General features: G+C 40.7%; 1 protein-coding gene across 1 annotated transcript; it reads left to right on the top strand.

The window, feature by feature from the left end:
- The first annotated feature begins 119,500 nt into the window (after positions 1-119,500).
- LOC109418781 (frizzled-2) lies at positions 119,501-275,480 on the top strand. The gene is made up of 3 exons (XM_029857133.2): positions 119,501-120,950; positions 152,333-152,432; positions 269,177-275,480. Exon 3 carries the CDS (start codon positions 269,723-269,725, stop codon positions 271,682-271,684), a length of 1,962 nt encoding a protein of 653 aa, XP_029712993.2. The 5' UTR covers positions 119,501-120,950; positions 152,333-152,432; positions 269,177-269,722; the 3' UTR covers positions 271,685-275,480.
- Positions 275,481-288,358: the final 12,878 nt, after the last annotated feature.

Genomic DNA, 288,358 nt, shown 5'->3' with positions numbered 1-288,358 from the left:
AAGAATCCCCAAAAAAAAATTCTAGCGAGTATCAACGAAAAATATCCAGGACGAAGCTTTGATGGAATTCCAGCAGTATTTCCTGAGAGAATTCTAGGAGGAATTGCCGAAAGAATTTTGCGAGGAGTCCTCGAAGGTATTCCAGGAAGAATACCCGAAGGAATTCCAGCAGGAAACCCCGGAGGTATTCTAGGAAGAATCCTCGGAGGAATTCTAGAGGGAATCCCAGGAGGAATACCAAGAGGAATCCCCTAAAGAATTCCAGAAGAAATTCTCGAAGGAATTATAGGAAGAATCTCCGGAGGAATTTCAGGAGGAAATCCCGAAAAAAATCTTCGAGGAATCCCCGAAGGAATTCAAGGAGGAATCTCAGAAGAAATTTGAAGAGGAATCACCAAAGGAAGTCCTGAAGGAATTTCAGGAGGAATCCCCAACGGAATATCAGGAGGAATCCCCGAAGGAACTATAGGAATCCTCGAAGAAATTCCTGGAGGAATCCTCTAAGGTAATCCAAAAGGAACTCCCGAAAGAATTCTAGGAAAAATATCCTAAGGAATTCTAGGAGGAATCACCGAAGGAATTCGAGAAGGAATCTCCAAAGAAAGTCTAGAAGAAATCTTCGAAAAAATTACAGGATAAATCCCTGCTGGAATCCTATGGGGAACCACCGAAGAAATTTTGGCAGTAATATCTGAAGGAATTCCGGGAGGAATCTCCGAAGGAGTTGCATTGGAAGTCCAGGAGGAATCCCCGAAGGAATTCTAGAAGGAACCCACGAAGGAACTCTAGGAAGATTCCCCGAAATTCCCGAAGGACCTCCAGGAGGAATCTTCGAAGGAAATCCTGAGGAACCCTGGAAGGAAGTCCAGGAGGAATCTCCGAAGAAATTACAGGAGAATTTCCTGCAAGAATTTCAGGGGAAATTCCCGAAGGAATTCCGGTAGGAATCTCCGAAGGATTTCCAGGCGGAATCCTCGAAGGATTTTCAGCGGAATCTTTCCGGTTTTGGGGCAGGATTTCAGTGGCAGGAGAAGTGGTATCCCATGAAGAATTCTTGGAAGAATTGCAGAAGGAAATTCTGGAGGAATTCTTGTAGAGACTTCATGGAAGGTCCCTCAAGAATATCCTGGTGATATATCTGATTATAATACAAAGGAAATTTTTGAAGGAACTCCTACAAGATTCCCTTAAGAAACTCCTGTAAGAATTCTTGAATAAGCTTCTGAATAAATCTTTGATGTAACTCTTGGAGGCATCCGTGAGTGCTCCAGGAAAAATCACAAACTCAATCTGCAATCTGAAAGAACGATCCCTGGAAGAACTCCTAAAAGAATCCCTAAATGAACTTCTCGAGTAATCTCCTTAGGATCTTCTTCTTCTGCTTTTTCTTGGTGGCTCTACGTTTCCACTGGAACTTGGCCTGCCTCTCTTCAACTTAGTGTTCTTTGAGTACTTCCACAGTTATTATTTGAAGGGCTTTCTTTGCCTGCCATTGCATGAATTTGTATATTGTGAGACAAGGAGAATAATACGCTATGCCCAGGAAAGTCAAGAAAATGTTCCGACCAGAACGGGAATCGAACCCGCCGTCTCCGGATTGGCGATTGGAAGCCTCACCACTAGGCTAACTGGAGACCCATTCTCTAAGGATACCCTGAAGGAATCTTAGCAGGAACTCTTACATAGGAACCCATGAACAAACTTCTGGGAGAATCCCAGCATTTTCCTGAAAGTTTCATTGGATCCTTCCGTAAGATTCTCTGAAGGAACTTCTGGAGAGATATCTGAAGGAATTTCAGTAGGAATCCCTGAAAAAATCAGGAGGAATCTCTGAAGAAACATCCGCAAGTATCCCTGAAATTCCTGGAGGAATTTCTGACTAATTGATATAAGAACTCCTGTAGAAATTTCTAGAGGAACTTCAGAAGGAATCCCTGCAAGAACTCCTAGACAAATTTCAAAAGATCTCCTACAGAAATTGCTGTTGAAACTTCTAACGGAATTCCTAATGGATCTCCAGGAGGCATTTATGAATCCTCCTGAAAGAATCTCTAAAGGGACTTCTTTAAGGATACCTGACCGAAAACCTATTGAAATTGCATAGGGAACTTCTGAAGGAATTCCTAATGAACACCTGTGGAGGCATTGAGGAAGATTACAAGTGGTAGTGGAAATACGCGTATCTGTCAAAGGATAAGCAACATAGGGCAGAATTAAAAGGTACGAAACTGATTACACTCATTCGAAGAGGGTATTCTGCATAGAGGGATAGAAAAGTCGGTACAAGATAACTATTTAGTTATTTTTTAATCATATCCTACCTTACCTCTTAGTAGAGCACCATTTTCGTCGGTCTTGGGCGATGTTCCTCCAGTTTCCCCGAACGTGTAGGGATCGTAGATCTTCTTCAACCGCGTGCAGCCAACGAGTTCGCGGCCGCCCACGAAGTCGCCCACCTCTACCGGGTTCTCACCTGAATATTGTTTTCGCTATTCGCTTCCGACATTCGCACTACGTGTCCAGCCCACTGAAGTCTGCCATACTTTATACGTTTAACAATATTCGCATCTTCGTACACTTGGGGGCCGTCCATATACCACGTGGACAGAAAAATCATGATTTTAGACCCCCTCCCCCCTCCCCGTGGACAAGCGTGGACTTTTCACAGACCCCTACCCCCCTCCCATAATGTCCACGTGGACTTTAGAAAAAATAAATATTTCGATACTTTTCCTATTTGTCAAAGATGGGAAAATGTTAGGAATCAGTGACTATGTAAAGTTTATTTAGACAATGATTTTTTCTTGGCTAACAATGCTTTAAATATAATTAACATCTTTTTAGAAATAAAAATGTTCAATAGCTTTCGTAATATAAGTTATCAACTTTTACTGCATTAAATGTTTGTTCAATCCATGCTTGTCTTAATTTTTGTTGAGATGGCTCTCATATAGTGGTATTTTTAAAACTAACAAAGGTTCAGTTTTTATGGCAATTTAAAAAATTAACAAGAATTATAGCGATTTTTCTGAAGTACACAAGTGTAGTACACTAAACAGAAATGTTAGAATTCAATGCCCAATTAAAATTTCTGATATTTGAGAGGAAATTTCTTGACCGATTTATAAGTTAAGCATCGAAAGTTAGACAGACTTTATCATTTCTATTTAAAAAATTCGATGACGCTTGGGGAAGTGGAACCATCTCGGCAGGGGTCCTATTTTGGGCACTTTTCAGCTATAACTCAGCCAATTCTGAACCAATTGACACAATGTGCCCAAAATCAATGATGCAAAATATCACCTCACGAATGCTCAATCAACTTATCAATTGTATTTTTATCGCTTGCGATTGAACTGTACACTGCTCAGCGATGAGCAGAGGCAAAGAGGTGGCAAAACGAACATGATGAAACTCACAAACGATTTTGCACACATCTGTCAGTGCCGCCACATGCTCACCCAAACAGCCGAACAACACCGAATGGGTTGGTTTTAGAAGCTACGGCACGAACGCTCGACACGCACACAGAATCAACATTCGCATGTACCGACACCACACCAATAACGTTCCCAGCCTACGATGCTTCGCGATAAGGTGATCGAAAAGCATCGAAAGCGATTAAAAGACAGGCTTGGCTGGAACGCAACAGCTCAACGGCGAAAAGGAGCAGCCAACAATGCTGATCAGCGTCGATTCTGTTCGTGTGCTACTCGTACAGGAGGTTGGTTTGCTAAAGCGCAGTATTCGTTGTCGAAAGCGAATCACATCATTTCATGATTTTTTTCACCAAATAGCAAGCTTGCCCAAAATACCGGCTGCTGCCCAAGTTGTTTGCTACCCTATATGATTTTAAATTTCGAGAAAACAATTCAGAGCTTCAACGAAAATTATGATAGAAACTGCAACATGGTTATGGTCCACGCTTTATTTCGAAAGTCCAGAATTCTTCTAAATAACAGACACCAGGTAATTCAAATTTCTGATAATTTTTCAAGAAACTTTCTTGTTGATATTTGAAAGTTTTTTTTTATAGTGCCCTGATTTTTTTCACTTGAAGCAGCCACCAATGAAATAAAAACCTTAAAATAATTATAATAAACAAATTTATTGGATAACTGTTTGAAGGAAAGTCCAATGATACGACACGTTTCGTTAAAGAATCTATTTTTCTAATCTTTAATCCATTTTGTCCACGTGGACATTTGGTAGACCCCCACCCCCCTCTCCGTGGACAAGCGTGGACTTTTCTCGAACCCCCTCCCCCCTCTAATTTGTCCACGTGGTATATGGACAGCCCCTTGGTACAATTCGTGATTCATGCGTCTGCGCCACACTCCATTTTCTTGTTTCCCACCGAGAATTCTCCGCAGCACTTTGCGCTCAAAAACTCCAAAGGCTTTTCGGTCGACCTCCTTTAACGTCTACGCTTCGTGACCGTAGAGGGCAACCGGAAGAATCAGCGTCTTATACAGAACGAATTTTGTTTGCGTTTGCAAGTTACGGGACCTAAGCTGGCTACGCAATCCGTAAAAGGCCCCATTCGCAGCTGCAATACGCCTTTTCACTTCCTGGGTAACGTCATTGTCACATGTCACAAGTGTTCCAAGCTAAACAAATTCTTCAACAACTTCAAACACTTCCCCATCAATCACTACCTCAGCACTAACATCACTAGGCCTGCTTCTGTCTCTACCCGCTATCATGTACTTCGTTTTGGTAGAGTTAATCGTCAAGCCTATCCTAACTGTCTCTCTCTTCAGAGGAGCATAAGCTTCCTCCACTGCCCTACGATCGATGCCGATGAGATCAATATCGTCCGCAAAACCGAGGAGCATGTGCGACCGTGTGATGATAGAGCCATTCCTCTGCACGCCTGACCTCCTAATCGCTCCTTCGAGTGCAAAGTTGAACAATAAATTTGAAAGAGCATCCCCCTGCTTCAATCCATCCAAGGTCACAAACGACGTAGACACTTCGTCCGCGATCCGAGTACTTGATTTTGATCCATCCAGTGTTGCGCGTATCAGTCTAATTAGTTTCGCCGGAAAACCATGTTCTGACATTATCTGCCAAAGCTCATTTTTTTTTCACTGAATCGTACGCTGCTTTAAAATCAATGAACACATGGTGAGTCTGCAAGTTATATTCCAGAAATTTATCTAGGATCATCCGCAGGACAAACATTTGATCCGTCGTTGATCGGCCCTCACGAAAACCAGCCTGGTATTCGCCGACGAAGGACTCCTCAAGAGGTCGCAGTCTGATGAACAGGACACGCGACAGTATTTTATACGCCGAATTTAAAAGGGTAATCCCTCTGTAATTGGCACACTCCAGTCTTTCTTGTAGATTTGGCATATGAGGTCATCCAACCAACTGGTGGGCAATTCTTCATTCTCCCAAATCTTTATACAGGTCAGACTCGATTATCCGGGGATTCAATTAACCGGGGCGTGATTATCCGGGGCTCGATTATCCGGCAAAAATGGCTCGATTATCCCGGGAAAAGATTTTTTTTTTGCTTTGTCTACAAGTTTTTAGATTACAACACGTTAAAAAATGTGATAAACATCAAATACAACACCTGTAGATATAATTTAGCCTATTTGAAAATTGTTCTTATTTTTTACATTTTTTGGCTAAAATTTCTGTTTTTAAAAACATGGTTATAATATTGATTGATTTGTCTTTATTAAAGAGACATGGTTATAATAATAAAAGACGTTGAGTTTAGGCACTACACTACAACGTCATGTATGTTAGCTTCTATGTTTAACGAAAAAAAAAAATAATTGAAGAACATGAAAAATAAAACAAAACAAGTGTGGCTCGATTATCCGGGTGATTCGATTATCCGGGATGAAATAATTTTGAAGTCACCCGGATAATCGAGTTAGACCTGTAATAATATGGTGGATTGATTGATGTAGCTGCTCGCTTCCGTGCTTAAGAAGTTCGACCGGGATCTCATCCTTCCCAGCAGCCTTGCTGTTTTTCAGCTCCTTAAGGGCCTTTTTAACCTCATCCAGTGTTGGTGATTCCACTGCTTGACTGCCATCCATTATGTTAATCCTGTTCCTGGGTGCTCCTTCGCTGCTACCATTCCACAAATCTTCGAAGTGCTCCTTCCACCTGGCTGCCACCATTGTTTTGTCTGTCAGCAAATTTCCTTCCCGGTCATTGCACATGGCGGGCACTGGCGCAGACTTGTGCCGCGCGACATTGACAGTTGCATAAAACCTCCGCATATCGTTCCTGTCCATACTTTCCTGCGCTTCAGCAATAACACTCTCTTCATGTTGCCGTTTTTTCTGCGGTGGATTCGTTTCTCTTCTGCTCTTGCAACCCTGTACCGCTCTTTGTTCTGCCGGGTACCGGCCACAAGCATTCGACTTCTGGCGGCATTCTTTTCGTTCGTCACTCGTTGGCAGTCCTCGTCAAACCAACCATTACGTTGGCGTCGCTGAGCGGTACCTATCACCTCTTGCGCTGTTGTTGTCACTGCTTCGTGGATAACTCCCCATAGGCTGTTGACATCTCCAGATCCGTTGGTCTCTCCTATCCTCTCGTCTAGCTTCTGATGGTGCTGTGCAGCAACCCGTTCGGCTGACAAGCGATGGATATTGAAACGCATCGTCCTGTTGTTTCTTGAACTCGTGACGCTGGATAATTACGCCCGAATTTGTGCGGCTACTAGATAATGATCCGAGTCAATGTTCGGGCCTCTGTAGGACCTCACATCTATGACGTCCGAAAAATGTCGCCCGTCGACCTGCACGTGATCTATCTGGGAGCAAGTGTCACCACTCGGGTGTCGCCAGGTGTGTTTTCGGATATTCTTACGTGCGAAGTAGGTACTGCTGATTGCCATCCCTCTAGTAGCAGCGAATGTCACAAGGCGCAGACCATTATCGTTGGTAAAAGAATGAAGGCTTTCCGTTCAAATGACTGGCCGAAAGAAATTTTCTCTGCCGATCTGCGCATTTGCATCACCGATGACAATTTTGACATCTTGTTTTGGGCACTCTCCGTAGGCCTTATCAAGGCACTCATCATAGAACTCATCCTTCATGTCATCGGGTTTGTCGTTCGTTGGCGCATAGATGCTGATCAGGCTGTAGTTGAAGAACTTGCCCTTCATCCTCAACACCAGTGTACGCAAAATATGCCAACGCAAGCGAAAAATAGGCAACGAAGAAGGCACGGCAACAACGCTTTGTTTTTTCGTTAGTAGATAATGACAAAATCGCTCCCAAGTTTGTTCACAACAAAAACGGTAGGAATATTTGTCTCGTTCTATTCACATCGTGATTTTCGCATTGTTTTACAACTGAAACTAGACTCTGAGGATTGCAAGAGTCCTATTTCGTCCAAATGTTTATGAGTTCGATAATGTGGATCGAAAATTTCAGCAGAAAAGCCGAAATATCAGCACACGCACGGCAAGCGATGTTTGTTTTATTGCTCTCATCGCCTGACATGCGTTTGTTGCGGAGCGCCTTTGTTACCGACATGCACCGCTTAGGACAAAGCGTTTGTTTTCCGGCGTGATCCGTTTTTCGCAGGCCCCTGGCATGAATGAAATATATCGTAGCCAACATCTAACTGCCTTATACTCATATTCGTGCAAATTGAAATGAGCGTGTAATCAACAAACGCAGCTTTTGTTTGATGTTGTGAGCCACACACGAAATTACATTTACAATGTGTGTTTGTTGGGTTGCTTTATTCAACTAATCGCATGCTCCTCTTACCGTACATTAATATTAAAGCGAGATTGAAGTGTTTTGTGATCATAACAGGTGGAAAAAATGATTCCAAAAACTGATCAACAAACCAAAATGAACGTGAAACAAAAAATTGTTGATGTTTTCGCATTTGACAGTGGGCGCTATTTATTAGCGCCCAGGACATCCTGTCTACCATGATTCCAATGCATTGATATAGGCCGTGTCAGGGGCCTGGTTTTTCGTACCCGTACGTGTTGAGTCAACACACAGAATCGGTCGCTTATCGGCTTCCTCCGAATAACTCGCTTCATCTGCTTCCCGATCACTATGAAGCCAACTCCGCCTTCTGCCTTATCGCCGCCGCTGTAGTAGATGTGGTACTTGAATGAAGTGTTGGCGATGGGATCCACCGCTCGGAATTCGCGTTCTCCAGTTTTAGGCCAGCGTATCTCCTGGATAGCGGCCACATTAACGCCGACATTCTGCCACAGACAAACAGACGTAACTCTTGAAGGAAGTTCATCAAAAACATTTGCCCGGTGTCTTTTTTATGAGCAAACTGCCACCTGTTGGTATAATCGTGCGAGACACTGTCGGCCATGATGGATTTCGATTTGACGTTTGCTAACACGAACACTGTTACACAAATCGCATGTAATTTTCGTTTGCACCATTCAGCAACGTGTACACTGGTGAACGTCAAAGCGATCGAACACTAGCGCATCTGGTGGAAGGATCGCAGTAATCAAATGAAATATGAATTGATCGTTAGATGCATTTGCCAAGCCGTTTTGAAGAGTGTTACGTCTGTTTGTCTGTGATTCTGCAGTTCACGAGCCAGGAGCCCAACACGTGCGGGTTCATTTAAAGTTCTCACGTTCCAAGATCCGACTTTCCAATCGTTGTCCTTTATTCGTTGCCGGGTCTGTTGCCGTTGAATCAATCCGTTTACTCTACTATTGCTTTTCTGGGTGTTTGAAGGTTTTCAGCAGGCTACCTTACCGGGGCCGCGCTGCCCACATTGCGTTGAAGGGGCTGCCTTCTTAGGTGTTTGAGCCGCACCTCCTTGGTGAACAGACGCTCGGGACGTACCTCCTCAATCTAGCTGAAGTCAAAAGGACAACAGTGCCCAGGCTGCACTACCAGCTAAGCACACAACTCTTGGCTGGCGGTCTTTGTCATCGTTTGACCCGTGGAAGCATGAGGTAGGAACTTGTGAGGACCAGAGCTATGTTGGACGCTCTCCTTATCGACTCACCGTTTTGCAGCCTCATATCACCTTTGATTATAACATACCTTGCTGAAATTAGGAGCTCTAATGATTCTCATTTACGCTCGTTAAAATTGAACTAAGCATTTTATGCTCATAGTCATATCTATAGTAATAACTACAGTAAAATCACCCAAACAGTTCAAAACACTCCAACTAAACACTACGCCCAAACCTGGCTCGCATGCTGATTTATAGATCTAGCCCGGGTTTGACTCCAGTTTGCCACAGTTAGCGAGCGAATCAGCCACTTCCGAAAGCTGTTAGGCAAGAGGAAAATATCACTAATTGCGGCTATATAGTCAGAGTCGACGCTTGCAGAGCGGCGTCGGTGGTGTAGTGGTAAGCGTGGTTGCCTCCCACCCCAGTCGGTCTAGGTTCAATCCTAGTCGACGCCGTCGGTATTTCTGAGACAAAAATATCTGATCACGCCTTCCCTCGGATAGGAAGTACAGCCGTAGGTCCCGGCCCATGTGTTGATGGGTTCGATATGTAGGGTGTCAGGTGTGCGTGGATGTCTCCCTGACCGTCCGTGTTTAGGCTTAGTACCAGAAATAGGCGGACGTTAAAACTAGAGCTGATGCCGAACGGTGTCGGCTCGCCAGAAATAAGAAGAAGAAGAAGAAGAAGCCGCTTGCAGCATGGCTGAACTACGCTTTCCTAGAGCTCGCTAGCGCGCTCTCCCCGTTCGCAGAAAGTCTGTGTCTTCCAAGACAGAAAAAAAATCAACAACATCCCAGTCTGCGAAGGAACTAACCGGAGAATGATGGTGATTGCAGCAGTTCATCTCCTCCACTCTCCATTTGGTGGCAGTCTGTCAGCCAGAAGCCAAACAGACAACGCGCGCGCGAAGCAGCGTGAAATACGGGAAGGGAACAACGAGCTTAATTAACTAGGTTGATTGCCACTTCCGTCTGGCTTTACATACCTGATTAACACGTATGCTAACTGTGTGCGATGTTTATAAATAGAGTTCAAATTGTTTTCTCGTAGCATTTTCCTCTTTCTTCTATTGGTGGGCACCTTCCAGCCATGGCAGGTCCCGCCAAGAGCATCGGCATTGAGTCAGCTTTTCTCCATCGATCGCATCGTTATCTTAACTGTGCGCATGGTTATAATTTTTGTTTCGAGCATTTTTGTTTTGTCTTCCTCTGGCTGCCTCACCAAGTGGAGGAATTAGCCACATTAGTTTCCGCACGTTAATTATCAAATTTAATAAATTTCGCTCGATTATATTTGTTTCTATAATGGTGCGTGGGTAGGTTTTTTTCGGATGGAAATTGGATAGCGCAGGGGGAGCCAGATATATGGAAAACGGCAATTTTATCATTCGAATTGGTGAAGAATGCTGAGAGTAGGAAGCTCAAATTGGGGAAACTGAACACAGGGATTTCCTATGACGCTAAGGCCTGCACTCTCACCTCTTTTTCTGAACTAAAACGGGAATTTACAAATTGTTTTTGTTCAGACAAGAGATAATTAAGTTTATTGCCATCGTTTGCAGAGTTGACGTAAACAATTTTCTCGGTGTCGTGATCTCTAGTGTTGAAGATATTCAAAGATGGTGAAAATCTCGTCCCCTCAAATAGTTATGTTACGATAACTTAAGTTACATGTTGATGAACATCGTGCTTCTTCTTCTTCATCTTGGCGTAAGTCACCACTGGGACAAACCTGCTACTCGGCCTAATGCTCTATGAGCACTTCCACAGTTATTAACAGAGAGCTTCTCCTGCCAATCGCCATTTATAATGTTTATCGTGTTGCAGGCACGAAAATCCTCCTTACCCAAGTAATTCAAGGAAATTTCCTTTACGAAAAGTTCCTGGACCGACCGAGATTTGAACCCGTCACCCTCAGCATGGTCATGCGTAATATCGACACCTTTACAGCTCTCCATATCGCCCACAAAGCACACAAATTCATAGGATTTCGAGAAAATCGTGCCCCGGCTTGTCACTTTAGTTCACCTGAAACCCTTACATAGTTTTGTACACCGTCCTTCGTTGCTCTGGTCAGTCTAGTCAGCTTCCGAATTCGTTTTTGTCCAAGGTTTTCCATAGCTTTATGCAGTCGATATTGTGGTACGCTACCTGAATTAGATGAATAGGTTGTAATCTGGAGGATTTGCCTCACGGTAGGCCGACCGTCCGTCGATGAAGCCAGCTTGACAACGTAAGATGATCTGGCGTAGCTCTTTATAGGCGGCATGTCTACATCTCCTTTAGTAGTAGTGGGCCTATCCATAAACTACGTAGACTCTTAGGGGGGAGGGGTCTATAGAAATTTCAAAAATTTTGTATGGACAAAAGTCTACGAGGGGGAGGGGGTTTCTGAGATGGTCAAAAATGAGTCTACGTAGTTTATGGACAGCGCCTGTTCGGTTTCTTAGGTGCTGAATAGTTCAACAACGATACCATCCTCACCAGCTGCTTTGTTGGTTTTGACGAGGTGAAGGATGCCTTCATTTACCTCATCGTGGGAGAAGTTGGATCATTTTCGAATTCTATTGCACGGATATATTCGTTTTCTCCGTTGCCTCGGTCTTCTGTGCCTACGTTCTTCGCGTCATTCAGATGCTCATCGAATCATCTCACGTCCGTTCGTCGAGAAGCTCTCAATTTCAGCTCACGGCATTAAGCTATTGAGGGATACGTTGAACTCCTGTAGGGCTTCTATGTTTCTTGAGAACTCGTTCTACATTCTGTCAGAATCAAAGCTGCAGCGTTACCGCCCGCACTGTGTACATCTCATCCAATCCCTCTCTGCATTACTCGTGGAACCATTCGTTCTGTCAACTTCATTCCACGTATAGAATAATTGCTTACTTACTTTCAGTCTTGAGCGCGATGTCCTGCTGGGTTCCAGTATAACGCTTGTTTGCAGATTTCGTTTCCGCCCCTGCGTAGTGTGTGGCCGACCCACCTCCACTTTCACTCCCTTAATTTCTGTCGCTATCGGCTTTTGATAGCATCGACGATGGAGTTCCATGTTGGAGATCCAATTGTGAGGCCACCATGCACGAATTATATAGGGCACCGCACTGTTTTGATTTTGTATGGGATTTTGACGTTTCTTGGCCTTGTTGTTTACAAAATTTCTGTAAGAGTGAAAGAGAAGGAGATAATTTCATGCAGTGCCCTATACCACAGGCATCTATTAATGAAGACCTGCACTGCCGTGAATCGCAAGTCAGTCCCATATGTAAAAAGTAGGCATTGAGAAAATGGCATCTGAAGTTTTCAAATTCGATTTCCATGCGAAACTCTAAAAAATCGCCATGAATTGAAAACTTTTGCGATGAAAATGTAACAGTGAAAAATATAAAACTGGCTAAAATAGTGTTAGGCCTAGTGTTGGGCTTTGTACCGGAGGGCGCACAAGTTCGTAATGGGACTGACTTGCGATTACATTTCGTTATGGGACAATCTGACTTGGTATTGTTTTTCAATTTTACTGAACAAACTATATATTTTTTGTACGCAGCTGAAAGATCATCCGAAGAAAGCTCTAAAACGGTCATTAACTCATTTTTGCCCAAAATTCAGATGGGACTGACTTGCGATTCACGGCAGTGCAGCAGTTGAGTGTTCACCAGTGATACACACCAAGCTTCACTGGCGTACAAGCAGCACATATTTATCTTTGATGTGGTTTCTGTAACAGTTTTTGGTTTTCTGGAACAGTAGGTTGTCAACCATCCCAGAATAAAAAACAATCCATGTTCTAACAAGTAAAGCTTTTATTGTAAGCCTAACCTTTATTAATATAGGGTACGAGTGCCATCAGTAATCTCACGCTCCTATTTTCATCCTATCCGAGAACAAGCGATTACGGCACCGATTGATTCCGTTCTTTTGTGTTTCATGCGTGCTCACTTCTAACAAAAAATACAAAAATAAGAAACAAAACAAACAGCGCTTCATTCCTTTGTTTTTAGTAGGATGAAAATGGGAGCCACATGCTTAATAAGGAAATCAATACCCAACATACATTAGAGTGACACAAAGACCAACATACAAAGTTTTTCAAATATTTGAAATATTGTCCGTTCCCTTAAAGCGTAATATCTCAGCTTCTAGACAAGATATTTTAAATCTTTTTTTTTTTGAGAAATGACGCATATGAACAGTATTATCAGATAAATTTTCCATGATTGAAAATAAAAAATAGTACATGTATTTTTTTAGCAAATTTTGAAGAAAAATGCTTAAAAATAAGCCTTTTATTATCACAAAAAAGGTTCTGCCGTCAATATAAACACATTTTTTTCAAAAACTTATACCCGTAAGGAATGCCTATAGGCCCATTGAAAAATACAAAAATATTTAAAAAAAATAAGAAGTTGAAAAAATATTACGAAAAAAAAATATTTTTTTGAGAATTTTCATGAAAAAGTGTCATTTTTCAAAAATTGCCCTGGCGGAACCTCTAAACGATTTTATAGAATTCTACAAAAATGCTTCAAATATGCATATCTTTCATTTGAGGGTTGATCACCTTGACTTTTCGAACATCGATTTTTTTTGGGACAGCCTATTGTTGACCTAAAGGTTCCATTAGACATGACAAATATTTGACCAAACAAGTCCAACGAACAACCAACACAAAGTGAATCGTAGCAACTTTAATGAATGTCGGACTTCAATTTCAAATATAGCTAACTTAGAGACAACTTTCCGTTTACGGTCGAACGACCGCAGCGGTCCGACTATGTACTGATTTTCACTGAGGTATCATCGATCTACTCAAGCGATGCCTTGAAAAGCCTTGGATACGACGCCGTTGATGATTGTTTTGTTGTTGGTTTTCAGAGCAGTTCACCTGCAAACATACTTTGATTTGGCCTTCAGTTTAAATGATAAGATGATTTCCATGGCTGCGGTAGGCCTTTGACAGCTACGGTAGGACTTGGCGACTACCACAGAATGGAATTTTTTTTCTGAAAATCCGCAATATTTGGCATAATGACAAAGAGTGTAATGGCCCCTTAAGGTCCCCTATCCACTGTGGCGGGCCACGTACAGGATGATGCTCTCGAATACTTTGTTGATGGTTGCTTTTAATGTACCTTAGGAGTCTTCTAGAAGAGATAAATTCGTTTTCGTCTGGCAACACTGCCTCGAGTTTCTACGTGTAAGTTGGAGCGACATTTTTAATGACGGAAAGTTATGAACTAATAATAGTCAGCGTCGATATTGACGCCACTATTTAAGCTTTGCTGGCAAATCAACAATAATAAATATCATGGTTGCATCATAGTAACATTTACCGGAAGGAAGTCCTTAACATCCTTGCATTATTTAAAATTGTCTTCTCATCGTTATTTGTTATACCTATGTTTTTTGTTATAGGTTTTTTGTCATCACACTTTTACTGCGATTTCATGAATTTTTAAACACTGGCATTACACAGCAAAAAAATATGAAAGTTAAGCAGCACGTAAATTGAAGATCAACTGAAATTTGCGGCAGAAAAATGTAAATCACCAACATTTAACGTCAGCCGAGCAGCCCGCTGCTGGTCAGGCGGTTTGTTTACAGATTTTAAAGCATATTCGCTTCAAATTTACATGCATCTGCTATAAATCATGCCATCCACTCTTCGTCATCAGCTAGGCGAACGGCTGCTCGCAGTTGTGGCGGTTTCCCCGTTGTCTCTCTCAGTTCTCTCTGCAGCAGACGGAGCATGTCGGGAATGCGTGCATTATGGTAGAAGCAGTTTAACTTTGACTGTCTGCTCTTCAACAAGCTGAGATAGCCGAGAGAGCTCGGGCGTGCTACTCACACCCCAAGGATCTGAGTTCAATTCTCGTTCGGACTTACATTTTTCTTCATATTTTCTAACAGATATCTGCAATGTAATTTTAAGATCGCACAAAAATTTCCATCATATATGACGGGGTCCTTTTGTTACATTCGATCCGTCATAATTTTACAGGTTTTTTTCGAACTGTGTACCTGAACTGTGTACATGATTATCAGGTTTTGTTTCCGATTTCAGAGGCGTTCAAGCTCCTGGGGTATCCTAAATGGTCTCATGAGGATTTTGGCGTAATCACGCGATGAGTGCGATAATGACGATGACGCTAATTGTGAGCTCTTACTGGAAGTACCCATAGTCTGGGTAGGGACTCTATCTACCACTGACGTAGGAAGGGTGGGTAGAAATGATGGGTTGCGCTTGGGTGACGACGGCGTTGCTGATGCTATCACGTTGGACAAGGTACGTATCAGGAATGTTCCAGGGAGTTTTAGAAGCGTTCCAAGGGATTGCAAGGGGTTCATGGGCGCTCCAGGGGTTTCAGGGGCGTTTCAGAGGTTTTCACTGATTTTAAGGAGCGTTCCAGGTGGTTTCAGGGGTGTTACAATGAGGTTTCAAAGCTATTACAGGGATCTGCAAGGGGTTTCGGGGCCACACCAGAATTTGCTAGAGCTTTCCTGGGGTTTTCATGAGGTGTAAGGATGTTTCAGAGGCGTGCCAGGGTTTCGAGGGTTTCTGGGATTTTCAGCAGTGTATCAAGGCCTAGGGGTTACACGGCGTTTCGATTGGTTTCATGATGCGTTCCAGGCGATATCTGGGGCGTTTCAGTGGATTTTAGGTTTCAAGGGGCTTCAGAGGTGTTCCAGGGAATCTCAGAGAGTTTCAGAAGAGTCAAGGACGTTCTAGGAAACAATTGCAGTCCTCAATTTTGCCTCTCATCAGTATTAACTGATGAAGCCTTCCGGATCGTCCGTTGGATGCATTGTGGCGTATAAGTTACCGACAGTGGGCTGTGCGATGAACATCCTGTGCGTAAACAGATCCTTCTACGTTCAGCACAGTTAACTTCGTACATGGCCTTTACCAGATCCCTGCTGAGGTCTTTACCACTTCTTCACGATGTGTCATTCCGTCTTTTTCTAAAACCGTGCTGAGAGCTTGTCTTCGTAACCATCAATTCCGGATATTCTCGTTCACCACTAGTACCACTAGTACTAGTAGCCGTTCCAAACGGGATGAACGACAACGAGTTCACTATGCTTTCCGCTTCCTCCATCCAAATTCCGCATGACCGAAATGTCCTACCTTCTCTGAATAAAGACACAAGATGTCTGCGCACACGTAGATGATCGGGTGCACAAACGGTTCCAACACAGCAAATAATTTTGCAATATGCGGGCGCTTAATTTCTGGCGATGTATCCATTTTCGAACGTAATTTCACACAATTACATAATTTTCCAACAATAAGCATACTCACCAGCAATAATCCAACAGTAATCATTGGCACCAGAAAATATCAACATACCCATTCCAGCAGATACCTGAAAGCAGTATCATAATTGTCATCTACCTACTACCTTTCAAATCGGTGCAATAGCCGAGAGGTAAGAGATATGACTAACAATCAACGGATCACTGCACGAATCCATGCCATGCCAATAATTTACTTATATACGATTCATCTATCGATCTAGTTCTAGTGACTGCTAGACCAACGTTCAAGCTGTGGCGGCTTATTTGCTGCGTGGGAAGAATGTAATTTGTACATCACTTTTTCGACGCGACTGATGTGCAGCGAAAATGAGGTGATATTACAGGCTTTTTTTACTTTCAATCGAACCCCCGGAAATGATCCCATTTTCTGAGCGACTGCTGTTGCTTTGTACACACGGCACCACATCCAGCGATTTCTGATCTGACGCACCTCCAAATTCGTCCTTCTCTTGTATCTACACCATTCCCAACACTCGCTCGAATCCAACGTCCTCTGTCCAGGTTCACTCCTATCGCTAGACATCCAATTGCGGATATATACCTAATCCGGTTCGCTTGTGAACTTCGAATCCTTTCTCAGCCGAACCAAAACTACCCACGAAGTCGTCCACGTAATTTCGCTTGTTCACTGCTGCCGTTCCTGGGGGAGTTCTGTATCCTGTTCGGTTGCGTTTTTTTTACGTACTACAAATGGGCTGGAGAGCAGGCAGCTCCAAATATCGCTACATCAGCACCACGGTACTCATCAGAAAATCTGGGGAGTTTCGGTATGGGAACAGCAAGATACTGCGATCCTACGCTCGCAATAGCATCTGTAGAAACATGTCCTTGACATTTAGGGAGTCCGTCCGCGCTCTTTTGTCCCGTCTACATGAGCGTTTCACTTCCTTCTAGAAATAACGCCAACGGGCTACAGCTTTGGCTCCTCGTGTTTTCACTCGCTCTATCGCGGCTTTGGCGTTCCTCGCTCCTCTATCTTTTTGATATGTAGAAGAAAAAGAAATCTCTAATATGTTGACATATTATACGTCGTATACAGCGCGAGTGCGGTGTAGTTTCAGCTGCTTGATGGACGCGTCATGAAAGGATAATGAAACTTTCGTGTTATAACAGTTGGAAGTTCGTAGAAATTATTTTAACTCAAACTAACGAGGGATCAATCAATTTAAGCAAGGGCCAGTCTTGATGCTCCAATGCATAAAAATGAGTTTTCTCGAACTATTCGCATTTATTTATCTTGTCAGTGGCTGTAATAATAAACAACAATGTAGCAAACAAATCATATTCACATTCGTATTTTTCATTTCATTTCAGGTACGTGCTACCGATTGAAATTGCTTGTCGTGTAATTGGAAATACCCATCGAAACCGTACGTAGGCTCGTCAAACAATGCACTTTTTTATCAGTTTGTTATCAATTCAATTTTAATTGGATTTCAAAACACGTTCATATGAATAAATAAAAAAAATCCCACAGCAGTCAACGAAATCCCCACTTCACAGTCCTCATGCCGCGTGCATTGCACTCAGCAGCAGTGCTCCACATTGTGTACGCTTCCCTTAAGCCTTCCGTTGATTAATAGCCACTCGAATCATGGCTCAGCCAATTCCAACCAACATCAATCGCCACACGTAATCCCCCATCAAACTCATAAAAACCTCAAAATGTAATTCATCAGCAGAGAACCAACCATATCTTCATTAGTTTCGGGTCTACGGTCGCGGGAGCATTCTGTACCTACGGTTTGGGCACGTTGTTGGTGGAGTTTACCAACGAAACGGGTGCAGTCAGTGGCCAGTGTCATTATCAGTTGGATCCCAGTGATATGGCTTTGCTCTCCCCTCTCCACCAACACTTCTGCCCAACCCACGCACCTAATTGAAAACAATGCTTAATCAATTTCGATTTGTATGTAATTCCAATCTGGATAAAGAACGGAAAACGAAGTGGCACCTTCCCAAATAAACCAATTATTCATCAGGCCCCGGCGAGTTTTGCCATCTGACCGTTGTCCCACAACACAACTCACCAAAAAAAAAAAACGATTCGGAAAATGAATGGATTCTCGATCGGTTGCGGCGGAGACCCCGATGAATTAGTGTGTAGGCAGGCTGCCAGCTAGTTAGCCATCGTGCATCGGTGTCGCACAGTCAGTGATAAGAATCGTTCCAATCAGACAGACGGAGGCTCGAAATCAGCCGGTAGGTAATGGGTCGCTCGCTGCTGGTTTCGAAGCAAAAAAAAAAATGAAACACAATGCTGACGTGTGTTTGCTTAATTTCACATATTTTATTGATAAGAGGTAATTGAAAGAAGCCCTGTACCCGGGCTGATAACGGGTTTTGATTAATGACTTTGTGGTCGGTAATCGGGGAATAAAACTACTACTGTAGCTTTTTATAGCTACCATTACTCAGCGACCGGGTGATAACCGTTCTATGAAAAAGTATGATATAATTTGCATTTGGAAAAAATGGAATCAATATTTTGAAAACAAACTTAGCGTTTAGAAGAAAATAGAAAATGCAAGTAATTATGTTTAAGTGCGTTGGATTAATTTTAAAGTTGACTTATGCAACTTGAGAATTGAGAAGTTTGACCGAGATCTTGTCCTTCTGTTCATCGTAGCCATGAGTAACCAACTCTTCAGATGAAAAAAATGAGTTTTGACCTCCCAGTATTATAGTTTTGATCTAATTCTCGTCAAACTAAGCACCGAGCAATAAGGGGCCATTTATAAACCACCTGGACATTTCGGGGGAGCGGGGTCTGGCCGAAGTCTACGCTTCATACAAATTTTGGGGGGTGGGACTAAGATGACCAAAATTTGGTCTAAGTGGTTTATGAAGAACTCCTAACGACGAGTATTTTCTTGCACCTTGCGTAAGGAACCATATTCAATTTGATAGCAAATTACTGATTCGTATAATAGCTTTCAAATATGTAATAAACTGTAGTAAAACCATTTCCTTAAAACGGTATGATAAAAAATTAACCATCAAATTTCATTTTCGTTTCCAGCAATTCCTACGGAATTTTATCCGGAGCCAAGGGCTGAAAGTCTCTTAAATAAAGACAAATCAATCAATCAAATTTAAATATTTCTCATTGGATTCATCAATAACTCGTTCAGGAGATCTATCGAAAAATTCCCTACATTTTTTTTAAGATAATTTCACCAGTTCCTAAGGAAAATCCCTCAGGAGTTCCCCACAAAAATTCTGCCAAACATTACTTTAAAAATTTCTCCAAGGAAATTCTCTAATTTTCCACTGGAAGTCACCCACGGATTCAAAAACAAATCGATCAAATTTCAATAAATTAAATAATTCAAAAAAATTTCCTTGTTTTTTTTTTAAGAATCCGTCTAGGATTTTTTTTTTGAGAAATTTCTGGAATAATTCCTTTGGAAAACATTTCAAGGGATTTTTACAGAAATATCCCCATGAATTTCTTCAGATTCTTCCAGTGCGGGTTTCAAGAAGTTTTCCTTACATTTTTCTGAAATTTCCTAATTTTTTTTATTTAGAAGAAGGGGATCTTTTAGAAAATCTTCTTAGGTATCTTTCAGGAATTCCTCTAGCGATTCTTTCAAGAGATCTTTCAGGGATTCACGCAGGGATTTCTTCAGTAATTCCTCCAGGAATACAAGTTACTACTGCTTCGATCAGAAAATCTTCCAGAAACCGCTTTCGACATTTTTCTGAGAATTTAATCAGATTTTTTCAGCGGTATGTACTTTGTCATGTTTTTTTAATCTGTTGAACTCGAAGTTTGCCTCAAGTATTTCTCAACCAAGCTGAATTGTACGACCAAATTTCAGACACTTTGGCCGGTAAAAACTCCTCATGACAAAGAGAACAAACCTGCGAATAATATCCAAAGTCACCCTAAAATTTACAAAATCTTTCACAGATTACTTTACAATTTATTTCAATGTTCTTCCACAAAAAAATTCTTCCAAAAAAAATTTGTTTTAATTATTCCTGCAGAAGATTTTTCAGTGATCTGTTCAACAAATCTTTCCAGAAATTTCTACAAGAACTTCTTCAGAAAATAATTCATGGATCCCATTCGAAATTGCTCCAAGACGGGCTTGGTGGTCTAGTGGCTACAGCTTCTGATTAATATGTAGAAGGTCCCTGGATTCTATCTCTGGCTCGTTCCTTTTCCTTTAGATAGTCTTCCAAAGATTCTTCCAGATATTTCTCCAAATTTTTACAAAAACTCTTCCAGTTTCTTCGAAATTTGAAAAATGTGAATCGATTCATCGTATTCAATGGATCATTTGTTTTAATCTACATCGTATAAGTGTAAAAAGGTCATATTACTTATCAAAGTGAATCCTGACCCAACAATATCTTCCCTACTAATAAGCACTCCTTCCTGCAGCCTTTGGTGGAGACGTGCGGTAAACGCCAACTTTATCACATAACAAAGGTTGTAACTAATATTCCTTCCCTCTTCCAACCTGACTGCAAGGACGTGGCCGGCGTCGTTATTGTACCATTAAAGAGAGTCTCTGAAGCGTGCACAGTGAGAGTGTTGACCACTCCCAGTCAATTATTCAGTTGATTCATTGTCAATCACGGAGTAGCAACCATAGATATGTGCTGTCAGTCTAAGCTAAGCTAAGCTATTAGCGCATTTGCCCAAAAGTACACGTGGCAAATCCCTGAGGAAAGGAACAGCCGCGTTTTTGCTCCCCTTTTGCTCATCTTATGGGAGATAACATTGCGGCGTTTCCTCAAGTGCGGTTGTTCCTTTCCAGGAGGATTTGCCGCGTGGAATTTCGGGCAAATGCGCACTTAGAACATTACAAAGGCCGCGCGGTGTATCATATTCAGCAAACTCATTCAGGAATTCCTCGAGAGCAACAAAAACTTTGAAAATATTTAATTTCTTTTAAAAAAATCTCCATGATCTGAAAAAACTTCCTAGGATTTTTTCAGAAAATCAGGGTTTGTTTCAAGAAATCCTGTAGGGATTCAATCGTTGTATATCTCCAGGAGTTGCTTCGGAAATTTCTCTTGTGATTGCCTCAGAAAATCTTTTATGAAGTTCTTTAGACATTTTTCCAAGAATATCTTCAAAAATAGCTAAAGAGTTTCGTTTGGAAATCCCTCTAGAGACCAGGGAGGCCAGATGATTTGTTTTTAAATCTGTATCACTCTTTTCAAAAATCTGTATCCCATACAAAATTTGGGTGAAAAATCTGTATCCCATACAAAAATAAAATAGCTCCTCTAGCTCAAAAATCTGTATCTGATATAAAACGAAATCTGTACGGATGCTCCAAAATCAGTATAATACAGATAAATCTGTATAAATGGCATCCCTGCTAGAGACTCTCCAGGTAACCAATAAGCAGTTGAAATGCGCCTTTGCAGCACTGCTCATAACTGCATATTTGTAACCATCAAATCACAAGTACTTTCAATTAATTGAATAAAAATTTCAAGTTTGTTCTATGATTTATGAAAAAGAATACCAAGTCATTTTGTCTCATTGACCAATGTAACCGCATAACGTTCACACTGGAAAAATAGACTGGCTTTGAAGCGTGTCATCTATCATAATCAGGTCAGATTTATTATCAGACAATTCGTCCAGCACAGAGGTTCCCAAACTTTTTTTGAAATTTTCTAAAATGACACGGCGCACCAACATCTTCGCGAAAAATTTTCATTATTTAAGAACAACTTTCAGCTCAAAAATTCAAATAATAAATTATCAGGAATTTTCAGTGGCATGTTTGCTCAAATTTTTCAAAAAAAAAAAATGCTTAAGGATTTCATAAATCAGGCCAAACATGTCTAAAGGTCCTATGTGCAGAAGAGAGGCTCTCTTTGGTTTCCCTCTCTTTCGTTCATATCTCAGCTGTTTATTTGTATTATGACTGTCTCCTTGCATTGAACGATGGTCAAAACAATCGTCTTTTGATTTGTACTGCAAAAATAAATGAAAAGTGTACCATTACATGGCAATAATTGAAAGAGAAAGTGAACAAAGAGAGCCTCTCAAATGCAAATAGGACCTATTGAAATGTTTGGCCTGAAATATTTGTTAGATGTTACACACCATTTTTATTAATCGCACAAACTAAACGTAAACATATATGACACATACTTCTACATCTAATGGAAGCTGCTGATTCTCAATAAATCAACCAAAAACAGTAAAACTGTTGCAATACTTTGATAATCACGGAAGAATTGAAATGATTTTACAGAATTTTATGAAAAGCTTAGATTTTTGCGGGAATTACAAAACTTTCAAAGATGGTTAGTTAAGAATGTGTTTTGGAAATTTTCAGCAAGCCTAGATACCATTATAGAATTTTCAAGACCAGGCTGATGATGGTATTTTCATTACCATGCGTTTGATCATTATGTATTGAGAAAAACTTGATGTGTTATCTTTCACATGCGTTTAGGATGACTATTTTTGAACGACCCTTAAAAGTTGATGATAAGGAGTGCCTTTGTTACACAAAATTTATAAAAAATGTCTTAATGTCGTGTTTCTTCAAGAATTTCGGAACAGGTTTTCTTCTTCTTTGTGGCTCTACGTCCCAACTGGGACTTGGCCTGTGTTCTTTGAGCACTTCCACAGTTATAAATTGAAGGGCTTTCTTTGCCTGCCATTGCATGAATTTGTATATTGTGAGACATGTACAATGATACACTATGCCCAGGGAGTCGAGAAAATTGTCCTGACTGGAACGGGAATCGAACCCGCCGTCTCCGGATTGGCGATCCATAGCATTAACCACTAGGCTAACTGGAGACCCACAACGGGTCTTAATGAGATCAAAAGTTACAGTTTTCCATCATGTTCCATTAAAATCTCCAAAATAATCAATTGCACAAAGCCGACAATTTGCAGAAGAATTTTATGATAGTGACGTTAGTAAAAAACGTCGTCCTGAAAAGCAGAACACAACAAAAGACCCGAAAACTGACGGAAATTAATCTGGAAAGAACTAAGATTTTTGAAATATTTACTTTTAATTACAAGCTGTTGGTTGGCAGGATCGAAAACTCATCTAAAGTATTTAAGTATCAAAAATTTCTCAAAACTCCAAAAATTAAAAAAAATTGGTGAACATCAAAATGTTTTAAATGGCTACCAGAAATCCCATAGAATAATCGTAGGTTGGATTTAATTTTGGAAAAATGCCGTGAACAAAAAAGACGTCCCATTATTGATTTATTTTTCTTTTTGTTTGGCTTGAGAGCCTGCGGTGCACTATTCGGAGGCTATTCGGGCTCGTTTGGAAGTTGGCCATCAATGTTAACTTCTTTTCCCGATCAGCCTAGATAGCTGTGTAGTGTCGGTAGCAGTTGTGTTAATTGGCTAAGAATAACACTACGGATCGCCTGATCCAGTGGTAAGAGTCCACTAAACAGGTGACCCCTAATTCATGGTGTTATGCGGCTTTATGCTTACCGTGCCAAGGAACGAATGGTTAGGGGGGTCTAATAAAAACCTAACCACAAACGGAGCCTGTGGAGTACTAGGGCGCCATCCACATTATTCTGCCCTTACTGCGCTAACCGGAGCAATGGTGCAGTTGACCTTGTGCTTCTCCGAGATAATCTGCTATCCTTCTTAAGCCTCAACTGCGAGGCTCAATAAGGGTGGGATTATTAGTATGTTGTTTATTAGCTTTAATTATAACCTATATGGCTCTCGCATTATGCGTTCTTCACAGTGTCCTCTGTGTATGTTCGTCTCTGGCGTTCTTCAATGGATACCGAATTGGTTTTTATCGCTGCTCTTTTTTCTTGTGTTGTGATTGTAAGAGTTTGAGTGTGCCTAGTTTGGGTAGTGGCTATGGTTATGACAGCTCAGATCAATCTTCAGCATAAAAGAACAACTTTGGTCCAAGAACCTTACTCTCGTAGGGGGGATTTCTATGTAGATGTGATGTTTTAATTAACACCTATATGGTTCCGCATTTTGCGTTTGACCCGATGTTTGCTACTTTCAATAAAATTGAAATGACAATCTTGCGTGTCATGCCTCGAGCCCCAAAATGTTTTGATAAAACTGCTTGTTTGTAGCCTTGCTATTCCCAAATTTTGGTGGGATTATACTGTCAAGTTAATTCCGTAAGTCTTCGTATGAAGATCAAACCTATCAATTTGACCTCTTTCTTCTGAAATGATTAGAACGCTTTGTCGAGCATCACACCCGTGATGTTTTTCTAGCAAACATGCCTCTCCATGGGAACCAACATGCTTACCAAAATGGAAAATCCACTGTGATTTGTCTACACAATGTTGTGTACGATATCGGAAAAGCATTAATTCGAATAAATTTTGTTTGGGTGTTTTCTCGGATTTCCAGGATACTTTTGAACACGTACCTTTCGATTCCATATTGGAAGCCGCATGGATTGTCCTATTTATCTTTCAATGATTTCCAATTGGATTTACCAAATGCTGAAAAACCAACATCTCTTCTCGGCATTACGTCAAGCAGCGATTAGGAAATTGAGTGTTTGTGGATGCCCCCATGCGGGAGTCTTGCCATCACTTTTGAGGAATCTCGTAGCAGAAACGTAATTGAGATAACTCAATGTGGTTTTCCTACTTATGATTTTGTCCTTCACAAGCCTTAACAGGCTGCTTCATTTGTATATCTTAGCTGAGAATCCGACTGTGAAACTTTCAATCATTTGATATGTAACTACCCAGTTTTTACGCAACTGCGTTTCCGAGTACTCGGTAAACACTTGATTAAGTGAAACTGACCTAAGAAGCCTGAATCTTCAGGATGTTCTGTTGTTCTGAACCCGTTGTGGCAAGTAGCTATAGGCTTACTTTACGCTTTATGCGCTTTTTACAGTGCCCTCTCAGGGCGCTGTTTGAACCCGTTGTGGTACGCTTATGCGATTATGTCGACCCTATTCCCTTACCTTCCCTTTCCCTATCCCATCCCTTACTCCTCCCTTCGCTCTCCCTCAGGTAAATGATGAATAGGCTCATATTCATGGCGATGGTACAAATTTCCCAAATGGAGGAGAACGTGCCTTCTGAGCCGACCTACTGACACCTGATACCTGCGGTGCACTTGCAAAATGTTCACGGCGCACCAGGGCGCCGCGGCGCACAGTTTGGGAAGCACTTCTAGCATATAAGATGTGCTGTAGAAAATTTTATTGTTAAATGATTGATTACGAATTTATGAGATTTTTTTTTAATTTTGGTTCTGTTCCATACCATTAAAAGTTGAATCTTTGGACTTAATTTTCTTCAATGCCTACTTTTGTCGAAAGTTACTCTTATGCAAATATGGGCAGATTAGGTCATTAATAAAAATTAGCCATATATGCGACTTTAGTGCTGCTTAAATGCAGGGTTTCGCCCAATATACGGCAGATTGAAGGCTTATCTCTCAGACTATCGAAAAAGGAAACGAAAATAAGTATCGAATTTTACTCTTCTCCTCCCGATGCCTTTCTATCCCTCACCCAAATCTTTTTTTTTCTTTCTTCTTCTTCACTCTGCGCTTCAAAACGAAGCATTTTATGCAATTTTGAATCACGAGATAGTATTTTTTTTTTTTGCTTATAGGTTCATACCCAAGTAACAATTTCAATTTTATCAAAGTTTTTTAGCGATTCAAAAACCCTAAACATAAAGCCATTGATGCCGACTTGAAAATGCTCTCGTGTTCTTGTACGCCTCAATAAGCCCACGTTCTGGCTAGTTGGCCCAGTCTTATTAGGGTCTACAGGACTTCGTATGCAAACCGGCTTAGGATTTCGAGTTGTACCATAGTTTTATCTATCTTCTAAATAAAGCCATCTTCTGACTTGTCAAATAATTGTTTTGATTATTTTTCACTTTCAATGTTCGATCGTCAGAGTAAATTATGCTTTGTTGTTTATCCAGCCATCAATAGGGTCCTAAAATTAAAGACGAAATCTCGCTTGAATAATACGATCAAGCAAGGTATTCTTATCGGAATTGTACTTTACTCGAACTTGAAAAACAAAGGAATAATGAGAAAATTCGAAATAAGTTAAATGGTAAATAGTTCTACTTTGACGTTTGAGGTCAACCTTGTGTGACTGAGCTTGACATTTTTCTCACTGGGATTTCAAAAATGTTCCTATCTGACATACACGGTGAAAAAAAATCACTCAAAGTATGTGTTATAAGCTAGGGACGAGACAAAAGGCTAAAAAAATAAAAATTATATATTTTCAACTACGGTTAATAAAAACGTCAAAAATTGAGTAAATATGTACTCTTGAACCATAATTTGTGATTTAAAACAAGAATCCCGATAGGACTATTGGAAAGATGCAGATATGGAATTCAGATTTGTTTTCCTATTTAATACGTGTCAGGAGACATGCCACGGAAAATTTGTGGTGAATGTGACTGTGATAATGACAAAAACTAAGTGCGCCACACAAACTATGCATAATTTGGAAGTTAAATGCATTTAATTTACTCGGTGGAATTGGGTGCAGAAAAGGTTTTTTCAACACAGCGGAGTTTAAAAGACATTCTGTAATTTTTCTGATAAAATAAAATGACGGAAACGTGTTGTATGGTTTAATTTGATCTTAAGCTGTACGTGAAATCATAAAATTAAGTACATAACAATTTTTCTGTATATACATGAATTATCCCGGCTAGGCGACATATTTTTCTGATAAAACTCTGTGTTCCTGATGATTCCTCCAATAGGGCTAACCCTCCTGAGGTAGTCATAACTGAGCTCATGATAGAGCTAGCGATTTTATCACAGCATTTTTTTTTTGTTTATGTTACGGCCACGAAATCTTTTGTTGGTTTTATGCATTGCCCCACAGTATTTGTTTACAAAAAAAATTCTCCGACAACCATCGCAAATGCAAGTTTTATTGAAATAGTATATAATAAGGTTTCACGTCCAATTCTGCAAACGAATACCCTCTCGTCACTCTATCAAGACATTGCTCCTCCAGTGCTATCGTTCCCAGTAGCTCGACCGCTTCCTTCAACGAAGACCAACACAACCGTCACCAGAGCACCATTTGTACCGAAGCCTTAATTGTCCCCGAATGGATTACTGCACGAATTTGTGCTGGCCTGCTTACTGTCACAGAAAATTTGACGTTTTAGCGGTGCCGACACCGTTCAAACGTCAAATTTCGTGCGGGAGTTAGCAGGCCAGCCTAAATTCGTGCAGTGGACCATACCTCGATATATGCACAAACTCCCATTTGAACAGCAGGAGGGACCTACAGGAGCGAGCTACAGTAGCAACATATGGTTGCTAATGAATTTCAACAAACTAGGCTACAGTAGCGGATGGTTTTGCAGTTGCAACCATGGGTAGCTGTGATTTGTGTAATTTGGACTCCGCAGAATGATCTTCGCGAGTTTTCCCAGCAATAAAACCAATTCATGTCTACTTGCAAGTTTTTAACTGAAGATGTTTATAGCAGAAGTTATATGATAGTTTTATGGAACGCCAAAGGTTCAAAGTAAAAAACTACCATATAAAACTAATTTAGAACAACTAGCTTTTTCGCATGCTCTTATAAAACCAGGATAAAAAATGAATAAACCTTCAAGGCATGCTGACTGTTACTTGGGTAGGGTCGTGCATTTGAAATGAAATGCAACTATCATATTTTCATCAGCAGTTCAGCTGCTAAAATAGGACAGTTTATAGAGCAGTAAGCAGGTGAAATGTAGATATAAAGCTGAAATACTGCTTGTTTAAGTGCTTATTGGTTAACTGGGTCGTATATAAAGACCTCCAGGATTCCTCTAGATTTATTACGCATTCCTTGGAAAATTTCTCTTCAAATCCTTCATTGGTTGATTGACTCATTCATAAAATCGGAACATTACAATTCCTTCATGAATTTCATTTGAAAATCTGTTTTTTTTTTTTCAAAAAATTGAAACGTAACATCTTCCAACAATTCCTTAGAAATTACTCTTAGGTTTATTATAGAAATTATCTAAGGGACTCTCCAAGAAAATCCTCTAGAGATTCACTAAGATGTTCCTCCATAGTTTCGTTCAGAAATGGAAAAAAATATGTCCCTTAGATAGTCCTCTAAAATTTATTTCAGAAAACTTCTCCAGGGATTTCTCTGGATAGTCGTCCTTGGGTTTCTTCAGAATTTCTTCCGGAGATTTTTTAGTAAATGTTCGATGAATTCCTTTAGAAATTTCTCCGGGTATTTATTCAAAAATGTCATCAAGGATTCGTTCAGATATTATTGCAAGGATGTCACGGATTACTTCGGGAATGACACCAGGATTTATTTCATAAAATTCTCTACCGATTCATTCAAACATTTCTCCAGCGATTGCTTCAGAAATTCTTCTAGAGATTCATTAGAATTCAGTTTATGGACAGGCCCCTAAATACAAGAATACCGGGAAATACAGGAACTTCTTGTTGAATTTGTGGTGGTCTTTCAGAATTTGAAATTCAATAGAGGAGATCACAAACGAACTTCTTTCAGATTTTGTGTAAAACAAACTTGTATAAAATTCTGTAGAAATAAAGCTGTGCCCGGCAAGCTTTGTCTTGCCTAATGCATTTTTCCCCAAGTCTCAATTTTGAAGCCCAAGTTCCCGGAAAATCGATTTTCAAAATACATAACTCAATTTCTCTATATTTTTTGCCTCATAAACATTCCTTGGGTGCAAACTAACAGAAAAAACACAGACGACCCAAATCAAACGTTCCATTCACGTTATTTATCAATCAGCTTCGAAAAAGTTGCCTTAATTATTCCAAAATTAAATTTTCTGCTGAACTCTGCTGAAAACTAAATATCTCCCTAAGAAAAATACCACAAGAATGTATGTAATTTTCTAAAACAGTCATTCCATTGAACTTTGCAACTTCCAAAGACATTTGCAAACAAACTGCCAAGGAAATTTTCAAACAAACTGCAGATTTTTTTAATGGAAATAACGAATGAATTTCCAATTAAATTTATGGAAGAATTCCGAAAACAATTACCAAAGGAATCTCCAAGCAAATGCAGAAAAAACTCAATGGATTTGTTTATAAAAAGGAATTACCTAGCCAACACAAAGTGTGAAGCCTCGTGGCCGTGCGGTTGGCGTTACCAATCGTATAAACGTACCATGCCATGGGGTTCGGTTCGATTCCCGCTCCGAGTGATGAAACTTTTCGCAAGAAATGTTTCTTCCTCGTATCCGCTGGTGCTCGTAATGTATGTCGTGTCTGTTGTCTAGTGTTAAGTTTCGTTCAGTCTGTACAGCCTCTGGCTGAAGACGGTGTCCGTATCTTTTAACACAAAGTCGTATATAATGTAGAATAGGATTCTAAAGTGGAGGCGATATGCTTACATGCTTCCATTTAACCGCATGTGAAGTGTATGCATATCGCCTCCACTTTAGCATCCTATTCAACAGCATATACGATTGTGTGTTAGCTGGGTATCCAAAGAAATCCCATAGGAATCTTCGAAATGATTATCAAATTATCAAAAATGAACTGTCATAACAATGCCATTGGAAACCTCGAAACAAAAAATGCCGATGTTACTTCTAAAATAATGAATTCCCAACGAAATTGCGAATTTGAATCCCACAGAAATTGCCGAAAAACTTCCCAAAGGAACTTCTGTAACAGATTGCCGAAGGAATTCCAAGAGAAATTGACAGAGAAGTACATAAGAGTTTGTCCAGAGATGTTAGCAAAACAAATGCGCCAAAACACTTTTCAAAGAAATTTCAAGAGAAAAAGACGCACAAATTTGATGGAAACTCCCGATGGAATATCAACAGAAATTATTAAATAAGTTTAGATCGAATGAATTTCTGAAGAATTTGCTTAATGAATTTTCGATTACCAAAAGGATTTGCCGATTATTTGCAAAAGAATTGTTGGTGGAATTCTAATAATGAATACTCTCTCTCTTCTTTATCTATTAAAGTGAAGAAAAAAATTGAGAAGAAAGTGCGCAATTGGGTTTAATTTTTTTGGGAAATTTATTGATTTATAAAATTTTAAACGGAAGAGCACATTTTCCTGAGGACCTGGTATTTTTTCAGATTTTTAGAAATCAATGTTGGTATCCAATATCGTTATGATAAAAAAAATTTTGAGCTTGTCAGCTCCACTCAGCAGGGATGGCATACTCCTCAGTGTGAGTGCAAGTGTGCGTGGATTAAATATGACAATGAGCTGCACTGTGCACATTTTCAGTGCGAAATGCCATCCCTGCCGCCCAGTACAAAATGAGACGAGGGGTGTTCCAACAAATCACACCTATTCAAACTAAAAACTGATTTTTAAATAAGGTCTCGAGCATTAACATTTATGACAATCTTGATTTTGACCCAGATTGGTCTGGTGATTCAGAATGTGCAATAATCTCAACAACGCTGAAAAGAGCAATTATTTGCCGAAAGGGTTTGTCTTAGACATTCCAAAAGCAATTAAGATAATCGTTCTCTTCGTTGCGGTAGTACCTAATATTGCGGTAATAGCAATTGGGCATGGGCACTTTTGCGACTTAAATGTTAGCGAAAGGCATTTTAAAAAAATTGAGACGAGATGCATTTAGCATGACATTGATGAATTCCCACCCGTTTGCCAATTTAAATTGTATACAGATCTTCCAATACCCTCTCTCTCTCTCTCTCTTCATGGCGTAACGTCCTCACTGGGACAAAGCCTGCTTCTCAGCTTCTCTGTTCTATGAGCACTTCCACAGTTTTTAACTGAGAGCTTCCTCTGCCAATGACCATTTTGCATGCGTATATCGTGTGGCAGGCACGAAGATACTCTATGCCCAAGGAAGTCAAGGAAATTTCCTTTACGAAAAGATCCTGGACCGACCGGGAATCGAATCCGTCACCCTCAGCATGGTCATGCTGAATACCCGTGCGTTTACCGCCTCGGCTATATGGGCCCTTGGGTCTATGGGTCTTCCAATACCCACTAGAACCAATTCCATGCCCTGGACCAAAAGCGTCGGTATTTTCGTAAGCTCTAAAGGTGTTTAAACTTTCAAAGCAGACACAACTCAACGTGCCACACGGCGTGTCGGAAATCTACAATCACAGGTTACGAAACCTCATCAAACACCCAGCCAAACAGTGATAAATAAACTTCCCATTAATCATAACCCGATCGCGGAGATCTCCAAAGAAAAGCGAAAAACGTTCAACAAAGCAGTGATGAATCGATTGATTCGCTCCTTTCTGGCTGCTTGTTTCTTTACCTTGCCCGACGACGACGAGACCCGCTATCAACCTGTCCGGATCTTTCCAAGATGTTTTCAATTTAAATTCAGACAAGAGTCGTTGTCTCTCCAAAGGCTCGCTGTCCGCACCAGACGTAGCGGTAAGCCATTGTCAAAATGGCGTGGATTATTTCCCCGTCTTCAAAATTCATTTCTCGATACAGGAATAGCAACACAATGTGTATCTACTAACTAAGAAATGCCAAAACGTATAGTTTTATCCGCTGCCCGAAATTGCTTTATAGCATCCGAAACTCGCCAAACTGCGGCGTGGCTGCTATAGTCAATTTGCAATTTTTATTAATTTACAAATGAAGTCATAAAATTGTATGCCCTGTTCCCCACAACTAGCTCAACTTGGAAAAACTTCGCACTAGAGAGTTCGACGCGGTTCACCCAAAACTGTGTATCGCTTCGCTCTTTAGCACTTTCCGGACCAGTTAACGAGCCTACCATAATAGTTTATAACACGACCTCAAAGCCCACCTTTCCCCTCAAAATCATTCTTCCATTCGGTTTAAAAAGAACACAACAACCGTAACGATATCAAATCTTAAGTTGTAATTTCGATACTTTTTATGATATACCTCTGCGCTAGTCACAACTCTCCTTCTCACACCTCGATCGTTCAGTCAGCAGAAGCCCTGCTTGGTTCAAAATGTTTTGAGGACGCCACCAGATTCGGATGAGGCTAAGATGGGGACTCTCCAGCCAGCCAGCCAGCCAACCATCCAGTGGAATCAAGTGCACGGCGAAGCATTGAAGTAGCCAAGTGGGAGAATGATTTTATTAGCGGGCAATAAACGATTGTTCAAGTCGTTTGCTTTGCTTCCTCCCTGCCTTGACTCGCTATTGCTCAGCTAATAGAAAAATATCGCTGAAAGTTTTCAAGGGTAGAGGTGATAGCTTCGAAAGATTAGCGGGTTTAATAGACCCAATGTAGAAAGTTGGAACTTGCTTCAATTTTTTTTAGTTTGAAGAAAATGATAATCTCTATCGTTCCTAACTATTTTTTATCAACATTCAACTGTAGCAACAAACAAGAATTGGGTATTACCAGAGCCGCAACTTCGTTCCATGCTGCCCTTGCAAAGTATCCAAATTGGCGCTTACAAAACTAGGACAATTGTGGAGAGTGCGGCTGACCCACCTCCGCTTTCGCTCCCGAATTTCTGTCACTATCGATTTTTCATGACATCGACGATGGAGTTCCATATCGGAGATCCAATTGTGAGGCCACCATGCACGATTTATATACATTCTTTTTTTTTTCAAGGGTTCACACATGTACACATGTTACACAGGTTACACACACAGTTTACACATGTAGGAACGGTAAGTACTATCAGTGTACAAAATTTCATGAGAATCGGTTAAAAAATGACTGAGTTATAGAAAAAACCAAACCCTTGCAAAAAAAGAATCGAGTGTACCGCAGGCATCTTTTGATGAATACCTGCAGCCGTTGAGTTTTTCACTGGCTTAAGGCAGCACAGATCTCACGATTGAGTTGAAAATTCACATTTTGGTGCGTTGATTGACTGTTTCTTCATACATTTTTTAAACTCGCAAAAGCAGCCCTTGCCTTTCTGATTCGTGCACCTATGTCAGTCTTGGTGCCACCACCGGTCGCCATTTGGCTTCCAAGATATTGGAAGCTTTCAACATTCCCTACTGCTTGCTCAACTACAGTAAAGCTGGAAGGGTTGACCGTGTTTACATCCAACAGATTTGGTCTTGTTGACGTTGATGGTAAGACCCCAAGCATATAAGAGTTATGACAGCGCAAGTTTTGGTAGTGATTGAGACGGTCAAAACCTTTTCTCGTAATCAATGCTAAAAGGACTGAGCTTGGCCAACCATCAACTAGACGGCGGAAGTGGGTAAACATGCCACAGGTGGGCAGTTTGTTTACTATCAAATTTTTAAATAGATCGTTTAATCCGTGTACGATGGAAAGTATCAGAGTGTTACGTCTGTTTCTCTGTGATTATACGGAGCGTGACATATGATCCACACAGGACCGTCTGGAACAGAATCCTGCATACTTCCGTCGGAGCGTTGTGTCAATCTTCTTATGTATCAAAGAGTTCTAAAATAATATTTTGAAACAGTTTTCATGTTCCAAAAGCTAGATTTTACTAATACTGGCGTGAGTGAGAAATGGACAAATTGAAGTGGAATTTGCGAAAACAAGTTACTCGTCCTCTCGGAAACACTCGAACTCACGACTCCTACTCACTAGACAGGCGAGTTGACAACTGCACTACGAGAGGACCCGAAGATGTAGTGACTAACCTGAATTCAAGTTCCACTCGAAATTCTGAGGTTATCTTTCCACAAACCGCACTTCTTTCAGATGAATAAGATGTACATCCACACTACGCATCTATTGTATATGGAAATCCTAGGCAAAAGCGCATTGTCTTCTCGTGGTGTAGTTGGCAACGTTCATTTCAGTTGCATAATGAACCAGTTCGAAAATATTTGAAAATCTGAATTTCATAATAGTTGTTTATGTAACGAATTGCGAAAGTTGATTTTTTCAGCACGAGGAGAACATTTATCCAACGAGGCTTGCAACTCAAATGAGTTGCATTATGAACATTATGCAACTCATTTCAGTTGCATAATGAACCAATTCGAGAAAATTGACTATTATGATGCCATAAAATAGAAATTATGACACTGAATTGCAGGAAAGTATTTTTTTTTTTGAATTTCTCAACTCAATTAATAATTCTCTGATTTTTTTTGTAGAGCTTTAGTGCAAGAAATAAATGCACTGTTTTTTTAGTTCCTGCAGTAAATTAAAAATTTTCAGATTTCTTTTTTTTAACTCTGGTCAGAAAAATAAATTTTATTAAATATCTGAACTCAATGAGGAATTCTCAGATCTTTTGTAGAACTCTGGCGCTAAGGAGAAGTTCCCCGAAGTATTTTTTTAATGTCTTAACTTGAAATGGAATTCTCAGATCTTTTGTAGAACTCTGGTGTTAAGAGAAAATATCCCAAAGTATTTTTTTAGTATTTTCCATCTCAATTAGGAATTCTCAGATTTTCCGTATAATTGTGGTGTGCGGAAGAAATTCCCTGGATTTTTAATTGCTGATCTCAACTTGGAATTTTCAGATCTTTTGTAGAACTCTGGTTCTAATTTTTAAATTTCTGATCTCGGTTAGGAATTCTCTAGTTTTGTTATATCCAGCTTTTTACGCTGGCTATAAAACTATGAGGGGTGATTCGAATTTGACAAGTCTTGCCGACACATTTTATAGTTTGGTCTTAGTAGGCGTAGATATAAGTTTGTTTATCATAATGTCAAAAATTTTCACACCTTTTGTTTGTAAGCTGAGGATTCTTTGTAGCTGAAATTTCCATCATTCATATGATTGATTTGGTTAAATAACACAGCGCAACATTTTTTTGTCTCAAGAGCAAACTTATGTGTCTCCGAAGGATTTTGGGCCGCTGATTCCGAATCCGGGCTCAGATTTGCTCTAACACGTCACAATTTTGAGCTATACCTCAATTTATAGGGCAAAATATGCGATTTTGGGCTTTTTTGACTGCAAACCATTAAGCAAGGCAATATTTTTTTTAAGCAATTAAAAGGTTAATTGGTCAATTAACATCTAAATTAACGACTCATGCAAAATATTTCGTTTTACCTAATCAAATTTGATGGATTTAAGCATTTTATGTTAGCATGAAAACTTGCATGCAACTTTTGGAGGGTGACTTGTATGGGAAATATCGTACCTAACATAAATCGCTTAAAACTATCAAATTCGATTTGGTAAAACGAAATATTTTGCATGAGTCGTTAATTTAGATGTTAATTGACCAATTAACCTTTTGATTGCTTGAAAAAAATATTTTCTTGCTTAATGGCGTACAGTCAAAAAAGCTCAAAATCGCATATTTTGCTCTATAAATTGAGGTATAGCTCAAAATTGTGACGTATTAGAGCAAATCTGAGCCCGGATTCGGAATCAGCGGCCCAAAATCCTTCGGAGACACATAAGTTTGCTCTTGAGACAGACAAAAAGTTTATTTTTGTTACGCTGTGTAATTTATCTTTTTATTATTGTAGGATGCTCGAACACTAGTTGGATGACACCTGTGGAATATTTTTTGTTGCAGCAAAAAACATTGTTGGCTTGAACAATAAAATTACAAGGGCAGCGGGCAGTATGGTATCCACACATACTCCAATTGAATGAGGTGTACGTTATGGACTCATAGTTGACTCATAGCCATGTGAAAAAATCTAGTCGTTTACACATTCATATATGATCTGTGTGTTAAGGTGACTTGGTGCATCACAGATTTTTCATACGAATCATTGACTTTTTGGTTTTCAATGATTGTTAGCCTCGCGTTTTTGAGGTGATAAAAAACGGACAATTCTGCAGTCAGTCAGCAGAAAAAGTATCATCACACTCACCACGAGTGAGCATGTGAGATGATACATTTTCATACAAATATGCGCTTTGGTGGCTGAGTTTTATCACTTTGAAATTTCCAGCCAGATTTCAATGATGCTGATGACGCACTAAGCGTCCTTAACAAGAGAAGTTCTACATCATAATCTGTCGAAAAAGCACGAATCTGTTTTAAATAACTTCTATCTTTTTTGGGCGAAAAAATGTGCAACGAGAGGCTATTTACAGAGGCAAACAAGCTATTCTCAGCACTCCGGCCATGCATTGATCGCCAACCGAGGCCCGGAAAAATGATCTGCAAATCGCTATTTTTCTAGCTAACATTTTTCGTCTTTCCCAAGCCACTACCAACAGTTACTGGTCGAATTACAACCACATTATGTATTAAGGTATTTACATGCAGCTCTCACTACGTTGTGACGCAGTTCGGGCGAGTCCGGAGGACTTAGCCAACATCATGTTTTATTTGATCCTAAACAAGGAATCTTTAGCTGGGAGCTGTAAATACTTTGCTCTGTTTCTATTTTATTGTAGTTCAATTATTATAAATCTTTCTCGCATCTTGGCACAACAACAATCTCACATGAAAGATGGTCATAATACCATCACTCCAAAAAGAAGTAACAAAAAATCGTCAAATCCGCGAACCAGGGGAGTTTACAAAATAACTGATCCTTCAGGTAGTTGAAGACAGTTGTGCGTGCAGTGCATGTGCAATTTCGGGTAGATTATAAATACGGCATTTGATCCCTCAATTTCGTTTTTCTAGCTATCAAAATCTGCTCTTTATCGACCTAAAACATAGAGAAAATGATTAATAGTTTGGAAATTCCGGAAATAAGTCTAAATTCTATTTCTGAACCAGATGTGAAAATCTTTGACGTTCGACGTTGTCAATATTGAACATATTCCGCATCACTAGGCTTGCTTTGACTGAACCATAATAGTTTTTATAGTGTCGGCAAGATACGTCAGAAAGGGGTGATTCAAAGTTTATGGTAGGCTAGCGTAAAAAGCTGGATATAAATCTGGTATACGTAAGTAAGAATTTCTGATCTAAGTAAGGAACTCTCTTATCTTTTTTTCATTTTTCATTTTTTCCCCTTTGTAGAACTCTGGTTCCAAAAGTAGAAACTTTGAAGTAGTTTTTGAATTTCTGATCTAACTTACGAGTTCTCTGATTTTGTTTTGTAAAACTCTGGTGGCAAGCAGAAACTTTCTGATACATTTAAATAAGCAATTCTCAGATTTTTTGTGCCTAGAAAAAAATTCCTGAAGTATTTTTGCCTTTCTCGTACACCAAGTGTACCGAAAGGCTATATGTTCACTCCAAAAACGAAAATTTGATAGAGCCCCCGGAGGGGTCAAGTGTTATATACCAATCGACTCAGCTCGACGAGTTGAGATGATGTCTGTGTGTATGTATGTGTGTGTGTGTGTGTGTATGTATGTGTGTGTGTGTGTATGTGTACAAAAAAGGTCACCTCATTTTTAGATAGAAAACATCAACCGATTTTCACGACCGACGGTTCATTCGACGCGGAATCTGGTCCCATTGTTTCCTATTGAAAATGGTTCGGATCGGTCCAGCCGTTCCGGAGTTATGGCCATTTAGGTGTTCCGGATCGGTACCCCAGGAAGGGGCCAGATATGAAAACGCAACAAACCCATGCATGCGACCCATCAAACTACGGCATTTTCGATTATCTGATGAACGGGAAGTAGGAAAATAATCTCAGACTATTTCTGAACCGGTAGTGTTCCGGAACCGGTTCCGGGTGTCCTGCCGGAAGTGGCCAAATGTAAAAGTGAACATAACCCATGCATGCGACATATCAAAGAGCGGCTTTTTCGATAACCAGTTGAATGGTGAGCAGGAAAGTAGTTTCAGACCATATTTGAACCGGTAGTGTTCCGGAACCGGTTCCGGGTGTCCTGCCGGAAGTGGCCAATAAAAAAAATTGAACCAAACCCATGCATGCGACGCATCAAAGAGCTGCTTTTTCGATAACCAGATGAACGGTAAGCAGGAAAATAGTTTCATACTGTATCTGAACCGGTTGTGTTCCGAAACCGGTTCCAGGTATCGCGCCGGAAGTGGTCAATTAAAACAGTGAACCAAACCCATGCATGCGACACATCAAAGAGTGGCTTTTTCTATAACCAGATTAATGGTTAGCAGGAAAATAGTTTCATACCGTATTTGAACCGGTTGTGTTCCGGAACCGGTTCCAGGTGTCCCGCCGGAAGTGGCCAGTTAAAAAAGTGCCATGCAAACCCATGCACATGAAACATCAAATCATCAAAAATGTTGGATAACCAGATAAACGGGCAGCAAGAAAATAGTCTTTGACCACACCCAAGATTACCAGCAGTGTTGTAGAATCAGGATTGGATGCATCGCTGAAATTACGAAGGTGAACAAAATCAATGCAAGCGATAAATATACGTAAAAAAAACAAAATCTTAATAAAAATTAAATCGATTTTGTCAAATCACACCATTTTAGATTCCTGAGACGTAATTATACAGTAGGATGAATCAACGTTGTATGGGAAAATTTAAATTTTATAGCATCAATCCCCTTTTGTGGTTGAAATTACTACGCACAATTTTGATGCAACTGGTTAAGCCCTCGCGCTCTGTAACACGGTTGAAATTTAAATGGTTTTTATTATGAGAAATTTCACTACCTTGAACTTTTTTTGTCAAATTTCACATAAATCTTATAATCAATGATAATAAAAAAAAAGGCTAAAGTGTGCAGAAAAAAATTGCCGAAACATCTTGATAATGATCGGCATCCAGTGCTAGTGAAGTTTGTCAAGCAGTCAACTGAGAGGTTTGATATTTTTCAGCTCTGCTTATACGTTTAACATAATTCGTAACTTCGGAATATGAGCCATCAATAAGTTTCCACATTCGATTATGGCTTTGATGTAATAATGTTGCTTTTATAATGTTGCTTTTCTGAATAAGGCTGACACAAATTTCGATTTTCTCTTAAACCATTAGGGGTCCCCCTTGGATATTTTATTCGGAATTCATCATTTTGAGGAAGGGCACAAATAAATAGGGGAGAGCGGGGCATAATGGACACCCGGGGCGAAATGGACACCCCTATTTTTGTCGAAAACGTTGACTTTTATGCTAAACTTTTAATGCATAAGTATAAAGGAACAAGTCATCGTTCTATTTTTCTAAAAGTACCATTCATATGCCTCCAAAATAACCTTAATATCATTGAAATTGAAATATGTTTACCATATGGTGAAATTCTTATAATTTCAACGCAGCAGCAAATAAGGTATTACGAGTGTTTGAGTGTGTCCACCATAAAAACAAGTGAATTGCCACCTTATCTTCATGTATACGTAGATTTGGAAATGGATACAGTATTTTATTTGTGATTAGAATTTACTCAAAATAGACATTTTAATGTTGTAGTCGATTTGGGGCGAAATGAACACTGGCAATTACGAATGGATGTACGCGCATTGCATACTGTTAGGCGCTTAAGAGTGTTTGGAAAAAAACAATTGGATTATTTTAGCCTTAAGTTTATTTAATTTACTTTGATGTTATGTAAACTCGTCTAAGATGGAGTATTTAATCTGTGGTATCGATCTCCGTGGGCAAATTACTTAACTGATCGATGTAATCAAAGAAATGGCATAAAATATGCAGGGGTGTCCATTATGCCCCGATGGGTGTTCATTTTGCCCCGTACCTTCTCTGCCAGCCCTAAAAACACACGATTTACCATTCATTATTTCTTCACAATAAATGTATTCTACCTGCTATAAATGATTGAAATACGCAGGAAACCAACTAAAGTCGTAAGCCAACTGATAATATGTTACGGTTTCCTCTGTTATACAGGCCTAACGTACTCATTTGCTTAGGGTGTCCATTATGCCCCTAATCCCCCTTAACCAATGAATTATTAAATTTTAAAGTGAAATTAGAGTCCTCTAGAAAATTCATTACCAAATCCGATGAGTTAAGCGGATTTGCTCATTGTTTGTGTATTTTTTCATCAAATACATTAATTATTTATCAACTCTACTCCCCCATTAATAAGTCAACGAGCACTGTGACAAAAGAAGAAAATGAAAATTGTTCCGTTCTAGAGTATTCTCAGAATTCAGGAACACTTTGGTTTATGGCTCTAGAGTACATATTCGACGAGAAAGGCACTATCACCACTAGGTGGATTAATCTGGGTTTTTGAACATGTGATCGCAAATAGGAACTCTTATATTTTTTATAGAACTCTGTTGGAAGCCGAAATACTCCACAGAATTTTTTGAATTTCTGATCTTAATGTGCAATTATCTTATTTTTATTTGTAAAACTGTGATGCCTAAAAGATATACCACGATGTATTTTTGAGATTTTTTGATCTTAATTAGGAAGTCTGATTGTTTTTGTGGATTTATTGGTGTCATGACAAATTACCCTGACTTTTTTTAAATCTCAGTTTTTCTTTTAAATTCTCATTTTTTTTTCATAGGACTCTGGTTGCTAGATAAAAAAAAACTCTGAGTTATTTTTTAATAACTTGAGTTATTCTTCAAACTTCTTGAACTTCTAATCTTAGTAATTAATTCTCTGATTTTGTTTACTGGAACTGAATTCACCAAAGAAATTTTTGAATTGCGAAATAGCTTCCAAAAAAAACACGAAAGTATTTCCAAATAAATTATCGTTTTTTAAGGCTCTGCCAAAGAAATTTAAAAAAAATCAGACCCTCCTCGATATAACGTACGAATATTCAAAATCAATAATGAAAAACATGAGTTTTCACAAAAAAAGTCATTTCGTCTTTTGTGCTTCGATATAACGTACACTATTTTTTCCCCAATTTGCGCTAATTCTGGGCAGCAAGGCCAATGCTGCTACAAAACATTGATTTGATTATTTTCGTAGTTAATCTCGGAGTTATTACTGGAAAATATGAATTTTTAAATGTTGTACGTTATATCGAAGGAAAATGTACGTTATATCGAATTCGCTAGATGCATTAGACGTTTAGAAGATGTAGTAAATGCTAAGATGTTTCTTGGAAAGCTTTGGTGTTGCATGAAATTTAATGATGTAATGCACTTATCAGTATGGTGCATAGATACCTAATTGATTGAATGGCGAGATCAACATAATGCGTGCATGCCTAGATGATTCAGTAAACATCATGGCTGCATGATGGTTAGAAGGAAAACATTTTTTGTAAAATTTTGCTTAAAATGTTTTTTGCAAAAACGAAAAACATTTTCCATTAGGAAAAAAATATCAGGAAATAGCTTGATCGATATTCTACATGTGTACGTAAACCGATTTTGAAAATATTGCTTCGTTATTTTTAGAAAAAAAATCGAAAACCTATAAAATTAGGAAATATTTCTAGTTTCGCCATAATTGTGCAATAATTGCCTAGATGATATAATGAATGCCAAGATAGTGCTTGGAATGCTTTGGTAGTGTATGATAGATGATTCTGGAATATCATAGTGATGCATTGCATTAGTTTCATCATGATTCAGTGATCTTCAAAATATTACATGTTTGGGTACACGAATGCATAAATGGTACAAGAAATTCAATGGAGCACGGAAGTCAACATGGTCTACACAGCAAAAAAATATGAAAGTTAAACAGCACGTAAATTGAAGATCAACTGAAATTTGCGGCAGAAAAACGTAAATCACCAACATTTAACATCAGCCGAGTAGCCCGCTGCTGGTCAGACGGCTTGTTTACAGATTTAAAAGCATATTCGCTTTAAATTTACATGCTTCTGCTATAAACCAAGCCAGCCACTCTCTGTCATCAGCTAAACGAACGGCTGCTCGCAGCTGTGGCGGTTTCCCCGTTGTCTCTCTCAGTGCTCTCTGCAGCAGCCGGAGCATGTTGGGAATGCGTGCATTATGGTAGAAACAGTTCAACTCTGACGATCGGCTATTCAACAAGCTGAGATAGCCGAGAGATCTCAGGCGTGCTACTCACACCCCAAGGATCTGAGTTCGATTCTCATTCGGAGCTCCATTTTTCTTTATATTTTCTAACAGATATTTGCAATGTAATTTTAAGATCGCACAAAAATTTCCATCTTATATGACGGGGTCCTTTTGTTACATTCGATCCGTCATAATTTTACAGGTTTTTTTCGAACTGTGTAGGCATAGATAATTATAATTCCATGTTGGTGCACGAAATACCAAAATGTTCATAAAATGCTACATGCTCCATATTGAGATATTGTCATCAAATGCACCATAGTGGCAGCATGGAGCAACTTCTAATTTCATGCACCATTTTAGCATCTCAGTCACTATCTTGGTGATTACTGCCATCCAGGCATGCACCATTTCGACGCCCGTACTCAAGTTAAACCGCTTTAGGAATCTCAGAAGAAACGCCTAAAAAAATCCTAGATTGAAAAATCCTAGATGGAGCATTTGAAAGAATCCTAAATAATCCCAAGGAAAAAAATATAATCAAAAACAATCACCCGGGGGGCATCCTAGAAGAATCCTATTGTGTAATGCGAGTTGCCTATAGTGTCATGGTCGGTAGAAAAACCTCGTCTTTTGCCACCCACAGAAGTTCGCTGAAATCCACTGTTTGTAGTCGTCGAAGGAACGTATTAGTTGCTTCCTTGTTTTTTTTTTGTAATGATTCGAAGCAGTTGTCGTTAAGTCCCTTTCTTCTGGCCACAAGTCAGTCAGTGATGGGTACTCCAATCAAAAAACGGCCACTATTTTTTTTTTCTTCTACCACTTAATCTAATTTACAGTTATCACTTTTCTACCCTGTCCTATTGTGCCTTTTCCAGTCCAATTGGAGGTTCATTATGAGTTACCGTTAGCCGATAATTAACCAAATTTCCGGGTCCGTTAGAGCATAAGCTCAAAAGTAGGTCAGGTGTCAGTCGCTCTCGGGGAGAAGAGTAGCTGACGAAAAATTGCGAGTGCTGGGGCTGGGATCGAACCCATGTCCATCCACTTATGAAGTGAACGTGTGAACACTACGCCACACAGTGGATCCATTTGTTCAGGAAAGCGGTTATAAATCATTTTCTTCGTTTTTCGAAGGGCAGAATCATTTTTAATTACCAGAAATAGCATGTTATGACTAAAAAGGATATTCCAGTACGTTTTCATGAACATCACTTGAAAAATATCAACATTGGGCATTTTTATTTATGATAATGAAATAACCATTAAAAAACTTTATTTTGCACAAAAATCAGTAATCTAATAGTTTTAATTACTACCAAAGGTGGGTCAAATTATATTAGTTTCTGCTAAGTATAACAAGCTAAAACATGTATCGGAGTCTGGCTTGGTTCGTCGTTGCATCGCGTCGTGGTTCTGTGTGTGTGTGCTTTTGGAGGAAAAAACTAGTTCTCGTGCGAGTCGGTCGTGTGATGCCAGCAGCGGATGACAATTCAGTCTGTCTTGTTTCGTCGTTGCATCGCGTCGGGGCGCGTACGGGGCGGTTGAGTGTGTTTTTGGAGACAAAGTGGAAGTGCCGCTTTTTTCATTCGGATCGGCCGCGTCGTCGTCGACAATTTGAATGTGCACATCGTCGTACCCGTGTGTTGTTGTAGCGGTTCAGTGTGATCTCGAGGCCAGTTAGTGGAAGATGCTGCAGCACATACGCACTGGACACTTTGAAGGATGTTTATTGGTGAGCTCGTTCCATTTTATCACAATAATTCACAATGTATAAAATTCTGCTCTGGTTTTTGTGTATTTATCTAACAAATATTGAAAAGTTCGTCGCGTCATGTGTCGGCGCTAGTTCCAAATGCACATCTAGTTGGTAATGAATATTTTTCTTTCATTTTTTGCATGTACACAAAAATTGGAATGGTTCGACATCTTCCATCTTCGGTGTCGACATTTGTAATATTTTAGCCCAATTGAATAAATGTTTTGACTCAAATAAAGGTTGCATGAATTTCTGGCAAAAGAGGGGGTCGGTAAAAGATAAACGGCGAACCATGCGTAAGATCTTTCTGATTTATTTATCACGTGTTATTTTGTTAATACTTGTGAATCGATCGCGTTCAGCATTATATCGCGCGGAAACGCAAACTACTGATGCTTCGGTGTTTAGCATTGTGTTCTCCTTAGTTGCGATTGAATAACTTATGTAGGGTGAGTTTGGAGGCACAATAGATCGCGTTCGTCGTCCAAGGTTCAGAAGGGTATTTCTTCGCGAGCGCATTATTAATCGTGAATCAAAACATTACATCCGTTTACTACGACGAAATCCTCAACACATCTCCATTTCCCCTACCCAAACTCCTAGTGATTTCTCGTAGTAACGCAGAGAATTCCTCGGTTATTGGCCTAAGCGAGAATCACGTCATCATTTCCTTCCCTATCCTCAATTGACCTGCATTCGGACGCGGCCGGCGCTGGTATTGCTTATTGAAAAGTATTGGGATTGCAGCATTTACACAATGAAGAGAAAGCTAATCCCAAGCATCATCTGTTGGTTCTTTGTGTAAATGCAGTTGTCCTTGCAATAACAGAGCAGCAACCGAGGGCGGTCAATCATGCTCATGCTCAGTATAACAAGCTTAAACATGTATCATACGACAGTATCATAATAGATTCTTGTGAATAGTATCAATATTAGCTTTATAATTATAATTTAATTGGTAGGTTTTATTTGTGCTGTAATAAAACATTTTAGAAAACTGAAGATGATTCCTAAGAAATAAGGTAGTTTTAATTGTCACACACAAAAATCATTACAAATCGAATCAGTATGCATAACCACAGTATCAAATAACCAATAGTAATAATTTTGAAACAATAGAACAATAGTGCAATTACAGAATCAATAACTACCTAAATTGCAAAGTTTTGAACAAATATTCGAGATTATTTCACAATACGTACGTAATAGGAAATTTTAAAATCGTAAACTTAATGCTTTATACAGTTACATGTTATACGATTCATGGGCCTGCGTATTGAAAAAAAGTATTTCCAGTCGTTTTTGTTTCTAGCAATTGCATTGGAAATGCTATCCAGTAATGAAGTACGTGGAATTTTAATAAAAGATAGCTCTAACCCAATAAAAGAAATATATACATATATCGCTCTACATTGCTATATGTAAATTCGACAGAGTGTCTGCAATAGTATCAAAGACAACAAACTGAATAGTAAGATTTAAGATAAATAAATTGATCAAATATTTTGATTTGGGAAGAGAATATGAAGAATTATGTCGAGTAAATATCACTCCTTCTTCCAGCGCTACAGTTTCAGGTACTGGATGGATTTTGAGGAAATTTTGTCAACGTTAGCAGTAAATTCAAAATGTCTTATCAAATTTGACAATAACAAAGGTAAGTTTTGACGTGGCTTAATGAGAATGGATGTTATGCAATGACTCATACCTCAAGGCATGCCTCCTCCATAATTGTTTCCATATTTTTCCATATTTTTCCATAATTAAAAAAAATCATTTACAAAGTTTGTTTCCAAACAAAATATTCCTAAAAAGCTAAATATTGTAAAAAGCATTGAAATATCTCCAGTTAAAATTTCAGTCATTTTGGTACGAATTGCAGAAAATTACAGAAGTACTAGTACATATACATAATTTTGTGGTTATTTTAAAACATATTTTTATAAAAATAACGAAAAACTTCCAATACATCCTGCAAACTTGCATGCAAATATTTGAAGCTACAACCTTAACAGATTGATTCTCCTACTCAAATCTGATCATTTGATGGCTGACGATTGATTAAATGTGAATAGGAACATGTTTGAAATGTTACATGAATTTTTATTATGTATATATTCTTTGGGTAAAATTATGTGATTATTATCCACATCTCCAATGGTGCAAAAACACCCAATTCCACTTCTTGGTGCTTTGAATTTAACAGATAAACATCTATTCTGATTCTCTGCAAAGAAAACCATTTGAAAATCCACTTGGTTTTGTTATACGAAGACGCGGTGTAGAACTTGTAATGTAATGTAATTTTTCAACAAATTTTGAGAATGTCAAATTGCATGACAGTACCCACGCTCTCACGCAAAATATGCAACAGAAACTTATCTAATAATGACTTTTCTGCATTCTTGGGAACATGATTGATTTGTAAAAATTATACAAACTAATGAATTGAAATATCAATTTTTCGATTTTTGGCCTATGACGGTAACACTGTGCGCCACGGGCCGCTAAATGGTTACTATTGTAAGTGTCCAAAAATGCTCGCTAGGCTAGTCCAGTTATATATATTTCTCAAGTTGTTTGACCAGCCATTTTTATCCCAAGTTAGGTAAAATTCTTTGACGTTTCATCTTAGAGCTTACCAGTTTCTTCATCACCTTCGCTGCCGATTAAAAAGCTGGTTAAGCTCTCGAGTGTATATGACCTTAACAATTGCTATTCCGTCCTTGACGAGAGCAATCGAAATTGCACATGGTGCCAACTAAATAGAGGCTTTATTTATTTGTTTATCAGAAATCATGGCTTTTACAACTTCGTTAAGCTAGTCAGAGATTTGTAACACTTTTAGCTTCGAATGAATCAGTAAGTCCCTATGGAGAAATTGTGGTTGAACAGTTAATTTGCACAATGGAAGGGAAAAAATATTCAGCAAAAACCTACGAATAACATAGAGTCTTATCGTAGTACACGCCAAGGTTAAGATGCTCCGGTTAGTCTATTTGTTCATGGGGAAGAGTCCGTTAGAGCTATTGGCTCAGAAGACGGTCAGTGTCAGCCGCTCTCGTGGGGAAGAGCAACTGACGAAAAATTGCAAAAGTCAGGGCTGAAATCGAACCCATGACCATCCATTTATGAAGTGTGCGTATGACCACTGCGCCACGGGCACCGACTAGGACGATAACTTGGTCTACTCATATCCCTTTCGTGACGAACCAGCACAATTGTGCTGTTGAGCATTAACAGCTTTGCATATTTTTTCATCTGTTTAGTCTTTCAGTGAAGTACTAGATTGAAAGTAGTGAGCTGGATTTTTGTATGGTGAGATGATCAATTCTCCATTTCTGCAATGAAATGGTGCAAACAGCGTAGGTTATATGATTTATTGACTAATTTGATGCTGTTTGAGCAAAAGTTTGGATAACTGTGTTGCTGAAGTTGCAGGAAAAAATAATACAACAACACAGTTATTCAAACTTTTGCTCAAATAGCATCAAATTAGCCAATAAATCATATAACCTACGCTGTTTGCACCATTTCATTGCAGAAATGGAGAATTGATCATCTCACCATACAAAAATCCAGCTCACTACTTTCAATCTAGTACTTCACTGATTGCCTCCTATTGAGCCATTCATTATACTTGTACATGTGCAAACATACTTTTGTCTACGTTGCATGTGAGATTTACCGCAACAAGTTGACCAAGAACTTCTTGGCAAGAAGTGAACAAAAACCGCAAAACATGAGAAAGTTTTAGCTATGGCATATTTTTTATTTCCGATTTATCTAGGTAATCAAAGCAACAAATCGTAAGTTAAAGAGTAGTTCATCCTAATGTGGAACAATAATTGTTGTTTTGTTGGGAGATTAAAAAGTTCTAGAGAGTTAAAATTAAGCCATTTGTAAAAAAAATCACATTTTTGCGCTCCGTCCCGATAAGGATATAGACAGAACAAACTATGAAAAACCAAGACCTCTATGCTACGAACAATGACGTAATACAACCCTCACTACTCTGTAAGACCTTCAAAGTCATTCTTCTCAAAGCCTCCCGAAGTGCAAGAGTTGAAAACTCATCGATTGTACCCATCTAAAAAAATAATAAAACCAATCACCTTCAATAATCAATTACAGCCATTTTGGGCACGTCACTAATCCAGTACGGTACCGCCGTGCCACTTCAAATCCCCAGAGAGATCGTCAAACACAAACTGAAAGAAACCACCAACCGAGGTCACCGCACCCCGCGGTCCGCGCCAAAAGTTACACATATTTTGATTTGAGCTCTTTAACCTCCGAAGTGTTGTACCTCTACCTACTCGCGATCGAGATCAGCTAGCTAGATGCATGACTGTGTGTTCCCATGAGGTGAAGTGCGGGTTTTGCTTTTCAATTTCAGTCCACCCATGTTAACAAGCTAGAAAACGCATGAGGCATGTTTCAATTATCTTCCTCTCTCTTACTATAAGCATCATACGAGGCACCATATGAACATCTACGAGTTTATGAACAGCAACAAACCATTCATCTAATCATCAAAATCATGAAAAATAATAACGAGCCGAACACAGAATCAAAATTATCGAAGCGTTTGCCCCATTACTTTTCCTGCTACTTTTAATGTTTGTCGTTCATTTTAAAGGTACTGAAAGGTATTTGTTTTTGGATATTGTTTTTGTTATTTTGAAAATGGTACATTAATTTCCGAAATAATGAGACGATTTTCAAGATTTTTAGAGATTCGAACTCACGACGCCTATATGCGCGACTGATGCCTTTGCGAGCTAGGCCATTGGATTTTTCGCCTTTTTAAATATCAAACCAAGTGACACTCGAACTCAACTATAATTTAACATTGATATGAAAAACTATCAGGGCCCATATAGCCGAGGCAGTAAACGCACGGGTATTCAGCATGACCATGCTGAGGGTGAAGGGTTCGATTCCCGGTCGGTCCAGGATCTTTTCGTGAAGGAAATTTCCTTGACTTCCTTGGGCATAGAGTATCTTCGTGCCTGCCACACGATATACGCATGCAAAATGGTCATTGGCAGAGGAAGCTCTCAGTTAATAACTGTGGAAGTGCTCATAGAACACTAAGCTGAGAAGCAGGCTTTGTCCCAATGCGGACGTTACGCCAAGAAGAGAGAGAGATGAAAAACTATCATTTCTTTGGAGATTGATTGGATATTTTATCATTCTAAAACTTATGACTTCTGCGCCGAGCATACATAGTTCAACTCTCAAAAGCTAATTCCAAAAGCCCCCACATCCAAATCATACCCTTCCGCCACCCTTTCCCGCATCGTACCTATGTTGAACCATAGTCGCATCGATCGAGGCGCACACCTTGACTCCGAAATCTTAAAGATCTTGTTTGTTTCACACTCTATTCGCGCGCTCAGGTTTCCTCCTTGGAAGCGGCTTTGCTTCTCCACGGCTCACTGGGGCGCATAAGGGGACGACATTCTGAAATGTTCTCGTGAAATCATAAGAAACGGTAAGGATGGAAAGTTTCGAGTTCAACTATGCGGCTCCATCGCGCTTTTTAAGCTCATCTGTTCCTCAATTCCGAAACAGTGAAAGAATTCTTAAGTCGCACTTTGCATCACCTTACCCTACACTCTCTCATTTTCGCTCACTGTCCGATTCGATTGTCTTTTCTGTTTTGTTTTCATTCGGGAAACATTAAAAATTCATCTTGTTAGCGATGTTTTATTTATGGAGATTAGTTCGGTCGTGTTCTTGTTCTTCGGCTTACCCGCTGTGCGCCCGCTTCTCCGCAAGGCTCAGTCAGTTCTTCAAGCACACTAACTAACCTCTATGTAGGGGAACATAGCCCAAAATGCCAAGATGGGGTAAAATGGCCCAACTCATAAAATCATTCCTAAATGGGACTTGATCATCACTATAGGTGAATGGTGTCAAGATATGTTTGCATCGAACATCCTTCTAGAAGCTAGGCCACCAAACCCACGAAAAATCTTTTGATTTCCCAATGAAAAATGGCAACTTCCGGTTTTTCGTGCTTGCAATTAAGGTTTTCTGGTGATTTTATTACCAGCCAAGTGTTTCCACCGAGATTGAGGCACACATGGAGACGCATGGTTGTTGATTTCTACGCTTTCCATGTTAGGGGTCATTCAAATATTACGATCATCGTTTTGCAGGGAGGGGGGTAACACTCCATTTATTGAGTATACGAAAAAAGCGGAAAGAGGGGGGAAAGAGAGTCGGAAATGCCCAAAAAATGTGGGACGTAATTTTTGAATATTTTCATGATGTGGCATCTTACCCCATGGCAGATGGTCGTTTTGCACCACTTCCGTTTTAAGAATCAGTTTTTAAAATCGCTAAAAATCGATGAAAATGCAATAGTTTAGAGAAAAGTTTTGCTGAAGTATCGAGCAAATATTGTCTAGTTGCTGTTACCACTTTGAAAGCCTAACAAATGAGGCTAATTATCATTGAAAACGATGAAAGTTTGAAAAATGGCATTTTACCCCACTTGACCCTATTAGATTGCACTGCGCTGCGGTCAGCCAGCTCAGCCAGTGCCAGTGTTGGCCTCTACATTGACAGGTAACCACAAACCCACGGGAGGATTGCCAGGAGGTGATGGAAGCCTAAACGGCGATTACTTCCAGATTTTTTTTGTACGATTTCCAATGAGCAGAGTTTGATTGGGTTGGGGATGATCATTTTTCCCATAGCAACTCAGCAATACTTCAAACTTAAAAACTTCAAAAATGTAAAAAATGAACCGGTAAATCAAGAGGATGACTAATGACGGCCGAAACAAAACAGTGGAAAGTGATGATTTTCCACAATTGCCTATTCACGCAGATTGAGTCCCATGGTAGTTCATTACAAGCAAAAGCGGGAAATTCTTAAGAGTTTTGGTCACCGTCGAGTTTTATATTTGGAAATTGTTGTTATTTTTCGGTGATTATAATCACACTGAAACACGATTTATGACGTTTCGGCCTACTGTCATTCAGCCATCATCAGATTTATGCAAATCGATGTTCCTGCCACCAGTGTGGCTTTATTACAGTATTCAGTAATAAAGCCACACTGGTGGCAGGAACATCGATTTGCATAAATCTGATGATGGCTGAATGACAGTAGGCCGAAACGTCATAAATCGTGTTTCAGTGTGTTTATAATCACCGAAAAATATCAACAATTTCCAAATATAAAAAAGCGGGAAATGTCAGCGGGCATTTGATCCCACTTCAAGCTGCGGTTTTGCTCCATACCTCAACTAGAGTAATTCGCCAATTGTTGAACGGATAGTATATTTTTGTTTTCATTTGTTTGTCCGTGCATAATTTCACGATAGTAGAAAAACACCCACTGATCATTTAGATTCAGAGAAGTTTTAATGCGTATCAAGGCCCGGGAGTTTCCGGGAGATTCAGAGGGATTTCAAAAAAGTTTTAGGGGCATTTAAAAAAAACTTAGGGAATTTTCAAAGGGGCTTTAAGGCGTTTCAGGGTGATGGGTGATATCACCTGAGACGCCCTTGAATCCCCTGGGAACACCACTAGAACGCCCCTGAAACCCAATGAGATACCCTAGAATAACATCCATAAAACACCTCTAAAACCTCTGAAATCCCATGAGGCCCCTGAAACAGCCATGAAATCTTTTGGAAATCCCCGAAACGCCTCTGAAACCCCCTGAAATCCCATAGAAAGCCCTTGAACCTCTCAGGAACACTCCAGGAATCCTGGATCAGACCCGCTGAAATTCCCTGTAGCACCATGGAACGCTCCAGAAACCCATTGAATGTTCCAGAATGCTCCTAAGACCTCCTGAAAGCCCTTGGATCACCTCTGGAACGCTCTTGAAACTCTTAGCAATAACTTTAACATGCTTCTGAAACCACTTGAAGCCATATGGAAGGCCCCTTTAACTCTAGAAACCTTTGAAATCCCATGAGGCCCCTGGAACAGCCATGAAATCCTCTTTTTTTGTTCGGATGAGCCACTGCGACCAGTATTTTGATATTTTGTGGCAATACCCGTATCCTTAGTATTTAGTGCACGTCGTACTACTCCATTGTCATTGAGAGGCAATTAAGCATCAGTTTCTGTACTGTTCTTGTTTTGTTACCTCAGAGGTTCAAGAAATCGAGTGCTTTGATAAGCTTCTATTTTCATAGTTATTTTAAATCCCAATGAAAGTGCGCCCCTAATCAAACACAATCTATTTGATTTATGAGAAAACAAAACAGTAGTACTGATAGTTATCCATGCATCGGAACTCTAGCCATGTCTTGCTTCTAGAGAATGTGTTCTGCAATAAAAATTCACGTGAGTCCTTGAATTACCAGAACCTAACAGTCCTCGATAGGTTAGTACGCAATTAGATACGTAAAGCATGTTTGTTTTCCCAACATCAAGTGAAGTCTCGGTCAGACAAAGTCCGAATCTTTAACTATCAGCAAGACAGAATTAATGCAATTTTAGAAATTGTCACCAGTAACAAGGACTTTGTACCATGAATCTTTATTACCAAAACACATTACCCAGCTTGACAAACCGGATGTCACTAGGGTTCGGTTTGGTAGATCTTTTACCGTAACGCAACCATTAGCGGAGCCAGCATTTTCTTTTTTCTTACTCACTCTCCTAAACATACACGAGAGAGAAAAAGATAGAAGAGGGGGCAGCTTGCCTCCTCTTTCATCACGCTCTTTCTCGTGTATGTTTAGGAGAGTGAGTAAGAATAAAGAAAATGCTGGCTCCGCCAATGAACGCAACCCTAAAAGGCGATACTACCCACGCTACGGGCTCCGTTGGAGATCGAGCATCTTTAAAACTCCCTCAACCACTCATCCATCAGCACGGGTCACCTGACACCTTGGATTGGGGTTATCTGTTTGGTGGACTTTTTTTTTTGGAAACCCCGGAAATGCTCCTGAACCCCCTGGAATCACTTGAACATCCCCGAAAGGCCTATGTAACCCTCTGCAACCTCTTTAAGCCTTTGAACTCCTCTGGAACACTCCAGGAATCCTGGATCGGAGCCCCTGAAATCTCGTGTAGACCCATGGCACGCCCCAGAAACCCATTGAATGTTCCATAATGCTCTTAAACCTCCTGGAAACCCTTGGAACACCCCTGAAACGCCCGTTAAGCCTCATGAAGCGCCATGAAGTTTCAAGACTCCAATGGAATGCCAATGTATCCCAAAAACCCCCTCAAACTACATGGAACGCTCCTGAAACTCCCTGCCTGAAACACTCCTGGAACGAAATGATATAATTTTATTTGGCTTTTCCCGATGAGCTTTCAAATTAAAATACTACTCAAAGAAGAAGAGAGTAACGAAAGTAATGAAAGAAACGGTGGATAGAATCGCAAGTGTGCGACGAGAGAAATTGAATAGAAGTTGAAAATTAACAGAGGGCCATAATTAAACAACACAATCACAACGTCTACATCTTTGCCTAACGTCCTGGTTTCGAACGACTAGGTACCAGTAGTTCGATGATGACTGCCAGCCCTAGAAAGGTCACACCTTTGAAACCTTATGAACCCCATGATCTCTCGTGCCAGATTGACTCGCGCCTTTGCGGAAGCCGACTACCGTTCTTGCAGAGTCGAAGAGTTGCGATTTCTGATAGTGCCTGAATGTGATTGTCGCGGTCGGGTCGCGGTGTTCGATGATGCTCGAACGTAGTATCAACGATAAACCGTTGGGGGGCGTCCATAAATGACGTAGCATTTTTTGGCCAATTTTCAACACCCCACTCCCCCCTTGTACCCTATTTTTCCATACCTAATACATGGCTCGTAGCAAATTCAGGGACTCCCCATCCCCACTTTAAATGCTAAATAGTGTTATGAAGGAGAACCACGGCATGCCCATGAACCCCCATGAGACTACTTTGAACATCTCTTAAGCGTCCTTGAAGTCTCTTTAAAACCGTTGGAACACCCATTGCCCAAGTAACACACATGTTATATAAAAGTTACGACAGCGCAAGTTTTGGTTGTATAGAAGTTTATTTTACGTTATTTCAACACAATGTTAGAATTACGTAAAATAAACATCTATACAACCAAAACTTGCGCTGTCGTAACTCTATGATAACATGTGTGTTGCTTGGGTGAACATCCCTGATACAACTCTGGAGCACTCTGGATCACCTCTGAAGCGCCAACAGAAGAAACGCAAGTTTATGGCTTACCATTTTAAAGCCGTATTCAATAACTAATCTGCTACATAGTATTGGGTTATTGATACGATCAGGGTAACTTCAACTGGCGCATTCTGCTTTCCAGTCTTTAACCGTTATGTGGTCGAGAAACTTTTTGCTTTTTTCTACACCGTGCTTTTTGAATGGGCACTGGGTACCTGGGTACCCTGTCGGCCACATAAGGGTTAACGTTTCTCCACCTTGCGAAAAATCTGAAATCAACAAACAAGTTCCTATAAAGCCTGCTCTGACGGTGATCCATCGTGTACAGTAAAGAAATTGTTAGCTAAGCAACTCGGACCTTTATCAATTTGAATCAATCACCATACTGGCCCCACTCGCATAACAGTCCCAATTTGATTTTCATGAGTTTTAAGTAAAAAGAATAATTCGTGCGGAGAAGTGGGGCAGTGGATAACTGACACTTAAGAAGATTACAAGTGGTAGTCGAAATACGCGTATCTGTCAAAGGGTAAGCATAACAGGGTGGAATTAAAAGGTACAAAACTGATAACACTTTTTATTTCAACCATTTGAATATCCTTCAACCTTTTTCGTACATTAGCTTGCGCTTACGTCGCTGACCTCGTACATGTTTAGGGGCATAATGACCCAAATGCATGACTAGGGTTAAAATTAATTCGAAATTTTCTTCTGTAACACATTTGGTATTTTGTTACCAAGTTGATTCAGTTATATCTGTGAGAATTCTTTGAAAATTGCTTTGTGATTTTTAAAAGTTTGGCATTTGAAAATTGTTTGTCAGTTCCTCTAGGAAATCGTGAAAATGTAGGGGATATACAAAATGATCGGAACAGGCAATATTTTCACCTCTCAAAAAGTTTTCAAGTAGCTGTAACTTTTTGAATAGTGCATCAAATATAATTTTCACTGCAAGTTCATCAACCAGTTGTGTATAACTTCATGCGAAATGACCCAATCTTCTCCAAATTTTAACTCTTGATACACAACTGGTTGATGAACTTGCAGTGAAAATTTGAGAATATTTGATGCACTTTCGAAAGTTACAGCTAGTAGAACATTCTTCTTTCAATTCTTTATATTTACTTTCATTCTTGAAAAATATTTGTTTAGTTGATAAGTTATGTTGGCATTTCATTTGGAAAATTTATTCGGAAATTTCTTTGGTAATTCCTTAGGCTATTTCATCGATAATTTGTGAATTACTTCGGTGTTCAGCACTTTCTTTGGGAATTCCTTCGGTAGTTTGCAGTGCTTGAATCTGAGTGAATATGAAAAATACGACCAGTTACCAGTAACCAGTAACCACTACGAAGGAACACGAAAAGGGGGTGAAGAAAAACCGAGTGAACTGCGACTGCTTTTCCTCATATGTCGGTTGGCTTGTGAAGGAAACTGACTGATGATCGATCATGCTCACTTGCAACGGCGAGTGTGAATCTGCGAAAATGATTCAGTGGATTTATTTACTCAAAACTTGTAAAAACATCATTTTTTTTTGGTAAAGGAATAGTGTACGTGACTATTATATTCGTTTTAATTGAAGTTTATGCCATTTGCACCGTAATACCGGGTTAAAAACCTGATATATTTATTGCCGAAGATGCCGGCGAAGAGAGAGAATCAAAGAGCCACCACGCTGCTAAATCGTTGTTTCCCACTCTCAGTAATGAATTTGATTGCTCATGCTCCCACTTGCTTCTGAACTCTGAAGCATGTTTGCCATTGCATATAGTTTCAGCTCTGTGCTGAAAGGCGCCGGTCAAAGAGGATCACATTTTACTTCATCTGAGGAAAACGCTTCAGTTTTCAAGCACTGCCAATTTGTTTGGAAAATACTGTTTATATCTGCTTCGGAAATTTCATAGGAAGCTTTTTTGAAAATTTCTCTGGATAGTTAGATAGTTATTTTAGGGGATCTTCCCACAATGGCATCGGCATAGGGTGACAAAGGATATTATCGGCAGGTTTGTTCTCTTCGTCATGAGGGGTTTTTTTCGGCCAAAATTCCAGGGACTTCGCCATATCATTCAGCTAGGTTAGGAAAGATTTGATGCCAATTTTGAGTTCGATAGGTTTCAAGGGCCCATATAGCCGAGGCGGTAAACGCACGGGTATTCAGCATGACCATGCTGAGGGTGACGGGTTCGATTCCCGGTCGGTCCAGGATCTTTTCGTAAAGGAAATTTCCTTGACTTCCTTGGGCATAGAGTATCTTCGTGCCTGCCACACGATATACACATGCAAAATGGTCATTGGCAGAGGAAGCTCTCAGTTAATAACTGTGGAAGTGCTCATAGAACACTAAGCTGAGAAGCAGGCTTTGTCCCAGTGAGGACGTTACGCCAAGAAGAAGAAGAAGAAGAAGAAGGTTTCAAAAAACCCCCCATGACGAAGAGAACAAAACGGCCGTGGGAAAAAACTTGTTACTAAGCATCGGTAATGCGTTGTCTACCCTGCCAGAACTCTTTTCAGTCCGGCTTCACTCCACGACAATCAGTGTTGGAAGATTGCCGGTTATTAACAGGCCGAAAATATGTAAGTTCCCCTATATTTGGGAATTCTTCTGCCACTTCATTTGTGATTTTTGTCGCGCAATCCTTTGGAAATTTCTCAGACAATTTCTTTGGAAATTTTTCTGAACATTCCATTTCATTTGGAGAAATTCTCAATTGAACTGAAGGAATTTAGAAAGTAATTGCGATTTCCGAATGAATATCCATAGTAATTTGAAAGTGGAATGGCCCAAACGATTTCCAAATGAATTTTCGAAGAGTTTCTCAAATGAAAAGAAGAAATTCCCGAAAAACTTCCAGAAAATTTCTGAAGAACTGTCAGATTTATTTTCATAAAACTGCCTATTAAGTTTCCAATGTTGTTTTCAAGGATATTCATATAATAATTACCAAAGGAATTTCTGAAAAACTTATAGAAGATTTTCAAAGCAAGTGGGCACATCATATTCCAAAATAAAATGCCGATGAAATTTCCATTATTTTTTTTTTTTTTCAAGTATTCACTATATTTACGAATTAGAGAAAACGCAGCAAGAGCTTCGGAAGAATTCCTCGAAGAATAGCGTGGGGAATCTCCTAAGGAACTGTTTCCCAAAGACCATGCCAGAGAAATTCTCAAATGAATTGTTGAAAAAATCATCAGATGAATTTCTGAAAGATCTTCAGAAAGATGTAGTGTTTTGGAGGATTTTTTGCGCAAATTCTAAAGAAATGCTAGAATGAATGAATCTCTATGAAATTTTTCGGTAGAATTCCAAAAGGAACTACAAAAAACTTCCCAAAGAAGTATTTGCCTGGTGAAATTTTCAAAGCAAGTTTCATCAGAACTAACGTAGGTATTTCGAAAGAAACTGAAGCAAGATCCCTTTATTACTGAAGAAATCTCGGAGAATTTGGCTAATAACTTCCATATGAATTATAGGTAGCATTTATAAAAGAATTATCGAAGGAATTTTCAAAGCGATTGCCGAGATATTCCCCAAAGATATTGTCAAATGAATGTTTTATGACAAATAGGGTAACGAAGTGTATTATCGGCAGGTTTGTTCTCTTCGTAATGGGAGGTTTATGAAGGTAGAATAGCATGAATTTTTGGCATATAACTCAGCTTGGTTGAGAAGGATTTGAAGCCAACTCTGAGCTCAAGAGGTTTCAAAAAAAACCCTCATGACGAAGAGTAAAAGACTGTCAAAAATACGTTAGTTCCCCTATAAAAAAAAATCAAAAAAAGTATCGAGGAACATCACGAAGAAAATGTAGCAGGGATTTCCGAAAATATTTCCAAATAAATTGGTGAAAAAGCTTCCAGAGTCATTACCGACAAAACAAAGCAAAAAACGTCACCGCCAAACGCCACAAAAAGAATTGCTGACGTAACTGAAAGGAAAACGCTTGAGAAACTACTAATACGATTGGCGAAGGTACCTACTCTCGAAAAAAAAATCGAAAGATTTGTCAACGAAATTTAAAAAAACGAGCTACTTTACTCTATTAACGAGATTTTTAACTCGAGTTCATCTCGAGACCCAGGCTTCACTTCCCTTCCGAAGGAAGAACTCACCATTTTGTGAGTTTGTCGGGAGTGGAATACGATCCCAGGTCCTCGGCGTGATAGTCAAGTGTTCTAACCAACACACCAGGTCCTGTTCCTTTGAATTCCACTAAGAATTTGCATCCTTTGACAGATACGTATTTCGACCTCAACTGTAAGGTCGTCTTCAGTGGCTTGTACTTGACTCGAGTCAAGTACAAGACACTGAAGACGACCTTACAGTTGAGGTCGAAATACGTATCTGTCAAAGGATGCAAATTCTTAGTGGAATTCAAAAGAACAGTACTTAACGCGATTTTCTCTTTATTTACAGATATTCCCCTAACAAGCCCAGGTTAATTCATCAACACCAGGTCCGCTCCACAAGAGCTAATTTAACTCCTCAAAGAATTGTTGAAGTAGTTTCCATGTAATTACCGATGAAAAATATGATTTTTAAAAGATGTTCCGAAAAGTTTTTTGTAAGAAATTCATGTTACCGGAGAAGTTCTCAAAGAAACTTTCGAAGTGAATTCAAATGAGTTGTCGAAGCAATTTGCCAATTCCAAAAGAATTACTGCGATATTTCCAAAAGGATTCTAAATTGTATCAAATATTGCAAAACAATTTAAAAATAAATTGTCGGGCAAATTCTCTGAGGAATTTCCAAAAGAATTTTTTTTTTCGAGAATTCAAATTTCTTGTATTTTACACACTTTGTGAAAATTTTGTGGTTTTTATGAATCATACTCACAATTGCTCTGTAAAAATATGTTTAAGTCTGTCCTCCAGGAGGAGCGGCTCACAACAGCGTCTGATCCCCATGTTAGGGGCGGCTGATCTACGTACGAGTGCCAGGGAAAGACTCTAAGCTCAACTGTGCACTATGGTCCTCCGGAAAGTAAGGGGTTGATGTCAGGCCCTATGAGCCAGCCGTGAAAAACCATTGTAACGGAAAATCAGCAACAGAATAATGCGAAACGAGACCAACGCCAACGACCCCAGCGAACAAAAAGGACTTGCGATTGGAAACTCGGTACGTGGAGCTGCCGATCTCTCAACTTCATTGGGAGCACCCGCCGATCTACTGAAGGACCTCGGGTTCAGCATCGTAGTGCTGCAGGAGGTGTGTTGGACAGGATCCATGGTGCGAACGTTTAGAGGTAATCATACCATCTACCAGAGCTGCGGCAACACACGCGAGCTGGGAACAGCTTTCATCGTGATGGGTGATATGCAGAGGCGCGTGATCGGTTGGTGTGCGATCGACGAAAGCATGTGCAGGATGTGGATCAAGGGCCGATTCTTCAACTTCAGCATAATAAACGTATGTACAGCCCACACTCCGGAAGCACTGATGATGACAAGGACGCATTTTACGCGCAGCGCGAACGCGAGTACGACCGCTGCCCAAGCCACGACGTCAAGATCATCATAGGAGATTTAAACGCTCAGGTGGGCCAGGAGGAGGAATTCAGACCGACGATTGGAAAGTTCAGCGCCCACCAGCAGACGAACGAAAACGGCCTACGACTCATTGATTTTGCCGCTTCCAAAAACATGGCCATACGTAGCACCTTTTTTCAACACAGCCTCTCTTATCGTTACACCTGAAGATCATCACAGCAGACGGAATCTCAAATCGACCACGTTCTGATTGACGGACGGCACTTCTCCGACAATGTCGACGTCAGGACCTATCTTGGTGCCAACATCGACTCCGATCACTATCTGGTGATGGTCAAACTGCGCCCAAAACTCTCCGTCATCAACAATGTACGGTACAGGCGACCACCACGGTATAACCTAGAGCGACTGAAACAACCGGATTGCGCTTCAGCATACGCGCAGAATCTCGAGGCCGCGTTGCCAGACGAGGGCGAGTTCGATGAGGCCTCTTTAGAGGACTGCTGGAGTACAGTGAAAGCAGCCATCAACGACGCAGCCGAGAGCACCATCGGGTACGTGGACCGGAATCGACGGAACGAATAGTTCAACGAAGAGTGCAGAACGGTTTTAGAGAAGAAAAAACGCTGCGAGTGCGGTAATGCTGCAGCAAGGGACCCGACAGAACGTGGAACGTTACAAACAGAAGCGGAAACAGCAGACCCGCCTCTTTCGGGAGAAAAAGCGCCGCCTGGAGGAAGCAGTGTGCGAAGAAGAAGAACTGCTGTGCCGTTCCAAACAAGGTTGCGACCATTCATTTGCAAAGATTTACATTCATTTGCTATTATCTCAGTTCAGAAGCATGCTATCGAAAAACAATATATAGATGAATTTAACCTTGTAGTTTTATCTGAAAGTTTGCCGAATAACATTGGGGTCGCAAACGTATACCAAAGTCGTGAGCAAGCTGTGAAGGCAACTCTCCACGCGGTGAATGTAAATTTCATTCACGCTGTGGAAAGTTGCCTTCACAGCTCGCTCACGACTTTGGAATGCGTGTGCAACCCCAATGTAATTCGGCAAACTTTCAGATAAAACAACAAGGTTAAATTCATCCATACATTGTTTTTCGATAGCATGCTTCTGAATTGAGATAATAGTAAATGAATGTAAATCTTTGCAAATGAATGGTTGCAACCTTGGTTCCAAAGAAAAACGGAAGTGGCATCGCAGCTGAACTCATCAAGATGGACCCAGAATAGTTGGCCACCTGTCTGCATCGGCTGATAGTCAGGATCTGGGAAACCGAACAGCTACCGGAGGAGTGGAAGGAAGGGGAAATCTGCCCCATTCACAAGAAAGGCGACCATTTGGAATATGAAAACTTCAGGGCGATCATTTTTTTTTAATGCTGCCTACAAAGTGCTATCTCAGATCATCTTCCGTCGTCTGTCACCTAAAACGAATGAGTTCGTGGGAAGTTATCAAGCCGGTTTCATCGACGGCTTGTCGACAAAGTGAAGCGCCCTATACCGTCCAGGGGCTGCATTAAACACTACACGGAATGTGATATCTTTCATTTCATTACAGTCCGACGACATCTTTTTAATAAACTATATTGAAGTATCACAAACCATCACTTATCTTATATTACAACGATTCACTTTTTTTCCTTAGTATTGTTCTAGTCTTTCCTAACAACTTTTCAACAAATTACATTACACTTTTCACTTAATTCGTATCACCTAAGTCCTTGCTTTCGTACTAACTACAGCCTTTATTTGGACAGTATCTAGAGGTGTCCCACATGGGAGCTCAAGACTTATCCGATGTGCTGCCTGCGTTAACGTTGTCACCGAACTCCCCGACTACTGGCCCTCAACAACTGACCCCGACTGAAGCCAAAGCCTCCGTATTTATAGCCTAAATTTCCTAGCAATACCCGAACCAGCTTGGGCGTGTCTAAAACTCCAACCATCACTCTCGTTTTTGCCGAAATAGTCACGATACTTCCTAACAATGCCCGAACCAACTTGGGCGTATCCAAAACCCTACCAAAAGTAAATACTCAAAGTCCAAAACCTATTCTACCTATCCTTCTCGTCATTATCATCATTACCATCATCATCGTTATCGTCGTCAACTCAAAACTGTACCATACCAACCGGCCCCAACGTGTACGATCATGAACAACGTATCGCTGCGCGATCGTTGCCCCGGCCGACCATCCGTCCGTCGGATGTTGGTTGAAATTATACCCCCACATTCTTTTCTTTCAATTTACTCGAAGTCAAAACAAATCGAGTGCAAAACAAGTCCGGCGCCGTATGCCGCCAATACGGTGTCTCAATTTCAGAACATTCCAGCTAAGGTTCACCTGAGTTCAGAACCTTACCCGGCCAATTCGGCACCTTGATTTCGAAACAAAAATAAACAATCTTTGTTCCAGCGCGATCAATATGATGTCGCGGTTCCATATCATTCTTTCGGGTTTATTACCCATATTTGTCCAAAGCGTAATTGAAATTGCATCACACCGACCGGACCCAACGTGTACGATCATGAACAACGTATCGTTGCGCGATCGTTGCCCCGGCCGACCATCCGTCCGTCGTCACATGAGCGATGATTCATAAAACCAGGTCAGTAATGTATGGTGCGATTTTTCTAGCTGCCGAAATTTTTGCGCGTTAGTTGCGATGGGCATTGATATTGGCGTAAATTAAAATTCAAGCACCCGGGCAGCCGTTCTTATGGGAGTGTGGGGTGAAATGCACTTTTATCATTTGAATTAAATTTTAATATCGGAGTGTGTGGGATATTTAGGTCTATGCATGCCCTCCCACTCAGCGGAGTTTGAACGTGTATAAAATTTCACGTTCAAATGTTAGTATGTGGGTAAAATGTATCCCCCGTAAAAAAAAACTCAGCATTTAAATGGTGATGCTAACGATGATTGTTAATATATAATCTGAAATTGCTATACTAATCTTCATCTTCCCTGTAAGTGTCTCAAAATGTTTTAAGTTACAGTTTTTCAACTTCTAAAAGAATCGTAAATTTAGCGCATTAACTTCCTTACATTCTTCCTCAAGAGATTGACTTCATTGGTACTCGCTGCTGCTCCTCTTGATTCGTCGTAGGGGTTGTTCGTCTGCCATTGATATTTGCCTCTTCTTGTTAAATGCCCAGATCAATTGGTTAGTATCAGGTCTTAGATGAGTGGTATCGTTGCTTCTCTGTTGTACTGGTTTGTCTTGAAGATGATATAGTTGATTCTGTTGATGTCGTCTCCTATGGTGACGTGACCATGAAGATTTGGTATCTGGATATTACCTTGGTTGAATCGTATTTCCTTGCTGGCAATTTCCGCGCTGTCGTTTGCATACAGAAGAACTAGTTTTACTGTTGCTTTCTGTTGTTTCTCGAAAAAGTGTAATAAGTTGCCTTCCGAACTGGATTGTTTATCATTGTCGTTTACGGTGTTGTGATTGATTACTTATCGCCCGCCTTCTGAATTTTGTTGGTATTGGATCAATCTCAATAGTGATGCGAATATTGTTGTCTTTGACCTAGTGCAAAATGTGGAACTGTTGCACACTCTTTAAAGAGTTTGTAATTGGTTGACTTAAATTCCAAAACTTTTGATGATGTCGAAATGTTGCATTCCTGGTTATGGTTACTGTTAATTGTTGTTGTAAGAAGCACGGAGTAAGTGCTTTTTAAATGGTGAATGTAATGCGGTTGGTGAACATTACATTATGTCGGTTAATATGGGAAACTTTGAAGACGTCCTTCTCTCATCATATGTCTGTATGAATTGTTGTTGTTGTTGTTGTTTTTGTTGTTGTTGTTTTGTTGTTGTTGTCGTTTTTCCCGATGCTCTGCATTGTGTTGGTTCATATTAGCAGATTCGCAGATGTACAATAATGTTTGTCTCGATGTGCCACCCGAGTTGACCTTGAATCGTCTCCGGTGATAAAATTATGTTCGTTGAATTCTCTCCTCCGCCATACCAGCACCTTTGACCTTCAACTTTCCATCCGATCTGTTATTTCTCGTCATCGTACCAATTGGCTGTGGTACGTTTTCATAGAGGTACTGTTGAACTGCCCCTCTGATTGCTCTCGCCAGGTGTTGCCTTCTTGTCTTGTCCTCCCGCGTCATCTCTCGAGGAAGTTGTATTTTTAATTCTGTCGAAACCATCGATTTATAAAATATTGATCTACCATGGCAAACTGAACTTTTAGTCTTCATGTTATTATTATTTGTTTTTCTTGTATGTGCAAAATATAACCTTTACAATAGTATTAAAAAAAAAACTGCACCATTACATTAATCATGCTCTGTTACCGTTACTTTTCTTAATAGTCATAAACTGTTTTTTTTTTTTTCAAAAAATATTAAAATGTGAGTTGTAGCAATGGAAAGCTTCTGCAGGATCACTATAAACATCTGTGTTACCAATTTCAAAAAATCTCACTGCAGAATTCTCTCCAGTGCGTTTTCTTTCAATTCCTGTTTGCTCCGTTTCCTTTCGCAGGCTCGGCTTGATCGCCTTATTGCTACGACTTCTCCCCCTTACCGAATAAGGTTTTTGGATGGATACCTGTAACGAGACTTAGATCTTGTGTTTAATTCATGATTTGATAAAATATAAATATATTTATGTTAATTTCTAGTTTTTGTTTCTTGACGCCACCTAATGATTCCGAATCTATAAATATTACTTCATTTTTCATTCACATATTATTATTATTTTTTTTCAAATTAGTTATTCATTCATCATTCACACTCAACATTCACAAGCATTCTGGGGGGCCCTCCCTTGTCCTCATCATTCAATTTTCATCCGATCTCGTATATACTTTCAAAAATGTTATGTAACATGGCCATTTTATATAGGAGCGTCCTCCGTAGTTTCATTAGGGTCTAAATTGTTTCTAAATTGTTTTTTTTTTGTTTAATCCGTTTTGCTTTATCATTTCAGAGAATAATCGTTCGGTTGTTGTCATTGTTTCTTTTTATTATTAATACTCTCAATCAACAATTTATGTCTTTTGTTTGTTTGTTCAAACCTCATTTATTATGTATCCCATATGTATTAACGTTAAATAGAGCTGCTTCTTTATTCAAGAATCTCTAAAGTTATTATTTTTCTTCTTATACATTCCCCGCTATTGTTACCCGATATACCCCAATGATCCCCTTTCAAGATTCTTTGTATTTATCATATTATTCCCAATATATCAATTGCCCAATTCTTCATTCCCAATTTCTATATACCCTTTTCAAATAATCATTTTGCATAGTTATGTTTCCTCATCCCAAATTACCCCTTTTCAGCTCTTCGGTACATTCAAATCGTTCTTGCATTCAAACTCATGCCGAATTGATGGACGCATTTTTGTTATAATTCAGCTGTACCAAATTTCCCGAAAACATCATTTCTTTATGTCTCTCCATATTCTCATAAAAAATATTTATTTATTTATTGCAATTATCATATTTTTTTCATTTTATTTTTTATCAATTCCTTTTAAGTTGCTACGATATAATTTCAATTAAGTTAATTCGTATGCTCTCCAATCGCTAACCGCTTTGCTGTGAACCTTACTACAATTATATATGTTAATTGTTTATTTATTATAATAATTCAATTATTATTCCTAGCTATCCTACGCAAGCCTCTATCCTAACATATTATTCCTATGGTATTTTTTTAACAACATATTTAGTAACTAATATTTACAAAAATCATTCGTAATTAGGAAATAATTGGTTTTTCAATATTTACATCAATTTATACATTGACGACTACGCATAGCTAATCAATCATTATACTTTTTTAACCTATTATTGTGGACTTTTTCAAATTTGTTCCCATTTTTAATAATTGTGGTTTGTTCGCTGGGTAGGTCAACGACTACGTATGGGCCTCTCCATTTACTTTGAAGTTTTTGACCTGTTCCTGTTGGGATCGCTTGTACTAAAACCAATTCGCCCCACATAGGTTGCCATTCTTCGGTTTTCTTGTCATAAATAATTTTACGTTTCTCTTTGGAAATAATCAAATTTCTTTTGGCGTTTTCATGCAAATTTTTAAGAATTTGTTTCATTTCGCAAAAATAGTCATTATATGTTAGATCTGAATTTGTTGGAGTATATATGGAGGTAGGAATCTTTGCCTTTCTTCCATATAAAAGTTCGAATGGACTGTAGTTGGATGAGCTGTTATTTGTAGTATTGTATTCAAAAGTAAAGTAATCAAGATGTTGGTCCCATTGTTGCGGGTTTTCTCCGACAAATTGTCGCAGATATGTTTTTAATTCTCTGTTTGATCGTTCTACTAAATTTGCTTGTGGGTGATAAGCACTTGTATTGATTTTTTTGATTTTCAAAATTTTGCATGCGTGTTTAAAAAATTTGCTCATGAAATTTGCTCCTTGGTCTGTCACAAGTTCCAACGGAGTACCGAATTTACAAATGAATTTTTCGACAAAAGTTTTGGATACAGTCTCCGCTTCTTGATTGTCCATTGGAGCTACTACCAAAAATCTTGTAAGGTCGTCCTGCATGACCAGCGCGTATTTGTTGCCCCATTCGGATTCTGGGAGAACAACAATATCCATATATAATTTTTCAAATGGTTCGGATGACGTTGTGGTTACTTTTAAAGGAATTCTATTGGATTTACAAATTTTATTTTTCTGGCATGAATCACATTGTTTTACGTAATTCTCGATGTCTCTTCTCATGTTTTTCCAATTAAAAATAAGACCAATGCGTTTCCGCATTCGCCTTGCTCCAACATGTCCGCCTAAAGGAGCATCATGGAACTCTCGAAGAATTGTTTCGATATCTTCATTACGTACTTCAGTGCGTTCCGAATCTGCGTTATAAAGGCTTAACGTAATTTGATTTTTCAAAGCTAAAAATTGAATCATCTCAAGTTGAAGTACATTGTTTAATCTTTCTGAACGAAATCAAATGAATATTTTTGGACGCTGTTATTATTCTTGATCACTTAACCTAATTTACAGCTCTATTGTCCACTAGGGCACTACGTGAGCGATTTCATTTGACAGCTGCACTTACATTTTGTACAGCGCCTAGATATATTCTATTCTATTCTATTCTACTATATCGAACTGGTTGCCTTTCTGCTGCTTTCACTTTTCTACTCTATCATGGTAGAATGATGAGCACAAGGATGATGATTCCTTTCCGGTTTGATTGGGGGTCCATTATGAGTAGCAGTTCGCCGATGTCCAGGTATCCGGGTCCGTTTGAGCCATGGGGCTCAGAAGAGGGTCAGTGTCAGTTGCTCTCGGGGGAAAAGCAACTGACGAAAAATTGCAAGTGCCGGGGCTGGGAATCAAACCCATGACCATCCGCATATGAAGCGAACGTGTGACCAACTACGCCACGGACGCTGTTATCGGCGCTATATTTTAATTGAAGCAGTTGCTAAGTTTGTAAAAGAATGTTTTGGTATTAATCATTGAATTACTTTTGCCTTCCACAATAATTCCGAATAAATTACTATCTGGAATAGAAACAACTCCATCTTCGCAAAAATCTTTCAGTCCATGGGGTAAATCAATAATTTTTGAAATTTCATTAAATGCTGATCTGCTATTCAAAATTACAATGTTACAATTAGCATCTGCACTTTTCAAATTCCTAGAAATTTTCAATCGATTTACATCAATTGGATTATTCTTGGACATCTCTAAAAATTCATCATATGCGCTTGCCGCAAATGTGTCATTAGTATGTGTGTTATTGCATAAATCGAAAACGTCGGCCATAATGGATACCTCAACTTCAGCCTCGTCCGATATCGCACTCGTACTTGCTGGAGGTATATTTGACACCTTGTTTATGCCTCGTAGGTCGGAACCCGTGCAATTATTATTTACGCTATCATTCATATAGGTCATCTTTTGCGTTTTTGTTTTGGTTCCCTCGCTTTCATGGTCCCGGTCAGCGATCGCGCCCCCGTTATTGTCGCCAGAAACGATGTAGTTTTTCATCAGCTGTTTGTTCGCTTGATCGCGGTCGCGGTGTTTTTGGTTGGATACGTTTTCTTGTTCTGCTCTTTTCGTTTGCTGTCGGGTGACCACAGCAATTAATTTCGACCTTGCGGTTTTAATTTCATCGGCTGGATGACTCTGCTCTTCTGATTCATTGTCTGGATTTAGCCTAGAGAGAAAATCCGCTACAACGTTATCCTTTCCTTGTTTGTATCGAATATCGCATTCCAATCCTTGCAATTTCAAACGCAAACGTGTGAGGACTGATGAAGTTTCTTTTAGATGCCATATTGAGATCAATGGTCTATGATCTGTGTAAACAATAAACCTCTGATTGTAGATATAATGACGGAAATAATTCACTGCCCATACTATGGCCAGTAATTCTTTCTCAATTGTATAATATTTTCGTTCTGCTCCAATAAGTCCCCTACTAGCGTAAGCTATGGGTCTGTCAATTGATTTTTCATTCGATAAAACTGCTCCAATAGCGTATTCACTGGCATCTGTCGTTAAAACAAATGTGTCCTTGTAATTTGGTCTCACTAGCAAAGAGTCAGACGTTAAAAAGTTTTTCAATTCTTCAAATGCTTTCTGGCACTCTGGGGTCCAGTTAAATTTTACATTTTTCTTCAATAGATCATTCAGGGGTTTTCGTTTTTCTGCAATTCCTGGTATAAACTTACCATAAAAGTTTACTGTTCCTAGGAATGATCGCACTCCTTTTACAGTTTTTGGTATTGCCATTTCTCGTATAGCCTTAATTTTACCATCAAGCGGACGAATACCATTTTTATCAACTGTATGTCCTAAAAATTTCAATTCGGTTTTCAAAATTTGGCATTTTGTTGGTTCAATTTTTAAATTATGTTTACGAAGAGCTTTCAAAACTTTAATCAGATTCTCGTTATGCTCTTGAATTGTTCTTCCAAAAACAATGATATCATCCAAATAAACGATTGCTTTAACATCTTCAATTTCAAATAAAACTGTGTTCATCAGTCTTTGAAAAGTTGAGGGACTGTTTCTAAGCCCCATAGGCATTCTCGTGAATTCAAAATGACCTTTGGGTGTAGAAAATGCAGTTTTTGCAGCATCTCTTGGGTCTATAGGAACTTGATAAAATCCAGATTTCAGATCAATTGTTGAAAAGTATTTGCTATCGCCTAGGCTATCCAATATTTCATTTATTTGTGGAATCGGATATACAAATGGTTTAGTTATCAAATTCAATGCCCTAAAATCTACCACAATTCTATGCTTTTTGTTTCCTTCTTCGTCTAAATCTTTCTTTGGTATGCATAAAACAGGTGCATTCCAAGGACTTTTACTGGGCCTAATAATCCCTTGCCGACGCATTTCTTCAATTTCCTCATTAATTTGTTTCTTTGTTGATTCAGGGAACCTATACTGCCTTTTATTTATTGGCACATTAGTCGTTGTTTCAATTTCATGTACTGCTGCATCTGTTACTGTCAGGTGATCCCCTTTCAAATAAAATACATCACAATATCTTGCCATTATATTTTCCATTGCGTCGTAATTAGCGCTTTTCAAATGCTTCAAATCAATTGTATCTAGCAATTTTTCGATACGATTTTTACCTTGTATTTGTTCATAATTCAAATTATCTATCAAACTTAGATCTTGGTTTGAATCTAAATCCTCCGGCGTATATTGATTCCCGGCCTCTACATTCTTATTCCCACATCCATTACCATCACCTTGTTCATCAAGATGTTTATATATACTTTCCAGGTTTTCGTAATGCTTCTCATAATTGCACATATTGCATGAATATTCTTTATTGTGTACGATTGGCTGTGTAGCTATTTCATCATTTATGACTTCATCAATATCAAAATTTACTTGACAGCTTTTGTCATTGTTATCATAGTGTATACAATTACTATTATCTTGTAGATCAGTCTGACAAGATTTATCTGATCCCATTACGTGCTTTGTTGTTGTAATATTGTTAATATTATATTCTACACTATCTGGCTTGCGTAGGGCTATGTAATCAAAGTTCTGGCTAATATATAATGTGTGCTGTTTCAAAAATTCTGCTCCTATAATGCCACGTACATTTAAGTGGTGAACTAAATAAAATTTTATCTTATACTTAGACTTCCCAATCATTAAACTAACTTCAGTAGATCCGAGCGTTCTTGTTTGACTTTCATTGAATCCCGAAAGCAAAAACTTTTCAGATTCAGAATAATCTATGTCTGTTGCTCCGATTCTAGGGGCTGCATCCCATCTTAATATGTTTAGTTGTGAGCCTGTGTCTATCATGTAATTGATTTTTGTGTATGGTCTTTCTACAGTTGGGATATTTAACATTAATTGATTATTGCTCGTCCAATGTATAAATACTTTTTCTTGTGCTTGAATGCATTTATCAAATTGAACCATTTGTTTTTCTGGTATGTAATTCTTATTTATGTTCATGGGCATCATTTTCTTATTATTTGAAGCATATAAGCGCCTTTCTAAATTATTTTCTGGTTGACGGAGTGATCGGACGCAATTAACGAACCTCCGGTTATTTAGTTTTTTCGCTCATCATAGTAAATGTTATTGTTTTGAATTCCCATGTTGCGTTCATCAAAAGTTCTGTTGGTCCAATAAGGTGTGATTTCATTAAAATTTGTCTGGTAATCACCACGATAAATTTCTTGTTGTCCCAGATTTCTATAATTGTTGAAATTTCCCTCATGCACTATTCCGGACTGGTTGAATCTACTTTTATCGTAATGAAAGTTGTGATCAATACATTGTGGATTACTGAATTTCTGTTTTTCATTTTGTTGCCTGTAAAATTCTGCAGTGTGGGAATCCCTCAATCTCTGCTCGACGCGCTCTTGTTGTTCTACCTCGATGCATTCTTCTTGTAGGTAATCTACCAAATCTTCCAATGAGTCTTCTTTTTTCGTTTTTGCAAAAAATTTCAAATTTATATCTTCCAATCCCGCTAGAAAATGTATTCTTAAATGTCTTTGAGCGTATGACTCAATTGTAGGATCTTTAATATAATCTTTTTCGAATTCATCAATATTCCTCTTAAGTTGAAGAACGCGATCTTTGTATTTTTTAAAACTTTCACACTTGCCTTGTTCAAGGGTCTCTATTTTATTAAACAGTTCTTCCAATTGTAAACTAATTCCGAATTCTTTTTGGAGATTATCTTTCACTTTATCCCAAGTATTTGCAAGAATGTTTTTAAATTTTAACGCTGCTGGGCCTTTAAGTTTAGACAGTGCAATTTGAATGAGTACGGTTTCTGCATTTTTCCTTTCACTAGCATCAGTTATCTGTTTTATGGGTTTCAAAAAACAATTTATTTGATATATGAAAGCATCTAATTCACACGCACTACCATGAAATTCTGGAATACACTGTATAGCAAAATTTATTGGAAATTCAAATCTAGCGTTGTTCGCTCCACTATTGTTGCCTATTTCATCCATTGTATTCGTGGTCATTTTTATGTTGATATTTTTACTGATTGATTTTTTTTTTTCAAATTAACACAACCTAATTGTCGCCGGTCTGCTGCATAGTTACAAAATTATTATTTTTTTTTTCAACTTTTAATAGATTCCATTCCATTGTAATGCTAGTTTACAGCTGAATATCATGTTCAGTGTAAAATTATGCCCTAAATTCGAAAGCTAAAGAAAGAAAAATACAGTAGAGCTGAAAATATTTTCGATATCCCGTACAAAGCTGGCGATTTTGAATCAACATTGCTACAACTGCTAAGGATTTTTTTTTTGAAAGAAAAATACAAATCTTGTTTTATTGATTGAATATTTTGCTACAATTTAAGGAGATTGTTCCCAATACTCATCAATATCTAATCTGACGAGAAAAAAAAATAATCAGATATTCAAAACATATTACATTCAGCTTCCTATTATTGCAAAAAGGATATTTAAATTTGGTGAATTGTAACTTGAGATTTTCGAATTTTAGTAAATTCTAAAAAAAAACTTGGTTGCGATTGTCTCGTATAATAAAAAAAAAACTGTACTTCTTAGTTTTCTTATTTTAAACACGGTCTCAAAATCAGCACGTAATTATGCATCATAATTTTAATCGTTAACAGAAGTCCGCGACTTTCCTTTGATTTTGTTAACTAGTGTTATTTGTTCGTATTTTTCATCCACTTGTTCTTCTTGAAATCATTATTCTTGTTATATTTTTCCATTATCATATCCATCCATAGACATCACTATGATTTCCTTTTTTTATAAATTTTTGAATAAGTTTTTTATTTTTCCCACAACAGTATTTCAATTAAAATGTTTTGTTTATATCGTAAAAATGTTTCATCATTTCAAACCAACTCACAAAAAAAATTAAACCATCTCAAAACACTTAATCATTTAAAAGGTTAATACTCACGATACCATCAAATAATGCAGGCTGAATGATGTCCATTGGTCCAGACACTCGGTTCCATACACAGGTTGTTGCGTTGCCATTTCCAATTCGGTGCTACGTTGTATTCCACTATCACTTGCGCTGCCACGAATTTCATCTTTTCCATCCAGTCTGTAACATTGTTTTCTTCTTAATTGTTCAAAACTGTTCAATGTTTATGGTTTGCACTGATTCTGACACTGATTTCTTCTTCCAGTCAGAAAATTGGCGTCCCGCTGTTCTAATTGTCGAACAGTTTTTCGCTGTCACCATATTGAAGCGCCCTATACCGTCCAGGGGCTGCATTAAACACTACACGGAATGTGATATCTTTCATTTCATTACAGTCCGACGACATCTTTTTAATAAACTATATTGAAGTATCACAAACCATCACTTATCTTATATTACAACGATTCACTTTTTTTCCTTAGTATTGTTCTAGTCTTTCCTAACAACTTTTCAACAAATTACATTACACTTTTCACTTAATTCGTATCACCTAAGTCCTTGCTTTCGTACTAACTACAGCCTTTATTTGGACAGTATCTAGAGGTGTCCCACATGGGAGCTCAAGACTTATCCGATGTGCTGCCTGCGTTAACGTTGTCACCGAACTCCCCGACTACTGGCCCTCAACAACTGACCCCGACTGAAGCCAAAGCCTCCGTATTTATAGCCTAAATTTCCTAGCAATACCCGAACCAGCTTGGGCGTGTCTAAAACTCCAACCATCACTCTCGTTTTTGCCGAAATAGTCACGATACTTCCTAACAATGCCCGAACCAACTTGGGCGTATCCAAAACCCTACCAAAAGTAAATACTCAAAGTCCAAAACCTATTCTACCTATCCTTCTCGTCATTATCATCATTACCATCATCATCGTTATCGTCGTCAACTCAAAACTGTACCATACCAACCGGCCCCAACGTGTACGATCATGAACAACGTATCGCTGCGCGATCGTTGCCCCGGCCGACCATCCGTCCGTCGGATGTTGGTTGAAATTATACCCCCACATTCTTTTCTTTCAATTTACTCGAAGTCAAAACAAATCGAGTGCAAAACAAGTCCGGCGCCGTATGCCGCCAATACGGTGTCTCAATTTCAGAACATTCCAGCTAAGGTTCACCTGAGTTCAGAACCTTACCCGGCCAATTCGGCACCTTGATTTCGAAACAAAAATAAACAATCTTTGTTCCAGCGCGATCAATATGATGTCGCGGTTCCATATCATTCTTTCGGGTTTATTACCCATATTTGTCCAAAGCGTAATTGAAATTGCATCACACCGACCGGACCCAACGTGTACGATCATGAACAACGTATCGTTGCGCGATCGTTGCCCCGGCCGACCATCCGTCCGTCGTCACATGAGCGATGATTCATAAAACCAGGTCAGTAATGTATGGTGCGATTTTTCTAGCTGCCGAAATTTTTGCGCGTTAGTTGCGATGGGCATTGATATTGGCGTAAATTAAAATTCAAGCACCCGGGCAGCCGTTCTTATGGGAGTGTGGGGTGAAATGCACTTTTATCATTTGAATTAAATTTTAATATCGGAGTGTGTGGGATATTTAGGTCTATGCAAAAGGACCAGATCTTCACCGTACGCAAATCCTCCAGAAATGCCGTGAGTACCAGGTTCCAACGCATCACCTGTTCATCGACTTCAAAGCGGCATGTATCGACCGCGCAGAGCTATGGAGAATCATGGACGAAAACGGCTTTCTTGGAAAGCTGACTAGACTGATTAAAGCAACGATGGACGGTGTGCAAAACTGCGTAAGGGTTTCGGGTGAACTATCCGGTTCATTCCAATCTCGCCGGGGACTGCGACAAGGTGACGGACTCTCATGCCTACTCTTCAACATCGCTGTGGAAGGTGTAATGGCATGAGCCGGGCTCAACAGCCGGGGAACGATTTTCAAAAAAATCCGGTCAATTTGTGTGCTTTGCGGACGACATGGACATTATTGCCAGAACATTTGGAACGGTGGCAGAGCTGTACACCCGCCTGAAACGCGAAGCAGCAAAGGTCGGGCTGGTGGTTAATGCCTCAAAAACAAAGTACTAGCTGGTAGGCGGAATCGAACTCGACCGAATCCGTCTGGGTAGTAGTGTTACGATAGACGGGTATACTTTCGAGGTGGTGGAGGAGTTCGTCTACCTCGGATTCTTACTGACGGCTGACAACAACGTTAGCCATGGAATTCGGAGGCGCATCATCAGCGGAAGTCGGGCCTACTACGGGCTCCAAAAGAAACTACGGTCGAAAAAGATTCACCCACGCACCAAATGCACCATGTACAAAACGCTAATAAGACCGGTGGTCCTCTACGGGCACGAGACATGGACGATGCTCGAGGAGGACCTGCAAGCACTCGGAGTTTTCGAGCGACGGGTGCTAAGGACGATCTTCGGCGGTGTGCAGGAGAACGATGTGTGGCGGAGAAGGATGAACCACGAGCTCGCTGCAGTTTACGGCGAACCCAGCATCCAGAAGGTGGCCAAAGCCGGAAGCATACGGTGGGCAAGAATGTTGCAAGAATGCCGGACAACAACCCTGCAAAGCTGGTGTTTGCTACTGATCCAGTTGGCACAAGAAGGTACAAGGCGCAGAGAGCACGATGGGCGGACCAGGTGGAACGTTCCCAACTGATCGCTAATGGAACAAACGCTCTACCTACAGTACTTTTTAGGTTTTAATTTTCTGCGCCAAAATTGTTGGTCGAGTTAGGCATCACGAACCAACAACTCCTGATCATCCCTAACGTCCATCCGATATCGACGTACTATCTGTCGCCTCACGCTCTCCATCAGTTTGATTAAGTATGTTCGAGATTTTCTTTCCTGTGACTCAACAGAGTCTGAAAAATCAACATTGAGAGGAAGAACGGAGCACACCAAGCACCGTCAAGCAGCATCCGCAGCAGCAGCATCAGCCGTAAGGCATAAGCAGCAAGACTCCCGGCTGCTGGCATCGTCCTCGTCCTCCTCGCTCGTCGTCGTCGTCAAGTGTGGGTTTGAAGAAGGTACACCTAATAGGAGGCGGGAGGTGCGGTCCGAAAAACAAACATTGCAGCATTTGGCTCCGTCCTCATCTCCGTCCGGCCTTCTCTTTGCCTCGAAGCTTCGCACGGAGGGAAGCCTGGTTGGAGAGGAGGTCGGTCGATGCGTGGTCGTCATCTCATCCCGGGCTAGTGCGGTCCAGCACCACCAACAACAACAACAACGCCAACGACGATCGACAGCGGAAGGGCTGCGTGGAGTTTGAAGCAGCATGACGAGCCGAAATTTGGGATTTTTGTTTATTTAATTTCGAACATGATTTTCTTCTTCGCTTCGGACCGTGGTTGCTTCACCCATGTTTCAAGCTGTGTAATATTTTATTTTTCGTTATTTTTTGTGAGATTTTCTATCTCGCTGCCAAACGATGGTCGAGGCGAGGCAGGGACCCAATGAATCGATCACCAAAGACATATATTATGTCTTATCGTGATTGTCGTTATTTTTTGGAAAACGCTGACGGGATGTTAATCGAGGCGAGTTTCGGGTTTCTTGCTCTTCTTGTCGCGCTGGCTGGACAAACTAGACACGATAAGATTGCGATATTCACGCTATTTTATGGAACTCGAGCTTGATTTAGGAGCCAGCGATGAAGTTGTCTTTGCTGGTCTGAATTGATAATAATTAATTGGAGAAATTGGAAGCAAAGTCGAACTTTTGTCAACAGTTTTCAAGTGGAACGGAATGCACCGTCCTTGAGAATACAGTTGTGTCACATGCAATCAAGGAAGTTTCCAGAACTTCTACCTCCAATAAAACTTTTCTTTACGGATTGCAACAAATTCTATTACTTTCTGCTCACTGCATCGATACTATATTCTTTTCATGCGATCAAACTTCGGAAAGCCATCCCAACTCAACCCTCTTTCGGCACATTATTGAAATTTTACGATGCAAACTTTATGGGAACAATCCTTCGTTGCTATCTCTCCAGTTCCAGAACTTGAGTACCTACTGTGGTGGTCCTCTACATTTGCAACAGGCACCACTGAGTTGTCGTAAAATGCAAGCTGTGAAGAAACCAGCATCCCCTCCTTCGTCACCTTTCTTAAAAAGTCAGATTCTTACTTCGAGTGTAAAAGAGAGTCAGCGTGTGGGAGGACGACGTACCTACACCTTTATTGGTGTCGTAAAATAAATAAATCAGAAAGGTAGACGAAATCGGTACAAGCGAGCAGCCAGCCAGCCAGCCAGCGGTGTCTTGCATAAGCCTCTTAGCCAGTTCAAACTCTAGGAAATCATAAATTTTCAAGGATCTCTTGTCAACGAACCACCAGATACTTTTCTCTGAAAAATGCTTCAACTTCGAAGCCGGAGCACCATCAGTTTGCACCACCCAGCAACGCCTTTCAGACAGGAAAACTAATTTCCTTACCAAACTGAACCAAAGTGTCCTCTTACCGTGGGCGTCTCAGCCTACCCAAGCCATTGGCGCGGCGGAGTGGTCCTCCGAACTACCTAGATGTTGCCAGCGTGATGCGGAAAAGGAAAACAGAAACTTTGCTCACATTCAGCCCAGCCTTCCGTGTTTCTCGTGTAGGAGATTCTGATACCGTACTTTGCGGGAACGTGTTCCCGATTCTAAATGCTGGCGTCCCATTTTGTTGAACATTGGCCGGCCTAGACAGAGAAAAGGTAGGCGAAACTTTGTCCCTATCTCTTATCTAGGCGGTTGCATGCAATGTGGTAGAGAGTTACCGGACGATGCGGTGTCCATTTCTTCTGTAGTACACAACAGCATTCCCTCAATGAATGGGGTTTCCTTTCGCCGACGACGGTGGGTTACAGTTTGCAACAGTCATCGACCACCAAGCAACCAAACCAGACTTGGTATGCAGGTCAAAACGGAGCAAAAACAAATATTAGGCATGAATTCTGGATCAATCTACCTAACGGTGATAAAAACTAAACTATGAATGAAAAGGCAACGTTAAATGAGATAAAACTGAGTTAATAACCTGCCTTCATGGCACTTGGTTCTATAGGCTATAGGCTTCTGTTCTTAGAGAAAGGGAAAAATCGTGTACAAGTACCTATGTATATTTCGTTGTTGTCACTATGTATCCGATTTCGTTGACATATCCCTTTCGTGACGAACCAGCACAATTGTGCTGTTGAGCGGCAACAGTTTTGCATATTTTTTTCGTCGGTTTATACTTTGTTTAATGTGATGTAAACTGTTTCAATAATTCAGCCACTACTTATACTTGCTTGTGTGTAAACAAACTTTTGTTTACATTGCCTGTGAAATTTACCTTGTTGTGGGGTAAACAAAAAGGGGCAAAATCCGTAAAACATGAAAAAGTTTTATCTGTCGCATATTTATTATTTCTGATTTATCTAGGTAGTCAAAGCTAGAAATCGAAAGATAAAGAGTAGTTCCTTCAAATGAGGAAAAATAATTGTTGCTTTTTTGGGAAATCTAAGAGTTCTGGAGAGGCAAAGTTGAGCAATTTGTATGGAAATTTCACTTTTTTGCGCTCCGTCCCGAAAGGGATATTATTCAGTAATATGTGCACATTTTCGTTCAGCTGTAAATAGTGCAGTCGAGTCTCCTATTAATCGCTGCCACCCACTTTATACCCACCGGAATTTCTCAGCTGTCTTACACTCAATCCAGCTGATTTTTTTAGTGCGGTTAGTGCTTACTATATAGACTCATTACATACAAAAAATGAACTAAATTGGTTAGAGGACAGTCTGGAAAACGCGATCGGCGTGAAGTGGGTGGCAGCGTTTAATAGGAGACCCGACTGTGTTCAATAGTAGATGGGATAGATGAAACCATCACAGGTCCGACTTGATTTTCAGGAACATAAAATAAATCATCCGGTTTATTTAACCTTCACGTACCCGACCACCAACACCTCATTTTCAAATTTCTGGCATTTCGTCAATTTTCATCCAATTTGTTTTAAGTCGCCCTCTATCGATCATAAATGAGTGCAAGTTTGTAACAACGAAGGGGCCATGCAATATCCGGTACCATTCCGGAGATATTCCGGACTGTTCTGTGGTCAGAGAGGGTGCCGAAATGACTAAAAATGATTATTTCTGGAACAAATTTTGAAAACGACGTATAATCAATGGTGTAGCATTGATCATACGTCGTTTTTAAAATTTGTTATTGATTTCGTGTGTTATTGTTTTTGACCTATCGATTTTCAGCGGAATTTTCATTGCGAACAATAAAACACAACTGCTATAATCAGATTTGCATAAGTTGGCCCATCCGGATCACCGTGACAGGTTCCGCGGGGGCCTCATTTGGGACACTTCTGGTTTTCATCCAAAACATGTCGTGCGACATATCGGGATGGTAACATAAGGCTGAATTTCAAAAGGCTGAATGCACATAAGGCTGAATACAAAAGGCTGAAACTATGGATATGTAACAAAAGGCTGAAATTACAAAAGGCTGAAATTACAAAAGGCTGAAATAACAAAAGGCTGAAAACATGGATTTCAGGCCTGTGTGGGCTTCGTGGGCGAGCGGTTAGCGGTGTCAGTCGTTCAGGTGTCTCGTAAGCCTCGGAGTGTGGGTTCGATTCCCGCTCCAGTCGGGGAAAACTTTTCGTGAAACGAAAAATTCTCCACTGGGCCACTGGGTGTTATATGTGTTGTCCGTTGTCAAATGTTAGTATTGTTCAGTCTGTAGAGGCTGCAAGGTCGAAGACGGTGTAATTGTCTTTTTTGAAAAGGCACTTAGCCGAATGGGTTATATGTAATGATTTTAATTCTAAGGAGGATTACTAGTTGTACAGTATTACTAGTAACAATAATATTACAATATTACTAGTTGTCCCATGTACAGCCTAGTTGAACGGTTAAATTATGATCTATGCATGCATATACCTCGAAAGGACAGCCAATCTTAAAAGCGGGAAAAATCTCTGATGGGAGAGTATGTATTGTGGCCGCAAATAGTACAGTGTAACGACTAAGTGGAAAGGTTTGATGATAATATCTCCATACTAATAACTCCCCCATGATAGATTTTTTTCTTTTTTTAAATAGGCTGTTCTTTCGTGGTATATGCATATATTCAGTGCTGGCATTCTTACCAATGTGTAAATTGCAGCGAGCTTCTGCGTGCGCATATTCCTTAAAAACGATTTATCAGAGATTTCTCCTTCTTTTGAACATAGGCTGTTCTTACTGTGTTTGGATGTTACAGCTGCAGTTTTTTTTTTCTCAAAGATGTTGCTTCTTTTAAAATGCTGAAAGAACAATAATTTAAGTTCAGGTGTTGAAGCTGCTTATTTTTTACCAGAAGTTTCTCCTTCTTTTAAACATAGGCTATTCTTTCAAATAGTATTGTATTCGAACTGAACGTGAGCCGAAAATGAACTGAACACTTTAAATTTTTTGGACGACAAAGAATTGAACTTGCCTGTCAGAGCTTTTGCTGCTTAAGAACATTATTTGGCTCTGAGTTCATTAGCGCTTATCTTCATCATTAAATCCTATGTGCCTTCTTTCCTAGGACTAGTGCCGCATCTCCATGTTTGGACGATATTATGTTATGTCACGGGAAATTGCGTCACATTGGTACGAGGGCGGAGCGGACCTGGTATGATGGTTAGAACACTTGACTATCACGCCGAGGACCTGGGATCGAATCCCACTCCCTACAAGCTCACAAAATGTGAGTTCTTCCTTCGGAAGGGAAGTAAAGCGTGGGTCCCGAGATGAACTAGCCTTGGGCTAAAAATCTCGTTAATACAACAACAACACATTGGTACGACATTGTGGTCTCGGATATTGAAATACAGCTCTAGGCACTCGGATTTCGAAACACACGATAGTCGGGCTTGTTCACTCTCTCAATGGAAGGAGATTCTTAATCGAATTAATCCAAAAGATTGCTAAAATTGACGAAAAAATGGCACAAATATGGGGTCTATAGTTAGCCTAGTGGTTAAGGCTATGGATCGCCAATCCGGAGACGGCGGGTTCGATTCCCGTTCCGGTCGGGAAAATTTTCTCGACTCCCTGGGCATTAGCCTGGTACACGGTTTATATGGGAAAATATGAAAAATGGAAAAATTCCAACTCCTGTATACTTTTTGAGCTCCATTTTCGTCCCATATCAACTGTGCAAAATTTCAGATCGATCGAAGAAACTATATTTTAGCGCCCGCCATTCTTAGTTTTTCATACGATTTACTATGGGGAAAATTTACCTCTTCAAAGAAAAATCGCTTGAGGTCAACCATTGATCCCTAAAAATAAGTCGTTGAATGATTTCTGTAGAATACTTCACGAGGAATCAGACCACCGAAGACCGCAAAGCGATGCGACATTCGTGGAAAAAGTTATTAAGCCTTACCCGATCGATAAAATGACGAGATTTTATTATTTATTGTTATTCCTTACGTGTTAAACAGCGTGGGCATGTCATTCGGTTTTCGGTCAATAACTTTTTCCACATGCCTTCGATCGCTTTGCGGTCTTCAGAGGGTTTGTTCCTCGTAAAATTTCCAACAGAAATCATTCATCGATATATTTTTAGGGGTTAAGGGGCAACCTGTGGTGATTTTTCTTTGAAAAAGTGATTTTCCCCATAGTAAATCGTATGAAAATTTAAAACGGCTGGCGCTAAAATATAGTTTCTCCGATCGAGCTGAAATTTTGCACAGTTGATATGGGGCCAAAATGGAACTTAAAAAGTGTACAGGAGTAAAATGTATTTTGGTGTCCCACACTACTGGGCATAGTGTATCATTGTGCTTGCCTCACAAGGTACAAAATTCATGCAATGGCAGGCACAGAAAGCCCTCCAATTAATAACTGTGGAAGTGCTCAAAGAACACTAAGTTGGAGAGAGGCAGGCCAAGTTCCAGGAAGAACGTAGAGCCGTACAGAAGAAGAATGACCATTTTAGTTTCACAGATACCAGGGTAACATGTTAGTCAGCATGCTACGGGTGCAGTTCTTTCCATTAGTTTATCCCTCGTTCAATTTGCATGTTCAAATATATTTGATCGCAGTGTGCCGAGTATGAACTTCAACGCAAATTGATCACACTGTGGTGCTGCAATTTGGTTCTAAACTCCTATGCGCACAACATTGCTTGATATATATGGGAAATAGTTTCTGTCGACGCGAATAAAGCGGTATAGTCCCCGGAGTTCTGGAAAACCCGAAAATCTCCTACGTTAATACATTATTGAGCTGAGGAGGGGTGAAGTATAATAAAGTTTTTATTTCCTGTCATGGTCCTTGAGAAACTTAATCAGGAATGGCCAACTGATGGACTGACGACCAGACTCTACTCGTTTGGGCAATTTTATGATTTTCGATGGTTCACGCCGCTAACTCCGTTACTGTATTGTATTAAATTATATGATTGAAAATCTGGATTTTCCAAAACCCATGTTGACCGGAATGGTACGCTCAAATATGATTCCAATAGCAGAAGAGATTCTGAATCTAATGAGCTCCAAATGTTCGAAATCTGTGGAAACATGGTGGGGGTATAGCCATTTCAGTTTCGCGGATCCCACGGTACCCTGCTGGCGTTCAATTTGGAGCTCGTACGCGTTAGAAATTTTGAACTGAACAAAGTTCAAACATTTTTGAGCAATAGTTACAATTGTTTGCATCTAAGACTCATTTAACCTAGTTTCCGTGTTATACAAAATACTTCAAACGAGAGGAAATGAAATGTTGGCGATTTTTTTTGTCAATTTGAGTTTAGTATTTGTGGAGTATTGGCCGATATGATACTGAATAAAGTACATTAACATAGACATTATGATAACGAAATCCATAATATTATGATCCACTCGAATGTGTTTTCATCAGTTTGAGCCTTAGCTCACGTGACCAGATGCCCATTCGATGGATAGTCCAATCGACTAAATGTCATATACTTCCTCTTCCGTAAAATGGGGTTTGACCGAATGTTCATTTGACCAAATGTCCGTTCGACCAAATTTCCAAAGATTCTTTTATTTCCTATGATCATTTCAAGTCGAGTCGAATGTTTTTCAAAGATCAATAGATTAGCCGTTAATGTTCAAAATGTCATTTCATTCGATTCTCTACAACTTTCAAAACTTTTCAGCCTTTTGATATCTTTCAGCCTTTCGATACCTTTCAGCCTTCTGATGCTTTCAGCCTTTTGATTATTCAGCCTTATGTGTTTCAGCCTTTTAATCATTCAGCCTTATGTGATTCAGCCTTTTGTACGTAACCCGACATATCAAACTTCATGATTTTGAATGACTGAGTCAGAAACGATACCCTGAAGTCTGTATCAACCAATATGGTTACCCCGGAACTTCTAGCATAGGTTCCACGGGGGTGACATCGGGGATATTTCTGGTTTACAACCAAAACGAGCCGTGCGACGTATCCAACTTATTGATTTTGAGAGAACGGGGCAGAAAAGATTGACTGAAGTATGTAGCAACTGATATGGCCGCTCCGGAACACCTGAAACAGGTTCCGCGTGGGCCTCCCAAACACAATAACACACGAAAAAAACACTTTTAGCCATTTGGCAAAACAGAAACCTTCCCCAACCCCCTGACCCCAGTACAATCCGGAATATCTACGGAATGGTTGCGGATATTACATGCTCATTTGAGTGTAATAAACTTGCACCAATTTATGATCGATTGAGGGCAACTTCAAAAACATCGAATGAAAATTGACGAAATGCCAGCATTTTGAAAATAAGTTGTCGGAAGTCGGGTATGTGAAGGTTAATCACCCGGATAATCGATCCATTTGTTTTTTTTTTCATTTCATTAGCTCTGTAGGATCTGCATAACTTCACTGGAATATATTATGGAGTTCCACCAGCAATTTATTATAGGAAGTCCACTAGAAACTTCATCTGTAGATCACTCAAGAAATGCCATTTTGAATTCCTTCAGCAATTGCTGGTGTGGATTACAATTAAACTCAAGAAATTGCTGTAAAAAGCCCCATTTGAACTCCAGTATTTTCTTCTTGAGGTTCTCACAAGAACTCCATCTATGGATTATACCATTAATGCCACCTGGGCAATATTCCTGGAATTCCATCTTTTGATCTCTCTAGAAATACCACTTATGATTCCAATCCTAATGAAAATTCCTCTAGAAACTTCAACTAAGAATTCCTTTAGGATTTCTGAGGATTCGTCCAAGATTTGTTTCAAGAAATTCCACCAGACATGCCTTCTGTGTACTCTTCCGGATTCCTTTTTTATTCTTAATCACTTAACCTAATTTACAGCTCTATTGTCCACTGGGGCACTACTTGAACAATTTCAATTGACAGCTGCACTTACATTCTGTACAGCGCCTAGATTCTATTCTACTTTATCGAACTGGTTGCCTTTCTGTCACTTGCTGCTGTCACTTTCTCTACTTTATACCTAGTAGAATGATGAGCACAAGGATGATGATGATGGTCGTTGTTCCTATCCTGTCCGATTGGGGGTCCATTATGAGTAGCAGTTCGCTGATGTCCCAGGTATCCGGGTCCGTTTGAGCCATAGGGCTCAGAAGAGGGTCAGTGTCAGTTGCTCTCGGGGGAAAAGCAACTGACGAAAAATTGCAAGTGCCGGGGCTGGGAGTCAAACCCATGACCATCCGCATATGAAGCGAACGTGTGACCAACTACGCCACGGGCCCCGGCGTCCGGATTCCTTTATGGATTTCTTTTGGGTATTTCTTCAGCAAATTTTTTGAAATTTCTCTAGGATTCGTACAGGAGTTTGTAAGATCCAGAAATTTGTTCTAGGAATTTCTTAACAAACTCCTAATGTATTTCCAGAAGAAGGAGGGTTCTTAGAAGAAACTTCTGGAGTACCCCAAAAAAACTCATTAAAGAATTCCATGAGAAACTTCAAAAGTCATCCCAACATGAAGTGGTGAAGGATTCCCACAAGGGACTAAGACTGAGGGTTTCTAGAAAGAACTCTCCAAGCAACACGCACGCCATATAATAATTTGAGCAGCGCAAAGCTTGGTTGGATGGAATTACGTCAAATTAACTTCTATACAACCAAAACCTTTGCTGCTACAACTCTTATATGACATCTCAAACTACAAGTAATCGCATAAGATGTTGCATTAGATTATAAAGTGGAGGACAGGTGCGTGCATGCCTCCATTTAGGCGCATCTGAAATGTACGCAAATCGCATCCACTTTAACATCTTATGCAACATATTATACGATCACTGGTTGACTGGGATGTGTGTTGCTTGGGTTGTAACATTTCTAGAAGAACTTCTGACAGATTGTCACAAAGAACTCCTGAAGATTTTTTAGAAAAAAAAAAACTGCTGAAGGGTTCCTGTAAATAAGTCTTGGAATATTTCCTGAAGGAACACCAGGAGGTGTCCTAGAAGGAACTGCTAGGGAATTTTCAAAATAAACTTGTGGAGGGTTTGTAGAAAGTACTTCAGTGTAATATCTAGAAGAAACTCCATGGAAGATATGCATAAGGAGCTCCTGGAGAATTCCCGGAAGGAACTCCTGGATAAAAAGAACTAAGAAACGCATTAAGAAGTCCTAGAGAAGTTAAAAAAAACATTAGAGAGAGAATTTCCTAGTAACCAAAAGTTCCACTCCCCATTTCAAAAAAACAGAATTGAATTCAGGTCCTTGGGGTGTGAGTAGCACGCCCGAGCTCTCTCGGCTATCTCAGCTTGTTGAGTAGCAGACAGTAACTGTTTCTAGCATAATGCACGATTTCCCGACATGTTTCGGCAGCTGCAGAAAGTACTGAGAGAGACAACGGGGAAACCGCCACAGCTGCGAGCAGCCGTTCGTTTAGCTGATGACGGAGAGTGGCTGGCATGATTTATAGCAGATGCATGTAAAGTTAAAGCGTATATGCTTTAAAATCTGTAAACAAGCCGTCTGACCATGGTCAGACACCATGCAGCAGCGCGCTGCTCGGCTGACGTTAAATACTGGCGATTTACATTTTTCTGCCGCGAATTTCAGTTGATCTTCAATTTACGTGCTGTTTAACTTTCAATTTTTTTTTTTTGCTGTGCACGAAATTCTGATAAGTTCTGAATTGAACTTTCTGGCAGCTTAAGAGGCCAACAATGAGCCTTGCTGGGTCTTCAAACAAAAGTTCCAGCAAGATCCATTGTTAGCCTCTAATGCAGCCTGAAATCTGCTTAAAATGCTACACAGAACTTTGTTGGAGCTTACAAGTGCCTAGAAGTTCTTTTCAGTAGCTTCGTGTTTTAAGGAAGACTTTTTTGGCATTTTATAAAAACGAACCTTATGAGCAAATTTCCATAGACAACAAATTAAACAATATTTACTACGTCAATAAATATTGAGTGTGAATGAAAAAAAAGTGGCAGTCACCGGGTTCGATCCGGTAACCACCGCTTGAGAGCCCTATGCTCTACCCCAACACCACAGTTGCGATAAAGTACATGACGTGTGGAATCTGGCTTGAAATTATTATCTGCCGACAACTGGGTTTGCGAACTTGAACAGTAGCCAAGTTAGCTTACCCATAAGTTATGGGCCATAACAAGCATCTATAGCAGCATGAAGGTACAACATCCGATTATCACAGATGAGGATTTTTTTTCATTACCGTACGGGTTTGGGCCGAAAGGTTTTAGATTTTCATGAAACTTTTTCCTCAGGCATGGCTAATAGATATATGAACAAAAAAAATGAAAAAAAAATCAGGGTCGCCTATTTTTCCGGAAAGCTCAGGTGGATTTTTTTGTTTTCCCCTGATACTACTTACTTTCATAAATCATAACTCAAGAACGGAGCATCGTAGAAACGAAGTTTTTTTTTAAGAAATGAAAGCAAGTTTTCTCAGAAATCTAAAAAAAATGAACTGGACAAAGTTATCCACACAATTTTTCACAGTTGAGAAAATTCGTAAAGAAAAGCCGGAAAAACTATGTCCGAAATCGCGGAAAATTTTCGAAAACATATTTTTGAGAACGTAATTTTATAAGCTTTGATTGCTGAAATTTTTGGAATGCACTTTTTTTTCGTTCCTGAGTTATGGCCAATTTTGAGAAAAATCACCATATAATATGGGCTTACATGGTCATTTTTCACAAAATTGGTCATGACTCAAGAAAGAGGAAATAAAGTGCATTCCAAAAATTTTAGCGATCAAAGCTTATGAAATCACCTTCTCAAAAATATTTTTTTTTGAAAACTGCCCACGAGTTCGGGCACAATTTTACCGGCTTTTCTTTATGAATTTTCTCAACGGTGGAAAATTTTGTCGAAAACATTAACCACTTCATTTTTTTTTTTTTGGATTCCTGAGAAAATTTGCTTTCATTTTCTACGATGCTTCGTTCTTGAGTTATTGTTTTTTAAAAAAAGCTTATATGGCACATTTGTACATTTTTAAACAAAATTGGCCATAACTCAAAAACGAAAAAAAAGTGCATTCCAAAATTTCCCCCAATTAAGTCTTATCAAATAACCTTCTCAAAAATATTTTTTTTAATTTTTTTTTTATCTGTATTAACGAGATTTTCAGCCCTAGGCTAGTTCATCTCGGGACCCACGCTTTACTTCCCTTCCGAAGGAAGAACTCACTATTTTGTGAGTTTTTCGGGAGTGGGATTCGATCCCAGGTCCTCGGCGTGATAGTCAAGTCCTCTAACCATCACACCAGGTCCGCTCCACATTTTTTTTTTTGAAAATTTTCCATGACTTTGGGCGTAGTTTTTCGGCTTTTCTTTACGGATTTTCTAAACTGTGGAAAATGCTGTGGAAAACTTTATCCAGTTCATATTTTTTTTTATTTCTGAGAAAATTTGCTATCATTTTCTAATAAATGAGGATGCTTCGTTCTTGAGTTGTGATTTTTCAAAGTAAGTAGTGTCAGGGGAAAATAAGAAATTTCCACCTGAGTTTTCCGGGAAAATAGGCAACCCTGAATTTTTCTCATTTTTTTTTTTTTCTTAATTTATCCATGAGCCCTGCCTGTGGAAAAAGTTTCATGAAAATCTGAGATCCTTCGGTCCAAGTTGTACGATAATAAAAAATGCTCTTTTGACACATTCGACTGTGAAACCCGGTGTGAAGACAAAAACGGACGATTTTTGGGACTGTTCGAAGCACGAACGTTCTGAACCGTCATGTACGATTAGGGAATACCCGCACAATATTTTAACTAATTTTTTTTTTTTAATTTTTTATTTATGTGTATTTTAACTTAAATGCTAATTCTACCACTCTTTTAACTAATGCTAATTCTACACTATCTTTATCAGAAGCTGCTGAGAAGGCTATCCGACTTCCTTATGTGAACCATCAAGCATCAAATGTAACTTAAAAATGAAGGTGCTTAAAAGGCTAAAGAACTCATCAAGCTGCTTAACTTATAAGGTACCCTCTTTTCTGAACTTTTGGTTTCTTGGGTTTAACAAAAGCTGTAACAGGATAACAGGAATCCAATATTGAAGTTTCATAAGAAACTACTAAAGGAATACAAAAAAAAAAATCCTGGAGGAATTCTTGGACGAGTTCAAGAAGGATTTTCTGGAAGAATCCCAGAAGGGCCTCCTGGTGAAAATGTTTGGAGGAATCCCAGGACGAATTTCTGAGCAATACCTGGAGGAATTTTAGGAAAAAAAAATGTAGTGATTTCAAAAAAACAATCTTGCAGGGATTTCCGTAAGAACTTCTGAAAAAAACCTCAGAGGAGCTCCAAGAGAAATTCCGGAATGAACATCTGGATGAATTTCAGTGGCAACTTAGGAGAAATTTCAAGAGGATGCATGTCTTGATTGAATGGCAGCGTTAGTTTCTCATGGAATTTCGGTTCGAATTCCTTGAGATTTCCTTAAGGTATCTCTGGAGGAAACTCAGGAGAAATTCCAGGAAAAAGTCATAGAGAAATTCCATGGAAATATCGAAACATTTCCTTCTTCGTTAAGCTATCAAGGTCTCGTTCTGGGAGACGAATCATTCCTAGAATTATGACAATTATGAAAGCGTCCTTCTGGGTAATGGAACCGTCATTACTTTTGCGCTGAATTCCCATAAGCACTCCCGAGTCACAAAACTGGAATGAAAACCTCTTATCGGCGATAGCTAGAACAGCATTGGTCATTTTAAGAAGAGATATCTACAATATATCTGTGTTGAAAAGCAGTGGTCAATATATGGTCAGGAGTCACGCGAATTTCCCACTAACCACAAGTGTTACGACAAAATAAAAATGGTCACTTTCTAAAATAAAGCTCAGTGATTCCCAAAGTGAGGTCAATGGCCACGGAAATTTCTATAGCACAGAAAGCAGTCTTGTGCATTATCACCATCATAACACAAAAAAGCCGCAACATCAACATTGCCCTTCTTCCTCCATCAACGCTACAGCCGACCGTCTCTGTAGTCTCAACATATATGTTGCTATCGAACACATTTGAGACGAACGCATTGATACGGTGGCTGCCGCCGCCACGCTCTTTCTCTGCAAATCTCTTGAGTAGCCGAACGCTTCTTAACCGTCGTTCTGACGCAGAGCTATGTCACTCACTGCTGGGTGACTCTCGTCTGAAAATGCCAGGATGAGGGTCAATTTGTTAAGTAGTATTGCATGGCGCAGCAAACACAAACATAGCACACCCTATGAATAGAATGCAAAGTGTAGAACAAAAACTCGCTTCGGTGTTTCATCGTGTGGTTCGAAAACAAGAGACGATCGCTGCTGTTGGATGTGGTTGACTCTGCATTGAACGAGGGTTGGCTTGAGTGGCTTTTGCGTGAATCGATTATGTTTTGATGGACTGCGTTTGTCGTATGAAGTGATGGTTAGAGCGAGTGTCATTCGACATTGACCATCCTGAAACTGCACAACTCTGATAGAAAGTCCTAAAAGTAGTTCAAATGTTTTTCGGATTGCTCATCTCAAAATCAGTATAATAGTAAAATATAGTAATATAGATGCATTGCAAGGATCACTGGTTTCCAAATTTGAGGATGTAATGAAAATATTATAACAATAATCCCTAACAATGTATTGAAAACATCTGAGCATCACAAATCAATTATATTTGTAGTAGTGTCGTTAAAATGGTTTCGGCTCTCTGCAGGTGCTCAGCACTGAAAGTAAGTAGGTGAAAATAATCTGAAAATACTTGCACTTCCTGCAACACTATCGGCGCCACTGAGTCACTGAGCCTTGCAACGCCAATTTATTGTTTTAAGTGATGCACAACTTCTCCTAGAACTATTGGTTCTTTCGAAATTAGCATGGTCCTGTTTCCCCTGCTTGGGAATCACTTGGATTTGTAATGCTACTTTATTGAAATTAGTGCTCCTTGAGGCAGAATTATAAAAACATTCACACTTTCTTCTAGGACTTACGGTTGTTGGTATATTAGCACGGCCCCTGGCCCCAGCTTGGGAACTATTTAGCTTTGCTACGCAACTAATTATAATAAATGCCTTATGAGATGTAGAATGTGATAATAATTTACAAGGAGGTGCTTATAAAAATTGAAGCTTAATGCTTGGAAACTGCGAATTGTCATCGGAATTTAGTGTTGGATTCATTATAGTTCGGGAGATGTTCAAAAACTCTAGTTGGGAGCTTTCTTGAGTTTTGAGCATTTCACAAACTTGTACTTCCAGGGTACATTTGTGTTGATGCTATGTTAGTAGTAGTAGGTAGTGGTGGAGCTAAGACTACATTTGATAAAAGGCAACAAAATGAACTGAACTTAGCTCCCCTTTGACTAGGATTCTTGAACAATTGACTTAAGATTGAAAAGCCCTGAGGTTTAGAACACCACTCTGTTGTGATAGGTACCCCAAGGAGGCCATTCATAAACCACTTAAACTTTTTGGAGGGAGAGGGGTCTACGCTCCATACAAAATTCAAAATTTGTATATGGACAAAAGTCTACGGGGGGGAGGGGGATCTGAGATTGCCAAATTTCGGTCTACGTGGTTTATGAACATCCCCTAGAGACACAGAATCCTAAATACATTCACACCTTCTTCTCGAACTTTCGGTGCTTGCGAAGTAAGCTTGGCCCGTGGCCTTAGCGTGTGAACCACTGAGCTGTGCAACACTACTATATTATACATGTACATAGATGTAATGTACGTCTACTCTCCTAGAATATACAGTTTCTGAGAAGTTCGCGTGGTCCGCCGCCCAAGATTGGAAACCACGAAATTTTGCAACATTGCTGGCAGTAGTGCTCCTTGAGATGGATTATTTGAGAAACAACTTAATATTCCCATTAAATCACATGTTTAGTTGTTCCCCAATACCTAGAATCCCATTTACCCAAAGAGTGTGTGAATAGGGGGTGAATTGAGGTCGTAAATTGACTGTACCATAAATTCGAGAAAAGACCCAAAAAATAACTTGCATCAATATTACATTTATCTAAGTATTTTTAAGAAACTCTGCTGAACCTCCATCATTATTTTCTAACAGAAATTGGTCCACGTATTTCTTTATACGCGTAGTGGCTGAAGGTTCATTTCATAAGTGGATGGTCATGGGTTCGATCTCAGCCCCGGCACTTGCAATTTTTCGTCAGTTGCTCTTCCCTCCGAGAGCGGCTGACACCTGACCCTCTTCTGAGCGGAACCCCCCAATTGGACTGGAAAAGGAACAAGAGCCACACACCAACATCCTCATGCTCATCATTCTACCATGGACAGGGTAGAAAAGTGACAGCAGCGCAAAATGCAACCAGTTCGATATTATAGCATTATAATAGAATACATTTAGGCGCTGTACAAAGTGAAGTGCAGCCGCCAATTGGAATCGCTCACGTAGTGCCCTAGTGGACTAAAAGAGCTGTAAATTAGGTAAAGTGATTGTTGGGGTTTTTCTATTCAAGAATACGCTTGAAAATGGATACATATGTGGATATCACAAATGTATTTACTGTGTATCCACCATAATGGGACCGCTGGCTTACGAATGACTTCCTGTGTATGACCAATTCTTATTCAGCCGCTGGTTGAATGCCGAGATAGACGTTTGAGCTGTTTAGAAAACAGAAGCTCAGGACACACTCAATCTGAAGTCAGTAAAACACTATCAGTAGAACTTGTCGGGGTCAGAGCTATGTTGAACGCTCCTTTCAGGTGGTCGGAATCATTTTGATGCCTCTTTAGAAAGTTAAATAGACGAATCATGAATTCGCATAAACATCATTGTCATTAGTAATTACTCCAAATACACACAATCGAATTACTATCAATGGGCAATCAACAGCCGGCTTTCACTATCCGTAACAAAGCGCAAAATTGCTGCCATTTGAATTGAGAACCAACTCCCAGAACGGCGACCAAACCGACCAGGCTCAATGCCATCTACGAGCCGTAACGAACAACCGTAAAACACACGTCCGTAATGTACATAAACCAGACGTGGCCCGTTTTATTCTACCTGTGGTGTCCCAAACTGCATATTCCACGCGGCTCCTCATCCTCCCACGTCGCGTCGTCCCACCCCTGCCTGTCCGGTCCTTTTTTGTGTCGTCCATCCGTGTTTGCATTCATCGATCCTGACGGCTCTCCCACACCACCTCATCGTCCCACCACCCCGACTAAATGCATCCTTCGTTCGTCGCCGTGCACCGGCTGCTGCTGCTGCCACACAACTCCGTTTCTTCCAGTGCCAAGCTTCCCAGAACCGAAAAGATGCACATGCTGTCGTACCAACAACTTCCAAACGCAGGCTTCAGGCAGGCAGCTCTGCTCCGTTGTGTAGGTGTCGCTCGCCATCCAACGTGAACCTATACCAACGCATAACCAGAAACGCGCTCCAGAGAGGGTAGTTTAGTCTTTTTGATTGATGATGGTCTTTGGCTCGGATTTTTTTTAAGGCAAACCGTTCCGTGCCAGAGGATGATAATACCAAGCGAACCAGCCATCCAGCCTAGCACACACATGCACCTGGGAACATCGGAGAGCGAAGTGAGCGACTATGGTCGGCCATCCGGAGCGTGGCGCAAGAGAGCAGCGAAATGTTGTGTAGCCATATTTATAGATCCACCACGCTTCGAGGAATACATTGTGTGTGCGGGAATTGGATGGTGTTACGGGCAGGGGTTCTCAATTTGGAAGTGGCTACCGACGGTAAGCTTATTGTCGATCATCACCCCCAAGCGTTTGAGGGAGCGCTTCGAAGTGACAGTGCAATCGCCTACACTCGTCATTATTTGCAGCTCCGACTTTCGGTTGTTCACATCCACCACCTCAGTTTTTTGTTGAGCCAATCCCAGTTTCCTGAGCAGATTTGAACATCCCGGGAGCTTCCGCAATAGCTACTTTTAGGGCCAAGTTCGGAACTCCGTCCTGACCTGGTGCCTTACTTACGCTAAGGAATTTTGTAATCCCCGCAAGTTCCTCATCGCCAGCTATCGCCAGCACCAGCCCTCAGCTGACCTACAAAAGATGGCCAAGGACTAGGATCATTGGGCTCCTCGATGATCCCCTCCAACATCTCTGCAGACTGCTCTGTAGGAGCCATTATACCTCACGATCCTGTACGGATCACCCCGCAGATTCGCATTCGCACTCTGAATGAGACCCGCACAGCAGACCTTTATGCTTGCCCTTATCTCAGTCTACAGTGCGACTTTGGCAGCACCAGCTCGTCTCCGATTCGACCGAGTAGGTTTCACTCATGGCAGAGCGCCTCCTTAAATACTTCGTCGTTGAAGTATGATTTTTTCCACTTACGAGGGCTTTGTCTTGGCCTGGCCGCCTCTTTCTTTACCCGCTACCTGCCTATGTTATAATCGATACTGTAGTGAACCGCCAGTTAACCGCTGTGAGTGAAGTCATCGTCTACCCTCTAGTTCAAACTACTTGTTAGGCCAGGACTACAAAAGGTACCGTTGCCACTGACATTATCCAGATCGACATCTAGCATAGCCAGCCCCTCTAGCAGGTTCTGACCCCGCAGGTTCGTAAAATGGCTTCCCGATTCCACGGCTTAGACATTGAAGTCACCCGCTATTATCACTTACCTTCGCCCTGTCAGCACGGTAATCATACAGTACATATAGCATCTGGGTAAACTGCCCGATCGACCACCGTGGAGGCGCATAACAGCAACAGCAGAAGACCTCGTTTACTGTGGCGGCCACGAAGCCCTCGTAGGTAGTAGACACCAACACCTGGATTAGCTGTTTACCAAATCGTCCATATTCCCGCCATTGCATCCGGATGCATCCGCGACCCAATTTCCGTTACTGGCAGATACTTGGAATGGATCCGCTGTGATGGCGATATCCGTCCTCCACGCAGAAACTGCCTGACAAAGCAGTTGCCGGACTGCGTCACAATGGTTTAGGTTCAGGTGCGTTACCTGCACTGGAATTTGTCGGTTACGACTCTTCTGAAGGCCGGGCACCTTGCGGGGTTCTTGTTGGGTGCTTGTTATTCACGGATTTTCCGATACAAATTAAACACGTTAGTGAACTCGTACAACATTGTGCCTTACAGCCTCGGCCTCGCCGTATCGCCTACACAGTTTGCTTCTGTCATGGCCTATGCAGTCCCATGACTTGTGTCCTAGTTCCAGACACCTGAAGCAAAGCTCCGATGGCTCTTACAGTTGGCATACTAACCAGCCCACTTGAGCTTCCCTATTTTAACGGACTTGGTTACGTCCACCAGTAAGCTTTGGTGCAGCTACCCATGTTTCTTCTAGGCCCTTTCGTAACGGAATGGCTGCTGTAGCCACCTGCACATCGCACTGTTGCCACATTGCTGTAACGAGCTCTTCCACGTCCGTGTTCTTATCTCAATATTATCTAGGTTATTCACCTTCAGAGGCGCCTCTACCGTAAGAGCCCTCACTTCGACACGCTTGCCTAGTACCACTGCTGCCAGACTTTTGTGGGCGGCGGCCTTACGCTCCTTGTCGCGCTTGAGCTCGCGGATCATTTCACCCGTACGAGTACATCCAATACTGCACACGTCACGCCGATCTACGAGCTTCTTATGGCTCCTCATCGCCTTCAGGACTTCCAAGAACTTATACTGGTTTGGTGTCCGTGCGCTCCTGGACCGCTTGCGGTTTCTTCCTTTTCTTCTTCCTCTCTACTTTGGTCCAAAGTGCTTCCTCACCCTGACCAGCCTTATCTTGTGGTTCTTCTTCTTTATGGCTCGACGTTCGCTTTGGAACTAGGCCTGTCTGCTTCAACTTAGTGTTCTAAATTGCACTTCCACAGTTATTAATTGAAGAACTTTCTTTGTCTGATATTGCATGAATTTGTACATTGTGTGGCAAGTACAATGATACACTATCCCGACTGTAACGGGAATCGAACCCGCCGTCTCCGGATCGGCGATCCATAGCCTTAACCACTAGGCTGATTGGAGACCCCTTGTGGTTTTTGAGGGCCAATCAATGGTCGCATCCCCCCGTTCCGAGACGGGCTGACCTTTTCAAGCCCACTTTCCCATCTTTCCGGAACCCCTGGCTTGGATCCGAATTTCCGGCTTTACTGCCGACCTTTGGGGTTAACAGCCACCTAACCTTGCAGGCACCATCTTTTTTTTTTTTTTTTTTTCCTTCTAAACCATAGGGGGATAATCTGCTCAACAGACACCCTAACAGAAGGTTAGGGTAGTGTAGGTCTGACAGGCCGTCTTCTACAACAAAAGTAAAATCCAGGACTACTCTCTCCTCGTACCCACTAAACCATTCCTATGGTCGCCAAACCCTACGTCTCTCCGGAACCACCAAGAAGGTATTGCTTCAGAGAGGGGCTAGTGCACATCGCACCCACAAGGTTAGCTGCGTAGCCTGCAGCAACGAACATCGATGACTCGCTTTGGAGAGTCCATCACGGTAGCATGCTGGCGCTTAGCCAGTTTCCCGAGTGGTCCTCGCCACTCCCTTTGTCCTCGGAAGGCGGGCAGGGTCAACCCCGCCCGCGCCCTACTGCTGAGCGGACATCAAGAACTGATGCCCACATGCAACCCGATCTGACCTGCCCGCAAAGGAAGGGTATCACTACCCTTCAGGCCCTATCAGATGCATCCGTAGGTTGCAGACAGCAGGATCTCACCTACCCCGACCCTTGCCGGGGACCCCTTTCCAACCGCGGGCTCGGATCCAACCCAGTAGACCGACGCCACGACAGCACCGCTACCGGGACTTCCTCTCCGCGGCCACTTAATCATTGTAAGGGTCGATCTCGACCGCAGGGCACCGGTATGACCTACGAAGCCGACTCCGAACCCCTGGACCACCTCTTGTACTGCATCTGGACTAGCCATTCTCCGAGTCCACGCGCCACCTCCTCTGTAGCTCCCAGACGATGTGGGTAATAGCCGTTGAAACGGCGTTCCAGCCAAACTCATCCCTACACATCCTCTGGACCAAGTTGTCCGGAGTTGTGTCCTCCCCGCATGTGGCAAGCATGCGGTCACGCATTGTGCGAAAACGCGGGCACACGAACAAAACGTGTTCCGCCGTTTCCTCTAAACCATTGCACACTGGGCATTCGGGAGAATCCGCATGCCCGAAACGGTGTAGATACTGTCGGAAGCAACCATGACCTGTAAGGACCTGTGTCAGGTGGAATGTGACTTCCCCATGGCGCCTATTAATCCAACTATCTACCCTCGGTATCAACCTATAGGTCCACCTTCCTTTGGTGGAACTGTCCCACGCGCGCTGCCATTTGACCATAGAGGCCATCCTGACAGTCCTGCGTATGCCTCTTGTGCCGCGCATTTCGAAGCACTCCATGTCCTCACTGATAAGAATGCTGATAGGCACCATACCAGTAATGACGCAGAGAGCGTCGTGTGACACGGTACGGTACGCGCTCGCAACCCTCAGGCACATAAGCCTGTAAGTACTTTCCAGCTTCCGTCGGTAGCATTTAGTTCTTAGCGCGGTGCCCCACGCCGGGCCGCCATACCTAAGTATGGATGTAGCAACACTAGCCAGAAGCTTGCGCTTACTGGCGTACACCGCAGAGCTATTGGACATCATCCGGGACAGTGCCGCAATAGCTGTGGAGGCTCTTTTACAGGCATAATCGACGTGGCTACCGAAGGTAAGCTTATCGTCGATCATCACGCCCAAGTGTTTGACGGAGCGCTTTGACAGGATAGTACAGTCTCCTACACTGATCTCCGTCTGCTGCTCCGACTTCAGGTTGTTAACAATCGTCACCTCTGTCTTGTGGTGAGCCAGCTCCAGTTTTCTGGACCGCATCCACGCCTCCACAACCTTGATCGAGTGGTTGGTAGTCAACTTTACCTCCTCGATCGTTTCACCGTAGACTTCGAGCGTAATGTCGTCGGCAAATCCGACAATCACCACTCCCACTGGATACTCTAACCTCAACACCTCGTCGTACATGACATTCCATAACACCGGACCCAGGATGGAACCTTGCGGGACTCCTGAGGTTATGTGAAAGCACTTCCGACCCACCTCCGTGTCGTAGACTAGTACACGATTCTGAAAGTAACTTCCGAGAATCTTGTACAGGTACTCCGGTATCCCCAGACGCAAGAGCGCATCGGCAATAGCAGACCAGCTGGCGCTATTAAACGCATTCCTTACATCCAGAGTCACTACCGCGCAAAAACGAATTCCCCTCCTCTTAGGCTCGAGTGCTTTCTCGGCGGTTTTTGTAACCGACAAGATAGCGTCTACGGTGGACCTCCCCTTCCGGAAGCCGTACTGGTTACTCGAAAGACCATTTTCGCCCTCGGTGAACCGCAACATTCTATTGAGGATGATCTTTTCGAGCACCTTCCCCGCCGTGTCAATCAAGCATATTGGTCTATATGCCGACGGGTCTCCGGGTGGTTTCCCCGCCTTTGGCAATAGTACCAGGCTCTGCCTCTTCCAAGCTTCTGGGAAAACTCCCTCGTCCAGGCATTTCTGCATAGCAGACCTGAACATCTCGGGAGCATCTGCAATAGCTACTTTTAAGGCCAGGTTCGGAACTCCGTCCGGACCTGGGGCCTTACCTACGCTAAGGGACTTAGCTATCCCCGCAAGTTCCACATCGGTGACCCTCTCCTCATCGCCAGCCCCAGTCCCCGGCTGTCCTACAAAAGGAGGCCAAGGACTAGGATCATGACGCGGAAAAAGTCCTCCAATGATCCCCTCCAACATCTCTGGAGATTGCTCTGTAGGAGCCATCACACCTCTCGTCTTGGCCATAACGATTCTGTAGGCGTCACCCCACGGGTTCGTATTGGCACTCTGACAGAGACCCTCAAAGCAGGCCTTTTTGCTTGCTCTTATCTCGGTCTTAAGCGCGGCTTTTGCAGCGGCGAACACCACCCGCCGTTCGTTTCGCTCTTCCTCTGATCGTGCTCGCTGCATCCGCCGCCTAGCCCGTAGGCAGGCGCGGCGCAGGTCCGCAATCGCGTCGGTCCACCAGTAAGCTGGTGGCCTCCCATTTCTAGGGTGGACTCGCCTAGGCATGGTCGCATCACACGCACGTGAGAGCACCGCTACCAGCTCGTCGCCGTCTAAACCGATTAAGTTTCGCTCACGGCGGAGCGCCTCCCTAAATACCCCTTCGTCGAAGTATGATGTCTTCCACCTGCGAGGGCTTGGCCTTGGCCTAGCCGCCTCTTCTTCTATCCGCTGTCTGCTGTTATTGTAGTCGATACTGTAGCGAACCGCCAGGTGGTCGCTGTGAGTGTAGCCATCATCTACTCTCCAGTTCGAACTACTTGTTAGGCCAGGACTACAAAAGGTCACGTCAATAATTGACTCCGCTCCGTTTCGACTAAAGGTACTCTTGGTACCGACATTAGCCAAGTCGACATCTAAGATGGCCAGTGTTTCTAGCAGGATGTGACCCCGCTGGTTCGTGAAACGGCTTCCCCATTCCACGGCCCAGGCATTAAAGTCGCCCGCTATTACCGCCGGCCTTCGCCCTGTTAGCACGGTCGTTAAGCGGTCCAGCATTTGCGTGAACTGTTCGATCGGCCACCGCGGAGGCGCATAACAGCTACAGAAGAAGACCCCGTTTACTTTGGCGACCACGAAGCCCTCATAGGTAGTAGACACCAACTCCTGAACGGGGTATTTACCCGTCGTCCATATCGCCGCCATTTTTCTGGTCCCATCCGCGACCCAGTTGCCGTTGCCGGCGGGTACTCGGTATGGGTCCGATATGATGGCGATATCCGTCTCCCACTCAGAAACTGCCTGACAAAGCAGTTGCTGAGCCGCATCACAGTGGTTCAGGTTCAGCTGCGTTACCTGCACTGTGATTTGTTGTTCACTGCGGCTTTCTTGAAGGCCGGGCACCTTGGACCACCCATCGGATGTCTGTTGTTCGAGGATTTCCCGGTACAGATCATGCAGATGGGCGGACTCGTGCAGCTTTGGGCCTTATGACCTTCAGCGCCGCATCGCCTGCACAGTTTGCGCCTGTCGGGGCCTTTGCAGTCCCACGACTTGTGTCCTGGTTCCAGACACCTAAAGCAAACCTCTGGTGGCTCGTGGAATGTCAAAGGACATACGCACCAGCCCACCTTTATCCGCCCTACTTTAACGGACTTTTTAACGTCCGCCACAGGTAGCTGAACCAGAGCTATCTGTGTCCCTGCTGGCCCCTTCCGCAGCCTGACGGCTGTGGCGGCCACCTGAACATCGCACTGTTGCCGCAGTGCCGTGACGAGCTCTTCCGCTTCGGTGATCTCGTCTAGGTCTTTGACCTTCAGAGTCGCCTCATGCGTAAGAGCCCTCACCTCCACTCCATCACCAAGGACCTCTTCTGCCAGCCTCTTGTAGGCGGCGCCCTTGTGATCCTTCTCGCGCTTAAGCTCCAGGATCATTTCGCCCGTACGAGTACGTCTGATACTGCGTACGTCGGCTCCAAGACCCTCGAGCTTGGCGTCGCACCTCATCGCCTTCAAGACGTCCGAGTATTTCGACTGTTCGGTCTTGATGACGATAGCGTCACCTTTTTCGCGCCTGGCACCTGCCTTCCTACGCCTTGGCTTGGCGACCTGCACTTCTGCCTGCGGATTCACCTTCTTCTTCCTCTTCCGCTCTACCTTTGTCCAAGGAGGGTCATCTCCTTGGATCGCCCTGCTCTGTGGCTGCTGAGGGCCCACCATTGGTCGCAACCCCTTGTTCCCATCATTCCGGGACGGGCCGGCCTTTTCAGGCCCACCCTTCCCAGCTTTCCGGGAACCCTGGCTGGGGTCCGACTTTCCGGCCATAATACCGACTTTAGGGGTTATTATACGCCTGGCCTTGCGGGCACCGCCAGACAGCTCCTCACCTGACGGCTGCCTCGCCCGCTTCTGCGAATGCTTGTCACGTTTGTCACGAGCATTCGCTTCCACACTCTTAGGACTACCCGCGAAGGAGAAGGCCTCCGTTTGCGTAAGCTTAGACGCTTTCTCCTTTGCGGGTTCCGCCGCTGCCGCAGCCCGCAACGCGACCGCGTGCTCTTGCTTGGCCTCATCAACTGACGCTCTAAGCCGAAGCAAGGCCGTTTTCAGGTCCTTGCTTATATTCGACTTAGTTGTCGCAAAGTCGATAATTTTGCCAAGCTGCTGCTCAGCTACCTCCAATGCGGGCCGTCCTTTTCCTGCTACTTGGCTGATGGCCCTCAGCAACCATGCTCCGTCCATGACCTCCGCCGGCTGGCTTGCCGTGGAGTGGACAGGAGCTCCCACGCTTGAGCTGCGTAAGCAGCTTCCAGCACCTGACTCCTCGCTTCTCCTTGTTGGAGACCGCATCAACCCGCTTCTTGCGAAGGGGTTGATCGCACCACTACTACCTGTTACACTTGTTTTTGAAGATTGTTTATTACTCATATTTTGTTCCCACGAGTCGCACGAGAAAGAATGTCCACCACGCCAGAGCTCTGCATTAACGCGGTAAGGGACAGCTTACTGTGGGGGGTGCCCAGGTGCCCCACAGGCTCCGTTAAAGATCGAGCATCTTTTTCACCCCCTCGATCACTCATTCCTCGGCACGGGTCGCTTGACACCTTGAATTGGGGTTAGTAGTCCTATTCTTAGCCGGCAACTACGCGGCTGACTCGCAAGCGGGGGGGTGCGTCAGGCCCCAGGACATCCGTCCCTGCTGCCCCTGGAAGATCCTCACCTGATGGCTGCCTCAGTGCCTCACACGCTTTTGCGGTTGCTTGTCATAAGCATTAGCATCCGCTATACCGTTTGGGGCTACCCATGAAAGCGAAGGCCTCCGTCTGGGTAGACATCGTAACCTTTGACTTTGCGGGTTCTGCAGCTGCCACAGTTACCACTTATTTCTCGTGATCCTGCCTGGTCGCCATCATGAACCTCAGAAATTTGCTTAGGACAGACTGATACCATCCTTACTAGCTGATTTATTGATTTTGAGCTGCTGGATAGCATCCTCAATTTTTCTTAACGTGGGAATTGGCTTGTTGTTGCTCTCTGTTGTACTGACGCAGTCATTTTTATCGCTGCCTTTGAAAATGGTAGTTTGATATACAATACCAAGCAATATGGGTATCTATCGATCGGGCTTGATGAGTAGAAGTCAACAATCGATATTTAACGCCATTTTGAAATCCAATATGGCGGACCACAATATAGACTAGAGAGTACGGTAAAGGATAAGGCAGTGGCTATGGTAGAGGATAGGGTAAAGGGTAGGGCAGAAGGTAGGGTTGTAGGTTAGAGGATAGAGGCTTGGAATAGAGGGCAAGGAAGGTAGAGGCTGGAGAGTAGGGTGAAGCATTGAGGTGAGATAAGCTGAGCTGGGATTTTTTCGGGATACATTCAGGAATTCTTTCCAGGATTTCTTCAGGCATTCCTTTCGAGAATCTTCCCTGGTTGATTCCCGGGATTCCTACCGATATTGCTTCCGAGATTGCTGTACAGATTGCTCCGGAGTTCTTTTCAGGGATTCTTGCAGGGGTTTCTTTGGAAAATCCTGGAAGGATTCTTTTAGTTATTATTTTCTGCATTCCTTCAGGGTTTTGTGCTGAAATTCCTTCAAAGATTTCTTCCAGTATTCTTGCTGTGATTCCTTAAGGGATTCTTCACAAAAATATGAAAAAATATAGATTTCTTCCGAGATTTGTTTCAGGCAATCCTAGATCATAGAGACATTTTCTATGGTTCTTGCAAGAATACCTGCTCAGCTTCTGGCCGGCATTCCTGTCATGATCTCTCTAAGGATTCCGTCAGGTATTCTTTACGGGATTCCTGCCACAATTGCTTTAGAAAATCCTGAAAGGATTCTTTCAGAAATTTTAACCACCATTCTTTCATGGATGTCTGATGGAATTACTTCACAGATTCATTTTAGTATACTTTCAAAGTGTTCTGTTGAAACATATTCAGAGAATCCTAATGGAATTCTTTCTACGAGCCGGGATCCTCCCTCGGGATTTCTTCTGTGATTATTTCAGGGATTCCTACTGTGGAGATATGTAGAGGTACAATAAATATTCATTAGAATAGTTGTAAATTTAGAAAAAATAAATGTATGTAAAAAAAAACATTTCTTTTGAGTATCTAACGAGAAAATCTCTACAATGATTTCTAGTAAACTAAGAAACTGAAACTGAAAGTTTTGCGCATTGACATAATGAAAAAAAAAATAAAAGAAAAAAAAAGCGCAAATTTCAAGGCCGTGAGGGGAATCTAGAAGAATTTCCCCTCCACGCGACTGCTATAAATACGCCGGCAATTCTGGACTGAGAGCATTCAACATTCGGACGGCGACACGTTTGCAACTTCTCCTACAAGTTAGCAAACATCCAGCTACTAGCCAGCGAGCGAAGAAAGCGGAGCGAAACCCGCGGTTGCCACAAGCAACCACCACCCGAACCAGCAGACAGCCAGCAGTGCGCGGCGCGGTGCGCGACACGTGGTTGCTAGGGGCAACTACCACAGCAAGCGACTCGGCTGCTATATAGGTCGCGGTGCGCGGCCTCCTGCGGCATTCAACAATCGGACGGCAAAGCGGATACATCACTTGAGTTAGGCTACCGCCTCTCAAGCAACCCACTAGCGATAATCACCCTCGAGCACCCATCGAGCCAGCCGTACCCAAGCGTGGAAAAGAGCGCGGAACCAACGGTTGCTAGGAGCAACCATTCGATCGAACCATCGGCAGGGTAGCCCGGGCGCATCAATCCATCGCGCCACGCAAACTGGTACGTGAAACTTGGCGCGCAATTCACGCTTCTTGAAGCGTGATGCCAATGGTATTTGCATACCAAATCCACAAGAGTTGTGATACCGTTCCACTAAGAGTTGGTATTGAAATCCACACAAGAGTTATGATACCGTCCCACTAAGAGTTGATCGAAGTTATGTGGGAAATTCCCACATCAAATTGCAAATAGCTTTCATAAGAAAGCTATTTGCACTTGCTAAAGAGTTATTAGAAACATTTTCTACCAGTTTCCACAAGGGTTGAGGATCTCCCCATCAGAGCAACGGAGTACGATGGAGCACTTGGATGGCTCCCGCATCGGCAGCGAAGACGACGAGCCGAACCGCAGCCCGCGAGTTCACGACAATGACGCAGTCGGTACGACGGAAAAGTCATCGAAGCGGTGAGTATAGTGTAACCATGAATAAAAGTGCTATTCAATACCCAAGCCTCCGGTGGGAAGACGGTGTGCTTAGTAAAAAAAATAAATACTTCGATGAGAAGGCGAAGTTTTTATTGCTTTAAAAACCAAGTGCCATTAACAAAACTAAACATCAATGAGAAGGTGATGTTTGCTGAAAGTTTTGCAATAATATAGTTAATATTCGATTCTGATGTGAAGGCAGAATCTGATCTAAAAATCGTGCCAGACTTAGACTAGAACAAAAAAAAGGCAAAGGTTATTCGACGAATTTTAAGAGCAATTTATTATGTCAATTTCACAGGAAGTCCAAGAAAAGCGTTACGAAGAAGATGCTCCTGGAAGAAATATCGTTCATGAGAAAGGAGTTAACCCAGCTACGGAACGAGAAGGATGCTTTGTTGCACTCAGCGACTAGCTCGAAGCCAACCTACCCGTTCGAATCAGTTCGAACTAGCACCACAGAACCCTTTGGTGCGGTTGGAGAAACTCTTCTTGCCAGCGTGAACAACATGTCGTTGAGTACGATGAGTATCCCTGAGTGCGTTCCATCAGACGGTGAAACGGACATTGACAAGAAAGGCTACGAATATTGGAAGAATATTCTAGTAGCATCACTGAATCTGATCCAAGCTAACGACGAGAACACAAAAATGGACGTATTCAAGATCAAGGCCGGACCGAAGCTGTTGGAATTATTCCAAGGGACGAGTTCCGTAACAGGCATGCCACATGAAGTCAGTCATCCATTTTCAAATGCAATTGCCCGATTGGATTGCTATTTTGGGTCAAGGGCCTACACCCTTTCACAACGAAGCAAGCTTCTGAATATGGTACAACAAGCTGGAGAAACAAATATCCTATTTGTCCGTCGAGTGGCGGCATCTGCCAAACTTTGCGGCTACGACAAGGAGGACGACGAAATGGAAGCCGTGGCACGTACCTTGATGAAAAGTTCAACCGACAAACGAGTGCGCACGCTTGCCCATCGCAATTGGGTTCGGCAAGGTACGCTGAACGATCTAATCGATTTGGTTCGCGATCACGATACAGAGCAATCCAATGAAGAAGAATTCCAGAAGATGCACCAGTCGCAGAGACCAGCAACGATAGCAACAGTTGCCAATTATGCTCGCCAACACGGACAGTCTCACCGAAGCCCGTTCGGAAGATTCAATAATGCGAGTCGAGGAAGAGGACCATATCATCGTACCCCAGTGCGCAACCAAATATCGAAAAACAGTTCATGTTGGCGTTGTGCTAGCGTCTACCATGGTTCTGAGCAGTGTCCAGTCATCGACAAGGTCTGCCACATCTGTAAGCAACAAGGGCACCTAGCACGTTGTTGCCCCTCCCAAGGCAGCCCCAGAACCGGAATTAAGCGATTCGCTGCAGAGAGCAATGAAGCGCCTCCTCGAAAAGTTGCAGCTATCAAGAACGAAGCAGAAACGAATGAATCTGCACCAGTTGATGTGAGTGAAATTGATTAATATGTAATTGCATTGGATATTTTCAGAAATTTAATAATAAATGTTTGAATTTAACGAAAATAATAAAAAAAGAACTATTAAAAAGAAAAACAGCTTGGGTCGAATATCTATTGGTTTTTATTGAATATATCGTAAAAAAAGAAGAGGTGCACAATCGAATATTAACTTTCTTCGTGTATTAGCTGACATTCGCCCCGATGACATAGTGTATGCTCAGCGTGCCTCTGGGTCATTGTTATCCCAATAATGCACGACTAGGGTTAATATTTAATTGAAACGATAGTTATAAATAGAAATATCGACCCAAGTAAGGCTTAACAAAAAAACTCAAACTAAGAAGATTTTTTACATGCACATTTCAGATTCAGACCAGTACAGAAAGCGTTCCACTAGTCATCGACAAGGTTATATCGATGCCTACAATTTGTCAGACGGAAGAAGATGCTTTCGTGGTAGGAAGAGTAGCAGGTTTTCGCATAATATTTTTCATAGATTCTGGGGCACAAGTCAATACGATCACGAAGACGCAATTTGAGAAAATGGTCAAAAAAGACTCAATACGCAGCAAGTTGATAAACCTGAGCTATACTACAGACACTAAGCTCAGAGCATATGCTGCATCTTCCAATATCAAAGTCGTGGCCACTTTTTCGGCAGAGCTGTATGTGTCAAAAGACAGACCCGTTCTTGTTGAAAAATTCTATGTCGTGGATGAAGGAAGAGCTTTGCTAGGATTCAACACCTCTACAAGATACAGTGTTCTTGTCGTAGGCCTATCCATACCAGTAGATGATATTCATTGGCCTTGTGAATTTGCCACGGTAAATTCAATAGCTAACGAGCTAGTACCCGAGTTCCCCAAATTCAATGTACCACCAGTCGTTTTGCACTATAACAAAGAGATGCCCCCTGCCAGGAACGTTTACACTCATATCCCAGCCGCCTACCAAGAACTCACGAAACGAAAATTGGACGAAATGCTATCATTGGGCATCATTGAAGTTGTGACAGATGATATGGATCGCTCATTCTGCTCTTCGCTTCTGGTTGTTCCAAAAGGTAGAGACGATATTCGTCTAGTCGTAGATCTACGAGGACCGAATAAGTGCATTCACAGGACTCCGTTTAGAATGCCAACGTTCGAAGATATATTGATGAAACTACATGGAGCCAAGTGGTTTTCAACTATCGACCTGAAAAGCGCGTTCTTCCACGTTGCTCTCGACGAAAGCTGCCGTCATTTGACAAATTTTTTCTCTGGTGAAGCAATGTACAGATGTTGTCGGTTACCGTTTGGACTCTGCAATGCCCCTGATATTTTCCAGGAAATTATGCAGACAACGATCCTTTCGGATTGTGAAGGAGTAGTTAATTACTTGGACGACGTACTTATTTTTGGAGCCACGAAAGAACAACACGACAAAAACTTGAATGCGGTCATGGCAAGACTACAGGACCACAACGTAAACATTAATACAGAAAAATGTGTGTTAAGTAAGCAAGAGGTCACGTTTCTGGGATTTAAGTTGTCTGAGTCAGGATGGAGCGTGGATGATAGTAAAATTCAAGCTATCCAGAATTTCCGAAGACCACAAAACCAAGCGGAAGTAAAAAGCTTCTTGGGCTTGATAAACTTCATAGAAAGGTTTATACCTCAACGAGCAGATAAAACTCGACATCTTAGAGAACTAGCCAAAGCTGACCACTTCTATTGGGGACAAGAACATGATGCAGAATTTGTAGATCTCACTTGCAATGCCTGGAAAACAGTTCAGACCCTCGGTTACTACAACCGAAATGACAGAACAGAGCTTTTTGTAGACGCCTCCCCACATGGATTGGGTGCAGTGCTTGTCCAGTTTGACGCAAACGCAAACCCCCGTGTAATTGCATGCGCTTCAAAAGCATTGTCAGCTACTGAAATGAAATACCCCCACACACAAAAAGAGGCTCTGGCGATGGTTTGGGGAGTCGAAAAGTTTTCTACTTACCTAATGAGTATCGAGTTTACGATAAGATCGGATGCAGAATCGAATGAATTCATATTTGGTGGAATGCATCGCATTGGGAAGAGAGCAGTTTCTCGTGCTGAAGCGTGGGCGCTGAGGCTGCAGCCATACAATTTCACAGTAGAACGGATTCCGGGAAATGAAAATTTGGCAGATACATTATCGAGATTGATTGGAGACACTCCGCTCACAGAACCGTTTGACGATGCCGCAGATCGACATCTGCTATATTTGCTAGATGCCGGCGAGATGGATTTATCGTGGAATGAGATTGAAGTTCAAGCAGAGGAAGACGTGGAACAATCGGAAGTCCGAGAAGCCCTCAAAACGGGACAATGGGAGGGACATCTCCGTTGCTATGAATCTCAAGCAAAGTATCTCAGAACCCTTGGATCACTTATATTCAAAGAAGATCGTGTAGTCTTGCCGAACAAACTTCGTGATAAAGCTCTCATAACTGCTCACCAGGGCCACATGGGAGCAGCATCAATGAAAAGAATTCTGAGGAATTATTTTTGGTGGCCGAAAATGAGCAAAGATGCCGAAAAATACGTGAAAGGATGTGAAACATGCCTAAGACTATCTCATAAAAACGCGCCACTTCCATTAACAAGCAGAGAGCTTCCAAATGGACCTTGGGAAATACTCCAAATCGACTTTTTTGCTGATCAAGAATTTGGATACGGCGAGTTTTTGGTAATTGTGGATACATATTCTCGCTATCTACATGTCATCGAGATGAAACGTACAGACGCTGACGCAACCAACGAAGCCCTTATGCGGATATTTGAGGTCTGGGGCTACCCACTGGCTATTCATAGCGACAATGGCCCACCCTTCCAAAGTGATAAATTCATTAAAACTTGGGAGGACAGAGGAGTGGCGATTCGCAAATCAATCCCCTTGAGTGCACAGTCAAATGGAGCTGTCGAACGTCAAAACAAAGGTATATATATATAAAAAATATATATATATATACACTAAGGTCTTTTTTTACACGGTTTTTTTTTACACGGTTTTTTTTTACACGGCTTTTTTTACACGGTTTCGCGAATTAACACGGTTTTTTTTACACGGATTCGCGAATTAACACGGTTTTTTCAACTTTCTCGCGCTAAGTGTCTAGAAGGGAACTTTTACTGAAAGGAAGAAATGGGATTTATGGGAAAGGGTTGCAAGTGAGTTGAAAAGTGGTATGAGGTGAAGGCGGATGATGATGTAAGAGGTCTGCAGGAAAGGGATGTGTGGGGGGTCTGTTTCTTGAAGGAGGGGGGGGGGGATATATGGGGGGCTAGGAGCGGTTAAATGGGGGGTTTCCTAAAGGTGATTTTTGGAGTATGGTTCAGCGTCCTACAGGTCCATGGAGCATAGTTCTGAAGAGAAGTAATTTTATTCAAGGATATTCTAGGGCATCCAAGAACTTCCGCGAATAAAGGCCTTAAGATCTATAAGCGTAATGGATGGGTTGTAGTCACATTACTGATACGGTGCAACATCCTAAAGGTCCTCAGAGCATAGTTCTGTAGAGACGTAGTTTTCAAAGATATTCTAGGACCTCCTAGAACTTCCGAGAGTTCAGGCCTGAAAATCTACGAGCGTAATCAATTAATTGTTTCTATATTATTGATGCGGTGTAACACCCTACAGGTCCATGCAGCATAGTTCTGAAGAGATGTTGTTTTCAAGGATATTCTAGGGCATCCAAGAACTTCCGCGAATAAAGACCTTAAGATCTACAAGCGTAATCGATGGATTGTAGTCACATTACTGATACGGTGCAACATCCTACATGTCCATGGAGCATAGTTCTGAAGAGATATTGTTTTCAAGGATATTCTAGGGCATCCAAGAACTTCCGCGAATAAAGACCTTAAGATCTACAAGCGTAATCGTTGGACTGTAGTCACATTACTGATACGGTGCAACATCCTACATGTCCATGGAGCATAGTTCTGAAGAGATATTGTTTTCAAGGATATTCTAGGGCATCCAAGAACTTCCGCGAATAAAGGCCTTCAGATCTACAAGCGTAATTAGTAACATTACTGATACGGTGCAACATCATACAGGTCTTTAGAGTCTAGTTCTGTTGAGACGTAGTTTTTAAAGATATTCTAGGACCTCCAAGAACTTCCGAGAGTTCAGGCCTGAAAATCTACGAGCGTTATCAATTAATTTTTGCTATATTATTGATGGGGTGTAACATCCTACAGGTCCATGGAGCATAGTTCTGAAGAGAAGTCATTTCCAAGGATATCTTAGGGCATCTAAGAACTTCCGCGAGTAGTGGCCTTAAGATCTACAAGCGTAATCGATGGATTGTAGTTACATTACTGATACGGTGTAACATCCTACATGTCCATGCAGCATAGTTCTGAAGAGATGTTGTTTTCAAGGATATTCTAGGGCATCCAAGAACTTCCGCGAATAAAGACTTTAAGATCTACAAGCGTAATCGTTGGACTGTAGTCACATTACTAATACGGTGCAACATCTTACAGGTCCTTAGAGCATAGTTCTGTAGAGACGTAGTTTTCAAAGATATTCTAGGACCTCCAAGAACTTCCGAAAGTTCAGGCCTGAAAATCTACGAGCGTAATCAATTATTTTTGATATATTATTGATGCGGTGTAATATCCTACAGATCCATGGAGCATAGTTCTGTGGAAAAGAAACTTCCCAAATATGCTCTAGGTCATCCAAGAATTTCCACGAATAAAGAATTCAAGATCTACAACCGTAATGAATGGATTTTTGTTAAATTACTGATACGGTGTAACATCCTACAGGTCCATGGAGCATAGTTCTGAAGAGAAGTTTATTCCAAAGATATCTTAGGGCATCTAAGAACTTCCGCGAGTAGTGGCCTTAAGATCTACAAGCGTAATCTATGGATTGTAGTTACATTACTGATACGGTGTAACATCCTACATGTCTATGCAGCATAGTTCTGAAAAGATGTTGTTTTCAAGGATATTCTAGGGCATCCAAGAACTTCCGCGAATAAAGACCTTAAGATCTACAAGCGTAATCGATGGATTGCAGTCATATTACTAATACGGTGCAACATTCTACAGGTCCTTAGAGTATAGTTCTGTAGAGACGTAGTTTTCAAAGATATTCTTGGACCTCCAAGAACTTCCGAGAATACAGGCCTGAAAATCTACGAGCGTAATTAATTATTTTTGCTGTATTATTGATGCGGTGTTGTATCCTACAGATCCATGGAGCATAATTCTGTAGAAAAAAAACTTCCCAAATATGCTCTAGGTCATCCAAGAATTTCCGCGAATAAAGAACTCAAGATCTACAACCGTAATAAATGGATTTTTGTTAAATTACTGATACGGTGTAACATCCTACAGGTCCATGGAGCATAGTTCTGAAGAGAAGTTATTTTCAAGGATATTCTAGGTAAACCAAGAACTTTCGCGAGTAGTGGCCTTAAGATCTACAAGCGTAATCGATGAATTGTAGTTACATTACTGATGCGGTGTAACATCCTACAGGTCCATGGAACATAGTTCTGAAGATAAGTAATTTTCAAGGACATCTTAGGGCATCCAAGAACTTCCGCGAGTAGTGGCCTTAAGATCTACAAGCGTAATCGATGGATTGTAGTTACATTACTGATACGGTGCAACATCCTACAGGTCTTTAGAGCATAGTTATGTAGAGACGTACTTTTCCAAGATATTCTAGGACCTCCAAGAACTTCCGCGAGTATAGGCCTGAAGATCTACTAGCGTATTCAATCAAATGTTGTTACATTTTCTAGCGTATTCAATCAAGCGTTGTTATATAGGTAATTTCTTTGGAAATTTCCTTTACTGTTAAAGTTTTTCTTTAAAAATATTCATGAACTCCTCCTGGAATTCTTTCAGAACATCCTCCATGAATTTTGGTAAGACATTTCTCTTGGAATGTTTCTAAATATTTTTTTAATAAATCCTTGTAGGAGTTCAATCATGGGTTTCCGAGGAAGAGTTTTCAGCATTTTCTTTAGCAACTCTTTCTAGAACCATTTCAGAAAAAATCCCTAAGATAGTTTCACATAATCTTGAAGGGGTTCGTTTATAGCTCCTGGAGAAGTCCTTGGGGAATACCTGGAGGAACTCCTGAGATTCGACACAAAAGTTCAGTTAATTGGACGAAGTGGCTTAATTTCCCGAATAGAGGGGTAGGAAAAAAAGTCCTGAGATGGATTTAGAGGATTTTTAAGTAGAATTTTATGAGAAATTTTTGGGAAAAATCAAGGAAAAAATACTGAAGAAGTTTCTAAAAATCCTTGAAGGCATTTCTAATGGACACCTCTGATAAGTTTCTGAAAGAATCCTTGAAAAAAATCTTCGGAAATCCATAAAGAAATTACAGACAAAAATACTAAAAGAATTCTTAAATAAATCTCCTAATGATTTTTTGAAGGGTGATTTGGAACAAACCCTGAAAGAACTCATGGACATACTTCTAAATAGAGGAGCTTGTGAAGTATTCGTAAGGGAATCACCAAAGAATTTTCTAAAATTGTTATTTTTTTTTTCAAGGAGTCTCTGAAATTTGGAGAATGCTGTGCAATAATTCCGAAAAGAATTTCTGAAGATATTCTTGGAGAAACGTTAAGAAATAAATCCTGAAGTTAATTCTAAAGAATCCCTGAAGAAAGGTTTCTAAAAATCTCTAGAGAAGTTTACGATCCCACTTGTGGAGGAATATCTAAGGATCTTCTAGGAAGCCCCTTAGAGGAACCCTATTCAGAATTTTTTGGAGAAACTCCTGATAGAATCCCTGGAGTAATTCCTGAAAAGCACCCTAACAGAATACATACAAACATTTCGAATTTTACCATGACTATACTGGTCTAAAATGAGTTTTATTAAAGAATATCCTTAGACGAGACGTGCGACGTTGTGAATTTCTATCTAGAGGAATCCTAAATAAATTTCTTGGTAAACGTCCTCAAGGGTACTCTCTGAAATTTATAGCATAGTTCTTATGAGGATAGTTTTTATTGAAACCTCTGATTGACATACGTTTAAACCGTTTACACAAAATAGATGAAAATTGTAATTTAGATACAAGAAAGAAATTGTTAAGGGCCCATATAGCCGAGGCGGTAAACGCACGGGTATTCAGCATGACCATGCTGAGGGTGACGGGTTCGATTCCCGGTCGGTCCAGGATCTTTTCGTAAAGGAAATTTCCTTGACTTCCTTGGGCATAGAGTATCTTCGTGCCTGCCACACGATATACACATGCAAAATGGTCATTGGCAGAGGAAGCTCTCAGTTAATAACTGTGGAAGTGCTCATAGAACTGAGAAGCAGGCTTTGTCCCAGTGAGGACGTTACGCCAAGAAAAAGAAGAAGAAAGAAATTGTTCTGTATTGACGTTTTTTTAATGACTAGAATTTGCTCTACACTAAAAAAAATAATTTAAAATTTTGGTCACGCCGATTACGCCGCCGCCGCCGCCGCCGTATAGGACGAACGGCGTGCGCCACCGCTGCCTCGAATTACTATACACGCCGCCGCCGGTGAAAATTGCTTCGGCGCACACGTCTACTACAGGTCCTTGGCGCAAGATTTCGTTAACGTGTTCTAGGTCATCCAGAACTTCCGCAAGTAAAGGCATGAATCTACTAGCGTAATTAATCAATTGCTTTTACATTACTTATATGATGTTATACAGATTTATGGATCACGGTTCTATAGAGAAGTTATTTTCAAAGATTTTCTAGTTAATCCAAGATCTTTCGCGAGTTAAGGCCTTAAGATCAATAAGCATTATCAATGGACTTCTGTTGCATTACTGATGCGGTGCAACATCCTACAGGTCCATGGAAGACAGTTCTGTAGAGTCTTGATTTCCAAGAATGCTTTATGTCTTCCAAGTACTCTTGCGGCTCATGGAAGTTCTTGGAGTACCTAGAAGATATTTAGCAATTATTTCTCAACAGAACTATGCTCCTTGGACCTTTAGGACGCTATACTGTATCAGTAATGTGACAACAAACCATTGATAACGCTTGTAGATCTTCAGGTCTAAACTCGCGGAAGTTCTTGGGAACTTGTAATGATTGCGCTTATAAATCTTAGGTCTTTACTCATGGAAGTTCTTGGAGGACCTAGAACATCTGTGGAAATTATTTCTATACAGAAAAATGGTTCATGGACCTGAAGCATGTTACAACGTATAAGAAATGTAACAACAATCCATTGATTACGCTTGTAGATCTTAAGGCCTTTACTCGCGGAAGTTCTTGGAGCTCCTAGATCATCTTTGGAATTTTTTTCTCTACAGAACTATGCTCCCTGGACCTGTAGGACGCTACACTGTAACAGTAATGTGGCAATACACCATTGATAACGTTTGTAGATCTTAAGGCCTTTACTCGCGGAAGTTCTTGGAGGTCCTAGATTATCATTGGAAATTATTTCTCTACAGAACTAGGCTCCCTGGACCTGTAGGACGCTACAATGTATTACAATGTATTAATAACGCTTGTAGATATTCAGGTCTTTACTCATGGAAGTTCTTGGAGGACCTAGAACATCTGTGGAAATTATTTTTATACAGAAAAATGGTTCATGGACTTGTAGCATGTTACAACGTATTAGAAATGTAACATCAATCCATTGATTACGCTTGTAGATCTTAAGGCCTTCACTCGCGGAAGTTCTTGGAGGTCCTAGATCATCTGTGGAAATTATTTCTCTACAGAACTATGCTCCCTGGACCTGTAGGACGCTACACTATATCAGTAATGTGACAACAAACCATTGATAACGCTTGTAGATCTTAAGGCCTTTACTCGCGGAAGTTCTTGGAGGTCCTAGATCATCTGTGGAAATTATTTCTCTACACAACTATGCTCCCTGGACCTGTAGGACGCTACACTGTATCAGTAATGTGACAACAAACCATTGACAACGCTTGTAGATCTTCTGGACTTTACTCGTGGAAGTTCTTGGAGGACCTAGAACATCTATGACAAATTAGTTCCTTACAGAAAAAATGTTCTTGGACCTGTAGCATGTAACAACGTATTAGAAATGTAACAACAATTCATTGAGTACGCTTGTAGATCTTAAGGCCTCAACTCGCGGAAGTTCAAGGAAGACCTAGTATGTCTTTAGAAATGAATACTCTTCAGTACAACGCTCAATGGACCTCTGGGATGTTACAACGCATGTAGCAAGAAATTATTGGCTATGTTTGTGGATCTTCTGGCCTTTACTCGCGGAAGTTCTTGGAGATCAAAATTGGAGGTCATGTTTGAAAATGATTTATTTACAGAACAATGCTCCGTATACCTGTAGGATGTAGAACAGTATCAGCGATGTAACAACAATCAATCGATTACGCTCGTAGATATCAAAGCCTTTACTCGCGAAAGTTCCTGGGTGTCCTGGAACATCTTTCTCTACACCACCTTGCTCCGTGGACCTGTAGAGTGTTGACAGTCTCCTTGATCCTTCGTTTCGTCCGTCTAGACAGTCCTTATCACCCCAAAATATCCTCTACGATCTTTCTTGGAAACAGTATGCACTCTGCTCCCCATAGCCCATCCCTTGTCCCCTTCCCCACTAACCCCTAGATTCAACCCTTACTACTACCCCCCCCCTTTTCTTATTACTCTCTAAAACAAACCTCGGATATCTGAAGGTGAGGACATTTCAAATATTTTCAGATTTCCCTCAGTTTTTTTTTTACACGGATTCCCGAATTAGCACGGTATTTTTTTACACGGTTTCGCGAATTAACACGGTTTTTTTTTTACACGGATTCGCGAATTAACACGGTTTTTTTTTACACGGGTTCGCGAATTAACACGGTTTTTTTTTACACGGATTCGCGAATTAACACGGTTTTTTTTTACACGGTTTTTTTTTACACGGGACGTATCCCCCGTGTAAAAAAAGACCTTAGTGTATAGTTTAATTCTAACTTACACTATTTTTTTACCAAAGGTATAAAGGATGCACTAGCGGCTTCTAAACTGGATAGGACGAATTGGAGGACGGCACTCGACCAGTACTTGCACATGCACAACAAAGTACGACCTTTATCACGACTAGGCGTAACTCCCTTCGAAATGCTTGTGGGATGGAAATGTAGAGGTACATTTCCATGCCTCTGGAGTTCAAATTCAGCGGAGCAGTTGGATAGGACAGATATTCGGGAGAAGGACGCGTCATCTAAATTGGAAAGTAAAATCTATGCGGACTCGCGACGGGGAGCAAAATATTCGGATATCGCTGTTGGCGATAGAGTATTCATTGCGCAACAGAAGAAGCACAAATCGGACCCAACATTTTCTGCAGAAAGGTAAAAAAAAAAAAAACAACAAAAAAAAAAAGTTCAGTTGAAATTCAACCTTTTTTCTTCATCAGGTTTACCGTGATTGCCAGAGAAGGGGCCAAAGTAGTAGTACGAAGCGAGAGAGGAGTTCAGTACTCACGAAATGCCCAAGATGTTAAAAAGATACCCGTCCACCTGACTTCTGGATCGGAGCATCCTACCCAACAGGAGACCGAAGAGGATGACCAAATGCTTCTTCAAACGTCCAGCGGTACTGAACTAGAGAATGATCCCGAAGGAGCCGGGACAGAAGTTTCAGCATCCAGCCCAATCAATGAATCCGCGCGACCTCATAGAATTATCAGGAAACCAAATAGATTTAAGGATATGATACTATTCTCCATTTTTGAATAAAGAGTAGGGGAAAGGGGTATTGTGGAGATATGTAGAGGTACAATAAATATTCATTAGAATAGTTGTAAATTTAGAAAAATAAATGTATATAAAAAAAAACATTTCTTTTGAGTATCTAACGAGAAAATCTCTACAATGATTTCTAGTAAACTAAGAAACTGAAACTGAAAGTTTTGCGCATTGACATAATGAAAAAAAAAATAAAAGAAAAAAAAAGCGCAAATTTCAAGGCCGTGAGGGGAATCTAGAAGAATTTCCCCTCCACGCGACTGCTATAAATACGCCGGCAATTCTGGACTGAGAGCATTCAACATTCGGACGGCGACACGTTTGCAACTTCTCCTACAAGTTAGCAAACATCCAGCTACTAGCCAGCGAGCGAAGAAAGCGGAGCGAAACCCGCGGTTGCCACAAGCAACCACCACCCGAACCAGCAGACAGCCAGCAGTGCGCGGCGCGGTGCGCGACACGTGGTTGCTAGGGGCAACTACCACAGCAAGCGACTCGGCTGCTATATAGGTCGCGGTGCGCGGCCTCCTGCGGCATTCAACAATCGGACGGCAAAGCGGATACATCACTTGAGTTAGGCTACCGCCTCTCAAGCAACCCACTAGCGATAATCACCCTCGAGCACCCATCGAGCCAGCCGTACCCAAGCGTGGAAAAGAGCGCGGAACCAACGGTTGCTAGGAGCAACCATTCGATCGAACCATCGGCAGGGTAGCCCGGGCGCATCAATCCATCGCGCCACGCAAACTGGTACGTGAAACTTGGCGCGCAATTCACGCTTCTTGAAGCGTGATGCCAATGGTATTTGCATACCAAATCCACAAGAGTTGTGATACCGTTCCACTAAGAGTTGGTATTGAAATCCACACAAGAGTTATGATACCGTCCCACTAAGAGTTGATCGAAGTTATGTGGGAAATTCCCACATCAAATTGCAAATAGCTTTCATAAGAAAGCTATTTGCACTTGCTAAAGAGTTATTAGAAACATTTTCTACCAGTTTCCACAAGGGTTGAGGATCTCCCCATCAGAGCAACGGAGTACGATGGAGCACTTGGATGGCTCCCGCATCGGCAGCGAAGACGACGAGCCGAACCGCAGCCCGCGAGTTCACGACACCTACCAAGCTTTCAACTTAGATTCCCTCAGAATTCTATCAGATTTGCCTCCCAGAATTCCTTGAGTGAATCCTCCCGAGATTCCTTCATGGATTTATACCAGGAGTGTTTTTCCCCCCAGCGTTATGGTTTTCAGACTTTTGTACGTAATTCTAAAATAATTGGATGTGTTAATCACCGTTAACTAATATTTAACTGTTTTATTGATGTTTCTCGGTGAGCCAATGAAAACTACTGATTTAATGTTGTGACGTTTCGGCACACTGTTTCACCTCCTTTACTGCTGGGCGATCACGTACCTTTGAGAATGCGGTACTAGACACTGAAGACCCTTATAGTTGAGATCAAAATACGTATCTGTCAAAGGATACAAATTAAAAGGAACAATTTAAAACATGCAAAATTTCTGAAAAGTTTACGTATGGTGAGTACGTAAAGAGAGTTAGTGGGGCTACTGAAGGAAAAACTCAATTACTTTATTAGAAATCATTATCTGTGTAAAATCTAACTTCTGCAGTATTTTTACGTTTGGTTATGCTACACATAGTGAGTACTCTTTATTTGATTTGTTTAAAGGGCGAACACGATAAAATTGCCACACAGAAAATATTGTATAACTTTTGATTGCGTTCGCCAAAATAGCTATTTTTTTTACCATGAATAGTATACAGGGTGTTAGGTTCCTGAGTGCAAACTTTTTAAAGGGTGGTAGAGGACCATGAATGGTGGAAAAATTGTTCTACGCATATGGTCAAATCTCAACCGTTACGTAGTTATTGAACTCCCATGTTTTTGACTCGCATTGCCTTAACTGGAAATAACTTGAAATTGGTCAAATTTATCGAAGTTTTTTTACCCTTATTCGAAAGATTATTGAATTTTCTATCAAATGGCATCTTTGAATCGATTGGTTTAGTTAAATAACTAAGTTTTGTAGAGCAAAATAGCCAAAAATAGTGTATTTTTATTGGTTTTTGTCAATTATCTTTGAAACATGCGTAATAAATTAAAATTCTTTCTTTGGCAAAGTTGTGGCCCCTGTTACACTCTACAATTCGTTCTTCGACATGAAACTTCTAACTCTTATCGTTTTCTTGCAATTTTGATTTAAATGTGCGGCACAATGCGCCAAAAAGTGCTTTCCATGACAGTTGCAAATTTATGATCTGAAATGCGATGTTAAAATCGAAATTGCAACAAAACGATAAGAGATAGAAGTTTGATGTCAAAGAACGAATTGTAGAGTGTAGCAGGGGCCACAACTTTGCCTAAGAATGAATTTTAAATTATTACGCATTTTTCAAAGATAATTGACAAAAATAAATTGAAACACACTACTTTTGAGCTATTTGCTCTAGAAAACTTAGTTATTCAACTGAACCAAACGGTTCAAAGATGCTATTTGATAGAAAATTCAATAATCTTTCGAATAAGGGTCAAAAAAACTTCGATAAGTTTAACCATTTTTATGTTATAGCCAGTTAAGGCAATGAGAGTCAAAAACATGGGAAGTTCAATAACTACGTAACGGTTGAGATTTGACCATATGCGTAGAACAATTTTTTCTCCATTTATGGTCCTCTAACACCCTTTAAAAAGTTTGCACTCAGGAACCTAACACCCTGTATTATGTGTAGCTAATACCATAAAATTTTCATTAAAATCGGTTGAGTATTGGCGGAGATATCGTTGAAACAAGGAAATTGCCACTTGAGAATCTTGTACAAATAAACGTTTTGGAAAATATCACTTTTTTGCCGTTTCAACGCTGGCGCCAAAAATACCGAACCGATTTCAATGAAAATTTTTATGTACGTAAAGTATGTATGTAGAAGTAGTTTGTCAAAATTTCATTCAATTTGATCATACCGTTAAAAAGTTATAGTCATATATGTCGCACTATGTCACAATAAGCAGATGTGGTTTTTGGTATAGTGAAATTCAAACTGCTCTTACTTTGAAAGTACTCAACAAAAATGTCTGAAATTTTCACTGTAAACAGTTCAACACAACAATTTGACACTGTCAAAGTTTTATAAAAATCGGGACAGTGCTACCAGTTCTACAGTCAAAATAGTACACGCGGAACTAAAAATAATAAAAAAGTATCTAAAATTTACCTTGAAGCGATTTGAGCTTTGGATATTACTAGAAAAAGTACTGAACCGATTTCGATCAAATTTTTACCACTTAATTGATACTATGTTAAGAATATCTAGTGAAATTTTCAAACGTTTTGATGAGGTACCAAAAAAGTTATAGCCTAAGTAATTTTTTGAAATGGGTGCACAAATTTTCTAAAATCTCATTTTATGATATCGACAATGTATGCGCCAATACTCAACCGATTTTAATGAAAATTTTATGGTATTAGCTACACATAATATACTATTCATGTTCAAAAAATTAGCTATTTTGACGAACGCAATCAAAAGTTATACAATATTTTCTGTGTGGCAATTTCATCGTGTTCGCCCTTTAAAAAAATAAATTTGAGAAATGTTGAACCCTGCAGTCGAAACTACATGAAATTACAAGGAATATGCATTGCATACTTTTAGGCGTTTATCGGGTTACATTTCTGTCCCAATTTATAAGTCCTTTTTCTATTCTTTTTGAGTGGTTATCATCTTTCTCACTCGTTTAGAGCTGTATTGTATCTATACGGATCAGAATATAACGATAACGTAAAAGTTGTGCTGAAGTAGAACTCGAGAAAATTATCAGATATTGAGGACCTACAATGAAGAATTTTTTTTTGGAACTACACCATAGACTTCCATTTTTTCGTCAAATCAAGCTTTTTTGGAACGTAACCTTTAATAACAAATTTATTTAAAGATTTAAATTGTGAGACACTTCGGGCGTTCACGGATTAATCGATCGGAAAACGCCAAAGGCGAGGATACACAGAATACACTGTGTAAATCGCATATGTGATACCACATAGGTAAAGACAGTCGTTAAATTACATGGACGTAATGTGTAAAATAAAATACTGAATAAAGCTAAATGAAATAAATAAATAAAAATAAATATAAAGGTACAACTGCGAATCGTAACATTAGGAACCTCTGCTAGTTAGTTTATTTTCCTTGGTATCGTTGTCGTTGGAGTCGTCCATCCGTCCAGCTATAGCTCCTCTGTCCTCTACTTAGATTCGGTTCAGCAAAATACAAAAATCTCACCGATTTGCTTTCTGCTGGTTAGTTAAATTTATGCTCCGTTCCATGGCTTGTTCTCTTGGCTTGAATATTTTCCTCTCTTCGAATACATGCATACCAGGTTGGGTGCTGTCACTACAGTGATACCAGTGAGAGAGCATAAGACCGTGGACCGGTCCGGCCTGTCGAGAGGGTTGACGTGCATGGAATGGGCGCAGTGTAATGTTATTGCAGCGATTGTATGGAGGAAAATAACAATGGTGGATGGGTGGTATAGAGCATAAATCAGGCCAAACATTTCAATAGGTCCTATCTGCATTTGAGAGGCTCTCTTTGTTCACTTTCTCTTTCAATTATTGCAATGTAATGGTACACTTTTCAACTATTTTTGCAGTACAAATCAAAAGACGATTGTTTTGACCATCGTTCAATGCAAGGAGACAATCATAATACAAATAAACAGCTGAGATATTAACGAAAGAGAGGGAAACCAAAGAGAGCCTCTCTTCTGCACATTGGACCTTTAGACATGTTTGGCCTGAAATGAGAGAATCTGAACCGGGAGAGTGTGAGAGAGTAGATTGAGCATCAAGCGATACGGGGCGAACAGCATACGCGTACAGAACAGTTCGCTGTTTACTGCCGTGAAGTTTAGTTGAGTTTCGAACGTTCAGCAATACAGACGGGCCTTGTTTATCGGTCGTCCAGCACTTCGCTCTCGGTTCAGCGACACTCGGATTGATATGGCGGATTAAGAGGGAGACTAGAAATTGTTATCGGTAGCCGCGGTGTAGTGTCACGGAAAATATAGAACAAACGGGTGCAGATTTACGTGGAAGTGAACTACAAAATGGTGCGGTAAAAGTGCGCACAGCGTACAATGACAGTGTGAGGCATTACAGGGAAAAATCGAAGCGTAACACTCGCCTCAAGTGTGTACACGGCAAAAAGAGAAGAAAACAGCGCGGAAAATCATAGCACAGAAGTGCTCTTGTTTGTGGCATTGTTTTGTGATTGATTTGAAAGTGAAGCGACATTCACCCTTCACTCTGGAAGTGGAAGACGGCTCCGTACCGAAGAATACAGTCGTCGTTTGACGAGACGTTCGAATAGGAAAACAGTGTCGTAATGTCAACTGCAGTTTGACGGAAAAGTCTGCGATTTTGCTCCGACGGAAGACGAGTGCCAGAACAAAAGTGAACGGTAGCTGTCATATCGTAGGTGAAATACGTGCGTACTGACAACCGTACTACGCAAGCTCCTGAAGTGCGTAGTGTTTTCGTCGGCTGAGGAGAAATACGCACGGGTTGTTGTTGTTGGACGAAGAAGCAGCGAATACGGGTGAAACAAAATTACAACCTTGTCCCGAATATTTGGGGGTTTGCTCGTCTCGTTTGTGTTTTTATTTTTTCGCGGTGTTGTACGCTGAAAATATCGTGGTCCTGTACGGGTGGTGTGTAGTCTACAGTCGAAAACGATTCGCTAATGTGCTAAGCACATGTGATACAGAACAGAACCGAACGCAGCAGTAACAACAAAAGGATTATACGTTGGTCCAACCAATAATACTGGCAGCGCGCAGCAGTCAGTGTGACAATCAGACACAGGCAGTCGAGATTGCAAGCGGTAGATGTGTGATTTTGGGGGGTGAGTTTATACGACCTGATATCGAGAACAAGCTCTGGCGGCGACGTCAACGACGGCAACAACTGTGTGCCGTGTGCGATGTGTGACAGCCGTCGTCGTCGCCTTGTGATAGCGAAAATCGTGAACCCCTCTGCTGTGAGCTGTGAGCTGTGAGCTGCACTAAAAAACAACAACAGTTGTGCGGTGTGTATAATACAATCATCGTCGTCGTACTCAGATATACGTGCGAAACGTGTGCGCTGCAGTAGTACAGCCGGTGCGTATACAGCATAGCCAAACGGGGTGACAAGTTGTGTGGAGTGTTTTTATTTTTTGTACGTAGAAGAAATACAAGAACGCGCGGGAGGATACGGAGAGAATAGTGGCAACAGCGAGTAGCATCATCGCTTGGGACCTGGACATCGCGCTATTGAAGGTAATCGTCGGATTGAGGTTTATGGCGAATGGATTAAATCGATTTATTATTATGGAGGGATGGGTATCGGGACGTTAGAGGGTGTTCGGGGGCCGTAGAGGAACTGCCGCCGGCGAGGAAACGACCATAAAATGTGGCTACCATACATCAGAGGTTCAGTGGTTCATCAGCTACTGGAATTCGGTAATCGTTGTCGACCGTAATGATGAGTGCCGATAGCGGCTTAAGTAGGGTTTAGACTTTTATGACCTCCAGCGCGCATATTGGGCGTGATTGTGTGAGTTGGTATGGCAAGTCCCAGGCCGGATTTATCTGGGTAATATGAACATTGAATGGCGATTGGACTTTTGATCAATCGTTCTGTTTTCGTTATCGATTTCAAGTTTCCCTTACGGAAGTGATAAGATTATGGGTAGCACTATCGCTACGTGGCCTGGGATATGTAGCAATTTTGAAAGGAAAATAACACCCTTTGCGATAATTACGCGGACACACAATGACGGTTAATGAGGTTTGGCTGCTGAGCTTTACATTGTTTTGATGATAAGGTTTCTTTCAATCACAGTAAAACTCTGCAACCAATTAGAAAATATTGTTTAACATGAGAATCAAAGATTCGTAAATGTTTGTAATGCATGTCTTATTTGGCTTCAAAATATTGAACTCATGGCCAGTGGGTATATTGGGTATAAATAAATCCATATTGTTATATATGGTAAAGTTGCTGAATTAAAAACTTTCAGAAGATACTGTAACTTTTTACCCTACAACGAACATCTGCGTAAACTCATGCAGATGCTGTACATTTCAATATCAACCATGGGCGAGCGAAAGCATCATCATTGACAGCATTTACCAGTATTGTACGTTAAGAATGCCAAAGTTTATTAAATACACGAGAAACATTGGCTCTAACACACTGAGGATAAGTGGTTGCCACACTTCTAAATTGATAATGTTCATGTGTGTTACAATACATAGGGTAACGGTTGAATTTTGGACCCCTAGAGGACATTAGTTTGAATTTAAGTGAAAATTAAACTGATTCAGAGGGTATTTACACATAATGATGATGTTAGTATGTTCGTAAAAGCCTTCACTGTCCGTTAAAAATACCCACAAGGTAATTTCTGGCTGAAAATTTGATGAAAATAACTGATTTTTGAAGCATTAGTTTTCACTGTTTTGGGCACCCCAATATACTTTGGATCCTCTTCAGTATATATTTTGGACACCCGGTGTTTAAACTCGTTTGAAACTAATTTGGAAGAATATGCCGCTTGAATATGCTGGATTACATCCTAATTACTTGATTGACAAAGGCTGCTTAGACGAACTTTGCGAATTTAATGCGCTAGAATGATAAACGTTTTTGTTTACATCTGCAAGTTTCATCAGCACCGCAATCTCTTTTTGTAAGCATGATGCGACGCTCGCACGGATGACGAGATTGGCAAAAAATAATTTCAATGCAAATAAGGATATTTCCAGTGAGGAAATGATTGCTGCCCGTGCAGAGCAATCTTATTTAGCGAATGATTCTAAAAAATTCCGTCATCTCATCATTAAATCTGTGTAAGTTGTGATAATACGACCCAGGGGGTCCAAAATATATGGGGGTCCAAATTATATTGGTTACCCTATATGACATTGATGCTTACCAAGTCTGCGAATTTTGGGCCTGCAAAATATATGAAAAGGCAGTTCGAACTACATACATGATTTTGATGTTATTCGCTATAGCATAATAATAAGTTTCTATCCTAAATATGGCGTACAATTTAAGATTGTCATCTCAGTAACGGAACCAGTACCCCGAGGACTACTGGTCAGCTAGAAGACTCTCCAACACTGAATCTTTTCTTTTTTGAAGACTTTTAGAAATCAAGTAATAGCTATAATAAATAACGAACTACATGTTTAATATTTCTAACAAGAGAAGACTTAGTTTATGACATATGACAGCAATATCTGAGCTCACTTTCTCACTGGTTCATGTATTCTGACCGTCTCTGAGACTACATAGAGCCAAAGTAAAACATCTCCATCCTTGGCAGCTGCTCGCTTTAGCCTTGATCCAGGCCGAATCCAGACTTTCCCATCGGCTTTCTCCTCAACAAGATCCTGACAAAAGTTTTAATCTGCGGACATCCCACAAATACTAAAGAGATCGTCATCAACTTGCCAGCTATCTTTGGGGTTTTGAAATGGCTGATGGCACCTTACCTTACCTTACCGGTCAGACTAAGGCCTGAGTGACCTCTGCTGTGCATAGGAGTCGTCTCCATTCTGCTCGGTCCATGGCTGCGTGTCTCCAGTTCCGTACTCTGCGAAGGGTCCGCAGATTGTCCTCCACTTGATCGACCCACCCAGCTCGCTGCGCACCACGTCTTCTTGTATCGGCCGGATGACTCTCGAGAACCATTTTAGTCGGGTTGCTATCCGACATCCTGATGACGTGACCCGCCCTCCGTAACCTTCCGGTTTTCGTGGTGTGGACGATGGTTGGTTCTCTCAGCAGCTGATGCAGTTGGTGGTTCCTTTACATTCTCCAAATCCCGTCTTCCATCTGCACTCCGACGTAGATGATACCCAGCACCTTCCGTTCGAAAACTCCAAGGGCGCGTTGGTCCTCTGCACGTAGAGTCCATGCTTCGTGCCCTGCCCATAGAGGACTACCGGTCTAATCAGCGTTTTGTAGATAGTTAACTTCGTGTTATGGCGAACTTTATTCGATTGTAGAGTTCTGCGAAGTCCAAAGTAAGCTCAATTTCCTGACACAATGCGCCTCTGAATTACTCTGCTGGTGTCGTTGTCTGCGATGACCAGTGAGCCCAAGTACACGAATACTTCAACCGCTTCGATGTTATCACTGTCGATAGAATTTCGGGGTGGCGGGTGCGGTGATTTGGTCTTGCTGGCATTAACGGTTGTAGATTTCGGCCATAGGAGCCGCAGAACGCCGCAGAGGAGCGTTCGGCCACGTACTGTTGCTCTACTTGTCATACCGCCTTTGGGATAGTAGGGCAACAACATCAGCTGAATTGAATTCGTTCATATGCTGCATATAGTGATGTTGGAAGCCCATCAATTAGGTAAACGGTCTATCGTCCCCTTCATGATCTCCTCAATATATAAGGAACAGTAGCGCCGATAGTGTGCGTCTAGGTGTGCATCCAATATTTGAGCTATATGAATGTAAAACTTGCAGGCATAATCGTCTCTTTTCAATTCAAAAGCTAGACCAAGGGTACTTTTTGAGTCTAACATGTTATAGATATAGTTCCTAAAACTCTCATGATTCTCAAGCCCTCCCCAAAACAACAAGTGCACACGGTGCCCCCACAGACCGTTATTATAAAATAAAAATGTCCATCAAAACTTAGTTCAGGGATCGAATCCTGGTGCCATTCTGCACCCCTGGGCATATTTTTAAAATAATCCCTAGGAGGAATCTCGAGAAATCTTGATTTGATGTTTTATACTAAGAAATTTCAAGGAAATCCATGTTCAGCTTGAACAATATTGATTAAATACCTACAAAAAATGTCCCCAAAGTGTTCAAATTTGTTTCAAACCAGTATATATTTATTACTACTACTACTACTCACCTTACTCAATTAACTGACTAGACTGACATAAGTATGTTTTTGTAAGCCATGCATCGGTTTTAACGTGAGCATTAAAAAGCGATTTTCCCCCATTGTTTTACGAACATATTTTACAGCTACGTTTTATACATTAAAATTTTCCCCAATTCCACAACATGTTTACTTTTTGCACTCCAATTTTCATAGCGATATCAGCATTCACTGTGGTGTTATGGCAATAAATATGAAAAAGTGTTGAAGTTAAACATTTTTTTTGCTATAATTTTCTACCTTATCTACTGAGTTGATTAAGAGCGTTGTGGTGTGTCTCTGTGCTCCGTTGAGATAAAACCGATCAAAATGCATACTGATATATCTTTCCTTATCAACCAAATGTAGGGAAAACTTAAGTGATTAAAAAAAAATATTCTTAAGCTGGGTGCGGATTTCAAAAAAAAAAAAAAAGTTGCATCGTATTTCTTCTCGTGTAAATAATAGTCTTTCGAACATGTAGTCATCTTTCATATAAATAGCGCCAAATTTTGGCTAAGGATATCCTAGTTTATAAGAAAATATCATTTGGAAGATGTTATTCCACTACGACATTAATCTACAACAACGCATTATGTAATTCATAATTATACTTATAATTACCAATTATATGTCGTACTTTCCTGTTCTCCCAAAATTGATGTACTATTAGATCTTCATTTGACACATATTTCTCAGTGATTTTCTAGTGTTCATGTGCAAGAATATTTAGCACTTTTCATTTAAAAATGTTCAAAATTCTAGACAATATCAGAGCAAATCAAAGATATCCGTACACATCGTAGTTCCCTCGTAAAAATGTCCAATACAAATATAATATATTAGGGGGATTCACTTAACAGCGTAAACTGATTAAACTGATTAAACGTCGCGATCACCAAGGCAATCTTTGATTATTTCATTCGCAAAATCATGAAACATTTCAAATAAGCAGAAAATCATGGCTTACGCAGCAATTTAATCTGTTTAGTGAGTACCCCTATTGTATTGTTACATTACAATACATTCGCAATACATTTCATTGTAGGTACCATACAGAAGACAATATATATACAATATAACGTATAGATATGCATCATAAAATGTATTAATAATGAACATTTTACAATATAATATACAGGTTGTTAAGTATCGTAATAATACAAAAAATATGTTTTTCTCTAACAAATCTGAAACGCAAGCCATACATTTTATTATTTTAATATTGTTTGAAATTTTAATATTGTTTGAAATTTTAACACAATACATAGAAAGTATTGTTGTATAACCATACAAAAACAATATAATGAATTGTTGACAATATAATGTATTGTAGTATGTATGTAGTATGTAGTATGTATTGCTATGTATTGTATTTGTATTGGAATTTTTATCCGGGTTGCTACTCCGTGATTGACCAGAGCAAGCGAAGTTGCACAGAGAACCAATGAATGTAAAGCTTGGGACTAGTTAATCATTCTTAATGTGCACAATTCGAGAGTTCAACATTGACAGTTCAACATTGAGAGTTCAACAACGGCGCTGGCCACGTCCTTACGGTCGTTAATTGTGTTGCAATACTCGCCCATATAGGAACGTTGCATTTACAGCAAGAAATAATACAATACTAAACACTGAGCGCCCCTGTTCAAAATGCTAAGCAATATCGAAACAAAAGAACAAATTTGTTTTCGACTATTGTGACAGAAAACGTTATTCAATTTAAGAAAACTGCCTTCAAATGCCTGCTCCAGTTTTGTAACCCTAACAATTGTGTTGGTAATCAAAAGCACGCACAACAAGCAACGTTTTTTTTTGCTAAGATTTCTTTTCTGACTTTTGTACACTGTACACATATTTGGCAGATAATCCTGAGCTACCGGATTATGTAAGTGTAAGTTATTCAAATCCAAACTCAGCTAATTTCTAATTATGATTCTATATATTAAGATCGTATATCGTATACACCATAACGCACTTAATCAACCCAGTAGAAAATTGTAGGAAAAAAATATGTTTCAACACTGTTTCACATATATTGCCATAAACCCACAGTAAACGCTAATATCACTATGAAAATTCGAATGCAAATTGTAAACATGAAGAATCGGGGGACATTTTATTGTAATGTAATGTATAGATTTGGAAGTAAAATATGTTTATGAAACAATGATGAAAAATATTTTCAAATGCGTTCATTAAAACCTGTTCATGGCTTAGAATAACATACTTAAGTCAGTTTAATCAGTTAATTGAGTTGGGTGAGTAGTAAATATGCATAATTTAAGTGACGTTAATAAATATATACGGGTTTAAAACAACTTTGAACACTTTGGGGATATTTTTTGTTGGTATCTAAGCGATATTTTAAAATGTGAACATATATTTCCTTGAAATTTCTTAGAATAAAACATCAAATCGAGATTTCTCGAGTTTCCTCCTAGGGATTATTTTAAAAATTTGCCCAGAGGTGCAGAATGGCACCAGGATTCGATCCCTGAACTAAGTTTTGATGGACATTTTTATTTTATAATAACGGTCTGTGGGGGCACCGTGGTGCAAGTATGAGATTTGTGTATCATGCCCAACTCCATATTGGAGTTTTTTTTTGTCAGTTATCAGTTATCACGTTTATCATAAACTGAGGGTTTAAACTTCCCAACATTTCGAAATACCTCATGTCATTTGAGAGAACGTTATTGAACCTCCAATGAACCCCTCGGAGTCTCCGTCCGTCGGCTTCCATAGCCGGTAGATGAAAGCCGACGGCCAATGAGACTCAACTGTACATATTATGAAACAGACCGCACCGATATGGAGCGAACACAGCACCACTAAAGAGCAAATGATCGCGATCGGAAATTCCGTGGAATGCAGATCACACAGTCAGTGGCGGCGGCCGCCGTCTGTCCTCATGATCTGCGTCAGATCGACAGACCGGCCGACAGACGAACAGACAGACAGTCAGTGTCAGTGCAGTGCACCAGCAGCGCAGCGCAGCGATTCGGTGTCCCGTCCACCGTCCACCGCGGCCCAGGTTCCTTCACCGACCGCGCCGCAGTCAACAAACCGTGAAAAGCCTCACTCCTAACGAGCCAAGCGAGCGGTTCTCATTGTTATGAATAATTAATTATGTAAATTAGCTTCATATCGGTGCGATGGGATGGATGGAAAACCGGCGCAAACATTCAAAACACATGTTATCCGCGATTTCTCTTCGTCCGTCGTCGTCGTCGTCGTGGGTCGTTGTCTCAGGCAGTCGTCCCAGCCAGACGTTCGGCGCAAGACAGGGCGAATCGAAAGAAAGTGGCAAACTGCGATTGCAATAGGCTGATTTTCCCATCATAGCTGTCAAAACAACGGCCGGATTAGAGCAGATAAGCTCGTTGTTATGCTTTGGCATCTTTGCCCCCCATTTACGGCGTTGATTCGTCCGGTCCGCGTTCGTCCGTCGATGAACGATGAAAAGGCAGACGTCAAGACGGTAGAGTCACCTAGGGTACCTAGCTACCTAGTAGCGGAGGTGATTTGACGCAAGGTTGCACTCGCATCGTGAGCCGTGAAAACGTGGCCATCTCTGACAAGATGTAGAAGGACAGGTGAGCTCGTTTCATGAAATGATTTTATTATAAAAAAAAACGATAGTTGCCTTGATGATCTGCTCAACAATAATAATCAACCTACTAGGGTATTGTGGTATAAAAAGTGTAGAATCAGCTTAAAGTTGAAATACACGATAATAAAAATAAAATAAGATTTTACTGAAGTTCAATCAAAGATTTCTCTAGTAGTTCAAGCAATGATTCTTCAATATTTTTTCTAGGATTCCTCCAGGAATTTCTTAAGAGATTCGTCCACAATTTTCCTTCAGGGATTGCTTCAAAAGCTTTTTCAAGGGTTACTCCTGATCGAGTTCATTCAGCAATTCCTCCAGAAAGTTCTTTAATAATTCCTCTAGGAACTCCATCAAGGATTCATTCAGAAATTTATTCAGGGTTTCATTAAAGGGGGAACTTAGGGTTAAGGACATTTTTCGAACATTTCTGAAGAAGTTCTTTTAGTGGTTTCTTCTGGTGTCGATTCAAGGATTCTTGTTGAAGTTCCTATAGAGATTTCCCCACTAGTTTTTTTTTTTTTCTTGAATTCCTCCAGGAATTCCTTACGGGATTCATCTAGAAATTTCTTAATGGTTTACTCCAGAAATTTCTTATGAATTTCTTGCAAGATTTCTTTTAAAGTTTCTTGAGAGCTTTCTTCTAGAATTCCTTGATGGATTTCTCCAGGAATTCCTTCAGGAATTCTTATAGAAACTCCTTCTGAGATTTCCTCAGGAATTTCTTCAGAAATTTTTCCTTGAATTCCTGGACGTATTTGTTTGGGAATTCCTTGAGGGGTTTCTACCGGAACTTCTTCAGGAATTCCTCCGGGAACTCCTTCAGATATTTCTCCAGGGATTCTTCCCAGATTATCTCCAGGAACTCTTTAAGCGGTTCGTGTAGGATTTCATTCAGGATTTCTTCCTTGAATTCTTTCTAGTCTGAGGGAAAGGTTTTTTCATTCACTCTTTCATGGATTTCTCAAACAGGGTGTCTACTACCTGGAAAAAACCTGGAAAAACCTGGAAAACCTGGAATCCTCAGGGAAGCTTTTTTAACAGGGAAAAACCTGGAATACTCATGGAATATCTTGAGTACTCAGTATGAGTATGAATAAAAACCAGGTTGTAAAAATTTATATAGAAATTTCTGTTTCGTCTGTGGTGAACCTTGTTTTGTGGTGGAAGAGGGAGCACCAGGCGACGACAAACAAACTGCTTCCAAACTTTGGATTTTATTAGCCCTCAAGAGGCACACGCCTGCTCGGGAGAGAACTTCAGCTACTATTCCATAAAATCTCCCTATTCCGTTAAGCTATTCCTTGTTTAAATTTCTAATTTCTCAGCAATAATTTAGTTTTTAGTTTGTTTTGGCTGTTGTCATTTTGCTGAGAATCTAGATGCGTTCACTGCCAGGAGGCTCGATTCCAGAGTCTTTTAGTGTGGGGGAGAGTAGAGGAACGCATGAAAAATATCGCTATAAGGGTTTTTTTCCAGAAATTTTGTCAGGGCTTCTCTGAAACTTCTACCTCCTGGAATGTCTACCAGGATTTCTTATAAAATTCCTTCCGCATGTTTGACGCTATTTTTTCGTGGTATTCCTTTTTCATTTTTTTCCAGAAAGGTATGCTTCCGGACTTCTTCCAGGATTCCTGAATTCCAACCGATTTCTCCTGGAGTTTTTCACGGGGATACTATTTCTTCCCGGAGTTCCTCCAGTGTTTTGTTTAAAGAAATCTTCTTAGGATTTCTACCAAAATTTATCCCGAATAGTGTATAAGAATTTCTGTCGGGATAAATCGTAGAATTTCTTTCGGCATTCCTCATGGAAATTTTACACGATTCCTTCCGGTGTTCCTCTTGGGACTTCCCCAGAATTTCTTTCGGAGTTGCTAAAGGAGATATTCCTGAGGTTTCTACTAAAGTTCCTCCAAGGCATGGTTTCTGAAGGAGTTTTCACGAATTTACTGCAAGAGTTCCTCAAAAGATTTCTTTCATTTTTTTTCCTGTAATATCTTCAAACAATTGCTTTGGGTTTTCTTCAAGATGTTTTTCCTGGTCTCCTACAGGAATTTCTTAAAAGTATTAGCGAGTTTCATTTTGAATTATTACCTGAGATTTCTCTCGGAGTATCTCCTGAAACTTCTTTCAGAAGATTCCTTCCGGTTTTGGTCATGAGATGTGTCTCAGAGTTTTTTCTTAATTTACCCTGGACTTTCTCCTAATATTTTTTCCCCGAGTGCCTTCTGGGATTTCCATTGGAATTATTGCTGATATTTCTCGTTGAATTCCTCTCTTGTATTCTTTCAGAGCCAGGCTGTTCCTTGTAGTTATACCAGATTTCTTGCAGTGATCCACCCGAGATTTTTTTACAGATATTCTCTGCATTATTCCCAAAATTCTTCTCGGAATCTTTACCAGAAATTGTCCCAAGATAGTGGATACTCCTCTAGAGATTTCTCCCAAAGTTATTGCAGGGATTCTTCTACGGGTTTTCCTCGGAATGTCTCCTGCGATAACTTACGAAATACCTTATAGGAAATACTTGGAGAAATATTCGAGGGAATTCAAATAAAATTTTGCGAGAAACTCCGCAAAGTGTTATTGAAGAAATCTCGACAGGAACTTCAGGAAAAACCTGAGAAAAAATGAGTCATCTCAAAAAAAGTTCTAGGTAATAGTAAACCCGAGAAGAAATAATAAGGAAATCCAAGGAGGAATTCTGAAAACCTCATGGAATCTTGAAAGCAGCTACGGAAGAAGTTCCGCGAGGAAAACATGAGAAATATCGGAAAACTATCGGTAAAAATCCCGACATAAACTATTGGATAGCTATCCCGGGAAACCACTAAAAAGACACGGACACTGGTTTCAGCCGGCGGCTGTACCGATTCAACGAAACTTAACACGGATAAAAAGCTATTCTCGTGAAAAATTTCATCGCTCGGAGCGTGAATCGAATCCTCATCCATCCGGATTCTAACCGCATGGCTACGAGGCTCAACCAATGAAATTCTTGAAGAAACTTTGAATAGTTTTGGATGGATCTTCAGGAGGAATCCAACGAGAATCTCTGAAAGTACATCGGAAAACCTTTGCAAGAAATATCGGGACATACTCAAACAGATATCTCGTGAAAGAATCCTGCAGAAAACTAGGAAGAAACTTTGGAAGAAATTCCAGGAATTACGCTCAGAAATCATGAGAGAATTTTTGAAGAGCAGGGGAACTTACGTATTTTCGGCAGTTTTGTTCTCTTCGTCATGGTTTTTTTTTAAACCTGCTGAACTTAGAGTTGGCATTAAATCCTTCCCAACCAAGCTGAATATGACCAAGTTTCAGGCAATTTGGCCGACATAAATCCCTCATGACGAAGAGAACAAACCTGCCGATGATACCCTTTATAATTTTTAGAAAATTAGAGTTATTTTTTTAATTAAAAACTTTCAAAAATTCATCTGGAAAAACCTGGAAAACTCAGGGAATTTTATTTTGAATTATGAGTAGACACCCTGTCAAAAAAACTTCTTCAGAGATTTCTCCAGGGAGTCTAGAGGAATTGCTTTAAGATTTTTTCTTGAATTCCTCCAGAAATTGCTTCAGGGATTTTCCTGGAAATCTTTGAGGAGAAACTTTTGGATTTCTTGGAGAGATTTCTTCAGAAACTCCATCAAGAATTTCTTCTCGAATTAAGATTTTCTTCAAGAATTTTATTATTAGCTCTTTATTATGAGGAAATTCAGCCCGAAGCCATTCCTCAGGAACTACATACTTCAGGTTATTCTCCAGGATCTTCTTCACGGATTTCTGAAGGAACTCCTTCGGAGAATTCTCCAGAGATTTCTCCAAGAACAAATCAAAGATTTTTGCAAAAAAAAAATCTCCTTGAATTCCTAGAGGATTTTTTCTGGAGTTCATTGATAAATATCTTCATAAACACCTTCAGGGATTCCAGGAACTCTTTCAGTGACTTCTCCAGGAGTCCTTCGGGAATTCATCAAGGAATTCCTTCTTGGATTTTTTTTCAGGGATTTTCATAAAAAGTTTGAGGGGCTTCTGGAATTGCTGGAGATATTTATCCAGAAACTCCATCAAGGATTTGTATTTGCACATCATCAGAGAATTCTCCAGGTAGTCCTCCATGGATTCCAGAGAATTTTCTCCTGTAACTGCTGGAGAGATTATTCCAAAAACTCCTTCGAGGAATACTCTTGGAGCTCCATCAGGGATTTCTTCAGGCAATCTTTCAGAAATTCTTCGGAAATTCCTCCTGGAAAATTTTCAGGGATTTCTCTTTAAATTACTAGAGAGCAGTCTAGTGGAGGCTCGACTGTATTCTCCAGAAGACACTAACCCCGTCTCGAAACGTTGGGCAAGTGATGAACATCGTTTGCTAATTTCAAGACTGCGTAGCCGTTTTTAATGATAGTTTACAAGAGAGTTTTCCCAAGAATTCCATCGAAATTTTGTCCAAGAACTCTTTTAAGGTTTTCTCCAGAAACTAGTCCAGGGACTTCCCCAGGAAATCCTTCAGGAATTTTTCTCCAGAAAATCATTGAGGGATTCCTACTGGACTTCTTTGAGGGATTTCTTCTTATGTTCCTTGAGCGATTACTCGTGTAATTCCTCGAGGGATTTCTTCAGGAGTTTCTTTATTGTTTCACCCAGGAAGTTTTATGAAGTCAGGTATAGGCTATATCGCCAATTACCCTTAAAAACTCGCTAATTGTTGCACACTCAATGCTTCTCTTATGAGGTTTGCAACAATTTACGAGTTTTTAAGCTGTGCAACACTTGGTGTTTTACCCTACATAACGTATCATCAGTATTTTCCAAGGTATTTTCCATTCTAGAATTTTTGGAATTTGACCTGGAAAAGCCTGATCACGATTGAATAGACATCCTGAATAAGAAAAGTACCAAATAAAGTCGTATAATCATCGCAGTGCGCAGCTATGCGAATTCACTTTACGAGTCTGCTCTCACGCGTTAGGGAATAAGTTGATGAACTCAATAAAAACCTTACAAAAGTTGAGTTGTATTCTTATACTTTACTAGATTCAAAGCAAAAAATTCAAAAAATAATATCATATATATCGCCCCCTTAATTCTAGAACTAGGTAACTCGTTTTGGAAAATGCGGATAAAAATGGCTGGTAAAGCTTATCCTGGTATAAAACAAACTCAATGTAGGTCTTGAAAGTTTTCGGATTTTCAACTGACAAACTTGTGTTTATTGTGGTGTTCGTTCAGATATAAACAAATTTCTTGCGATTTCTCAAAACCAGTTACCTAGTTCTAGCTTCAAGGGGACGATATGTGATGAAAATTGTTGTCCATCCTCCGTGTATATATGCGAAAGTAACTTAAAAAAGTACTCAATACGATGTAATGCGTGCATGCTTATAAGCATATATGGGACTCTTGAACTCTAGGTTGTCTGGGTTGTATACCGAATTCACTAATAATAAACGAAATGTCTATGCAATCTATTTGAACCTTCAGAAATCTGACAGCACACTAGAATTCCCCAATAAAATCATCGGAGAATAAATAACACCAGAACTTGAGTACTTGATCTTCGAATTCGTCGCGAATAATCGCCAAACCCACTTAAATACTTAAAATAATTAGGTCAAAAATTCTGTCATGTAATACAAGATATTGTATGACTTCTTCTAAAAATATTTTCTGCGATTATTTTGCTGCCACCTCTTAGGAAAAAAAAGCTACGTTAATACTATTACGGGTTGCAACTAGATCGCGAAAACCCATGCCCAAAGATAATTCCACAACAAAACAAGCAAAATTCATAAATTTTCAATTTGCTCCATTTTTCCACACCTACACCGTTGTTGTTCCGTTGCATTGCGTTGTTACTTAGTTGATCGATAAACGGCGTGCGGCAGCAACGTGTGTGGGACAACGGGAACTCCGCACCATCATCGAAAGGTTTGGGAATTTATCGTCTTTGTTGTGCAGCGCGCCTCCTCCGCATTGTTTGTCTGGGTCTGGTACCTATAGCGATCTAGCTAGCTAGATACTGGTGGGAGCTGCTCGACTGTCTGTTGCATGCAAAACTCCAATAGCTCCCCCGCGCTGCGCCGTCGCCGGTCGTCCGGTGCTGTGTGACCGTCTGCAAGCCAAAGCCTGTCAGACAGACAAGACATAGTCTTCGGCTGCAACCCCCTTCGCGTAGACCCAGACAACTCCTAAGGCTTGCGGTTTTCTGCACTCTGTAACCTGGTGTCTAAATTTACTAAGAACTTCCGTAGGGGTGGTGGTGGGGGAGCGAGACGGTTGAATGTAGGGCTATGCGCTATGAATATTCATGCTTCCTACATTTCCCCGAGCTGTAGGTTGTTTGTTAGTTCGAACGTGTGCATGTTTCCCATTTGATGAGAATCTACACATATGAGAAAAATTATGCCGATGACGATGATTAGGACGGATGATGATGATGACGATGTTCGCCATAGGCTGCCAGCAAAAGTCGTCATGGTTTACAATGGTGCGAGAACGCAAACCCATATTCTGTTCGTTGTTTGTAGACACATGACGAGTGCCTCAAATGGATTGGTATTACTCTTAGTACCTATCAACGCAACGTAATGGAGAAAACATTTGCTATCACTTAGCTACATATCTACTCTGTTGTTTGATGGCCTTACACCGGCACATTTTGGCTCGTGGCATGAAACCGTTGCTGGTTGCATCCAGCTTCTGGTAAAACTTCCGTGACTCTAGAGAACGGCACAGCAGTTCCGTCTCTTTGTACACCAATTCCTGCAAGAGGAGTTTCTTCTGCCGGAAGTGGTGGATCTGCTGCTTCCGTTTCCGCTTGAAACGATCCATGTTCTTCCAAATCCCATGCTGCAGCAAGGCCACCCACGCTGCGTTCTTCTTCTCCAAAATCTCGCTAGACTTCTTATCGATTCCATCGTTGTTTTGACTCCGTTTGACATACCCGAAAGTGCTCTCGGCTGTGTCACTGAAGGCTGCTTCAATTGTAGTCCAGCCAGTAGTCCTCATTGAACTCATTGTCGCCCGGCTACGCTGCCCCGTGATTCTGCGTATTTTCATTGCCGACATCTGGTTGCTGCAGGAAGGTAGTCATACCAAGGCGGCCGTCGGTACCGTACATTGTTGATAACGGAGAGTTTTAGGCGCAGTTTAACCATCAACAGGCAGAGGCCAGATTCGATGTTAGCGCCACGCTAGGTCCTGAGAGGTGTTGTCCATGAATCAGAACATGCTGATCTCCGGGTGTTGGAAGAAGGTGCTATAAATAGCCATATTCTTGGAAGCACCAAAACCGATGAGTCCTAGGCCGTTTTCGTCGGTCGCATCATGAAAAAAGCTGTTCACGCCTCGCATGTGTTGCCACAGATCTTGTAGATGGTTTTATTATCACTAAACGTTCGCACCGTGGATCCTGTCCAACACACCTTTTGCAGTGATATTCACAATCAATGAGTACATCGGCGAGTATGCGGGTGCTCCCGATGAAGTTGAGGGACCGCATTTTTCAAGAACAGGGGCAGTTCAATGGCCATATACGCAATGGTTTAGATGCTACTTTCAGGCTTATGTTCTGATCTGTGAACTTAAAGTAAACCTAGGCTAGAGGTCTGGACATTCAGAGCTCTGAATGGACTACAGGTAAAGTGTAAAGAGAGCTTACAAGTTTGAAGAGCATTTAAAGCGTAAGACAGTTTAGTCACCTAACCGTAAGGGAAGTTTAAGAATTCCCAAAAACTCCTTTGGGTATGGGTCATCGAATCTACTCGTAATTGTTTATTCTTTGCTGTATTATAAATAAATTTTATACTTAGACAAGCCAATTCATATATGTTTCGTCAAGAAATGATTTCAATAATTCTTCAAAAGTGTCTTCAAAACACTTGGTACAAATCATAGTAACTTGTGCTGTGCCTTAATTGGTTAAAGCGCCGGACTAGCGATACGGAGTCGTGGGTTCCAATCCCATCAATACAAGTGGTAATTTTCTCACAAATGTATCTCTCAATTTGTCAATTAAACGTACTTGGCCTTCAAATGCTTCAAATTTATACGTCTATTTCATACATACTGGCCGACTGATATAACCGGAAAAGTTCAATAAATTCATTGACAGATCATCGGATTTACAAGAGTAACTAGTGATCATTTGCATTATCAAGTTCAAATTTGTTGAACTTTGTGTATATAATGTTCTTTTCATTTTCCGAACGCTGATTTGGCATGACATCACTTTCCTTTTAACCGCAACTCATCGCACAAACTACACGACGACAACGAAGGCGACGACGAAAGTTGCTGTATTGCTTTGTCCAAGGCCATCCACCCGGCTAAGCTTTAATCATCCCATGTAGCCAACACCCCGTTTGTTTGCAAATTCTTCAATGAACGCCCTGGCTCTGTTTATTTTATAAACACATCTCACCCCGAATCAGTAAATTATGAAAAAATACTCCGCACATCGCGGTCACTGAAATCTGCCCCGTTGCGTCGTTTACCCTCTTCTTTCCCAGCGCATCGCATCGGACGACCGCTAAACTAACAAAGACCTCCCAAACAAACGGGTGCCCCGGACCCAAGATGACGACGACGCGACGGTCGGAGGTGGTGGCAAACGACGCGGCGCAGGGTCGTCGGGAAGAAAAGAAAATTTTCTCTCACCCAAGAGCAAGATTTACGAGCTGCCTTTAAAAGAAGAGCGTTACGCGTCTATTTATACACTCTTGATTCAGCGTCGTCGTCGTTTGTTGCCTCCGTCCCGCGACCACGTCCTTCGATTAACTACGGCGGAGCACGCTTACCCCCGCGAGAAAGGGTTTAGATGTGATGTTGCAGCGGCGGTGGTGGGTTGTGCGAAAAAATTAAATACGAAAACAATGTGTTATTCTTCATCCCAACCACCCACGGCACGGGTTCCCGTTTCACCAACTCGCTTGAGGTAGCATTCCGGCGCTCTGCGTCTGCACGGGTGCTGCACAGAAGTCTGCGTTTGGGAAATCGTGGAGAGATGGGAGGTTGGGAGCATCGTGAACAACGGTCGTTAGGTAGTTGAAAGGTGGAAGCAGCATTTTGATGAACAAGTGAATGTTCTGAACTTTTGCAGAGCATTACATGACATATATGTAAATTTCCATTATATGTCTTGTAATCCAGAAAGTTTTGGTACGATTACATGACACACATCAATAATTAACATTATATGTAATGTAAAGCTCCCAGTTATAAGAATCATGAAAGTGTTCGTAGAACACCTACCTCTTAAGTAGATTCTGGTTCACAGGCTCTCACGAGAACGAAGCAAAAACATATTTTGTGGCTACGTCCAATCAAACTTGTTTGGAAATGAACTCTCAATTGAATCGTAACCTACGTCAAACTGCCCACGGCGTGTGTATGGGAAAGGTTTATAACAAAAAATTGGGCATCGCCAAATTTTTCGCTATTCAAAAATAGAGACTTCCAGCTTTCATTTGCACGGTCCCTCAAAAAAATCCACCGAGGGATCTCGAACAACTTTTTCAGAATACTGTTTTTCCCCATACAAAATGAACGGTTCCAAATTAATCCCTATTTCTACTTAACAAACATACCCAATTTTTGTATGAAAAAGTTCCCCCGATGGAATATTTCGATGTTGGGCTTGAATGAAAGCTAGTAGCGTCAACTTTCACGTAACGTAAAAATTAGCGATGCCTATTTTTTTGTAATAAATTTCTTATACCAGACACACCGTGTGCCAATTCCACCAACATGGAACGATTGACCTATCATGTGTCGAAGAATTCATGCAAAATAGGTCAACCGACTCCCCTTTCACGTGCCACCATTATCCACCCATCATCATCGCTGCATGAGGCTCTAGACTAGAAGGAGGAGGAGGAGGACGACACACCATACCACTGCCGTCTAATTCCAATAAAGTCACTTTTACACACAAACAACCCACGTACGTACACACGTTGTTCAAGTGATGACAACTATGCTATGAAGGTATGGCCCGTGCGTGCCCGTTGAATTGTATGTATATTAGCTTCACCCCCATGAGGCAGACCCAAACAGACAGCGCATCACAGCAGCAGCAGCAGCGACGGCAAATTACCTAGTATGTACCACCCTAGACCGCCACCACCACCCATCATTTCTGATGAACTGAGCAAACTAAACAAATTTCAACATTGGAATATGTGGGGACAGTGAGAAGTCGGATTGTGCGGTCTCTGGGGATGCGGTGAAATGATTTTGATTTCGAACTTATTTTTCTTTTCTCTGACTGTTCTTCTGTTTTTTTTTTCATTATCATCATCATCACATTCATAATATTCTTCTTCGACTTCTTCTTTTTCTCCCTTATTTTTATTCTTTTTTTTTTCTACTGTTCTATATTATCATTTTCTTCTTAATATTTAACTGCTTTTATCATATTACGCCTACAATTCGGCAACCCACGAACTCTGCCACTTTATCTGCATAGTAATCTCAATACTCATTCGATCTACATACGTATAGCAAACGGCATCCACAAATCAACATGAATCTTTGCAAAACTGCCGTTCCAAATCAAGCATGGGAAAGACTCACTCAATTACTGCGTTTCTCTCTCGTTTATAAACTTCCAAACACTATCAGTATGGAAGCTTGTATCTCCTCCAATCAAGCAAATTCTTTCCACTTCTTCTGGAAAGTTTCAGCTGGGATTTTTGATAGCTAGGTATAGGGGTTTTTCGGCTTTCAGTCGCGGAGGAAAGCGTTGCTGATTTTATATGATTGCCAAGGTTTCGATCCTCAGTTTTGGATCTTTCTCAGGACTCGATCTTAATCAACTTGAGTGATTCGTATTTTGCACACCATAGTTTGTCTGCTTTTGTTCTCGTCTATTACAAGCACCTTAGTGGCATGTTAGGGGGATTGTACAAAATGGAGATATTTTAAAGACAATTAATAAGCGGAACATGAGACTGTGGCAATATATCACCGTTCGTAAACAGCAGCATATTGACCATTTTTCAGATCCCAAAGAAAACATACCCTATTTTATTTGAAAACTCGCAATCGTGTTGAGATATTGCAATTCTAACTCTGAGATATTGCATTGTGAACTCTTTAGTGTCAATTAATCATCAGTTTTATTAAAAACGAGTATTCGATTTTGTTGAAAAAATCATGTTTTTGAGCCCCCACATTTTTTTTTTTTTTTGAGAACTTTAGGTGCCTTGAGAGGCACTGAGATACGGACTTCAAATTTTAACAGGATCGTTTTATAGCCAAAACTATCATCTTCCAACGTATAACTTTCGGGAAATTCAATGCCTGTTCGAGGATTTCCAAAAGCTTCTGTGGGTGTAGGTCATCAGATCTACAAACGTAACTAGTGGTCTCTAAAAGCTTTGTGATTAAATATCACACTCACAGCATCAAGTAGCTACGATTGCCAGTTCTGTGTTCAATAAATTTTTCAGGTTCTTCTAGAGCCCCTGTAAGTAAAAGTCATCAAGTCTGAAAGCATAAGAAGTCGAAAACATCTTCAAACCAAACTTGAAGCCTTTCCAAAATCCTCTGAAACGCCCTGAATCACCTCAAAACACCTCTGCAGCTGCCAGGTGATTTCAGATCTGAGAGCCTGTAAAGTCTCCTGAAATGTCATCCAACGACTTAAAACACATTCAATCATCTCTAAGCCCGATGACGATAGCGGAAAGCTTCTGAAGCCCTCAAAACTCTCTGAAATGCCTTGAAATTGCCTCTGAAAACGTATCTAAAAACCTTCTCAACCCCTCTAAAACACCCTGGAAATCCCCTGAAACTCACTCGAAAACCTGTGATGACCTTTGAAACTCTTTGGATCCTCTGAAACCCTGTGAATCCCCTTGAAACATCTTAGACCCCTTGAAAACCTCATGATACTAATTTGGAAGCTTGTGAATCCCTCTGCACTAAGACACCTAAAAGCATCTGAAAGTCTGTGAAGCTTCTTGATACGCCTTGACGTGCTTTTGAAACCTCCCTGAGATTCGCTGTAGTCCATTTGAAAGTCTATGGATCCCGTAAACCCCAAAAATCCTTTGAAACCTTCTTAAACGTTCTAAAACGCTCGGAAAATCCCCGAAAACTGGCTAAAGCACACATTAAAGCCTCTGGAGCCTCTAAAACTTCAAGGAATTCTGCCAAATTCCCTGAAACACTCTGAAATGCCTTTCCCTCTTAAAACATCTGAATACATACTGAAGCTCACCTGAAAATCCATCCAAATTCCCTCTGAAATTCCCTTAAACACCATGAAATTGCTTTAATTATGTCTGAAACGCCCTGTAACACCTCTAGAACACTTCTGAAGTTGACCTGGAAGCTTGTGAAGCCCCATGAAACACTTTTAAACGCCTCTGAATCCCGCTGAAGTACATCTGAAAGCCGCTGAAGCCCCCAAAACGGTCGGAAACTCCCTGAAGCGCGCTGAAACACCTTGAAATGCCTTGGAACGTTTTCAAAAACCCTAGCTGCAATCTTCTAAAACATTCCGAAAAATCCCCTAAAACTCACCCGTAATCCTAGTGTAGGATTAGCATCTAAGTTAAAATACACATAAATAAAAACTAAAAAAAAAAATCACCCGTAATCCTGTGGTGGTCTTTAAAACTTCCTCTAAACCTTCAACGCCTTAGAAACCCTCCTGAAAAGGCCATTAAGTTTATCTAAAAGCCTGTGAACCCCTCTGAATTACCCTGAAACGCTTTAAAACGCATCTGAAGTCCTTAAAAGCACCTGGAAGCCTGCCGAAGCTCCCTGATACGCTTTGAAATGCCTGGATACGCCTATGAAACCCCCTGAAACTTGCTGTAGCCCACTTGAAAGCCACTGGATTCTGGAGTCCTCTTTAAACTCCCAGGAATTCCTTAAAACATCCTGAAACGCTTTGAAACGTCTAGGAAAACACCCGGAAACCCATCAAAGCATACCTGAAGCTCCTGGAGACCGCGAAACCCCAGGAGCCCATGTCAGTCTCCTGAAACACTCTGATACGCCTTGCAATGCCTTAAAACGTTTCTGAAAGTATTAAACTCTTCTGAAACCCGTTGAAGTTCACTGGAAAGCCTGTGAAGGACCTAAAACCCCAGGAACTTCTCTAAAATCCCATGCAACGTCTTGGAATGCCTTCACGCGTTTCTGAAACCCTCCGGGAACCCGCTGAAGCTATCTGAAAACCCATAAATTCCCTGTAAAATTCCCTTGAACACCATGAAATCGCTTTAGTTACCCCTGAAACGCCCTGAAACCTTTGAGTCTCCTCGGAAGTTGACCTAAAAGCCTGTGAAGCCCCCTGAAACGCCATGCAACGGCTCAAACCATTGCTGGGAATCTCTTTAAAACCACCTGGGGCGCCTTGAAATACCTTGAAGCGCCATGAAAACCCTCTGAAACATCCCACAAAATCCGATGGAACTCATCCAAAAGCATGGTACGATCTTTAAAACTCCTTGGAATCCTTCTAAAATCCAGTGAAACAGCTTGAAACACCTTTGAAACCCTCCTGGAAATCCCACGAAGATCATTTAAAAGCATGTGAAGGCCACTGCCATGAAACGCCTTAAGATGCATCTAAAGTGCAGCTGAAAAGCATCTGAAAGCCTGTGAAGCCCACTCCGATACACCTTGAAGGAACTGACACGCCTCTGAAGCCTGCTGTAGCGCATCTGAAAACCTCTAGATCCCCCTAACCGCCCGAAACTTCCTTGAAATCACCAAAAACACCTTGGAACGCCTTGAAACGTTTCGGAAACCCCCCGGAAATTCGTTAAAGCACATTTAAAACCTTCTGGAGCCCCTAAAACTCCAAGAAATGGTTAGACATTTTTCGATTATTCATTCAAACCACCCTGCAATGCAGTTTTTGATATCTGCATCCGTTCCAGCAATGCAATGTTTATGGAGGTTATTTTTATGCACTTTTAATATAGACACCTTTCTTATGCCTTGCATAAAAAGAGGGTGACCTATTCAGAAGCAATATTACGTAGGGACGTTGCAAGCTCGTTTCAGGAGGTTCTTCTTCTTCTTCTTGGCGTAACGTCCTCACTGGGACAAAGCCTGCTTCTCAGCTTAGTGTTCTATGAGCACTTCCACAGTTATTAACTGAGAGCTTCCTCTGCCAATGACCATTTTGCATGTGTATATCGTGTGGCAGGCACGAAGATACTCTATGCCCAAGGAAGTCAAGGAAATTTCCTTTACGAAAAGCTCCTGGACCGACCGGGAATCGAACCCGTCACCCTCAGCATGGTCATGCTGAATACCCGTGCGTTTACCGCCTCGGCTATATGGGCCCTTCAGGAGGTCCCAAGGGGTTTAAGAGACTACCAGAAAATCTCAGGTGCATTTCATAGGGGTACGAGAAGGTCTCAGGACGAAAGACTTCCGGCCCGTGACCTCCAAGATATTGAAGAGGAGGTTGACCGGTTGAAAACAACAAAGCCGCTGGAGCAGATCAACTACCAAGCGAGCTTCTAAAATACGGTGGAGAAGCACTGGTGAAAGCACTACACTAGGTCATTACCAAGATTTGGGAGGAGGAAGTATTACCGGAGGAATGGATGGAAGGTATCGTGTGACCCATCAACAAAAAGGGCGACAAGTTAGATTGCGGGAACTACCGCGCGATCACACTACTGAGCGCTGCCTACAAGGTACTCTCCCAAATTTTATGCCGCCGTCTATCACCAATTGCAAGCGAGTTCGTGGGGCAATATCAGGCTGGATTCATGGGTGAACGCGCTACAACGGATCAGATGTTCGCCATCCGCCAGGTGTTGCAGAAATGCCGCGAATACAACGTGCCCACACATCACTTGTTCATCGATTTCAAATCGGGGTATGATACAATCGATCGAGAACAGCTATGGCAGATTATGCACGAATACGGATTCCCGGACAAACTGATACGATTGATCAAGGCGACGATAGATCGAGTGATGTGCGTAGTTCGAGTATCAGGGACACTCTCGAGTCCCTTCGAATCTCGCAGAGGGTGTCGGCAAGGTGATGGTCTTTCGTGCTTGCTGTTCAACATCGCTTTAGAGGGTATAATCAGGAGAGCGGGGATAAAAACGAGTGGAATGATTTTTACGAAGTCCGTTCAGCTGCTTGGTTTCGCTGATAATATTGATATTATAGCTCGTAAATTTGAGACGATGGCGGAAACGTACATCCGACTAAAGAGTGAAGCCAGGCGAATCGGATTAGTCATTAATGTGTCGAAGACAAAGTACATGATGGCAAAGGGCTCCAGGGAGGAATCACCGCGCCCGCCACCCCGAATTCATATCGACGGAGATGAAATCGAGGCGGTTGAAGAATTCGTGTACTTGGGCTCACTGGTGACCGCCGACAACGACACCAGCAGAGAAATTCAGAGGCGCATTGTGGCAGGAAATCGTGCTTACTTTGGACTCCGCAGAACTCTACGATCGAATAAAGTTCGCCGTAACACGAAGTTAACTATCTACAAAACGCTGATTAGACTGGTCGTCCTCTATGGGCACGAAACATGGACCCTACGTGCAGAGGACCAACACGCCCTTGGAGTTTTCGAACGGAAGGTGTTGCGTACTATCTACGGCGAAGTACAGATGGAAGACGGAACTTGGAGCAGGCCACAAGCTACATCAGAACCAACCATTGTCCATACCGCGAAAATCGGGAGGCTACGGTGGGCGGGTCACGTCATCAGGATGTCGTATAGCAACCCGACTAAAATGGTTCTCGAAAGTCATCCGACCGGTACAAGAAGACGTGGAGCGCAGCGAGCTAGGTGGGTCGACCAAGTGGAGGACGATCTGCGGACCCTACGCAGAGTGCGAAACTGGAGACAAAGAGCCATGGACCGAGTGGAATGGAGGCGGCTACTATGTACAGCAGAGGCCGCCCCGGTCCTAGCCTGATCGATAAGGTAAGGTCAGGTAAGTACTAGAATTCTCAAGGGAATTTCAAGATGTCACAGGTGCGTTTCAGTGGGTCTCAGCAGTGGCGTAGCAAGGGGGGGTGCGGAGGTGCGGTCCGCACCGGGCCCCCGAATTCAAGGGGCCTCCAAATCAGTGAAGGTTTCTTACTAGTTTCTTTCTAGTTTGAATAAAGTTTTTTAAATAGCGAAAGTTTGCTACAATTATAAGTTCAATACTTGCAGATCTGCTGAAGGGTTTGTAGGGGCCGCTTCGTGAGATTTTGAAATGGGCACACAGATGACTTATTTGAAGTCCTTTTTTTTTTCGATGATTGCTCTTTATACCAACAGGGGTCCCGAAATACAAGAAAAAATGTGCTAGAAATCAAAATATAATTTTACGAAATTCAGTACCGATATGGAAGTAAAATTCATGAGCATAATGAAAATGTCCCTGATACTTATCCCAACCACAGGACCAAACATAGCTGTTGACTTAGCTCAGGATAGCAATTGAAATTCAGAGGTCTCATTTATTAAAGTTAAGATCTGAACACATGTCACGTCAAAACTGTAATAACAAAAGTTTGTGGATAAGTTTTACTCTCGTATAAAAAATGCAATCAACTTATTCCAACTATTTCATCAAGCATTTCTTTCTACATATTACTTGAAGAGTTTCTGCGGGAATTCTTTCAGTTAAGGTCCTTGTCTCTGGGGATATATTTTACGATTTATCAGGAGTCATACCAGGAGTTCTACAAAAATTCCTCTAAGATTAATTACAGAACTTTTTCCAGGGATTACATTAGAAATTCCTCTAAGCACTGATTTAGGAAAGCTTACAATGATGCATTCCTTCAAGAACTTCTCCAAGCATTTCTACAGGAACTTCTCAAGAAATCCTTCAGGAATTCCTTCAAGGATTTTTTCAGGAATTTCTTCAAACATTCATTCAGGAATACCTCTTCGAATTCCTTCATAAAATCCTACAAGGATTATGTCATGAAGTCCTTCAAGGAATCCCTCAGATGAGCCTTAAGAAATAATCTTGTAGGAGTTCCTCATGGAAAATATGTTTCATGAATTTCGGAGATCACGCTTGAAGCCATATCTGAATGGATCCATGGAAGATTTTCTAAAGAAAGAAAAGGAATTCTTGTAGAAATGTTTGCAAGAATTTTTGGAGGAATTTCTTATAGAATCTTTGTCTTGATGAATTCCAAGACGTATTCGGAAAGAATCATTGGGTTGATTTTGCAGGTATCTTTGATGACATTCTTGAAGGATTACTACAGTACAAGGAGTAGCTTGAGGATTTAGGTAAAGAATTCCTGAAGAAATTTTGAAGGCAAAGAGATTTTTGGAAGAACTAATGATGACATGACTATTATTTCTCAAAGAAATCAATGGCGGAAACCTCAATGAATTCCTCTCAAATTCTTTGGAGCAAATCGAAAAATAAAAGAGATCCTGTATATTTGGAGGAATTTATGCAGGAGGCCTTGAGGGAAATTCTGTATAAATCCTTTGGGGATGAATGTGTTCATACTTGTAGGATTATCTGAAGGAAAACTTTAAAAAATCCTTGAACGAATCTTTGTATTGTAGCTTGAAAAAAAAAATCCTTGGAGAAAAAGATTAAATCTTCATTGAACTTCCATAAAAGATTATTGAACGAATTGTGAAAAAGGACTTATCATTTATCTGTATTAACGAGATTTTTAGCCTTACGCTAGTTCATCTCGGGACCCACACTTTACTTCCCTTCCGAAGGAAGAACTCACATTTTGCGAGTTTGTCGGGAGTGGGATTCGATCCCAGGTCCTCGGCGTGATAGTCAAATGTTCTAACCATCACACCAGGTCCGCTCCACTGAAAAAGGACTTGAAAAATTCGAATAAGGAATCTTTGGTCGATTTTCTACAGCAATTATTGGAGGAATTCTGACGAAATCCCTGCAGGCAGAACTAAAGAAATGCTTGAACAAATTCTTAAGAAATCCTTTGAAGGACTTCAAGAAAAACCATTTGAGGCATTGCAAAAAGAAATTCTTGGAAAAATTTCTTAAAAAACGAATTCCGAAAGGATTCTTTTCCAAAACTGCTGAAGTGATTATGTGAGGTAGCCCCAAAAGAATCATTTGTGGAAATCTTAAAAACCTTTTTAAGGAATTCATGGGAATACATACATATAATTGAAGAAATTGCTTCAGAAACGCATTGAGGAGTTTGTAGCAACTTTCGAATCTTAGAGAAATTTGTAAAAATGTCCTTGAAGTAATTCCTAGATAAATCGTATAATATATTCAAGGAAAAGTTCTTGGAGTTCTTCACTTGGAACAAATGCACCATGCAATCGTAAGAATCATTTTTAAAAGTTTCGTGAAGGGCATCTGGACGAAACTGGTGTTTCTGATGGAAACCTTGTAAGAATACCTGAAGGATTCATTGAAAGAATCACAGTAGAATTTTCTGGAGGAATTTCTGTGAGAATTCTGGAAGGAAATAATTTTTTTTATTAGAATTTCTGATGCATTTCTTCGGAAATTTGCTTTGAATTTTTTTTCGTCAATAACTTTGAAAATCCGTGCAGCAATTCGTTAAAGAATATCTTAATCTCTTCAGCAAATACTCTAAAAATTTTCTTCGGAAATTCCAATTTCCTAAGGATGTTTTTTTCTGATTTCATTCTGCATTATTTCTAGAAAATTTCTGTGGCTATTATTTTGGAAACTGTTTCAGCAATTGTGTCGAAAATTGAGTGCGCTATCCCTTTGGTAAAAATTTTCAAGCTTTTTTTTAGGATCTCTGTTAGAAGTATCATTGAAAATTTCTGCGGCAAATCTGTTGAGAAATTGTTAGGCAATTCCTTTGAAAACTTCTTTAATGAACTGTCGGCAATGCTTCAGCTATGACTTTACGAACTTCAGATTCTTATTTCTACGGAAATTTCTTTAAAAAATTTGTCTGCAACCTTTTGCTGTTTTTTTACTATTCATTTGAAAAATCATCTGATAATTACTTTGGGAATACTTTAACACTCTTTTGGAAACTTCTTCGCCAATTCATATGGAAATTGATTGGTTAATTCATTTGGCATTTTTTTTTCGGAAATTCCTTTTAATTTGTTTTGGTAGCTCTTTTGATATTTTATTAATATGGCAATAATATTCGAAATTGATTTTAGTTATTATTTTTGAAGTTTCAATATTCTTTGGGCAATTGCTTTAGAAATTTATCAGGAAATTCCTACGGGATTTCAGCAATTTCATTGAAAGTTTCACCAGCAGTTCCTTTGATAATATGCCTGAAATTTACGTTTGTTTTTATTTCAATAGTTCCTTTAGAAATTCATTCGACAGGTACTTTGAAAATTCCTTAGTCAATTCGTTTGACTGACTCCGGTAATTCCTCAGAAAATTCCTTTGGTAATTCCTCTGGATTTTTTTTTCATAATTCTTTACGGAATTACGTCTGTTATGCAGCTGGTTTTTGTCTGGTTTTGCAGTTCTATGAGATACACTCTTGTGAATTAAAAAAAAAACAGAATTTAAAACGGAACGGCCGAAGAAAATCGTGAAGGAATTACCTGAGGAATTTCCACAAAAAAAAACCAGAGAAGTTTACAAACAATTTCCTAAGAAAATCACAAAGCAATTTCTAAAAGTGTTTTTTTTTTATTTTATTTCTTGAAAAAAATCTAATGTTTTTTTATTTCTAATGAGGAGTTCTTGAATCCTTGAATAAATTATTGGAGAAATTTCTTAAAAATCTTCGAAAAAATCTTGCTGAAGTAATTATATAAATACATGAAGAAATTCTTGCATGAAAGAATGCCCGAAAGATTTGTTGTAAAAAAAATAATTTGTGAAATACTTGGGGACATCAATTTAACCCTTCAGGACGCGCGTCGTTGGAAAAAGTACAACAATGCCAAAAAAAAACTCGCTCGTCGTATACAGCGCATGCACAGTGTATTTTTAGGCTCGAACAGGCGCGCGTCCTGAAAGTCTAAGTAAGAATGAATGAAACCAATTGAGGAAATTCAAAGAGAATACTTTAATAAATTTTGAACGAATCTTTGGAGAAATCGTAAGAGCATTTATTGGATGAACTACTAAAGACATCTTTAGAAAAATTCCCGAAGAAAGTTTGGGAGGGATTTCTAAAGGCCTTTCTGAATGAATTTCTTTAAAATTTTGAATAAAACCTTGGAAGAATTCCTAAAGCGAGTCCTGGAAAAGTCCCAAGAGTAATCCTCGGTAGAATTATTGGAGAAACTGTTAAATAAATTAAACAAGGAAAGCTTTATCCGATTGATGAAACCCTTGCAGTAGTTTCTAACAAGATCCTTGATGGAATTCTGAAAGAGTTTTTTGATAATTTTTGAAAGTTTTGTTTTGGAGAAATACTTAAGAAATCCTTGGAAAAATTCCCGTAGGAATTCTAAAAGCGATTCCTGAAGAATTCCCTATGGATATCCTCTATAAAATCTTAATCTTGCATTAATCACTTAAAAGATGCTTTTAGGCATTCTTAAAGAATTCCCGAAGAAAGTAGCAAAACAGTCTTAGGAGGAATCCTTGGAGTAACATGAGATTTTTTTATTTGATAAGATAGGGCATCTGTTCCTTTACTATTTAAGCATATACGCTCCAATTTTCATCCGTCTCAAATCAATGGAATGAAGCGCTTTTTGTCTTGTTTCTTTTTTTTTTGTATTTTTGCTAGAAGTGAGCACGAATGATAACAAAAATTACGTAATCATCGGTTCCGTAATCGCTTTGTTTTCGAATAGAATTCATTTGTGATTGTAGGATTATTAAGGGCATGTTGACCCTACCAGGAATTCTTAGAGATTTTTTTAAACGATTTTTTCGGAGGAATTTCTAGCGGAATCATTAATAACCTGGTAAAAAAGGTCTCGAAAGAACTTTGAAAAATCACAATAGATTTTTTTAAATAGTGCCCAGGAAATGTTAGCGAAAATTCCTGTAGGAATCCTTGGAAAATGTCCTTGAGTTGATGAATATTAAAGAATTCGTTGGAGGAATTCCAGAAGGATTTTTCGAGAGAATTTCTCCAAAACTCCTACGAAGTTCCTCTGAGAATTTTCTTAGAGGAACTTCTGTAGGAATCCTTGGATATTAACAAAAACGGATTCTTTGGGACTTGAAGAACCCTTGCAGATTTTTATCGAAACAAGCGTTCTTTAAGGAATCATTGCATTGGAGGAATTTCTGAAGAAATCCTTGGAATCCTTGTGAGCATAACGTGATTTTTTTGCTTTTCAATTCCTTTGTGTTCCCGGTTAAATTAACTAAACAGTTTTAATTTCCGTGGGTAGAATGAAAATTTTATCGATTGAATTGAATTGAATTGAATTGAATGACAGTTCACCCCGAACAAAAAAAAAATCCCCATACAAACTTTATATGGATTTTAAAAATAGTTCCCGGGCACCAAAAATAATGAAATTTTGGATTTCGACTATTTTTTGGACGGAGATTCCGATTATGAAATATTAATCGGGATACCCATACAAAACCCGATTCCGATTTTATTTTTTCGGAAGAATATGTGGTCCCAAAAAAATCTTTGGAGATTTTTTTGTAGCATTTTTTTCTGGAATCTTCTAAATGAATCCTCAGAGATATTATTTATAGAAACCCTGGTGGACTTCTTGAACAAATGTTTCGAGAAATACTCGATGAAGCCTTTGCAAGAATCTTTTGAAGTACTTTGAAGTATTTTTGAAAACATCCTCGGAGACAACACTGTAAGAACTCCTGAAGGAGTGCTTATCGAAATACTGAATGACATCCTTGCATTAACATCCTTGCATTAATGACTTGAAAGATTCTTGAGAACAATTTGTTCTTCAAGAAAGATTTTTTTTAAAGAAAAGGGTAAAGCAATCTTTGAAGGAATTCCTTAATGATTACTTGGTACAATTCCCAAATAGTTTAATAAAAAAAATCGACATAATTCTTAGAATAAATCTTACGTTCATTGATGGATTTCATTGGTTTTTTTTTTTTCATCGTTTTGTACAAAATACAACAGTGCGATCAGTTATTTTCATGGGGGCCCACGAATTTTGTTCCGCACCGGGCCCCCAAATTCCTAGCTACGCCACTGGGTCTCAGGGCGTGGGGTTCCAGGGTTTCTCATGGGTGCCTCAGGGAGTATCAGGGCCGCTTCACGGGATCTTATGGGAATCTTGGGGAGTTCCAGAGGGTATCAGGGGCGTACCAGGGGTTTCACAAGTTTCCAAGGGGTCTCAGGGTTTTCACAAAAAGTCTCAGAGGCGTTTCAGGGGACCGTAGGGGTTGTCAAGGCGCCTCTAAGAGGGCTTAAATCCCCGGAAACAGCTTTTGACACCACCACAAACCCCCCTTCACAACCGAAGCACACCAAATGATCCCTAAAGTCATCTTAGGCCCTCTAGAATTAGGTTCGTTGATTCAAAGTGCTGACAGAATTAATGTACAAAACACACTTTTTTTATTTATGCCCTGTTTTAAATGTATGCATCCTCATCCCATTGCATTAAAGTGGTTCCAGTATGTTACACCATTTTCTATGGAGCTCTTGGAAACTTAAAACTATTAAAAGATACTTTTAGAGTATTTTGTGTCAGCCAAACTACCTTGGACTTCAGATTTTCGGATGTACCATGTTCACTGAACCTCCTTGAAGTCAAATATACGTTGTTATACACTTTTGTGTCAATCTTGATCGCCCAAATTATCTTAGAGATCAATCGTTCAGTCTCAGTGTTTTCAAAATTACACATTAAATTTAAACTGATTCTGATTCAAATTCATTATATCTGATTCCATATATCTTGCAAGTACCATTCGAAGAACAACTGTACTGGAAAAACGAAATCCTCCACTAGTTTCTGTCTCTCTCCCGCTGTGTTTGTTTGCTTGAACTTCTATTTCAGTTGAGGATGGAGCGCGCGTACTAGCGCGTACCTACTGGATGGACTGGGGCACCCATCTAGCTGGGGCTAGTCAGTCATACCAACCTATTTTATACTCCCTTGTACGTAGGTATGTTTGATTCTCGCTCGCAATCGGTGGTGGTGGAGCCCCAGCAGTCACGCAGCAGGGTCGCCGCCGACTTTTGCTGGATCAAAATACTGCTGTTAATTTCATTCTGTTTCTTCTGCGGCTGGTTCCAAGCCCCCCTTCTGACTGGTCTGGAAGAAGTCGAAAACCCCGCACACGAACGACGACCGACCGACCGTACCAACTCGATTCTGCGCGATTTTGGGGACGTTCGGAGAGGGGACTTCCCAACAATCAGCATTGGGGGGGGGGGGAAGGTGCGCATTCTCCCCCGCACGTTTGACGTATGATTTGGCGTGAGGCGTTTGTATTCAAATAGGCAAATCGAGGTACGAGGTGTTGCCATAAACTACTCCACGTCCTTCCCGAAATCTTTCCTTACCGTTGGTAACATTTTAAAATTTCATATTAAGCTTTATCCAAATATACTTTCATCCTCTCTATAAAAAATACTTCGTAGATAGTGGACGACCCCTAACGAGAGGGGCTAGATTGGTTGAGGGGAAGTCCTTGCAGACACAATTTGTAATCAAAACACATGAAGAGGGGCAGTCGAAGCGTATGATTGATATTAAATTAAAATATCATAAATTTGAAGCATAGAAATGGATTTTGCTTGCACGCTCGCGTCAGAATACCCATTTTTTCATTGCTATCTCTGTCGTTCTTCAAGAAGCTCCATTTAAAAATACCCATTTTCAAGTTGGGCCGCCCAACTTGAAAATGGGTATTTTTAAATGGGGCCTCTTGAAGAGCGACAGAGATAGCAATGAAAAAATGGGTATTCTGACGCGAGCGTGTGGTGTTAGACAATCAGAATGGCTTGCACGAAGTGTCTCTATCACTTATTGTGAAATTAATGGGCCAAAAGCACCAACAACCAGGCTGTGTTGTATCATAGTCGAACGAACGGACACACTACAGATAGATTATACATGTTTGATGTATCAGAAAATGGGGTTTTGAGCTGACATACTTTTGATAAAGCGATCTCAACCATTCCCGCGTGATTTTAAATGTCTAAAATTTTCAATCGCATTTTTTATATTTTTGATTTTTGCAATATTTGAACTTCTTAAACTTCCTAAAAATCGACTCAACTATAACCTGTTTCTATTTTTTCTGTTTTCTTTTTAGATTTCAGTCATTGACCGATGATATAAATCATACGGCGATCGGATCTTCTTGACTACTTCTATCCTTCGTCTACATCCACTTTTTAGCTTCATTCCTAAAGGTAAGTTCAACGTAATCTGCAATTGAAATTATGAACTAACAATTAAAAATTCAACACAACTAACTAGCTAACTCCTCGAAACATCCAGAGAAAAAAAAAAAACAATCTAAACGACCCTCATTGGCACCACTTTAAATTGCTAATTCATTCCAAACATCATCGTAACGAAAACTATCATTTTCACCGATTCCACCTTCCCACGGCGCACAGCTCGGAGCAGCTGCTACCGGTTCCGCTTCTCGGCCATTCATTGCTGGTGTTCCGCCCTGATCGTTTGTCAACTATTTAACCCACACCCTTGAGCCAGCGCCAGCGTGCAGCACTGCGCTGCTGGACGGAAACCGGGTTGGAAAAAATAATTGAATCAAATTAATAATCTCAAACAAAAGAAAAGAAATGCCATAACCTAGTTAATTAAAGTCGGAAACACACTCTCGAAGTTGCGGTTTGCTTCGAGGCTTCCACACTACCACACGCGAAGCGTTTGGATTCGAATTGGGAAGCTCCATCACAGACAAACAGATGAAAAACTGAAGCAATGTCTTCTGCGTCATGCATACTTTTGAGCGTCACAATCAGAAACTTAAGCCTGGTGTTTCTTAATACTAGAAAATGTAACCAAACTGGGTTTTTCAGGAAAGTCGAAATATGTTTCAAACAAGCGTATTGCAGTTTTTCGAGCAATGTAATGTGACTTTCACTTTAATTGTCATAAATTTTCATTGCCTTTGAAATTTCCTCAAATTTCAAACCCTCGAAACGTCTTGAAACTCCTCAGAAAATTTCCCTGAGACCCTCCTCACAGACTCCCCTTGAATTCTAGTGAAGCATTCTGAAACACACTGGTATCTAATGCAACTCGTGAAGCTCCTAAAGCCTCTGGAAATCCCTGAAAACCCTCTGAAGTCCCCTGAAATTTCATTAAAAGACTTGATATTCTTTTGAAAACCCTTTGAAGCCGTTTTAAAAGGCTCCGAAGCTGTCCCAAAGTTCCCTAAAGGCTTCTGAAATTCTCCGAAAATGCCATGAAATCCCACTGATACCCCTCTGAAAGCTTCTAAACTGTTATGGAAGCCCCCAAATTCCACGGAAATCTGCCTGAAACCTCCAAAAACGTTTTGAAGCCCTCCGTGAAACCTCCCTGAGACTCCCATGAAACTCCCTTTGAAGTCCTCTTAATCCTATTATCTAAAACAACGCGAGAAATTCTTTAATTTTCTTAACTTCTCACCATTTTTTAAAATGCCCTGTATGTTACACTGTAGTTGGAGGACTAAAGGTTAGCTTTAAGGTGAGATAGGAAAGGGATAGAATGGGGAGCAATGGCGAGTTTAAGTCGGAAGGGAAAGGAATCGAGAGGTATCCAAGAACTTCTTTGAACATAATTAGTGATCATTTCAGGCTCACATTTATCTATGCAACTATGTTTTATCAAGTATTAAGTTCAATGATTGTTTAGGGTCTCCACGAGCTCCTTAATTTTTATTACGTGTCATCAAATCTACAAGCGTAACTAGTGATGTGACGCTGAACTATCGTAAGCTCACCTGAAACCCCTGACCCCCCATGAAACGTTTTCTGAAGCTCCTTGAAACACCTTAAAGCCTTCGGAAACCCACTGGAACGCCTTGAAACCAGTGCTGAAAATTACATTCGACATGTTTAGATTCAATCACCTACAGCTCATTTCAGAAGCTTGGGCTGAAAATGTGGAAAATGAAAAACTTGTGCGGCCAGACCAGTTCTACAAAAAAGTATCCGAACAACCACTCTATCTCCAATATTTAAGGTAAATGTCATCATGCATATCATTTGGTATTTTTCGAAGATAGTTGATGACATTTGTAGGGATTGAAAGGGATATACCTCTCGCGTGGTGAGATATGCGAGATGAGATATGAGTTATGAGATATGAGAGATGAAAAATGAGAAATGAGAGATGAGATAGAAGTGGTGAGAGATGTAACATGAGAGATAACTGCTATTGAAATACGACTGTATGGTTGAATCTCTCGATTAACGGCTACGCAGTCTTGGGATTTAAAAAACGAGTTGTTTTATTCACCCGACGTTTCGACACGGGGATAGTGTCTTCCTCAGGGGGGAAATAATTACTATCGTTTTTTGTCAATTAGACAAAACAATTGACAAAAAACGATAGTAATTATTTCCCCCCTGAGGAAGACACTATCCCCGTGTCGAAACGTCGGGTGAATAAAACAACTCGTTTTTTAAATCCCAAGACTGCGTAGCCGTTAATCGAGAGATGAGAGATAACGATGATGATGAGAGTTGAGCGATGAGAGATAAAAGTTAAGAGGTGAAAGACGAAAGTTGAGATGTGAGGAATGAGAAATGGGAGATGGAATATGAGAGAGATAAGAGGTAATAGTTGCGAGTAGCGAGATGAGAGATGAGAGACGAAAGTTGAGAAATGAGAGGTAAGAGTTGTGAGATGCGAAATGAGAGATGCGAGATGAGAGATGCGAGATGCGAGAGGCAAGATAAGAGGTGAGATAAGCATGATGAGAGATGATTATGATGAGAGAAGAGAGGTGAGTGGAGAGATTAGAGATAAGAAATGAGAGATGATGATGCGGGATGATATATGGTTATAATTATTATGAGAGATGATGGTGACGATGATCAGAAATTAGAGATGTCAAATAAGAAATAAAAGATGGGAGATGAAAGATATGAGATGAGAAATAAGAGCCGTGAGATAAGATGTAAGAGATGCGAGATGATGATGATGAGAGATGATGATGATGAGAGATGAAAGATGATATTGGACTGATTAAGATTAAACAAAGGTAATAAAAGTGACATGAAGGTGGTTGGAAATGAGGATGATCACAATTATTATGGATAATTGGTGTTGATTGATAATATCGTTTTTAGAACGAAGGCAATTGTAAGTTGCGATACAATAAAGTTAATAGGAAACGAAGAGAATGTTTTGGCGAAAAAAATTTACCTTTAAAATGATGAGATAGTAGGACAGGGGGAGTATGTAGGGATTGAGAGGCATATTGAGAAAAGATTAACAGGGCTGACTTTTTTGTAGAACTAGTCTGGCCGCACAACCCCCAAACCCCCCGGTAGCTCCATGGAACGCCGTGAAACGTCTTGGAACGACTTGAAAATACAATGAAATACCCGTTAGCTTCTATTAAACACTTCTGAAGCGACCCGAAATCGGTTGAAACGCCTTAAAACACCTCTAAACACTCCGAAGGTAATGATTCTATTTAGGTAAAAAATCCATTTGTGCACTACCGCCCCATTATGGAACTAAATTGTATACGTTTTAATTTTTTCACACTTTTCTTGATTACTTTTTTACTCAGTGCAATCAATGCAAAAATTATTGAAAGAGAATGAGAATGAGAATGAGAATGAGAATGAGAAAAAGTGTAGAAATTTTGAAATGAATGTTCATACAATTGTGAAAAATAGCATAAAATCAAATGTTGAAAAGAACTTTTGACATAGCTTTGGAGGTATATCGAGAAACAGTTTAAACTTCTATCTCCTTGGAATTTTTACAAAACTTTTTGAACAAGCAATGGAAGTTTATTTGGGAAATTATTCAATCAATAATAGCTACTCTTCCAAAAGAATTGTTAATTGATTAGTTTGTAATTTCCTTTTTCTTTCTGCCGCACTTCCCAGCTACAATAATTGTAAAAGAATTTTCAACAGATTTTCTAAAAATATTGTTGAAAATTTCAGAATTATCGTATGTGGGCTGGATACTTAATAGTATCCAGGAAGATAAATATTACGGAGACGAAGTGAAAATGTTTTTCAGAAATTCAAAAAATCTACAAAATATCATAGTTTTCTGTGCTATGTTTAAATACGAAGTAATATCTACAAAATTTCACAGCAGATTCCATGCCACACAGTTTTCTCAAGCAATCAATTTTGGCAAAAATCCGGAAAAAGTCCAGTTGTTAGTTAATCATCTTAAGGAATTATTGGTGATTTCTTTTAAACTCTAGAAAATCTTCAACCAAAATTGGAACCGAAAAAAATGGAGAAAATCTGAAAACTTCACTATTGTTTCAAATTTTCTTAGAATTTTCAAAAAAACACCATTTGAGGGGAGGCTGTAGGTTAACAAAAACAGAAATAAAAACCCGATTTAATCCACCTATGGTAAACAGAACCCTTCTTACACTTATTAAAACTATTGTTGTATTATTTGTATTTAAGATATTTATTTTGTGTGATGGATCAAAAGTTCTAGAAAATATTGTGGATTTGGCATCTAGTGGATTGGTTTCCAAAATAGCATCATGGACCATGGACTAAACTACCAGAAATGCCCGACACCTTCTAGAATCTTGTATGAAATGTTTAAAAAATAGCTTACATATTCTGGAGTATTGTATCTTTTGTTAACTGCCAAAAGATCTTGAATCGATTAACAAATGGGTAAGAAAATCAACGAGATACACTTTGTCTAATATCTCTTAATCAGTCAATTGAATTAGCTCCGAAGTACTTGGTATTCATGGTTATGGTGTAGAAAGGACAAAAATGATATATCTACTAAGTTAATCCGTTTTGGCATTAGCTAGTTATTTTGGCTTGCATTTTTCCCACAATATATAAATTCAAAGCTTTCATTTAACATATTGTTAGTTTTCTTAGAATTCCTGTGTATTTGTTATTTATAAATTTGTTGAAAACAATAACCTGCTAGTATACACTTTGTATGAGGTCAGCATTATTTATTGAAAAATAATTTCCTATAGACTGGTCAAAAACTCATGCAAGATAACAAGTGAATATAATAATAAATAAAAAAGGAATTTATTGAAATACTCTTCGTAAGATATCTAAGTAATCATATGTCGAATCGAAATAAAATTTCAGGGCCTTTTACAAGGATATTGTAGCTTTCATTTGGTGCTTAGAGAACCCAAATCGGTTGACAGACGGCTGAGATATTTATTATGGTACCCTTGTTCAAAAATCTCTCAAAAAGTTAACCTGCATTACTCCCAAGTATTCTTCGAAAGATATCTCTGTAACCAAATGTCCAATTGAAATAAAACTCCTGGGCGATCTACTAGGATGCTGTAGCTTTCATTTGGTGCCAAGAGAACCCAAATCGATTGACAAACGGCCGAAATATTCATTATGATACACTTGGTCATAAATCTTAAAAAGTTTAGATGAATAACTCTTCGAGAGATATCTCGGTAACCAAACGTCCAATCGAAAAAAAATTCAATAGCGTTCTACTAGGATGTAGTAGCTTTTATTTGCTTCCAAGAGAATTCAAATCGGTTGACAGACGGCTGAGAAACGTGCGTGACTTTTTTGTAACGCACATACACACACACACACACACATACACACATACACACACACATACAGACATTTGCTCAGTTCGTCGAGCTGAGTTCATTGGTATATGAGACTCGGCCCTCCGGGCCTCGGATCGAAAGTCGGTTTTTCGAGCGATATTTATACCCTTCTTATGGGTGTAAGAAGGGTAAAAAATAAAAAAAAGACGAAAAAAATTCCTTGCCAGCCCTTTACGAACCACCTGTTCAGACCTGATAGCAATAATAGTGGTAATTTTGAAACAGCTTATACATTTTTGATTTTTTCGGAAATTTGTCCAGAGATTTCTCCAAAGATGCTTTTCGGAAAATTTTCCACAGATTCATCAAACATTTTCCATGAATTTTTTCAGAAATTCCTCTAAAATATGCTTCAGGAATTCCTCAAGAGGAACCTTCGGAAATCTCCCGAAGAATTCTTCAAGAAATTTCACCAAGGTTTCTTTCAAAAAATCATCCATGGATTCTAGACATTCTTACAGCGATTTTTTTTTTTGCAGAAACTCAAGAGTTCCAAAATCTTTTAAAAAAATTTCCATGGATTTCTTCAAAAATATGTTCCAAATATTGTTTCAGAAATATTTTTTGGGGATGCCTTAAGTTTCTTTAAATTTTCCAAAAAAAATATCTAGCAAACCTCCAACCTATGGATTCCTTTCGAAATGGCTCCATTGATTCATTATCAACTCCGTCGCACAAAAACTGTATACTTTCAACCCAAGTCCCCCCAATGGCACACTTTCAGTATATGTCCTCTGAAATTAGTGTATGATTTGTCACACTGCTGAACCACTCTCCTTCCTCAAAGCTTGTTGACCTAATGTATGGCCGCTCCCCCTTCTGAAATAACTCCAGGGATTCCTTTTTGAACTTTTAGGAAATTTCTCCTAACGTTTCTCTAGACATTCTTTCGGGGATTCTTTTTAAAATACGTTTACGAATTTCTACGGGAATCGTATCGGAATATCCTCCGTGAATTTTGGTAGGGGATTTCTTCAGAAATCGTTTTAAATATTTATTAATAAATTCTTATAAGAACACCACCAAGGGAGATTCCTGGTATGCTTTCAGGAATTCCTGCAACAACTCCTTCTAGAATGCCTTCAGTAATTTCCCAGGGATTCTTTCAGACATTGTTCCATGGATTTTTTAAATAATATCTCCAGGAATTCCAACAGGGATAAGACAGAAGATTTATTTCAAAAGAATCCTCCATGGATTCCTTCCAAAACTTCTTTATGAATTATTATAGAAATATCTCCTGAGACTCCTTCAGTAACTCAAGGATTCATTCAAGAAGTCAGCAAAGGATTTTTTCAGAAATTTTTCGATGTATGTATTTATCGAAAATTAATTTAGTTAAAAAAAATCGCGATATTTTTGGAAATTCTTTCAAAGAGTTCCTCCAGGAATCTTTTGGAACTTTCCTGAGGGGTAGTTGTGAAAATCTCTAGAAGGTTTCTTTCTGGAGGAATTCTTGAAAGAATTTCTTTTCTTGCTAAATGACTGAATGGTATTAGTGTCCCTAAAGTAATTTCTGAAATAATCCCTGGAGAATACATATTTTGGAGGAAAAGTTAGCAGTAGAAATTAAACTCAAATCTTGAGGGGTTCTTGAAGGAACTACCAAAACATAGCACAAGCTTCGCAGATCCACTAGTCTGTGACCTGCATGTCCGAATGTGTGTGGCGTGGTGCTGTGTTGTGACTCTCCTTTCGACTCTCCTTCGAAAATCATCTCATTAGCCGAACAAGATCGCCTATCATCGAGTTCCACCTTCACGACTAAAACAAGAAAAAAACGCAGCCAGCCAGCAGCGCCCTGGTGCTTCCACCCATAGAAGAAGGCTGCTGCACGCGAAATTGCTGCTCAGCCCCTCGAGGAAAGGAAGAAGGTTCAAACGACTTGACTTCTCGCGCCGTGCCGTGCTTGCTCGACTCGCCTTGGCTTTCTGCCTCTCCATTACCATCATCGTCATCATCAGCAGCAGCAGCAGCGTCTTCAACTTCTTCACCGCCCCGGTCGTTGGGTTTCGGGGGGTGCTGCGCAGCGGCGGAGTCGAGCTGACCGCCGGTCGTCGTCCGGGCCCGGACCCGTCCGATACGGCGATGCCGGTAAGGTTCACTTTCCACGGAATTCAGACTTTTGCGTGTCTTCGTCGTTGCCGCTGCTGCCGCCAGTTTGCTGATTCCTCCATCCATCCGCGTCATCAGCAAAAGCAGCAGCAACGCGCGCGAACCACCCAACGAAGATCGCCGGGTGCTGATATCATAAATTTTCCTCCAATTCTTCATTCCTTTGTTTGTTTTTACTCCCTCAGTCCGTCGTCCCCGACGAGCGTCGAGCGTCGCGACCGTCGCGAGAGTCCATCGCCGGGAACATCTGCGCATTCTGGATGTTCTCGCTGATTCTGCTGGTGTGAATGCGATGCGAAGGAAGAACACCGACTGACTGGTGGTGGGCAGCGGGTCAACAAGAAACCGAAGAAGATGGTTTGCAATTTCCTTGCCCCTCCTGAGGCCCAATCCCACCAAGGAAGTTCAAACTGTTAGCTCATTTGCTTTCCAGCAGACTCCATCCTCCCCACGAGTCATGGATCTTGGTCCAGCAGCTATAGTGACGACGACGCGACGGTGCAGGTCGTGCTGCTGCACTTCCTCCTCGACATTTGATATCATCCACTTCGATTGGAGTTGGACGTTTTGGGTTCTCAGGAAATATTTCGAAGAAATCTAATTAATTTCGGAAACTGCACTCGAGTGCTGCTGCTAGTGTGGGAAGGGAAGCAGATGATGACGACGCTATTGGTTCGGCATCGATCGAAATCTCCAGTCGTGTTCTTCGGAACTGTCAACGTCGCGCCGTCGACTCGTTAAGACAGTCACGAATGGTTGCTTAATTAGTAACTGTGAGACTCAGGATTGAGGATTTTATCAGTGTTTTTGATTGCTCGGTTTTCTTCATTTCTACGATGTTCAGCCTTATGTGTTTCAACAATCTTAACATTTATACAATGCCAGCAAACCCACCTTATTTTATGCTATAATATATTCTAAGATTTAGCAGACTTTCAAAGGTGTTTCAAGGAATTTTCAGAAGTGTTTCAAGGAAAACTCTTTGAGTAATTCAACTTTTCAGAGAACACTGTCTTTCTAAGTTATCGGGATTCTGAGACATGAGGTTTTAAAAGTTTACACGTTTGCTAGCGCTATCTATCAGATAGACTCATCATCTGTGAGACTTTAACTGACCCAACAACTTTTCTGATGATAATATTCATTCTAATTGGCTTCTTTAGCGGTGTTGAGATAATTCTATATTCAAAATCTGCATGCAAAACTGAGCCGAAATCCAAATTTTCATTAATTTTGGTGCCCGGGAACCTATTTAAAAATCAATATTAAGTTTGTATGGGAGCGATCTGATGAATCACCCCTCGTCGGATTTTGTACTGGGCGGAGCTGTCATACAGCTACCCAGCTGTCAAAAGGTGATTTGAAAAAATCTCTTTGAAATTTATTTTAGGTATCAAAATAAAGTTCTAAAAATCTGAAAAAAAATCATAGTGGCTCACAAAAAGGTGCTGTTTCGTTTAAAAATATAAAATCATTAAATTTTTCTAAATTTAAAAACCCAATTATCAGGGTCTTGCACTGTCGCATAGCGTAACAGTTGCTGACCAATCTAAAATAGTTCCTGTGCTTTAATATAGAATTCCCCGCTGCTGGCAGGTGTTTCAAAAATGATAGTTACAGCTACTATCCCTCAAGTTAGTGACATGCAATTTCAATGTTTGTAGCTAAGATTGTAGTCAATACTTCTAGATAAACAACGAATTTGATCTCTGTTCAGAAGTTAATTACACACGCACCAAATACAAACAAACAAATCAGAAGAAACAGCGAGATTTAACATCATACATAAAAAGAGTCGATGGTGTGACGAAGAAGACGTAGGTACGCACGCATTCATGCGCTTCAGAACAAAACTTGCACCCTACAGTGTGCTACCCAAATGTGCGGTTTACAGTGCGTGGCTTTCCTAGTCTTGTTAAATCATGAAGATCCGAAGCATCCATAAATTATGTAGCATTTTCTTGCCATTTTTTGACACCCCTCTTCTTTCGTAGCCTATTTTCGCCAATTTTTTATACATAAATTCCTGAATGGAATTCTGATCTGTTCAAGTTCAAAATATCTTCGGATAAACCAGCCTTTTGTATAGTTTCAAATCTCTCGCTTCCGCCCCGAGGGTTGTGGCTATAGAATCGATTTAGTGGGCACTAAAAAGCTCTGCTTACTTCAAATCTCCAGGAGCAAATAGGGGTTTGTCCTATTTTTCTCCAGAGGGATTTGAGAATTTCAAACATGTTTTGAACTCTTGTAGTTTTGTATTGGGTATTTTCATGGCGTAAAATTACTGTATAGTTCTATCCCGGAAGGGTGTGTGTGTTTTATAAAGAAGGAATGAGTTCCAGATCTATCAGTTTACCTCGTTCTTTCTGAAATGCTTGACACGCATTGTCGATTATCACATCTGTGGTGTTCGTCTGGCTAACATGCCTATTCATGTGAACTCCCATGCCGCCCAATTTAGGATGTCTACAGTGACTCTTTTACACAAAATTGTATTCGTTTTTAAGCAAGCACTCGCTCAAACGTAGTATTTGCTTAAATGATTTCTTGAATATTGACGATGCTCTCGTTGACGTGCCTTTCTGTGCCATATTGAACTACCGCAAATGAGCTATAGGCTCTCTTAACGCTTATGCGTTTTACAGTGTCCTTTTTAGGGCATCGATTAAACCTGTTGTAGTATAGGCTATGAGCTCTCGTTGCGCTTGTGCGTCCATACCCTCATCTAGGGCACTTCTTCCTATTTCATCACCTTTCCCTTTCCTTATTCCCATCCCTGGTCCCAATCTCCCTCATGTAGATGATGCAAAAGGCTTATATATAGGGCGATAGCACAAATGTCTTTAACCACACAGCACGCGCGCTGTTGTAAAAAGTTCAACACTACCAAAAAACCTCGCTCGTCGTGTATAGCGCGAACGCGGTGCAGTTTTGGTTGCTTGATGGCGCGCGTCCTGAAAGGTTAATGGAGCATAACGTACACGGGTAAAAACCTGGAACCATAAACTGGTAAAATGCGTCATGATTGGGCGCTAAATGTATGTTTTTATGTTATAAATATACACCATGAAAAATCGGTATGATATCATGACGAGTTTTGCCGTGACATAGCTTCGACGCTACATTTCTTTTGTTTAGTACAAATAATTATAAATTTGCGGCATGAAATCATGTCGCATGTACACTGCATCATAACGAAAACTTATGGAATCATAAGCCGTATTCATGGAACTCGTGCATATCGTTTATGATTTTTGTTCCATCGGTAAAAATTGCCAATAATTATAAATTTTCGGCATGAGGTCATGCCGCTTGTACAGCAGAAATATGACGAAAATTTATGAAATCATAAGCCTTATTTAAGGAACTCGTATTTATCATTTATGATTTCCATCAAATGGAAACTAGCTACAAATGTTAAACTAAATTAACTTCTTGTTCCAATTACTTTTTGGTAGTTCTTAACTCCGGTAGCATAATTTATGTTACATGATGCGAAAGGAATTTTGATCCTCATATCAGTTATTTGAATAAAGCGCCGTCATAGGTAATAAAGAAAAATATCGTTTATGGGAGGTTTCTGCATGCAAACCATACGCCCTTCCTTTTTTCCTGCTGTTCTTTTTGCTGAAAAATTAATAAGGGTAGAGTTTTACACTTTATGTTTATTTAAAGAATACTTTGTCTTACCACGAAACACAGCCAATCAGAATGGGTGTGGGTGGAGCTTGCTACGATGCAAACAAGATCGGTCGTCTTTGCGACCGAGGTAACACTTTACCACCGACCGACAGACTTGGTGTGAACGCAACGACACAGTCCACTGACAGTGTGCGTGGACCGTGTGGTGACGACGTTGATGGGTGGCATTTAGTACAAAGCTCGCACCCGTTTGTTTTGTTGCATTGCTTCATGCCGCAGTTTTATGGTTTTATGGCTCAGCGGCATGGTTCTATGACTTGTAGTCATGTTATCATGAAGCGGCATATTTTATGATTTCATAAATTTTTCGTCATGTTTTGGGTTTCGGATGTTTACCCGTGTACCTCTGAAGCCAGCCTTCTGATACCTGATACCTAATACATAGCTCGTAGCATAATCAGAGACTCCCCAGAGACGTCATTAATGGACGGTCACTATTGAATCTGTAAAGCTTATACACCAACGCATGCAAAGAAACAGATAATGAGCACCTGCGAAAAACAATATCTTCACCAGTGTTTTCCGCTTTAGAAGTTCTACGTTTTTTATTTGATCATTTATTTGAAGGCTTATGCGCCATTAGGCATAACGGAGCCAATTTCATTTCAAACTATTGTTTTTGCATGAAACAACTTTTGACACCGGGAATCGCATCAGTAGGGGCGGCTTAAGCTCTAAGCTGCTGGTCTAACCAACGGCAGCTTCCGGGTGGGCTCACAAGGCCTCTTTTGACTCTCGGATCCCAAGGCGTTTCTCGGATGGAGAATTTTCGGTAGAAAAGAGTGAAAATTACACTTTAAACGTCATAACTATTGGTTGGTTAGACGGCAATTTTAGTGTAAGGTGCGGCTGATGCCGTTCGCTCCACGTGTGGTTCAGGCTGGATAACGATCGTTAACTAGAGAGTGGCCTTCTTGAAGCAAAGTTCTCTTCCATAATCATTAAAGCTGTGGAAGGGGGGTAAGTTGTAATGTCGTGCTGAATTGCCCCGATCCAGCGCCATCTTGGTCCGCTTGTTGGTCGACCGAAATTTCCATACCACGGTTTGACTGTATTTTGTCACACTTGCAATTTCAGCATGCAAGCCGGTCTCTTGCACTCATGTACCACTAAAACCGTCTCACACACACTGCCTAGAGTTTCCAAACAGGTCTTCGTCTCGTGGCAACGTACGTCTGTCGCGATCTCTTGTTGACTCCCCGTTTTCTCTTCGATTTCTACATCTCTACATATCTAATGTCTTTCTATTGTGGTCTCGCTGGTCCTGGGGAATGTACAAAAATTGGATCGGGCAATACCCTGGCGACCACGAATACGACATTCCCACACGACATGGTCGATATATTGATAGCCGGCACCACAGCTACAACGATAGCGCTCTGAGAACCATTTTCGATAGAAATCCGAGCCAAGAGAGTACAAAAGCTAACATCTTAGTAAATTCAGAACCATTGTCCAACCCCTTATACCGCGGTTTCTTCTGCACATGCGGAGAATAGAATGTCCCGTTTCTTGTTGCCAACTGATCAAGACTCGTTGACGAGCAATTGAGAAAAAATCATTAAAGGCGATTTGTCGGTCATAAATCTCGCCGACCATACCACCCACCTTGGCAAGCGAGTCCGCCTTCTCATTGCCTTGAATCGAGCAATACGAAGGGATCCAAACCAAGGGAATATTTTTTGTTAATACTTTCTCATCAGCAGACTAGTGTTGTCCCAATAATGCTATTGAAACAAACAAACAAGAAGTAAAGCGTAAGGTGTCATGATGCATCACTAAACTTTCAAACGAATCATTGACTTATCGCTATTCAATGATTGTTTGCCTCGAGTTTTTGAAGTGATAAAAAACAGTCGATTCTACAGCCACGCAGCAGAAACAGCATCACCGCAATCACTGCGAGTGAGCATATGGGATAATACTTTTTGAAAAGAATATTCACTTTGGTGGCAGAGAATTATCACTTTGAAATTTCGAGCCACATATCCAACATGGCTGCCGATGCTGATGATATCGTAAAAAGCCTTAAGCTCTTATGTTAAAATGCACAAAACAAACAAAAATAAAAATTAGGTTCTACGTTGTAGGAAGATTATCGAAAAGCGTCGGCGTAAAATCTGTTGATTAATGTGGTAGTCAAACAGAGAGGATACTTGTTTGAATAATACTGAATTCCCACAATCCCGTCGTTGGAGCTGTAGTCTGATCGGTGCAAAGGTATTCTGAACGCATAGTTGTTCCTTAACGTCCGTAGCTGAACGTAAAGATTGATTTACTCGAGAATGGTGCTGCAATCAATGCGACCTTGCAAAAAACCTGCAAGGAGGAGTGCTCTTGGACGTATCTCTTCTAATTCGAAACGGTTCCAGATCAATCAGTTGTCAACGGTTTTCGTAGTTTGGCAGACGTAAAAGGTTTTCCCAAGGTAAACTGAACAACTCATATCGTAGAAAACGTCGTTGGATGCATTCGATCCCTTTACCAACATTGCTGTAATAAAGATTCTAGACAACTGAACAGTAATCCAGAATCAGACGAATCAAAGAGTAATACAGAGACTTCAGGCGGTAAATGTCAGTGAAGTCTTTCTTTATGCAAAACAAAAATTAAACCCTAGATATACGCTAGACGTCATGCTCACGACATCGAAGATGTGTAGTTCGCTTGGTAGTTCGTACTGCAGCTAGGAATTCAAAACAACTCCCAAATCCATCGCACCTGAGTAGTGAGTTCGATAGTTGTGCCTGCAAGTTTGTAGTCAAAGCAAATTGGTTTCTCACTCCGGGAAAATGTATTCTTTGGGGTAACCTCCATATAGCAATCGAGTAGACTCACAGAAACATTTTTAGGTCGTACGAATATGATAAGCGTGGTCCACAAATGGGCCCAGAACCTCCTCGTTTTGTCTCAACAGACACTACAAACCGTCTTCAGTCAGACTGAACATAGCTTTACACTAGACAACGGACTACAAATAAGACACCCAGTCGTCCAACGAAGAACTCCCCACCATGTTTCGGTTACAGTACGCATGAAGTTGACTTGCTGTTGGTACTTCTGATACAGATGATGCATGTGCTTTCCTCAGGTGCATACATAAATGAACCAGACCCATAGATACATATGTGAAAGAGTGAGTTTCTTACTCAAAAGCTCTAGATCTGCTGGATCACGTCTGCTAGAAAACTAACTCAGTTTTCTCCCGAAAGAAAGACGATGGACACCACGGCATCGTTCGCAAGCTGTCGCTACGGGCAATTTTCCACGAGGCATTCGTCGATGTCTCTGAAGGTTGAATCCAGTATTCAACTACTCAGAGATTCCACTTTGGATTGCTTCATGAGCTCGCTCATGAGAAATGTTTTCAGATTTCTCCTATAGTGATTTCAGACATTTCTGCGAAAATACCGTCAGGAGTTATTTCAACGGTTGCAACAGCAATTTCTGCGAGTAGTTGCTCCATCAGCACCTCCAGCAGTATTTCAGTGTCGTCTGCCACGAAATTCTCCTGCAATTTGTCTCAGTTATTTTCGCACAATTCCGTCCAGCGTACTCTAGGAAACTGTTGTAGTCACTTCACTTCTTGGGGTTTGCGCTAACGTAAGAACCTCGACAGCACTTATAACACGCGACGCGAGACAGACACAACACTTATTATTCTAACAAAACGTTAAAAAGGAGATATAATTACCTTTTAAAGGTAATTATATCTCCTTTTTAACGTTTTATAAGAATAATAAATGTTGTGTCTATCTCGCGTCGCGTGTTATAAGAACTGTTGTAGTAGTTACGTAATACAATGGATTTCTTTGCACGATTCAATGAAGATAATTCTTAAAATACAATAAAAAGTTGCTCCAGAGACTTTAGTATGAGTTCGTGAATCCCAATGTTCACTCTCGCATCGAAAGACCCACTGTAGATTTAGAGCTCTCCATGGAGGATGATTTTAAAGGCAAATGCTTCAAAAGCCCTGTTCTGTACACGTTGCTCAGCTAGTGGCTAAACATTTGCACTTGTCCACCTGATCGCTACTTCTTTTTAACCGATAGTTTAGGCTCTCTACTGATAGTACGGTCAATGCTTTGTCAAAACGCTCATACGCCAGCATCATATGGATGGCTTAGCTTCACATTGCTCGATTTTGGGCAATGAGAAAGCGAACTCTCTTTCTGAAGTGGGCGCTAATAAAGATGACATCTACGAGCGTCAAAAATCTTCTGGTGAGGGGCTGTTCATAAACCACGTCGACCAGAATTTGGCTAGCAATCTCAGACAAGTCGCCCACAAACTCGCCGGACCACGTTCCCCACAACCTGAACAACTCGAGCGATCGCTGCTGTGCTCTAGGTACTGTTACTGCGGATGGTGGTGGTCTTCGCTCTCCGGCTTCGCCTCCGTCAGCAGCGCAGCGCAGCGCACAGGCAGCCAGGCATCGAGAAGAAGTTCGCTCCAATTTGAGCCGCCTCGACCAATTGGTGTGTTTGGGTAGGTAATTTAGCTAAATATGCAAATTAGCCCCCAAGACCACAAGAACATACAGCAGTTTGAACATCAACAACAGCAGCAGCAGTAGTTTTGGAAATTACGGATGATTGAGCAACAACGTCGGTCGATGTTCAGGGAAAAGGACGGTGGTACGGACGACGCCACCGGAGATGATTTTCGTAGCGAAAAACGTAAACTTTTGAGTCAATTTAATTTAATAACTTTTGTTTGCCTATTTAGTTCTTTTTTTTTCGTGCTTCATGGTACAGGAAGTGATTTGTATTCGTTGGCAATCAGCTGCCAGTTGTTTGCAAGTGTTGGTAGCACAGGAAATTGATTAACTTGTCTGTGGAACAGAATGCGCTAGCTCGATGGAACGGAACGGGGTGGTAATTTTGCAAATTAGAAGTAATAACTTGGAGTTGGGAGGCTAATTTATTTATAAAATTTAAATTGCTGTAGAAAATTCGAGAGCAATTTTTGAGATTTACAGATTGGAAGGAAATCATTGTACTATTATAGAGAAAGAGATGGTATCCGAACTATTGATAATCGGCGCAGAACAACAGTTCAGACAATGGTTCTGTGGTTAACAACACGTGCTCTCAACAGAATTGAACAAAGTTTTGATTGATTGATGATTTGAAAGCCAGCAGCCTTAGGAACATGCCATAACCTCCTCCTCATAACAATAAACCAGAATTATTTCGGAATTGAACTTTTCCCTTTCTAACATACCAAAATCACTTAATTGAGCGTACCAACAATTATGTTTGAACTTTGAGACCAAACTCGTAGAATTCGACCTCACTCACAATGCCTCATTTTTCCACCCACTTGAGAGAGCGCGCGCACGGCCCAAACCAAGAAAAAAACCGTTCCGTCATGGAACAACGGACGGCTGCGGCCCCAACAAAAAAGCAACCCAAATCACGAAGTAATGAACCATACAAAATAGCACAAAAACGTCTGTGTCTACATCGCGCACAACAACTGCATCAGCTCCAACAGCATCACCTCCGAGAATCAAAGTTTGCTCATCGCGCGATTCGCATTCAGCGAAAAATCACGCTCTTTTTCTCCATGAATCGCCAATGCTCTCGAACGCACCCGGCGCGACCACACTCACCTTTCCGTTACAAACACCTCTTCGACTCCGACTCCGACGCGACGACGACTGGGCGCGCGAGCGAGCGCGCACATGGATAATTTCAACCACCAACAATATAAATACATCATTTGCGCCTTTATCTTTCGGGTTATTTGCTTTATTTGCAAACAACAAGAGCAAATGAAAATAATAATTACACGCCACTCATCACCACCTCGTTTCGCTAACTTGACGGACGGCCCCCGGTTTCGCCGATGGCAGCTCGCTCGACTCCGCAGCCGCACGTCGGATTCTCGCGATTCCTCTTCGCACTTCGTTCGCCTCTTGGTTTGTTCATTCGATCGACAGCAGCAGCGCAGCGCGGCCGCGGCAGTGATCGTCGCGCTTCGCCACCTCTTCGCGTCTCGCGATCACCTCTGATCACACGCAGCAGACCACCGAGCTGCTGGCTGTCGGATGCTGTGCTGACTGAGCTGAAGGTGAATAATAGCGCGGGGCTTCTTCGTTCGAATCTGGCTGGAAGCGGATCGCAGTGTGGAGGGTTTTGAACCTGTCTGCCAACAGCCAGCGAGCACGGGACACAATGGTACCTACGTATAGTCTCCCTTGTTAAGGTGGTGGTGGCTGGTGCAATCCGTGCTCACAGCTGGGAGCAAGGGAGAGACTGGGACAACCGGGATGACTGGCTGGTTTGGGATGGTTTGCCTAAATCGATCGAATACGCAAACGATTAGTAAGTTGGACCATGGATGTATCCAGGAAAGAGCAGCTGATCAGTGGACAGCAAATTTACATGTGGCACAATAGAGCCCAACGTACAAAGGGTCGAATATTTGACAAGGAACGAACTAAAGAGCAAATATCTGTTTGACACTAAGGCCTGAAGTACACAGGATCAAATATTTGACAAGGAAAGAACTCAAGAAACAACATCCGTTTGACACTAGGTAATGAAAATTCGATAGAGTCAAACAAGATGTTTGAGCATTGGTTTCTTAGGGCCTGTCCCATAAACTACGTAGACTCTTAGGGGGTTTGGTCGAAGTCTACGCTCCATTCAAATTTCGAAAGTATTGTATTAACAAAAGTCTACTAGGGAGGAGGGGGTGGGGAGGTTCTGAGATGACTAAAAGTGAGTCTACGTAGTTTATGGACAGCGCCTATGTTCAAATATTTGACCCTGTGTACTAGTATCTTAAGTAGCAGTAGTCGCAAAAGTTTGTCCAAGGATGGGGATTGAGGATATGCAACCACTTAACCAATGTAGTGACGGATATCTGTGACAATAAGGCAATCCATGAGACAGATGCGATCAGCTGATTTTTTTTTTGTTTACCATGTATTTTTGACAATCGAACAGTTGAACACAAAGGAATTTGTTAAGCACCGACGACACTTGACGAAACTTTGTTAAGTTGTACTCACACTGTGTTTACAGTTTTAGCTGTCACCCCCATCGCGAAAAGTCGTCATGGATTGCCTTATGATAGTAATACAAATCTGGGAGATTTTTTAATGATTTGCTCCAGAAGCAGTTGAAAAAACTTTCAATATAGAAGTTTAGCAAGCTTCTTTTGAGTTATTATCAGTTGATGCACTATTTGCGTTGACGATGAGATTATTATGATCAGTTTTGCATTGTCCAATATTTTATAAAAAATCCTAATTATAATTTATATTCTTCACTTTCTCATTTCAGGTATGTCGTTGATGTTTTGCTACTTGAATAAACGGACGTAAGTTTACATTAAAATAATCTCAGTAACGATGCCATTGACACAACTGACGTATTTACCTTTGAGTATAATGGATTTATATTGGATTATTATGACGACTCTGCTGCGAACCAATTATCCTGGCTATACCGATAGATACTATTGCACTTTGGAGAAAATCTACACAGAGAAATACACAGATAGAAACAATGAGATTTACACGTCATGTAAACTTCTTTTTAGTCATGTAAACTTTATATTTTTTCCAGATGATTTATTTATTTAGGCTCATTTGTTTTATACAAAACTTTACGGAGCCGAGAATGGAATCAACAATTTGTTAATCTAAGAAAATTCAAATACAATAGATCTTAATAAAAAGTCATACGAGTACATTTCTTTTTCGGACGTGACCCGGAGCCGGAACTGGACCCGGATGCGGTGAACTGAGCTCTACGCTGTGTAAACTTAATGTAATGATGGTTTACATGATATATAATGTAAATTTGTGCATACATCATGTCAACCTAGATGTAAACACTCAGAGTCATGCTGAATTACATGCATATGTAATATGACATATAAAGGCAGTTAACATAATATTTTATGACTTTTACATTATATGTCACGTAAACTTCTATGATATCCCATATATCACAAAATTTTAAACTCTTTTTTCGATCTGTGTATGTAAAATTCAGCAAAAAATCATGCACATAAGGGGGATGCTAGATACAGTGCAGATTAACATCAGATATTGTGTATAATCACATTATGATCGTGTAAATTTCCGCTAATAGTTGTGTAAACGGTTGAAGTCCGTCGTAGATTACACAGATAAAAATAATAAGATTTACACATCATGTAAACTTCAGTTTAGTCATGTAAACTTAGCGTTATGATGGTTTACATGGTATATCATGTAAATTTGTGTTATATGTCATGTAAACATATGGAGTCATGCTGAATTACATGACATATAAAGGAAGTTTACATGTTATTTCATGTCTTTTACATTATTTGTCATGTAATCTTCTGTGATATCACACGCTCCAATCATGTGCATCATATGTAACAGAATTTTACACTCTTTTTTCGATCTGTGTACGCGATAATTGACGAAAATTTAAACGATCATAATGTAATTTTACACAATATTTGATGTAAATGTGCACTAAACCTAGCATTTATCTGAGTATAATCTAAATATTCTCTTTCATTCAGTTCAATTTGTTAAGAAATCTATCCTGAATTCTGAGGATTTTTACCAAAACTCAACCCAGGATTCTTCTTCGAACTCCTTCCGGAATTGCTCGTTGGATTTCTACCACAATCCGTTTATTAACTTATTTCGCAGTTTTTCACAGAATTTTTCTGGTGTTTTCTCTCGAAGTTTTTCTGAGAATTCATATAAGGTATGACAGATTTTTTTTTCTAAATTTCTCCATGGGTTTTCTCCCAAGATTCCATCCACAGCTTTTCCAGATTTGCTCCCACAATTTCTTCCAAGATTTTTTTGGTGTTTGTTCCGTGACTTCTAAAGTTGTTCCAGGCTCTATTAGAGTTCCTACAAGAATTTCTGCAGGAGTTGCACAGAGAGTGTCCGCTCTAAAGAGCTATTCCATGGAAAACTCCTGGAAGATCCCTGCAAAAACTCCTGGAACAACTTCTAAAGAAATCCCAAAACATTCGGAACATTTGGAAGCTCAGGACGATCTCCGGAAGGAATTCTAAGAAAAATTCTGGAAGTAATTCCCAGAACACCTTTTGAAGAATCTCAGGAGAATCACCGTCAGAAATCCTGGAAATATCTACTACCCTTTTAATTTAGAGTGTCAAGATATTAGCTATTTTCCATTCTTTTGCCGAGATTAGAACAGCATGTTCAAATCTGTTTTTAGTGTGCAGGAAAAGCTTGGAAACCGTCTAAAACAAATCGTAGGAAGAACTGTATTGGAAATATCAGCAAGAGCAGCACCAGAAAGAGTATTCTAAGAAAAGTCCCATGAGACGTCCCAGGTGGTACTAATAAATATCCTACGAGAACCATTCATACCCGGAAAGAAGTGCTTTCAGAAATCCCAAGAGAAACTCTAGAAGATATCTCACGGAAATTTTTAGAAAAATTAACATTAGGAACTACAGAAAAACTCTTGTGAGGGGCTTTGGAAGCAGTACAGAGAAAACCTCTGGAAGAAATCCTGCAGAAAATTGGTTGAAAATTTCGGAAATAAATCCTTGGAGATTCTCTTTTCGAAATCCCAGGAATAGCTCCTGTAGAGAATGTGTGAGAAAACCCGAGAAGAACTCCTGAGGGAAACATTAAAAGAGATCGCGGAAAATCATTGAAGAAGGATCCCGAGAGAAACTCTAAAAGAAATTTCGCGACAACATGTGAGAAATATCCTGAGAGAAAGTCCACGAGAAAGTACCACGAAAGTTTCATCGGAGAAAGCGCAGGAATAACTCTGGGAAATCCCACGAATGAACTATACTGGGAAAACATCCGGGAGAAATTCTAAAACATTCTCGTGAAAAATTCTAGGAGAAATCAGTTGTAATTCAGGAATCATAAATTTAGAATGATTTTTAAGTATGAATCACGGAGAATCTTGGACTATAAAAAATTGCCGTGAAAGAATATGAAACTTTGTTAGAAATTCTTGAATGCATTCCAAGATATCTACCAAACTTTCTGACAGAATTTTTGGGATAACCCTTGTTCAAGAATTCATGGAATATGGATTGATTTAAACTAACAACCTCTGGAAAAAATACTGAAAAAAATCCTCAGAAAATTTTTGAAAGAACTCATTGACAAACATCTCGAGATTACCATTAGAATTTTATGAAAATGAATATTATTTTAAGAAGAAAACTTGAAAGATATTTAAAAAAGAAACTCTCAATTTTTAGATTAGTTCGTCCTATCGAGTTTGCTTGCCAACTTCTTGGGTTATTTCATCACAAACGTTTTAATTTTTAAAGCATATCTGCTAGATTTCTGGAAGATGTTTCCCTGAAAACATTAGAATCCCTCAAAGATGTTTGATTATTAAAGTTTTTGCCTAATATTTAGCATCGCTTTTGAGTTTTGCAAAAAATATTTTATGAGACTTTAGACACAATTTTTGCTGAAACTTCTGGAGGTGTTTCTTAAAGTATTTCGAATGTTTTTATTCGTGTGAGAATTCCGAGTTCTATTATTGAAGGAGTTAATGAAGGACCTGGACTATAGTAAGCCACTATTTTCTGGCGATAGATGGAAAGGAGTGTAAGTAATCATTTTGTCGATTTTGAGCTGAGCATATGAAGAATTTCTTCAGATTCCAGTTTTTCTGGAACTCTTTCAATATTATTTTTATGATTATTAGAAAAATTACAATAAATCGGAGAAAATGGTGTCGATTCTGAAACTCCATACATTTTGTATATAGGATGAAAAAGTGATGACAACTTGAAATCTCATTTACTCGAAAGTGATATTTCGTCTTTGCTTCTAACGTGGTCAAGTCAAGTCAATTCTGAATTTCGCCATACAATCGTTACTCCGGAAAATTTCAAAAGTGTTTGAAATATATCAAGACTTTGCGTCAAAAATTATCAAGAATTTCTAAAACTTTTTCGCTGCCCACTTTTGCGCAACTTTCTTCTTGAATTCTGCAAAACAATAATCTGTTCTTTTAGAGATTTTTTCCAGATTTGATTAGGTATCCTTCCACGAATTCCATCTGGAATTATTCCTAGAACTTTGCAAATGTTGTCTTCAAAATTCAACATAACATTCCTACTTTTGTTTTTTTTTCGTAAAAATTTGATACGGATCTACATCAGGAGATGGTTGAATTTCTTCAGTAGATTATTTTAGGAATCTTCCAAAACTTCCGCTGCAAAGTACTTCTCGATTATTTTCATATTTCAGTCATTTTTCTAGCAAATCTGACAAAACTACTATGAAACTGCTTTTCAGGAGCTTTGGCATTTGCACCTGGAGAAATTTGATATCTTCCCAGGTGTTACCGAAAAAGTTATCGAATCAGTGCCATAAAACTGAAAATTTCCTCATTATCCATCGTCAGAAATTTCACCGCAAACTCTTTCAAATTCTTTCACAAAAATTTGTCTTAAAACAACGTTTATTCACTCTGAAAAAAAAATGTTACTTTGTAGCTCCTAATGTTTGGTTACTTGAATAAACTTTGATTTATTTTTAGTTTTTATTAAAATCCGTATGTAATATCTCTAGTAGCATTTTTTTTTTCAACGTTCTAGCAGGGTTCCTAAAACCAATTTTAAATCTAATTGAGCTGCATAACTACGACAATCCATCCAAAAATATTTCAGTAAAGCTTAGTTTCTTGTTGCCAAGTAGAGCGCTCAAGTAAAATTCCACCTTTTTCCGCAAGTAATTTTGACAACTGATCCAGTATGGGGAGAAACGTCACTTTTCCTTACGGAATAATAGCGCGGACTATTTTTCCGCAAGGAAAAGTTACAGCTCCATTTGATTCGCACGGGAGGCGTTACGAGTGTTACACTTTTTTCCTTACTTGCCATCTGCGAACTGCACAAGTAATTTTGAAGCGGAATCATTACTTGACCATTACTTGTCCTATCTGTTTGCACAGTACGTACGAGGTGGAAACTAGCCATAAACTAAGAAGGTACATACTAAAGACGAACTTTTAAGAGAGGATTACACGAATCGCTTAATATCCTCTGCACTTTCTCAAAACATTCTCTAGACGCAACAGATTCAAAGTTCCCTTCTTTAAAAACTCTTCAACTGTCACGTAAAATCTATTGTAAAAATGGCATATTCCTAACATTTGATCGCACTTCCGAATTGATTAATAATTTCCAAAAAATTGATTGCTCTTCATAAGCAACGCAAAAACATTAATTCCACATTTTGCTTTTTCAAAGATTTTAGGGTGAAAATCATGAAAAAAGAAATTCATCATTAATGGTCTAAACTCGGTGTAACAAAACGATATGCGGAAAGATACATACGGGTTAGAACAAGCGCAGCATGACGTCAAGAAATGCATAGACCAATTGGCAATCAGTCCAGCTCCGCTAGGAAGCACACACAAAGCGAATCTCCCAAAACATGACCACGTCCCATATAGCCGAGGCGGTAAACGCACGGGTATTCAGCATGACCATGCTGAGGGTGAAGGGTTCGATTCCCGGTCGGTCCAGGATCTTTTCGTAAAGGAAATTTCCTTGACTTCCTTGGGCATAGAGTATCTTCGTGCCTGCCACACGATATACGCATGCAAAATGGTCATTGGCAGAGGAAGCTCTCAGTTAATAACTGTGGAAGTGCTCATAGAACACTAAGCTGAGAAGCAGGCTTTGTCCCAGTGAGGACGTTACGCCAAGAAGATGAAGATGATGACCACGTCATTTCGGGCATGACATACAAGCTAGTTCGTGTCACTAGGGAAAGCTGACATCAGAAATAGGGTCTAACGATTATCTGGTGATGGTCACGATATTTCACAGCACTGACAAGTGCCAAACAAGGTCATTCAAGAATATGTTTCTGGGGATATCTACGAAAGTTTTTGTGATTAACGAAGTCAAATCTCCACGGCATCATTTTACTTGCAATGAAAAAATGTTAGTTTCAATACCAATGTTATGTCAAATCGTACATTTATAATTAGGGTAGAAATTTACTTCGTCAAACGGACTAATTTCCGTCATGTTGAACAAAAAATAGCCAAAAATTACAAATATTCCAACTTACCTTTACAAACAGCTCATCAGATGGAAGCAAAATGATACAGATTTATAATACCCTGCTCCTGTAACACTGCAAATCGAATAATTACGTGAAATTTTACGTTGCAACTTCACTCCACTTACGAGTTGAAAATTTTCCTCGTTTTGCTTACGACGAAGGCAACCGCACCAAAGCAGCAGCTAGCCGAATTGTTCTTCATCACCGATCAATTTTCACTGCGCCAGAGTCACTTGTTGAGCTCTGTGGCCTTTTAAAGTAGGATTCGACTGCAGCAAAACAAAAAACACAGCAAAGTTGATCAATTAATCAATTAATCAAAGCTATATCTATCTCAATTTAATCGACTTTTCGAATAAACACATGCGGTCAAACAATAATTTTGACCATCCTATTTACCAAAGTGCCACGTGAAAGTTGTGCCGGGAACTGAATTCAGGTTGTGCCCGAAATAGGCGTGTACTAGACGAAAATAGAATTCGAGGGACAATTCAGTAACACAGGGCCTGCCCATAAACTACGTAGACTCTTAGGGGGGACGGGGGGGTCTGACCAAAGTCTACGCTCCACACAAATTTCGAAAATTTTGTATGATCAAAAGTCTACGAGGGTGGAGGGGGGTTCTGAGATTGCCGAAAAAAGTCTACGTAGTTTATGGACAGCGCCAAATTTTGAAAACGACGTATACACATTAGAAAAAATGACGGATTACGGTAAAATTTTACCGTAATCTCAACAGCTGAACGTACGGTAAAAAGTTCGGTGATTTTTCAAACCACCGAACGTACTGCGAATCTCAGGAAAATGCATCTGTCAAAATTACCGGAACGTTCGGTACTTTTTACAAATTTACCGTAAAAATCGCAGAACGTTCGGTATGCTTGTTTACCAATGAATTCTCAATATCACTGAACGTACGGTAAATTTTACAAATTTACGGCGATTTTATGCGAGCACAAAAAAACAATATTTTCATAAATAACGTCGATGGTGGGATTGAATACATGACCTTCTGATCAGGAACCACACTTGCTGCCACTGTACAAGAGAGTCTTGCTTGAAGATGACGCGCAAATTGTAATAGAACTGATGCTCGAAGCTGCCGGCATGGCTGTCAAACGCATTTTACAGTAGTACGGTAAAATAGTCCCATCACCGATCTGTTTGATAAAATATTCACAGGTCTCCTGTAAATTTGTCTGATTTCACCGGTTCTTCGGTGATTTCTTAGATTTCACCGATTTTCTCCTGCAATTTCATCGATTTCGCCGTAATACTGTAGTTTGCTTGTTTACAGACCAGTTTCGGTGATTTTTTTTCACCGAATACTGTAATTTATTCTAAGTGTGTATAATCAACGACATTGATTATACGTCGTTTTCAAAATTTGTTACCGAATTATTCAATCTTATTATTATGAGGAAACTGTTACTCTTGCACAATATTGTTTGCATGATATGGAAGCTAATTTATAAATTAGTAGTTGATAGCAAGTTGGCTATTAGGCATTATGCGAGGTGCAAGAATAAACATGATCCTGACTTAGCTAGACGGGAATTAGATAAAAACCCTATGGTGGTTTCAATCATAAATAGTATTGAAACAAACTCAAATCGTGGCTGAATACCATATAAAGATTGAGCTCAATTCAAAAATGAGCTTAAATTAAACTGAAGGCCTAATTGATTATATATTATTTGTGTTAATTTCTAGTTTTATTTCGTTTGATTTCTCTGATTATGGAGGTTTCTACGACCTTATATTGAGTTCAAACTACAGGGAGCTTTACATCCCTATGTATCACAGATATGGAGACAACCAGCGCCAAACTGTTGAATTCAATAATTCAATTTTCTTGCATGCAAATTCATGCCCTAACTATAGCGTTAATCGAATTGTTTTGTCTTCCATCAATTGAATCAAACCATTCGTTTTTAAATATTATCCTCCATAAAAGTGCATTCAAGCTGCAAAATCAATGCATGTTTGCGCATTCTGATTCCCAGCCATCAGCCCCACCCTGCGCGCCCTGGACGAGCACTGTGTGGTGCTGCGGTGGTGACGTGATACGTATGACTTGCTCGTTAGCAGTTTTGCCCGAGCGTGAAAAAATATTACATATTCAAATCAACCGGAAATATTCGTTGTTTTCGTCGTCGTCGGGCGCCAGTCAGTGCTGCTGTTGCTTCTGCAGCGCAGCGTTTGGTGGTGGCTAACGAATTCATCAAACAACAAAGTCACTCGCAGTCACACAGGGGCTGTTAAATTCGACAAAGTTGTTGCTGTTTTTTTGTTTGTTTGCGAGGTGCTGTTTTCTCCTGTGCTGATTTTTATGGCTCTGCCATTTAATCACGCGCCAATCAACGGCGGCGCCTCCTCCTCCGTTTATCTGCGACGCTCAATCGACTGAATGCTGGTGACAAACGATCACGCGTCAATGATGCGCATTCGTGGAATTTCTGAAATTTAATCCCGAATGTCACTCCTTCTGGTGGGCAGTTAGCCTCATTCTCTCTTGGTGAATGTCCTCGACGAACCACGATTCAAGGAAACGAAGTGAGAAAGAATCACCGAATGCTGACGATCGTTGTCCTTCGACTGATAACAAATGAGGGAAATATCTCTTAAACAATGACAACCGTATTTCAAAACACATCGACGGTCGGACGCGCCGGACGGACGGGGTCTCCCACCATGGGGCATGGCTTCGTGTGTAGGAATACGAAATGGTCATCCAAGACGCGTTGCTGTTTCCTCTTCTTCCAACAACCAGCAACAACAACGCCCAACGGTGAATCAATCGTCCGAGAAGAAGAATGGATGGAAATCGTAAAATTGAAAAAGACTCATAAACATGCTTCAATTTTCGAGCCATGCCTGGTTGCTGGTGTGGTGTGGCGGCCGGCGGCGTGGGCTTCACGGTCGTCGCCGTCGTTGGACGATCCAGCAGGGGTCTGACTGGAAACCCTGCCTGGGTTATGAACAAGAAACGGGAAGAGTGCGGGAAGGTACAGCGGGAAACAAGCTGCAAACGAAGGTGCATGCATACCAATTGAGAGAGTCTTGTTTTCTTTTCTCGGCTCCTCGATCACCACCGGGGCTGATTGATCGATCGGTCGGTTTGCTGTTGGAATAAGGGTATGCGATAAGGGGTTTGAAAATGTTTATGGTAAATTAAACTTTGACGAAATTTGATAAAATACTGTGGACGGGCTGGATAATGACTTCCACTTTTAATTCGTACGGTTATGGTTTTAATCCATGGCCCGTCGCTAGAATCAGAAACGGATTGACAAAATCCGTTACCCTTAATTCCAACAATAGGTATTCAACATAACGATATGCACTTCTGTAAAACTGCATGAACTTCCAAAAACGCAGTGCTGTTTTTACGGTCTGCAGTGGGTAAGCTAGTTCCTATTCCTCGCCCACTTTGACTCACAATCTGACGTTGCAGGCGACATTTCTTGCGTGTAGATCACCAATACTAACACTGTTTGCCGAAAACTGTTATTTGAGGCCGCAAATTTAAACTATCTATCTTTGCATCAGATCTATTCCACGAAAGCGGTGACTCCCACTTGGGGGCATCTACAAACACTCAATATCTAACTCGCTGCTAGACGCAACGTCGAATATGGACTTATCCACCTGTTGCAACAAACAACAAATTAAAAATTTCGTTTAATGTCTCTAGGGTGTTTCAACAGTGTGTTTAGTAATAAGTTCAATTCGTACGTGAATGCTGTTTGTTCGTTCAGTGTTTTAGCATTAAGTTTAGTCAAATTATAAGTTTTAGGTGTAGCTTTGTAACTATTATAGTATCCTCTTATCGCTTTCAATTTTGCTTAGTAATTATATCTGACACGTGTAATACAATAGGATAGATTTTCTTCATTGTCGTGAGCACTGACAGTTTGGTAGTGACAGTACCGTCCCCACACTGGAAGTTGTTGGAGTCGGTTCGTTGCACCAGGGGTGCGACACCACCGATGAACCGAGTTCATCGCGGTCCGAGAATTTTGACACTAGAGCGGGGCCGTTCCTATCAGAATTGGACGATTCTAATTGGAACAGACCCCGCTCTAGTGTCAAAATTCTCGGACCGCGATGAATTTGGTTCATCGGTGGATAAGTCCATAGCATCGAGAGGCACGCTGTCAAAGGTTGCGAAGGACTTTTCGATATCGTAAACAACCTTGTGTAAAAGAGTCACAGTAAACTTTCGAGATTGGTAAGCATGTTGGTTCACACGAAGAGGCACGTTGGCCACATGAACATCACGGATGAGGAGATCCATAATGCGTTCTAAGCATTTTGGAAGAAAAGAGGTGAAACTGATAGGTCTCAAACTATGCTTCTTCATACGACGCACGACCCACTTTCGGAACAAAGTTTACATTAATATATCACCAACATATGGGATTATAGGCCAATAGCAAAACTGCAAGCAAGTAGGGTTTCGAACTACTTCATAGGCACCCGCGTCAATTCCCGGCACCTCACAGCAAAACAATCAAAATATCACTTGCCGCATATTTTCCAAACGCAGTTCCGTAGGTAATCATCTCCCGCAACATTTCCGCAACGAGATCCACAGTCAATAACCTACACGTTCACTCTGAATCCGCACAAGTGCTCAAAACAACTTTTACACGCAGACGGGTGCACTTCGTCAGCACAAAGATGGGTGCCGAAGTGATTTCCCATTTGATATTGCTGGAAGTTCGGCACTAGTGCCGAGAATTGGTGCTAGACTAGGTGCAGTAAACTCCTTGAAAATCATCTTATCGGCAGAAAATCTTCACGACAGCAAGTTCACGCAATAAGGTATCCGATTTAAATGGAAGAAATGGACGAAACCGGTCCTTTCGTTGTGAATTTAGATATTTAACAATTGTGTTTAGATGAAGTGCCGGAAATGGGGTCAAAACCCCTATTCTTTTCAAAACATGTTTGAAAGAATCAAATTCTTTCTGTAGCAATATGGGATAAATTCCATCTGCCTCAGCATATTTGAAAGGCCAAAGCTATTTATCGATTCAGTAATTGGGCGATACCCCGCGCCGAAGCCAGAGAATCATAACTTCAAGAAAATAAGCTTTAGGACATTTGGTCGAATGACATTTGGTCGAATAACGTTTGGTCGAATGACATTTGGTCGAAAGTACGTTTGGTCGAAAGGACATTTGGTCGAAATCCATTTTGTGGATGAAGAAGCATATGACATTTCGTCGAATAGAAAATTCGTCGAATGGACATCTGGTCGAAATGCACCAACTGATGAAAAGAGATTTGAGTGGAAAATAATATTATAGATTTCGATATCCTAATTTATATGTTACTGAACTGATTTGGCTGAAAGTTCGTATGATCGAATGAACGTTAAGTCGTATGGCAATTTAATCGTGTTTAATAATTTTAAACAATCAAAAGTAAATATTCTAGTGTTCTATAGATTTCGTTAGAATTGTTGAAGCAGTTGATTTTTTATCAAAGATTTCTTTTTACTTTTAATCTCGCCTCTCTTTCAAGCTTCATCATTTCATTGGGGTTTTGTGTAGAACATACTGGCTTTTCCATCAAAGATTTCTCCTTCTTTTGATCATATGATGTTCTTTCAAGTTTGTTATTTGTGCTAAGAGTGGACATTATGATTGTGATTTTTTTTTATTAATGCTTTTTCCTTTTTTGAACATAGGCTATTCTTTCATGTCTCGTATTTGTACTGTGTTTGAATGTTTTAGCTGTTGCCATTTATCATGTTTTTTCCTTCTTTAAAACATAGGCTATTCTTTCACATTTATTATTTTCATTTCGTTTTCCTGTACTAACTGCTGAATGTTTCAGAAGAAATTTCTCCTTTTGAACACACGCTGTTATTCCGTTTGGTATTTAGATGTTATAACTGCAGACTTTTTCATCAGAGATTTTTCCTTCTTTCAAACATAGGCTGTTCTTTGACGCAGTGTTGCAATTGAACTCAACGCGAGCCAGAAATGATTCGACTAAACGTCATTCGACCAAATGTCTTTCGACCAAATGTCATAGATCCTCCACAAAATGGGCTTCGACCAAATGTCCATTCGACCAAATGTCCTTTCGACCAAACGTACTTTCGACCAAATGTCATTCGACTAAACGTCATTCGACCAAATGTCAAAGATCCCTGAAAGCCTCCAAACCAGCCGAACGTCGTCTGGTTCAGCTCTTTCTACACTGTTGCCTGTGCTTCGTCAGATCAGAGCTCCACCAAGGGATTCCTCTTGCGGTCTTCACAGACCGTAGAGAGCAAGCTTCCTCAAATGCTTCCATAATGATGGTTGTTGAAGTATCAATGGCATCATCTAAATCACTTGGAGGGTCAATACATATTGAGTATCCATGAACTTTGGTCGCTACCAAATCAGTAAAGAGATCCCCGTTGGTTGACCGGGAGTTCCTGAAACGCAAAGTTTACGAAGCAACATTCAAGTGTTCAAATCAAATATAGAAATGGTCAGATGAAGATTTTTCATCTGATACATGCCAATTGGTCAACTCGTGACTAATTCTACTAGAGCAAAGCGTTATGTCTAACACTTCCTCACTGGCAGATACCATGAAGGTTTGGCTGTTGCCTTTGTTAAGTAATCCAAGATCTGTACTATTCAAGTACTGCGTCAAACTGGAGTCTCTCAAGTTAATGCCTGAGCTGCCCCAGATGTTATGGTGAGCATTAGTATCACTACCAACAATAAGCGGAAGGCCTTTTGAAGTGCAGTATACGATGACTTCAGACTCTAGTTTAATTTAAAAACGCTTCACTAATACTTCACTTTTGCAAAAGAAAATAAAAAATGAATAACTCTTTTAAAGAAAAACTAGAAAGGACGGGCAAATTCCTTTTAATTCTACTACTGTGCTTATCTTCGGACAGATAGGCCTATTTCGTCTGTGACTTACAGACTTCTTCAGTGTCAAGTGCTCGACTGTCGAGCACTTGACACTGAAGAAGTCTGTAAGTCACAGACGAAATAGGCCTATCTGTCCGAAGATAAGCACAGTAGTAGAATTAAAAGGAATTTGCCCGTCCTTTCTAGTTTTTCTTTAAAAGAGTTATTCATTTTTTATTTTCTTTTGCAAAAGTGAAGTATTAGTGAAGCGTTTTTAAATTAAACTAGAGTCTGAAGTAACAAGTTCTACTAAAAGCTCTAAAGTAATAGTAAAGTACGATGACTTGTTTGAATGCATCCTAAGCGGACGTAAACAATGAATGATAAACGTATTTCCTGTTGAGGTTTCCAACGGATACATCCATTGTGACAGCACATATTTCTCTGGTGGTTACTTCAGAGACACGATTACATTGTTGACAAGCACACAAGCTCGAGGCATGACACGCGAGCTTACCATTTCATGTTTACTGAAAGTAGCAAACATCGGGTTCATAAAGTTTCCTAGATAGAAATTCCCTTTACGAAAGTATGGTTCTTGGACTAAGGCTACTTCGGCTGTACCATTTTACATAAGTCTGCAAAGGTTATTACTGTTCTTTTAGGCTGAAGATTGATCTAAGCTATCCTAACCGTAGCCACTACCCAAACTAGGTAAGATTAAACTCTTCGCAATGACACAGCACAAAGAAAAACAGCAGCAATAAAGCCAGAGCGGTATCGATTGAAAATTGCCAAAGGCGAGGACACACAGAATACACAGTGTAAATAGCATATATATAGATGAAAATTTAAACTAATCAACAACATTTTCATAATCTCGCCCTTATTAAGCTTCAAGTTTGACACTAAAGAAGGGCAGCTGAATATCTCGGAAGAACACAAGGTCCACTGCACCATTGCTCCGGTTAGTGCAGTGAGGGCAAAATATCTGGTACTCCATAGTCGATAGACCGATGGACAGCACTCCCACTTTGAAAAACGGCAAAACTGCCCCAATGGCTTCTTCAGTGTCAAAACGGAACAACGTCCCTTACAGCTACCACTACCACTGGTAACGTATAATCAGAACATGATTGACTTACCGAAGCTACTGCTACAGGTACTTGATGCCGGATGACTGGTCGGTGTGACAAGCGGTGTGATCCACAATCATCTAGCACGATTACGGACTACTTGTCACCGCTGGTGTTGTAATCTGAACCTGGCCGACTCCATGACCGGATGTTTTTTGTCCATTATTGGTTGGATTAATGGGGATGGACTCAAGGGCTCCGGATTTGGCTTTGGCGGACAAAGCTGTACACCACGAAACTTCCGCTGAATCTCCTCCAAATCCACTATGTATTTCTTTTCCGCTAAAGGTTGGAAATCGATGGGCACATCCCACGGCAGACTCCGTAGCGACTGCCAAAGACGTCGATAGTTTTGGTCGCTTAAGAGCAATTCTTGTTCGTGATACGCCGCCGACAGGGATTTCACTGAGCTGAAGCTGAGATGCCAGTTGGGACGTTATGCCAATGAAAAGAAGGTGTCCCCGATGGATTTGAACCGGAATCTACTTGAGAACAAACCTAGATGTCTTACTTACTTATACTTCACCGGTCAGACTAAGGCCTGCGTGTCCTCTGCTGTACATAGGAGTCATCTCCATTCGACTTGGCTTTGTGTCTCCAGTTCCTCACTCTGCGAAGAGCCCGCAATTCGTCCTCCACTTGATCGACCCACCTAGCTCGCTGCGCATCATGCCTTCTTGTACCGATCGGGTTGCTCTCGAGAACCATTTTAATCGGGTTACTATCCGACGTTTTGATGACGTGACTCATCCACCGTAGCCTCCTGGATTGTCGCGGTGTGGACGCTGGTTGGTTCTTTCGGCAGCTGCTGCAGCTCGTGGTTCATTCACCTTCTCAAAGTCCCGTTTTGTATCTGCACTCCGCCGTATATGGTACGCAACACTTGCCGTTCGCAAACTCCACGTTGGTCCTCTGCACGTATAGTCCAAGCTTCGTGCCCATTGAGGACTACCAAACTTATCAGTGTTTAACCACCCAAGGGTTTTGTGAATCAATCGAGCTCACCATCTTTTTGTCAAAAGTCATGTCTTGCAATTTGTGAATTACAATTTTGTACCTATTTTTGAAAACATGATCACTTGACTAATTGTTCTAATTCTTTTCACAGGAGGTTCTCTAAATACCTCCAAGAATTTATCTAGAGATTATACCAAGAATTCTCAATAAGTATTGAAGAAAAACTAATGAAGCAATTTCAAGAGCACGTTCTTCAAATCCTTCAATGAATTGCATCTAGAAATTTTGATTAATAAGATTATTCGACATATCGCATACCCCGATCTTGACGTTTCTTTCAGCCCGGTTGCCTCTTCACGCGATGATGTGTGAGTGTGCGTGTCGCACTTGCCCTGGCCTGTTTATGAGCGCATGTAGCTCGTTTGCCTTACAAGGTCTCTAAATGGGATTCCGAACTGTGGCACCGCAGCTTCAATCGAGAACAAGTTTCGAATGCGGGATTTCTTACAGCAGTTTTATGCATTGATTTGTGATTTGCTGATGACAACGCATTTGTATTACGACTATCCAATAGTAAATTTTTGTCGGAGTAATTGGAGTGTTGGAGCTCTGTGACTAGATGGAAAACGAGAAACATTGCTCATTAATCTGTAGAATTTTAAAAATCATTCGTTACGATATTCATTTAACCAAATTAAAAAAGTTTCTTGTTTCACTTGGAACATTCCTCGAAATTCGCGGTAATGATCCCACGAATCGCACGACACGCCACTATCAGTAATCTGAGCTCACCGTGTGGTGCTGCCACGTACACGTTTAAGTTTAATTAAAAAACAAAACGACGACGATGGGGCCATGTCGACCCTCGGGAGATCCCCGAATCCTGATGTCCAGCAGCCACGAATCAACAAAACACATAACTTGCAGAGTCGGCCGGCCCCATGCCGAGCGTGACATTGCTGCACTCGGCTCGGTAGATCCAAGCAGCAATGAGTTACAACCTCCTGCTTCTCGGAAGCCTGCAGCACGTCCCGCGCCGCATCACATCGTTGGCGACTGTCTTCGCTTCGCACCGAGAGGTGTATTACCTACGCCAGAAAAGTAAATAAAACAAGACAAGACGATGATGAAATCAGATATCCTTAAACGCTTTTTTCTTCCTTTTCCACCCCCTTGTTTCTTATCGACTCTCTGACAAACAAGCCTTGTTGCAGACAGTGCCAGTGGTAGAGTCCATAACGAGGTGCGGAAAGACGAATTTGAACCCAAAGAGAAAAGACTACGGCCAGCTCGAACTCCACGCAAAGCAGAGATCCTGCAAGACGAAGAAGCGACGGTGTACAACAACCATGTCGTGTTTGAAAGACATACAGAGACAGACAGACGAACAGTCCAAATCGTTAGGATGGGATCTTTGCCTGTGCTCAGGAATTGTTCGTCTGTTTTGGTAACACGAAGAAAAGCCAAACCAATCTTTGGCCGCAGCCACCTCCCGCTGAGGTGTGCGCGCTCTTCGGTTCTCCGAATTCCTCGGAGTTTCTCTCGACTCTTGCTGCGGTTCCTTCGACTCTCGCGGTGGTTACGGCCGAGGTTGGTACACGGTCGCAGTTGTCTTCTTGACAGCCAACTGCACCACGCGGGACCAGATGAAGCTCGCCCGATGTTGATGTGGATGAAGGAGACCCTGTCTACCTGCTCGCCTGGGACCCTGCCTGGCCTTCCTGGCCTGTATCTCCGTGGAAGATACATTCATTTGTTTTGATTAAATATTCATAAAAATTTTGATTACATGTACACGGCCGTAAACAGACGCAACTGTAGTGGAACTGTGCGAGAAGTGGTTCAGCGGGGTGGCGGGACGACTGACTGTGGCAGGTTTTCGTCCCGTGTATACACGCCAGCCAGCCTCAGCGCTTCTTCGCATGAACACATGCCACATGATGCGCGCTAAATTTGTACCGACCAACGAGCGACTGACTGATGATGGATATGGTAAACGACGGCGACTGACTTTGAGGCTGCTAGTAGCCGCAGTCAGTCTTTTGGGATAATGAGGAAGATTTCTTCTTATTGCATGATTGCCGTCGTCATCACAACCGCCGTCACTGTGAAATGACCTGCCAAATTTTTACTTTTCCATTTCTTCAAACAGAGGATGAAGACCCGTTATAACTTGTGCCTGCTGCACACACCATGGATGGGAAGAAAACGGCAAGGAAGAAAAACTAGGCTTATTTCCATTCCCGGTCGTGGTCCTCCTTCCCCAACTAGAGAGAGGGCGAAAAAGCTTCTTTTGTGTCAAGGTGTTATATCCTCGTAATTTTTCACGACCGTTTCTCGCTTGCTTGCAAATTCCTCGCTTTTGTTCGGGGCTGCCGGGCGTCCTAGATGGGCGGAGAATAGGCGATTGTGTTTGTGCGGCGACACTTCCCTACTCAGTTACGCTCCAGTTGGTTTCAATGAGCGAGAACTTCTAACTTTAAAACGTTTGCCGAGAAACAGCTCAGCGCACTTTCTAACCAGGGATAGCGTATTTACCAGGCCCCTGGCATGAATGAAGTTTATCGTAGCCAACATCTAACTGCCTTATACTCATATTCGTGCAAATTGAAACGAGCGTGTAATCAACAAACGCAGCTTTTGTTTGATGTTGTGAGCCACACACGAAATCACATTCACAATGCGTGTTTGTTGGGTTGCTTTATTCAACCAATCGCATGCTCCTCTTACTGTACATTAATATTAAAGCGAGTTTGAAATGGTTTGTGACCATAAGCGATGGAAAAAATGATTCCAAAAACTGATCAACATACCAAAATAAACGTTAAACAAAAAATTGTTGATGTTTTCGCATTTGACAGTGGGCGCTATTTATTAGCGCCCAGGACATCCTGTCTACCATGATTCCAATGCATTGATATAGGCCGTGTCAGGGGCCTGGTATTTACCCAAAGTGAAGCAGGTGAAATTACTGTCAGACTTGTTTTGGAGCCCCTTGTTCGACTGTTCAGATTTCGGTAAAAATTCGGATTACTGAAGTTTAGAACAATTTGGCCGAACTTCGGTAATTTTTGCTGCGTTAATCTGAACTTATACTTGAATTAGAAAATCTGAACGCGGTGCATCACTATGAATACTAAAGTGGAATACGAATAATTATTTTGAGATTTTTCCAGTTAACTGGATTTGGATTCCAGTTCGCATTCTAGACTTTCAGTGAGATGCTCAGTTGATTTCCATTCCATTGATATCTTGGAAGAATTGTTATCAATCGTTGTAAACTTCTCCAATTTCAAATCGGTACATATCACCAAATTTATTTGGTTTGTTTTATATCAAAGAATAAGAATATCAAGAATGCTCACTCCGCGGATGCTCGGAGGGACACTACCGCAGCGCTATCTGCGGATGAAAGTTCAACCTTCATGCGGTAGTGTGCATTACTGATTGTATGCGGATACCAGTACATACGCACCACCACCTTATGACAAATCACGCACACTGTTACATAGAGCTTCCACCTTGAAACGCTTGGAGAGCGCCACTTGTCTTGTCGTTTGACGTTTACATAGAAAAAGGCAAGAGAGGGCATTCTTTCATTTTTATTCTTTGATTATATCTACCAAAAAGCTCCCAATGGCAGCTTCTCAATATCCATCCGAGATTCAGGATGTTTTCAAAACAGTTTTAGAGGTTTTAATTGTAATTGTAGTTGTAATTTATGTCTTAACGGTAGCCTGTTAGTTATTAAAACTTTTGCTCAGGTCAAGGAAAGGGTATTATTGTGACGTTTCAGGGCTCTCTTTCAAATGATTTCAATGGATTTCTGGAGGTCTTCAGGATCTTCAAGGGAATTTACAAGGGGTTTTCTTTGGTATTCTAAAGTTTTTCAAGAGGCTTCTGTCAATTGTAAGGGGGTTCTTGATTATTTCATGGGGCTTCAGGGGGTTCCAGGAGATTTTTCAGAGGAGTTCATGGGAACGATCAGAGCAGTTGCAGATGGGTTTTGAGAAATTTTAGAAGATCTTCAGGAAGTTTCAGGGGGATTTCAGCGAGTTTCAGGAAGTTTTCATGGAGATTCGAAGATGTTACAATATGTGACAGAAAGGCTCATGGGATATTCAGAAAGAATCTTTCAGATATTTCAGGAGGCCTGAAATAGGTTAAAAGGCGTTTCAGAGCGTTTCAGACAGTATCATGGAGCATTCAGAACGTATCAAAGGATTTTAGAGAAATTTCCTGGCGTTTGAGGGGTGTCAGAGGAATTTATGACGTTTCAGAGGGCCTTATGAAGATTCCGGCAGCTTCAGAGGGCTTTAGAAGAGCGATTTCCTGACGGCTTAGGGGGTCTCAAGGAGCATTCAGGGGCGTTTCAGGAACCCTCAGAGGTTTCAGAGGGTTAAAAATAGATGCATCGGGGTTGGTCAAGGTAACTTTCAGAGGGGCTCTTAGGTGTTTCAGTAAAATCATTTCATTAAATTTCATAGGAACCATTAGAATGTCAGATTGGTTTCAGTAAGTTTCACAAGTATTCGTAAAAGCTTGAACAATTTGAAGGCAAAGTGCGTTGAATTGACAATTTGAGGGATATATTTGTGAAAAATTATCACTTGTATTGGTGGGACTCGAACCAACGACACCACATTGCGGCGCATTAATCAACTAAGCCACAGAACAAGTTACGATTCTGCGGAATAGAAAGTCAAATTGGATTCGAAACACCACCCTAATCGGGTACGTCTTTCCCCACTTTATCTCTCCTTCGACACTTAGATGTCAATCTCCCGCACTCTCGCGGCCTACGAACAACAAGTGTGAGCGTATTATTTTTAGAGTGTTGATATTAAAGCTCGAGTCACACATACTTCGTCGTCTGGTCGGTGCAAGCTCAGTATGCGTTGAGCTATTTGACTTTCTATTCAACAGAATCGTAACTTGTTCTGTGGCTTAGTTGGTGAAAACGGCGGATTAGCGATACGGAGTCATGGGTTCAAATCCCACCAAAAAAGTGGAAATTTATCTCTCAGTTTGTCATTTAAACGCACTTTGTCTTCAATTGTTTTAAGCTTTAACATCTATTTCAGATATACTGGCCAAAAAAAAAGGGCAATTAACTCATTGTTCAAAAGTATTACCAGGAGATTTCAGGAGATTTTAACGAGTCTAAGCAACATATTAGCAACACCGCCCGAAGGTTTTTAAGGGGGAGATCAAAAAGAGGTCTTAGGAAAATCTAAGGGAGAGGGCGAATTGACGAACTAGAGTGCCTTAAGGGGAAGTAATAAGAAGTATCAGAGAGGATTTTTAATGGGTTCCGGGAGCGGTTTCAGGGGATTTCAGAGGGTTTTAAAGGGGTTTATGTGGGTTTTATGAGACTTGCAGTGGAGTTTCAAAAGGTTTCAGGGATGTATCAGGCATCTCAGAAAGTTCTAAGGGGGGGTTCAATGGGATTTCTTGGGTCCTCATGGATTCTCAAGTAGTTTTATTAAGTTTTTAAAGCTTTAATGGGGTTCAAGAGGGAAATTATTGATTATGTTTTAAATAGAACGCTCAGAAAGTTATAGTGACGTTGCAAGGCATTGTAGGGAGTTGTGGTAGTATTTCAAGCCATTTCAAGGGAGTTTCAGGGGTCTTGGGAAGTTTCACAGAAGTTACAAGGAATCTCAGATGGTTTTCAGAGGCTTTTTAGGGGATTTTGACGGGTTTTATGGAGATTTTCAGGGGTGTGTCAGAGGTGTTTCAGGGTCATTTCAGAGAGTCTAATGGGATCTCAGAGGCGTTTCAGGTAGTTTCGAGGTCAATTCTAGGAGGTTTCAAGAGCACTTCAGAGGGCCTCAGGGGATTTCAGAGGTGTTTCAGCGTCGTTTCAGGAGGTCTAAGACCGGTGGGTCACATGGGTGTTTCAAAGGGGTTTCAGTGTTTGAGGTGGTCGTTGAGGATTTAAGGAGGTTTTAAAAGATATCTCAAGAGTATTTCAAGGGGTTGCCCCCAACTTGACCCAAGCTGCACTCTTCTTAGAAGAGCTCTTAGAAGACTTCTTAAACCCCTCCTCTTCGAAACCCCCATCTTAAACCTCTCCCCCTGAGCCCCCCTCTGAACCCTCGTCCCCTTTTCTGAGACCACCTTGACACACACCTGAAACCCTATAAAACGTCCCTGAAATGCCTTGAAACGCCTCTGAAATCTCCATAAACCCTTCGAAGTGTCCCTAAAACCCTGGAGTCCAGGGCGATTTTGGCTGATCTTGAATACTCTCTATGTATTTCGTGGAATGTTATAGATTATATTAGGATATGTAATATGACAATTTAAGGCAAAACATGCAACACCATAACTGCTGCAGATGTCAAAGACCTAACATCGGATAGTTTAGACGACCATGGATGCCCCAAAAAAATGTAACAAAATTCCTATTAGCGCTCATCAAGGTTCGCAAACATGGTTGAGTATGGAACGTTTCTCAAGCTAGCGATGATCGCTACTGTCACAAGAGTAGACCTGAAGTTTCGAACTCCAGGGTATTTTGGTAGATCAATACTTCAGAAAAATCTTATAACGGTGGATAAGTTTTCCACGGGGACATTGATTTTAACTTGGCTATGTAACTTTACATTATAAAACGAAAAAGACTACTGTGTCAACTGTAGATGTCAAGCACTGGACTTCAGTGTTGTTCGGACGTCCTAGAAATCTGAATAAATGTCTATTACTATTCAGGGAGGTTCAGCAAGCATGATTAACTATGATTGTTTACTCATTGCTACGGAAACGGCTACTACCTCACAGGTGTAGACTTGGAGTTGTGAATTCAATGGTAGGTCTACTGATCAAGAATATCCCAAATTTATGTTAAAATGGTTCATATAATTTTAGGAGGGAATAAGATAAATCATGTTATATTGTCAATTATAGCGGAAGCAGCTGCTGTAACGGCTTCAGATGTGAATTATTAAATTCCAGAGCAGTTTTAACGACCTAGAATATCTGTTGACCTTCTAGCTAGGGAGTTCAGTGATCAAAGTTAAGCATGCAACGTTACTCAATCTAGCAGAAATTGTCTCTGTCGCAAGTATAGAGTTGAAGTTCTGAGCTCCACGATAGTTTGGCTTATCTAGAATACCCCAGACGAAGAATATTATAAAGGGTCTTTCGATAACAAAAGATATCCTAGATGGTTGTTTAATTTTACAGGATGATCTGAAAATAGCGACCGTATAGGCTGTAGATGTCATGGACTGAACTCTAAGATATCTTGGACCTCCTAGAATGTTCCAGAATGTCCAAATGATGTTGGTCTTCAGGGTGCGGGTGATTCAGTCAACATGGGTGATAGTGTAACGTTATTCATTGTAGCAAAAACGACTACTCTTACAAGTAGACCTGAACTCCAGGGAAGTTTACAGTCTGACTGACCAACAAAAATCGAGCAGCTGATGTCAAAATTCCCGAATAGCCAACCAAGTACCTACTACCTGACTCATCAAACAATAAATTATGAAAGTAACATTCCGCAGTAGGAGTGTTTCCCAAGCATATATCATCCAGATCTAGAGCGCCATTACCTACGCACACCCATCTACTTGAAGCATGTGAAACCAATCTCTCACTAGATGTCAAACTCGTGTTTCACGGTTCCCTCTAGGCACCAACAACCTGCCACGCAATGACTCATGTTCTCAAAAGTATAGGCATTGTTTTGAAAGATTAGCAAAACTTGTTTACAACAAGCATTCCGTTTCGATCTACTACGACGACGCGACATGGACACCGACTGTGTAGGCGCGCGCGCGCGATTGACGGCCGACGTCCTAGCGGCCTTCTTTTGAAGACTTCGTCGGGACTGGTCGTCGCTGTCGCCGTCACATCGTCGTCGTCGTCGTCAACTAATTAATGGCTTTCCGATCGCGGTGACAGTTTCGGCTTAGAGCATAAAATTGCAATCATCAACCTCAATCAAGCTTCACAAGTGGCAACCTTTGTCCGTCCGAGCGAGCGCGAGCGTGTCTGTCTTGTCTGCGTGCGTGAAACGAGGAACCCCTCTACGGGGGAAAAATATTCAAAATTTTAATTAAACTTTGTCCGCCCCGGGCTCATTAGCATGTCGCGGCCCGATTCGCGGTCGATTGCGCACGGGCGATTGTTTATGTGTGAATTTTAGGGGTGCCAAATAATGTTTCTTAAAAGCGCACGCCTTCCAGATGGGGAGGCACTGATAAGGGGACCAGATTCGGCGAGCCTGCCGGTCGCCCCATTGCAATGGGGAAAGGACTTTTGTGGTGAGGTATGTGAAATTCAACCACGATCCGTTGATTCGATTCCGCACGGTCCATAGGAATTGGGAAAAACGTGGTTAATTAGCGCTGGATCAGTGTCGCCAGCTCGGTGACAGGTCGATATTTTACACGGAACGAAACAAGTCACCGCGTACAGTACGGGTCAACACGATTCAGGGTCCTCCTTTGCTGAAACAAACAAAACTAGCAGTAACTCGTGAAAGCTCTGTTATCAACGGGTTGCAATCGCAGTCGGGTCATGATCGAACAACAACAAAACTTCTGCTTTTTTTGCAAGCTTGTATTCCATATTCGACAACGGCCAGCAAAGACAACCAATTTCTGCCTTTGCCCTCATCTTCCATAGGCCACCACCATGCAGAGCTACTGTTTGCGCGTGTTCTTGGTGGAGAATTTCTAGCTGAAATCCCATGCCGGTTTATGGGAAGTGACAAGATTCACTTAGTCACGGCTCTCGGCACAGATGGTAAATATGATATTTCTTACAAGTTTGCCGTTGTATCGAAAACCCTATTGGTCCTCAATGTATCTAACCGTTGGAAATCACATCACAGCACAAATATTCACTTCTTATCATTTTACAGTTATAGCACTTTCACGCCAGTAATTACAAAATATGTAGGTGAATCGAGGGTAAAATGAGCAAGGATATATACATTTTTTTTGGTGAGCTCATTCCATATTATTAAAAAATAGATATGAATGATATACTTTGACAAAACTATTTAAGTATTTACTCAACCTTCATTATGTCAACAATTGGTCCATTTGTTGAGTCTCTTTTAGTTTTATATCTTTACTGTTTGGCCTTTACAAATAAAATAAAAATTAAAATGACTTATCCCTCCTCATCTACAAACTTCCTTGCCTCATGACAGCCATGGAGATGCAGAGGTATACTCGGTCTCTAGTAGCAACGCACGTCACACTAACATTCCTTCTCTTCCCCGGTGTAGCTTGGAGTGAACAAACCTGTTTCAACATAGTTTCTGTAGTAAGATTTTGAAATATTTTTCACTGTGCACCCTTCGGTCCAACCTTCATTGGCCACCTCCGTTCGTAACAGTCAAACAACTGCCTACACCTACCGAGTACGAGAAGTGACATATTGTTTGTTTTGCCAACATGAGCTAACATGGACACTGCTGTGAGAGACTCCATCGTCTCTATAATAAGCTAAGTCGAGGTCAGCTTCCCGCGCGCGCGTGAAAGTATAAATCCCACAGTAAAGTCCGGGGGTGAGCGAATGCCGCCTGGGACGAAACACCGAAGATCGATAAGGCCGGCCAAATGACTCTCGACAGGCGAACATGTCTCTCCTTATTACGTTGACGACGACGACGACGACATGCACGACAACCCCTGCCACGATCGCCGTCCCGCACGGGTAATGTGCACAGGGAATCGAGTTGACTTGAGAGAAAATTATGAAAAAAGACACCGAAAATATGTTCTCTCGCCCCAGCCGGGGTCCTACCGTGCCCGCATCGTACCCGAAAACACAACCACCACTCCTACCCGTTTATCCCACAAGGAAGATGCAACGTTGAAGATAACACGGACTCGGACATGGACATTGCACCGTGTTGCATATAGCACCACCGGGAACCAACAACAATTCGAAGGAAACAGCAGCAGGCAACCCGCACAGTCGTCCGTTACTGGTTCAGTGGATTCCCAGTTTTCTTTTTCTCAGTTGGTTGGTTCCAAACAAGCCAGAGCAGATGATTCGAGACGAAATTCAATTGATTCTGGGACCTTCTGTGGTCTCGCATCGTCGTCGTCAGCTCGGAGCACATTGCGTTGACTTGGTTGCTTGTTTTGTCTTCTGTCGTCGTCCCACACTTTTCATTTTACATTCCTCTTCGACTCCGACATGATTCGCAATCGCAGTTTTGCGCTTTTCTTTCTTGCACCACCCTCGGGAGACAGGAGTGTTTCTGCAACAATAATCATCATCATATTTTATAAAATATGATGTTTACTTATTCCAACGCGGGTGCTTCCTACTGCAACCAGCGAACTGCTGCTGCTGCTGCAGGCTTGGTGGAATTGGAAGACCTTAAATGCATCAGCTGGTAGTACTCCATTGTTGAGCGAGCGTCGTCGTCGTCTTCATGGATGGAATCAGCACGCGGTTAGTTTTGCAATAAATTCTGGATTGTTTTGACATTAATTGGAGTTCATTGCATGGTGATGGGTGTAAACAAAACCGGCTGGCAGGAAGTCGAAAAACTAAACTATATGGAATGCATCTAGCTCACGGAGCGGATAATCCAGTTTAACTTTAACGCCAACTGGGTGGTCACTTGTGAGACCTATCTAGAAGTGAAATCATTTAGATGTTTTTGCATTATTGCTGGCTTAGCCATTAGGTTTCATATTCTTCAAAAAAAATTCTGTGTTGTTGAGTATTGTTCAATGGAAACATTGTTTATAACTGACTAACAATCTTTTTTTTTATTCTGTCTTTACAAGTTTGCAATTTTTTATCAAGTTATACAGCTGAAATGCACTATACTACTGAATGATAGAGGTATTTATGAATAGCATTATACAAACAACTGTTATACTGATATCCCAGACACTTCGTGCACAGAAAAGGCGATAAAAGAAAGGTTTTTCCTTATTTTGGCAAAGGGACGCCCCGTATAATGTATGGAACATCGGTAATGGGAGGGGTTTAACCCCCAAAACCCCTCCCTTTTGCACGGGCTCGCGAGAGGTAATGATCACACATCCGTAAGATTATGTTTTAAATAAGGGATAAATTTTAGAAGAAAAAACTCACTATTTGACGATCCAAATTCGTCGATTTGGAAATTCCTGCGAAATCTTAGCAAGGATTTTATCCAACCGTCTGACTTGAGCTTGATTGACAGACCGTAGAAGGCCAAATCAGGTATAATGACTTACACAATAAACCAATGACTAATAGGCATCTTCAGTGTGTAAGTGTTGGTGGTTGAAAATGGAATCTGTTATCAACGTGGGAACCAGTGGAGATGCATTCGTTTGTATTCCAGTCCAGTGCATATTCCAGTCGGATCGCTAAGCAGAAGTCTTGTGAGTCGACCTAAAGACCTACGTTCCTACTGAACGACATCTGTTCCAACTCCTTCTACAATATTTTCTGAGTTTGGCTAAATCAGAACAACAATCCCCAATGGGTCTGAGATGGCCAAATATTGGTCTACGTGGTTTATGAATAGCCCCAAAGAGTCGAAATTAAAACTACCATCTTCAATTTTAAGACTGTCGAGACAATTTAAACGGACTTCAGAAAGAACTATGTGTAGTCTTGTGTTGTCTCCAGTTAGCCTAGTGATTAAGGCTATGGATCGCCAATCCGGAGACGGTGGGTTCGATTCCCGTTCCGATCGGAAAATTTTTCTCGACTCCCTGGGCATAGTGTATCATTGTACTTGACACACAATGTACAAATGCATGCAATGGCAGGCAACCCGGGTAGAGGTAAAATACTGACGATCAAAACATGATATTGGTTTGATTGATATAAGAGAAAAAAGATCTGAAAATAATATCTGAAAAATGTTCCTGGAACATCTGAACAACATCAAAATTTTGATATTTCAAGATTATACGAATAGCTCGCCGCTATTGATTAGATCTTACAAAATCTAAATATGATTTTATGGTGATGTTCCAGGAGTGAATTTTTGATTTTATTTTTAGATCTTTTATCTCTTATGTCAATCAAACCCATATCACTTTTTGATCTCCATATCAAAATATGCTATTATTGAGCTCTTTTCCTTTACTCGAGAAAGGAAGCCCTTCAATTAATGACTGTGGAAGTGCCCTAAGAACGCTAAGTTGAAAAGAGGCAGGCCAAGCTCCAATGCGAACGGCGAGACATAAAGCAGAAGAAGATGTGTAGTCTTGCAGCTGTATTGACGTAGTTTATGTCTTCGCATACCCTTCTTTAATCCTTTCGTTCGGTTTGCCTTGATTCTCTGTTATTTTTTGATAGGCCCTTTTTATATAGACACCAATCAGAAGTAACTGTTGTCCTGTTAAACAAACGTCTAGATCTCTTCCTCAATTTCACTTACCTGTCGTTTCACCTAGATGCATCCCTGTTATTGGATGACCTATGATTGTACTGATTTGCTTCCAATCTCATCAGGAATACTGGTTGACTGTAAAACCGAAGTTATTTGCTGGGAAAAACTTGAAAATCAGAAGCAACAGAATGTTGCTTAGTTGGCAAATTGAGAGATAAAATTGTTTGAAAAAAATCGCATTCTGGTGGTATTCGAACCCACGACTCCGTATTCGCTAGGCGGCACTTTAACCAACTAAGCCACATTACAGGTAACGATTCTGCGGAATAAAAAGCCAAACTGACGATCAGCTCGTCTGGACGCAGAATGTTGTATTCGTCCACTACTATTTCCCAAAAATTATCCATGACGCACTATAACAATATAGTGTACAAAGAATTAATCAGAAAGATCTCACCAAGTTCAAACATGTCCACTGTTTATTGCTTGCAACGAACTTTTGGCAAGGAAACTTTTAAATTTTGCCGCGCATACGCATGTTGTTTAATTCAATTTAAGACCGATCGTGTTTGTTTTTCGGATGCCAATTTGTCGAATCTTGAATATTTCTGCTTGAAAGCATGTCCAATACTACTTTCCTAACGGATACCACAAAGGATGGACAATTATCAATCTACTACAGTAAGGGGCTGTCCATAAACCACGTGGTCATGAGGGGGGGTTCAGCCAATGACCATTTTGTATGGAAGAAAAAAAAATTTGTATGGACAAATGACCAAGGGGGGGGGGGGTGGTGGGTTGAGAAGTCCCAAAAAAATGACCACGTGGTTCATGGACAGCCCCTAAGTATTCAACCAGAAATAAAGGGCAACCAACTTCCATAACTCGTATTTAGCTTCTGCTGAATCTGAGACGAGACCGGACAACTGGCTTCTTATTGATCTTCTTTTCTTCCAAAATGTTTGTTGTTTATTTACGTTTCGCTCCGATCGTCGTTCGGGCTAGTGTTGCCAAACATTTTATGTTGCTTCAAGATTCAAGTTTTCTTTACGGATGAAACATTAATGAGAAGTGCCCATAAATTTTGTCATGAATTTAGGGGGACGGGCAAATGAAGGAAACTTCCATAATTGATTATCCATAGCGTGTTCGTAAATCAAAACTAATGAAGGATTAGTTCTAAATGATATTTGTAAACATAATTCTTTAGAAAAAATACCTTAACGCTAAAGCTAGATTTTCTTCAAAATTGATCACGTATCGCGATTTTCATACAAAATAGTCACCGTTGAGATGCTGTAACTCTGCTTCCTGGTGAAAGATTAGGCTTACATTTTGACGAGAAGAAACGTCTTCGGTTTTTATTTAAGCTAGGGTATCGCGCCACTTGGGCGGTGGCTTCTATATTCGTCTGTTTTCCACTATAATTCAGTCAATTTTGAATTAATTGACTTGAAATGTTGTACATGTGTAGATACTATACCTATCTCACCACATTCCAAAAGTTCTGTCAATTGGTTCAAATTTGACTGAGTTATAGTGGAAAACAGACGAATATAGAAGCCACCGCCCAAGTGGCGCGATTCCCTATTTTTTTTTGTAGCATCAGCTACAAAACAAACAAGATCAAATTGTTCAAAATAGGACCACTCCCAAATTCATCATCGAAAAGAAGCGAGAAGGCACCGATTCATTGCCTTCTTTTGATGTTATTATAAGTGCTCATTTCTAACAAAAATACAAAAAGAAAGTGAACAAAACAAACCGCGCTTCAATCTTTCATTTTGAATATGATTGAATTGATAAAGCAATCCCCCGAGCAGTTGAAACAATCTCCGTAATAACACTTTTATATTTAATTAATTAATTAATTAATTATTACGAATGAAAAAATAATTCTCTTTCATTATTATATTGCACTTTTACCATAATGAAAATGTATGCGGGACGTATTTTCAATCGCTCTTGACAACACTGTCCACACGCGGTCGGGAACGGTCGGATGGTTTTTGCTTTTTTCTAATAGCATGAAATCAACCAATCAGCAGCTGGTCCGTTTTGGCCCCATATCGAGCTACCTATTGACTGGTCTCGTTTCAGTGCTGAATGCAACGTTTGGCTTCGTTTAAGAGAGCCTCTCGATTGAATCGTAGCTCACCCAAAGATAGCCAAACCCCAGACAACCAATTGGCACGTATAATGAAGTTTATGTTCATGTTATACGTACTTTTATGCGGTAAAGTTACATCGCATAAGATGCAGTAAAAGTGCCTTATGCGTACAAAAGTGGAGGCGCTATACGTGCAATGACGGAAAAATAATAACGCTATATGACTTGAAGCGATATCTTATGCGATGCACGGTGTGCACTATTACGACGTTATATGGCATCTTATGCGACTTTATAATATTCGAAAAAAAAACAATTCTTGTCACCTTAGTATCGAACCTTTGGATTATCGAGCCACACTTCACACTAAAAACCAAACACTACTTATGAAATACACTGGCTAATTGTCATGGCATTTTAACTCACCTCAGTATTTGTTGGAATGCACTTGGTTTCCCTGCGTTGTACGTGTTCGGCAGGCTATCTGGAGCTCAATATGACGAAACGTTATTTCCCGCACAGTTATCACTACCCCTCTATTGCTAGCAAAACCCATTGTTAATTATCAGGTCAACAAAACAAAAATGATGACTTTGTAACTTGATTTGTCACCATAATGATGACTCCTCAGCTCACTTTCTTGTAGCTTTTTGGCACTCTAAGAGTACCTCTATCATTGTTATCACGAATCACATCGCAATATGCCAACGTTAACGAGTTTGTATGCATATTTTAACGAGTTTATTTTTACTTTTATGCGATTCAGTTTATACACCAATGCGAGATAAACTGACATAATAAGAAAAGTACCAAGCGAAGTCGTATAACAATCGCAGTACGTAGTTATGCGAATTCAATTGACACTTTGCGAGTTTGCTCGAACACTTTTGGGAATGAGCAAAGTTCGTCGCAATAAAACATCAGAATATCGTCTACTACGATGTTGTCATGCATGATAAAAGTTAATTTGCACTCTTATATAAAAGCATATACATCGAATACATCGCAATAAGTTCAAAAAATTACATCATATGCGTGTGAAAATTGTCCCTCAGCCGTACAGATATGCGATAGTGACTTAAAATAATCCTTTATACGATGTACAGCGTGCATCCTTACGCGATTCCTGGTTGTCTGGGACGAATGAAGTTCAGATGTATCCATAATCCTCTACGAGACTCTTATGCTATTGTGCTTTGGAATTAGACATGTTTTTTTCTTGCATTTTATTTCTTCTTCTTGTCATGACACCCTTACTGGATGGAACACAGTCTTCTCGCAGCTTATAGTAATTGTGGACAAAACATACTAGATGGCAGCGGAAGCGAAACCGGTTAGTGCAGCTTGAATTCCTAGCAGTCAATGTATGAAAATGAATCAACATCTGATCGATAAGTGACTCATACTGCTCGTTTCTGCATCACGTTGGAGGCAGTTCGCTGACGCAAGCACGGTCCCTATGATCCTAATGCCAAAGGAGAGTTAAGCAAGCAATTTTCAAGGAAATATATGGAAGAATACACAGAGGAATCCCTGGATAAAATCTTTGAGAGAATCTGTATGGAAAGAATTCTTAAAGAAATCTACAAAATCCCATATATGCTTGGTAGAAACAATCACTAGATTAACTACTCTATGAATATCAGGACGAAACCCTACATAAAAGGAATCCTGCATGTAGTTTCTACAAAATACTCTACAGTTTCCGCATAAGGCCGTTAAGTAATTTCAGAAGGGATACCTCTTGCAATCTCTTAAAAAAACTCTAGAGGCATCTCTAGGTAAATTCCAGGATAAATCCCTAGAGAAATTCAAAAAAAAAAATATATGGAAGGAATTCCTATTAAAATCGTTCAAGAAATTTCTATAAGGAGTTCAAGCTAAATCTCACGGAGGAATTCCAAAAAAAAAGGTCTGGGGGAATATCTGGAGCAATTCCTGGAGAAATCCCAGCAGATTTTCTGCCATGAATTCCCAGACAAAAATATGAGAAATTCTAGAAGTATTCCCAGCAAGAATTTCTAATAAAATTCTGAAAAAAAATAATCATAAGAGAGCTTCCTGAAACAATTCCAACAAACCAAGAGATATTCCTGTAGGCATATCAAGGATGATAAATTGTATGAGTGATTCCTGAAAAAATAAATGAGGGCATTCATAGAGATTTTTTAAAGAAATCCCTAGAAGAATTCCTGAAGAAATTCTTGATGAATCCCCAGATTTCTGGAGGAATCCCAGTACGAAGTACTAAGAGAAATTCCTGAAAACAATTTCTAGATAAATTCTAGGATTAATACACTAGGGCAAACTATTGGAGGAATCATTACAGAAATCTGGAAACATTCCCAGAGGAATTCCTGTAAAAAAATCTTGGAAAAAGTTCTGCAGGAGTACCAAGAAGAATTCCTGGAAGTATCACAGCAGAAGTTTCTAAAGGAACCCAAGAAATATTTCACATAAAGAATGCCTGAAAAAAAATCATTGAAATATTTCTGAAAGGATTCCTATAGAAATCTCTGGAAAAATTCCTTGAGAATGTGCCGGAGGAGTTGCTGGAGAAACACCAGCAGAAATTACTGAAAAAATCTCCAGAAAATGCCTGAATACATTCTTGGATAAAACCACAGAGTAATTCTAGGAGAATTTCTGGATACATCTTTAACCCTAAAAGGGATACCTTCATGGCCTCAGTTTCGTCATCTCGCTGAGTGTGTTCCATCGAAGACGAGCTCTGAAAGGCGCCTGGGGTCCAATGGACCCCAGGTATCCCTTTTAGGGTTAAAGGAGTTCCTGTAAAAAAATCTTGAAATTTTTTTTATAGAAATACCAGCAGGAATTTCTGGAGGAATCCTAAGAAATACTTCTGATAGTACACAGGTGCAATTAGGTTTTTTAATTAAGAAAAATGTATTGTTTTTTTTTTTTTTTTTTGATTTTATACAAAAGAGAACCTTTTTCTGAACTACCATGATTTTTTCAGATTTGGTACCTAAAATCGCTTTTGAAGAGATTTTTCGAAATCACCTTTTGACAGCTGGCCAACTGCTTGACAGCTCCGCCCAGTACAAAATGCGTCGAGGGGTGATTCGACAAATCGCTCCCATACAAACTTTAAACTGATTTTTAAATAGGTTCCCGGGCATCAAAATTCATGAAAATTTGGATTTCGGCTCAGTTTTGCATGCAGATTCTGAATATGGAATTATCTCAATACCGCTTAAGAAGCCAATTGGGGAACATTGAGGAATATCAGAAGGGATTCTTATCGAAGTCCCCGGAAGAATTCCTGGAAGAGCACGAGCAGAAAGTCATGAAATAATCCCAGAAGAAATTCCTGGAGGAATTGCAGCAAGGGCTTCTGATGAAGGAATCCCATCGCGAGCTCCTGAAAGGTTTTCAAAACATATTCTTGGGGATAACCTTAGAGGAATTCAAGGTGGAATCTCTGAAAAAAAAAACCTCTGGAGAATGCCGGCAACAATTCCTGAAGCAATGCAATCGGAAATTAACAACATTAATCATGAAGTATATCTGAAGCCATCTCAGGAAAAAAGAAGCAAATTTTATAATTTTCCATATTGGGACGACATTTATTCAAAGAATTTATTTCTACCCCAGCGTCATATGTTAGGGTTGTATTACGTATAATTACATCAACAGGCAACGTTTGACGATTGTTGAGGTAATTAAGAAAAAGAGTGTTTTAGCCCATATAACCGTAGTGGTAAGCGTGCGGGTATTTGGCAAGACCATGCTGGGTGTGACGGGTTCAATTCCCGGTCGGTCCAAGAACTTTTCGTATTGGAAATTTCCTTAACTTACTTGGACATAATATAGTATCTTTGTGCCTACCACATGATATAAATATGCAAAATAGCTATTGCCAGAGGAAGCTCTCTGTAAATAACTTTGGAAGTGGTCATAGATCACCAAGCTGGAGAGCATGCTCTTGTCTTTTTGGGACGTTACGCCAAGAAGAGAGGGTCTTTCAGCAATTTGAAACAATATTGTTCTGAAAGAATACAAACGGGGTTAGGCGCTAAACGAGCAGAAATGTGTTAGTTTCCAAAAATATTGTGCGTTTTCGAAAGTTACGCCAGATTTGTTCGTTACTTCATTTATTTGCAATGTCAATACACATCAACACACATCAATTAATATGATCAGAAAATGACAATGCTGAGTAAAACACACTTTTATTGTTCTTACTCAGGAAAGCCTTGGAAAATCGGGGGTATACAAAGCCGGGGACTGACAAAATTGGGTCGCAATTGAAGCCGCATCGCACCATGAATTACGGGTCACCTGTTCAGCCATCGGTCAATAGCGTTAGCCAGTTGAAACAACCACCACTACACTGCTATCTAGGCCTTTTTAAGCCTAAGCTAAGACTGATGATTATCATTAAACATGCCCGAACATCCAATAATTTATTGTAGACGTTCTAAATTGTGCACACCTGCTCCATATGATGCATGAAGCTGAATTAAGAACTTATATTCTAAGCGTCCATATCACAATGAAACCCCAACCCGCTCTTCTATAGCTCCTATGTCTCTCACATATTACCAAACCGAAACGAGTTAAACCCTCATTTTGCAAAGTGTTCCTCCCGAGTCCCAATCCTTGCCCTCGCCCGTCCGTCCACGAATCACTGGGCCCAGATCCAAATCACACGCCCAAACAATCGAGGTGTCGAAAGACAAAAGGATCGGGGTATTGAAAGTCTGTTTTTTTTTTGCTTGCTGCGCCGTCGACGACATCCTTAGTTTATAGTGGTGGCGCGACGCGGCGGCGGTCGCTTTTAATCTCTGCCCGCCTGCTGCACTGCCTCTCTATCCTGTTTTTATTCGAATTGTTATGATTTTTTGCATCCCTGTTTACCGCTGCAGCAGCCAGCACTACATGTAGGTTGTGCTCGGGCGGCGGTGGCTTATGATTATCGCACGGAGATTTCTCGCATATGTATATAGGGACGACCGGGTGCATCGCAGCTCGTCACGACGAAGAGGACGAAACAGTGCAGCACTGCAATGGTTGTGTGTGCAAACGAGTTAACGAGGTCATGCAATTGATTGTGCCACCGCGCACCGTCGTCCGTTGGTTGTTGGTAGCCTTCCGTTCCGTGAGATGAGCAGGACGAATCCTACTTGCTATATGTGTGCCACCGAAAACGAACAATCGCATGAAATCATCATCATCGTCGTCATGAAAGGAACGGGAGCGTAGCGGGAATCTGTAGCTATAGGGGAGGAAGGGGTAACCCCGTCACCTTAAGCATTGGGATTATTCAAAATTTATATAAGAGGTAATTTGATATTTTAACTACACAGAATGTTTGATTCATTAGTATTTTATAAAATTTGTGCTTTAAAATTCTCAAAATATGTTTATTTTACCGAATAATGTACATAACACAAACATATTAAATATTGATGTTGTTAATACAGTGCGGGTAAGACCGTCACCCCTATGGGGTAAGTCCGTCATACCTTTTTGTCAAGATACTTTTGAAGATTTTAATTTGAAAATGTTTCCAACATATTTTTGATCAGTTGTGATGGTTTACCTATTATTCTGATCAGTCTTTTTTTTATATGATCGTTAATTTTAAGGTATATGCGACATGTTGCCAAATAATGAAAAATCTACTTAAGCGATCATGCCGTTATTCTCCATGTACATCAGTATAACTGGGAAGAACAGCCAATGATTTAACCTTTCACACCGTTGTAAGAAGTACATGCTACTCGTTCGTTCTCTTCTTCTTTTTCTTCTTGCATTACGTTCCAACTGGAAAAAGCCTGTTGTTATGCGTGTTCTCTGAGCACTTCCACAGTTATTAACTGAGAGCTGCCTCTGCCAATGGCCATTTTGAATGAGTATATCGTGCGGAAGGCACGAAGATATTCTCTAGTATATGCCCAAGAAAGTGAAGGAAGTTTCCTTTACGAAAAGATCCTGGACAGACTGGAAATCGAACCCTCACACACACGGTCATACCTCAATATAACGTAACTTTTAGCTTGATATAACGATCGGCTCCGTAAAGAGATAAACGTAATTGCGCCTCGATTAACTGAACTATATAAAAATAATAATGATTCTATTTTGCCCGTCCTCAGGTGATTCCTTGAAGAATCACTGGAGGAATACCCGAAGAAATCCCAAAAAGAGTTCCTGAAAGAATCCTGGCCGATGAGTGACGGGCTTACCCGAAAAGTCAACTTTTCTTAAATTGCACCGTAATTCTTGAAAAATTGTTGAAACTGACCTTTCGATGAATCTTGGCACTAAAGAATAGCACAGATGAGAATACATGATTGATTAAAATAAATTTCTATACTTGTTTTGTAATCTAGAGGCTAAATTCTACCGACGAAAAATTACTTCCACCGTTGGTGCAACAACGTGTGCGTTTGTTTTGTTTGTCTTCTTCGCGTTTGACAGGTCAATGTTGGTACCATGTGTCTCAAAACAGTAAAAATGGTAAAAACAAATAAGGTGTGTGGCCAAAAAGCTACTAAATAACTATTTTCTGGTAGAATCATTGGGGTGACGGGCTTACCCACCCTGACGGTGTTACCCGCTTTTCCCCTAATCTGAATGGTGTTTTTTAGATATTAAACCGGGAAAGGAAGAAGGCCATACATTTTGTTCTCGTGCGAGTATGCTTCTTTGTCGGCATCCTTGTAGTTGTTGCGCGGTAACAAAGAGATCAGAGGACGAAAAGAAAATCGTCGTAATACACCGGGGCAACAACGTCCATGCGGGGTGGGAGGATAAGCTCTCCCGGCATCAGAACGTAGGTGCAAGAACAATAGGATTTCTTTTGTTCGGCAAGCGTGAACTTTACTCAGTGGTGAAGGTTTCGGTGTGGACCAAGATTGCTGGTGATGGTGGAACCGAAGTTGTAATTCTACCGTACCGTTGGCTGGAGACATTCTGGAGTAAATTTATGATATCCAATCACAGAGCCTCCTTCCAAAAGCCTACGCGGTAGCGTCTGTTTCCGACTATGAAACAGGCAACCATTGCGAACGCCTCCGGGCTCCCCGCTTCGGATGGAGCAACAAGAGAAATGAGAGCAAACAACTCTTTATTTGAACAAATATCATCCCAAGCAGCCGGCAACGAGTTGGCACTGACTGGGGCTGCCTCTGCAGAAGGTAATTTATTCTAACATGCTTCATTTCTGTCCTCATTTATTTCATCTGCCCAAGCAGCAGACCTCACCGCCTCCGCCCGGTCGCTACACCGACCGCTTCAATGCAACGCAACGAGCAACGACGCGTGTGAGGTTGGCAAACAAGACACCCAAGCATACACAGCTTCCAAGAAACTTCGCACTCCGAACGGAGTGAGTAGTCCCAACCAGTCCCAACAGTTGTTGGTAGTGGCCGGTCGGTAGCCTGCTCGTCTCGCAAACGCAATCACCCCAAACCAGTGTAAGTAAATAAGCAAATAAATAAATTTTAATTATTTATGACAACTCAAACAAAAATACGCACACACACGTGATAAAGTACGCTCTCACGCAGCGCTTGGTGTGGCGGCAGGCCTCGCTTGACCACTTCTTGACCACTCGCCTACCGAAACATCTACCGATGTCCAGCGGACGGAGCGCACAGGAACTGAAGGCACAGCGACTCATTGTTCGGAAATTTCAAACCAAAATTCTGCCCAACAATTCCGGAGTTGACCCACCGAGTGCGGCAAACCGTTGCCCACCTCCGATCCCACTGTCCGTGCGCTACACTCGAACGGAAAATCTTCCACCTCGATCTTGTTTATTTTGCATTTTTAATGTTCCCTGAGCGCGCGAACGAACAAAACCAACAACGGACGAACGACAGGTCACAACAGCGTTGAACGACGGACGGACGGTGGAATTTCGCTGCACTGCACTGAACTGCGGCCCTAATGAGAGGCGAACGATGGATATGACTGGCTAACCCGTTCGCCGTTTGCAGGGCACATTAGCTTCGTGCTTGCAATAATATGTCAACTCGACTCGACTCGAGACTGGAGGCTGTAACCAACCAGCGGGAAAGTTATTCTGGTCCTTGGGGACTGATAGCTTGGGTTCGCAAATTTATGACCGCCAGCAATGTCTTTCAGCTGCCCGCACGTCGAAGAGTGTGTGGAATCGCATTATTTTATTGGTGATATCAATTCCATAAACTTGAGATCGTTGAGTCACGAATGTGTGATGTGTTTTGTGAAATGAGATCTTGAAATTTTCTACAGTAACACCTTTTGCTGATTTAGTGTTTTCAAACTGGTTTTCTCTCAAAAATTGATTTCATCTGTAGTTCGTAACATTACAGAAGGACATCAGTGCAGGTTGATTAGAACAGGAATGAATTATTAAAACACAGAATAAACGGCATGCAGGAAAATTTACAAAACGCTACTCAGTGTCCATTGGCGTAGCTAGGATTTTTTCCTGGAGGGGGCCCAGGGAGGGCCTCACTTGAGATGAATTTTAGTTTTGAGTAATCAAAATGACTGTTTTAGATTTGTTCATAGTTTCGTAAACTATATGAGTACGAACAATTCCACCAATTTTTTTTTCCATAGCTTGCTTCAGAGATTCCATCATGGTTTCTTCCAGAAATTCAATCAAGAATTCATCTAGGGATTCCACTAGACATTTTTTTCGGAGATTTGTCCTGGGATATCTTTAGAGGTTCCTCCAGTAATTGTTCTAGTGCTTTTTTCGAGGTTTCCTTCAGGAATTTCACCAGAGATCCTTTAAGGTATTTCTGCAGGTACATATTCAGAGATTTCTACAGGGATTTCTCTATATATGCCTTCCAGAATTCCACTAGAGATTGCTCCAATAATTACATCTGGAATGATTCGAAGTATTTCTGCAGGAATATATTCCTGAAATTATTTTAGAAAATTTTACTTAGAGATTATTAAAAAATACTCCAAGAATTACTTGAAAATTTTGTACAAAAAAAACCTAGGTCCTAGTATTTTTTCAACAATTTCTGCAGATATTGATTTCTTCAATTTTCTTTTATCCAGGAATATTCCTACAAAAAATCTTCCAGGTATTCGCTAAGCAAGCTCTCCTGAGATTCCATAAAGAGTTCCTCATGGAATTGCTTCCGGGATTCCTCATCGGGTTTCTTCAGAAATTACTTCAAGAGTTCCTCCAGGGATTCATAGGAAATTTCTTCTGTTATTCTTTCAAAAACGAATTCCGGGATTATTTTCAAAATTCCTGCAAGAACTCTTTTTGGGATTCCTTCAGAAACTCCGCCAGGAATTATTCCAGGATTTAAAGATATCCTCAGGAATTTCAGCGGTTTCTTCAGTATTTCCCCTGAGAATTCTTCAGAAACTCCTTCTAGAATTCCCTCAGAAATCGAACTTTGTATTTCATCAGGAATAAATCTTAAGATTCCTCCAGGAACTCGTCATGGAATTCCTTCGGAAATTCCTCCCAGATTTTTTTCAAGAATTATTCCAGGTATTCCTCCTGGTATTTCTCTTGGATTTCATTCAGGCATTTCTCTAGGGACTCCTGCAAGAGTTCTACTAAGAATGTCTCCAGGAATTACCCCAGGTATTTCCTCAGGATTTCCTCCGGGAATTTATTTAAGAATGGATCCAGGAATTCTTCCATGAATTCCTTCCAAAATTCTTGCAGGGTTTCCTCCAAGAATTAATCCAGAAATTTCTTCTCTTGGGTTTCCTCTACATATTCCTCCAGGATTTATTCCACAAACACTGGTTTTCTATTATCCAAGGCTTACTTCTGGTAATTCCACTGGAGTTCCTTCTGTTTAATTTTTCAGCAATTCCTTATGGAATTCGTACAAGCTCCCTTCAGAAGGAACTCCATGTGAAATCCTAGATTTCTTGAGAGATCTCACAGCTCCTTGAGGCTTGTAAAAAAGAACTTTTTAAGAAATCTCTGAAAAAAAAATCTTGAAATTCCTGAAAACATATCCATAAAAAGGAGCGGACCTGGTGTGATGGTTAGAACACTTGACTGTCACGCCGAGGACCTGGGATCGAATCCCACTCCCGACAAACTCGCAAAATGTGAGTTCTTCCTTCGGAAGGGAAGTAAAGCGTGGGTCCCGAGATGAACTAGCCAAGGGCTAAAAATCTCGTTAATACAGATAAAAAAAAATCCATAGAAACTCTAGTAGTTGATATTCCTACTTCCCAGTAGTTCCCTCTGAGAATCATTTGGGAAAAAAAATCTCAGATATATTTATATAACGCGAATATCTCCCGTGGTTAAAGCGTCTAGAAAAAAAAAAAACAAGGGAACAAATGGAATCTCAGAAGGGCCTCCTGAATCAGAAGCAATACCTGAAAAATCTCAGAAGAAGTTCCTTAACCCTCTAATACCCAACCCCGCCTTTAGACGGGGTATAGTTTGAGCATTTTTTAAATTTTTGTTTCGTGGAATATCATTTTCCACCGATGATTCCTGCAGTAATTCCTCCAGAAAATCTTTCTGGGATTCCTCCTGGAACTCCACCAGAAATTCCTTTCTGAATTCCTCTAAAAATTTCTCCAGGAATTCCTTCAGAAATCCCTCCATGGATTCCTTCCAGAACTCCTCTAGAGATTCTTCCAGGAATTCATTCAGGGATTCCTCAAGGTATTCATTTAGGGATTCCTCCTGAAGTTCTTCCATGAATAGTTCCAGATAAATAGTTGAGATTTGTCTAGGAATTCCTCCTGAGGTTCCTCCAGAAATTGTTTCAGAGATTCCTCCAGGTTTCTTTCCAAGAATTCCCCCAGGGATTCTTCCAAGTAATTCTCTAGAAATTCCTCTAAGTATGCCTCCAGGAATTCCTCAAGAGGTTTCTTAAGAATTACCCCAAGAATCCCTTCAGAAAGTCCTCCACGAATTGATCCAGGAACTCCCATAGGAATTGCTTCAAAAATTACTACCTCAACTCCTCAAGGAATTCCTCCAAAAATTCCTCTGGGAATTCCTCTAGAAATTTCTCTTGGAATTTCTTCAAAAATCCCTCCAGTTATTGCTTCCAGAATTTCTCTCGAGACTCCTCCAGAAATTCATTCAAGAATTCTTCCAGGAATTCTTCCACGGATAGTTCCACGGATTTTCCTCAAAAATTCCTTTACAAATTTATCCAGTAATTCTTCCTGGGATTCCGCAAGGAATTTGTCCAGAACTTTCCAGGTATTCCTCCTGAGGTTCCTCTAGAAATTGCTTTAGGGATTCCTCCAGGGATTTTTCCAAGAATTTTCCCAGGGATTCTTCCAAGAATTTCTCTAGAAATCTCTCTAAGGATTCCTCTAGGAATTTTTCAAGAGGTTTCTTCAGAAATTTCTCCTGGGAGTTTCTCCATGGACTCATCCCGGGATTTCTTTAGGAATTCATCTATAGATTTCTGTGGGAGTTCTTCTAGAGCTCCCTCCCAGAATTCTTCTAAAACCTCCACCAGGAATTCATCTAGGAATTTATTCAGAGATTGCGCCAGACATTAGTCCAGGAATTTCTTCAAGGAAATTCTCCAGGGTTTCCTCCAGGGATTTCTTCCGGATTTTTTCGAGATTCCTCCAGGAATTGATGCAGGCATGTCTCCAGGAATTCTTCCAAGAATTTCTCCAAGAATTCCTCCTGGAATTCCTCCAGAAATTCCTCTGGGAATTCTTCTAGAAGTTTATCTTGGAATTTCATCAGAAATTTCTCTAATGCTCCAGGCATTACTCCAGGAACTTCTCCAGGGATGCCTCCTTCAGAAATTTCTCCATTAACTATTTCAGGGATTCCACCAGGAATTTGTCCAGAAAATTCTCCAGGATTTCCTCCAGAAATACATCTAGGAATTGTTGAGAAAATTTTGCTTATGATTTCACAAAAAAAAATGTGTCTACGATGCTTCGTTCTTGAGTAATGATTTTTCAAAGTAGGTATTGTCTGAAGGATAATGTTTGTTTTCCGAAAAATTAGGCGACCCTGATTTTTTTCAATTTAGTTTTTGTTCCTTTATATATGATCCCTATCTATGAAAAAAATTGTATCAACCTTCAGAACCTTCGTACCAATTTGTACGATAATAAAAAAAAAACCCAATGCTCCAAGCATTAGTCCACGAACTTTTCCAGGGATTCTGCATGGAATTTGTCCAGAAGGTTCTCCAGGATTTCCTCCAGAAATACATCTAGGAATTCCTCCTGTGATTTCTTGAAGAATTCCTTCAGGGTTTCCTCCAGGAATGGTCCAGAAATTCCTCCAAAGATTCATCTAATTTTTTTTTCTAGTAATTTCTACAGGGATTTCTGATGCGGATTCTTCAGGTTTTTTTTCCTGAAATTCCTCGCATAATTGCTCTTTAGAGTCCTCCAGGTATACTTTCAGAAATTTCTCCAGGGATTCCTGCAGGTATTGCTCCGAGAATTCTTGTAATGATTTCTTACGAAATTTCTCTCGGGATTTTTCAAAAAAAATATTCAGCGGTTAGTTTAAAAATTTCAGTAATCCGTTAAAAATTTTTTTCAGGGATTCACCCCAGGGTTGTTTTTAGAAATAACGGTAGATTTTTTGAATAATTTGAAGGATTTCTAGAGGAATTCCTCCAGCGATTTGTATTGGAATTCTTTTAGATAATTTTAGAAGGACACAGAAGAAGCCAAGAAATTGTCCAAGAAGTCATCCAGGAATTCTTTCACATTTATCTCCGAGAAATCTTTAGGAAGTCGAATCATGAATACCTTTTAGATAACCCATTGCCGCACCAGCTTTAAAATATATTAAAGCTTCCTCAATGACCATTTTAATTTGTGCATTGTTTGATAGACGCCCGAATACCCCTGGCCCACGAAATAAAAGAAATTAATAGTGACCGGCTAGAAATCACCTCCAGCATGGTTTTAATGAATACACTAACGTTTACGCTTCAGCTACATGGATCATTTTTTATTATGTGACATCTATTCTTACTAGGCATTCAAAAACTTTTGCTGGAATTCCATTGCAAATTTAACCATTTTTTTCCCACATGATACTTGAATTCCACAAAGAAGCACTTAACCATATTTTGCAGTAGTGCTGCTAGATAATTTAAAGATTCATAAAGATACCCATCAAAGAATTCCTAAAAATTATCATTAAGATTTAATTTCTCAGCGATTTAAAAAAGAAGATGTACAAAGCATTGCTATTTATATTATTCTGGTTATATCATATTTCCAAACAAAAGTAACTAATTACATAGACCATTTTAAACAATGATCTTGTAAAGAGTGACAAGTTGAGAATAGTCTCCAATAACTGTCAATTTAAACATACATTATGCCAAATAAATGTCTATTATAGATCTATGTTTGTCACCACGACAGTAATTTTCAGATTTTCCCTAATTTCCATAAATAAAGTCATGAAAAATTTCTGGTGGGGGGGGGGCCTGGCGGATTCTGGGGGGCCTGGCCCCCCAGGCCCCCCTCCTCTAGCTACGCCAATGTCAGTGTCGCAAGTGCTGAAGGGTGGGGTCACGGAACGAAACATTGCCACATTTCTCACGCCAAGGGTAATACCAGAAAATTCGAATGTTTGAATTTCTTGTGGATGCTATCGACTGTAGATTCTTGAACTTGGGGGATTTTCGGCCTTGCAGTCTTCGGTGTGCAATCAAAACGACATATGTTTTCTATGCCCGACGTTTCAATGGTCTATGCCATCTTTCTCAAGGGTTCTATTCAAAAATTGGACGTATTACATATTAAATTGAACAGGGAAAACTACAAAGGTGAACGAAGAACGATTTTTTCTGTAAGTTTTGTGTTCACCTTTGTAGTTTTCCCTGTTCAATTTAATATGTAATACGTCCAATTTTTGAATAGAACCCTTGAGAAAGATGGCATAGACCATTGAAACGTCGGGCATAGAAAACATATGTCGTTTTGATTGCACACCGAAGACTGCAAGGCCGAAAATCCCCCAAGTTTGTTTGAATTTCGTGAACAACAAAATGTTAATCTCTTGGGTTTACCCCACTCGTAAAAAGTTGTTGAATAACGTACCCGGCAGATGAATCTGAAAGACAATCATATCTGTAACTTTGTGAATAGAATATCTGATATCGTCTAAGCATTTACGTTCAAATTTTCTACAAACGATGTCCTTGTGGCTACTGGCAAGCAAAGTTCGAACTTTCACATTTTCACCCCATTTGATGCAGTAGAACTCGAGATTTGCATCTTCAAAGTTTGAGAGCAATGATTGATGATTCTCTGATGACACCCCGTTATGCCTTAATAGATTCAATTTTTAAGAATTGCTTCGACGGTATTTGGAGTACATGCAGACCGTAGAAGCGGAATGAAATAGAAGAACGTATTATTTCTATTAATGCTACAAAACAGCTACTCAAACAATGAAACACCCTTTGTTCACAACCATTATTTGCATAATCCAAATGGAAACATTCGCCCTTCAGCGACATCTCGTAAAACTGTCTCGTACAAAAGTAAACAGAAATGCTCGTCCTCTTGAGAACCGAAACAGCAGCAGCTTAACTGAACCGTAACCTTCGCATTAGCCACTATTTCAGCTCACTATCCCAAAACGGATCACCGCGACAAACTCCCACTGCAACAACAACAACAGCAGCAAGCAAGCAGCATTCGTCTGTTTATCCATGTTCTCTAATTTCCTTAACACTTTTTCCAGCTGTGTTGTGTGTGTCTCTCTCCGAGGGCCATATCTCTTTGCTTTGAAATTTGATATTTTTCCTCATTTCGCGGGACGCAACCGCGACCACAGACTGCCATCAAGTGAAATAAAAAAAAATCTATGCTACCACACTATTCCACCTCGTTCTTTTAGTTGAGGACTAGTACGAGGACGACAACGAAAACGACAAAACAGGACATTATAAACTCTTTGCAAAGCGACAGAGCGCAAAACCCCAAAGTGCATTCGAAATGCCACTTGATCTCATTCTGCCAGCTAGCTCGTCGTCGTCGGTGTCACCGGTACCGCTGTGCTGCAGAGATCTTTTTACTATACTTGCACAACATGGATGGATATCATATCGTAGTTTTGCAAGTGGCGGCGCGGTGTACGGCAAGTGATCCTTCTGCGGCGCTCCGGTTCGGTGTGTCCGCTATGCCAAACGTCCGTCGTCCCGTCGTTCCCGTAAGTGGATAAACGCGGTACAACGCAAACTACTCGCGGAGACATCCACTTGGCTCTCCGGGTCTGCTAGCCTAGGGTGGCGGTGCTCGTATTGGACAATGCGGATTTATGATTCCGTTGTATCACTTGCTAGAAATTGTAGAAATCCTTAATGAAATTTGAAGAAATCTCTACCAGAGAAGTTTAATTGTACTCTTTGGGTTTATGACAATTCCAAAGTATTCCCAGGATTTCAGAGGGGATCCTCGGAGGTATAGGTGGCTTCTGCGGCTTCCAGGTTAGTTTCAAAAGGTTTCAGAGAGATTTCATGGCGTTTGAGTTGGTTTCGAGAGATTCCACGTGCTTGTATTGGCCTTCAGGAGAACTCAAGGTGAGTTTCAGGGTTGCCAGATGTTTTAAAACGTGTCAGGAGTATTTTCGGGTCTTCAGGAGACTCTGGCTTTCATGGGAGCTTCAAAGTGGAAGAAGTTTTAAGGCGTTTCTGTGGGCTTTAGCGAACTTCAAGAGACTTCAGTGGAGACTAGGAGTCTCAAAGAGTTTTTGAGAGGTTTTAAGACGTTTCAAGAGGTGGCTTTAGTTGAGTTTAAATGAAGTTTACGGTGGTCTTCTCCTCTTCTTGGCGTAACGTCCTCACTGGGACAAAGCCTGCCTTTCAGCTTAGTGTTCTATGAGCACTTCTACAGTTATTAACTGAGAGCTTCCTCTGCCAATGACCATTTTGCATGTGTATATCGTGTGGCAGGCACGAAGATACTCTATGTTTACGGTGGTATTGAGGGGTTTTACTGAGGGATTTGAAGGCCTTTCAAGATTTAGGGTGCTTCAGTTGATTTTTAGGTAGACTTCCCTCATTGGAGGGAGGGGTCTGATGAGTTTTAAGTCATCTACGACGTTGAAGGGGTCCTTGGCTGGTTTCAGGGAACTATGGTAGAATAATAGAGAAGAATACGTGGATCTCTGAGGGGTTTACTGAGGGTTTTCAATGCCTTTTAAGGAATTTCAAGAGATTTCAGGAGATTTACGTGGGCTACAGTAGAGCGAGCGAGCCGATAAAAAGCGTAGGCGATAAATTGGATAAACTCAAGGATAAACTCATCTGGGATGAACCTCTACAAACCACCCATCCGAATACCGGCTCATTGAGTGTCAGCATTTATTTTCCAAGCGGAATTCTTCGGTCAGATTCGAAGAAATCAAAGAAGTACTCGAACACGAGCAACATGCCTACTGCGCAAGGATTAAAAAAAGTTGGATCTACCAAGCTGATCCCGGTGGTACATACCTCCATCTTTCCGTGTTTACCTTAGAATGTACCAGAAAGCTTACGTTCCGAGAGAAATCCGTAACTCAGGAACAAACTATCGCTTGGATTTCGTATTTCACCTTCATAGCTGTTTGACCAATTCCAAGACCTGCGATATCTACCCTTTCTCGTTGAATCCGAAGGCAATGCCTCAATTGAAAGGAATCCTGTTCACCTGTTCACCACCTGAGAAGAGCTTGCACCAACATATTCATCAGGATCCGATGGAGTAGATAGATTGCTACTTCCGATAGCTGCAGCGACCTTTTTTGGTCCGTCTGTCTTCGGCTTAAATCACATCATCGTGCTTTGCTTGATAACCTGTTCTCATGCAGTTTCTGCAAAGCGAATTTGACCTTAACACTGCTTCTCTGATGCGCACCGACATCCGTTGGAAAGCAGCACACAGATGAAGTTGGTCACAACTGACGCCATCTGCCTTACCGGTTGTCGCATTTGATGAGACTCCTTGGAATCGGTATCCAAAGCCTTCACTGGCAGCGATTCCAAAACAAGAATTCGTTTATGTATGAAATCGGCAATGTCTGCCAATTATTCTTTTAAAATTCCCAATATCTGTGAGTAATTGGGTCCAGCCATGTAGTCGGTAGGTTAACAAGTAGGAGGACCTAGTATTCCTCTGGTTTGATCACCAAAATTTTCCAAATTTCGATCGTCATCATAGAAAATTTTCGACTAGTGTGGGTAACCCGGGTCGGACTCTCAGGATCCCTCTCAGGATTCTAGATGAATTTCTCGTAATAATGTGGAAGATCCCCTCTTAGGATCCCTTTCAGGGTTCTGGGGCAATCTGTTCCAGGATTCTAATGGGATGTCTTTCAATACAGTGGGAGAGTTTCTCTCAGGATTCTAGGAGAATACCTCTCAGGATTCTGGATGAATCCGCTAGGGAGATCTGGGGATATCCGTCTAAGTATCCTGGAAGAATCCCGAGGAAAAACTTCCCTCCAGATTCTGAGACAATCTATCAAATGATTCAGAGGGAATCCATCTTGGAAATCTGAGAAAATCCACCAGGATTCGGGAAGAATTCCTCTAAAGGTTCTGAGAGACTTCATCTCAGAGAACTGGAGTTATCTGTCCCACGATTCTAGGGAAATCCTCTAAAGAAATCAGGGAGAATTCCTATTGGAAGAGTCTTTCTCTCTTTTCTAGGATAAGGTCTGTTAGGATGATAATTTTCAGCATTTTGAGGGAATCTCTCACAGAATTTTGGACGAATCCTCAGAATTATGGAAGAGTCCCTTTAAAAATTCTGGAGGAATTTTTCTCAGCAGTATTATATGGGACTGCCTACACCCTTAAATGAAACAACACAGCGCACGAGTAACTTTCACGCAGCGAGCAAAAAGATAAAGGAATTTTCACTCATATTTGTGTACGACTGGATCAACACAAAAAATGTGCTGATCCGGTGGTACACAAATCTGCGTGAAATTTCTTTTGCCTTTTCGGTCGCTGCGTGAAAGTTACTCGGTGCGCTGTGTACATCGAGTCTTGCGTGTATTAGGATTCTAGGAAAACTCTGAATTCTAAGGGAATTCATTTCACGATTTTGGGGTATTCCCTACCAGAGTTCCCTACCAAGGGAGGAGGAAGATTCTAAGAAATTTCTGGATGATCTGGGTTGATTCCTCTAAGGATTCTGGAAGACCCTTACTTAGGATCCCACTCAGAATTCTAAGGAAAACTTTCTCAGCATTCTCCGGAACTCCTCTCAGACTTCTTGGGGAATCATAATCATAGGGGAATCAGAATTGGGGCGAAATTCCTCTCAGAATTCTGGGGGGATCCCATACAGGACTCTAGTGGCTTCTCAGGGTTCTGCGTAAGATCCTTTTAAGATTCTGGGGAATTTGTCTTATGATTCTGGAGAAATTCTTGGGATTCTGGGGCTATATTTTTCAAGACTCTAGATCTCTCTATCAGAAGTATTGATTATTGAAGAATCTCTCACGAGATTCTGGGCAGAATTCTATAGATAAATTTGGATTTTGGAGAATCCCTCGCAAAGATTTTGTGATTCCTGTTAGGGTTCGCAAGAAATCCATCCCATCATTCTGTTTTCTGTATTCTGGAGCAGTTGCTCCCAGAAATCCTGGATTCTGGAAGAATCCCTCTTAGTAATCAGGGAAAATCCTTGGCCTGATTATTGAAAGATTCTGGAGTAATAATTTAAAGTATTCTAGAGGAATCACTCTCAGAGTTCTAGGACAATCCCTTTCAGAAGTTAAGGGAAATCCTTTCAAAGATTGTGGGGGAGTGACTTTCAGGAATCTGAGGTAATTTTTCTGTTTTATTTGGGAATACCTCTCAGAATACCAGAAAGTTCTTCTCAGAATGCTGGGGAAGTCCATTCTATAAGTTCTCGTAATTCATTCCAGTGAGAATCCTTATCAGATTTTCGGAAAATCCTTCTTAGGTTTCTGGATATATTTCTCTCAAGAATCTGGAAGAATCCCTTTTATGATGCCTCTCGGGATTCTGGCGGTATCACTCGTAGAATTCTGGGAATATCTTTCGGGATTCTGCCAGAGTTATTGTCAGCATTCTAAAGGAATCCATCAAAGGTTGTTAGAAAAATTCTGGGAAAGTGTGAAGAAATAGCCTAAGTTAAAATTCACGAATAAAAAGAAATTTAAAAAAAATCTGGGAAAATACTTGAAAGGATTCTGGAGGAATTTTTCTCAGGATTCTGAGGGAATCCAATCTCCCAGAATTCTGTGAGAGTATATCCCAGGTTTCTTTGGCAATCCCACACAGTATTTCGAGGGAACCTTTCTCGTGATTCTGGAGCAGTCCTTCTAAACTACCCTTTTCAGGATTCTTTTAAGTTTCTTGTGGAATTCATCTTGAATTTTGAAAAAAATATTGTGAGAATCTAGATGAATTTGTTTCAAAAATGTAGAAGAACCGCCCTTGGATTTTGTCTCAGGATTCTGCGATAATCCCTCTTAAAATTGTGGAACATTTTGAGTGAATCCAAAGGAAAACCTTCTCTCAGGATTCTGAGACAATCCATCACAGTATTCTGGGAGAATTCCTCTCGGGGCTCATATGGATCATAGAAATCAAAGAGAGTTCCTACCAAGATACCGGAAGAGTCTTGCTTTCTTTTCGGTCAGGATTATAGTGTTATCATTTTCAGCATTCTGAAGAAATCTGTCTCATAATTCTAGAATTCAGAATTCTGGAGGAGTCTCTTTAAAGATCCTGGCGGAGTTTCTCTCAGCAGTCTGCGGGAATTTATCTCAGTTCCATATTGGTAAACTTCTCAGAATTCTGGGAAATCTCAGGACCTAAAGATTTTTCTTTCGATTCAAAAATATTAAATTAAATTTGTTTTGAAGAATGCACTGTCTCAACGGTATTTCCATTTTCGAATCAGAGTCGCGAAATGTTCGATGTACAATCTCAGATTTTGATATCGAATTTATTAAGACAAATAAAACATACCATGAACTTGAACTACATGCAGTAAACGAATCATTTCATTGTTTTTTTAATAGTTTATAATATCGAATTTATGTGAAAACATCGATTCAAAGCATTCGATTAAATCGGTGAATCGATTCTGCTGATCCGATTCGAATCGATTCATAAAAATCGATGTCTCAGCCAGATTTGCCCAATGCTACTGACAGCTTGTTTGATGGAAATTTTGTCAGTGTTACGTCTATTTGTATGTGTCTGAACGTTCGACTCTTTGTTATTTTCGAAGAATCTTTACTTTTTTTCTATGCTAATCTAGCTTTATAACAATGATACACTAAGACTGTTTATAGGATAAAAAATTGCTTCGTCATGCGTGCCAAGAAACATTTTAATGACCTATTAGTCTTGTAGAGGTTTTGATAATCGCCATAAAACCTTATACCTTTTATTTTGGTCTTATTGTGGTTCTAAGAACCTTTTATAGTCTATTCGACCAAAAAATGTTCCTTGAGATGCGTTAATTTCCGTTGTATCAAGCGAAAAAAGCAAATAATTAAAGATTTTCTAACTTATTGTTATATGAAGCAAAAAGATGTAGATGTAGAACCCCACCAAAGCAGCAGCTAGCCGAACTGTTCTTTTTCACCGTTCAATTTTCACTTCGCCAGAATCACTTTATTACCCAGGCAACCAGTCATCGTATAAGATGTTGAATAAGATGATAAAGTAGAGGCCATATGCGTGCATGCCTCCATTTAGGCGTATGTAATATGTAAACATACCGCCTCCACTTTTACATCTTATACAACATCTTATACGATGACTGGTTGACTGGGTAACTTGCCTTCAATTCACACTCCACAAAAGCTCTGTGGCACTTCAAAGTTGTAAAGCATTGTCCAGTTAGAATCCGGACGCAGATAATCACTTATATCTCAGAGGTGGAATAACAAACAGAAAAGGTGAAGCCCTCAAAACAAAGATAATTTACTGTAGTTTCATGGAAAAATATCATTAAAATTATTTAATTTTTAATACATTTTCTCATTTTTTCCGTGATTACTTCCTTAAAAATCTGCACAATGGTAGTAAATTTTAACATCAACCCCTTCGGCGGATTTGTTTAACAATCAGGTCATCTCTGTAGTGTCCTGAGACCCTCTACCAATCTGATTAGGATTCCAAAGAAACTTTGCCAAATATTTCTCTTCTTGCGAAATTAAGGGCTATTCAGTGAATTCCAAAGAAGCGAAATTTGAGTGTTTTTTCGTTAATAAACACTATCCAACAGTGATGACACCACTACACATCTCAGGCTGTCGTGATAGCTCACCAAATTAGCTCAAACCTCTACAGATCCCTTGTGGGCATTTTTGAAAAGCAGCACGCGATTCTTGAGGTTATCATCTTTGTACACATTTGGTGTCAAAATCGTGATGTGAGAAAACGATGTCCAGAGCTCGAACTTCCTGGCAAATCTTGGAATTTCAAGCAGATTTATCCATGAACATAAACTTCAATCTTCCTTGGGCACTTCCTCATGGCATGATTAACAACATCTGTGCACATCACACATAATGGTTATGGATACATTAACATTTTTCGCGACTGTCGTACCTGATCACGCTTAATTTTCAGCGTGTTTGTGCAAGATTTTTTTCCTTTACTTGTCTTCAATCTGAAATAACTTTTCACTCGTAGCAAGAAAATCGATGAAATTTTCACCATCAATAGAGGACTTGTTTATGATCAGACTGCTGTAAAAAAATATGATTATGATTATTGAGAGCGTCACAATAAATTATCCTTTGCGTCCGGATTCTAACTGGACAATGCTTTACAAGGATGGAAATCTAGTGATCATGATAGGATCCCAAATGTGTCGCGGTTGCAAGGCATCGCGCGATCATAGCAACAACGATAGAATTTTGTCGTCAAGCATTCATAACAACCATGCTCCGCGAATAATGAATCGCTCGGGATGTGCGGCCGCGATGCGATCGTTATCATGAAGTCGAAATGATAAATTTCGATTTTCGATCACTTTTTGTGCATTCTTATTGTTGAAGCTTCACGATCTGCATATGAATGTATTATTCCAGATCATGAATTTTGATTCCGAGTGCAAAAGTGGCTATAATCGTGATGAATAAAGTTTATCGCGACTTGTAACATGATCCGATAACGGTAGATCCCGCGATAAAGCGTGCATCAGATGTTTGATTGCTCTGTGATACGAGCACAGCGCGAGGGTGTCGTATCATGCTACCGTAAGAGCAACGGCTATCTTTGATTGTTCGTATGGTGTATCATTTATCGTTAGAAGTGATTTTCTTCCATCCTTGATGCTTTATGTTACTGCTGTAGAATGCAGCAAAAACTGTTCAGTTCAATTACTGCAAGAAATAGTATTTTCTCGTCGGTAAATTGTAAACATACAGTTGTCTTCGTTTTTTCAGAAGACGCAGACAAATGTGTGCGTGGATTTTCTGCACACGAAACTCCGTATTTCACAACGACAGAGAACCACAGAGAAAGGAAGCGCTACTGTATTTTTGGTATAACGTTGGCCAAAATATTGCAAGCAAGCTTTTCAACTTTTGAACATGTTCAGAAACACATTCTAAAAAGCTAGAAATTTGAACATCCTACTATTGTTCAACACATGATCAATACCGGTCCCATAACCTTACCCTACCGACAACGAGGGAAAATCTCATTTTGCTATTTAATCTCATCTTGGTTTCTGTATGCTGCCAGCAACGTCGTTGTCGTTATTCTTTGCCCCTGCTGCTGTCCGGAGAACCGCATACAAAAAAATCACGCCTTTACCAGAAAGATCGATGCACCACCGCCGCCACAGCACATCGTCCGTCTACTAAAGTTTGCTTTGTTTGTAGGAAGAGGGTGTTGTTGCATATGACGTGCGGCGCTGGGCACTGCTGCACTTGCACTTCGGCAGTGTTCAGAGAGCAAAATGCGTTTGTAGTTTGATATCCTGGTGGCCCCGATTCGTTTGGAACGGACGATATCGTACTGAATGTTGAGGTGATGGCTTTGCTCACCTGTTTGTTGGCTTTAGGTGGGGATATTTCAGAATCAGAATCCTTTACCGTGGAAAAATGTCATCCGACTCAAATGTCACTTGGGCAGAGAATGTTACGGTTCATGCTATGCACGATATTTTCTGATTATATAAACGGGCTCATATTAATTCAATTTTAGTAACGTGAAACAAGCCTAACAAAATACGGATTATACAGATAGCAACGCAGCAAACATCGAAGAAATAGCAGCATCAATAATGTGTGCAAGCACGAACCGTAACGATATGCAGAGATTTCCTGCATCAATCAACAGTGCGTGATACAAGATAGCGCCGGCGCCTGTCATGTGCAACGGTTAGGAGCTTGGCCAGGAGTGAGTTGTTTTGTATTATAAAAAGGAAATTTTTTTCGAATAGTAATCTAAAAGGTTGATCTCTTCAAATGAGTGTAACTCCGCACTACATTACGTTTGATTTTGTGATCAAATGAAACGAAATAAACGACACCTCGCTGATCGGTTTCCACCACCATCTTACCTACCAGTGTGTGCGCTCAAGCTACCTTTCCTATCAACCATGCGAAATAAATTTATCGCCTCATTGCAAATATCTTGCCACTGGCTTTAACAGATCGGAATCAAGATTTATGGCATCCCTCCACCACACACTATCGTTGTAGACCCCAACGCAACACCTACTGGAGTCCACGTCTGCCCGGAAGCCAAAACCTGCAATGCTTGCACTTTCAGATGCACTGCGTGATTACTCTTCCTCCACGCTCAATTGAGCTCCATCCAAGCTGTACGCGGGGCGTTTGCGTGTGCCGAAAACTTTTAAACGCCATGCCATCCATGAGCGTGACGACCGCGCCGCGCCGGTATTAAATCTCAATAAATATTTTGACAGCGCCTGACGGGTATCTGCTACCACGCACTGCTTCAGATTCAGATTGGCTCAGGTCAATGCGCGGTGCTACTCAATCTGGTTGCGATGCGACTGCAGCCAGCAGCAGCAGCAGCCTACCCTGGAACCAATTGATTGCCTATTGAGGCCAATTTCGGTCAATTTGCAGGAATGTTGCTGGAACGTGCGCGGTGGTCGTCTGACGGACGACGCGACGGTGCTGCTGCTTGTTTCCATACAAATCGCACAATTTTCTTCCCGAGAGCCGAGACGAAGACCCGAAGAAATAAATATGGGCTGTGTGAAAATAGAACTGGCGCCGCCGTTCGTAAATTGCGCCACCAATGAATGCGAGGGAGAATCAACTTATTGATGTGAACCAAATGTGCGCTATTTTGCTACCTCCATGTGTATCCTATATACGATACCTGCGATCTAGCAAAAAATGGAAACACCATGGAAAGGGTGTCTTCCATGCAGTGTGTATTCTTGTGGTTGACCTGGTGGGCGGGTGTCAAGAGCAGTGCCGCAGGTTATGCGAAGTTGATACACCATATTGAATAAATTTCCATCTAGATTATATGAATATGATGTTTGGGTTTTCCGATGGGACTTCTCGTGCGAAGATGTTCTATAACAATACGTTGTTTTTTTCTAACGTGATGGGTGTTTTGAGTTGATCTTGAGAAAGGCATTCGAAGGTATGGAGCTTTGTAGGGCGTTGAACGACGCATGGAGAAAATCATTGACGTATTATAGGATCTTACCTACTTGGAAGGTGCTGGATGACCAAAGCGTAGCTTTACTCCACTAACGAGTGTAGAGTAGACAGACATCTATCTTCGTCAGGTCAGCCACAGCGGGTCAAGAACAACAGAACGTCCTGAAGATTCAGGTTTCTGAAGTCAGTTTCACTTAATAAGTGTTTTCCGAGTACTCGGAAACGCAATTGTGCAAAAACTGGACAGTTACATATTAAATGATACGAAGTTCCATAATCGGATTCACAGCTATCACAGGCAAATGAATCAGCTTGTTGAATATTCGCCATGTGAAAGCTGAGTCGGCAGTGGCCAGTCAATGCTTTGACCAGCATGCTGCAATTCTGCTTTGACAGATTTGTTAGATACTTTGCAACCCCTAGAGATGGCTCAGTACAATACAATTTTGTTTGACGACATGACTCCAAACTATTCCAGTATTGTTTGTCCTGAGTGGCAGCCCAGGTGTCAATCTGAAGCTTTACCCAACACTTGAATACCGGAATAGCTGGCTCAGGGCTAATGAAGTCATTTGATGCTCCAGTGCGAGCTACAAGGTGAACAGCGTTTGCTGTATTCAGCTCCTCGATTTGAGTTCGGCAAGCGATAACTATCTTCGAGCTGGAGTTGGCCGAAGCAAGTGCTTTAATAGCAGCCTGGCTATCTGAACAGAAGTATATTACTTTGCCCATTACGTGCTGCTGAAATGCTGATTGCACTCCGCACATAAGGGTAAAGATTTCGGCCTGAAAAACGGTGCAGTGTCTACCAAGTGAATAAGACTGATGCAGCCTTAGCTCACGAGAATAAACACCAGCACCTGCTCGACCTTCGGGAAGGGAGACATCAGTGTAACATACGATGCCGTCACTTCTCTCCAGATAACCAGATGTCCACTCTTCCCGGGAAGGGAATTTCGTGGAAAATGTCCTATATGGAAAATTACAAGCAATTGTAAGATCACTTGGAGCAAGCGGAAACAACGAGGTGTGTGTTGAACTGCGGTTCACAGGAGTTTCCTCTAGTAAACCGAAAACCCATAGGCGCTAAGTGCAAGAAAATGCTTCTTGTTTGAGATGATTGTGTAGTGGGGCAACGTCAAAGAGAACTTCGAGCGCTGCCGTAGGAGTTGAAGAGAACGCTTCAGACATCGCCATTAAGCACATCCTTTGGAGATGGCTCAACTTTGATTGGACCGTTCTCACTTCGCCCTTTTGCCACCACACAAGACATCCATAGGTCAATTTTGGACGAACAACAGTTGTGTTAATCCATCTGATATACTTGGGTTTTAGACCACAAGTTGTACCAAAGGTCCGCCGACATTGGCTGAAGGCCATACAAGCTTTCTTGATTCTGAACTCAACATGAGGTGTCCAGGAAAGCTTGGAATCATGAAGGACTCCAACGTACTTTACCTGTTCAGTAACATTGATTTCAGAATCAAAGAGACGTAAAGATCGAACGCCATTACGGTTTCGCCTTTCCGTGAAAAGAGCAATAGATGTTTTACTCGGATTAACCGAAAGGCCATATTGGTGACACCACCCCTCAACTACCTGAAGAGCGCTTTGCATCAGGTCGAAAAGGGTGCCAACTAACAATGTTAGGTAGTCGTCGGCAAAACCATAAGTAGGAAAACCGCTATTATTGAGTTACCTCAATAGCGTATCTGCTACGAGATTCCACAAAAGTGGTGATAAGACTCCCCCTTGGGGGCATCCACAAACACTCAACTCCCTAATCGCCGCTTGACGCAATGTCGAGAAGAGATGTCGGGTTTTGAGCATTTGGTGAATCCAATTGGAAATCATTGGAGATATACCATGACCCCGTGAGGCTTCCAATATGGCATCGAAAGGCACGTTGTCAAAGGCACCCTCGATATCTAAGAAAACACCCAAACAAGATTGCTTTTGAGCGAATGCTTTCTCGATATCGTAAGCAACCTTGTGTAAAAGAGTCACAGTGGACTTTCCAGATTGGTAGGCATGTTGGTTCACATGAAGAGGCACGTTGGCCAGATGAACATCACGGATGTGATGATCCACAATGCGTTCTAAGCATTTCAGAAGAAAAGAGGTCAAACTGATAGGTCTGAAACTCTTTGCTTCTTCATACGACGCACGACCCACTTTCGGAATAAACTTTACAGTAATATCCCTCCAGGATTTGGGAATATACCCTGTAGCAAAACTGCAAACAAGTAGTTTTTTCAAAAAATGTTTGAAATAATCAAATCCCTTCTGAAGCAAAATAGGATAAATCCCATCTGCCCCAGGAGATTTGAAAGGAGCAAAGCTATTAAGAGCCCATTCAACCGATACTAAAGTTATGATACTCCGAGCCGAAGCAAAAGAATCATAACTACAAGAAAAGGCATCAGGTATATCCGAAAATGTAATATCCACACATCCGGGGAAGTGTGTGCTGAATAAGCATTCCAGAACTTCCTCATCAGAGGAAGTCAGATCGCCATTTGGCAAACGAAGTTCGTTCACTCGGAAATCCTTAGATTTCGCAAGGATTTTATTTAACCGACTGACTTCACTCAAACTGGAAACATTTGTACAAAGGTTTTTCCAGCCGGATCGTTCAGCAGACCGGAGAGCTTTCCTGTAGGCCTTGCGAGCCGACCTGAAAGCCTCCGAACCAGCCGAACGTCGTCTGTTCCAACTCTTTCTACATTGTTTCCTGAGCTTCGCCAGATCAGAGTTCCACCAAGGGGTTCCTCTTGTGATCTTCACAGACCGCAGAGGGCAAACTTCTTCAAAAGCTTCCATAATGAAGGCCGTTGTAGTATCAACGGCATCATCTAAATCACTTGGATTTTCAATGTATGGTGAGTATCCATGAAATTTGGCTGCAACCAAATCGGTAAAGAGATCCCAGTTGGTTGACCGGGGGTTCCTGAAACGCAAAGTTTGCGAAGTAACATGCACATGTTCAAACAAGATGTAGCGATGGTCAGATAAAGATTCTTCACCTGACACATGCCAATTAGTCAGCTCGTTACTAATTCTACTACAGCAAAGCGTTATGTCTAACACTTCCTCTCTAGCAGATACCATGAAAATTGGGCGGTTGCCTGTGTTAAGTAATCCAAGATCTGTACTACTTAAGTATTCCATCAAACTGTAGCCTCTCAAATTGATGTCTGAGCTGCCCCAGATCATATGGTGAGCATTAGCATCACTGCCAACAATTAGCAAAAGGCCTTTTGAAGTACAGTATGCAATGACTTGCTTGAAAGCATCCGTAGGGGGTGGTTCATCATGCGGTAAATGAACCGAACAATAAACGTATTTCCTGTTGAGGTTTTCAACAGATACATCGATTGTGATAGCACATACATCTCTAGTAGTTAGTTCAGAGATGAGTGTAGCAACGATTGCGTTGTTGACAAGCACACATGCTCGAGGCATGATACGTGAGTTTGCCATTTCATTTTTACTGAAAGTAGCAAACACCGGATTCACAATGTTTCCTAGACAGGAATTCCCCTTACGAAAGTGTGGTTCTTGGACTAACGCCACTTGGGCTGTACCATTTTGCAAAAGTCTACAAGGATTGATCGATGCTGTTCTTTTGTGCTGAAGATTGATCTGAGCTATCCTAACCGTAGCCATTACCCAAACTAGGCAAGATTAAACTCTTAACAATCACAACACAAAAAAGAACAACAACAATAAAGCCAAATCGGTATCGATTTGAGTGCGCCAAAGGCGAGGTTGCACAGAATACACTGTGTAAAACGCATAATGCGAAACCATATAGGTGGAAATTAAAACTAATTAATTAATTAAAACTAATTAATAATCTTCATAATCCCGCCCTTATTTAGCCTCAAGTATGAGATTGAAGAAGGGCAGCTGATTGTCTCGGAGAAACACAAGATTCACCGCACTATTGCTCCGGTTAGCGCAGTAAGGGCAACATACTGTGGAGGGTGCCCTGGTACTCCACAGGCTCCGTTTGCGATTAGGTTTTTATAAGTCCATTCATTCCTAGGCACGGTAAGCGTAAAGCCGCATAACACCTTGAATTAGGGGTCACCTGATTAGTGGACTCCTACCACTGGAACAGGCGGTCCGTAGTGCTATTCTTAGCCAGTTGAACCAACCGCTACCGACACTACACACGGTGTGTCTGGTAGAACAAAATTATTTAAAAAAAAATGGTATCGCTAAAACACCCACCAAACGAAAGCTGAAGGTCCCCCCTTTCATTTGAGGCTAAAACAAGAAAGTTCTATCGGCGGTCCTAGAACAATTTTTTTTTTTCAAAAATTTATTACTATAAGGACACATTCCACGCACTTCTACACCGCGATTTTTGAACTTCATTTAACGATATTTCCGGACACCTGCTGTCGATTTCGATTCTTTTTGCACCAAAATGAAGATAATTACCTATATTCTTCTAAAAGTACCTGAATCTTTGAAAACTGCTTCTAGAAAGTAGCAAATTTCTTGGCGTTCGGTCAGAATTCGTCATTTTTTTTGCGATGGTGTCCCGTTACGCTGTATTTCTTCTTTTCTTTCAAAGTACAAAGGTCCAATTCCCAATTAGAAAGCATAAACTAAATTTTCTATCCAAATCTGATCGTTTTATATGCTGGTTGGTATGTATATGACAACATATTATTTTTTTGAAGCAAAAGTTTGGTTCACGCACAAAATGTAACGCGTGGAATGTGTCTTAGACTTGCATTTTCATCCTTTCAACCTTGAGTGTAACCTAATGGGCTCGTATGAGGTCCCTCATTAGTAACGTATCATATTAATAGAGTAAACGAGTAAAAACATATTCAAAATTTTCCATACAAAATGTTGCCTAGACAAGTGTAAAAAAAATATTTAAGGGAGTTGTAATAGAATTTTACCAATATTTAGGTATATGTGTTAACCATCCTCTCCTTATTGACATGTAGAAGAAGTTATGTCGACTGCCGTTCTCCTCGTTTTTATCGACAGTGCCAAATGTTTGAAAAGTTTTACAGTCGTAGTAGGCCATGACTTGGTTGTCAATAAAAATATAACGATCAACAAAGTAGCTTGGATAAAATAACCACGTTCCATTATAGGCGGTTATACGTTCATTTTGTGCCCCTTTCTGGTACTTGTAAAAGCAATTAACATTTTTCGCTAATTTGAAGGATTGCTGTGTGGTATAGCATTAGGTATTGAATCATAAAAAATAAAAGAAATTCAATTTAAACATAGCTTTGCTCCAAACTTTTAGAGAAACAACTATGGCATGAAATCATAGTCACGATGAAAACCGTACCAAGGTGTGCGTGCTGTGTTTGAAGAAGCTTTTTCTGCAACCATCAATATCATCGAAGGTAGTTGATATTCACAGATTTAGATATTTGTTTTATATGGCTGAGCATACAAAAAAAGACAGAATAAAATAGAAAAGTCCCAATTTGTTTTTATTTGTATTTGCAGGTTATTGAGATTATTGATCAACTTTTTCTGAAATATACCAGATATAGAAGTTGGTATTATCCCGAGATAATATAACGCAATTACTCATTTAATTATAATCAAAGAGAGTCTCTTTGAGTATAAATATAATTTGAGTCTTCTACGCAGAGTATCGATATTTGCTGTAATCGCGAAATATGTAGTGCTGAAAGAACTACAGTTTCTTCTTAATTTACGAGAAAACGCGGCAGACCTAGCACTACTACCGATGATGCAAAAAGATAGTGCTCGTTGCAGTTCTGCTAAAGATGCAAAAGGGAGATTTCATGTTTGCATTGAAAATGTAATCACTGTACTCTATTCTCCTGCAGCAGTATGCAGTTGATTTATCAATGATGACGATTATGTTAATGGCGGCCTTGAGAACCAAATTCTCGGATAATAATTAGTTATTATTAAAAAGTACCTATTTTACCAAAAAAAAAAAAAATAAATAAATCAACGCAATTTTTATTTAAGTTTTGCTCCATTATTGTAGGACCGACTTTCTCAAATTATGTGTCGTGACCCACCTGAGACACTTTTATACATGTCTCCTGTAAGTTTCGTTTGTATCATTCAGCAACGTGTACACTTGCAAACATCAAAGCGATCTAACATTAGCACCTCTGGTGAAAGAGTCGTGGAAATCAAACGAAATTTGAATTTATCGTTAAATGCATGTGCCAAGCCCTATTTAAGAGTGTTACGTCTGTTTGTCTGTGCTTATATCGTGCATTGCTCAATAGAGAAAATAATAAAATTCTTTAAATAATTGAAATGCACTATATAAGGATCAACACCGTGAATTAATAATAATTACGAGTATTAGAGCATGATGTGGTACACATGTAAATTGAAATTTGAACTCATCATGTCCACCTGCTTGATACTATTACAATTTTTTAAGCATTACTGCCCATAACCACGAAACTGACTACTGTTTACTGTTTTTTTTTATTAACATGGGACTATTATGCTTTTGTGGGAAGTGTAGTTAACATCATATAAAAAATCTTCCGTCGGAAAGCCATGTTAGCAATGGACAAACAGTTTTTCGTTATTACTTAGTACTTCGAGAAAATACAAAAAACATCACACTATTTCAAAAAAAAAAATTGTTCTAGGACCGCCGATAGAACTTTCTCATTTAAGTCTCAAATCAAAGGTGGGACCCTTAGCTTTTGTTTGGTGGGTATTTTAGCGATACCGATTTTTTAAAAATAATGTTGTCCACCAGACACACCGTGTACACAGCTATCTAGGCTGATCGGGAAAAGAAGTTAATATTGGTGATGAACTTCATACGGGCCCGAAAAGCCAAAGACAGGAGGAGACCCTACTGTCAGCAACCTTCTGGTGCAGTTGATAGGGCATGTAGTAAGACCCTTGCCTTCAGCAGGTCAGATCTGGCTGCATGTAGGCATCAGTTCTTGATGTCTGCAAATAGTTGGGCGCGGGCGTGGGGTTGATCCTGCCCGCCTTCCGAAGACAAAGGGAGTTCTGAGGATCACTCGGGAAACTGGCTAAGCACCAGCAGCATGCTATCGTGATGGACTCTCCAAAGCGAGTCATCGATGTTCGTTACTGCAGGCTACGTAGCTAACCTTGTGGGTGCGATGGGCACTAACCCCTCTCTGAAGCCATGCCTTCTTGGCGGTTCCGGAGAGACGAAGGGTTTGGTGACCATAGAAATGTGTTTAGTGAGTCGAGGAGAGAGTAGTCCTGGCTTTTACTTTTGCTGGTGTAGAAGATGGCCTTAGTCCCACACTACCTGGGCCTTCCTGTTTCTGTGTTTGTTGAGCAGATTTTCCCCCTATAGTTTAGAAGGAAAACAAAAAAAAACATTGTTGTCCAGGCTCCTTTAGAACTCATTCTTCAAGTCATCGGCCTCGCCGTGCCACCTTTGTATATATGAATGGCGATTCCCTGTTATGTTTCCATTGAATCAATCTGTTTGTTCCACTTTTGCGTTTCTTGGTGGATGATGAACTTCGGCAGACAACCTTACCAGGACCTACATCGTATGGCTCTGAAGAGTTGCCTCCTTGGTTAAAGTTGACGCCAAATAGCATTCCATATTCAATCTCTGGATACCCGACGCTGCTTGAACTCCTTGGTAAACGGACCCTCGGAATGCAACGTCCGACATTCGAAAGCCAAAACTAAATACGCCCCTCCTGAGGATAGAATGTTTACGTACTCAATTGGGAACCTCACCACAGGCAAAATGTTGACCTAAACCCAAACATTGTGTGAGATATGCAAAACCTCTTTTCAGACAGTTGAATTGAATAGCCTACCTTGCCTACCCGTTACCCTGCTGTGCAACACCACCGTTGTCTTTCTTTTCCTCTTCAGATCCGTGCAAGTCAGTAGTGTGGGAGTTCTCCAGTCGAAAGAAAGATACCGCCTACTCCCAAGCCATCAGTTCAATCAAAAGTCAGCTGCTTAGCATATGGGCAAGCACTTATAATCCCACTCTATCACCAATCGTGCACCACACGGAGGCAAGCTTCGATAGAGACACTAGTGAGCTTATTTGGGAGGGTTTTAAGCAGTGTTGAAAATTTCATTTCGTCATATCTAAATTCAATCACCTACAGCTCATTTTAGAAGCTGAACCTGAGAATATGGTGTATGAGAAACTTGTGCGGCTAGACCAGTTCTGTAAGAAAGTCACGGAAAAACCGCTATTTTTTGAATATTTAAGGTGAATGTCATGAACTACCTTTGAAAAATGCCAAATGATATTCACGGTGAATATCATTGGCATTTTTCGAAGGAAGTCCGTGACATTTATCTTAAATATTCGAAAAATATCGTTTTTTCCGTGACTTTCTTGCAGAACTGGTCTAGCCGCACAAGTTTTTCATATACCATATTCTCAGGTTCAGCTTCTAAAATGAGCTGTAGGTGATTGAATTCAGATATGACGAAATGAATTTTTCAGCACTGGTTTTAAGATATGCAAAAATGGGTGGATCGTTTGAGCTGCCGTTGCCCGTTGCTGTCGCAGTTGTCGATGCGACGAAAACGACGGTGACACGGAACGAGATAAAGTTTATGCTTGCATAGGGTAAGAAATCAAACTTTGAACTAGTCAAATTGTAATCTTAATTTGAACCATTTCGAAATTCATTAAAACGACGTACTTTTTAAGCAAATATTGTCCCGAAAAAGATGTTAAACAGCTTTCAGTAATATAACCTGATAACATGGACTTTAAAAGCATTGAGAAAGGCGTTTTTGTCATGGAAAAAAGGCTTTTGAAAAATCACTGTGATTTCACCCATTTCCCCCCAGAGAAAGCACATTTTCGGTGCACTCGTACAGCTCATGCATTGTATCAAACACAATATGTGAAAACATCAAATGAAAGCTTATTTATCGTAGAATCGACCAACCGAATAATATTCCACATTATTTGTCATAAAATTATCAAATTTAAGTAATTCTTACTTGGCGAATGTTATCTTAAGTTGAACCATTTGTAATCTAAATTTGAACTAGTAAACGGGGGCAAGCTTCCAGTGTTGGCCACCAGACTGCGCTAGTGGTTGTTTTGTTTACTCTTGGGGGATGAAAAATTTCAAATTTAGTTTCTAAGTTCCTGAAGAGTTTAGAACATTCTTAGTTGAAATTCCACTGCCTAATGAAAAATAGTTATGGGAATTAGCAGATCCATGTGTTTTTCTATTGTTCAGCACGAAATTGGCTGTTGTGGGAGATGCTCGAGCTGCTGCCGCCAGTAGTTCAAATTAAGATTAAAATTGGTTCAAATTATGATTACGATGGTTCAAATTAAGATTAAAATCATTGTTGACGAATAATCGAATTTTTCAATGAAATTCGGTGCAAATACAAACTTTTTACCACTTAACAGAAAGCTTATACCCGTGGCTTTCATGTGCATAATATTTTGCCGTAGTAAACTATTTCCATGTGGGAGAAAAAATCACTCAAAATTTGCGCTACTCCGGAAAGCCGCAATTTGGTTCAACTTTTGATTACCTACCCTACCCAACAAACGGAGGGAGAGGGTAACATCAAACCGTTTTTCCCGAAAAGCTCCAAAACGCTAACACTGAATACACAGCGCAGCAGCAGTGGATGTACAAACACGTGCCACACAGAACTCGGAGCCCGGAGCTTCGGATCAAATATTGACACAGAGACATAGAGTGTCGTCGTTGTTGTCGCTCGGTACTACTGCTGGCTGCTGCTGCATCAACGGCAGCAGCAGCACCTAGTTTAAATTTACCACTTGTTTACAAGCTCGACGACAAAAATTTGTCATGCCGAATACTGGGCCGCCGGAACAGGTTTCTAAAATATTTGTCCGCAACGTCGTCGGTCGTCGGTGTCGCACTCGTATATTTCAACGCCTTTGGGTCATAACTGTCCCCACTCGCACTCTCGTCCCAAGACACCTCGTTCGTTCGAAATCGTTGTCAATTCAACTGCGGCAAGACGTCGAACGTGCGCAGCTGCGCCCGCCTTGTTGATTGATTCGTCCAAAAATAATGCCAAAAAAATCTCCGGCAAATTAATCGCTCGTGTGGTTTGGTCAGGGCCCCAGCAGAGGGCGGGTGTGAAATCAGAATTGGCACGCCTACGCTGCTGGCTGCTGCGGGAGCCGCAGCCGATTCTCCCGCGCCCGGATTGACGCGCAGGAGGTAAACGGCGGAAACGGGTGTTTGTGTCTACGCATAATGGTTCCAGCGATTAATAATAATTTTGCTTTTCAACACCTCCGTGGAAGGTGTGTTGGTTGGTGGTGGCGGCAGTTGGCAAGAGGGAGCTTCTGCCTGCCGCGGATAGCTAGCTAGTGGTGAGAGTAACGGGGCATTTATGTGCGGTGTGTGGTTGGAAATAAAACACCAACCCAGCCAGCTAGCTGGCGCAGTCAGTGTCGACACCTTTTCCGATAGCACCTCCTCCGCGCGCGTAAGTCGCCGTCGGTTTTGCGCGCGATATGATGGCACGTGTGCCGTTCTGCATCCTGTGCGAAAACTATGTGTCAGCAGCGAATGGCGGTGCGTTTCTTCAATATATTTTTCGAAATGTATTATGATTCTATTCTCACATGAACACAACTCAAGCATTTCCATCTAATAAAAGTTTTCTCTTTTCTTTTCAGGTGTGTATTCGAGAACAAACATTAGAATAGTTTTGTTGCATCGCATAGGTAAGAAGACATAAATGATAAAAACAAAAATAAACACACCAGAAATTTTAGGAAGTTTCCTATTGTTATTTTTATGGACTATTCGAATTCGAAAAAGGGACCCGTTTCAAGTAAGCTAAAAAGTGGTAAAGCAAAATAGAACGATGTGTTTATTTATATTCATAATCATTCACTATTGTTTATGCTAGAAAAAGTACTGCAGGTTTTTGAAACCTGAAGATAAAAATCATTAACGAGAATTTTAGTCCCCTGCTAGTTCATCTCGGGACCCATGGCTTTATTTCCCTTCCAAAGGAAGAACTCATGTTTGTGTGAGTATGTCGGGAGTGGGATTTGATCCCAGGCATTCGGCGTGATAGTTACGGGTTCAGGCGTCAAACTAGGTTCGCTCCACATTTTTAAACTATTTCATTCAGTATAATCGGTGAGGATTTTCGTCACAGTAATCAATAACAAATGTTCACATATTTTTTGATTTTGTAAGCGATTTGGAATATCTTTCAATGATAACTTTTACATATGGTTTTTATCTCATTCCCGTCCATCTAAGCACCGACCAATAATGATCAAATTTATTCTTGCACCATTTATAAATTATCTTCTATATCATGTAAAAAAATATTGTAAAAGAACTTCAATTTCCTTAAGCTAATAAGATGGAATAGTTGTCCCTCAAATAATGTTTCCGTCTAGCACACGTCTGTTTCAGGCACAACCTGAATTCAATTCCCGGCACACCTTCTACGTGACACTATAGTAACATTTGAGGCTTTGTTCGGCTCTATAATAGGTTTTCAAGACCAATTTCATAAAACTTGAAATAAAACTGATTCATACAACAAAACCTATTGATAACCTACTTAAGAGCACCATCCGGCTAAGTGGACCACTCTCGGAGAGGTTTTGTAAACCTCATAAAGAGTAGCAATAAAACCGTTTTGAAACCTAGTTGAAAGTTGGTCCATTCTCCATCTCGGAGAGGTTTTGCAAGCCGTATTAAGAGTAGCCATAAAACTGTTTTAAAACTTATTTGAAACAGTTTTCATACTCAAGAAGAGGTTATGATGATTGTTGTTGTTTTTGCCTTTCTCGTACACTAAAGTATACTGAAAGGTTATATGTTCACTCAAAAAACGGATTTTCGATAGAAGGCTCGAATGATCTAGTCACATATACCAATCAACTCAGTTCGACGAATTGAGATGATGTCTGTATGTGTGTATGTATGTATGTCTGTGCGCAAAATAACTTCACTCACTTTTAAAGCACTTCCTATTAACCGATTTTTCGGATTATAGCTCGAATCGAACCGGAATTTTACCGCATTGTTTGTTATTAAAAATGGTTCAGATCGGTCAAGGCGTTCCGGAGTTATCGCCATTTAAGTGATCTAGATCAGCACCGGTAGAACTGCTAGTATCCCAAGTAACATTTTTAGTTTTGTTCGGCTCCCGGCTAAGTGGACCGCTCTCGAAGAGGTTTTGTAAACCGCATTAAGAGTAGCAATAAAACCGTTTTAAAACCTAGTTGAAAATTGGTCCATTATTAAAAAGAGGTTATGATGATTGTTGTTGTTTTTTTTTTTCAACAAAAACTATGACAGCTCCAGATGCCGAGAAGCTTCTTCGATGGCACGTAAAGTTCAGGAGCATACACCATTCGTAAGTAGAAAGCGATCATTTCAAAGCAATGTTTTAGTAGTGATTGTGTTGGTAAGCTTATGCGCATTTAATTTTACCGTGAATATTGGGGTTTCAGATACATCAAATTAATGCGCTTCGAAAATGGTGATTATTATCATGATGGAATGAAATAAATCAATTTGTTAATTTAGTAAAACTATCTCGAATCACAAGAAAACTCAGCTGTGAGAGTTCATTTATGCGAGCATTTGATGGAAATGACGGCAAACTATCAATTCATTGCTAATTTGAGCAAAATTAACTGTTATACATTCACATAAGCTAATTCTTCAATATGTCGACGACCATAATTAGCGAAAATAAAACGAAAGCAAGTTTACTTTTATGATGAGCACAATAAGCAGTGTCGTAGTTTCTGCTTTTCTACCAACAGATGTCGTTACTAATCGCACGGATCGCCATCTGTTGAGAGTTTGAACAGTTTAATTGTGGTAATAATTAATGCCAGAAGGTTTACATATCGGAGAGTTTTGTTTACTCTTAACATTTGGCTTTTTGAATATCTTCAAGTGTACTATAATACACTTCATCAATGGTTTTCATAAAAGTAGGCATAAAACAGTGAGTTTTAATTATTGCTGTAATAAAACTTTAATAAAAATCAAACAAAACCAATCAGCAATAGAATAATTACTTGGGAAGAACCCCTAAAGGAATTTATGCTGCATTTTCTGTTGAAACTCATAAAGAAATCTGCAGCAATCCACAGAATCCCCAGCAAAAGATCTTCAGATGGCATTACTGGAGTTGTCTACAGAAGGAATTCCTAGAGAAGTCCTCAAATACAATTTATGGAGCAATCTCCAGAAAGAGATTTTACAGGAATTTCAGACATGAACTTCAAGACTTTGTTTCATTTTTATATATTCAAGAACGTTCTATATCAGTTGGTCGGAGTCAAATTACTCACGATTCTTATACGAATTTTGACAATAATTTTTCATCAGAAATTCCTCTATGCGTTCACATAACTTTTGAAAATGGCGTATGAAAAAACATATTTTCTTCTTCAAAAAATTATAGCCCTAAAATGGTTTGTTGGATTGAAATGATGATTTTCAAGATGTTTGAGGATATTTGAAAGGCTTCTAGAAAAAAAAATACACTGAGAGTAATAGTCATTAGAGACCTGGTGAAGTGTTTTTCGGCATTTTCTTCACACCCCAAACCTCCATTTAGGTAATGAGCCGGGACTGCCTGAATATAATTTGCACCAAAATTTGTTCATTACCTAAATGGTTTCAGCTCATTACCCAAATGGATTTCGAGGTTGCAAAGAAGTTTGAGAAGCGCAAGTGGCTAGCAGACGGAGGGAGGGGGTCAAGACGTTCAGAGTAAAGGGATTGGGGTTGGGGTGGTTCTGAAATGCCTCTATTTCAAGGGATTTTTCGGGAGGGGGAGGTTGTTAGTGGCGTTACCAAGCGTTTCAGGAGGTTTCAGAGAGCTTTTATGAGACTTCAAAGTCTCTCAGGTAAACTTCAAAGGGTTTTCAGGGGCATTTCAAGTCGTTTCAATGCGATTAAAAGTGTTTCAAGGTACTTCAGGAGGTTTCAGAGGTGTTTTATGGGGCTTCACCAGCTCTCAGGTAAGCCTCACAATGATTTCGGAAGGGTTTCAGAGACGTTTTAAAGCTTTTCAATGCGGTTCAGGGCGCTTCAAGACGTTTGAGAGATGTTGCAGTGGGCTTCGGAGGTTCTCAGGGTTTCAGAGATGTTGCAAAGCGTTTCAGGAAGCTTTCGAAGAATTTTAGAGGGCTTCAGAGGCTCTCAGGTGAGATTCTCATAGATTTCACGGAGGTTTCATGGGGGTTTTCAGAGACGTTTCAAAGCATTTCAAGACTTTCGATGCATTTCAGAGCGTTTAGAGGCCTTCTGTCCCGTGACTCAGTTGCGTGAGCGGGTCTCCCGTGACTTTCTTGTAGAACTGGTCTAGCCGCACATGTCCTTCTTATACCATATTCTCAGGTTCAGCTTCTGAAATAAACTGCAGGAGGTTGAACGAAGATATGTCGAAATGACATTTTCAGCACAGCATGGGAGTTTAAGAAACGTTTCAAAGCGTTTCAGGGCGTTTCAGGGCGTGTCAGGTGGTCTCCGGGAAGTTTAAGGGGGCTTCAGAGGCTCACAGGTGAATTTTACGAAGGTTTCATGGGGGTTTTAGAAGCGTTTACAAGCGTTTCAAGGGGTTTAACCCTGTGGAGCCGGAGGGATCATATATGACCCTAACATAGAAACGGCTTTCAAATTCACCCATTCGATAAAACAGAATACTGTCTTTGGCAAAGTTGTTGCAAATTAGGTCCTCTATTAGGGAAAAATGGGGATATTTGTATTTGGGGCTTCATTGATAACCTATAACATCCTGAACACCATGAAATTTGGAAAAACGAAATAATTGACATAACAGTTGTTTTAAAAGCTGAACTTGGGTGTGGATTACGTTTATATGTATTCATTTAGCCTTCTTCAAGAATATCAAAAGGTTTTTTTTTATGTTCTGGGATGTTCTAGGTGTTCCAAACTGTCCTATAGTAAAGTCCTTCAAATCTACAAGAATTATTTTATGTATTTTCTCCGCAAATTATAGCATTGCATTACCTACTGGGATCCGTGAAGCTCTTGAATTCTACAATGTCATTTATAGACACTACAGGGATATTCCAGGTCAGCTAGACTACCTTGGACTTCAGAACTTCAGGTCTACACTCGTAACAGTAGCCATATCTGTTATACGTTGCATAATCAACCGCAGTTACTGGAGCAATCTGAAATCTATTAGCTTATTATAAACTTTTGGGACGCTTAGGGTCATCCAAAGTGTTCTATAATAAAGTCCTTAAAATCTACAAGAGTAACTTTATGTGTTTTCACCAAAAATAATAGTATTGCATAATCTGCTGGGATCCGCGAAGCTCATGAAATCTCAAATGTCATTAAGAGACACTACAAGGATATTCCAGGTCAGCCAAACTAACTTGGAGTTCAGAACTTCAGGTCTACACTCATAACAGTATCCATATACAGGGGATGGCCAAAATGTTTGGGATAGGTAACTTTTTTTTCTCTCACAAAAAAGTTCAACAAGCTAAAACTTTTCATAGAGCGCATCAAAAAATCTCATATTTTGACTGCTTGTCAACCTATTATGTGTGCATCATTGGTACAAATTTGCGCTCGATTGATTAATATTTCGCAAAGTTAGAACCGTTCGGGTAAAACACTATTTTTCAGACAACTCATTTTTGAGCTGTCATATCTCGGAAACCAGTGCACAGAATTGAATCAAATTTTGAACGTACACTAACAATATGTAAATGCTTCACAAACTATTAAAACATAGGTACTTTTTAAACGTTGAAAAAAGTTATCATGGATTGACACTTTTTGGATTTTTCTCGAAAAAATGTATTTGTTTTACATCAATGTCAATAAATTTTAGTGTTGATATTCAAAGATTTTCCACTTCTGTTCTCAAGTTATCTCTAATCAGATATATTGGAGCCTATTTAGATTGAAGGATGAACACATTTAGTATTTTTGTGCGGTATTGTAAATTTGCCTAATTTTCCTCTATATGGGTGAAAATATCAAATCATCATAACTTTTTTCAACGTTTAAAAAGTACCTATGTTTTGAAGAGTTTTCAAGCATTAATATATTGTTGATAATCACTCAAAATTTCATTCAATTCGGTTCACTGGTCTCCGAGATATTACAGCTCAAAAATTAGTTGTCTAAAAAATAGTGTTTTACGAAAACGGTTCTAGCTTCGCGAAAGATTAACCAATCGAGCTCAAATTTATACCAATGATGCACATATAATAGGTTGACAAACAGTCAAAATTTGAGATTTTTTGATGCACTCTATGAAAAGTTACAGCATGTTGAATTTTTTTGTGGGAGAAAAAAAGTTGCCTATCCCAAACATTTTGGCCATCCCCTGTACTTACTTACTTACTTATACTGAGTAACGCTACATTATCCCCCGCAGTTACAGGAGCAATCTGAAGTCTACTTTATATAATAATTAACCTTCGGGACATTCAGGGTCGTCCAAAGTGTTCTATAATGAAGACCTTCAAATCTACAAGAAAAACTTTATGTGTTTTCACCATAAATAATAGCATAGCATAATCTGCTGAGATCTGTAAAGCTTTTCGAATCTCAAATGTCATTTAGAGACACTGGGAATGTGAGACATGGGAATGTTCCAGGTCAGCCAAACTATCATCTATGAGTTCAGGACTTCAGGTCTACACTCGTAACATCATTCGCAGTCACTAGATCAACCTGAAGTCTACTATATATTATTATGAACCTTTGGGACATTGAGGATCGTCCAAACTATGCTGAAGTTTTGCTATTGATAGTAACAGTAGTTAGTCTCACAATGAACTTTAGACTGTAATATGTAATCCCCCTGGCATAGCATGAGTCAAATCAAGATAGTTTTTGAGATATTCCAGATCACCAACACTACTCTGGAGACCACAGCTTCAAGTCTTCACTTATGATAATAGCTTTTGTCACTACGTTAAATAGTATTACATAATCCACTGTACTTACCATAGCAGTTAGATGAACAATACGCGTTGTTATATATTTTTGGGATATTTTGGGCTCCTTACTTAACTTTCAAAAGACTGACTGGACATGATAGATTACAAATCGTAGCTTTTAAAGAAGGATGTTACCGTTATGCCCGTAGACTTTAGGATCTAGACTCAAGAACAATTTGGATGACCTAGTATATCCCGACTGATCTGATACTGTCTATTAACCTTTCAGAAGAGTTACTGGACATGATAGATAACAAATCGTAGCTTTGTATAATGAAAGAAGTTACCGTTACACCCGTAGACTTTAGGATCTAAACTCAAGAACAGTTTGGACGACTTAGGATATCCCGAATGATCTGATACTGTCTATTGGACTTTCAGAAGACTTACTGGGCGTAATAGATTACAAATCGTAGCTTTGTTTAATGAAAGAAGTTACTGTTACACCCATGACCATTAAAACTACAGAAAAACTTAGAAAAAAACTCCAGAATAACGCTTGAAAAAAATCCGGCTTCAAAGGGTTAAAGAAGCTTCAGAGGTTCGCAGGCGAATTTCACGGAGGTTCCATCACCTATACTCATGGAAGTTCTAGGAGAAAACTCATCACTTGACAACCCATAGTTACATGAGGCTGTGTAAGCATATATTTCATTTATAATGCACCAATAGATCACTGATAACAGGCCTAAACTCCAGGGAGTTCTCGGTAACTTTTATTCCTTAAGAACAAGGTATTTGCAGTACACATAGTTCAAATTTTCTAGAACCGTTGAAGGGAGTTGGATGAAAATGCATTTCGCTTTTTTCAATTATTTATCACAAAAATAACTAATTGCTCTAGCAACCTAATTTTTTGACAGGAACTGTTGGCAACTACGAGGATGCCACCATAAAATGTTTGATGTGATATTCGCAATATTTGAAGAGATAATGTTTAGACCCAATCTCGTCCCTCTGACTCATTGTCACCCCAAACGTTGGTAGTTTTAAAATATTATAGTTTGACTAAACTCTACGATTGCACTTTAGTCTTGGAAAGGATTAATGAGCATTTTGAGTTTTTAAACATTTTGACGTTCAACAAAACTGCATTTAACCCCATAAAATTTAACACTTGCACTCGCAACCTTTTCAATCAACAATCACGGTGCTCTACTGTTCAGAATCCCGCATTTAACTCGTCAAGTCATCCATTTCCCTGTATGACTTGTAGTAAGGCGTGAATCGAACCTCGGTTCCCAGCAAATCGTAATTGTGTTTTAATTGCCAAATAAAACAATTTATGCTCCAGCACGGGTCCACATCGTCCGCCATCAACAACACAACACGCAGCACGTGTGCAACATACCACGTCGCGGTCGCCGTAACGTTAGATTGGAGGAACGTACCTCGCATCGGTATGGTATATGGTGAAATACGACGACGTGTAATGATGATGATGAGGTGGATTGTTCTCCAAAGGAAAGATATCCGGTCGTTCCGGATTCCAGCAACAACAACGCGGTGCGGTGGTGGTGTTGTTGCTGCGTTTATGACCTATCGACAACGCATGGCGTCGTCGTCGCCCTCTGACGACTCGGTCGTTTGTGCGGATAGTGCGTGCACTGGCTCGAGTCTCAGCGTATGTAAATATAGATCTCGGCCGGTGAATACGTTCGTACGGGATGTTTTATTGGGAAAGTAAGTAATCGTGAGCCTTCACGATATGACGACTACGCACCGAGAGGGGCGTATCGTTTATGGGTTGAACGAATGGCGCGGAAAACAATAAAAATCCCGGTGCCTGGTGGGTGAGTTCCCGGTACGGGAACGTCGATCGACGCACACGTGAAAGCGAGGGTTTTCCGTAGACATATTACGTAGACTGCGGCACACGTGGACACAGTAATGATGGTAATTACGTCCTGTTGTGGGGTGTAGCTATTTTGAAAAAAAAATCAGACATGGGGATGAGGAGTCAACATATGGTGGAATGCGAGGCGGAAGTCGGTCAGAAGCAGGACAGTCGGAAAGTAGGTCGATGAGTGCTGGTTACGTTTCGTGACCGTATCCTCAAATCAGATGAGCAAAAACAGGTGAATTGAGCTGTTTAGATTTTTAGCAGCTTCGCAAAGCAATAAACAAAAGTCGTAAAGCGATTAGTGGCTGTGCCAGAAATCTACCGGAGGTGTGAACGTGTATCTGTCATGGACGAACATTAATAGACCAATAATTGTCACCGCTGTCAACGTGACATTTCCCGTCAGAATTGTCAATTCCTCGTAAGCGGAACATTCATTTTCCCGCCACAACTCACGCAATCTAATTGCGCTTGAGCAAAACTCACACCATATCTCGAAAAGAGTAGCTTTAGTGCGCCATAAAACCTGTCAGAAACTATCAGTCCCCAAAAACATTCCGACTTCGTCGTCTCGGGTGCGTGTGGGACAAAACAAACACCCTTACCTACTCTCGCTGTACAGAGGGCATTTCGAGCTCCCCATGTACCAAGTTGCGACGCTGCTCCACCCCGCGAGTTATTTACGACTTCAATAAGTACCGCTTGACACTAATGATGCCACAGAAAAATTTTCTCCTCGATGTAGTGCGTAATTTTTATGTCCCCCTAAAATATTAATAGCGTTATTATTACCGACAAGTCACACCTCCAACCTATCATCTACCGAACCACCATCACATCGGACTGCAGCAGTTCCCTCCCAGCTCCTCAGAAAGGAAGGCACCACAGTACCGCACCGCACCACGTCAACCGGTGAGTGTCGTTAAGATTTATTCCTCTCGAAGCGCTCTCTCTAGCGCAACGTGGGGTCCCAGTCCCATCGCCGTCGCTTGAATCAAACTTGCAGCATCACGCGCAATGGAAATTATGAGGGGGTGGCCTCTCCACGCGGCACGTCGCCCTTTTTGTTTGAATTGGTTCCTGTCACTGATGTCCCGCGCCCGCGTGGTAAATGCAGTGGGACATGATATTTGACACCAACATACTGGCGGAGGGCCTTTTTCGGTGAAACGCACCGGGTGTCTTCTGTCCCATCATCGCATCCCCTTCACGACGCGACAATGACATGACTACGGCTTTGTTTGACTAAGCAAGAACAAGGACCGAAAAGTGATGACTAAAATGCGTTTTCAATTAATTTTCCATATTTATGGATGTCCAGAGTTAAGTCCCCTCCAGAGAAGTAGTTGGAATGTTTTGCCCGAGCAGCCAACCAACCAAGCCGAATGGTGGGCTTGCTTCTTGGGGTGATCTCCGCCGTGGGGCTGGGGACGGACGTTACCATGTGACGTGTCAACTTGATGAAGGTTGAGAAGTGTGACAAATATGGATTTCGCCTCGATTGGCTCGGGCTTGTGTGGTGATCCCTCTTTTTTCGGTGTCCATTAGAGCGAGCTTCATAGTGTAGGTGTGTAGTTTGTCAGTGAGGGTGCCGTGCCACTGCAACCGGGATATGTGCCAAACTGAAGCACTTTTCGCCTAAAGTAATTCAATCCTTGATAAGTCAATTAGTTTCTGAAGGTTCCCTGAAAACCGAGGGTGAAAGAAGTTCACTGAAGCGGTGTGATGTTCGCATTTGAATTGCATGGATTCCTTTAGGAAATCTTCCAGGAATTCCTTTCGGAAAGTCTTCCATGGATCGCTTTAGAAAGCTCTTTAGTATATATTCTATGGATTGCTTAAGAATTTCCTGAAGTTTTTTTAGAGAAATTTCTCCCACAATTCCTCTAAGAAAGCTTCTATACGTTTCCTCAAAAATTCCATCACAGATTGTTTCAGGAATTTGTACGAGAACTCCTTCAGGAAATAATCCACGAATACCTCCAGCTTTGCTTTAAGCCATTTTTAAGAAAATCAGAGGCTCTTCCAGAAATTTTTCCAATATTTTTTTTCAGAAAATCACTCACAGACTTCTTTAGAAATTCTTTTAGACAATTCGTTTAAAAATATCTAATTTGATTCCTCCATAAGTATGATTCCGAATTCAAGAAAATCTTCTATGTGTTTATTGCAAAATTCATCCACGAATTCCTTCAGAAATTACTCCAGGAATTTGATCTTGAAATATACCAAGGTTTCTTTCAGATACTCTTCCGGTAGTTTTTTTTTTCAAAATTTTTCCAATTTTTTTAGAAATTTCTTCAGGATTTCTTCAGATATTCCTTTATGAATTTCTCCAGATTTTTTTGAAAATTTCTTTGAGTTCCATCTGAAACTCCACCAGGAATATTTTCAGAAATTCTTCTAGAGGTTCGTTTCAAAAAATCAAAACTCTAATAATTTCTCCATGGATTGTTTAAAAAAGTTTATTCAAAAATATATTTCTTAAGAATTTCTACAAAAAAAAACTTAAGAAGTGTCTCAAGGCGTTTTTTTTTTCTAGGGATCTTTGAAAACGTTTATCTGTGCGTTTCTCCAGGTATTCTAACACTTTTTTTTCAGAAATTCGTCCACAGATTTCTCCAGAAATACTTTTAGAAAATCCTCCAAGAATTGTATCAAGGGATTACTTCAGGGATGTTTCTTTTAATTCCACAATGTTATTTTTTCTATTAATTCCACCTACAGCTTTGCTTTAAGCAATTCCTTGAGAAAATCAAGGAATGCTTTCAGAAACTTTTTCGGTGTTTTTTTAGGAATTTTCCATTTTTTTTAGAAATATCAGATATTCCTTAATAAATTTCTCCAACTGAAACTCCACCAGGAATAACTTTAGAAATTCTTCTAGAGATTCGTTTAAAAAGTTAAAACTCTAATAATTTTTCCATGGATTGTTCAAGAAAGTTTATTCAAAAATATTTCCTAAGAATTTCTAGAAAAAATCCTTAAGAAATGTCTCAAGGCGTTTTTTTCTAGGGATCTTTGAAAACGTTTATCTGTGGGTTTCTCCAGGTGTTCACCTCCAGCTTTGCTTTAAGCAATTCCTTGAGAAAATCAATGGTTCCTTCAGAAGTTTTGTCAAAAAATCCTTAAGAAATTCTTCCAGGGATTTTTTAGGATATTTTCCTAAAAATTCGTTCAAAAATAATTTGATTCCAAATTCAAAAAAATCTCCTATGGATTTTTTCCAAAATGAATCCATAGATTCCTTCAGAAATTACTCCAGGAATTCGGTCTTAGATTCTACTAAGTTTTCTTTCAGAAATTCTGCCGATGCTTTTTTTTAGGAATTTTCCAATTTTTTAAGAATTTCAGATAGAATTTCTTCATGAATTTCTTCAATTTTTTTTTAATTTCTATAGACTTCTTTTGAAACTTCACCAGAAATAACTTTAGAAATTCTTCTAGGGATTTGTTTTAAACATGATAACTCTAATTGTTCCTTTATGGATTGATTCATAAAAAAATATTTAAAAATATTTCCCAAGAATTTTTACGAAAATTTCTTTGGAAATATCTCAAGGGTTTTTTCTTATAGGGATCTTTGAAGACGTTTATCTATACGGTTCTCCAGGTAATTCTAACAGTTTTTTGTTATTTTTTTTTAATTTGTTCAAAAATCCCCAATATGATATGTATCTCCATAAATTTGATTCCTGTTTCAAGGAAATCTCCTATGAATTTCCTTCAAAATTAATCCATGGATTTCTTTAAAATCAAATATTATAAAGGTTTCTTTCAAAAACTCTTTTGGTGTTTTTTTTCAGAAATTCTTCAAGGGATTCTTTACGAAATTTCACTGAGCCTTCCTTCAGACATTTACTCATGATTTTCTCCAATATTTTAGACAAATTTCTATGGGTTCCTTCTGAAACTCTCCCAGGAGTCACTTTACAAACTCGTTTTTTAAATTCATTGGAAATTTCTCTACTGATTTCTTCCGGAATCTTTCGAAGATTCTTTCTTATTTTTTTCAGTGGCTTAAACTTCGTTCAGCAAGTCCACCAGAGCTTTGATCAGGAATTGCTCTAGGGATAACATTAGAAATTCCCGCATGAATGTGTCCAGGAATTTCTTCAGATATGCATCCAGAAAGTTCTGCAGGGATTCTTCGAGAGAAAACCACATCATTACTTTCAGGGATTCGGGTAGGAACTGATACACAGATTCCTTCAGGATTCCTCCATGCATTCCCCTAGGAATTTATCCGGGATTTTTGCTTATCCATGCTAATAATTTCTCCACGGATTCTTTAAGAATTTTTTTCTGAAATATTTACTAGAAATTTCTACAAAAAAAATCGTTAGAAATATTTTAAAAGTTTTTTCTATGACTCAATAGGATTTTTTTCAGAAATTTATGCACAGCTTTCTCCAGGAATACTGTCATAAAATCCTCCAAGAGTTTTATGAGAAGTACCTCCAGGTATTAGCTGTAAATTCCACAAAATGACTTTTTTTAGATTCAAACGTTTTCCCGAAAAGTTTTCCAGAAACTTTTTAAGAAATTCCTCCTGAGATTTCTTCAAAAATTTTCCTGATATTGCTTGAAATATTTCTCTAGAGATATATTCAAAAGTACTTTCTAAGATTTCAACAGGGATTCTTCTAAAAAATTCTTTGGAAATTACTTGAGAGGTTCTTTCGAAAATTTCTGCTGGAATTCCTTCTCAATTTCCTTCGAGAAAAAAAACTCTGGAGACTTCTTTAGAAATTAAGGAAAATTTTCAGAAATTTCAGAAAGAAGTTTGTCGAAATTCATCTAAAACTGTGAATATTAATTCTTCAAGATTTCTTTTGGAAATCATTTCCAGGGTTTCTTCAACAATTCTTTGAGAAATTCTTTCAGTGATTCCTGCAGAAATTCGTACAACATTTTTTGAGAAATTGTTCCAGCGATTGCATTAGATATATTTTCTAGGACGTCTTTAGAGATTTCTGTATATTTTTTTCATAGATATTCTTCCAGGGTCACAAAATACTCGAACGCGAGACTGAATACAACACTTATTGTTCTAACTAGTTGAAAAAGGAACTTTAAATATTACCTTTTTCGTCAACCGGTTTCGGGCCAAAAAGAGTATTTTTTTAGTTCTATTTTTACTAGTAAGAACAATAAGTGTTGAATTCCGTCTCGTGTTCGTGTATTTTATGATCGTAAATGTTTTTACGTTGGCACAATCGAGAGATTGTTTATGATTCTTCCAAGGATTTTTTTAGAAATTTTTCCTAAAATTCACACATAATACTGAAGATTTTTTTAATTTCCTGAAAGAATTTCTAAAAGAAATCCTGTAGAAATGTTTTAAAAAACCCTTCAAAAATCCTGAAGATACCTTTTGAAACTCCTGGAAGTAGTTCTTTAAAATTATCTGGAGGAAAACTGGACAAAAATTGGTGAAGTAATTTCTGATGTTATCTCTTAAGCAATGTGTGGATGAATGCCAAGGATAAAACCTGGGATATTACACTTTAACATACCCATTTGATACTCAAGAAAAAAAAACATAGAATACTCCTGTAAGAACTCTGCATTTGATTCCACATTTGACATGATTTGACATTTCTGAAGGAATCTGTTCGGTTGTTGTTACTGCTGGAGTTGTTGTATAAATTTACAATAAATTTCTGAGGAATTATTATTATTAGCTTTATTAAGGAGATTTCCAGCCCGCGGCTGGTTCATCTCCAAAGCTGAGGAATTGCTGGAGGATTTTCTGAAAGAATGCTTGGAAGAACTTCTGGAGATACCTATAGAGCAATTCTCAAAAAAGAAGAATTCCTTATTCAATTTCTGAAGGGCTTTCTACACGAAAATCCCTAAATTACTATCAGGAGAAATTTCTGAAGGAACTCCTGCAGAATCAAAATAAAATCATGGAAGAATTACTTGAAGAATCACTGAAGAAGTTGACACAAATTGTATCAATGAAGGATGCATGGACGGTGCTGGAGACTGGAGAACGCTCTGCAGGTGTTCATAGGAGAATTTCTTGTAAAATTCTTTGAAAAAATGTCAAGAAAAGAAGCCTGAAGTCGTTTGTGCAGGAATTGTTGAGAGAAAATTAAAAAAATCTGAAAGAAGCCCTGGAGGAAATCTGAATAAATCCAAAGCAATACCTTAAAGAATTATTGGAGAAACTCCTGGAGGAACTTCCAAAAAAAATTGTCTATAGGAACTTCCAAATAAATGCCTGACAAAATCTCTGAACAATATTAGTAGCACCTGAAGAAACATCTGGACAAAAGCAAAAATTTCAGAATAAAAAATATGAAAAATGTTTTAATTTCAAAAGAAAACCCCTAGAGGAATTACTGAAACAATCTTCGAATCTTTGTGGAAAAAATCTCCTGAATGGCATCTTTTGAAGAAACGTTTGAAGGAGTTCATAATGAAACTCCTGAACAAATTCCTATATTTATTTATTTTTAATTTTTAGAGGAACTTTTGGAGTATCCCAAAGAAAAACTCTTGGAAAAAAATCTAACAATATTTTTGGAGGAATTCCCTCAGAAATATTTAAAAACTATGTGAAGGAGTCAAGCATGAACTTATTAAGCAATCCTCAAAAGAATTTCATGGACTCCTTTTTAAAAGATCCGAGGAGGATTTTTTTTAAGGAATTTACGAAGCATCCCATGGCTCACTTTCAAGATGAATCTTGTGAGAAATTACTTGAGAAACTCCCGAAGAAGTCCCAAAGAAAATTCCTGAGGGAATTGCTGAAAAAAAACGGTGGAGGAACCCCTGCAAAAATGTTCAAAGAAATGCATGAACAGGGATGCATTCGGAAGGGATACTATGAGATATCTTTAGAGCAATTATTGCTAAATCCCAAAGGATTTTCTTTCGATATTCTTGGAGAATTTTCTAGAAATTTTGAGAAGAATTCTTGCTAAACTTATAATTCTTAATGAGACGCAGTAGTGAAGTCATTTCCTTAGTGGCATACCAATATAGGAAGCCAGAATATTCCATGACAACCTGGTCAGTTTCCCAGAAAAAAACCGTTCTCATACATTATTTCCCATAGCTCTGTGTGGTCGATACTATACTGCCTTGAAGTCATTTCTGGAATTTTTAAATTTTTTGGAGAATTTGCCATACGGTGACTTCTGGACCGTTGGCGACTGCCCGTCGACGAAGTCGGTTGTCTTGTAAATATGCCAAATTGCTGCAATTCTAGTATCTGTTTAGTTTCTCGAATCCTGGCTATCATCCGATGCAGACGAGTGGCCCACTTTTCTGGTCCCATTGTGATGAGTTCAACTGCGATACCATCCTTACCAACTGTTTTGTTGGTTTTGAGCTGTTGAATGACATTCTTAACTTCCCTCAGCGTGAGAGTTTGATTAGTTCGGCTCCCCTCTACACTGACGTAGTCATTTCCTCCGTTGCCTAGGTCTCCCGTGCCCGCTATTCAGGCGCTTATTGAGGTATTGCTTTCACCTTCCAAATACCTCATGTTCGCCCGTCAGGAGTTTTTCGTCCTTATCCCTAAACATTTCGGCTCCATTCATTACGGAATACGTTGAGCTTCTGCCAGAAGTCTCGTATTTCTTGAAATCAGCACAGTAGTTCCATTTCCTAATTCTCCGTTTTTTCCTCGCGTCCAGGTTTTCTCCCAAAAGTGGAGGGTTGGCATAATCCACATCTTCTTGTTTCGTTCCACGTTCTGTCGGGTTCCATGCTGCAGCATGACTGCACGCGCTGCGTTCTTCCAGTTAAAAACTGCCCTGCACTCATCATCAAACCTTTCATTCTGTCAACTCCGTTGCACGTCAACTCTATTTCCGATTGTGCTCTCGGCTGCGTCGTTGATGGCTGCTTTTTCTGCGCGTCCGCAGTGCTCCAGAAGGGGCACATCGATCTCGCCCTCGTCTGGCAACGCTGCCTAGAGATTCTGCACGTATGATGAGGCGATATCCGGTGCGGTTGCTTCAGACACTCAAGGTTGTATCTTGGAGGTCGCCGTAACCGTACGCTGTTGATGACGGAAAGTTTTGGGTGTAGTTAGACAATCACAAAGTAGTGGTCAGAGTCGATGTTAGCGCCACGACGTCGATAATGTTGGAGAAGTGCCGTTCGTCAATCAGAACTTAGTCGATTTGCGATTAACAAGAAACTGGTCGGTTTTGGAAAATTGTGCTACGTATGACCATGTTCTTGAATGCGGTGAAATCGATGAGTCGTAGGCTCAAAATGATAGAAAACTGTAAAATTTATCTATTTATCTTTGACAGTTACAAAGAAACGGTTGACTGATTGTTGAAATATTTGGACAAATTCAACATACTTCCAGAAAAAACGGCGTCTCACTCCCGATTGCTTAATCATCCCGAATCTCCGCACGCCATGACACTTGAGAAAAACACTTTCCAGAGGTGCTCGAAAATCCCTGATGGAGGAAAATTCCCGCAGCGTCAGCTGCCATTGGGTGCGCCCTTCACACCATTACGGAAACCGATTGGATTTTTCCCATTTCCGGCTTTTGACGATGTTATCGTTGGCAAGCTGTGATTTGACGTTCCTTTCCCAACATGACAACCACCACCACAGTTCGTCCGCTCCCTAAAACCTTCGCCACCTTCACCGGTTTTGTTATGATTGCAGTGTATTGAAATTAAGATTTTAATAGTGTTTACCCAGCGCAGTTCCACAAACAATTTCACTTTTATTTATCTTCCATTGCTGGCAGGGTATCCGCATTTTCCCCCGGCGATGCGATGTCTGCTTTTGCAAGCGCGGGACGAGGGATAAACTAAAGTTTGAGAAGAAGCGGGAATGGATCTCCTCGATGGATGATGGTTGACTTGGCAAGAACCGGATGGAGTTTCTCTAGTCGAAGATTTGCCTCGTAATCTGCAAGTCAGCTCAGCTCAGCTCAGTGAGCAGGCGGGCTGAAGTGCCTTCAGCTTGATTGCTTGTTTAGGGGAAACGATCGAAGACGGTTCGATGACAGCTAGTGAGCGAGCTTCTTCCCGCATGTGTGTATAGCTAGAGAGTATCATATTATCAGTACAGCTCAATATGCTGGGTAGATGATATTCTTGAGTCGATTGTCGCCGGCTACCGTATACAACCTCCTTCCGTCGAAGTTGACAAACATCAATTTATTGGATGGCAAACATTTACTTTCTCTGGCGAACGTATCGGCTTACTTGTATTGTACGAGGCTCCAAGTTCTCTCGATGGAGCTAAGGCACTCGAAAAAGTGATTGCGATTTGAACGCTGTGGTGAGCTTGTTTGCCAGGATGATAACCAGGAAATGTGTATGCGCCATAAAACTCCTATTTTTAGCTGGATTTGCAACAGCCAAGCAACAATCCACCTCACAAAACCAGCAACATGTCAGATTCATTGTCGGAATGCACATAGTAGTACTTCTCTAATAACTATACTTATTCTAGCAACAATCACTACCTCCCAACCGTCCATTAAGATTAGAACACATACGTTCAGACTTAACACTTCCGCGCCCCTCGCCAACTTTCCGGGGGCAAGGATTGACGGAAATGGTGTTTTAATGGCAGCCCGACCTGTCCAGGGGGAGTAGTTGTCGGTTTCTGACACAAAATGCACCAGCTTTCTGGTTCAACCTAATCCGGTATGGTACCGCCACCGCCACCGCCACCAACCTGGGACTAGGAGTGTGCCTTAGTCCGACCCGGGCCGGCGTGAAAAGCCGCACCGCACCATATAGTAATTACTTAACCATTTGTTGCTGGATTGTGTCCAGGCGGGTCGGGGAACGGGCAGGTTCCTCGAGTATACGTGCGGAGAAGTGCCGTATACAGTTCGTTCCTCGAACATGGGCGGACGACGGCGCGGCGGCAGGTCCACGGGTGCGAAAGGGTGAAAGGTAAACAAGTCTATAGGAACGACAGGCAGCCGGCATGTTCCGACCGAGCGCTGGCTGAGCAGGAGCGGTGCACACATAGTGCTAAGCACTATTTCTGTTATTTGCGCGCGAGGAACCGGTGTCAACAGGAGGTGGTGCCAGGTATCGAGCAAGCGGGAAGACTTAGGAAATCTAGGGCAGTGTTTCCCAAGTGGTATGAAATGGGAGGCATTGGTGGTTCGGGGTTATAGAAAAGCAAAGTGTCGTCAAAATCAGCTATATCTGTATTGAGCCTGTCCAGGTATTTCTAAACTTTTCGCTGACTCTCAAGGACAGCAATGTTGTGTTGTTTAGATAATCATTGACTCTTCATTATAGAATTGTCGAAGACTGACTACATGTAAACATTCAAGTTAACAGCTCTTCACCTCTGTACCTCTATGTGCCCCGCCAACAATAAACCGTTGCGGAACCTCTAACCCCAGTGCATAGTGCATGCTTGGCATGTGCGTTTTTCTATGCTGGACTCTAGCTGGGTAGCTGACTGCTTCTGTATGTTTACTCGGTTGTGCCAGCCAGTGCCGACGACGACTGACTAACCCGAGTTCAACATGGAAGAGCGCTGCATGAAGGGAATTCCCGCTCCTTCCCCTAAACCCTTAGCTTTCTCCGGCACTCAAGATATGCTCTGACAAGCGATTTGAGAAAATGGAAATATTCGAAATAGAAGTAGAATACTTGCACCGAACCGGAGCGAAGGTGCAGTTCATGTGTTTGAAATTGGGTAAGCGTGTGCTGCTTCCCTGCAGCCAGCAGTTGGGAAAAACTGGGGATAAAAATAGTTCACAGATAATAAAATTTTATGTTTTCGTCGTAACCCTTCACTAACTTCTGTTCTCACATAAAACAAACATCGACGGGAAAGCATTTTGGACTCAATACGATCGTTATCGTCCAAGGGAAATTAACTCGCTGTAATTCACCCAAAGTCGAAATATTTCCCCCGGGAGGAATTCATCATTTCATCCCATCATCGCGCCGGGAAAGTTGACACCAATTGACTCGGTGAATTTACGACCGCAAACACCGAATGAATTGAGCCATTTACTCATAACGCCACAGCCCAGCCCTGCGTAGTACAATTCGGATCCATTGCCGGGCATTTTATAGACTGCAGCCGCCGCCGGTCTGGCTGACTGCGTGCTACTTAGCTGTAACAGAAAACCCCGTTCGTTTGTCCGAGAGCGAAGCATTCGGCAACGGACCGCCCATCCCAATCCAACCCAAACGCCCAACAGTTAATAAGGAAGTAAGATATCGTTGAATGAGAAATTAATTACTCAATAAAAACGAAACTTAAAGAGTCCCCAACCCGTTCGTACGACCGCGGGCCTTCCACTGCAGAACACCGAACTCCTCGTCGTAGGTACACTGCCAGCAGACCAAACGGAGGACGCAGCGCATGCCGTCGTTGTTGCTATTGGGTGTGAAGTTGATTGACCGCTTGGCTGAGTGTGAAAATCGATGTTACACCACAGTCCGCACCGCCATGCCACTGACTGCCGCGTCGACTTCCTCCTCAGTTCACCCTCGAGCGCAGCAGTTGCTCCCGGGATGCGGCGGTGCGGTGATCCCTGCGGCATCATTTGAATGTGCAGAAAAAAAATACCCAACAGCAGCAGCTTAGCAGCCAGTAGCTCCGCGGTTAGTTGGAGCGTGAAATTATTTAGACTGGCTTCCTACACGAGCGCCCGGGCCGTACCGCGCCGGAGCTAACTCGTTGTCGCAAAATCGATCCGAGTTTTGCGTCTACGAAGCTTGAGACAGCACCACCGACCGCTTGAAGAAGGCGGTGTTTTTTGTATTTTTGTTGTTGATGCCAACACTAAAGTCGAGCAGGATTGGGTTGACCGAGCAAAATAAGCAACAAACGCAGTGCACTGCGGGAAACTGAACCGAGAGGATTTGAAGCCGTTTTCTAAAGTGCCAATAAAGATATTGGATTACCGTACGCTTCTTAGGTTGCGTTTTTTGACGCTTTTCTGTTCGGCGAAGAGCAGGCCACTCTCCCGATCAGGGTTGACCGCATCTTGGGCGCATGGGTGTAGCAAGGATGCGGAATCGAAATTCGGTAGATTGCTACAACATATTCGTCCATAGATGCTAGATTACGACTAGACCTCACATCCTCATATAGCGTGTGCCCGCAGGGTTATTATTTCACAAAATATGTCGAAATTTAGAATGTCGCTTACGTCACTTTGCAGAATTACGACAGTCAAGGTGTTCTCGAAAATATTTCTGTAAGAATTCCCAACGGAAGTCTTAGTGGAATTGCCGAAACATACCTTGAACTTTCCGAAGAAATTTATTGACAAATCACCGAATGTTTCCTGAAGGAATTCCCGGAAAAAAAAACTCCAAACTTCTTCAGGATGATTTCCCGAAGAAACCCCTAAGAAAATCCTGGGGTTGCATTTGAAGTGACTCCCAAATGAACTCTTGGAAAAAAGTTCAAAAAAATCTCAAAGGCAATTCTGGAGCGACTGCATGAAGGATTCCACAAAGAGGTTTTGGAAGAATTCCTCCAGGATTTTTAGAAAAATTACCGAAGAAACTCCCAGAGGTCTCCCTTAAAGAACTACTAAAGGAATTTCCATAGGAGCTCCTCGAGGAACTCTTGGAGAAATTCTAGCACGAATTTCTTAAGAAATTCCTGTAGAAATTCCGAAAAGTGCTCTTGAAGGAACTCGCAGCAGAACTCTTCTAAGGCGATTCCCGATGGAACTTCAAGGGAATTTTCAAGAAAACTTTTGGAAGAATTCCCGAAAACCTTCCTGGAAATTTTTTGAGAAGGGATTCAGTTGTTCTATTTTAAATTGCTCCAGGAATCCCATCGGTCTTTTTTTTACAGGGGCTGCTTCAAGTACTCCTCCAGGAGTTCCAGGTGCATCAAGAAATGTATCCTGAGTTTTTTAGGAACCCGAGCAGAAGAAAAAAAAACTCAATAAAAGCATATTTTGATATGGAGGTCAAAAAGTGATATTGGTTTGTTTGATATAAGAGGTAAAAGTACTGGAAAAAATAGCTAAAATTTACTCCATAACATCATCATAACAAATTTAGCTCTTTTGAGAGCTAACCAATAGCAGCGAGCTATTCGGTTTATCTTCAAATAGCAATTTTTGCTATTGGTCGTCCTAGGACGTCCTATAGGAACATTTTTTTGCTATAATTTTCAGTACTTTTCCCTCTTATATCAATCAAACCAATAGCACGTTTTGATCGTCAGTACTTGACCTCTGCCCGGGAAGCCGTCCAGGGGTTCGTTCAGGAAATTCATGAATAAAATCTCGAAAGAGCTCCTAAAGCAATTTCCTCAGAAAACTCCTAGATTTGAAAAAAAAAACATCTGAAAGAGTTTCCTAAAATACCTATGAAAGAAGGCTTATTGGAATTGCCGAAACAAAAACTCTTGCAGGGAATTTATTGACATGTTCATAAATTTTGAGGACATTTTTTTTCGCTTTTAAGTCCGATTCTGAGATCAAAAACAACCTGATCTTACAATCGGATTGAAAAGTAAATCAAAAATCCTAAAAATACATCAAGAAAAGTCGGAACCAATTAGCAAGTTTTCAATGACATCTTTACTTTGCGAGGAAATTCATTGATAAATTATCGAAAAATTCCTGGGAAAAAATCCAAACTCCTTCAGGGAGATTTCCCAAAGAAACTCCTGAAGCTGCATTTGAAGTGACTTCCAAAAGAACTCTTTCTTCTCCGAAGAAATTTCTGAAAAAATCTCGAAAGAAACACACGAATGAACTCTCAAGTAAAATCCTGGAGGAATTCTCGAAGGATTTTTTGAAATAAAAAAAGGAAATCTTGCAGGCACTCCTAAGGATATTCTAAATAAAAATCTGAAATTCGAAAGCACTCCTGGAAAAATACCAAAACAAAATTTTAGAGGATTTACCTGATTTTTTTTAGAAATAAAAGTTGAGGGAACTCCTAGAGCAATTCCTTGAAGGAACTTTTGGGAACCACCTGCAAGATTTCCTGGAGGAAATAGCAAATCAACTCTTTAAAAGAATTCTTAAATAAAATTCTGGAGAAATTCCCGAAAGACTCTTTGGAAAAAAATAGATGGAACTGCTAGAGGAATTCGTAAAAGAACTCCTATGGTGATTCATGAAGGAACTCTTAGAGAAATTCCCGAAATAACTCTTAAAAATAACCCTCATTTTTATAGTGCTCATACAAGTTCAAATCGCTATGCTCTATCAAATATTGACCCATACAGCAGTTCACAGACATCCAAAATCCCTTTTTGATTGAGGCCATCAGTTCTTTAAGCGATCACTTTCAAATTCCATGAGGAATTCGTTCTGCAGTTATTTCAGGTGTTCCCTTGGAATTTTCTCGAGAAGTTGCTTTTGGAAATTCCCCAGAAGTTCTTCAGGAGATTTCTCCAGGAGTTTGTAGGATAGAAATCCTTTCAAATACTCCCCCTATAGTTCCTTCGGAAATCTGAATTCCTGCAGTTGTTTTTCGAGAATTCTTCCAGGAATTCCACCGGAATTTTTCACAGAAGTTCTTTCGATAACTTCTCTAGGATTTCATTCGAGAATTTCGTCATGTGTTTTTAGAAAATTTTAAGGGTTTATCCCCGAAGTTACTCTAAAGAAATCCCTAATGAGTTTCTCCACCAAACCTTCAATGAGTTCGCTGGGGAAATGCATGGAAAATTCCCAAAACAGCTCCTGAATGAATTAATCTTTAAAAACCCATAGAGAAATTAAAATAAAACAAAAAAAAACAAAAAATAATCTCGAAGGCAATCCTGGACGGACTGCATGAAGAATTCCGCAAAGATCTTTTGGAAGCATTCCTCCAGGAGTTTAAGAAGAATTCCAGAAGAAATTCTCAGAGGAATTCCATAAGGAATTTCACCAGATTCTTTTTTTTTTGCACGGGTCGATTTTTGTACGTAACTCCGTCAATGGTTAACGGATCCAAATGAAAAGAGAAGACACCGTCAGTACTATCCATGTACGAAAAATCTAGTCAAAAGGTTGACTTAGTTTTAGCAGAAAAACGACCCGTGTAAAAAAGAATCGAGTGCACTTAAGAAATTTCCACCTAGAGGAATTCCCGAAGAAACTTCTGAAAAAAAATCTCGAAAGAACTCACAAGGAAATCTTTAAATATAACTCTGGAGGAATTCTCGAAGGATGTTTTTGGAATAAAAAATAGAAGAATTCGTGCAGGCATTTCTAGGAAAATTCTCAAAAAACTTCCGGAATTCGAAGGCACTGCTGGAGGAATACCGGACGAAAATCTTGGAGGATTATTAGAAAAAAAGTTGAGGGAACTCCTGGAGGAATTCGAGAATGAACTCCTAGAGCAATTCACGAAGAAACATCTAGAGGAATTCCCGGCATAATTCCTGGAGGTATTTCGGAAAGAACTCCTGGAGGGATTCCTTAGGAGATTTCCAGGAGAAACTTCTGGAGAAAATTTCGAAGCAACTCCTGAAAGGATTTATAATGATAATCCTGGAGAAATCGCTGAATGACAATTTTGGAAAAAAAATCAATAAAAGAAACTCCAGGAGGTATTCCTAGAAAGAACTCCTAGAGCGATTCATGAAGAAACTCTTAGTGAAATTCGCGAATGAACTTCTTTACAAATTCCCTAGAGAAGGACTTTTTGCAAGAATTCTATGAACTTTAGTTTTTAGATAAACAGAAACTCCCTTTAGTTCCGAGGCCAACAAATCTCTAAACATATGTAATCAGTGTTTTCTTGTGAATTTCATTCTTTCTCCAGCACAAGTTTTCGAGTCTACAAGCTTTACTAAAGATCTCTTAAAGAACATTAAGCGTCATTAAAATATGACGTCCATAAAGTGTAACAGTGAAACTCCATGTAGTATCTCCCAGGGTTTCTTTCTCCAAGAAAATTTCATGGATTTTTTCCCAGGTATTATGCAATGGTTTCTACATGAAATATTCCAAAATATTTCTTAGTTGTGGTCACGAAATTTCTCTCAGAGTTTTTCCCGCAATTCCTCTCTAGCGGTTTCACAATTCCTTCCGGCGTCTCCGCAGGATTTCCCTATCAGTTCTTTCCGACATTTCTTCTAGAGATTTTCAAGAGTTTCCTTCCAGAAATTGAACAGATTTTTTTTCCTGTGAATTCTACTAGAGTTTCGCCCCAAGATTTCGTCAAGAGTATTTCACAGGTTTTTTTACAGAAGTTCTACCCGTGATTGCTTCCGCAAGTTTTTTGTTTACGGGAAGGCTTCCATAGTCCCTCACAGAATTTCTCCCTGAGTTTCTCCCGTAAATAATTCAGTAAATTATTGTGTGCTATCTAGAGATTCTTCCAGGATTTCTACAGAAGTTTCTCGCAAGATTTCTCTTGAAGTATCACATACGATTTCTGCAGCTCTTTTGCCCAGCAAAGCACTACGTGAGCGATTCCAAATTGCAGCTGCACTTCAACCTTTGTGCAGCGCCTAAACGTATTCTATTGTTCTACTATATCGAACTGGTTGCTTTTGCACTCTATCATGGTGGAATGATGAGTACGAGGATATTGATGTGTGGCTATTCTGGTTGTTTCTTTTCCTGTCCTATTGGGAGTCCATTATGAGTTGCCGTTCACCGGTGTCCAAGTATCCGTTTGAGCCATGCGCTCAGAAGAGGGCCAGTGTCAGCTACTCTCAGTGAAGCAGTGAAGCAAACACGTGACCACTTGGGCCACGGGCCCCAACTTAAGTCGGATTTTCTCCTGGCACTTCTCTCAAAAGATGTATTTGACAGCACATGTATTCGAGTCTACCATCTTATCTAAAGATTTCTCAGAGAACTTTGAGCGTTATTCAAATTCCCGGTAATGCTTCTAAAGTCCCTCGTGGAATTTCTCCTTGAGCTCCTCCTCAAACTGTTTCATTAAATTATTGTAAACTTTACTATAGATATTCTCCAGGAATTTTTAAAGAAGCTTCTCCCAGGAAGGTTCACATGCGGTTTCCCTCAGAGTTTCTGCAGGAATTTCTCTCAAAAGATTCCTTCCAGTGTTGCAAACCTCTGATAGACATTATTGAATGTTTTCAGAACTTATCCTTGACTTTCTTCTAAGATTTCTTCCAGGATTTCATTTAGAGTTCCGTTACGGAAATCCTACAGCAGTTATTGGTAATATTTCTCATGGAGCCCTTCCCGCGATTTATTTCAGAGATTTTCCTCGTAGTTATTTTCAACATTTCTTGCTGTTAAAGCGTCACCCTGCCCAAATGGAACAAGGCTCTGTTTTAGATTCCCCGTGATTTCTTCCTAAATTATTCTTCTCAGAATTCCTACCTGGGCTCCTTTGGGTATTTCCTTTTGGGATTTTTCTGATAGTTAAAAGAGACGAACCAGCCAAGGGCTGAAAGTCTCTAAAATAAAGACAAATCAATCAATCTGATAGTTAGTCCCGCAGTCCTTGCTGGTATCTTCCTGGAGTTTTTCTCGGAGCGCCTGCTGAAATAGCTTATGAAATTTCGTGTTAAACATTATGGAGAAATAAGGGAAGATGAAATATTGGTGAAGGCTCGTGAGAAGCTCCGAGAATAACCATTGGATAAATAACGAGAGAAACTATGGAAGAAATCTATAGAAAAATTGGGACATTCTGAAAAACTTCTGGTAGTAATCTCAGGTGGGAATATTGGAGGAATTCCGAGATAAAGTGTGCAAACATTTGAGAAAATATTCCGGTGGAACAACGACAGAAATACCGCAAGTAGCTCCAAAAGAATGTCCGGAAACTTCTTAGTGAGAAATCCCGGAAAAAACTTCTTCAAAAGTCTCGTAAAAATCCGTGGAAGTTTGACAGCGTTCCAGGAAAACCGAATGAGAGTAATCTCTGAAGGAACTTTAGAATGGTTTCGTTAGGATCTTCGGCCAGAATCATCTGGGAAACTATAGTTGCTCGGGATAACCACTGGAAGAAATCCTGAGAGATACTCCTGTATAAATCCCGTGAAAAACTCGTTCAGAACACCATGGGAGAACTCTGGTAGAAATCCAAACAAAAACTTTCACAAGCCCCTGAAGGAATACCTGAAAATCCCAGAATGAATTCTGGGGGCAAATCCGATAAACTTCTACAAGAAAATCGTGATAGATCGTGGGAAAACTCTGTAATTAACTGCGTAAGAATTTGAAGGAGGAATTGAAATAGAAATCCTAGGAAAATCCCGGGAAAAAATGAAGAGTTCTGAATTTCTGAATAAATTCGAAGAGAAATTTCGGAACGTATTCCAGTTAATTTCCAAGTAGATCTGTAGGTATTCCTAATCTCTGAAAAAGGTATTGAGATCACGGTTTTTTTTCTAGAGTTTACTATTATCCATCGGAATAGCAATATCATCCTTTTCAGGTATTTCTGCCGGGACTTCTTGGATTTGCAAGATTTTTATACGGGGTTTTTACAGGAGTATCTGTTGGGATTTCTTCCAAAGGTTATTCCGCTATTGTACCCAGAGTGTAGAGAGTTTTCCGGAAGATTCTGTCCGAAGATCCTAACAAAACTATCCCAAAATTCTTTTAGGAATTTCTCTTAGTGGGTTTCCAGGATTGCTTTCCAACTTTTCCAGGATTTTTACGTGACTTCTACAGAAGCTTATTCTGATCTTATTCTCATTCAAAATTGTGTAATATTCCATTTAGATTTTCTTAGGATTTTCATCCGACTCACAACATTACTACTAGGGAATACTAAGATATGCGCACAGCAAAATCTAGCCAAAGAAAATCACGCAGTAATAATGCATTCTAACTTATTCTCAAACCAAGGGAAATTAATCGTGGAAAAGCATTATTTTCCATTAAATCAACATCGAGACATTGTTGATTTGACTTATTATATCTGCCGTCTCAAGCTTTTGGTCGCAAGGTGCATGAAACTCTCAAACTGCTGTACCCCAAATTATTGATTAGCTAAATGGATGCCATCTTCAACAAAGCTGGTCAGAAGGTTGAGAGCTTCAATTTCTTAGTATTAATGTTCTATGTTCTTGTTGCAAAGGAAGAATCCCAATTTCAAAAAGGGCAACCCAATCCTGCGCAGCTCTCCTACACACGTGCAAAACGCTTTCCCGTCTCAAAGACACCCACTCGAATAAATCCAACCACGAAACGACGCTTTACTACAAGGATGCAAACGAGAGCACTGACTGTTTTCGGAGAAAAATACGTTACCTCCAAGTGGACGAGAAAGGCCAATTCGGGGCTCGCTCAAGTTGGTTGTGGACCAGAAAAAAAAAACCTAAAGCAAACGGTTTCATCATGACGCGAGAGATGAAACTTGATCTTGTGGCAAGCTAGGTGGGAATCGAGTTGTTAAGGTGTTTAGAGCAATCTCCTCCGCCGTACGTAGGTACGTGCAACTGTTGAGGATTGTTAGCTAATTTTAACACCTCTTTCCATGGGCCACTTTGGCTACGTATTATTGACTTACACGGTGGTACGACGGGTGTCTCCGTTTCAATCCGACGGGTGTTGATTTTCCTCCCAAAATGAACATTGCAGCTGAAGCTGAAGCCGTACCAGTGAGTGAACCAAGTTGGTGGTGGTGCGGTGCGGAACTGACTGCGGTGATGATGGAATGCACTCGACTGCACGCTGTCTGCTCTGAACAGCCATAGTCAGTGAGGGCATCGAGTGCACTTCAGCTCAGTATGTACCGGTTGGTATTATTTCAATTACGGCTCCAACATGTAAACAAGTGCAACGTATTCGGAGGTCGGTTACCTATACCTGGCAACGGATTTCAGTTGAGTTGAGAGTAATCTGATTTCCAAACCAATTTGTTTTTACCATCTGATTTTAATTGTATGTTCTCTTACTGGAAGCTGGGCGTAGCAAAATCTGATTTACTGTGTCGTTCTGAATCAGAGAGATATATTTTCAATGTTGTCAGGTTAGAGTTGATTGATTTTGCAGATCAACATTTACAAAACCATTTAAATTGATCCAATTTAAAAGTTTTATGATGTTTCCTGTAAGGTTATACCGAGACTAAAAAATCCGATATTTATATTCCAAATATCTCTATGAAGTGTATTGTCGGTGTTTACTACTTGGGAAAAAATCTGGAAGTCCGAGAATACTCCTTAACTAACTAACTAATTTTCATAACTAGCTAGCTTTATTGATTGTGGATGCTCACGTTTGGAAATTCCCATAAGGGGCTGTCCATTTATTACGTAAGGCAATTTTCACGATTTTTCGACACCCCCACCCCCCCTTGTAAGATTTTTTGTATGGAAGCCCAACTATTTTTGTATGGCGCGTAAGATTTCTCAAACCCCCCCTCCCCCCATAAATCCTTACGTAATTAATGGACGGCCCCTAAGAATTGGTGGAACTGTGGAAAGTCATGACACTCTTATCTCTCTGCCTCTGTCTACACTCTTATTCTTGAAATTTGCTGGTAGGTATCGCTCTTTAACGGTGAAATTTCAAGCGGTGCTCGCTGGTATTTTTTTTTTTTTAATTTGACAGAAACTCGTTCTATTTAACACCAGTTATCGATCACCAACTTTCCTATTATCAACTCAGTAAAAACGTGGATCAGTAATGTTCTTAATGACCCATTCAAATACTTCAATTCCCTTAAATTTCAACGTTTCAATTAAAGTACATACTTCACGCACTTTAATCATTCGTTCCAAATTTCAACCGTTTTCGATACTCACTGCAACAATGACCAAACATTGCATCCCACATAACGTTGCGATAGTCATAAGTGCACTAATGAGTGAATCCCTACAACAGCATCAGCAGCTACCGTCCAAATCCCCGGCAAGGCTACTGCACCAGAAGCCTTCTACTCATAACCTCAAATTACACAAAACATTTGCTGCACCATCCCAGATGCATATAATTCTGGAACGCTCAAAGCAACAACAGCACTTCTAGCACCATCAGCTCTCAGCATTAGCACCAGCAGCAGCTTAGCGTAAGCGGAAGTCCCGATAGTGGTGGTTTCCATGTGCAATCAATGTTTCCCTCGCTCGCTTTTCTCCTCCGCAGGAAAACTCCCCATAGCATAGGTAGGACGAGGTGTGCAATACTGATGGTTCATTGATCCTTTGCCAAGTAGAAATCTCCCCGTACCACGTACCTAGCCAACAGTAGAAACAAAGAGCCGGAAGCGACGGATGCTTGCATCTCACAGCGGGAGCGAGCGTGAGGATTCCGACGCTTTCTGTATGCTGCCGGATTTCCCCCGAGCAATCGACTGCTGCTTCATGCATGATTGATCCCACCGTTTCCCGTAAGGTGCTGTAGCTTGTGTAAATTGCTCCATTTCCCTTTTGCGAAATTACCTCTGCTTTCTACTACATAGAACGTTTCACTGCAATCGGTAATTTCATTTTGAAACCAAATTTTGCATAAACCACCACTTTACAAGTTTTCCTACAATTGATTTCCACTTCACTTTCCGCAAAACACGCGCTCGCCCAGCTAAAAGCACCCGGTGTTGTCCACTTAGGACCGCCCATCCGTAAACTGCTACTAAACGCCCTTTTCCTGTCTCAAACTCAATTAAAACCGGACAGTTGATTCAATTTGGGCCATCGATCGAAAAAGTCCTTCGGCATCCGTGCCGTGTAGACCCAGGAATCTCTGTAGCCAGCCCCAACAGATACAAAAACGTCACCATGACGCCGATTCGGGTTGGTCCCCCGTATCAGGACACGATCCAACGACGACGACGACGCCTAGAGCATTTTCCTGCTTTAATGGACGTAATTTAGTAAAATTGCTCCAAAAAAGCCGTTCTCCTTGCGTAGGTCTGTGTGCAAATGGCTCCATCATCGTCGTCGAAGGCAGCAGCAGCAACGTCAGCTTATACCCTGACAACCGGGAAAAAGTTGCTCTTGTTTCGGGTGCTCCACAGAATCCCGACCCAGTCCCGCCACCACGGACGAGACAAGGACACATGCCGACCGGCCCCAATGCCTTTGGATAGTGACCGGTTCGTTCGAGTAGACACCGAAAACGTTGCAGTTTCCCTTCCGGGCCGAACTCTCTCTCTCGCTCTATGAGGAACGATACGTACGTTAAGTGGAGGACATTTGGAGACAGATGCAGCACAGTAGCATCACCAGTGTTCCAAACTTTTTCGAACAAGACTCTACTTTGCGTGCTGGAGAACCTTCGAGTCATTATGAGGGGGTACAGTATGGGACTCAGCATTCGGATCCATTTGGAGTTGAAATAGGTTGTACATTTCTGCAACCATTCCTTTCAAATCAATCCGACGAGTTTTTGTAACTGGACATTTACTTCTCTGAATCACCTCGCACTTTTTTTAGGGGAAATTTAGAAAGCTTAAGTATATTTTAAGATTATTTTTTAGTTTTAATGGGGTTTCAGAGGAGTCCCATAAGGGTTTTTAGGGAGTGACAGGGAGTTCCAAAGGACTTTCAGCCGAAATTCAAGGGAATTAAAGGGGTATTACGTATTTTGGGTATTTTAGAATGTTTCAGGGACATTTCAGTAGTGGGTATTATGAGTACTTCAGAGGAGTTTCAAAAAAAATTTAGGGGTTCATGGGCGCTTAGTAGAGCTTCAGGAGATTTGAAGAAATTCCAGTAGGGTTGCAGAGGTGGTTCCGGGGTGTCTAGAGATTTCAAAGTATTTCAAGGTTTTTTCTTATAATTTCAGGGGGTTTTCAAGAGAAATTCAGGGGAATCTGAGGGGGTTACATAAGAATTTCAGGGGGTTTCAGAGAGTTTCGGGGGTTTTATGATGGGAACCACGCTTTACTTCTCATCCGAGTTTCTCGAGAGTAGGATTCTATCCCAGGTCTTCGGCGTGATAGTCACGCGCTTCAACCATCACACCAGATCCGCTCCACTAAACCCATGGACACCTTCTGTTACCACGTGTCCAGCTCTCCCATGTCTACTGCTGCACCCAAGCCGAGCTTTCCCAAGGTTTTCTGCGATCAGCTAGGCTTGTGCAGAAAACCAAAGCGTAGTAGAAGCTCCATCAACTGGAGAAACTCGACATTGACTCCGGTCGACTGTATCAAGTGAGCCGCTCCAGTTGTCGTAGCCCGCAAGGCCAACAAGTCAATCCGAACTTGCGGAGACTAATTCACGGGATTGAACGCCGCTCTCCTACTTTCGAAAGACATCTTCACCAAGCTTTCCGGCTGTACGGTCTTTAGCCAAATCGATTTGTCCGACGCCTTCTTGCAAGTACAAATCGCAAGTTGCTCACGATCAACACGCATCGTGGCCTCTACTCCTACAACCGCCTCCTGCCGGGTATGAAAGTTGCACCTGGTGTCTTCCAGCAGCTCTTCGACACAATGCTAGCCGGCCTAGAGTGTACTTCTGGCCATCTCAATGACGTCATCATCGGTGGTAAGACAGAGGTAAAGCACGATCGCAACGTGCGGGCCGCCTTGAAGCGAATCCAAGAGTTCGGTTTCACAATTCAAGAAGATGTCGGGCATGTCGTGGACAGTCGCGGGCTTCGTCCGGATCCAGCCAAGATCGAAGCGATCACGAAGCTTCCGTCACCCACCGACGTAAGCGGAGCAAGCGTACAGTCATCCTGACTGTGAAAGTTTAGCCCTGGTCTTCGAAGTTACGAAGTTCCGTAAGATGCTCCTCAGCTGGCATCTCCGGCTGCAAACCGATCATCAGCCTCTGCTTCGGATCTTTGGGTCCCATCTTCGCCCTTCAGTTGCTGCTGTAGGACTCCGACACGAATACGTGCCCACCCACAAGTTCAGCAACGCGGACCCGCTTTTCCGCTGCTTTTTTGGTCAAACTGAAACGATCTCAGGTCAGTTCTTTCCAGTTCCCGTAGAATGTTAATTCTCCATTTCAGAGCCGTCGAGTAAAACATCCAAGCAGAACCACTGCTCCGCCAAGTTTTACACTACGTCCAAAACGATCGGCCCCAATCAACACTGGCTGGATCCGACCTCTAACGGTACTAATCCAGGCGTCCCAGCATGTAGCGAATGGAGGCCCTCGCTCGAAGCTAAGTATACTGGCTCAGCATGAACACCAACATTACCGACATCGTCCGAACATGCCAGCAGTGTGCGTTCGTAGCTAGATCATTTGGCAGCTCATCCACGTCGACTACGCCGGTCTGACCAAAGGCGAGTACTACCTCCTCGCAGTCCACTCGTTTTCCAAATGGTCGGAAATCGTCCAAACAATCCGTATCACCTCAGCGTTGACAGTCATCATTCTTCATAGGTTGTCGGCTGGCTATACCCTCCTCGTTGGTCAACAACAATGGTTCCCAATTCACCAACCCAGGAACATCTCACGTTGTTACATTACATCTACAATCGAACGGTCAAGCGGAACGATACGTGGACACTCTCAAGTGGACCGTGAAGAAGATTTGAAAGGGTAGAGGATCAATGCAAGAGGTACTGGATACTTCTGTTCTAACGTACCGGAGCACGCCCAAACTGGCTCTTCCAGACCAGAAGTCGCCATCCGAGGACATGTTCAGGCGTGACTCGAGCTTCAGCGTCCTCCGCCTGTGTGAATACCGGTTTCAACATCGAATGATTGCAAGCAACCAAGAACCACCGAAACGATCCCGTTTACGCCAAGCTCCATGCTCGTAATCGTTTGAAGTGGGTTCTGCGAAAATCTAAAGCGGCCCATTAGAGAAACGACCAAAACCGCATGTTGGACTTACCTGATCGACCAAATACTTACGATTGACCTGTGCTCAATGATGGCACCGCAGTCGTGGTCCAGACGATACCGAAGAGCATGATGATACGAATACGCACCGAACTGTTCATGTTTTTTGTAGACCGTTGGTAACATTGCAGGTGACGTGTTTCAAGATGCATGTTTCGGTACTGGGGGTGAAGGAATGGGATATTCTACTTCAGTTTGTCCCAATCCCCTTGCAATCCCCACAGGTTCCCGGTAAAATCGTCGAAAAGATTGGAGACGTGATGTACATAATAACTTGTGGGTCGAAATACGTTGAATGCTGCGCTCAAACATCAACCAGCTTCGGAGTCGTATGGCCACTAGCACGACGCCGAAGCAATCCGCTTGTCAGGTCACCTCTCGCCAGCATTCGCCGTTACTCGACATGCTATGTTGCGTGCTTGGCACTTGTCAAGCCAAATGCGAAATACACCAACTTCAAGCACAACCTCCGATCGCGCCAAGATCTGAGTCAGTCAGTCTCCAGTCCGAGCCCGACTTGTGCCTCGTCTACGCCACGACACGAGGTCCCGGCAGTTCCGTCAACGTCTTCATCATCGCCAATATCAACATCGACTGATTTCGAGTTCGCTATCAAAGTGGTGGAGCTTCCTAGGCGTTCTTCGCGTATCCGAAGGTCGTCAGTCAGTTGCACAAGTTGAGAACCGTCGGTTTGTCAGTTTTAAGTCTCACTGATTCTCTTAACTTACTTGCTCTGGTCAACCACGGAGACGAACTACGACCTACATGATCAGCTATACTCAATGCTAATGCCAATGCTTACCCATTAGCAACTCAAATTGGCACATACTTTGCCCATCACTGTTCTCCTTCACTACTGCCTGCCTGCACTTACGAAAGTCATCCATTAGCCGTTCCTTACTCCAATTTCTGGGTGTGCAGTGCACACACTTGACTGCACTCATTTATGTCTAACATAATTTCGTTATAAATTTAAATTCTCTTCCCGCCATATGATATTAATTATAATTTAATTTATATTCATTTCCTCCTTGTTTTTCTCTCTTTCCTTGCAGAACCCCACGGTCCGCAGTACGCGTCCCACCATCCATCTGTAAGCCAGCGTTACTTTTCTCGCGCGAACACCCGTCAAAAGGCATCACACTTCGTCGTCCGTTGCACCGCACAACCGACCGACCATCTCCATCTATCCCGACCGGAGTAGCAACTGATTTGGGAGAACAAGTTTTCTGAATTGAATTTGCTCAACCCCGTCACCAGTCACCACCGATCTATAAAAGGACCAACCTTCACCACGTATACGGGGTCTCGTTCGGAAGGCGGCACATGTGTCATTCCGAGAGCGGCGGCAACGACGACGACAACTGACGGACCAACAACGACGAGGAAGGGAAGTCGTTTGCAAACCCTGATGGCAGTACCGGTAGCAGCAGCAGAAGCAGCATCAGCCGCAGGAAGCGCAACGATGAAGATAATCTAATTGAAATTTTGCACCCAGGCTGCCTGCAGACACCAGCAACAAATTTCACCTCATTTTCGGACCAGAAAATTAGATTCGAAATCACATTCTCATCAGCGGACACGTCCGGACACCAGTCAAAATGACACGAACACACCGAATCAGCACCACGCTAACGGCGTGTCTACTACTCCTACTGTGCAGTACCGGAGTACACTGCACGTATTACGGCGGGGGCGGTGCAAGCCCCGCGCCTCATCTACCGGCGATACCAAAGGACCCGCACTCACGATGCGAGGAAATCACCATTCCGATGTGCCGGGGCATCGGTTACAATCTAACCTCGTTTCCGAACGAGATGAATCACGAAACGCAAGAGGAAGCCGGACTGGAGGTGCACCAGTTCTGGCCCCTGGTGGAGATCAAATGCTCACCGGACCTGAAGTTCTTCCTCTGCTCGATGTACACTCCAATCTGCATCGAAGACTACCACAAGCCACTCCCGGTTTGCCGGAGTGTTTGCGAACGGGCTCGAGCTGGCTGTGCACCTATCATGCAGCAATACAGCTTCCAATGGCCTGACCGGATGGCATGCGAGAACTTGCCCGTTTCCGGAGATAGCGATAACCTGTGTATGGAACAGCCCAGCGAGGACGATGGCAGTCATTCGTCCGGCGCAGGAGGAGGCGGAGGCAGCGGAGGTTCGCACTCGAAACCAACCCGCAAATCCCACGGATCATCAGCGGGAGGAGCCTCCGGCCAGAACAACAAATGCAAGGGCAAGAATTCAAAAAACTGCCAAAATCCCCCAGGGGAAAGAACAAAAGAGTGCATGTGCCGGTGTCGGGAGCCACTGGTGACCCTGGGGAAGGAAAACCTACTGCACAACCAAAGTGTCGAAAGGGTAGGCGACGTCATAAACTGCGCGATCCCGTGTCGGGGGGCGTTCTTCAGTCAGGAGGAAAAGGATTTCGCCGGGGTGTGGATCGCGCTATGGTCCGGCCTCTGCGGCATAAGCACACTAATGACACTCACCACGTTCCTCATCGACACCGAAAGGTTCAAATATCCTGAGCGTCCGATAGTTTTCCTGTCGGCGTGCTATTTCATCGTGTCCTGCGGCTATCTGACGAGGCTCTTCCTCGGACACGACGAAATTGCCTGCGATGGGAAAGCGATCAAGTACCCCTCGATGGGACAGAGCTCGTGTACGATGATCTTCATCATGATCTACTTCTTCGGAATGGCTTCGTCCATCTGGTGGGTGATCTTGTCGTTCACCTGGTTCCTGGCTGCAGGGCTCAAGTGGGGCAATGAGGCGATCTCGAAACATTCACAGTACTTCCATCTGGCTGCTTGGTTGATTCCAACCGTCCAGAGTGTTTCGGTACTGCTGAGGCCAGCGGTAGATGGCGATCCAATAGCTGGGATTTGTTACGTTGGCAACACATCCGTGGAGAATCTGAAGAACTTTGTGCTGGCCCCGCTATTCGTATACTTGGTGATAGGAACAACTTTCCTAATGGCAGGATTTGTCTCACTGTTCAGAATTAGGTCAGTCATTAAGCAACAAGGTGGCATCGGAGCTGGATCCAAAGCTGACAAACTGGAGAAATTGATGATTCGAATAGGGATCTTTAGTGTATTGTACACGGTTCCCGCCACGATCGTGATCGGCTGTCATCTATACGAAGCAAACTTTACGGAAGACTGGATGACCGGACTTACGTGTCCCTGTAAAGCAGGGACCGGAATCAGGCAGAAACCTTTGTACTCTGTGCTAATGTTGAAGTACTTCATGGCGTTGGCCGTGGGAATCACATCTGGAGTATGGATATGGTCTGGTAAGACTGTAGAGTCGTGGCGACGACTCTGGAGAAGGTTGTTCGGTTCGCCGGATCCAACCGGAGCTGGGCAGGTACTGATAAAGCCCCGACCACCACTCCCACAGCCATACGCAACGTCCGGAATTGGAGTTCCCGGTTCGGCGGCAGCTTCTCTACTTGCCACTCCGTACACGCAAACCGTTGGAAGCGTGGCGTCCACTAGTCATCACCATCTGCATCACCATGTACTCAAACAAACCCCACTTAGTCACGTATGACCTGGAGACATTGGCGGCGCTTCCACACTCACTGCAGGCTCTGGCTCGGTGGTTGATCCCCGAGCCGTGTCGGTCGTCGTAACGCTGCCAGGACCGCAACCAGGTCAAGCCCTGAGCGACTACGGTCCAATATAGTTGACAGTGCGACCAGATACGACGGCACGATGGATACCTAGCAATGCAAGCGATCAGCTGTGACCCGGAAGCGCATAAACCGGGGAGGGATAACTGCACACACACATTCTCATGTACATGTGCGTGTGTTACTTTTTGTAAATGTTTGTAGATGGAAGTCATCACTGTAGAAGGTCGTTTGTAGATCATAGAAGTATGTGTTCACTTTGTACCACTTGTAATCAGGAGAAACAAAATGATGTGTGGTGTAGATGTCGTTGTTTCGTACTGTTGTAGAAGTCGCGGAGTACAAGTGACGTGTGTACATTTCATTCACTATCATAATAACACATAAACAAGAACGAAGAAAACACTAGGTTAGGTCAAATGAAGTCGTGCTGGTCAAAAGTCACACTGTTCCCTCCCTGTCGCCATCCATCTATCACTTTCTCAACAAGTCAAATCATGAAACCATCCTACACTATCGAACGCAAGCTATCTTCTAACTCTAAGCTCTTTATATACTTAGGAAAACGATGAAGCAGCTCTCTTTCTAGTCCAAACGAATGCATATAAAACTGATCCATCGACGAACAATTTTTATACAACCAGACAAAACAATGAAACAGAAGCGTCATGAATCGGAAGGCATTTTCTACATCATTTTAAAGCCACAAATTGAGGAAAACTAACGAAAACTTAACACTTGCTGTCATATTTAATCAACCGGTATGTGGTAGAAGACATTCTTACTGTGAACTGATCATGTGTTCTAGTGAATAACAAAAGCGTAGAAGCAACCCGTCTCTATTAACTGTGTGACCAACAATATCGATAACAAAGCCAACAAACTCGTCATGTACGTACGTTTTTATCGTAAAAAAAAGTGAGTAAACCGGAACTTTCCATGCGACGAAACAAGCATTTAGAAGAAAATGACAATACATTGTAAGCAAGGTGGTGACTAGTTTTTATCGGTTATTATCCCTAAATGCCTCACTGCCCAACAAACACCCATGCTACAGAAGTTCCGAGCTAATGACCACCCATCATCCCCAACTTTGTTACGAGCATAAAAAAAACTGTTGGCTCCGGTCATGAAAAAATCAATTAGCAATGGAAATCAATAGTCTACTCCACTAGAAATGCCCTTTTTCAATTGCAAACCCAGTTCTCCCGTAAACTTTTTCGGAATCTTCTCAAAAACAACTGAAAAAATGTATCATAGACTGAGAACCAAAATTAGAAATATTGATACATGTGAGCGCACGAAACAGCTGCAATGTGAAACAAACAACTCACACTCATACTTTTGAAGGTGCATTTGAAACATTTATACGTAATTAGAATTAATTTACTCGTTTAGAGTGGTATAAGTGACAAGTATATCCTTAACCAAAAATATGACAGAATAGTTGCAATACTTTATCAAATGGCTGTATGAGTTTCGAAAAAAAAACTTATTAAATCACAAATTACTTTCCCAAAATCTATTTTAGATTCATTTTTTTTTCGACATGCTTCCAATAATGACAAATTTGTAAAACGAAACCTTCTCTCTACTTATCAGTGCCATTATTTCATAACTTTTCATCCTTTACATTCATACTTCTGATCATAACAATCGTTTCGTTTTATTGTTTTCCTACTTTCATCCGTGCAAGAACACATGACTTTTGTTTGCCTTACCAATTTACCTCAGTAACCATCGTACTTGTGTGTAGAAACTCTAAACAAAGGAATCAAAACCTACTTCGAATTGCCATAGAGCTTCAGTTGTCAAAGAAGTTTTTTTTGTATACTAAGTTCGATTTATGTACGTGTCGAAACGTGTTGTTTATAGCTTTGTATCATAATAGCAAAACAACTAACATTATATCTAGAAAGTGACACTAAATTCGCGGAAACCGCTCACACAAAGAGAGCCTACTTTAATCATGTGTGTACATATCAGAAAATCCTACCTTAGGACTAAATTTTCGTTTTTTTTCTCTGGAAATAAAGTGACTAATTTTGTAGCTGCTTATCAATCAAAAATCTATTATGTAGAAAAAATCGAACACACAAAATCAGTCAAATTGTAAATTGTTTGTATAATTTATTCGAGTAAAATGTTTATTGTTTTGTACCCCCTCTAATATACGATCGAATGTATCAACGTGCATACTGTACAAATTATGCTTGAAATTCACTGCAAAAGAACAACAATTTAATTAATGCTTATCTTAAGTACAGGAACTTTTAGATTGGAGTAAATATGAAATCTCGCTTAAACTGAAAAAACAGGAAAATTGTCACAATTCTATGTCACACCTTACGTATTGCAATAATTCGGCGTCTCGGATAAACTCAAAGTCAACAATGCCAACGTTTAGCACGATCTTTAAATCTGGAAACAGGGATATGTAACATATTTCAAATATCATTTAAAAAATGTTTTGCGTAAAATTTTACCAAACTGTGCGTTTTTAATGCATGTTATATACCTATTATGAATTCGAATCTCTCGAATTACTTTTCGATAGTTCCTATAATTTAAATTTAGTATTGTCCTTACTAGTATATCATCATCTTTGTATTCCAAAATGTTTCACTTTTAAGATTTTCTAAACTTTAAAATAAAGTATTCTATTCCAAAAGCTGATAGCTTAGTTGCTAATCTCTGATTGAATTTTACATTATTCAGTGACCGTTCAAATAATCGAAAGAATTTCACTGCAAGTAGTTACGTTTCTGTTTCCGGATTAAGCTCGTGCGAATCTGGTTGAATATAATAATTTAAAAAATACAATAGGACACCAAACAGTGACGAAAATTTCGGACGATCAAGCACACAAGGCGAGACTTGAGTGTGTGAAAAATTTACAAGAAAAAGCAGCGGAAAAGTACGCTAGGCGTGAGCGTGTACGAGAACCAGAGTCAAAACAAGATGATGTTGTTAGTATGATTGCAAATCTTTTTATGTTGTGTCACCCTTGTCCAACCGCCTCACCTCATCGACATCCAACCTGCTTCAATCATCCACTTCCACTTATGACAGCTTAAAACTATGCTTTAAAGTTTTTGGTGAATTTTCAACTTCCCTTCACAACCATCAGTCCACAACAGTATCCCTGTTTCATCATCATCGTTCTCATTCTTCTGTTTTTTTTTTGTTGCACCGAGACACCCACTAATGCCCCAGTACTTGACCCATCTACTTACCAACTTCAATGTCATCCCCCCAACTTCTTTAAATATTTATTTTGTTTTTGTGAGCAGAAGCAAACGTTTGCGCTAGAGAAACAGAATAAAGTAAAACGGTGTGAATGAAATCTGGTTTTAACAGATATATAGACTGTATACGAATATTTTGAATTATTATAAGCAAGAAGCAGAAATACAGTAATGGAAGCACTGTATTCAAGCATAATTATTAACCCCGGTAATGATGCGCAATCGTAGCAATTGGCAAGTCGTGTAATATATAGAAGAAGAAAAAACATAAACCAATAATAAGCGAAAAAATGGAAAGCATCCGTAACAACATGGAAGCAAAAATTTACATATACAATAAGCAAATGTGGATAAAAATATGTAAAACGAACAACATCGGTGGAAATCGAAATGCAAGAAAACTTATATATAAAGTGAAGCATATTTTTAATTGTTTAATAAATTATTAAAATAATAAAACCAAAAACATGGACTTTTTTGTATTGCACACTGGAATGATGACCGTCCTTTCTTTGACACCCTGGAGCTCTTCTAAAAGTCTATATCTTAATTCTTCATGATCTGCGGTTAGCTCGGTGATTAATTTCAAAGAATGCAATTTAAAGTTTGCCAAAAGCGTTGGTTAGAAAGTCTTCTATCTGGAATGTATGTTAATAATCAGGGAATTTCATTTACCCTGGATATATTTCTTAATTCTGATGGATTATATAGGAATATTGCTAGCCTACCGTAGAGAAGTTTCATGCCAAATTCATGTACAGTCGACTCTCCAAGTCTCGATGTTCTACATCTCAATATCTCTCCCTATCTCGATGGTTTGATCGGTCCCTTCAATCTGCATACATTTTTCCTCTCTATAAGTCCATATCTCCAAATGTATTTCGAAATCTCCCTATCTCGATGCTATCTCATTCGTTTATTTTCTAGATTTTTATTAGAATAACTAGCCACAGAAGTCCAATGTCGCGACTGTCCCTGTGACTAACCTCTATTTTGCCACGTCCTTGCAGCGTCAGTAGCGGTACTAGAAGTGTCAAATAAATGTTGTTTACCAAAACAAAATATATTTTATCAGATGGATACTTATACACTACCCGTCATTAGTATACACTCAGAAATTTTTTTAACGTTTGAAAAGTACCTATGTATTGAAAAATTTTTAAGCATTAATATATTGTTGATAAACGTTAAAAATTTCATTCAATTCGGTTCACTGGTCTCCGAGATATAACAATTCATCAATTAGTTGTCTTAAAAATAGTGTTTCACGAGAACGGTTCCAGCTTCGCGAAAGATTAACCAATCGAGCTCGATTTTGTACCAATGATGCACATGTAATAGGTTGCCAAACAGTCAAAATTTGAGAATTTTTGAGGCACTCTATGAAAAGTTACAGCATATTTAACTTTTTTGTGAGAGAAAAAAGTTGCCAAAATAAAAAAGCCAAGCTCGAAAATGATGGCACGTCGCTGTAGTAATAGTCGCGAAGTAACTTTAGACGCCACCTACCGCACACATTCGCATCAACGACCCGGCAAATAACGTCTCGCTCGCATCAACTCCACTTAAGCGGTGGTCGGTGTGTGACATTCGCATCGGCAGGGCGTTCTACTGGTTTGCTTAATTTTTTCTCGACGGAAATATCAATGACAGTGAAATAAAGAAATTTTCGCCTCGTCGCGACGATTAGCGGAGGCATTTTCAGCGTCAGTCGGTCGGGTATTTCGAGAAATTCCTGTCGCCGCTCGGACAGTAATGAGTTGAGAGAAACAGCTGCATTTTTTTCCTGGGCGAGTAATGTTTGGGACAAAACAAGCGGCTTACTCAAGTATGTAGTAGCCTCAGAGCAGAACCTTCATGGTGCATTGGATAATCTAGGTCATACATTCTCTGGAATGTAATTTAGGCTTTAACACCATGTGTGTTTGCGCTGCTCATAAAAAAAGTATTCACGTTTATCAACTCTGAACCTTAGAATTCATTTTATGTGTTTAGTGTTATTTTACAATTATAATGAAACTAAATTAACAATAATTATTCTTCGAAACAGCAGTCAGTTCTTGGCTACAGTCAAAGAATAAAAATAGAAAGAATGCCCTCTCTTGTCTTTTTCTATGTAAACGTCAAGCGACAAGACAAGTGGCGCTCTCTAAGCGTTTCAAGGTGGAAGCTCCATGTATCAGTGTTCGTGATTTGTCATAAGAGAAGGTGGTGTGCGTATGTTTTGGTATCCGCATACAATCAGTAACGCACACTACCGCATAAAGGTTGAACTTTCATCCGCAGATAGCGCTGCGGTAGTGGCCCCCTAAGCATCAGCGGAGTGAGCATTCTTTATATTCTTATACTTTGCTACAGTCCTCAATTCATGACCGCGTCCCATATTTATTTGCCAGATCATTCTGATCCCAGGGCCCATATAGCCGAGGGCCCTAGGGCCCATATAGCCGAGGCGGTAAACGCACGGGTATTCAGCAAGACCATGCTGAGGGTGACGGGTTCGATTCCTGCTGAGAAGCAGGCTTTGTCCCAATGAGGACGTTACGCCAAGAAGAGAGAGAGAGAGAAAGAGATCATTCTGATCCTCCCATCTGTCACCCAGCTGCCCTTCAAGTCTTCTTGTATCATCCGGAACTCATGCGAACACCATTTATGCAGGATTGTTGTCCGGCATTCTCATGCTTCCGGAAGCGAGGCTCGTCTTTGAGTGCAGAGAGCTCATGATTCATTCTTCGCCGCCTCACACCGTTCTTCTGTACACCGCCATAGATGGTCATAAGGACCCGACCAGTCATTCATTTCATTTATTTAGTTAACATCAAATTCATGATAATACTGAATCAACATTTTGCCGCCATAATACTCGATTTGCAGCTGCAGCTCTCCAACGTCGGTCACGTCCACCGCTCGCTAGATCACGCTCCACCTGGTCCGCCCATCGTGCTCTCTGCGCTCCACGCCTTCTTGTACCAACCGGATGGTTAGCAAACACCAACTTTGCAGGGTTGTTGTCCGGCATTCTTGCAACATGCCCTGCCCACCGTATTCGTCCAGTTTTAGCCACTTTCAGAATGTTGGGCTCACCGTAGAGTGCAGCGAGCTCATGGTTCATCATTCTCCGCCACACACCGTTCTCCTGCACGCCGCCAAAGATCGTCCTTAGCATGCGTTGCTCGAAAACTCCGAGTGCTTGAAGGTCCTCCTCGAGCATCGTCCATGTCTCGTGTCCGTAGAGAACCACCGGTCTTATTAGCGTCTTGTACATGGTACATTTTTTATAGCAGTACCACCTCGAAAGTATCCTCGTCTACCGTAACTTTGCTGCCAAGGCTTGTCCTGTCTCGCTCAGTCCCACCTACCAGCATGTACTTTGTCTTAGCCGCATTCACCACCACACTATGGGGCGGCTCCATACAAACAGGTGGCCAAAAATATTTTCGCATCAATTTTATAATGTCTTGCTCCTATTCGGCATAAACCTGAAAAATATGAAAAACATGTTGAACAGGTTGTTTCAACACGACAGTTTCAAACAGCATGGAATTACAAGGGCATTGCATGTTTTTAGGCGTTTAAGGATTTCTGTTCCTATTTATAAAATTGATTCCAATTCGTAAAAACACGCTTCGTTAAGAGATCCGAAACCAGATTCGGACTGCACCATGATTGATCTACCGATAAAAGTGGCCATGACGACCAAATGTTTCTTCAGAGGTATTTAATGGCCAATAGGATGATTTTATGTAGCAATATCTCAATCATCGTCGACAACATGATTGGAATTGCAGAATAGCAGCTAGTAGCAGCCAAATTTGATTTCAATGCATCCCAGGGATCCTAAACAAAGGCATAGAAGTAGTCCCGAAGCGAAACTCAGCGAAACGTTTTTTGTATGGAACGGTTTGTATGGGAAAATTTTTATTTTTTTGATGTGGCATCATTTAATAGTTTTACAATCAACATTTCTACGTCTGATACATCATTCGAAAGGTTTATAAGCAAGCTTTTAGAAACTACTTTAAAAGTGTGACATTTTACATTTAAGCCAAAGATATGCTCATTTGAACATATCATTAATTTTACCAAAAATTGGTAATGCCCAACTAACATTTTCAGCGCTATAAGCTTCAGTCATTTGCTTTCTGTTGTATAACCATCGAGTAAAAGCAGTCAACGCTGTATAAAAGGAAAGCTAGTCAAATATAACATACTTACCGGTCAGGCTAAGGCCGGGGTGGCCTCTGCTGTACATAGTAGCCGCCTCCATTCCACTCGGTCCATGGCTGTTTGTCTCCAGTTCCGCACTCTGCGTAGGGTCCGCAGATCGTCCTCCACTTGGTCGACCCACCTAGCTCGCTGCGCTCCACGTCTTCTTGTACCGGTCGGATGACTCTCGAGAACCATTTTAGTCGGGTTGCTATCCGACATCCTGATGACGTGACCCGCCCACCGTAGCCTCCCGATTTTCGCGGTATGGACGATGGTTGGTTCTCCCAGCAGCTGATGCAGCTCGTGGTTCATTCGCCTTCTCCATGTCCCGTCTTCCATCTGCACTCCGCCGTAGATGGTACGCAACACCTTCCGTTCGAAAACTCTAAGGGCGCGTTGGTCCTCTGCACGTAGGGTCCATGTTTCGTGCCATAGAGGACGACCGGTCTAATCAACGTTTTGTAGATGGTTAACTTCGTGTTACGGCGAACTTTATTCGATCGTAGAGTTCTGCGGAGTCCAAAGTAGTAGTCAAATATAAATCATAAGCTAATACACGACTGCAAAACAAGCACCATACAGCTACCAAACTCGGCTTTCAGAAATCCATTACTTGTTACTGGGGCTGCCTTTACTCCACCCTATTCCAACTCCGGGAGATTTCCCGGAAGATGTGAAAACTTAAACACATCGAATAGGAGTCCCCACTAACAAAACAGCTGCTACTATACAGTACAATTTAGGGAACGTTCAAAAATTACGTCCAACATTTGGGGGAGGGGGGGTCTAGAAATGTGTGACAGTACGTGTATTGGGTATAGGGAAATTGCGTGACAGAGGGGGGAGGGGGGGTCTAGAAATCCCGAAAAACGATGGACGTAATTTTTGAATCTTCCCTTATTATACTGACAAATCCCCAAACCAGCAGCGCTTTAAAGGCCGTTATGCGATTTCATTACGGCTAGAAGCTGTAATAAAGAAACTGTTGGTTTACCAACACGGCTTGTCGGTTATAAACATTATTGTCAAAACAAACTTTATGTGGGATATATAGCTACTACACAAATTCTTTACAGCTATCCATGTATGTGCTGTGAAATTATTTGGGTTGCTTTTATTGCACTTTAATTCAATGCCGGAAGATTTGCCGGAAGATGTACAAATCGAGTAAGAGTCCCAGCCAATACAACAGCTGCTTTTATACAGTATGTTTTGTAATGTTGCCAAAACACAAAACAGCAGCGCTTCGTAGCCGTTTAAAGAACACTCTTTCAGCACAGAGAACAGACATCCAAGTCCAGTTTCAAAACTGTGTAAGGAATATAACGGCCATTTGAAATCGGCAACACAAGTGGCAATAGCGTGGCGCTGCGATCGGTTAATTTCCCATACTAATTCAATTCACCACTTGAAATGTTTCAATTCACCATTGACAGTGGCAATATGGTGTTTGGTGGCGTTAGTGTTCACATCGTGTGTTGGTTTGCAACCTTACTCAAGTAAAGATTCAAATCCTTACACAACCTTCCGAATGAAATTTGTTTTAGCCTGGATGTCTGTTCTCTGTGCTTTCAGCTAGAAGCTGTGAAGAAGAACCTGTTGGCGCAACCACACAGCTTGTTCAATGTAAACATTATTGCGTTTGACGTTTCACAAGCTTTTACAGCAAGATGAAGTTGGGTAAGGTTTCTTGTGGCACAATTATGAAGCCTTGTCTGGAGTCAAACAAAACGGGCTATTTTCTATGTTATTTATGTATAGCAGTGTGGCAGCGAGGACATCATCGGGACCAGTGGATACGGAGATCGGGAGTTCGATTCCAAGTAGCGGCAAGTACTTTAATTATTCAATTTTAAAAATGATAATTCCAGTTCCACATGTATTGCATCACGGTATCCATAACCTAATTATATTTAATCGTTTAATTTTGGGATGCCGTAAAATTATTATTTAACAACTGCGAAAAGGCTGAAAAAGCGCCTTCTCAAGATGTTATTCAGTTAGTGGTTACATAGGAGCCGAGAAAAGAGCTATGACTAGGTGGTATAGAAGCTGATCGCACAGCATGTACAAGCTGATTAAGTTCGCCAGATTCATTGGTATAGGGCTTGCATAGAAGCTTCCGTCCATATGTACAACACAGTAACTCAGCATCAAGCCGTATTAAGGACGCTTTGTTGACGTTTACATTCTCAATAAATGTTAGTTGGGTGGTCTCATTCTGCTGCCAATATCTCGATAAGTATAGGGATTAGCATACTAATAATATTCTAGGGTTTACTGGTCCAAGTGGTCTACTTCCAACTACCGAAACTGAATCTCAAATTGAATAAAGTCAATTTTCGATTTTTGGCCATCTGAATCCCCTTAGTGCACCAGTCCGACAAATCCAAGTCTGCTAATAGTGATGAGGAGTCAGTATCGTTCTTCAGGAGCTTGGCGATGAACATAGCTTGCGAAACATTGCGTCGAGTTTCCAGTGTGTCGATTCCTAACAACTGGCAGCGATCCCGGTAGGGTGGTAGGTTTGCAGGATCGTTCCAAGGAAGCCTGCTCAAAGCACGACGAATAAACTTCTTTTGCGGTTAATCCATGACGAGTGATACGGGCTCCACACAGCAGTCGCAAATTCGAGTATTGAGCGAACTAGGGCACAGTACAGTGATCTTAAGCAGAGCGGGTCCTTGAAATCAGCAATCACTTTCAAAATAAAGCCCAATTGTTTGTTCGCCCTCGAAATGATTTCGTCATAGTGGAAGCTGAAAGTTAACTAGGCATCAAGAATAACTCCCAGGTCGCGTACTTGATGCACTCGCTCAAGTACTTGTCCAGACAGCGAGTATGGAAAGCAGATCGGTGATTTCTTCCGGCTGTGTGATATAGTTTGACATTTATTGATGCTCAGCAGGAGACAGTTTCGCGAGCACCAACTTTCGAATAAATTCAATAGGCCTTGTAGATGTCGACAATCATCCAAGCAGCTTCACGCAAAAAAATGTTGCAGCTGAAAAAACCATTATAGGGGGTTAAATTAACTACAATGTACCCACAATTTTCAGCAGACTATATGTTGTTATTGTCCTAACTATGTAATCGGTCATTTGTACCACATCACAATTTGGATACCTTTCAGTGAATTTTACCATGTTCATGGTAAAACATTTTACTGCAATCGTAGTCAATTCAACAAGCATTATGTTCCTTGCTCATAGTAATTTTTACTACTTTTGTTGTCTATATAACAGTGACATTCAGTAAGCTGAATAGTAATATTGAGTCAACAAAAACTTATTTGTATCAACTAATAATTTATTTATCTAAAATAGAAGCATAATACATGGTAATTGACCTCTTAGTAGTAGGTTTCCTCAAAACAATTTGATAATCATTATTCGAGAGCTCTAAACATTTCGTACGACGTACACTATCCATCATGACGAAGGAATCATCCGGCCATTGGCGTAACTAGGATTTTTTCCTGGAGGGGGCCCAGGGGGGGCCTGACCTGAGATGAATTTTAAGCGGGATGGGCGTCCGATATGTGAATATGCAAAACAGTATTGTAGTTTTGAGTAATCAAAATGACTGTTTCAGATTTGTTCATAGTTTTGTAAACTATATGAGTACGAACAATTCCTCCAAGATTTCTTCCATACACAGTTAGAAAAAATCACCGACTTCGGTAATGTTTTACCGAAATCTCAACCGTTAAGTTTGTTTTACAGGAAAAAATTGGTAAAGGTAGCAACTTTTACCGAAATTCGTTAGAGTTTGACAGATACACGATAACATTTTACCGAAATTTGGTATTTTTTTACAGAATTTTGTTAAAAACCCATTACCGAACGCTCAGCGGTTGAGATTTCGGTAAAAATTACCGAACGCGTTTAGCTGTGTAGCTTAATTCAGTGATTCCGTCTTGGCTTCTTCCAGAAATTCAATCAAGAATTCATCTAGGGATTCCACTAGACATTTTTTCGGGGATTTGTCCTGGGATATCTTTAGAGGTTCCTCCAGTAATTGTTCCAGTGCTTTTTTCGAAGTTTCCTTCAGGAATTTCTCCAGAGATCCTTTAAGGTATTTCTGCAGGTATTCAGAGATTTCTACAGGGATATCTCCATATATGCCTTCCAAAATTCCACTAGAGATTGCTCCAATAATTACATCTGAAATGATTCGAAGTATTTCTACAGGAATGTATTCCAGAAATTCTTTTAAAAAATTTTTCTTAGAGATTCTTAAAAAATACTCCAAGAATTGCTTGAAAAATTTGTACAAAAAACCTTCAGGGATCCTAGTTTTTTTTATCTGTATTAACGAGATGTTTAGCCCTAGGCTAGTTCATCTCGGGACCCACGCTTTACTCTCCTTCCGAAGGAAGAACTCACATTTTGCAAGTTTGTCGGGAGTGGGATTCGATCCCAGGTCCTCGGCGTGATAGTCAAGTGTTCTAACCATCCCACCAAGTCCGCTCCACTAGGGATCCTAGTATTCCTTCAACAATTACTGCAGACATTGATTTCTTCATTTTTTTTTATCCAGGAATATTCCTACAAAAATTCTTCCAGGTATTCGCTAAGAAAGCTCTCCTGAGATTCCATAAAGAGTTCCTAATGGGGCTTGCTTCCGGGATTCCTCATCGGGTTTCTTCAGAAATTACTTCAAGAGTTCCTCCAGGGATTCACCGGAAATTTCTTCTGTTATTCTTACAAAAACGAATTCCGAGATTATTTTAACCATTTCTAGAAGAACTCTTATTGGTATTCCTTCAGAAACTCCCGCAGGAATTAATCCAAGATTTCAGGATTTCCTCAGGAATTTCAGCGGTTTCTTCAATATTTCCCCTGAGAATTCTTCAGAAAATCCTCCTGGAATTCCCTCAGAAATCGAATTTTGTATTTCATCAGGAATGAATCTTGAGATTTCTCCAGGAACTCCTTCGGAAATTCCTCCCGGATATTTTTCAAGAATTATTCCAGGTATTCCTCCTGGCATGTCTCTAGGATTTCATTCAGGCATTTCTCCAGAGACTTCTGCAAGAGTTCTACCAAGAATTTCTCCAGGTATTACCCCAGGTATTTCCTCAGGAATTACTCCAGGAATTTATTCAAGTTTGGATCCAGATATTCTTCCATGAATCCCTCCGATAATTCTTCCTGGAATTTCTTCTCTAGGGTGTCCTCTGCACATTCCTCCAGGATTTATTTCATGGATCCCTCCAGGAATTCCACCGATGATTCCTGCAGTAATTCCTCCAGAAAATCCTCCTGGAACTCCACCAGAAATTCCTTTCTGAATTCCTCTAAAAATTTCTCCAGGAATTCCTTCAGAAATTTCTCCATGGATTCCATCCAGAATTCCTCTCTCTAGAGATTCCTCCAGGAATTCATTCAGGGATTCTCAAGATATTCATTTAGGGATTCCTCCTGCAGTTCTTCCATGAATAGTTCCACGGATTTTCCCCAAGATTTCCTATAGAGATTTGTCCAGGAATTCCTCCTGAGGTTCTCCCAGAAATTGTTTCAGGGATTCCTCCAGGTTTTTTTTTTGCAAGAATTACCCCAGGGATTCTTCCAAGTAATTCTCTAGAATTTCCTCTAAGAATGCCTCCAGGAATTCCTCAAGAGGTTACTTAAGTATTACCCCAAGAATCCCTTCAGAAAGTCCTCCAGGAATTGATCCAGGAACTTTCATAATAATTCCTTCAGAAATTACTACCGCAATTCCTTCAGGAATTCCTCCTGGAATTCCTCCAAAAATTCCTCTGGGAATTCCTCTAGAAATTTCTCTTGGATTTTCTTCAGAAATTTCTCTTGGAGTTTCTTCAGAAATTTCTCTTGGAATTTCTTCAGAAATTTCTTTTGGAATTTCTTCAGAAACTCCTCCATTAACTGCTTCCAGAATTTCTCTCGAGATTCCTCCAGGAATTCATTCAAGAATTCTTCCAGGGATAGTTCCAAGGAATTTCCACAAAAATTCCCTTACAGATTAATCCAGGAATTCTTCCTGGAATTCCGCAAGGAATTTATTAAGAACTTCCTGCAGGAATTTGTCCAGAACTTTCCAGGCATTCTTCTCCTGAGGTTTCTCCAGCAATTGCTTCAGGGATTCCTCCAGGGATTTATCAAAGGATTTCCCCAGGGATTCCTCCAAGAATATCTCTAGAAATTTCTCTAAGGATTCCTCTAGGAATTTTTCAAGAGGTTTCTTTAGAAATTTCTCCTGGGAGTTTCCCCATGGACTCATCCCGGGATTTCTCCAGCAATTCATCTAGAGTTTGCTTCGGGAGTTCTTCTAAAAACTCCAAACTCCACTAGATTGCTCCCAGAATTCTTCTGAAAACTCCACCAGGAACTCATCTAGAAATGTATCCAGAGATTACTCCAGGCATTAGTCCAGGAATTTTTCCACGGATTTTTCAAGGAAATCCCCCAGGTTTTCCTCCATGGATTTCTTAAGGAATTTCTCGATAGATTCCTCCAGGAATTGATACAGGCATGTCTCCAGGAATTTATCTAGGGATTACTCCAGAGATCCAGAAGTTCCTCCAGAGATTTCTATAGGGATTTATCCAGGCATTAATCCAGCATTCCTTCAGAAATTACTATCGCAATTTCTCCAAGAATTTATTCAGGGATGTATCCAGGAATTCCTCCAGGAATTTCTTCGGAAATTCGTACAGCAATTCCTTCAGGAATTGTTCCAGGAATTCCTCCAGAAATCCTTCCAGGGTTTCCCCGAAGAATTAATCCAGGAATTTATTCTCCGCGGTTTCCTCTACACATTCCTCCAGGAATTATTTCATGGATTCCTCCAGAAATTCCTCCGATGATTTCTCCAGTAATGCTTCCAGAAATTCCTTCTGAAATTGCTCCTGTAAGTCATCCAGAAATTCCTCTGGAAATTTGTCCTGGAACTCCATTAGAAATTCCTCTCAGAATTCCTCTACGAATTTCTCTAGGAATTTCTTTAGGAATTTCTCTATGAATATATTCAGAAATTTCTCCATGGATTCCTTCCAGAATTCCTCTAGAGATGCTTCCAGGAATTCATTGAAGGATTCCTCAGAGAATTGATAAAGGGATTCCTCCTGGAATTCATCCATGAATAGTTCCATGGAATTTCCCCAAGATTTCCTATAAAGATTTGTCCAGAAATTCATCCTGAAATTCCACCTGGAACTTGTCCGGAAGTTCCTCCAGGAATTTCTCCTAAGGTTCCTCCAGAAATTTGTTTCAGGGATATCTCCAGGGCTCTTTCCAAGAATATCTCCAGGGATTCTTTCAAGAATTTTTGTAGAAATTTCTCTAAGAAATTTTGCGGGAATTCCTTATGAGGTTTCTTCAGAAATACCCCAGGAATTCCTTTAGAAAGTCATTCAGGAATCCATATAGGAATTCCTTCAGGAATTCCTCTGGGAATTCCCCAGAAATTCCTACCGCAGTGTCTCCAAGGGTTCCTCAAGAAATTCCACCAAGATTTACCGTAGGTATTTCTTCAGAAATTCCTACAGGAATTTCTTCAGAAATTGATCCAGGAATCCCTCCAGGAATTTCATCGGAAATTCCTACAGCATTCCTCCAGAAATTTCTGCAGGAAATCCTTTAGAGATTGCTTCCGATTCAGGAGATTCTTCAGGAAATTCTATAGGAATTTTTCCAACGGATTCCTCCGGAAATTCTTTCAGGTTTCCTCTAGGAATTAATCCATGAATTTCATATTCAGGGATTCCTCTAGAAATCCGTCCAGGAGTTATTTCACGGGTTCTTCTAGAAATTCCACCAGGAATTCCTCCAAGAATATACCAGAAATTCCTGCAGGGATTCCTCTAAGGATTCTTTCGTGAGATTCCTCCAAGAATTCCTCCTGGAATTCCTCCAGAAATTCCTCTGGGAATTCTTCTAGAAATGTATCTTGGAATTTCATCAGAAATTTCTCTTATGCTCCAGGCATTACTCCAGGAACTTCTCCAGGGATGCCTCCTTCAGAAATTTATCCATTAACTTTAGAGCCAAGAGCTGAAAGTCTCTTTAAAAAAGACAAATCAATCAATCAATCCATTTACTTTTCCAGGGAATCCGCCAGGAATTTGTCCAAAAAATTTTCAAGGATTTCCTCCAGAAATCCATCTTGGAATTGCTGAGAAAATTTGCTTATGATTTTACAAAAAAAAAATGTGCCTATGATGCGTCGTTCTATGATTTTTCAAAGTATGTGGTGTCTGTGGAAAATGTTTGATTTTCACTGGAGTTTTCCGGAAAATTAGGTGACCCTGATTTTTTTTTAAATTTAGTTTTTCAAATATATACACTACCCGTCATAAGTACGGACTCACACAAAGTATTGCAACAATATTGCATCACCCTGACTCTCCTCGGTATTTCCAAAACCTGAGGACTTACAAAGATGCTGTCTTTAGGAAAGTTATTCAGAAGACCAAAAGCAACAACTTTTCTGAAGGCAACGTACATCTATTCTCACTAGGAATTCACATTTTGCTGGAATTCCATTGCAAATTCAACCAGAGTTTTTTTCCCACATGATACTTGATTTCCATAAAGAAGCACTTAACCATATTTTGCAGTAATGCTGCTAGAAAATTCAAAGATTCTTAAAGATTCTCATCCAGGAATTCCTGGAAATTATCATTTAGATTTAATTTCCCAGCGATTTAAAAAAGAAGATGTACAAAGTATTGCTTTTTATATAATTCTGATTGTATAATATTTCCAAACAAAACTAACTAATTACATAGACCATTTTGGACAATGGTCTTGTAAAGAGTGACAAGTGGAGAATTGTCTCCAATAACTGTCAATTTAAACACATATTATGCCAAATAAATTTCTATTACTGTACGTGCAGTTGAAACCCGGTATTTTCGACTAGCGAGGATGGATTTTTCTCCAAATTCGTGCGTCGGACCTAACTTCGGAAGTGGTGCGCTGTATAGGTGTTTGCTATACAGCGCACTACTTCCGAAGTTAAGTCCGACGCACGGATTTGGAGAAAAATCCAACTTCGCTAGTCGAAAACTCCGATTTTCAACTAAATTGAGAATATAGATCTATGTTTGTCACCACGACAGTGGTTTTCAGATTTTTTTCTAATTTCCATATATAAAGTCATGAAAAA

This window comes from Aedes albopictus, chromosome 3 (genome assembly GCF_035046485.1).
Source record: "Aedes albopictus strain Foshan chromosome 3, AalbF5, whole genome shotgun sequence".
NCBI classification, from domain to species: Eukaryota; Metazoa; Arthropoda; class Insecta; order Diptera; family Culicidae; genus Aedes; species Aedes albopictus.
This window is presented reverse-complemented; position numbering and strand designations above follow the sequence as displayed.

Coding starts and splice junctions, on each gene's coding strand:
- LOC109418781 (XM_029857133.2), top strand. CDS start 269,723: ATGACACGAACACACCGAATCAGCACCACGCTAACGGCGTGTCTACTA.